General features: G+C 39.7%; 1 protein-coding gene across 1 annotated transcript; it reads right to left on the minus strand.

Annotated features, from left to right (window-relative positions):
* Positions 1-74,831: 74,831 nt before the first annotated feature.
* Positions 74,832-234,097, minus strand: LOC120515818 (rab11 family-interacting protein 2). Its single transcript, XM_039737147.1, has 5 exons — positions 233,283-234,097; positions 162,767-163,209; positions 149,488-149,923; positions 94,910-95,012; positions 74,832-77,103 (listed from the first exon to the last, which is right to left on the minus strand). Exons 1-5 carry the CDS (start codon positions 233,633-233,635, stop codon positions 76,876-76,878), a joined length of 1,563 nt encoding a protein of 520 aa, XP_039593081.1. The 5' UTR covers positions 233,636-234,097; the 3' UTR covers positions 74,832-76,875.
* Between the last annotated feature and the right edge of the window lie 54,261 nt (positions 234,098-288,358).

Below are 288,358 nucleotides of genomic sequence, written 5' to 3' on the forward strand. Positions count from 1 at the left end.
GTTTGGCTTCTTGCAAGGTTATCCCAGTTAATATTCAGGAAGCAAGTCCCCCATGACTATAATATCCCCCTGTAAACTTCTGTTTTTAATATTACCAAAAGGATGTGTGTTGACATTACTGTCTGCATTGGGTGGTCTATAACACACTCCTACAATAAGGCCTCTTTTCCTCATGCTTTCCAGATGAAGCCAGATGTCCTCACTAAGGTGGACCTCATCAAATAACAATGTTTATAACAAAAAAATAGTTTTTATTTTATATAGTGTAAGAAAGAGAAAGGACAATTAAAAAGGTTGGAAACAACAAGACTTTCAAAAAGGAGCAACAAAAGAATGTCTTCCCAGACGAACGTTCAAAGTTGAACTGCTCTAATCTGGCTGAATGTCTGGTCTTATTTGCGTCCAGCAGGAAGGGGTGGGTCCAGGAGGCTGGACACCGGAAGTGACATCAGAGATGGTAAGCCTGTCAATCTTCTGGTCTGCAGAGGGAGAAAAAGAGAAGGCATTAGTACACAGTGCCAACCCCTGGTACGGAGGGTAATTACATAGATAGATAGATAGATAGATAGATAGATAGATAGATAGATAGATAGATAGATAGATACTTTATTAATCCCAAGGGGAAATTCACAAACATTAACATCAATTGAGCCCCTAAGGAGTCTCCAAAATGCCCCTGCGAGATGATAGCACCTTTTCAGAGCATATATTCTAGATGGAGTTTTTCACATGATCACCTACATAGCACATATAACATAACACATTACATAGCACCCTGGGTATGACATTAACCTGCATCCAGCCCTGCATGCAAGACCCCCAACTTACAGGGAAAATTGGGGTTTGGTGGCAGGCCTGGCACTCCATCCACCATGAAAAATTGAGGTGAGGTGCCACCCGCTGCACTCGGGTACCAGTCCAGGTGGTTCGTCATGTGGTGGTTGCAGCAATGTGCTGTAATCAGTGCCTGATCCACACCTTCCAGAGCGGTCACTGACAGAACGTTTTCTATGAAGACATCGATAAATCCTCCATCTTTCTGTTATATAGCGACTTTCAGAGTGATCACTCCAATAATGCACTTTACAAATGCATCCAGACTTTATTTTATATAGCACCTTTCACAGGATTTACATAAATAACACACCTCATTACACTAAACGTGAGCACAGAAGTGCCCGTCTTTATGTTGTACTTCTGCCACGACAGCAAATCGACCCACGTTTAAATTTTGCATGGAGTATCTCACAGTGATGTCCTGTGTGACAGATGGAGGGCGCTATTGTCCCCTTGAACCTGCAGACAACACGTCAGACACCAGGTAAAAGTCCCAATGATGACTTTTTTATTATAATAATGTGCACAAAGCACCTCCACCTCCACCATACACAATAAACAATCAATACAATAATCAATAAACACAATCCTCCATTCCCAGACGCTTCGTCACCCTTCCTCCCAACTCAGCTCAACTTGCTGGGGTTTCCCACAGTCCTTTTATATCTCTTGACCTGGAAGTGCTTCTATCCCTCAGTCCATGTGATTTCCCAGCACTTCCGGGTCAGAAGTACTTCAGCCCGGAAGTACTTTGTGTCTTCTGTTTCCGTGACTAGGGAGTACTTCCGGGCTATCTAGAAAATATGATTCCCTGTTCCTCCCTGCAGTGACATCTAGTGGCCCCCACGTTATCCAGCAGGGCTGTAAAGTAAAACTCCAAGGTCCAAGATGCCCCGCTGGAATTTGGGGCACCTCCACGTTGCAGGGAGGGCTCCATCTGGCGGCTTGGGGGTATTGGCCGGGATAAACTGCCGGCCATATATCCCACCTACCATGATACGTTTACATGACAAAATTAGATAGTCATCAGATTGTTCTTTATATAGCACCTTTTATAGCAATCGCAATCTAAACAGATTCGATGAAGATATCAATAAATCGTCCATCTTTTTGAATGTGTGGTGGCATTCACTACAATATGAACTTTACAAATGCATCCAGACTTTATTTTACAGTACAGAGCACCTTCCACAGTAATGACCTGAATAACCCACTTTATTAAAAGCGCAGGAGGGTCACTCTTCATTATGTGCTTTCCCATTCACAGCAGTCACCATTTAACAAAGAAATCAACAAATCAAGCCCTCTTCTGTTTGTGGATTACCAACAATGATTTCTTACTTAGCTGACGCCTTCATCCAAGCCAGCTTAGAACACTTAACGTACAATTGGTTGTATTTCTTTTGTTTTTCCCCAAAAGGAACGCAGGCAGGTGAAGTGACTTGCTCACAGTCACTTGGTGTCAGCAGTGGGATCTGAACCCACAGTCTCATGTTTTGAAGTCCAAAGCCTTAACCACTTAGTCACATGGTGAAAATAAGAACACGATACAAGATCACAGACTGGACTGGACTGAACCGGATCTCCTTGAGCACATCACAGGGTAACCTGGATAGCAGCAGGGGGTCCACATGTATCATCTCAGTTTGACTTTCTGGCCTTTTTGAGGCCTAAACAGTATTTTCCACACATTGGACAAGGGTGGAGAGGGGCATCTGTTTGGACCCAGGTGGTCCCTTAGGTTGCTTATGCCTAGAGGCAGCCCTGCTTCTTATGACACCATTGATTCTCTCATTTAAATGTGGCACTTGGTGCCACGGCCCACCTGCCAAGTTGTTTTGCCTGCCTATGGTAAAGTCATCCCTGATGGAGGATCGCAGGAATCATGGGAAAGAGGGGTCCTTTCGTCGGATTGGCTGGCCCAGAACTGTTTCAGCCGTGGAATGGCCAAAAGGGGGAGGCAGATTGATGGATGAGGTCTCCAGGACTCTAAAAATATCCAAATCTTATTATGTGATATCATCTACTGTTAAATTCTGCTCCGTACTTCTAAAATTTTTATTATTATGCTGTATTCAGGATTTGTTCTGTTCTGTGTATTGTATTGTATTGGCCCCCTTCTTTTTGACACCCACTGCACGCCCAACCTACCTGGAAAGGGGTCTCTCTTTGAACTGCCTTTCCCGAGGTTTCTTCCATTTTTCCCTACAAGGTTTTTTTGGGAGTTTTTCTTTGTCTTCTCAGAGAGTCAAGGCTGGGGGGCTGTCAAGAGGCAGGGCCTGTTAAAGTCCACTGTGGCACTTCTTGTGTGATTTTGGGCTATAAAAAAATAAACTGTATTGTATTGTATTGTATTGTATTTATTCTTCCATCAAAATGGCAGTATTATCCTGTGTGGTGCCAGTCTGCTTCAATACCCACTTACCTTCTGTCACCACTTTTATAATTTCAACATGGAGACAGCAACAGGCACAAGGTGACAGCAAACCCAACACAAGGTACATAACAAAAAGAAAAAAAAACACACACACAGAACTAATCCAGTAATATTTATTAAACTGTTTAATATAGTACCATGTCTTTACTTTACTTTATAAAACAAACACACACACAAAAGACACTCAATCTTTATTTGTAGATAGTGAGCCATTTTGGTTAAGGCTTTGGACCTCAAACCATGAGACTGTGGATTGAAATCCCACCACTGACACCATGTCACTTGCTTGTGCTCCAATTGTGAAAGAAATTAACAAAATAAAAGAACCGATTGCACCTGAAGTGTGTAAGTCGCTGTACTGGTGCATAGATGTCTGTTTTGTAATGTGCACAACGCAGGTCATCTTTGAAATTTAAATAACGGCTTTTGAAACAATTCAGGCTGCTTTGAAAGGCGCTATATACATAGTAACTATTGCATAAAGTAATGCAAACCCGGTCCGTAAGGCCGCACTTATAAAGACAATGGCCAAAACCAGTCAAAAGTAAAATGTTAACGTCTATGGCCCCTATGACCAGTTAGCCCCCCACTTGCACTTCTGGGGTCTCGTGTGCGCTCAGGCTACCCATACAGTTTGTGGACGTGAGTCGAGACTAAGGAGCCCCAGGAGTCAGGAAAGACTAAAGGAGCCAACAGAGACCACAATTAGAGAGTGGGCCCGGGGACCTTCCGGTTGGGGGACCTCCATTAAAATTTAAAGGACTGAGTGTTGGAAGCTGAACCCAATGGCTGCTACTGTTGAGTAAAAGATGCAGTCTACTCCTCTACTATAATGGAGTTAATAGATTGTTAATAGATAGATGAGTGTTTTTATTCAATGTGTGGAGTTGGAGAGGGGGACCCAATGTTTTGTGAGGCCTGGGGGTCTGCAGACTTGAGATTCCTCCATGACTTTAAAGGCAGTTCTTTATCAAAGATGCAGGGGGTGCCACTTGAAAGGTGTGGAAGCCGATGACTTACAGTGGACTAAAAAGTCAGAAAGTGTGTGTCCGATCCCAACAGTGTGTGTGTTTCTCTTTACTGGGCGACCCCAATGGCTTGACATGCCTGGCAGGCTGTCCCACCTCTCTCCGGCTGTCCCGTGGCCTCAACAATCAGAAGCATCTGACACTCCGTCCCGCCCGTCTCCCATTCCTGGCCAGAATGAATCCGTTTACCTGTCTCAGGTGTCCCATTGATGCGCTTGGCCTGATAGCTCAGGTTCTCCCTCATTTGCATCGAAACCAGCCTGCGTGTAAAAACAGAGGGTCCGGCGGCACACAGGCAAATGCACCCGCTGCGACAAGCGTGTAATCAGGCTGCTACTGTCCATTAACTGTCACTCGGCGGGCAGGTCGTCTCGGGATCCTGTTACCACATCCTTCGAGATTAGGAAGCATCAGGTTTTACAAAGTGCACCAGACTAGACTTCTTAACCAGGAACAAATTTTTTAAGGAATAGGGAGAGAGAGGGCTTGAAGTGTTACAGCCGACTGGAGCCCATGTCGCTTGGTGGGGGCCGCTGTTCACTATGAAGAGGGCTAACCACCCTTCTGGGGTCCGGCCAATGGATAGGGAAAAATGCAAACAACGAGAGCAAACTTATCACCAGTCCATAATGCACATACTGTAACCGGGAAAGTGGAAAATCAAAGCTGCTGTGCCCATGAAGTGGTGACGAGCTTTGGGGGGCAACTTCGGCATTAAAGTTATACTGCATTGTAAAGAAAGCTAGGAAAGGTAATACAACTTTGGAACTGCATTGTATAAAATGAAGGAATTAAATTATACAATCACATCTCCATTAGAGGGTCCTAACAGGCTGCAGCCCTGATGGGAACTGGGCAGCATCTCTGGATGACATGCCAGTCTGACTCAGATCACAATTACCAGTGCTCATTATATGGGAGAACATCAGGGTATCTCAGCAGAATACGTGAATGCAGACCCCCAGTGTGTCCCAGATGGGAGTTGAACCCGAGTTCCTGGAGCGATCATGCAGCAACAGCCATCACTGCGGCTGACTGATTTACACTTGACATTTGCTTTAAACCGAATTAAACTTGTCTTCCTCATGTTCCACCTTGCCACAGTCTATCAGATATTAATGTTTCTCACACAACATCCATATTTCCAATGACTCCTGCTCTCCTCTAACTGGCGCCCTCTTCAGAGTTGGCTCCTGGTGTTGTAGGCACTCTCCTTAGGATACTGGTGGGGTGCAGACTCTCCCTCATGTACCAAGTCTCTTGTCTTGACTCCATTCGATTTCCTCTAAAGTGTCTTTGACACCAATGCAGTGTGATTGTTTTCAGAAAACTCCAAACTATGGCCATCTTTGTGACAGTAGAAATTCAATTGCACTCTTCTTCTTTGGTCTCCATCCATTATTTCTTGGAGAAAGTGGACAAAAATCAGTTTGCTTTTAATGGAGCTGTGACAGCCACTTGGGGACTTTGGTGTTTTCTCTGTGAAAGTGAGCGTGTCTACCAGGCCCTGTGGTGTCTCTTGGGGTATTTGTGGGCGGGTATTTATGCAAATTACAACAAAAAGGGTGTGTCTGCCAGGCTTTGATTTGCAACTTGTTGTACTTGTGCTTGGAAAATTATGCAAATTACAAAATGGGTGTCCTGTTAGGCCCTTGTTTGCTCATGTAAAACTTGGGATATTTTTAGGCATATATTTATGTAATTTACAATATGGGTGAATCTGCCAGGCTCAGATTTACAGTAGGTCTTGGGGTATTTGAAGGTGGGAAATTATCATACTTACAAAATGGGTGGGGAGGCACGGTGGTGCAGTGGTAGCACTGCTGCCTTGCACTTCCCGGGTCCTCCCTGCATGGAGTTTGCATGTTCTCCCCGTGTCTGCATGGGTTTCCTCCGGGTGCTCTGGTTTCTTCCCACAGTTCAAAGACATGCAGGTTAGGTGCATTGGCAATCTTAAATTGTCCCTAGTGTGTGTGTGTGTGTGTGTATGCCCTGCGGTGGACTGGCACCCTGCCTGGGGTTTGTTTCCTTCCTTGCACCCTGCGATGGCTGGGATTGGCGCTAGCAGACCACTGTAGTTCAGATATAGCGGTTTGGATGATGGATGGACAAAATAGGTGTCCTGTTAGGCTCTTCTTTGCTTATTTGAAACTTTGGTTAGCAGTTCCCAAACTGTGAGCCCTGGGGCGCCTACAGGGGTGCTGTGAAATATTCCAATATTTGACATCTTTTGCAACCGTAACAAATACAAAAATAATTCAAAATATATAGAAATAATAATATCACTGTTATAATTACAATATCTAACCCTTTGTCTAAGTTAAGTGGTTCTCTGGTGTTATGATCAGTTTATTCATAATAAATTGATTCGCCACTGATGAGACCGAACATTTTGACAGCAGACCTGAATGAACTCATCCAGTCGCCAGGCAACAAGCGTAGATGCGAATGAATTGCATGAATTTAACAGGCTTGTTTCATTCGTGATGCATGAACTAGTCAGGGCCAATCAACATGCAGAAAAGAAGCCACAGGGTCGAAATTTCTGTTTTCTGATTGGTGCTCGTACTCGTATATTAATCGCTGTGTCTGTGTTTTTAATTTATTGAAGATTGAACCCCCTCCATATGGTGCTGTGATCAAAATAGTTTTCAAAAGTTGTTGTTCTTATCCTGCAAAAAATGGTCAAGTTTTTATTGAACTTTAATAAGTACACTAGGACTGAAAATGAGGAGGATGCACCACAAACGAGTGATGGGTGTGTGAAGAAACAGAAGTGTATTTAAGTGTAAAAAGAATATAAATTACTTTGGAATGAATAAATTACAATGTACAGATACATCAACAAATATTTAATTTGAAACGGTCAGACATCATAGCCAACTTATTTGGAAAGTTTGTGATAATTATCACATTTGTGATAATTTGCGTTTAATTTTTTATAACTAATTGCGCCAAGGCAGCAACTGCGCACTGCAACTGTCAGGTATGTATTATAGAACTATAAACTATACTTTGGTGTCACTTGGGACGTTGTAGAAAAATCTTGAAACATTAAATGCGAACCACTAACTTAGGGTATTTGTAGGCGGATATTTATATTAATTACAAAATAGACGTGTCTGCTTAGCTCTAATTTGCGACTTGGGGTATTTGTAGCTAGGTGTTTATGCAGATTACAAAATGGGTGTGCCTGCCAAGCTCTTATTTTGCATCTTTACGTATTTGTAGGAGGGTATTTATGTAAATTGAAAAAGGGGTGTGTCTATCAGACTCTGACTTGTGTCTTGAGTATTTGCGGATGGGGATTTATGTAAATTGCAAAATGGGTTCTTGTTTGCCTATTTTAAACTTAAGGTATTTGTTGCCAGGTATTTATGCAAATTACAATATGGGAGTGTCTCTCATGCTCTGACTTAAAACATGAGGCATTTGTAGGTGGGTATTTGTATGTAAGTTACAAAATGGGTGTGCCTGTTAGCCTCTTATTTGCTTCCTGGATATTTATGAGTGGATATTTAAGTAAATTACAGAGTGGACATGTCTGCTTAGATCTTATTTGCAACTTGGAGTATTTGTAGATGGGTATTTATGTAAATTGCAAAATGGGTGTATCTGTCAGACTCTGATTTGTGCTCTGGGGTATTTGTGAACGAGTATTTATGCAAATTACAAAACAGGTGTGTATGTGCGTCATGCTTCTATTTGCAGTTTGGACATTTGTGGATGGGCATTTATGTAACTTACAAAATGGGTGTGTCCGTTAGGCTCTAATTTGTGACACACAGTCTTTGTGCACTGATATTTCAGTCAAATGAATAATGGTTGTGCCTATTATTCTGATTTTGAGCATTTGTGGGTGAGGATTTAAGTAAATTACAAATTACATGTGTGCTGTGATGTGATTTGTGCTTTGTTTCTAAGCAGGAATCTGTTGGTTTGTCCTGCTGTGAGTTGAAATTTAATTGTGGGTGAGGCTTTCACTCGATTATTGTGCTCAGTCAGTACAGGACACAGAAGAGAATCGAGGGTCAAAGGATTGGAGCCGAAAATATTAAAGAGGCAGCACTCATAAAATCAGAAGGCGGTGTGGTATAGGGGTGAAGACTTTTCATTCTCATGAAAACACCTCTTCATTGGGAAAAAAACAGTTCTTTTCCTTGATGGCAACACAAATTAGACGATCTACAAGTCTCCGACTTAAAATTTAAAGCCAAACAATATCTACATACTTCTGTCATATCACCTATGTCCATATATTCGATCTCTTTTCGTTATTACCCTTTCACTAATATCGCATTGAATTTTGATTCCGAGTTTGGAATTCCATTGTGACAAAGTAACGTATAACTGCCCGTGAGTGAATCTAGTTTCTTTCTCTCTACATGAACTGTGTCTGACAATAGCATTCACACAAACGAGAAATGATTGAACCGTGTGTGTGATTGTAAATGTTTTAGATGTGGGCAGGACTTTTCAAAATCTCTTTGCATAAGCTCTTGTCTCGTGGGGCTTCAAATTTTCTCTCACAGGATTTCACTTTCACCAAACAACAAATCATCTAATTCTCACGGATATGCCTCTTCATTGGGAAGAAACACTACTTCTCCCTGATGGCAACACGAATTAGAAGATTTACAAGTCTCTGACTTAAAGTTTAAATCCGAACAATATACAGTAGACCCTTCACTTACGAACTCAATTCGTTCGCGAGGGCTGGTTGTAACTCAAGTTGGTTGTAAGTCAAGACTATTTTTCCCATAAGAGATAATGGAAATACCCATAATGCGCTCCGAACCTCCCACAGCAACACTTACTTAACCTTTTCATAATAAAAAGGGTTGTATAATGTGCATAATTTACCAAAAACACCAATAATTTTTCTAATGTACTAACCAAAAAGATATTAAAAAGTGCCAAGCCTACCAGAAACAACAGTTTCACACAGTACTCACCATTTAATTTGACATCTTTGGGCTGCAGGAAGGGAGGAGGAGGAGAATGAAACGGAAGGTGGTTATTGTTTAGAAGGAGCCTCCTTATGCAAATCTTTTCTTTGTAAAATTGTTGAGATGGTGGATTTTGATATGCTGTACATATTAGCGAGATCGGTCACACGAACACTACTGTCATATTTCCTTCTTCGTTTCGATTGTGATCGCTGTTTCTCAAGTTAATAATGACAGTAGTCGAGCACTCAGTTCAAAGCTGGTCGTGTTGTGAACTGCTGTAATAATACACAGCCTGATGACATCATCATGTGCCGCGCCAGCCCACTAGCTAACATCCCTTAACAATCACTTTCTTTACCTTCGTTACCTTCTCTTCCTTCCTTAGCAATTATGCGTCTTGCTTGCCATGGTCTTAGTGAATTATATATATAGATAAATCACTGCACTGACCGAAATTACGTCCACAAACACATGTATCTTGGCTCCGACTGACGCTTACGAACGCTCTTGGCTGTTTGTTTTAGAATCGCACAAGCGGATACACGTGACTGCATTCGGGACGTAACGCAAGATGTTGGTCGTAAATCAAAACAAAAATTTTGGTCGTAAATCAAGTTGTTCGCATGTCAGGCCGGTCGTATATCAAGGGTCGACTGTATTCGATTTCTTTTCGCTGTTCCGTTATTTCACCGAGTAATAATTTCCATTTGTTTGTGCTAATGTGATCTTAACTACTATTTTTTTGAGACTTTTGAATTTTTGTACTTTCATTACCTTTAACCTGCTCTGCATGTGTACTGCGCCAACGTTTTTGAATTCTTTATGACGTTCTACTTTGTCATCTACTCTTTGTCTTTTATTTCCGGCCCCAGGCCTGGTTAAATCTCTTGGCACAAGTCCTGTCTCGCGGGACGTGAAAGTGTCTCACTGAGAAAATCACGCCTCGTCTTTCTTCCCAAGATTTTTTTATTATAATAGAGAGATATGGGGAAATTTTAATTAATGGTTTATGTGGACAGGAAATTAATGTAAAATATACATATCCTTATATATAATTTGATACTATCCGTATGTATGGTGTTCGCGTCAATACCTTGACTCAATACAAGTTAGAACCATGCAATGAGACTCTGCCTCTGTAGTTAGAACATAACGTGGCAAACGTAGGACGCAGTATTGCATGATTGGCTAAGAATGTTCGAATGCTTCAGTGACGCCGCTGGACGGCCGAGTATAGTAAGTCGGTGTTGGTTTGAGCAGATAACAGTAAGTTCGGTTGGTTTTTGGAACGTTGCTTTGGTGGGGCGTACTTTCTAGAACTAACATCGTCGACTGACTTAAACCCTTCGACAGCTCCGAAACCGTAAGTAATTTAGAACGTATCGCCATTTGCTTGGTACGTTGAAATCTATCTTTGGGCAGTTTGGTTTTGGCATCCGTCCTTCTGACATCTATTGGCAAACTGAGTAATGACAGCTGGGTATTAACAACGGTCATTGTTTAAATTTTAGCCGATCTCAGATCTAAAATGTCCACGCAACATAATTATTACTCCGACTCTGATCAGAGTCGTAAAATTCGGTTTATTTTGAAAATTTGTTTGCCGGAAAAAATCAAATGAGGTGCGTCGAAGAGCTGAGTTCACGTCTCGCAGTCCCGTTTAAACAGGAAGCGGTTCATTACATCGGCCGAAAAGGTCTATTTTAAGCACATGATAACAAAATCATTTCAAGGACTTAACAAAACAAATAATTCTTTGCAGAGAAACGCAGAATTTGTAGCCCGATTCGATCTGACTCCCAGTCGCTAGTAATTCTATAGTTAGTTAGTGGTATGTAATGGGAATGGGGGATTTTATGTTGAGGTTTAAGTGATGCACTATGTTGAGGTAGGTGTAATCTTCTTGTTCCCCTCCTCTAATGCCTTGTGTCCGGTCCTTGCTGGAATAGGTGCCTGTTGTCCCGGGACCCTGCCCTGGATAAGTGACTTAGGTAGAAGGACATGGGATCAGCACCACTGCGTCATCAGATGTGGAATCAGGGTGTGACATGGTGGTGCAACCTGTGTGTGTGTGTGTGTGTGTGTGGTGGCACCTCCTATAGTCCAGTCTCCTGCCATGTGACCTGGAGATCACAAAGCTGGATACACTAAAGTATTATTGACCCTCGGGGGTCTCATCCCCCTTCTTCACATTTCCTGAAGCCTGGCTGTGACCCAGTGAAGCGTCCCCAAATGCAAAGCAGGGCCTCGGCTCGAGTAGCCCATTGAAGTTAAAAGGCGGCTGGTAATAGCTTCATTAAGATACAATCGCAGACAGAAAATGGCCTATTATAGCTCGCCGGGATGCGCCGTGAACTTGTCAGGAGTTCAGCTTGGAATCTAAAACTCTGTCCGAGCAGCTCCTGAGTGCCAGCGTGCCGGAATCCGCTCCATTTCACCTGAGTAACTTACCTATTAATGGACAATGGGGCTTAAGTTTTATCTCTCCCGTAACACAACATTAACTACCAAAGAGCTGGAAGTGCATTATCAGCCCCAAAGCTTAGATTGCGTTCTTATAAATGAGATCATTATTGGAGCACTAATCCCATTAAATAGATCGTTTTGCAAATATCTAAATCCAATTAATAACTTGTTTTGCAAAAAGGAGCTGAAAACATGGCTTTTCAGACAGCCGCCGTGCTGCTGCGACTCGGACCCCTTTGTTGAGACGCTCGCCCAGCTTTGTCGCTGGGTGCCTTTTGGGAGCTGCAGGCGCGAAATTAGCAAAGGCAAACGACAATGGAAGCCTTTGTTCTGTGCCGTCCAAACATAAACACGCCATTGTCTTGATGGCCACGTCCCTCGCAGCCGTAGCAAGGCCTAGTTTAATTAACTGAGTAGGAAGGTGGTCTCACTGAGGAGTGTCACCCCACTTTATGGAAAACCGCACCCCAAGTTGGGCGGCCTACTGAGTCACGGAATGAATTATGGCCGCTTGGCCCCAGAAGTGCAAATGAAGTGTCCATGTCTGCTGCTTAGGGACCGACCAAGGAGTAGACATCTGCCTCCCCCTCAAGAACTGACCAAGTGAAATATAATCATTGACCCCCCCCACCCCACTTTAGCTACAATCCCCCTGAGTGACTGCCTAAAATGTATCATCGGCCCCCCAGAGCTACAGCTTGAGTGACCGAGTGAAATGTGGACGCTCACCCAGCCCAGACTTGCACCCTTGAGTGACCAAGTGAAATGTCCGGGTTTACTCTCAAGTGACTGACTAAAATGGATCATCTGCATCTCTAGTGACCCACCACAGAATTGCACCCCTGAGTGACCGAACAAAATGTAATCATCACCTGCATCTCCTGACTGACCGAGTGAAATGTCCGTGTTTGCTCTCGAGTGACCGAGGAAAATGTTGACATCTCCCCCTAGACTTGACCAAGTGAAGTACACTGCTGAAAAAAACAAAAAACGAAGGGAACGCTTAATCATCCCAGTCTAACTCCAAGTCAGTGAAGCTTCAGGGATATCAGTCTGTCCGGTTAGGACCTCTAAGCCATTGTGAATCAACTTCACCTGCTTTGGTGCAAATGAAAGTGACAACAGGTGACCTGGAGAGGACACAGCAAGACAACCCCAAAAAAGGGAATAGTAGCCACAGACAGTTACTCTCTCCTTAACCTTCCTGACTGATTCTTCTCCAGGTTTTTGTTTGGTGGGGTCTTACTCACTACATTCACAAGGTTTTGCTGTGTGTCCCAGTACAGAACATGGAGGAGATACCAGGAGACGTTCCGTCACACAAGGAGAGCTTGACAAGGCTGTGGAAGGGCATCAACCAAGCAACAGGAGGAGCAGTGCCAGAGCCCTTCAGAATGACCTCCAGCTGGCTCCTGGTGTGCATGTGTCTGACCAAACTGTCTGAGACAGACTCCATGATGGTGGCACCAGTGCTCACAGCCCATTACCATGCGACTTGATTATTCACCAGAGAATACACAATTGCCAGCTCCGCCATTGGTGCCCCATTCTCCTCACAGATGAGAGCACACTGAGCACATGGGGCAGACGTAAAAGAGTATGGAGACGCCATGGTGAACATTATGTAACCTGCAACATCACCCAACATGACTGGTTTGGCGGTGGGTCAGTGAAGGTCTGGGGAGGCATATCCTTGGAGGGTCACACAGACCTCCACATGTTACAACAATAACAACAACATTTATTTCTATAGCACATTTTTATACAAGTGATGGAGCTCAAAGTGCTTTACATGATGAAGAAAGAGAAAAAAGACAAAATATAAAATACCAAACTAGGCAATACTAATTAACAGAGAATAAAAGTAGGGTCCAATGGCCAGACAGATGGAGAAAAAATAAATAAAATCTGCAGAGGATCCAAGGCCACAAGACCACCCAGCCCCCTCTAGGCATTCTACCTAACATAAATGATCTCAATCAGTTCTCATGGTCTTCAGGCTTCACATGGAAGAACTTGATGATGATGGTCATGTGGACCTCTGGCCTTCAATCCATCAATGTATTGACATCACGGTGCTTTGATCGGGTGGTGGTGAAGCAGATCGTCACCATAGAAAACTGGAAAAAGAACAGCAGAGAAGGTAGGGATTAGTAGGGGTAAAGTTACAACACCCTGACTGCTGTTAGGTACCAGGATGAAATCCTCAGAGCCACTGTCAGACCTTACGCTGGTGCAGTGGGCCCTGAGTTCCTCCTGGTGAAGGACAATGCCCGACCCTCATGTGGCCAGAGTGTGTGGGCAGCTCCTGGATGACAAAGGCATTGATGCCATTATCTGGCCCACACACTCCGCAGATCTGAATCCAATTGAGAACTTCTAGGACGTTATGTATCGGTGCATGTGATATCGCCAAGTGGCGCCACAGACTGTCCAGGAGCTCACTGATACTCTGATCCAGGTCTGGATGGAGACCCTATTGCACTATTATATTGTATGGAGGATTACTTGTCTTCTGTTCTGTGTATTGTGTTGTATTTAACCCCTTCAATTTTTTTTTGCATGCCCAGCCTACCTGGAAAGGGGTCTCTCTTTGAACTGCATTTCCCAAGGATTCTTCCATTTTTTTTTCTTGTCTTCTTAGAGAGTCAAGGCTGGGGGGCTGTTAAAGCCCACTGCGGCACTTCTTGTGTAATTTTGGGCAATACAAAAACAAAATTGTATTGTAACTGCATTGAATGGTACCCCCAGGACACCATCTTATCAGGAGCATGCCCAGATGCTGTCGGGAGGGCATACGGGCACATGGGGGCCATACACACTACTGATAGTGATACATATTATGAGTTGCTGTGATGAAATTCACACGAGTTGGGTCAGCCTGGGATTTCACTTTTTGACTTTGATTTTCAGTGTGGCGTGTGAAAGCCCAGCCTCGACACAGACAGACACGGACTCCAGATGTCTAAATACACACCTGTTTATTTTACACGGGACACACAGTCACAAAACCCCCAATATTGCTCACAGTCCTTTTGCCTTTCTTTCCTTCTGCCGCCTCTACTCCTCCCGTTGCAAGCTCCGTCCTCTTCCACCCGACTCCAGCTCCCCGAATGGAGTGAGGCGGCTCCTTTTATATTGCGCCCAGATGTGCTCCGGGTGCAATCTAATGGACCTCCTGCAGCACTTCCTGGTCTGCTGTAAGTGCAGTCCTCCAGGATCATCCAGGCGCCCTCTGATGGTGGCAATGGACCACCACAGGGTTTTGCTTTCCAGCTCCATATCCATGGCCCTGATTGAATCCAGGGAGGCTGCCCTGTTGTGCTCTGTCGCCCTTCTCCCAGTCCTTCCCTGCTCCAGGCGTCCCGGTGGGTTGGTGATTTTGGTTTCCATTTACCGATGTTACTTCATTTTGTTCTCGATGATTTACACAGTATTTATTACTCAGTAAAGATTTTCCACTTGAATATTTCGTTCATCATGATTGAAATGTTCCCTTCATTTTTTTTCAGCAGCACATAATCATTCACTCCCAGTTATAACCTCAGAATGACCGAGTGAAACGTCCATGTCTGCTCTGAATTGACCAAGTGAACTGTAGACTGCATGTTTGTGTTTGCGCTTGAGTGACCGAGTGAAAGGTGGCTACTCACCCACCCCAAAGTTGCCCCCTCTGAATGTAATCATTCACCACCACCTTTGGTGGCATCCCCTGAGGGACCAAGTGAAGGGTCCAGGTCTACTCTTGAGTGACCGAATAAACTGCAGATGCCTATCACCACTAGAACATCATCCCAAGTGAACGAGTGACATGTCTCTGTTTACTCTTGAATGACCCCATAAAATATGGCTGATAACCCCAGAACTGCAACCACTGAATGACCAAGTGATACACTTGCATGTCTACTCTCAAGTGACCAAGTAAAATGCATCATCTGCTCCAGAGAACTGCATCTGGAGTGACCAAATGAATTTTTGCCACTCACCCACCCCAGAGTGACACTCCTGAATGACCAAGCAAAATGCAATCATTCACTACCCCCTATAGCGGTGTCTTCCGAGTGACCGAATGAAAGGTCCGTGTTTGCTCTGAAGTAACTGAGGGAATAGCAGATGTCTGACCCCTCCCACTCCAAGATCCAGAACTTAATCCTAAGTGTCGGAGTTAAATGTCCAGGTTTGCTTTTGAATAACCGCACAAAGTACAGCTGCTGGCCCTCCACAATTTCACCCACTCGAATGACCAAGTAGTGCATATCCTTGTCTGCTCTCGAGTGACCAAGTGAAATGTTGGTTTCATTCATCTTTCTTGGCAACTTCTCTCAAGTGACCAAGTGGAATATACGTATGTGCCCCACAAAGCACCATGTTGAGTGTCTCAGCAGTAGGAGATCATCGCATGGTTGTTGGCGTCAGACGGGCTGGTCTGAGGATTTCAGAACCTGCTGATCTACTGGGATTTTCACGCACAACCATCCCTAGAATTTACAGAGAAAAATGGAAAACTGGAAGAATCCCATCCTACCACTTTTAAGTCAGTGGGTACTTTTTGAAATTGGAAAAAATAAAATCAAATTCTCACTTTGAGGATCTGTTCAAAACATTTCTAAAATCTGGCAGGATCTGATCAATGAAATGCTAGAATAAGCATTTAAATTAGGAAAAGGATTCTCTTTCCTCTTTTCAACTTTTCCCAAGAAATCTTCGGAAAGACAATTCTGAATAAGACCCCTTTCCAGGTAGGTTGTGTGTGCAATGGGTGTCATAAATTTGGGATAAATATAACACACAAAACAGAACACAAGTCCTCTTCAAAGATCTAGATGGCCAATCTACCATGGCTACCTCAGGAATAAAATACAACAGTACAAACTACAAGGCAGAATTCAAGAACAGACGACACCACTCACTAAATACAGGACTATCTTCACAGCACTCTCTTGTGATTGGATGTTTCTTTTTAAAACAAAATAAGGTGAGGCCCCTAAATGAGGCTGGGGGGTAGGCCAGGATCCTAACTGGGCTACCCAGCAAAGGATCACCTCAATCCAGCCACTCATTAATGTTATCTGCAGGCTTAGGCCTAGAAGGCCCTAAGCAGGTTGAGCTGGAAAAATAACAGAAATGTATCAGCAAACTTGGAAGAACTCCACAAGATGAAACCCTCAGCTTGTATAGACAGGTCAAATGAAGAATCTTATAAATAAAAGATTTATTTACAAAAATATTGATATCAAAGAAAAAAAATCAGGATTGGTCTCCCCTTGACTTTCTCTTATATTCAGATATGGGGATGGATATTTGAGAAGTAAGCCACAAGACAATGATTATATTATTATATTATGTACATTAAAGAACCATCAACCACAGATCTAATTAAATTAATAATATATTGAAGAATTAATATAAAAGTAAAGGTAAATAAATCGGACTATGCAGCTACATGAATAAAAACTACCGCTTTTGGTTAGTAGAAATAGCTCAAAAGTTGATAGAAATCTATGTTTTGTATTTAATACTTATATGTAAAATTTAGTTGACCTAACTGAAAGCGTACTCAAGTTATCGTGTTTATACACTGTCACAAGAATGACGAAAAGACATTATAAAGGTTTGAGGCAGCCACCCGTAGAGTATATCCTGGCTTTTTCAAGAGATATTTATAAGACAGAGTCCAAAACAGAACTGATTATATGAAGTCAAGATGGAGGCTTTAAAGGCCAGGGTAGGAAATGACATCATCAGGGCTGGAAGGGGAAGTGACGTCGTCAGAGACGGGACCAGAAGTGATGTTGTCAAAGGCAGGGACAGGAAGTGACATCATTGGATGCACCAGAACAGGAAGTGACGTCATTGGAGGCACTGGAACAGGAAGTGACATCATCAGAGGCGCCGGAACCCTGTGGGATTTTCCGAGAATGGTCTGCAAGGGATTGAAAGGGACAGTTAGTGAACCCAGCCACCCCCTGGTCACACGCGGAATTGCCATTATTCGCACGTGCGTGACAACACACACAGACAGACATACAGACATAATAAAAATGGTATTTTCGGACTTACTTTTCCTACGAGAAACTAAATCGGACTCAGGTAGGTCTAAAACATCAAGATTCATTAAAATCTCGAGGTCGAATTTTTGGAGGATTACAATACTTTCCCTATACTTCGTATACGAGAAAATTAAAAAACGTCAAAGAGCAACAAAAGAGGCACAAAGAATTGCCAGGAGATTATGAAACACAGAATGATATGTTACTATCCTCGTGCAAGCACTTACAATAGGTTCAGTTATGCTTGTCGGTGAATGATGAATGATAGACTTAGAGAAGTTTGTAGAATATTGGGACGCATCGTTCAATAGGTTCAGTTACGCTTGTCTGTGAATGATAGACTTGGAGAAGTCTGTAGAATATTGGGACGTATCATCAGTAGTGTTCCTCTGGCTCATGGGGTGTTTCGGCCTTTCACACTATACACCCTCACCTGAGGTGGCCAGCTATAAGGTGACCAGCCCTAAGCTTGCGTCCCATGCCCAATTAGTCATGAGAGTCGCTTTGGTGTCAAATGACTGACATCTCATGAACCTATGTATGGCAGCCTAAGCTTGTTACTTGGGGGCCCAGCAGGGGGCATTCCTCTCCATCCAAAGCCACTGGCTACTTCTCTCCACTGCCCCTGATGCAGCTTTGATGGCTGCGCACTGGCTCTGGTCCCTAATTCCCAGGTCTCTCAGCAGTTTGATGGTAGATGTTGCCACAAACCCTCTGCATCCAACTTCCACTGGGCGAACTTCCATGGTCCAGCCGCGATGTTGTGCTTCAGCAGCTAACTCAGCATAGCGTAGATATTACCGCTCGTATGCCTCATTCACTGAATCCTCCCAGGGTACGGTGAGCTCGATAATGTAACCCTTCCTTCCACAGTAATCCACAGTAACCAAACCCCAATTATTATAATCAAAAGCCACTATCCTTAAAGCGTGTGGATATATGTCAAAAAATCTCAAAAAAAATCCAAAGAGTATCAATAAACATGAAGAGGAGAAGTGACGGGGTCAATTGCAGTGCCCCTGAGATGGCACCGTACTACCGTCGGATCAAGACCAGACTGTGTGGTTGGATACTAAGAGGAGATGATCCTCAAGTCTAAGTTCTCTCTTGGTGAACAGCTGCTCAAGATCAATATCAGGTTTAACTAATCCACAACTAACCTCGTTTTGTCTTCATCTTCCTCCTCGATCTGCTCAGCTGGCCATCTATCTACTCGTTAATGGCGGCGCATCAACCATTAAAATCTCATCCTCTCAATTAACAACCTGCTGCTACACTTACATCTTGATCAAAAGTTGGCTGAGTTCAGGGAAAAGAGTATCAAAATAATCGATACTTGCAATCACTAAGCATCGTAGAACATCCTGTGTGGTCCCAGTGCCAAAGGAAGGACATTCCAGTGATTCCCAAGGACTTCAGACTAGGTGGAGAGGCTGGTCCTGAATCAGCTCCGACCCGCTGGTTCCAGAACATCCCGATCCTCTGCACTTATAGGTCAAGTCAAGCCAACTCCAGGGTCTTTATTGTCATATCATCTATACACTCTATGGCAGCTATGAAATGAAATGCCTTGACGCCACCAAAAGGTTTGGGGCAGCAAACCCTTACAGTGAGCAATCAGTCCTTACAGCCCAGAGTCCAAAATAGAACTGAGGTGACAGAAGGAATATGGAGGGTTTTAAAAGCAGACAGGGGGAAATGATGTTATTGGGCCTGAACCGGAAGTGATGTCATCGGGTACGGAACCGGAATGTATCATCATCTGGCCAGTGTGATAAGAATGACACAGGTACATCAAAAAGGTTTGTGGTAGCCACCCATATTATTGTTCCCTGGCTGCAAAAGGTTAATTTTTATGAGTCGTGTTCAGGTTGAAGTCCAAAAGAGAACTGACTCAGGTTGAGTAAAATGGCGACTTTAAAGGCCGTGACAAGAAGTTACGTCCTCTTGACCAGAATCAGAAGTGATGTCCCCGGGACCGGAAGTGATGTCATCCGGAACGCCGGACCCAGAAGTGATGTCATCGATGGCACCAGTGCTGAAAATGATGTCATCAAAAGCACTGGGCAACCTACTGGGATTTCCCGAGGATTTTCTGCAGAGAGAGAAAGTTAGTGCAGCTCGCCACCCCCTGGTCTGGCGTGGTATTACTATTATTTAAGTCCTCTGGCTGCCTCCCATGCGCATGTGTATGATGTGTATGAAGTGGCATCATTGAGTCCAGGTGCAATTTCTCATGGTTGGCCAGCAGGGACAAAAGACAAAGGATTAGTGCCCTCTGCCAACCCCTGGTCCAGCATGAAATTACTCTTTTGAGCCATGAGCACGTGTCTGACCTCAGAGCAACTTATACGTTAACAGAGAACAAGTGTCCTCATTAAACCAGACCACCTCGGTGTTCAACTATCCAGGGCCGTCTTAATGTATGGGCACAATGGGCACTAGGTGCTTAGGGGCCCACAATGTTTCTGATGCCTATGTATGTTTCTGTTTTGTTTTCAAAACAGGGGCCCCAGCGCACTACTTTACCCGGGGGGAGCCTAGGATGTTGTTAAGATGGCCTTTCGACTATCGATGTCCCGGGTTCAAGGAGGTAATTCCAGCTTATAGGCAAGCCAGGAATCACAAAGATGCCTACTTTTGTGTGGCCCCTCCAACCAGCTGTCAGGCATGGCGGTGAGTGCGCCCTCTCCTCCCTACCTGTGTAAATACACACTGGGGGGTGTGGGAATAAATCAAGGAGAGCGGTTGTCTCGCTAACCCAATAATCAGCCGACAATGACGGATTTGGTCGGATTTCATTTCCACAGGTGATGTCATTTTGGTGGAGAGTGGGCTGCTGTGTAAACCTTCCAGCCAATTTAGCAGCCTGCAATTAGCCTGCTGGAATAAAGACGTCAATGTCAGCTTCTCAGCGCTGATGGCCTAATGATACGTGTGCCAGAGGGGAGGCTCTCTTATTAATCGCCTTCCTTTGGGCGCACAACAAGCCGGGGACAATTTCAGGGCCATTTTGGCCAATTAATTATGTTGACTAATGCCTCAATTCAGTCCACCTGCAGCTTCTAAGAGCCGAATTCCAAGAGAACTAAATCAGAGAGTTTGGGAGGAGAAGGTTAAAGAGCAGCTGACAAAAGGCGGCTTGGAGGTTTTTTTTGGGGGGGTGGGGGGCTGAACGGCAACCTCGGCCTCCTTTGGTGGGGCCCAGCCAGTACAACTCTGATCTCGGAAAAACGACTGCGTACAGAGAAGGAAAATGAAACTGAGCAAAAAATAAACTGAGCTTATCTGGCAGTGGGCTTCCATGTAGAGATGTGGTGATTTATTAAAGGGGGCACTCGCAAGAAAAATGACCCAGGAGCAGCGCCAAGATGCAGACGTGCCCGACAGACAGTGTGACGGTAAAGGAAGTGAACAGTAGAAACAGCACAAATGGACACGATGCTTGGAGGGAAGAATACCATTTATTTCTTGTATCGCCCAAAATCACACAAGGAGTGCCACAGTGGGCTTTAACAGGCACTGCCTTTTGACAGCATCCCCCCTCCAGCCTTGACTCTCTAAGAAGACACCTTGGGAAAGGCAGTTCAAAGAGAGACCCCTTTCCATGTAATTTGGGCGTACAGTGGGGGTCAAAAAAAAATTAGGGGGTAAAAACAACACAACATGCAGAACAGAACACAAGTCATCCTCCATACAATACAATAATACAATAGAAATTCTACAAGTACAGAGTGGAATTCAGCAGTAGATGATATCCCATAATATGATTTGGATTTGTTCAGAGTCCTGGAGACTTCGGCCATCAAGCTGCCTTCCCCCTATTGGCCATTTCACAGCTGAGCCAGCCAATCTGATGAAAGGACCCCTCTAACCGACCATTCCTGCGATCCTCCATCAGAGATGACTTTACCTTAGGCTGGCAAACAACTTGACAGGTGGGCCGTGGCACAGAGTGCCACATTTGAGTACCAAGAAGAAGAAACAGAATAATTGAGTGTTAGTAACAAATTCTAACTATCATATTCCTTATGTTTTATTCTAATGACTAACAACAGAGATGCAGTCTGTACAGTTAATCAGCAGCTCTAGTCATGGTGTTCTAAACTGAACTTGTGAGTCTTCAGCCGGGATTTGAAAGCTGAGACCAAACAGGCATCTCTTATACTGTAGTGGCAGGCAGACCCTGTTATAATATGAAGTTTAATGTCACTATCTCTGTGCACACTGTTATGGATTCATTCATACAGGCAGACCAAGTATGGTACACAGGGGCTCAGCATTTAGAATTGACAGCCAAGCATAGGATTAGATAGGCAAAGACAACTGGAGGATTGTATAGTCAGCCTAAAAGACAGAATAATATACTTCTGTCCTCTGTCAGCACAAGATCTTCTTTCCTTGTTGGGAGAATGAGAACTGCAAGTAGGCATTGTGCTATTCCTGTATTTTTTGGAGGTGGAGTTGCATCCTTTCTTGTCCTTGTTTGGAGACCAGAGAAAGAGCCTGCACGTGGAGAAACCAGTATATAAGGATGGACCTACTGCCAATACACTTTGAAGCTGTCGGGTCGGAAGATTATGTCATCCGTCTGGAAAATCCTTTCAGCGTGGTGACAAAAGATGGCAGACTGCATAGATCAAGACCCACACCTTGACAGAGTCTGTCATAAGCTTCCCGTCTGTAACTGCGTATCGTCAGTAAAGAAAGCGAAAGTATATCTTTTTCTCTCGTGATTTTTGTACCACTGTAATTACTATGGGAGGGATATCGCCTTTTATATCATATTTCTATATTTCTTGGTTACTTAACATGCCGCAATTTCTAAAGAACACATTTCCGGAGAGCTAGTGCCTCCAAAGCACCCCAGCCACAATAAACAGGCAAGAGAATATACAATAATAGACAGATAGATAGATAGATAGATAGATAGATAGATAGATAGATAGATAGATAGATAGATAGATATGAAAGGCACTATATAAGAGATAGATAGATAGATAGATAGATAGATAGATAGATAGATAGATAGATAGATAGATAGATAGATGAAAGGCACTATATAAGAGATAGATAGATAGATAGATAGATAGATAGATAGATAGATAGATAGATAGATAGATATGAAAGGCACTATATAAGAGATAGATAGATAGATAGATAGATAGATAGATAGATAGATAGATAGATAGATAGATACTTTATTAATCCCAAGGGAACTTCACATAGTAATAATAATAAACACATTGTCTCCTCCACACCTCCCAGCAAGCTCTGTCCTACTCCTCCCAACTCCGGCTCACCTGCTGGGTTCCCATCAGTCCTTTAAATTGTGCCCGACCTGGAAGTGTTTTTGTCCTTCCATCTACGTGACTCTTCAGCACTTCCGAGTCAGATGGAAAACTTGCAATTTCTTCAGCCTGAAAGTACTTCTGTGTTTCCATCCCTGTGACTTTGAAGTAATTCCGGGCTATGTAGCCAGTAGGCAGCAATATCTGGTGGCACCCATGGTAACCAGCAGGGCTGTGTTACCGAACTCCAAGTCCCATAGTGCCCTGTGGGCATCCGGCGTGGCACCGCTGCAGTCCAGGGAAGCTGCCATCTCTAACGTCTTGGGGGAGGCAGTGTCCTTGATCAGTTGCCCCCATCTTTCCATTCCAGGGCCGTCTCCCTCACAGGACAAGCCCCACAACAACTATGTGCGGGAATAAGAAAGTTAGGCAAACTTGGAAAAGAATCTCGGCGACCTGTGAGGATGCAACTCAAGAGCCAACGGCTGAGATCATTCAGTGTCCTCACCACCTTTCTGGATGAGTGAAGTGAAGGTGTTCCCATTTCTGAAAAGTGTATTTGTATCTAAATGAAGTGGGCTGTACAGTATATGCATGCGCTGCATTGACTTTTGGCACGGCTTATATCGTGTCATAATTTCAAAACCAATAAAGAAATCGGCCGATTGCATGCAACTTCCACGTCAGTCTCAAATGCAAAATAAATGCGAAGTGCGTTTTCAATTCCTGACCATAAACTGAGTAACTAAAAGATGAAGCGGTCGTATTGGGTTTTGCTCAGCAGCTCCGCTCTTATCGTGCTAAAATGAAATACAATCAAATGAGCAATCAGCATCAAAAGGTGGGACAAGGAGCGTCGACTTTTGGGGTAAGAGGCATTCTGATCACGATCGGCGCTAAAGAAAGTGAACGTGAAGATGATACCCGTTTATCCTTCAGAACTGCCATAATTGTTCATGGCATAGGTTCAGCAAGGTGCTTGAGATATTCCTCAGGGATTATGGTGCATATTGACCTGATAGCATCACACAGTTGCTGCAGATTTGTTGGCTGCACATCCATGATGCGAATCTCCTGTTCCAAAACATCCCTAAGGTGCTCTACTAAATTGATATCTGGTGACTGTGGAGGCCATTTGAGTCCAGTGACCTCATCGTCATTTTCAAGAAACCAGTCTGAGATGATCTGAGCTTTGTGACATGGCGCGTTATCCTGCTTGAAGTGGATACTTACACTGTGGTCATAAAGGGATGGACATGGTCAGCCACAGTACTCAGGTGGCATTTAAGCAATGCTCAATTGGTACAAAGGTCCCCAAAGTGTGCCAAGACACCATTACACCACCACCACCACCAGCCTGATCCGTTGATATGAGGCACAATGGATCCCTGCATTTATGTTGTCGATGCCAATTTCTGACCCTACCATCTGAACGTTGCAGCAGAAATTGAGACCCATCAGACCAGACAAGGTTTCTCTAATCTTCTATTGTCCAATTTTGGTGACCCTGTGCGACTTGTAGCCTCAGTTGTCTGTTCTTAGCTGCCAGGAGTGGCACCCGTTGTGGTCTCCTGCTGCTGTAGCCCACCTGCTTCAAGGTTTGACGTGTAGTGTGTACAGAGATGCTCTTCTGCACACCTCGGGTGTAACCAGTTCTTACTTGAGTTCCTGTTACCTTTCTATCAGCTCAGACCAGTCTGGCCATTCTCTTCTGACCTCTGACATCAACAAGGCATTTTCACCCAGAGAACTGCCACTCACTGATATTTTTCCTTTTTCTGACCATTCTCTGTAAACCCTACAGATGGTTGTGTGTGAAAATCCCAGTAGATCAGCGGGTTCTGAAATCCTCAGACCAACTCTTTTGGCACCAACAACAATGACACATTTAAAGTCACTTCAGTCCCCTTTCTTCCCCATTCTGATGCTCAGTTTGAACTTCAGCAGGTCGTCTTCACAATGTCTATAGGCCGAAATGCATTGAGTTGCTGCCATGTGATTGGCTGATTAGATATTTATGTTAACAAGGAAGTGTACCTAATAAAGTGGCCAGTGAGTGTATATAATATTTGATTATCATGGAGTATGAAATTAAATGCAGCAAGGAAACCAAGCTTGGTGATGCTAAATGTTTCACTATATTCAGTATTTAGTTAAAACCGCTAACAATCCACACCTCGGAAATTTAACTGCACTAATTAATTTAACATAAAAAGAAAACAACCTCAGACAGCTTAACAGAAGAATAGACTTTTTCTGCAAGACCTAAAACTTTTTGCCCTTTCAGGTAAAACCACGTCAGAGTCCACACCGACGACTTATGCTCACCGCCAGAACACAGAAGTTCAGAAGTGGAACGGCCTTGCTCCACCCCTTGACGCTGATTGGTCAACTGGTTACATTAACTTTTGGCATGATTGAAGTGTGGTCCTCAAATGGAGCGGCCCCTAAGTGAAATGAAATACATCTGCTTTGACTTTAGTTGTGACAATCATAGACATATATAGATAGACTCCGCATTCACTGTGTTGCCCAGTCGACACGATACATCAGTGCGTCCGCCATATTGCGAGTGGCAAAAGTGCCATTTAAACTAATACAGGTAGACGTGGAAACCGGGTTTTCTGATGAAAAAACAATAATGTTTAAAACGGTATCGTTTATATACAACAGATTTTGGCAAATCGTTTAAATTCAATTATTTATATCCATTTATACACTAATAATGGCAATTATTAAATAATAATAATAATAATAAGTATTATTATTATTATTATTATTATTATTATTATTAAATAATTCCTCCAATACAAGTAACATTTCTTGGACTGCCTTCTTCCATCTCAGAAACATTTCTAGACTTCATCCTGTTCTTACTCAGCACAGTACTGAAGTATTGATTAATGCCCGAGTCACCTCACATATAGATTACTGTAATGCTATTCTGTCTGCCATCCCACAAAAACGTATCCATCGCTTACAGCTTCAAAATTCTGCTGCCAGGATAATAACCTGCTGTTCTGCCCAGAGGGGACTGGGCGGTCTCTTGGTCTGGAACCCCTACAGATTTTATTTTTTTCTCCAGCCTTTGGAGTTTTTTTTTGTTTTTTCTGTCCACCCTGGCCATCGGACCTTACTCTTATTCTATGTTAATTAATGTTGACTTATGTTTATCTTTTATTGTGTCTTCTATTTCTCTATTCATATTGTAAAGCACTTTGAGCTACATTTTTTGTATGAATATGTGCTATATAAATAAATGGCTATATAAATAAATGTTGATTGATTGATTGATTGATTGATTGATTTGTTCTAAATCCACTGAACATATTACGCCTACTCTCACTCAACTTCACTGTTAACTACTGAATACAATACTAAATACCGCTCTGAACATTTAAAGCTCCCCCTTACCTCACTGATCTCCTACAGACTGACACTCCTCTCGCTCACTCTGATCCTCATCTGCAGCTCCACTTTCTGTACCGCACGTCAGATTCAGTGCTATGGGAGCTCGAGCGTCTCTCCTAGTGCTCCTCAACTCGGGAATTCTCTTCCCTCTCATATTCTTCAGCTCGATTCAATAACACATTTTAAAACTGCCCTTAAAACTTATCTTTTCAAACTGGCATACCAATTGTGAATTTTGCACTGTTACTGCCAGTTATCTTTGTTTGTTTGCTAATTATTGCTTTTTGATTTATCGCTCTGTTGTTTTAATTTTATTAATGTTGTTTAGTTTTTTATTGTAAGGTGACCTTGAGTGCTCAGATTATAAAACTGGATATTCTAATGGCCAAATATAACCAAAACAATTCTTCAGCCTTACCTATGAAATGTAATCCCCCTTGATCTGGTTTGGAGCGTACAGCGGTTTGTACAATCCCAAGCAGCACATGCATGAGGCATCTTTATCCATTACTTCACTCCACAGCAGTGCCACTCGCAATATGGCGGCGACGTTGACGTACGATGCTGCTGGTCATGCGGCGTCTAGTAATTCTATGTCTATGGTGACAATGACACGCGATCTGTGGACAAGAATGAAAATGCAATGCACTTTTCTTTTCACTTTTAAATTGACATGGAAATTGCGTGCCACAGTGAAAAGCAAGCGATCGTTCGGTGGATATGTTTTTAATTATGACACGATAAAAACGATCCAAAATGAAATGCACCGCGTTTACTTTTGGCACAATTAATCCTCCATACCGTCCTGCTCGGCAGAATTTAAATACAACTGCTTATGTTCCTTTTTTTTTTAAAAAAGGCACGTGTCGCTTCTAAAATAAAGAGCAACAGACTGGCACGCACCTGCACCCTTTCAGGGGCACATGAAGAGGTGTAAGGCAGTGTCAGGGACAGAGGTTCTGGTGCCTTCTTGGATGGGGTGCGAATAGCTCTGTGGATGTCCTTCCCTGAAGGACCCTCGGTTGAGATGTGTCGTCTGTTTGCTTGCACTGGATTGAAAGCCGCAGGAAGGGAAGTGCACAGCAAACTTTTGAAAAATGCGCCTCTGTGGAGTTGTTAAAGAGCACCGGCTGAGTGTTAAGAAGGGCGATTTAGCGGGCGCGAGCGGGGAGACGCTGGAACAGAGAGATGATTCGTGTGCGCGCACCTGCGCGGTCCACTTGAGCTTCAAAGTTCCTGGGCGCGCGCGCGAAAGAGAGAGAGAGAGATCCTCTCGTAGATAAGGAATTGCGTGCACGCGTGACAGGGGATGGAGTAACTGGGCGAGCTGATAGCTGTTCAAGATTTTATAAAACCCGCAAATGTTCAGTTTGGGAGGAGAAGCAGATTCTGGGGCCTCATTTATAAAACTTGCCTACGCACAAAAAGAGGCTCGAAATAGGTGTGCGCGATTTTCTATGCAAACGTCTGGCATGTATAAACGAAAGCTTGATGGCAGAATGCGCTGATCCATAAGAAACACGATATTTTGGAGAAACAGGGAAAAGACGACACACTTGATCAAACAGTGAAATGCAGCCAATCCAGCTAAATGACGACTCACGCATAATAATAATTCGCATCACCGAGACGTTATTGGCAAACGTATTAAGTGACTGTCCTAACCAAATGGAAACCTAGTGGGGTCCTTCTTGGTGTCCTGAGTGTCAGGGACACTCCCCTTGAGTTACAAAAACGGCGCCCCTAGGATGAAGTTGTCCGGACCTAGGCTGTTGACCGGCTGTAAACATCACAAGACGCTCAGACTAAGGTCAGATTAAGACCCCCACAGGTCTCTGGGTGTTTAGCTCTTTGACAGAGAGTTGTTCATACTGTTAACGATGCTATGTGCGGACACTCGTCCATTTTAAGCCAAGTTTATACTTGATGCGTCCACGCTGAGCGAAAATGACGTCAGATTTGGAGACACGCCCCCTCGCAGTGAACGCGGATTTTTTTTTTATTTAACGCGGCAGACGCAGCAGCCGTGCATCCAAAATGATGAGTTTCGAAAAGAGAGGCTGGTTATGTGGGTGCCAGACTGATGAACAGAGTTCTGAATTTGACGCAATAGGTCCTCACAATGCAAGGAAGACAGGCAAAAACATTTGAAATGCATCTGCTAATCACGTTGGTCCCCACTGTCCACAATATTACACCCGCCCTTCCTACACCACTTTTAGTCCATGGATCTGGCGCTCCACCTTCTGATTTTCTTCTTCTTGAGGTCAGTAATAGCAGGCACAACTTCCATCACCGTCTGCTGTGACACTGGCTAAAAACACTGTCAGTGTCTCAGTGCTGTCTTAACGTATGGGCACAATGGGCACTGGCCGGGGGCCCATGATGTTTCTGATGCCAGTGTATGTTTCTGTTTTGCTATCAAAACTGGGGCCCCAGTGCACTACTCTGCCCTGGGGGTCTATGATGCTGTTATGACAACCCTATGGGGCAAGTTGACTTTCTGACTACGAGACTATCAATGTGCTGATCAAATGGGCTGCAGTAAGTACTACATGTGTGCATTGCTGCTTAATGCAGTCATTTCTCACTTTTGATTTCGGCATGAGACTTGAATGCTTCATCACTCGCACACACTTGATGATTTTAGCTCATGGATACTCTTTATCTTTTCATCGACATTTTTGAGTGGTCCTCCTTTATCATTTCAGCGCATGGATACTGCATCATTTCTAGAGGATGGCGCTTTTGACAAAAAGGCTCCTTGCCACCTACGTGCCCCAAATGAACACCTGGATGGTAGATCCACCAAAACACAGACTGTATTTTAGTTCCCTTTGAAGGGGGCCAATGCTGCACATTTGCACTGAAGAACATTTTTGGTTTGTCGTCAGTTTATATCTGCTAACTGTTGTGACTTCTCATGCGAGTAGGTGGCAGGCCAGGAATGTTTCAGCCAAGCTTCACTTTATCATGTTTGCTAGATAGATAGATAGATAGTGAAAGGCACTATATAATAGATAGATAGATAGATAGATAGATAGATAGATAGATAGATAGATAAAGGCACTATATAATAGATAGATAGATAGATAGATAGATAGATAGATAGATAGATAGATAGATAGATAATGAAAGGCACTATATGATAGATAGATAGATAGATAGATAGATAGATAGATAGATAGATATATGATAGAGATAGATAGATAATGAAAGGCACTATATGATAGATAGATAGATAATGAAAGGCACTATATGATATCTAGATAGATATCTAGATAGATAGATAGATAGATAGATAGATAGATAGATAGATAGATAGAGAAAGGCACTATATAATAGATAGATAAAAGGCACTATATTATAGGTAGATCAATATCTGCAGTTTATTTTTTTAAATATTATGACATTCAGTTCAGATTTATATCTAAAACCATGTGCACTTTACATTTACATTGTTTTACTTACTTAGATGTTTTCAATGTTCATTATTTTCAATACTATTGTTTTTCTACTTTCTCCATAAATGTATTTACTGTGCTGTTTTACTTTTTTTATTGTTTGTCATAAAATTAAATTAAAGGATTTGTGTTTATTAAATTCTCCCTTTTGATCCTATCGCTATTAAATGTTACCACATTGGGGTTCTTTGATATTTGAAGGCCTCATGGAGTTTTTTGCCTCGGGGACCCCCAGAATCCCTAGAATCTCCTCCACCTGTGGTGCCAGGCTCTGCCACCTGTCCGTCTGATCCTGAAATAGGAATAAGCGCCTTTAAACCGAGACGGTGCGCCCCGCAATGAGCGGCCGTCCCGTCCGAAACGGTGTCTGGGTTGCCAGGTTAAGCCACTCAACTCTAAACTGACCCGATTTTAGTGAGTTGGCCTCGAAATCAGCGGCAGTCCCTTCCTGGATTGTTTCTTCCTGTGTTCGCGAAACTTCTTCCTATAAATAAACGGTCTCAGACGCTGAATGAATGAATGATTGAATGGCCGACCTGCGCCTCCGATCAGCTCGACGCAGCCCACTAGCCCTGAGTATTTTCGTGCCTTTAGAAATAAACGACGCATTCATTCGACTGATACGGATGTCGTGTGCTTCAGATGTCTCACAGGTGGGGACCCTCATCACTCTGTTGATCACGTGACGCCGGCGAGCCACCGAGGAAGAGGAGGATGTACAGTAGATGAGGCCTCGCCGTCACGGCGATCGTTATGCTGCTTTTGTTTGCGGGATGCGTAGTTTGAAGTGATTCGCAGAATTTCATTTTGAAGACAGCGTGCAGGGATAAACAACTGCAAAAAAAAAAAAAAAAGTCATCGTCATTTAAGAGACCCTTAAACGCGCTCGTCCTTCTTCTCATTATGAAAGTGGCAGCCCTTCCTCACAGAGTCTGTACAAACACAATAAAAGGTGACGCTGACTGACCATCAATAAGAGAAGAAGAAGGAAAAAAAGTGTTAACGTTGAATTGGGATAATTGGACGCGGCTTTAACACACTCAAACAGCTTCGTTTCGAGCGCCCGACGGGACGCGGGGCCGTAATTAGCGGTGTTACTTCTCATTTCTTCCAATTATCCAATTAAAATAAGTGACTGAAAATATTAAGTGACAGACTTTCTGCCAACTAGAAGAAATTTAAATTAGAATTAACTTTTCAAAAAGACAGCAAAAAAAAGAGAGAAAGAAAAAAGAAAGAAAATAAAACGCCACCCACCATTTTAACGGCGTGCAGGCTTTTTATCTTATTAATTCCTAGGTGACCTCTAAATTGGGGAGCTTTTTTTCTACAAACGCGAGCGAGCGAGCGAGAGAGACACAAATATCCCACCCGATGTTGTACCCAAACAAAGCCACTTCTGGCAATTCCATTTTGTCAAGTCCAATTTTCAGAAGCTTTTCAGTTATCGTTATCATTTAAGAGGAGATAAGCCGTGCTTAGTTGGCACAGTCAGTTACCATGGTGACGGGCAGAGGGGTGCAGGTCCCCCCTTTCAGATCTAAAGCTGGGACTCCCCCAACGTCTACGTGTGGCGCGACTTTCCCAGCAGAAGCGGGCGCTGTGCCCAGTTTAAGTGGCTCAGCGGGGCTGCATCAGGATGTGGCCACCCACGGGCAAGGCTAACCAAGAGGATGGGCTCTTCAAAGAATTTTGCACCTATACGAGAAATCCATTGGGCATAGTGGTTAAGGTGTGGGAGCTCAAATTCTACAGTTGTGAATTCAGATCCCACTACTGACACCATGTGAACAAGTCACTTCAGCTGCCTGTGCTCCAGTTGGAAAAATAAACGAAATGTAACCAGTTGTATCTCTGATGTTGTAAGTCATCTTGGATAAAGGTGTCAGCCAGATTATAAGTAATCACTGCAGACATCAGCATTAACGTCTGCATGGCACCATCTGTTGGAATCTATTTTGTAATTCATGTAGTATTTGGCATTCCAACAGGTGGCACATCACAAACGTTAGCCCTGCATTTATGAATCCCATGTTAAATGGCATACAACAGAGAGATATCAGCTGGGTGGACACACAGTTACACACACATACTTGTCCTTTTATTAAGGTGGTGAATAATAATAATTAGTCTAATGGAGGATCACTTAGCATGAAAAAGACCAACAAACTTCTAATATTCTCCTTCTGTTAAGAAGAGTATAGAAATGTGAAAACAGCCGTCCAGTTCAATGTGACATGGAGGCACTTTAGAGATGCAATGTCTAATTCATTTAACAATAAGAAAGGAAACGGAACCCAAACTACTGAGAATGATGGGCTTACCAAATGAAATTTTAAAACGAGGCTCTAAGCAAAACAGCACACAGACAACTTGGGCCCTTCTTTACAGATTTGAACCCCTGTCTGTTCACTGGGGCGGCTAACCCACCTGCCCACATCCAATTGAAGATCTGTTTGATGTTAGTTTAAAGACACCAAGTAGTGAGACAGGCAATGTGACAGAGTGGTTAAGGCGTCGGACCGCAAAGCCTGAGGCTGTGGATTCAGATCCCACTTCTGACACCATGTGATCCTAAACAAGTCACCTCACCTGCCTGTGCTCCAGCTGGAAAAAAAATAAACGAAATGTAACTAGCTGGGAAATCTAAGTAATCGACATAGACCACAGTATTAATGTTTGCAGTGCACCAGATATTGGAATCTGTTTTGCAATGCATGTAGTAAAAAATGCATTCCATTTTGCATTCCAACAGATGGCGCATCACAAACATTAGCACTGTGCTTAAGTATGCCATACCAAATGACATATAACAGAGACATATCATCTAGGCAGACATACAGACACACACACACACTACACACTTGTCCTTGTATTAAGGCAGATGTTAATATTCAGTTTAATGGAGGGTCACTTGGAACAGAAAAGACCAAATCAAAGACACTCTCCGGACCTCTGATATTCTAATTCTGTTAAGAAGGGTATGGACATGTGAAAATGGATGTCCATCTCAGTCCAATTCCTTGTGACAAGGAGGCACTTTATAGCTTTAACATTTAATTAATCTTACAATGAGTAAGAAAATGAAGCCTAAAGTGCTAAGAGTGAGTTGTGACAAGATGATGTCTCACATATACTTTTGAAACAAAGCTCGAGGGAAAACAGCACACAGACAATTCGGGCCATTCTTTACAGATCTGAACTCCTGTCTGTTTACTGGGGCGGCTAACCCACCTGCCCACATCTAAGTGGAGATGTTTCCAAAAATGATTAGCGGGGCAGTAAGTGTGATGTGGTGGTTAAAGCACTGGGCCTCAGAACCTGAAGAAGTGGATTCAAATCCCACTACTGACACCATGAGATCACGAACAGGTCACCTCACCTGCCTGAGCTCAAACCGGAACAAATAAAAGAAATGCAACCAACTGTTTCTCAGATGTCATAAATCAGCGTAGATAAAGGTGACAGCTATAAATAATAAATATATTAGTTTATTATTCATATTATATAAATAATATTTGGTGCCAATGGTGCAACTTGCCACTCTTAAATGGGTAATCAAGATGTGTTTTTTGGCCCTGTATCAATTTACTTAATTCAGCAAAGTGCTTTTGTGCCCCCTCTAGCACAAGTCCCCATGCCCTTCACCTTCTGCAAGTTCTGCTCCTGGTTGGAACCACCCAAAGTCCATAACTCAAGAAATCACTTGACAGGGGCACAGCAGGGAACATTTTTAAGAGAAAAGTGGCACAGTGTCCTGTGAATGATTAGCCCATGGCTTTCAAAGAACAATTGTGTTTCAAAATGAGGCCACGGGTGGGCAATTCTTTTATTTTGTAGTTAGGATTGAAAACAGACTTCACATCTTTTCCCGATGCCCAGCTCCACCCCTGGGACCCTGGTCTCTATTTAATGTGATTGAAAATGGCATGACACAGCGGTGCAGAGTGCAATACTGATGCCATCCTCTGAATCTAATGGCAGCTGCACCCAAAGGGGTGTCACAAATTTGGGTGGAGCGTGGAGAGCGATAGGTGACCTCCTCAGATTGGACTGAGGCAACACAGAAGACATTGTTGGTGACAGCACACCTCCTCATCCTGGGGTGATATGGCTTACCTCAATGGAGCCTGGAAGGTGGTCCCTAAATGCACATGTGAGACTATATATATTATATAGTAAAATATATATGTATGAATAATATTTAATAGATAGATAGATAGATAGATAGATAGATAGATAGATAGATAGATAGATAGATAGATAGATAGATAGATAGATAGATAATGAAAGGCACTATATAATAGATAGATAGATAGATAGATAGATAGATAGATAGATAGATAGATAGATAGATAGATAATGAAAGGCACTATATAATAGATAGATAGATAGATAGATAGATAGATAGATAGATAGATAATATTTTATTTGTGTACATATACATATACATACAGAAATAATTCATTTTCTTTTTTGCAGCCTGTTGTATATTTCTGTCAAATTGCAGGTACACATTTCATTACACTCTGTACAAATGACGATTAATTTGACTTGATCTCCTGCTCCCCCAGCTAGAGACGACATGATGCCACCTTCCATAATATTCAAATAAAATTGCTTATTATTTTACCATTTATTTTTTCTGCTCTAATTTCCAGTATTCGGCAGCATCTATTAGCTAAGTTGCTGTGTGTCACTGGGGTGTGTTTGAGTCTGAAGGGGTGTGGTTTGTTCCCAGTGTGGGCGTGGTTAGCCGTGTGTGACATCACAGCAGCTGTCTTTACAAGGCCAAGCTCCTTTGCTCCTTATCCTTCAGTGTCTGCACTTTGTTCCTTCAAATGAAGGTTTTGTAAAGCTATTTTTTTGTAGGTTTTGGATGTCATTGCAAGACACAAATTGCTTGGGATTTTACATTTACTTTGTTTAGCTGATGCCTTTCTTCAAGGAGACTTATAGCATTAGAATTGGAGCACAGGCAGGTGAGGTGACTTGCTCAGCGTCAGCAGTGAGATGTGAGCCGACAAATCCTTGACCACTACACCACATTGCCTGCTAGTGCAGTGATTCTGACTTTGTCTTGACTGTCCTCCCTCTCTGCCCTTTTGAATAACCTCTGCCTTGGGCATTTAAATTATTCAGTTGCCCGATCTTTTGCCACTGCTCTCTTCCTTAGATCACCACGGCATCGTTTCCTTCTTGATCCCCTGGCCTTGAGGTGAGCCTGAACACCATCCCAGCACTGTTTGCTGTATTACTTGTCCCCTGGTGTTCCCATGCAGTACAGCTGACATTTTTCCTCACTTGGTTTACTTGCTGTTATGGCCCTTCCGTGCTCTTTACCAGAGTTTGTGACACTCATGTCCCCAGCTCACTTTCACGGCTTGTTTAATGAGAGACCGTTGTGTGAAGTTTGCGTATTCTTCTTGTGTTTCCTGTCACATGCCTCTAAATCATCCCAAAGTGTTTATACAGTAAGTGCGGTCAAGCACTATAGTAGACTGTGTGGTCTATGGCCAGCTTGTCATCCCGGCCAATACCCCCAGGCCGCCAGATGGAGCCCTCCCTGTAGCATGGAGGTGCCCTGAAGACCAGCAGGCAATCCTGGACAATGGAGTTTTCTTCCACAGCCCTGCTGGATACTCCAGTGGCCGCTAGATGGAGCTGCAGGGATCAGCAAAGAATATTATTTGCCCTACGCCCTGGAAGTACTTCCGAGTCACATGGACAACGGGAATAACGTGTTTCCGGGGTAAAGAAAAAGAAGAGTTTTGATCTGACCCGGAAGTGCTAAGAAGTCACATGGACTGAGGGTTCAGAAGCACTTCCGGGGTCACGGACTATAAAAGGACTGTGGCAGCTCCCAGAAGGCAAGCTGAGCTGGGTGGTAGAGTGCCAACGCGTCTGGGAGTGGAGGATTGATTTATTGTATTTGTGATTAGTGAATTTAATGAGTATTGTGGAGAGGAGGGTGCTTGGTGCACTGTTGTGTAGAAATATAGTCTACTTTTGGACTTTTATCTGGTGTCTGGAGTCTTGGACAGGGGTTCAAGGGAGCAATAGCGCCCCCTATCTGTCACAACTGGCATCCCCCTAGAGTGGCTACTCTCATTATTGTCAGGTTAGTCGACCCCTATGGTAAAAAATGAATGTCACCACAACAGCAGATAATTTATACATCATGATCCACGAGTCTTATAGCACGATTCAGAGTCAGCACCATTGAAAGGCTTAGTGTGGAAGTGAAATCTGTGAAGAATCAGTGGAGACCTGGTGAAAGAACACCTGTAAGGCGCTATATGACTACCTGACTCCTCAGTTGAGGGACGGTGTGCCAGCTGCTGCCATTTTAGAAAAAGTGCCCTACAGATTGGCAAAGGCTGTGGCACAAACAGCAGCACACATCGTGCCTCTGGTATCAAGCACAGTCCATTTGAATGTGCCGTGACAGGCAGCCGCTGCGCTGGCACCGCTGGCTAATGAAGGGGGCTCATTACACCCCCACCCCAACTGTAATCCTTCCTGGAAGCAATTTTATCACCAAATAAATGATTGTTTATCTCAGATTAATTAGATTAAAGAGCCTTGAAATGCTGCCGCCTCTCACAGGGTGCCCACCGAGCCTGGCACACGTCTCTTTGTGTCGGGCAGAAACTGCACGAAAATTCAGCAAAGCCTTGCCTGCCTGTAGATTAGAGGATTGGAACTAATTGGTCATTTGGCTAATTGTTCCTTCTCCTAATGAGGCGGCACAAAAGGACGCCTGGTGCCATCCGCTGACCCCTCTGCCACTGTTCTTCATTAACACTCATCCTCATGGAGACAATTAGAGGAAAACAAGAGAAAGAAATGGAAGGAGTCGTAAACAGAGCCTCGGCAAACGGAGGTCTAGGGGGGCTCACAGAAGACGAGGGCTCGTGGCACTGGGACGCAGGCACCTAAAGGGGGACCCGTAAATGTGATCGGTAGAGGAGGGCACTGCAATGTCAAAAAGGGACGCCAGCACCTGGGGCACCAGCGTGGAATATGAAGGACGAGGGCAAAGGGGTGAGCTCATTTATCATAGCAAAAATATATTCTTTTTTTATTTTATTATATGTTAGCCGGTATTGCATGGGTATATTAGTTGAATGCGATAATGAATGAAAGCAAAGTTTTATTTGTTTTTTAAATGGCGACCCTGTTGTCATTGCTAGAAGTCCCAGCCGTCATCACACTGCCTCTCCATCGATGTCTCTGCTCTCGTGAGTCGAGAATTTCTTCCTGTTGTGTCCAATTGCATTCCAGAATTGCAGAAACGAAGCCACGAATGCTGTCATGTCGGCCTCATCCTCGTAGTTCAAGGTGGACATTTTGCAGTACGTAAATTATGAAGAGAAGGCGGTGAGGCAGGAGTTAAACAACAGCCCTTCAGTTGTGTTACTTCTCGACTGAGCCGCACTCAACAAACCCCCCCAAAGCATTCGACGCTCCTCTTTATATTACAGGAGACAGAAGTGGCACGCAGTGCTGTCCTGCTAAGTCTTGGTAAGCTCTGCTCATTTTGACTGCTAGCCTGGCGTCAGCCTGTTTGGATGTTTCACTTGGTCTGCAGCCAGCAGGTGGCACTGCCACACACAGGAAATGAAAAAAACAAAAAAAGAAAACACCAGAATCCCTAGGGTCTAATTTTCGAATTCTGAGTGGTCCGAGAGAGCCGCCATGCAAAAGTCAGCAGCCATACCACATGCGCTTCAGAACAGGTCATCCACCTGAAATATAAGCATGTCCAGGCCCGGCCAGTGTTTGGGATGGGAGACCATCTAAAAAAAGCTTGGGTTGGTGTTGGTGAGGCCAGCAGGGGGTGCTTATCCTGTGGTCTGTATGTGGACCCCAGTGCAGTGATGGGAACGCCATGCTGTGAAAATGGTGCCGTCCTTCAGATGAGATATAAAACTGAAATCCTGACTCTCTGTGGTCATTAAAGGTCCCTGGGCATCTTTTGTAAAGATTAGGGTGTACCCCGATGTCCACCATGGCCTGGTCATTCCGGCCCCCTAAGTTTTCCCCTGTCTCTGATTGTTTTTTTTTTTTTTATCTCTCACCACTTCACCACCTAACAGCTCTTGTGTGGTGAGTCTACTGGCGCACAAATAGCTGCCATGACATCATCCAGGTGGGTTCTGCACATTAGTGGGGGCTGAAGTGGCTCCACACTCACTGAGGTGCTTTGAAAATTGAGAAAAGCATTATGAATAAATGTAAAGAAATATTATTATTATTTGAAATAAGATTCGGTCCAGATTGATCCAAGGCGTAGGATTGTATAAAGAATAGACAGACCGACATCCTATATTATACGATATGATGATATGATATGATATTATCCATCCACCCATCCATTATTCAACCCGCTATATCCTAACACAGGGTCGCAGGGGTCTGCTGGAGCCAATCCCAGCCAACACAGGGTGCAAGGCAGGAAACAAACCCCGGGCAGGGCGCCAGCCCACTGCAGGGCACACACACACCCACACCCACACACTAAGGACAATTTAGGATCACCAATGCACCAAACCTCCAATTTTTTTGGACTGTGGGAGGAAACCCACGCAGACACGGGAAGAACATGTAAACTCCATGCAGGGAGGACCCGGGAAACAAACCCGGGTCTATATTATATTATGTGATACTATATTATATTATACTAGGGGGCTCCGCCTCCTGCTCACTTTGCTCACCCATTCCCAGGTTTGGTTTACCGGATATACAATTTAAAGAGATTGTTATTTTCATGAGAATTATTACATATGCATCATTTTCACTTTTACTTTAAAACTTTAGTAAAAACAATATTTGGAATGAACTTTTCTTCAAGATCGCATTGAATTTTGATTCCGGGTTTGGACTTACATCGTGACAACGCGACATATAACTGCCTGTGAGTGAATATCGTTTCTTCCTCTCTAATAAATAAAATGACTTTTCAATGTTTGTCCATGCTCTTTCTTCTTCGCTTAGTCGTTGACGTGTCATCGAGAATGTATAGAATTATTGTCCTAATAAAATTTATAAAAGCTGAGAGCACAGCATTCACACGACTGAAGTTAGATGACGGTGGTCTTGTTTGAAAATAGATGTAAGCAGGGTGTGACTTGAAAGAATCTCATGTTAAAGTCTCCGTCTCACGAATTAGACGATCTACAAGTCTCCAACTTAAAGTTTAAATCCGAACAATATATTCGATCTCTTTTCACTGTTCCATTATTTCACCGAGTACTAATTTCCGTTTGTTTGCACTAATGCGATCTTTACTATTATTTTTTGGAGACTTTCGAATTTTCGTACTTCCATTATGTCTAACCTGCTGTACATGTGTATTGCACCAACATTTTTTAATTCTTTACAACGTTCTACTTTGTCATCTGCTCTTTGTCCTTAATTTCTGGCCCCAGGTGTGGTTAAATCTCTTTCTCGTGGGCCATATAACGCTGCTCACGTTGTGAAGGGAGAGGGGTGGGAGGCTGAACGCACGCTAAGGAGATGCGGTCGGATCAGCTGCTGTCTTTCTGCTGCTGCTTGCGAGCTGTGTTTTCTTTTATTCGCGCTGCGCATCGATCATTTAAAAGCCTGTATAGCAGCTGTCCTTTTGCCACTTCGCGCCTCCGCCGCTTGCGTTGTGAAGGGGGGGAGGGGGCTGATCGCACGCTGAGAAGATGCGGATGGATCAGCTGCTGGCGAGCTGCATGTTCTGCTTGTCATGCTGCGCGTCGATCATTTAAAAACCTGTACAGCACCTGTCCTTTTGTCCCACTGCCCTGTCACACGTGATGTCAAAGTGTCTTCCGAGAAAATCACGTCTTGTCTCCCTCCCACAATTTTTTTATATTATATTATATTAAATTGATATACTTTATTGTTCCCCAAGTGGAAATTGTCTTTTTGCATGACCTTTGGGGCTTAGACCACAGAGTCAGTCATTGTACAGCATTATATTATATTATATTATATTATATTATATTATATTATATTATATTATATTATATTATATTATATTATATTATACTAGGGGGCTTTGCCCCCTGCTCGCTTCGCTAACTAACTCCCCCGGCCTGCGCTACACGCCAGCCACTTTGCATCTCTGCCACTCGCATATGTGGATTTCACTTTCACCAAACAACTAATCTTTTAATTCTCACAGATACGCCTCTTCATTGGGAAGAAACTCTACTTTTTCCTAATGGCAACACAAATTAGACGATCTACAAGTCTCCGACTTAGTTTAAATCCGAACAATATATTGAATCTCTTTTCACTGTTCTGTTATTTCACCGAGTAATAATTTCCATTTGTTAGTGCTCATGCGATCTTCACTATCATTTTTTTTGAGACTTTTGAATTTTCGTACTTCCGTTATCTCTAACCTGCTCTGCATGTGTATCACGCCAGTGTTTTTGAATTCTTTACGATGTTCTACTTTGTCATCTACTCTTTGTCTTTTATTTCATGGGATATAAAAGTGTCTCTCTGAAAAAGATCACGTCTCGTCCCAGGCTAAAAAGTCTCGTCTTAGGATTTTTTTATTATATTATATTGATATACTTTATTGTTCCCCAAGGAGAAATTGTCTTTTCACATGACCTTTGGGGCTCAGACCACAGAGTCAGCCATTGTACAGCATTGCATTATATATTATATTATATTATATTATATTATATTATATTATATTATATTATATTATATTATATTATATTATATTATATTATGGCAACCATGCTGTGACTGGTTTAAGAGGGAAAAAAACAGCAGGACAAAGAGGAGATTGCAGAACAGTTTGCTTGAACTCAAAAAAAAGAGACAAAAATACATGAATCTAAAAGCAAAATGGGTGACTTTGAAGTCGACTATTTACAATTATTTATGAATCTTTCATTGTTATGATGCTGTCAATGGAAAAAAAAAAAAGAAAATCTCTGGCTCCACATCCATAACCCACCTCACATACCCCACTCAACTCCCCCTCTACACTTTCTTAGCTGTTCCACAAACCATCCAGAAATCCCCGCCTCCATTCCCCCCCCCCTTTCGGGGTGCCGCCCCTTTCCTTCCCTTTACTGTCAATCATATCCCAGACGTCAGTCCTCTGCGTTGTTCTCCGGCCTCTCCGCTCGATCCAACAGTCAGTTTCCCTTCAGGCTTCACCCTGGCTGGGATGCTACAATATTATATTGCATTATATTATATTATATTGTGTGACAGAATTAAGTGCTTTCTCGCACCCTTGTACCCTCAGACCACACGTCAGACACCAGATAAAAATCCAATAATTATTAATTATAATGATAATTGTGCACAAAGCACCACCACTCCACTATTCTTGAATAAACAATAACCAATAAATCACAATCCTCCACTCCCAGACGTTTAGCCACCCTGCCTCCCAACTCAGCTCATTGTCTGGGAGCTCCCACAGTCCTTTTATATTCCCTGACCCGGAGGTGTTCCTGCCCAACAGTCCACAAGTCCTTATTCCTTCCGGGTCAGGGTAAATAGTCCCTTTCTTCAACCCGGGAGCACGTCGTTTCTTCCTGTCACGTGACCGTGACGCACTCCCGGGTCATAGGGCACATAAGAGCCTACGAGCCCCCTACAGCGACGCCTGGTGGCCCCCAAGGTATCCAGCAGGGCTGTGTACAAACACTACATAGTCTATGATGCCCTGCTGGAACTCGGGGCATGATCATGTTGTCTGGAGAGCTCCTCCTGGCGGCCTGGGGTTGAGGGCCGGAGTGAAATGCCGGCAATCCACCACAATTGACATACTTTATTTTTCCCCAAGGAGAAATTGTCTGTGACCACAGAGTCAGCCATTGTACATCATTATATTATATTATATTATATCATATTATATTATATTATATTATATTATATTATATTATATTGATATACTTTATTTTTCCCCAAGGAGAAATTGTCTTTTGCATGACCACAGAGTCAGCCATTGTACATCATTATATTATATTATATTATATTATATTATATTATATTATATTATATTATATTATATTATATTATATTATATTTTGGCCTCATGTAGTGTAGTAGATAGATAGATAGATAGACAGATACTTTATTAATCCCAAGGGGAAATTCACAAGTACAGCCTGCACACGTGCACATTTGTATTTGTAGGAAATATCTTCAGACAATGTTCATTAGTTCAGCACCATCAGATCCATTCTGGAGTAGACCGTTGTCCTGACGTCGGTGTGACAGGCTCCCCATATCTTTCAGGTAAGCCTGCTCGTTGTTGTTAGACCTCAGGCCTGCTCGACGATGATGTTAGAGTCGTGTGCAGTTGTATGTGTAGAGGGGGGTACAGCAGAGGGCTCAGAACACAGCCCCGTGGAGCCCCTGCGTTGAGAGTGAAGGGTGATGAAGTGTGGCCACCCACTGAAACTATCAGGAATTTATAAAACCCAGCGACACAATGAAGTGCTCAGACGCAGGTCCCCGAGGTTGGTGACGAGCTAAGAGTGGATCGTTGTGTAGTCTGTAAATAGCATTCACACCTCCAGCAATTCTATCTCTTGTTGTCCAGGTGGGCCAGCACTGTATGTACGATCAAGGTGATGGCATCCTCTGTGGATCTGCTGGAGCAATATGCAGACTGTAATTGATGTCACTCATTTGGCAGAGAAGAGCATGATGGGATTGTTAACGAGCCTCTCAAGACACTTATAGGTATTCGTGCAGTGGGATCATAGTCCTTCAGACAGGTTGGATTTGCTTTCTTAGGTGTAGGGAGACTGGTGGATCTCTTGTAGCACGTATGTTGGTACCACAGGTTGGGTTAACATAGGTCAATAAGTGCGTTTTGCACTGTGGTGATCTGACATATTTTCCGTTGTGCCCACTTTAAAGCTCCTCACTTGTGTTGTTCAACTTTTGAAAGCAGTCCCCAGGCTGATGTTACTCAACTATGGTGACCTCCATTGTAAGTCACTTTCAATTAAAGAGTCTGCTGAGCAAATAAAAGTAAAGGTTAAGGAGATAAACCCTGAGCTCTAGTGCCCACTGATTGGCACAGACACCTTCTCTGAAGGACTGAAGCTGTCCATTGCTTTCCATAAACTCACAATGTCTAAGTTTCCTAATTTTGTCAATGTCAAGTGGCCCTAAATTGTTTGTTTTGGACCTCCAGGCTCTGGTAGAGGGGGCCATGGGGTCACAGTGTGGTGGGCCACGTGGCGTCACGTCTCCTCAGATGACCTAATAGAACGCTGTGGATGCCAACATGCAGAGGGAGGTGAAGACTTTCATTCTGCTTCCACAGTCTGCAAATTGGGGATTATTTGGGGTTGCAGTTGGACCTAATGGTGCCCACGCTTGCTTGCTTCTGGACCACACCCTCTTACCTTGTGCCCCCACTGTATTTTGACACCAGGTGGCTCACCAGACACAAAGGGCAGGCGTGGGTTGGTGGACCCAATCGGGTATTTTATAGCACATTTCTGGTATCTCGCATGGCAACTTGACAATTGAAATCAGTAGAATCGCAGCGAGACCACGGCTGGCAGAGCTGGCATGAGGTTCAAGCGGAGCACTAATGCCAGCTGCAGCTTGTCCAGAGTTTATGGCAGATCCTCGAGCGGCACAGGTAATTATTTGTACTCAAGTCTCCAGAAAGGCGAAACGTGTCAGCACAAGGGGAGAAGCCACAAGCGTTTGTCGGGAGGCCCCGCGCCAAGCGTGTTTCCACGAAAACATGACGGAATGTGTCAGCCGTGATATATGGCTGCCCTGCAGTGAGACACGACTGACAACGAGTACTGGAGTAAGCCTCATCCAAAAAGCCAGTGAGGGCGAGTGACAGGCTAATTTATAGCAGGGAGGAGGAAGAGGAGGAGAGGAGGAAGAAGAAGAGAATTCATTTTCTTGTGACATTCCCTTCATATTTTCGTCATTTAGTACCGTAGTGGGATAAAAATATAATTACTTATTATTAGTCAAGACGACCTACAGAACTTGAGATAGAAATTGTGCCATCTCTGTGGTTTTTCAAATTGGCATACAGGCAGGTGAAGTGACCTCCTCATGGCCACTCAGCGTCAGCAGCAGGATTTGAACCTCACAACCTCGAGGGCTGGAAATCCAAAGTCTTAACGAGTACACCACACTGCTTCCAAAAGTCTCAAGAAAAATAATGACTTCATTAATTAATGGAGGTTCTTGGGCATAAGTACAACGTGGATGAGTGGTGCCTGTTCATGGCGTCCACCAAAGTGACGCTCTCTAGAATGGACATTCATGTTAGTAGCACATGAAGAAGAAGAAGAATGTAAGAGTCAGGTGACAACATGAAGTTACTTTCATCATCATCCTCGTACCAGAAATGTAAGTGGAATATCTGGGCAGATCTGAAGCTGCTTGCACTTTTTGCTTGGTTAAGTCAAATGCCGTTGATTTATGGGGGGACAAAAGAGCCGCTGGGATTGGAAAGAGAGGCCACAACGTCCTGAGGACCTCTACCTTCCTCCTCTCTATTAGACAGAACTTGAGTTCTCTACAGGGGGAAACTTGGCTTTTTACTTTAAATAAATAGACACATAGTTAGTGTGACCACAAGGGGGCGCCACTGAGCCCCCAACCCAAGGCACATTAATAACGGATATTGATTCACAGCCAGCACTTCTTCACAATCACCTCTCCAAAGATGAGCCACAATTACACAAAAACAAACAAAGTCTTCCTCCTCTCTACCTCTGTTGAGTGTTGCCCACTGTGCCCCGATTGTGAGACAGGGAGCTCCTTTTAAGCTCGACCCGGGAATGTTTCTGGCTTCTGGTGCCACACCATGCACTTCTGGGACATAAGGAAAGCACAGCGCCCTCTTATCAGATTGTAGGAACCCCCAACAGGACTCCATCTCCCCATCACCCCTATCGGTGCCCTGACTGGGTTGCCATACAAGGATCACTGCCACCTAGTGTATGGGGTATGTAATGGCTCCCGACTCTCGCCTTCCACTGGTCCATCTGTTATATCACACTGGCCGGGCACCGAGTTAATTCTCCGTCCCGCCAGCCAATGTGCTTGTTGTTAGATAGATAGATAGATAGATAGATAGATAGATAGATAGATAGATAGATAGATAGATAGATAGATACTTTATTAATCCCAAGGGGAAATTCCACACTGGTCTCCCGTTTGGGGATTAAATGGCCCTCCTTCCCAGCTGGGATGCCCGTTGTCCTCCTACAATAGATAAATAAACGTTGTGGGGGACAGCTGGGGGCCTTACCCAGCTGGGAAGCCCCACCAATGAAAGGACCCGGGCAGAGAGCTTTTTCAGGACATTTTCAACTCCCCAGACCAATAGAGGGCAGCGCCCCCCCCTTGGCTTACAGCAGGGGCCACGGGTTTGAGCATAGAAAGTCAACCCTGCAGACATTTACTGGGTCCTGTTTGGCAGCACCAGGAAGTTGGTGGGCACCTGGAGTCCTTTAAAAGGGGGCAAGTCACCACTACTGAATGGCTGGAGTTGGGAGGAAGAAGGCCAAAGCCTGTGAGGAGGAGTGGAGGTGAAAAGGTCTGTGCTATTTGCTCTGGACATTGTGCTGTTGTGGGGAGTGAAGGAAGTGCCCCCCGCGTGTGAATAAAGGTGTACGGTGTTTAGGGGTTTGTGTCACAGCCTGTCTGTGTCGGCGTTAGGGCGGCTGGAGTGTTCACAATGTACTGTACCCTCCATAATGTTTAGCACAAAGACTCATTTCTCCTTGATTTCCCCCTGTGCTCCATTGTTCAAAATGACAAGTCAGACAAATCAGACATCGTGACAATGGCAGACGTTCATTTAACTCTTCGAGGCCTCAATATTTTTACTGAACACAAAGCAATGGCTTCACACATACTGAAAATCAACATGAAATGTCCGTTGCTGCCGTCGGTGCCTGTTTGTCGTCTCTGGCCAGAAGGAAAGCCATGGTGGTCTGGCTGCCCGACTATCTTCGTGTGGTTGTTGGCAGTCGCAGTGCGATGCAATCCGATTCATACCACTTGTCATCGTCAGGGCCTCCTAGTTGAACGTCCCCTTGTCATTGTGCTGATCTGAATGCCTGTCACTGCTCAATGCTGATTACTGGCAACACCAAATTGGTAGGATGAGTTTGTTAAGCCTTGAACTTCATAGACAGGAGTGTCCAGTCATGAGTGGTCAAAGGTATTTAAGGTGGTCAATTGCAAGTTGTGCTTCCCTTTGACTCTCCTCTGAAGAGTGACAGACAGCATGGGATCCTCAAAGCAACTCTCAGAAGATCTGAAAACAAAGATTGTTGAGTCTCCTGGTTTAGATGAAGGCTACAAAAAGCTCGGAGGTTTAAACTGTCAGTTTCAACTGTAAGGAATGGAATCAGGAAATGGAAGGCCACAGGCACAGTTGCTGTTAAACCCAGCAGGTCTGGTGGGCCAAGAAAAATACAGGAGTGGCGTATGAGCAGGATTGTGTATTACAGACAACCCACAGATCACCTCCAAAGACCTGCAAGAACATCTCACTGCAGATGGTGTATCTGTACATCGTTCTACAATTCAGTGCAATTTGCACAAAGAACATCCGTATGGCAGGGTGATGAGGAAGAAGCCCTTTCTGCACTCACGCCACAAACAGAGTCACTTGTTGTATGAAATGCTCAGTTAGACAAGCCAGATTCATTTGGACTGATGAGACAAAATGGAGTTATTTGGTCAGAACAAAAACCGCTTTGCATGGCAGAAGAAGAACACCACATTCTAAGAAAAACACCTGCTACCTACTGTCAAATTTGGTGGAGGTCCCATCATGCTGTGGGGCTGTGTGGCTTGTTCAGGGACTGGGGACCTTGTTGAAGTCGAGGGTCAGATGAATTCAACTCAATATCAACAAATTCTTCAGGATAATGTTCAAGCATCAGTCACAAAGTTGAAGTTACGCAGGGGTTGGATATTCCAACAAGACAATGACCCAAAACACAGTTCGAAATCTACAAAGGCATTCATGCAGAGGGAGAAGTACAATGTTCTGGAATGGCCGTCACGGTCCCCTGACTTGAATATCATCGAAAATCTATGGGATGATTTGAAGCAGGCTGTCTGTGCTCTGCAGCCATCACGTTTAACTGAACTGGAGAGATTTTGTATGAAGAATGGACAACAATACCTCCATCCAGAATCCAGACACTCATCACAGGCTATAGGAGGACAGCGTCTAGGGGCTGTTAGATTTGAAAAGGAGGCTCAACTAAGTATTGATGTCATATCTCTGTTGGGTGCCCACATTTATGCACCTGTCTAATTTTGCTATGATGCATGTTGCATATTTTCTGTTAATCCAATAAACTTAGAGAAAAAGCAGTCTTAAACAAACGAGTTTTAAGTTTAAATTTGAAAAGTGAGAATGATTTCATATTTCTAAGTTCAGATGGTAGTGAGTTCCAAAGCAACTGAACGCTCAGCACCCCATGGTGGTAAGACGGATGAAGGGGACAGTCAAGTGGATGGAGGAAGAGGATCTAAGGGTACGGGAGGGAATGGCAACATGGAGGAGGTCAGACAGATATGGAGGGGCGAAGTTGTGGAGAGCCTTAAAGGTTAACAGGAGAATTTTGAAATCGTTGTGGTATTTAACTGGGAGCCAATAAAGCTGCTGCAAGACGGGAGTGATATGGTGAGTAGAGGGGGTTCTAGTAATGAGGACGGCGGGCAGCTGAATTCTGGACCAGTTGAAGCTTACAAAGAGATTTGTGAGAAAGAGCAAAGAAAAGGGAATTGCAATAATCCAGACGAGAAGTGACCAGGCTATGAACGAGGACAGCAGTGGTGTGGGGCGAATACGATTAATGTTACGCAGGTGCAAATATGGCAGACCGGGAGATTTTATTGATGTGGGACTGAAAGGACAAAGTATTGTCAAGGATGACACCCGGACTCTTAACCTGTGGGGAAGGGGAGACAGAGGAATTATCAATAACGATAATGTTGATTTTGTACCAATGAGGAGAACCTCAGTTTTGTCACTTGTTATTTAATTTAAGAAAATTTGAACGTGTTCAGCACTACGATCACCTGACGCTGGGACTCCCTTTCGTTTCTCGATCTCCATCTCCAGACCACCTGCATCAAAACCAGAGTCCGACAAGTCTGAATCCCAAGAGTGGTGTTTGAGGGTGGCAAGTGAGGCGACCACCCCAGGCCCCAAGCCTAAAGGGGGCCCCACTCTTGAGGTCCACGTGTCCCGTTCGAGCGGATTCGTCAAGTTATATTCCCCGGTATATATATATTTGAGACGCTTCTAAGAGGAACCCTTTTCAAATCCCTCTTCAAGCTCAAATTCCAGACATGTACGTCCATAGTCCACCTTCATCGCCCGAAAAGGGTCGCCAGTATAATCCCTTCCTAAAACACGTATAGCCCATTAGTCACTGGGTTGGCTTTTGTTTTGATTTGGGAACAACTGATGGCTTGTCGCTTACGATTCCTTCGTGTCCGGAGAGCCCACCATCGTTTCTTAGTCGAGTCTTTGGCTCAGTTTGCTACAGTAGGCCGAGTTGAAACAGTGCGGGACGTGTTTGGTAGCGGAACACGCAGCAACGTTTGATTACTGGTTTAGCCATATCGCTGTCGACGCCGAGAGTGGAAAAGATCATTTTTTATTAGATTTATATTTTGATAAAGTCTGCCTGTTATCTTGCATAAAATTTAGCTGAATACTGTAATGAGAAAATCTGGTGTATGTTAACATTATTTTATTTATTAAATTCACGCACAGGTTTATACAGTCCACACGTACCGGTAACAGCGTATGACGTAACCGGCCCCGCGGTGGGTTAGTCAGCCCTAGGCCTTCCCTGCACACCCCTAAGGCCGCCTCTGCAGCGATTATACACAAGATGGCACCCGTGGAGTATTTTGCTTTCCACGTTCCCGTTGGTCCCTCGCCACATTACTCATTCATGCAAAGGAAATCAAAGTCAAATCACGGAAGCTAACAAAGAGAGAGTCAAACTAAAACGTCTCGGCGGGTTTTGTCAAGCGAGTCCAGCTGCAGTCAGGACAGTTGTGGGCCTCGGACAGATTCAGTGACCGCAGACATTCTGAGGCCCGTAAGACGACGCCCCCGTCTCTTTTGACTCCACCCACTTAACCGTGTTTGTGGTACACTTTTGTGCTAAATGTACTACTATAGTAATGGTGGCAAACTGAAAGTGTGTACAAAAAAAAAATGTATTATACATGTAAATTAATAAAGAACTTCACCAGGATCAACTGTCCGGTTAACTCTTCGTACTTGCTGCGAGGTCGTGTGAAAAAAGAATAAAAGAAATAGAAAAATGGAATTCACATAAAAATAAAAATACGGTGAATCCTAATTGAGGCAAAGCTGAATTAATAAGCACAAAATGACTTCTTAATGCACAATACGATATGAAAGGACAAGAAAGAAATCACGTTCAATAACATAAAACACAAAAGAATTGTATAAAAACTGTAAAACATAAAGGTAAAGAACCCAAAACCCAAGGCAGACTCCAGCTCACACACGACATCAACTAACCTTCATTAACGTGTCACGTTGCTGTCTGTTCATCAGACGTCATTGCATTTCACTTCAGGGGGGTCTCACTTTTGGTGCCAGCGGTTTAGACATTAATGGCTGTGTGTCGAGTTATTTTGAGGGGACAGCAAATTTACACCGTTATACAAGCTGCACACGGACTACTTGACATTGTGTCAAAGTGTCATATCTACAGTGTTGTCCCATGAAAAGACAGAATCAAATATTTACAAAATGTGAGGGGTGTAATCACCTCTGTAAATCAAGCAGGTTTTAGAGAAGATCAGGGGGCAGAGTAATAACAAAGCACCACAAAGACCCCACTGGTCGCGATTCCCAGTCGTAACGACTGGCCGGAGACGGCTGGAGGAATCAATGACAGAGGAGGAAGCCTCCAGCCCAACTGTGGACTGGCACCCAAACAGTGGACCGTTTCTAGCCTTTCTGGAGTTTTCTTCACTCCTTTTTCATGGGTGAGTTGGGGGGCCACCTACTGACCATGGGGCCCCACGCGGTTGTGAGGAGATGGCACTGCTGCCCCCCATGAGCTCTCGTGACCCTGCATTGGATTCTGCAGGTTCAGTAACAGCAGGATGGCCATCTCTATTCTGAGGAGCTGGTCAGCCCACGGGGTCTGAAGTACGGGAGATGTGCTATTTAAATAAAATGTATTGTTACTATGCTCCCAACCTAACCTAACAATAATATTATAGGTTATATTACAAGATGACCAAGAAACAGGATGGACCATCAATAAAAGTACCAGAAGGTGCCCTATTAGCCGTGGCGCAGTATGAAGTGCTGCTGCATCCCGGGTTCAACTCTCATAGCAAGCCTTCATCTACGTGCTCTTCATCTCACGTCTCCAAAGATGTGCTGGTTGGCTTCAATTTCTTTTTCTTGAATCATCAAATCCACCCAAGGTTTTTTCAGCCTTGTGCTCACTGTTGCCTCCACCCGTGTCCGACTCGCGCTCTCATCGTTGTATCAAACCAACAAGACCTCCCACTTGGAAATGGAAGCCGAGATGCAGACGGCAACTTGTTGCTCTCCTCGGCACGTGTCCGCCTGAAGCCATGAAACGGAGCAGCTGTCTGCAACTTAAACCCTCGCTAGAGAGTACATTTGATGCGGCGTGTATTGTTGACAGGGAGGTGCCCGCAGGCAGCAAGTACAGGGCACAGATTGGCACTCCCATCAGGGAACAGCAAAGCGAGAGGCGGGTTCACTTGGCCACTGCAGGCAGTCTCTGGGCTCAGTGTGCCCCCCTCTGCCCATCATGTACCTTTTCATATATTTGACAATCATGAAGCCCTCCCTAAACAGAGAAACATCCCATAATAAGTCAACGTTCAATTGGCCAACCTGCATAAGTGTTCTTCAGGCACAAACAGCGGGGCCACTTCATCAGGTGCTGGGTCGCGGGTGGCCAAAGCCTGCCCTGGCAGGAGCCACCTTGGGTGGGATGCCAGCTCATCACAGGACCCCACTCACACATTTAGAATCTTTAGTCAACCCTTGCTGGTGGGAAGGGAGGTGCGGACTTTACACATAATGTTGTAAATGAAAAATAAATACAGGCACTGATGGTACAGAGAAGTCAGGGAATGGTGGCTTCTAGGGACACGAGACCCTCATTGGAGGTCATCTGCCTGAAAAACTGCACTTTGAGAAAACAAACACCATGAAAGGCGCTATATAACATCTGCTTGGGCAGCTTACCCTCAGTCCCTACCCGAGTTTTGCTCACCATTTTGAGTGTCACTTCACTTCCAAGTTGTCACCAGTTTGCTGCATATCAGATCACCAAGGCAGGGTGACAATACAGCGCCATGTCGAATATGAAGCACATCTGCAGCTCTTTGTTTCAGTATAAAAGAATGGCGTTAGTTGATTTGGTGATTTCAAATTACCAAAAAGCCTTTTATACAGCACCTTTGATAGGCCAATTCCCATTTACTGATTTTGAAAGCACCCCGAACCCCTCCGCCCGCAGCAGGCCACGTTGCACTGAGCAGACCCACGCTGTTTATTTTTGTCACCTCCTGCAAGTGGCCATACCCTGTTAAGCTGATGAGACCACCTAAACCCCAACTTTAAGGAGATGGCCCCTTCTATCAAAGTGACCCCCCACCACCACCAAAACAACTTAACCTGGACATGGTGGCTGATATCTGACACTGGGGGGCAACTTGCTGTCCTTGGAGTTCTAGCCCAGGGTTTAGGTATCCCAGCATTGGGCAAGACCCACCTGCCACTCAACAAAGGAACCTGTCTGGTGACAGTTAAGGTGGCCCAATGCAAATGGACCCTTTACAGCACCCATTAAAAATTCCTCGCATTAGTTATTTGGATTGTGCCAAGTTTGCCAGTTAATTTGACCAATATACCCGCATTTGGCAGGGTGAAACTCAAATGCAGTTTAACAAAGAATCTGTCTTGTTAAAAAAAATTGACACAATGCAATCCTTCACTGGGTCCACTGAACATTTCTGTTAGTCCCATATACCGCAGAGGGGAGTGTGCCACGTTTGCCAGTGCAGTGAAAACTCAAATTCAGATTGCCAGAGGAATCTGTGAACGTTAAGGTGGTCCAACATAACTAAACTTTTACATGCACCCTTTAAAACTCATAAATGGTCTCTTGTATTAGATATGGGATTATGCCAAGTTTACCAGTGAATATGACTGATATACCCACACTTGATTGGGTAAACCTCAATTTAAGTTTATCAAATAATCTGTCTTGTCTGAAAACTGTGAAAATTAAGGTGGCACAATGTGATTCATCCCTTCAGGGTACAAATTAAATATTACAGTTAGTCCCATTCATTAGATAAATCAGTATGCCACATTTAAAAAAGTGAATTTGACCCTTGTGCCAGCATTAGGGCGGGCAAAACTCAAGAGTAATTTAACAACAGAATTTGTCTGGTCTGAAAACTGTGAAAAATAAAATGACCCATTAAATGTGCCCATTAAAATTCATGGATGCATTAGTTATGGGATTGTGCCAAGTTTGCCAGGGAATCTGGCATGAAAAACTCCACCACAGTTTAACAAAGGAGTCTGTCTGGTTCCAAAACTTTGAAAATGAATTTAACCCGATGTGACTAAAGTCATTACTATGTCCTTTAAACCTCATGCGTGGTCTCTCACATTAGTTATGGGATTGTGCCAAGTTTGCTAATACACCTGCCCGGCCTGGAAAGCTCAAACGCAGTTTAACAAATTAGCCTGTCTGGTCACAAAACTCCAACTCACTCTACTCAGCAGCCACAAGATGGGGTCTTGTCTGACAGAGTATGCAGCACAATGTCTGGTCCAGGCTTTGGACTTCTGTAGCTCGCTGCTGGTAGGACCACGGGCATGTGCTACCAGGATTCAAAACCCAGCGGTGTCTCTGCTGTGCCACCAGCTTAGATGGGTGCACATTATTCCTTTTTTCAGGTCGCTATACTGGTCCCCTGTAGCAGCTCGTATGAAGTTCAAACTCATGATGTTGGCCTGCAGGGCAGTCAGTGGGTCAGACACTCATAAGGCCCACTCAGGTCTGCAAGTGAACGGCGTCTGGGGTCACAGCCTCAAATCTCAATCCAGACTCCTCACGTGTAGCTCCAGACTGGAGGACTGAGCTGCCCACCACCATCCCAAAAAGCACCTGAAGGTCCTCCTGTTGTGAATATCTAATTGATGACGGACGGCCTGGACGTGTTCTTGGAACTAAGGACTTGTGCTCTTCTCTGTCGTTTAAAGCTCTTCACCTGTGACAAGCAGTTTTGTACCCTTGTCCTGTAACACTGCAGTCCCCATGGGCTGACGTTTACTGGGTCACAGTCACTTCTTCTGTAAGTCACTTTGGATAAAAGCGTCTGCTAAGTGAATAAATGGAAATAGAAAATCAGGTCATTGAAAAAATGACAACTTTAGCCAAAATGACTTTCATCCCAGAGATTGATTGATTGATTGATTGATTATTTATTTAGTGTTTGCTATAGAATAAATGGTGGAAGTGGAAAATCAGGTCATTGAAAAAAAAAAACGACTTTAGCTGAAATGACTTTCATCCCAAAGTTTGATTTATTGATTTATTTAAATAAATAAACCAACAAATAAATAAATAAATATTCATTCACTTAGTGTCTGCTAAGGAATACATGGAAATGAAATATCCTGTCTTTGAAAAAAAAAAAATGACTTTAGCTGAAACGACTTTCATCCCAAAGTTTGATTTATTGATTTATTTAAATAAAAATACCAACAAATAAACAAATAAATAAATAAATAAATATTCATTCACTTAGTGTCTGCTAAGGAATACATGGAAATGAAATATCCATCCATCCATTGTCTAACCCGCTGAATCCGAATACAGGGTCACGGGGGTCTGCTGGAGCCAATCCCAGCCAACACAGGGCACAAGGCAGGAACCAATCCTGAGCAGGGTGCCAACCCACCGCAGATGAAATATCCTGTCTTTGAAAAAAAAACGACTTTGGCCGAAACGACTTTCATCCCAAAGTTGATTTATTAATTGATTTAAATAAATAAATAAATATTCATTCACTTAGTGTCTGCTAAGGAACAATTGGAAATGGAATATCCTGTCATTGAAAAAAGACGACTTTAGCCGAAACGACTTTCATCCCAAAGTTGATTTATTAATTGATTTATTAATTTAAATCAATCAATCAATCGATCAATCAATATTCATTCACTTACAGTCTGCTAAATGGAAATGGAATACACTGTCATTGAAAATAACGACTTTAGCTGAAACGACTTTCATCCCAAAGTGTGATTTATTGATTTATTTAAATAAAAATACCAACAAATAAATAAATAAATAAATATTCATTCACTTAGTGTCTGCTAAGGAATACATGGAAATGGAATATCCTGTCATTGAAAAAAGACGACTTTAGCAGAAACGACTTTCATCCCAAAGTTGATTTATTAATTGATTTATTAATTTAAATCAATCAATCGATCAATCAATATTCATTCATTTACAGTCTGCTAAATGGAAATGGAATACCCAGTCATTGAAAAAAGACGACTTTAGCAGAAACGACTTTCATCCCAAAGTGTGATGGACTGATTATTTGTTAATTTGCTGATTGATTTATTTATTTGCTCACCCGAGGCGCAGGTTGCCGTTTCCACACCTGGACCCCGTCTTACTGGACGCGTCGAAGACATAAAAGTTAAAAGGACTTGTGAAAAGCGATCTCATTCACGTGCCCGTCTGTGCGAGGCAACACGAGAGGCGCCCCCCATCACCGTGAGCCCCCAGGTGTCTCGTATTTATTATTTACCAGCCAGACAGCACGAAGGTGTCCGCCGTACAGAAGTGGCTGGACTTGGGGGGAGATGGGTGTCGGCTAGGGGGCTGGAAAGTGCGACGACTCATTTATTCGAGACTTGTGAAGTGAAAGCGGGCAGATGGACCTCATTCACTCCGTCCCACCCTCCCTATGGTTGTACAATGATCCGGGGGGACAGATGTCAACTTGTGTCGCTGCTGGGTGCTCTTGTATGCCACCGCCCCCCCCTCCCTCGTGCATCGGCTTGTAAACTAATCTCTCGAGCAAAGTGCCGAAAGAAAGGAAGTGTCAGATGCGGCACGTGCGCCAATTGTCGCCTTTGTTGTCATTGTGCGCGGGTGAGAGCTGCCACGCGCCCAGGTGACACGCGGCCACTGAAACTTACCTGCCTGCCCGCCAGCCCTTTGATTTCGTTTCCTGTTCATGTTCTTTATTATGGGATGAAACAAAAAGAAAGAAAAGGGAGGGTGTAGGGTGGCGGCTTGTTTTCACTCTCATCATGCTGAGGGACGCAAAAGGCGGACATTTAATTTTATAAAGAAGCTCAACACGCACCGTGAATGGCTTACAAGTGCGGTGACCGTCTGTCACCGAGGCCATTAAAGGAATATTCGTCCCCAAAAGTGCCTTTTAATACATGGTACTTACCCCTGTGTTTTGCAGTGACGACGGAAAAAAAATAATCTCATGTTTTCATGGAGAAGGAAAAAAAGTTTATTATATAATACAAGTAAATTGTCACCAATGCGAAACATCGACAAACGACACGAAAAATGTCCATTGGAAAAAAAAAAAAATCACATTACTCGCGTTGCATAATCCATGTGTCAGTTTTCCAGTATTTTACGCCCAACATGCAAAAATCGTGAATTGTATCGTAAAATATTGTTAAATAAATTCATTGGAAAAAATCAGTGCACCTCAGAAACAGGATGCGCAAAACACATCGGACTGAGCCAGAGCTTTGGAACTGAAGGCAGGGCTTTTGACCAACGAACGACGGGAAGAGACGGCAAAAAATCCAGCCACACGTGACTTGCATTTCCTATTTCTGATATACACTGATTTTCGGAAACAATATTTTAACAAAAAAAAAACTGCATGTTTTGTACTTCCAGAGCTGTGGATCTCGCTGCCTACCTGTTTTGTGTGCACATGTGCAGAACTTTCAGGACACGCATGGGCTTCTCTCCGCCAGGCCCACCCACACATGCGCATAATGCCAGCCAGCTCTGCACGGCCATGCCCAGAACTTCTACTGTGGTTATTTGATGACAGGAGCGCCCCCAAAATGTTTTGTCACGCATGGGCTTTCTGCTCAGTAAAATTATGTTATACAATACTGCCCGATTTGTACTACGCATAATTTTATGGGACACATCACTAGCCGGATAGCATTGTGTTTCTGAATCATTTTCGTATCGACATTTATCTCCGTCTATAAGTGGACTTGTCGCTTCTTACTGGAAGAGTTGAGAATTTTAGAATATCTTGAAGGAATATTTTTCACCTGAAGGATTTAACCCCCAATCTAACAAAGAAGGAGGAAATACAACATTTACCTGTTGAATTTTATAATGTTCATTTTTCACCTTGTTGGCGACACATTTTTTTTTCTGTTTGTTACGCGCAGCGTATTAATCCAAAAATGTGATAAGACACAATGTACAATGAATCACTTCAGAACAACACAGTATTTTCTTAATATTCTTATTATGGTTAAGGAATGTAGTACTAAAATGAAACTAATGGCATGTACAGTCCAGAACTAAAAAATATACCATAAAATGTTTTTTTTAATTAAGAGCACATGGGGTGTAAATCTGGGACATCACGCACACTGTAAATGTTTCATGCATACGTAAAACAGATCGGGCAGTGCCATAAAATGGGTGTTCGTTTTTTGCCATTAGCAGGGCATAAACCCGTGACATCAAACACACCGTGTACTATCCACGCATGCGTAAAACAGATCGGGCAGCGGTGTAAATGAGAATACACTTGTGATACGCATGCATGTGTAAATCGGACAGGCGTCACAAATCGGGTAGTGAAAGGAGCCAACGTGTGTATTATGCAACACGACTAGAGCTCAGGTCCATTTTGCAAGTCTGGCCACATACACGCCCATGGTCCTGTAAGGTTATAATAGAGTTCAGAAATCCCGATTGGAGAACGAGACATAGCGGACATAACTGGACTTAGCAAACGCACCCTATGTATCCCATGTCTCTTGTATACAAAGGAGTTGCACTGCCGTTAGTGTACTTTCTATCGTTATTTTAACGTGAAATTTGCCTACTTACAAAGGAAAACTTTACTGTAGAGCAGTGCATGCGTCAAGTCGTAGGCAACAGCATCCAATCTCATGTTTTGCGCATCTCTGGAATGCTATGGTGTTACCGCTCTCGATTTAGTAGAAGTAGCTACACTACCGTATCCCATTGTCACCCATGAAGCTGAGTGGACCGAGTGAAGGTAATGCTGGGGCGGCAGGATGCACTAATCCTACTTCTGTTATCTCTGTAGGCCAGATATGGGAAAACCTACCAGACATACCATCAACAACGTCACTTCCGGCTTTATCGCCACGCACGACGTCACTTCCGGTCTTGGCCTTTGAAGCCACCATCATCTCACTATTCAGTCAGTTCAATCTGAGAACTTAACGAAGCAACATTGCTTACTTTCAAATACCCAAATGCAGACAGGGACAATATACGGGTGGCTGCCCCAAACCTTTCTCCGTGTGTTGATTCCTTTACACCATATAGCTGTGCAAAGTACTGTATTTAATGGAGTGTTCAAACAATGTCCAGATCACCCAACACCCTACTTCACTGAACGTATCGTGGACGTTAAGTGGCGCAGACCTGTAATGTGAGATTTCTTTCTCCATGGAAGTTAAAGTGAATTTTCTCCAGCACCTGGGGCCTCATGTATAACGCCGTGCGTAGAACTCGCACTATAACATGGCGTAAGCACAAAAGCCGAAATGTGCTTACGCACAGAAAAATCCAGATGCAGGAATCTGTGCGTACTCCAACTTCCACGTTCTTCCGCTACATAAATCCCGATCAGCGTGAAAACTAACGCTCGTGCACGCGCATTATGTAACGCCCCAAATCCTCCCAGAATTACGCCTATTTGAATATGCAAATCAATATAAATCACCCTTAAGCGCAGCCTTCTGTGAAAAGACAATAGGAAAAGCACGGGGGAAAATATAAGAATTTCAGTGAATACCAAGTGGAGGCAAAGGAAAAACATACTATTTGTTCAAATAAACCGTGGTATAATCAACAAAAGGAAGTTGATCGAGTGACATAGCGTGTTGGAGAAACTTGAAAGCTCACGTTCACAAAATCGCACAGTGCCGGAAATAAAAAAGAAGTCACATATCAAAGTCGCCGTGAAAAGCCGAGTTGTAGCCTACCGTCTGAGTGTCATATGAAAGCTTATTAGGGTACAGAGAAAAAAGGCACACGGTGGGGAAAAAGCACGAAATGTCAACTTCAATCTCGACATTTCCACTTTAATCACGTAGTTTATTTTGTCATTTAGTAGAACATTATAAACTTCATCTTAAAATCGTTTAATTAACCAGTTTCTCAAATCACATCGTAATTAAAGTAGCATGTTAAATGCTTTGTTTTGTATTTGTTCTTCTATGTGCTCTATGTGTGTGAATCACTACTTGCTTCTTAAACCGGCTCTCTTCCTCCAACTGGACACAGAATCCATTACATTCGTGATATTACAGCTCTCTGAATAACTAAAATACTGAGATGTATACGTGATGTCATTTTCATGATGATAGGAGTTAAAGCACGTTATTAAACATGAGTTTCACTTCGATGAAATAATTTATTGCAGCAGTACTCAGGGGCAGTTCTAGGCTTGTGGCACTGGGTAGAGGAAGAATCGGTGGCTCCTTCACCCGCCAATGTCAGTAAGGTAGCTTATGCACGGTGGATGGCCTCGTCCGTTGCAGACACTGCTTAGCCGCCTCGTGCTCATGACACAAGCATTTAACTTTTGCCGAAATTTGTCGCTGTGTTTTTAGCTGTGTTGTTATTTTCTCTTTCTGTTTTATATTCAATATATATTGCCGTAGCCGTCACTGCAGTCAGTGTTTTCTTTCCCCAAGTAACCGATCGCCATACAATCAGCTCTGTAATAGACGTTAAGCCATCTGTAAGCTTAGCGCCGATTCTTCAAAACGTTTAAAGAACATTGAAATATCTTCGTAGTACATGTTTAATTATTCTATCCTTAACGACTAGATTATTTAAATGAAGTTAAAGTTTTATCTGTATAATTTAATAAACATATTTTGCTGAATTTCACCTTATAAATGATATCGTTTCTGTTTCTGAACCGCGAGGTCTGTACAGGAAAGGCTTTAAAACGTTTTGCAGTGGCTGAGACAGCGTGTCCTTAAAGCTGTATACTAATAATTCCCTTTCCGATCAGCTGCTGCTGTGATTCTCACTCAAATACAGTGATAGAAATACTCTGAGTGGTGCAGTGAGAGTAATATGGAAAAAGATGATCCGCTGTGGCAACTCCTAACAAGAGGAGCTGAAAGAAGAAGAAGAAGAAGAAGTGAGAGTAACAACGCTAAAGCAGTTCTGGTATTTGGAATACTATGACTGTTCCCTCTACCATTATATTGTTACAAGTTAATTATAATCAGATGCATTACAATAATAAACAATATGCGGTTAGTTTCGGTGTATTTATAAAGCCACGTCAGGAAAATAAAGTGTAACCACACAGGAACAGTAGCACTGCTTTGACGCTGGGTGCCGCCAGTCTGCAAAACCGAGTGGAGAACTTGCGTACGACAAGGCATGAGGTACCGTGGAAAAGTGCGTGGATTTGCGCCAAGTGTAGGTTTTATACATCGCGATTTGAACGTGGAAAAGTTCTTACGCAACATTTCTGTGCGTACGCACCGTTTATACATGAGGCCCCGATGATAAAAAATAGGTTAGGAGTCGGGCATCTGTGGTGGTCTTAGTTTTTGCTTTTTGTGTTCACCTCAGTTTCAAAGTGTGACGACCCGTTCCGGTAAGATCGAGATGCTCAGTGTTTCTCTGGCCGCTGTTGAGTGTTGGTGATTATCTCATGCCAGTTGGTGCAAGTCTGATTTAGCTCTGTAAGCAGCTCTTGAGAATTCTCGTCTGTTCAAACCTGTTTGTCCGGCGGTTTTATGAGTCCTTTTTTGTCAGGTAGCCAACATCTTTTCGATACAAGTAAGTTTCAGTTGCCAGTTGATCATTCAAGTGACGTAGTGATAGCTCTCGATATCCGGCTTCTTTGTCCTGTTTAGGCTGGGGGTATACTGAATGCTACGTGACATGCGAGTCTGCGGACGTTGCTGCTACACAAGCAGTGCACTGTCTGTACTGTACTTGTGTGTGTACTTTTAAATAAATTTGGAGGATTCCACCAGGTGGCAGTGTGAGAAATCATCACGCTGTTGTGAGTTGAGGGAAGGAAGATGTTAAAAATAAAAAGTCTTTGCATTCTGATGCTGTTGTGAAGGATGGCTGGGATGCCTCCACACTGGGAGGACCGGGGGAGCAAGTGTGGCCAGAGCGTTACCTCCCCCAGAGCGCTAGATGGCAGCCCCCCTGGGTTGCAGCAGTGCCTAGGAGTCCCACAGGGCTTCATGGGAGATGGAGTTTGGTGCAGCCCTGTTGGGATCCGTGGGCGCCGCCAGAGGGTGCAGTAGCAACCGCTGGGCCCTTATGGGCGGTTCTTCCGCCACACCTGGAAAAGCTGCTGAAAATACATCATCAAGCGCCTGGAGCACTTCTGGGGGTGTTATAAAAGGGGCCAGCAGACACTACTTGGGGGGCCAGAGTCGGGTGGAAGGTGGACGAAGCTTGCTGAGGAGGTGTGGAGGAGATAAGAATAGAAAAAGAGTATTTTGTTTAAGGTGCTGTTTGTGCTTAGTGGGACTGTGTTGTGGCTTGTGGGTACGGGGAAGACGTTGCCCATTAGTGAAGAAACAAAATAAAAATCATTTCTGTTTTTAAAAGTGCCTCCTGCATCTTTCTGTGTTGGGTTGTGTGGCTGGCACGCCCTCTACACTTGTCACAACGGTAGGCGAGACCATTAAATGTATCGGGTCATTATGATGGGGGAAAACGCAACACTTGCATTGCCTGTGAGGGAATTGGACGAAGAAAAGCACGGCAAAGAGACTCACATGTCAGCATTTAAGTTTGATGATTTGCTTCACCACATCAAACCATTCATTAAACGCTGAAGCACACACATTGATAATAAACGATGTTGACGTCACCTACCACACACACGGCACTCATATTTTTTGCTGGCACCTAAACTCGCGCATGCGTCATGTTAAATTTCTGATGACGTGCTCAGAGGCCACGTCAAAAGAACACTGGGAAGGCGTGGCAGCCATGATGCGTGCGCCTAAGTGTGAAGTATAAACCGGCACTTATCACTGACATTTGGTTTTCCAGCTATGTGTTCCTGCCTGACACTCCACATTCCTGCAGCGTCGTCTCATTGTCATGTCCGTTGTTTTCTGGTGGACTGTGGAAGTCCTACTTCTAGGAATGACTCTTTTGTGTCTCCTGGTCTGACTCCTCATCTTCTCCACAGACACTTTCAACAGATGTGCCTCAACGATCAGTACTGGATCCACTTCTCTTTTCTCTTTACATTTGTTTCTTGGGTAATGCCATCTTTTCTCGTGGCTTCTCTTACCAGTTCTGTGATGATGACGGACACATTTTTCTTTCATTTCCCTCTTACATCCCTCAAATGTCAGTCTAGATCTCCTCATCATGCGTAAATGATTATCACCTAAAACGTAACCTTTCAAAGTCACATTATCTTGTACTCTGCGGTGGGTTGGCACCCTGCCCAGGATTGGTTCCTGCCTTGTGCCCTGTGTTGCCTGGGATTGGCTCCAGCAGACCCCCGTGACCCTGTATTCGGATTCAGCGGGTTTGAAAATGGATGGATGGATTATCTTGTACTTGTCCCTCTTATTCTCCTTCCACAGATTTGTGTCTAAGTGGCACCCTTTCAACCATCAGTCATGTTCAGGAATCTCAGCGTGACTCCGTTCTCCTCGTTTTCACACATTAACCACATATGTTCATCGACCCAGTCCTGGCATTTCATTCTTTGTAATATTTAGAGGAATCAACCCTTCCTTACTAATTATTCAACAGTTGGACAAGGTGTATTCGTTCTTGCTACAAAACTGTGGAATGATCTCCCTAACCTATTCAAACTGCACCCAATTTACTCGTGTTTAGGCATCTTTTGAAAGTGCACCTTCTCATTAAATACTTTGGAACTGCTTAGTGTCTCTCCTACAGGGTAGCCACTGTTACACCAACAGAGTTTAGGATACTGTTTCCACATTTTGTGATGTTACAGCCTTATTCCAAAATGGATTAAATTCATTATTTTCTTCAGAATTCTACACACAACACCCCATAATGACAACATGAAAAAAGTTTACTTGACATTTTTGCAAATTTATTCAAAATAAAAAACTGAGAAAGCAGATGTACATAAGTATTCACAGCCTTTGCTCAATACTTTGTCGATGCACCTTTGGCAGCAGTTACAGCCTCAAGTCTTTTTGAATATGATGTCACAAGCTTGGCACACCTATCCTTGGCCAGTTTCGCCCATTTCTCTTTGCAGCGCCTCTCAAGCTCCATCAGGTTGGATGGGAAGCGTCGGTGCACAGCCATTTTAAGATCTCTCCAGAGATGTTCAATCGGATTCAAGTCTGGGCTCTGGCTGGGCCACTCAAGGACATTCACAGAGTTGTCCTGAAGCCACTCCTTTGATATCTTGGCTGTGTGCTTAGGGTCGTTGTCCTGCTGAAAGATGAACCGTCGCCCCAGTCTGAGGTCAAGTGCGCTCTGGAGCAGGTTTTCATCCAGGATGTCTCTGTACATTGCTGCAGTCATCTTTCCCTTTATCCTGACTAGTCTCCCAGTTCCTGCCGCTGAAAAACATCCCCACAGCATGATGCTGCCACCACCATGCTTCACTGTAGGGATGGTATTGGCCTGGTGATGAGCGGTGCCTGGTTTCCTCCAAAGGTGACGCCTGGCATTCACACCAAAGAGTTCAATCTTTGTCTCATCAAAGCAGAGAATTTTGTTTCTCATGGTCTGAGAGTCCTTCAGATGCCTTTTGGCAAACTCCAGGCGGACTGCCATGTGCCTTTTACTAAGGAGTGGCTTCCATCTGGCCACTCTACCATACAGGCCTGACTGGTGGATTGCTGCAGAGATGGTTGTCCTTCTGGAAGGTTCTCCTCTCTCCACAGAGGACTTCTGGAGCTCTGACAGAGCGACAATCGGGTTCTTGGTCACCTCCATGACTAAGGCCCTTCTTCCCCAATCACTCAGTTTTGATGGCCGGCCAGCTCTAGGAAGAGTCCTGGTGGTTTCGAACTTCTTCCACTTATGGATGATGGAGGCCACTGTGCTCATTGGGACCTTCAAAGCAGCAGAATTTTTTCTGTAACCTTCCCGAGATTTGTGCCTCGAGACAATCCTGTCTCGGAGGTCTACAGACAATTTCTTTGACTTCATGCTTGGTTTGTGCTCTGACATGAACTGTCAACTGTGGGACCTTCTATAGACAGGTGTGTGCCTTTCCAAATCATGTGACATCAACTGAATTTACCACAGGTGGACTCCAAAGAAGCTGCAGAAACATCTCAAGGATGATCAGGGGAAACAGGATGCACCTGAGCTCAATTTGGAGCTTCATGGCAAAGGCTGTGAATACTTACGTACATGTGCTTTCTCAATTTTTTTATTTTTAATAAATTTGCAAAATTCTCAAGTAAACTTTTTTCACGCTGTCATTATGGGGTGTTGTGTGTAGAATTCTGAGGAAAAAAATGAATTTAATCCATGTTGGAATAAGGCTGTAACATAACAAAATGTGGAAAACGTGATGTGCTGTGAATCTGTGAATACTTTCCAGATGCACTGTATATATATATATATATATATATATATATACACACACACACTATATATTGTCGCAAAAACCAGACACAAAAAAGTCATAAAAAGGTTTGGGGCAGCCACCTGTAAATTGGTATCCTGGCTGCAAACTTGCAAAAATGTATAACAGCACTGATGTGCACAAAACAGAGTCCAAAACTGGGAAAAGGTGGTAGCTTTTAAAGGGGAAGACAGGAAGTGAGATCGAAGGGGTCAGGCTCATGGGGGTCTTCAGCCATAGGCTCGAGATGTGACATCACAGGGGCCGGAGCCGACAAGGTCTTCATCCATAGGCTCAGACATGGAAATGACGTCTAAAGGGCCAGGTGGCAGGAAAGGGAGAAAAAGAGTCAGTGCACCCTGCCACATCCTGGTCTGATTCGGAACTGCCCTTACTCAAGCACTTTAGCTGCCTTCCATGTGCACGTGTGTGACTATATATATGCACATGGGATGGACAGGCATCCAGGCAAGGAGTTGGGAAGATAACTTACCCAGACAGGAGGCCCAAAATACACAGAAAGACATCATGACTGATAGAGGGAAGGATGCTGCACCTGTACAAGACTTCTATAATGAAGGGATGGACATCCCAGTCAGAAAAGAAGATGGTTCCTTACTTGAGCAAGAAGACCCCGGACAGGTGTCCCGACTGGATATGTGCATAGAACCTTCCTTGGACGGGATAAAAAAGGACAGGAAAGGACCGTCTCAGGGGGGTATTTATTCCCCCCCAGTCGCTAGATGGCAGCAGCCCTCAATATCAGTGCCCATTTGGGAACCAGCAGGGGAGCCCTGCTGGGGTCTGTGGGTGCTGCAAGAAAGAGCGGCAGAAAGATGTACTCCCTGTAATGTGGGCCTTCCGTGTGACCAGGAAGAGCTTTAAACGGGCAACCGCCCTGAAACCAGAAGTACTCCTGGGTCCTAATAAAAGGGTTATTATTATTATTATTAAGGTGTGATAATAGGGCTGCCATATCGTTGAGTCAGAGCTGAGAGGAAGGAAGGCAACACTTGACTGGAGGAGAGCAGTGCGGTGGAGAGAGGAGCGGTGAACTGGAGGTCTTTTTGTTGTTGTGTGTACTGAAGTATTGTGGATTAAACACCCTTTGTTTGATCCTGGAACTGTCGGGTGTGTTTGTGTTTGGGCTCTCTGGCGCCCCCTTGCCTTCACAATATATGTTTATACTGTATGTATACACACACATGCTGTTTTTAGGTGGAATATTCCTTTAAGGTTAAATCATCTGTACAATGACAGCAGAGCCAAAGTGCTGGACTGCCAAGTGTACTTTAGTGTTTAAATGATGGTCTTCTCTGTGCTTTGAGATGGTTATGTTGGGAGAGGTGCTATATAGAATATGGACGTAGCTGATGTTATTAAGAATAAAAAAACGATCGACTGTTTTGTTCATGCTACAATATATATCTTATAATGAGGATGGCTTGGAAAGACACTATATGAAATTTTTCCATCATTTTATGATATCTTATCCTTTCTCACCAGATGACCACCCTGGGCGAGATGCCAGTCCATCTCTGACCAATGAGTTTAAATCATCATACACTTCGATTTCATAACTCTTATTAACCCCAGAGGGGACCCTTTGCAGGTCCGAGTGCAGGGTCAGACATTATATAGCGCTCCTGGAGCAATTTTCAGGTTAATTAATACTGTGTTGCATATTCCCTTATTAGTAAAGCAGCCAAAACTAAAATGGATATGACAAGCACTATAATAAAGCACCCACTGAACCTAATGACAGTTACTGTAATTGATTTGCTATTTACCTGTAGTTTTAAAAGCATCGGGGTTAGCTGACAAAGGTAAATTGGAAAACATTGGATTGATATTGTTGGTGGGCACAAGTGTAATTTTCTGTTCTTTTAAGGGGCTTTTTTCAATAGAGTTCAATGGGAAAGACATTATTATATAAAAAGAAATACTGATTAACCAGAAGTCAATCAGACAAACGTTTGGGTTTCGGATTTATAAAGCAGTTTATGATTGAGTTTACTGTAATAGGAGCTGCAATGTACTTTATTGTTATGTGGCATTTTTGTATCTTCTCAAAGTTTACATGCAAAGGCCTGATATGAAGCACTCATTTGTCTTTAAATGTTAAGGTAATTAGTGTCACATATTAATAAAATTACGAAGACTGCTTTCTTCCATCTAAGGAACACTACCAGAGTGCAACCCTCTCATAACATTTAAAGATGCTGAAAAATGAACACTATATTTTGCCGACTGGATTACTGCAGTGCTCTCCTATCAGGACTACCTAGGAAAGACATAAATCAGCGACAGCTTGTGCACAATGCAGCAGCAAGAATATTAACCAAAAGAAAAAAAAAAAACTGAGCCTACAGTAAATCCCCAATTTAAGCATCTTTACACTGGCTGCCAGTGTCCTTTAGAAGTGATTTTAAAATACTTCTTGAATTTAAGGCTCTAAACAATCTCGGCCTCCCTACACTTCAGAATTATGAACAGAATTGCAGCCTTACAACCATAAATTCTGGTTTGTTTGGTATTCTGAGATCAAAGCATAAATGAACTGGTGAGGCAGCGTTCTGTTCTTAAAAGTACTGTTCTTAAGTACCCGCCGTTAATCCATTGCTTTCTTTGTTTTGTTTTCTTTGCCTCCTATCCTGTGTGGTGGTGACACCTGCTCAGGACACTCTGTAGTCACCCAGGGAAATGAGGAGGACTTGCAGACCTTTACTGATGACTGTGCCCACTGTACCAGCTATGTCCCGTGGCGGATACCCGACCAGCTGGCTGTGGTCATTCTGACTTCTGCGACGCAGAAACTGTTTGCCATCAGATTTAACTATTTGATTTGCTCGCTCCTGTCCTCTGACCGCGACCCTCCAGATGTTTATTTTTACTTTCTCGTATATGAAGTATAGGGAAAGTACTGTAATCATCCAAAAATCTGATGTCGAGATTTTGATGAATCTCAATGTCTCAATGCCATTTTTGGAATTACGTCTCTCAGTGTGCGTATGTAAACACAATAACTTGAGTATGTTATCAGTTAGGTCAACCAAATTTTGCATACAAGTATGTGGTACAAAAAGTGGATTTCTATCAACCCATTTCCCCTAACCAGAAGTAGTACTTTACCTGAACACATACTTGATTTTTTTTTTTATTCATGCAGCTGCAGAGTCTGAGTTATTCATCTTTACTATTATAAAAATTGTTCAATATATTATTACCATATATACTTATATAAGTTGGGTCTTGAAACCCAAAGAATCGATCATAAAATCAGACCCCGACTTATATGCCCATTCAAAAATGCGACACTTAATTATTTTTTTCCATCTTCTTGCCTCCTCCAATGTCCCATCAGTTTCTCTGGCACATCGAATTTTGTTGCAGCAACTCAGTTCCCAATTTCTTTCGCTACTTCAACAATATTTAATTTAAAACCAGCTTCATATTTTCTTCTGATCGAACAGTCCATCGTAGACAACAAATGCTCTTACGATTAAGGTGTATGAGGGTGTGAGATACAAAAAACGCAAAACAGTGCAAACATTGCTTTGGAATAGTTCCATTATTACCGTGAGGTCACGTAGGCACAATACATAGAAAAAAAAAAGGCAGTGTGTTCCGTGGTTACTCTCTCAGGTGGGCGTTAGCATATCATAATCTCTTGGACCAATAGCGCGAGTTTTCCGCATTCGACTTATACGACCGACATTATAAAATACCAGAAATTATACGGTAAAATCAAGTCCCGACTTATTCGCAGGTATATACGGTAATTTGTTTTGTTGTTGATGGTTCTTTAACGTACATAATATAAAAATATAATTATTGTCTTGTGGTTTACTCCTCAAATATCCATCCCCATATCTGAGTATACGAGAAAGTCGAGGGGAGACCACTCCTGATTTTTCTCCTACTGAACTAATCTTAGGAGTTTTTTGTTTTCCTCTCCTCCATGTCAGCTGGTCAGCTACTCGAATTCTGCAATCAAGAACTCCATCGATACCCTAAATCTACCGAAACTGCTCTGGACTGTTTTATTTGCTTTTGTGTTTTTTCATTTGATTTAATAACATCAAACTCTACTTAACGTGTTGTTATGTACACATGCATGTTGTACACTGTAGATATATTTATTTTTATTATTACATGTAAATTAGATCTGGTTGCTCTCCTGCCATATGAGGCTTTTAATTAGAAAACAATATGAACCCATTTTTGATAAGACTGAAGGTTTGTTTTTCACTTTTGTGTTTAAATTTTGATTAACAATGCCTAGGTTGATTTTCTATTTAGTACACAGAAATTATTGTAATATTAATTAATGATAATATCCAAGTAACTATCCTATATTTTTGCTATTTTTGTTGATAAATCTGCAGAAAGCACCTTGAGTTGCACATAAATGTACAATAACATGCTATATAAATAAAACTATTATCGCATAAAGTAGATTTCCGCTTCATCAAGCAGCCTATGACAACACCATATAAACCGCATATCTCATAGTAGTATTTACTAGGAAAAGCACTGAATGAATTATTATAACTTTGCGACAGAGTCCTTTGTGAAAGGTGCTACATACAATTAAGATATGATTCCCACAGTATTTTAATACGGTGCTCTTTTCCCCTCACTGCCTTAGAGATGTTCAATAAAAGATGTGATCCTTGCATTCCCTAACGAAGGTTGTAAGGCTAAAACCAACATTAGATGGGTCACCATTTTATCACAGTACACACTGTCAGCCCAATGCAGTCTTAGGGTAGTTAGACATGTGCACAACGTGAAGAGAGTGGCCAGGCTCATTTTCCTGGTAGTGGGAGGCAGCAGTGGTCAACACTGTGCCACCCACTCTGGAGGGCACTACATGCTAGCATGACTGTAGGTGGCATCGCTACAGTGCATCTGAGGTGTAATTTAAACTTCCTCACACAGACATGTCACTCACCTGCCCACCTGACTCTTTTCTACAAATCAAAGCAGATTTCAGAATAAACAAAAAATGTAACATTAATCTCCTCCAACAGTGAGAATGTCATTCTTTATAACATAAAACATGTAGCAGTACTATAGACAGTCTAGAGTAGAGTGACTAGGCTGATTCCAGCTTAAGAGAGGTATGAGCTATGAGGAGAAACTGGAGGAGTTGAACCTTTTCAGTTCAAGCAAACAGAGAATAACAGACAACATGATTAAAGTTGAAAATTATGAAAGGAATTAGTAGAGTGGATGCAGGTTGTTATTCACACAAAGAGTCACAGACACATGAAATACATTAATAAGTGGTGTGGTGGCTGGCCAGACTTTAGAGTCCTTCAGATGTCAACTTGATATTATTTTGAAGAACTGGGGTAGGTAAGATGGACAAGCATGTGGGTCTGGCTGGACTGTTCTCGTCACAATTATTCTAAAGTTTTTGTGCCTTGTGATAGAACTGAGGTGTCAGAGAGCCCCAAACCCCAACACAATCATACAATACAGTCCTGGGTTCAAATAAAGGATGGTTTTTTAACCACAATACCTCCACAAAGTAACAAAGCACAGGTTTTCTTCACAATCACCTCTCCTCTCTCCACTGCACTGACCTCCTCCAGTTGCGTGGTGCTCTCTGTCCTCCCTGCTTCTACTCATCTGAACAAGGGAGTGCAGTCCCTTTTATTGATGACCCAGAAGTACTTCCAGTGCCAGGGCTGCTGCCCGTTGGAAGTCCAATAAATTGGGGAATGCATCTCCCTGCAGCTTCCCCTTCTGGCACCCATGTGTTGTGCTGCTGGACTACAACTTCCAACATTCCCTGCTGGTTTCCGAATGGGTGCCAAAATGGAGGGTTTCTGCTATCTAGCACCTGGGAGGAATAAACACCCCTCAAAGATAGTCCTTCCCTTTTTTTCTCCCATCCAGTAAAAGTACTAGAATGGTGGCCGGTTGGGACATTTGTCCAAGGCCTCACATCTGGGCAAGAAATCTAATTTTATCCATTCTGTCCGTCCATCCCCTTGGGAAGTCTTGTTTGGGTATGGCCCCTTTCCCTTCTTTGGCTGGAATGCCCGTCTGACTTTGTCGTGTAACAAAATTGCATTTGGGCCAAAATAACGACACAGTTACTGCTGTTGCAGGTATTTTGTTCTTCCTATCTCTGTCAGGTTGGGTTAACTGGTGATAGAATATTGGCCAAGTGTGGGTGGGTGTGTGCATGAGTGGCCACCCATACACGGCTGGCAGGATAAGCTCAAGCCCTCATGACCTTCAAGTGGATTAATTGGGTTAATTATGTTGTGTTAAAATTTGATTTAAAACTTTTAATTTTCACGTTTAAAATTCTTTCCCACAGTGGTACTGTACCTATTCAGTCTTTCTTTTATTCAGATTTATAAGGCCATTATTGTTACACATATAGAGTACAGTATAATTCTCACATGGATGTGCTTACCAACATGTCACCACTCTCAATCTCCATACATAGTGCACTTTAAAGTGTACACCATATACTTTAAGTGTTTGGCTGTGACAATGGACCATCCAGATGGTTATTGTCTTCATGGATGCTGCTGACTGGAGTTTGTGTGGCCCTCTCCACTAAAGTTCACAGGTCATAGGTCAATGATATTACTACTGGACTTAACACTTGTCGGCATTCACTCACTTATGATGATTCAGATTACTCAGTTTTGTTGTATGTTCAAGCTAATCTGTATTTTTGAATGTGTACACCAAGTAGTTTGTAAAATTTGTAATTTTACCTATAAACTTCATTATTCTGAGCCTGTATTAAGTGAAGAGTGTTAAATGTGGAGTGGTCTCCCCTCGACTTTCTAGTATACTCAGATATGGGGATGGATATTTGAGGAGTAAACTGCAAGGCAATGATTACATTTTTATATTATGTACATTAAAGAACCATCAACAACAAATCAAATTACCGTATATATTCATGTATAAGTCGGGTCTTGAAACCCGAAAAATCGATTATAAAATAAGACCCCGACTTATGCGCCCATTCAAAAATACGACACTTAATTTTCTTTTTCTTTTTTTTTTTTTTTACATTTGCCTCCTCCAATCTCGCATCAGTTTCTCAGGCGCATCAATGTTTGTTGCAGAAGCGCAGATAATTTCTTTTGCCACTTCAATGACGTTTCATTTAAAACCAGCTTCATATTTTCTTCTGATCGTACACTCCATCGTAGATAAGGGATGCTCTTACAATAAAGGTGTATGAGGGTGTGAGGTACAAAAAACACAAAACAGTGCAACCGTCACTTTGGAATAGTTCGGGTATTATCGTGTGGTCACGCAGGCACAATAGAGAGAGAGAGAGAGAGGGGGGGTAAGGAGCACACGTTGATGCAGCGCATTGCCACACCCACATAGAAAAAAAAGGCTGTGTGGAGGTGGGCGTTAGCAAATCATAATCTCCTGGACCAATAGCGTGAGTTTTCCGCATTCGACTTATACGACCGACATTATAAAATACCAGATATTATACATTAAAATCAACTATTACTTATCTGCGGGAGAACTATTCCCGCGAGTATATACGGTAATAATATATTGCACAATTATTATAAAGGTAAAGTTGAACAAATTGGACTCTGCAGCAGCTGCATGAATAAAAGGTAAAGTACCACTGCTGGCTAACGGAAATAGCCCAAAAGTTAAGAGAAATCTACATTTTGTACCTAATACTTGTATGTAAAATTTGGTTGGCCTAAGTGAAAGCGTATTCAAGTTATCGTGTTTACACACACAGACAGACATAATTCCAAAAATGGTATTTTTGGACTCAGGGAGGTCTAACACATCAAGATTCATCAAAATCTCGAAATGGAATTTTTTGAGGATTCCTATACTTTCCGTTTGTATATGAGAAAGTCAGGGAGGTCTAAAAAATTGAGATTTTGATGAATTGAATTTTTGGACAATTACAATACTTTCTGAATACTTCATATACGAGAAAGTAATGAACTGAATTGAATTAACAAGGCACTTTACAAACCAGATGAAAATGTAATCTATATAAATGAAATCATAATACCTTCTGTCCATATTTTCACTATTTACATTTCGTTTGATGTTGTTTATCCATTTTGCACATTAAGGACCTCATTTCAACTGCTAGATCACATAATGTCTGTTTGTTTGTTCACCAATAATGCAAAAACAGTGGATCCAATTTTCATGAAATTTTAGTCAGTTATGTAGAGTACAATGGAAAAGTCAAGAAAGATGTACATCTTGTCTGAAGAAGGGTCCTGAGTTTCCTTGAAAGCTTGCATATTGTAATCTTTTTAGTTAGCCAATAAAAGGTGTCATCTTGCTTGACTTCACATTACATCAATAACAGCTAATACGGTATAACACCGTAGTACTATAGAGTGCAAAGGGAAATTGAGACAAGACCAAGACACCAACTGCATCCCCCTTAAGTGCTTCTCCAACCACAGAGACCGAAAAGTGTTAAAGGCGTTGATGAAATCAAAACACATGTTTCTAACCGGGTGAAGTAATTGGCACATTGCTAGTGCTGCTACCTCATGTCCCAGGTAACCCCATTGTGGAGTTTGCATGTTCTCCCTGTGTATGTATGAGATTCCTCCTGTTTCCTCCCACAGTTCCATTGGTAATGTTAAACTGGTCCTAGTGTGTATTTGTATGTGAGTGTGTTCACCCTCCATTAGACTGGCTAGGGGTTGTGTCCAACTTACACCTGATGTTTGCTGAGATGGGCTCCAGATTCACCATGACATGCCCTGGATAAGTGGGTTAGGAAGATGGATGTTTCTAACTGTATTTTTTCACATAATTTTGTTCATTTCTTTTTACAGTTACAGCATATTTGAAATTTAGAATCAATGTTGTGCACGGAACGACACTGATGGCAATGCTGCTAATTCAATATTCTGGGATTGAGCCCTGCACCTAATCATCATCTATATGGACCTTTACTTATGTATTTCAATTTTTGAGGCACTAGAGATGGAGGCAGCAGGTTCACATGCTCTGACACTTGTGTTGCTACACTTAATTTATCCTACAGTGCTGAAGTTCACAACAAAAAATGCTAAATCATTAAATGCCAAAGCGGTTAATAAATGGTTGAGATCTGTTATTTGATGGTGGCCATAAAGTCAAAAGATCAACTACGGCACATGAATTGGGTGTCTAAAGTGGTTGCTGTATGTAGTGACAGTTCACATTCAATGCACGGCAAGTCATTTGTGCTTCAGTAAATACAGTTTATTTCAATGATTGCTACATTTTAACTTGTGCATATCTGCTTATTGCATAAATCATAACATAATGATTCACGACTTGTATGATTCATTCCTTTAAGTATACACATCACCACTAATTAAAGCTTCAGCTTCACCTATTTTTCTTTATACCTATGCTACATGCCAAGCACATCAGTTTCATAAAGTACAATCACTCTTAAAAAAGGGAAACTAAACAGTGCATTATTATCATTTTCATCAGAGGTCAGCATGAACTGCTGTCAAGTCCCATCTACCGTTTTTTTAGTGTGTTGGATGGAAAGCGGAAAGAAATTCATTGCAGTTCACTTCAAAATCAGTAGAACATCCAGAAACCATTCAGGAAAAGGAAGGAAGAGCAGCTTGTCAAAAATCCTGAAGGTCTGCAAGGCAAGCATCTTTGTCAAATGATACAGCTGGAGAGAAACATTAATTGCACCAAGGCTTCTTCATATACTGGAATACAGATTAGCTCAACATGAAACTTTAACTTCATTATGTGACACTTCTTTATGCTTAAACCTAATAAATGCTGAAGATGCCTCCTGCAGTGATCGATTGGCAGTGATTTGTAAGTCAGAGCTCACTGTGCGCCTGCCATTCTACGGCAATTTCATTCACTACATCGGATTTAGCTGGTGTTATTTTTATAAAGCACACTGCTAGGAGCACTGCAACAATTTGAAAGCAGCGAGCTTGAACACAAACACGATTATAATTAAAACTGTGAAGATTTAAATCCTTCAGGCACCTATAAGACAATTGGTATAATTAAAGAAAAACTAGAATAATTCCTACAAGAAACCAGAGGCACACAATAGATTTAATTGTCCAGACACTTAAAAACTGTATACGTTCAGTGGGGAAAGGCAACAATAGAAACAGTGTGACTTTACAGAGTCTGTACAATTTACGGTGTCTGTACGTTTGACGGTATTAATTTTGTACACAGATATACAAGAGTGTGTGCCTGCATTGTGACTGCTACATGATTATTTAATTATTGTTCTCCTGTAAACAAAAACTAAACAGATAATCAATAGAATAACAACTGCTTGTACAGAAAGGCAGTTAAAGCCACCTTTAACAGTTAGCTTAGTTTCAAAATGCATATTAAAGTGAAAGTTAAAGTTTCAAGGAGATCACACATTATTACACTCCTTATGTATAAACATTCCATTGTGTATAAAACATAAAAACATAGTTTGGAAGCAATAATTTCCATGATTTAAAAAAAAATACATTCTAAAAGAACAATTTGGAAGTGATTACCCTTCCCAATAACACAATGTAACACTTTTCCATGTAAGAGATTGCTGTTTTTTTACAGGGTGTGTCTTTTACTGTCCTGTTCATACTTAGAGAGACATCCTGTCTGTGCTGAACGCTCACTTCTAATGTACTACACTATTTGTCCAAAGGAAAAACAAAAAAAGTTTCACTTGGTAGAAGGTAAAGGGCAGATAAGTGCAGAACCGCAAATAAATCAACACAATATAGCTAGAAAAACAAATCATTCTTCTGTTACCCCTTCTTCATTAGTATATTAAAAAAATGCATTCTTAATGTTAAAACTGATAGTAAATTGCTACTACACATTGTTTTAATAAGGGTTCACTGGAGCTTGCCAGGTCGTATGGTTTTCATTTCATTCTGAGCTCTCAATTAACTTAATTATTCACTCTTTTTACACATGTGAACATATTTCATATCTTTTTATATTTTTATGACAGTATAGTTTTTTTTTTTTTTTTTTGTAGCAGAAAAAAGAAGACCATATATAGAACATTTGGTTTCTACTTAGATTAAGGACCTGAAAACATGGCTTAACTGGTCCCCAGAGGTTCAGAGTCTGCTTTACAAGGGTAATTACATATGTTTACTTAGTTGTTTATTTTACAAACTTGAACGAAGAAAAAAAAAAAACAACAAAAAAAACAAAAAAATTTCATATAGGAGTACACCCTGTTGAATTATATTGGACAATTTATTTACAGAAAATGTTCTTGAAAGCAAATCTCTTTTTAAGTTTCATTTAATATTTTACGCAACATTTAAAGATCACCAAAGATAAAGAATATTTTATCTTTGATAGGTATGTCATTAAATGTTCAATATATAATACTATCATGCCAAGATCCGAACAAAGACATTGTGTATGCAGTGTACAATTCAAAGAAGTTCAGATTTCCAAATCCCAATCACGAGCATTACAAAGTAAAGCCAGAAAAGACATGTTAATATTTAAATTAAATTAATAATTGTTAACTATATATACCACTAAATAATTCTGCAAGATTCAAGTAACTATGAATACTGGAAATTAGAACTTCTGAATATGCAGTGTGAATCTTGGACTTGGTCTCTGGATCGCTCAACTTTATTCTCCACTTCAGACAAAATCTGATATTTCACATAACTATGTCTTCATTTTAAGGAACATTTGTCCTTCATTTTCTGTAACAGTGCTACAGTGCTCCTCATTGTTTATGCATTGATGTAAAGCTTTTAACTTCTTATCAACTACGTGATGTACACTATAATGTTCTCGTCTAGCATCTGAATATAGTATAGTGTATTTAGACAGAAAAATAACTTCGTACCTACATTTTGGCCCCTAAAATAATTGTAATTGCTACTACTGAGTTAATAATTATATAGTGCTATATATTAATTTATTTTTTGTTTAAATACAAGCAGTGTTTTACGCTAATTTATAAGCACACACAATAACTAAAGGAATTTAGGTTACATACAAATTTAAATATTGTAAAAATAAAAAAGTGGCAACAATTTAAGACCGATATTTTATCCCAAGGAAGCAGAAGTCTGTCAAAAGTGGATCTTGTTGGAAGACTGTCTGGTAGAAAGTACAAAATACACGTGAACAAAATATACACTGTGTGTTAGGCTTCACTGTTTAACCTGTAAGGGAGATTTGTGGAGGCAGTATCTAAAAGTTAAAAAAAAGTGCCCTAGTGTTTTAAACAAATGCTCATTTATAACATTTTAAGGAATTTTTCCTTATCACTCTGGGCAAAATATCACAGATGTTCACGCTCCAGTACAGAGTTGAATGAAAGATAACATATTTTACCATTTGACTACTCACTATGTTTCACTACTCCCCACTGTAGACTTCACTAAAGGATTCTTAATGAGTCAACATTTTATTTTATTTGGTTTCACACTAGCAGCACATTAATAGTTGCAGCTTGACATCTTTTAAAAGAATTTAGAAATACAACGTGACCTGGCTCATGTACCCAATGAAAACTTGAACTACTAACCTCCTCCAAATAAAGGGCCAAAGACTTCCTTACTAATGTGACATATAATTCATATTTACCTCAAAGAAGCAAAAGGGAAAAATGCCAAACTCAAAATATTTTTTTTTCCACCTGTAACTCGAATGACTGATTTAGGCAAAGTTACCACATCAATATATCAAGTATTCTCATATGGCACACATTATGTATTATGTGAACATGGCACACTGTATTTCAAGTGGGCTTTGATTCTGAATACTGGGTAGAAGAATTATTTGTAGATTTTGTTCAACACTTACCCACTTACCCAACTGAGATGGTCAACAATATAAAAAGGTTAACCAGTAACAGCAGCAGCAGCATGGAAATATATCAAGTAATGGTTAGTAAATAAAATGCAATACATTCAAAAGTACCCTCTTCTTCCCAGGAAACACACTAGTAAAAATTTGCTCTGTTTGTTTTTGCACTTAATTACTGTTTAGAAAATTTTCCCGCTTTACGGGCTGGTTCGTAAGGCACCCTTAGAATGCTGGGAGTTTCTTCCATGACTCGTACAAGGAGGTTGTCAATGTAGTTTTCCAGTTCACGTATGTGGGCATCTTTTTTTCTGACCAGCTCCTTCTGTTTGATCAGTTCTTGAACAACTTCTTCAAAAGACAAATTGCGGTATGATGCAGTGGTACCAAAAGGATTTCCTTCCTAGACAATGCAAGTACAAAGAAGGGTACATTGTGAGAACTTGTGGCAAGAACATTCAAGCATGTAAGAAAACAGAAAACAAGTCAACAAAATGATTTTCATTGACCATGAGCTGTTACATGTAAAAATATAGAAAAAATGATATTGTACTTGTTTGCTTTTGGGAGCATTACCTGGCTAGACAGAGAAGTAAGCAAACAAATAAATAAAAAACAGGACTAATAATCCATCAATTCAACCAACCTTATCTAGTTCAGGGTCATTGGAATTGGAGCAAAAGCAGTCAATAAAGTAAAATAAATGGTGTTGTAATTTACATCTACTTTTTTTATCATGTTTAAAAAAATTACATGTAGTCAATAAAAGTGTGAAATGAAGGGAACTAAGAAGCCTTGGAATTACAGACCTTCATAAATGAGATGAGAGAAAAAGTGCACACAGAACAATTCTCCATATGCCTGAAAATATGTGGCTCTTACTGGAGTGCTGCAAAACAAATGGCAGGAACGGAAAAAGGGATATATTAAAGAGCAATTATATTATAACTCAAGAATTCAACAGGGAGAGGGCTTTCTATATCAGGTTCAGGAAGACTTATAAGTAGAAATGTGTTTACACTTAGATGTTACACAACTTCAAATTGGTTAATGGAGGAAAAATCCCAATTAAATATAATAAATACTGAAAAATATAACAAAATTTGAAAAGGCTAGAAGAAAAAGCACATCGTTATATATGCTATAAATCACACACCAGCCATAGCAGCAACCAAAATCTTCTACTATAACTTGCCAAACTGTATCTCCAAATATGTAAGACAGTAAAAACAAACAAATTAGGATTGTCCATTAAGTTCATGTGGTTAGCAAAGCAAAAACTGTTTAAATGTCAAACTTTCCTCACAAATCAGAAGTATGTTTCAGGTTCTTGCCATGCTTTGTGATGAGTGGTTTCAGACCTGCACCTTGAATGCACTTCTCTTTAATTTCTACTAGTGTCCTTTACTTTATGACACATTACTTAACTGGAAGAATTCTGGTAGATCACTTTCATCGATCACTTTGAGAATGTTGAAAAGCTTTCTATGCTCAGAACTAAAGAAGCTGAATTTCCTAAATCTGTCAGAGTTAGCCATTGTGATAAGAATACACAGGAGACATTAATTTTTTGTAGAGTTGTGTTCGGTACAAAGTCCTAAACAGAACTGATTCATAGGTGTAAAGATGACGGCTTTAAAGGGCGAAATCGGAAGCGACTTCATCATGGGGGCTGGGACCTGGTGGGATTTCCCGTGAACTGTCTACAGAGGATTGAGAGAGAAAGTCAGGCACCTCGCCACCTCCTGGTCTGGTGTGGAATTATCACTATTCAAGCCCATTAGTTGCCTCCCATTCGCACGTGTGTGACACCATGTATTTCAATCTTCCAGTGCAACTTTTAAGCTACTATTTCTTTTTTTGCTTAGCATGGTGCCCAGAAATGTACAAAAAACGTCAGATGCAATTTGACTTGTGTATTATACAGCCTTCACAAGTATCCTTAATTAATAATAAGTATAATTTAAAATTTAATCTGATCTTTAAGTTGCATTACTTGGATAATGGGACTGCTGCTTCAATGTAAACCCTGTGCCTGTTCCTTTATCTTTAGCCAAATCAGAAGTTGTTTTTTTTTTTTTATGTAATTTTAAATTTGTTTGAAAGGGGTGGCTGTTATTGTTTGTTATTATATTTCTATATTTCCTGAGCTTTTGTAAAAGCTAAATGTCCTCTTCGGGCAAGTACAGTACTAACTTTCTATCTATCCATCTATCGAAATGTCATCTGCTCTAAAACGCAGGATCATTGGATTCACAGGTTACAATGGTAAATTAATATAAAGTAGAATTGGGGCGAACAATTTAAAATACAGTGCATATAAAAAGGATATCAGAATTTAGTTAAACAAAAGACCCATAAGGGACTGTATTGGGTGAGCATTGTAAGGGTTACATTTTTATGTGTTTGTATAATTTAAACAATGTACTGGATGATTAACTTAGATATTTAGAGCAACTCCTTCTGCATACCACTGTCTTTTACACATATTAATGTTCTTCTATATTTTAGAGAAACTACAGACGACCTGCACCACAATACAAGCAATTCAACCCAGTGCTGACAGATGTGCAAGTGGGAAAATCATATTGGCTGCTGGATGCATATTGCACACACACACACACACACACACACATATGTCATATCACACATATCTATGCAAACACACTCACTGAGAAAGTTATTGGCATGGATTCCCCAATATGTTGCAAAAAATTCCTTTGAGATTTTGGTCCATGTTACATGATTGCATTTCGCAATTTCGTGCAGATTTGAAAGCTGCACATTCATTCTGTGAATTTTCCGTTCCACATATACATAGATCAAGTCACTGGGAAGGCCAGTGAAGAATACAGAATTCATTCTCATACTCATGAAAACAGGTTTAAATGACTTTTGCTTTGTGACATGGTGTGTTATCTTGCTGAAAGTAGCTATTAGAAGATTAATAAATTGTGGCCAAGAAGGGATGCTCATGGTACAGCAAAAAATACTCAAATAAGAACTAGGCAGTGGCTTTCAAGCAACCTTCGATAGGTATTAACGGGCAAAAGTGTGCCAAGAAAACATTCCCCACACTATTACACCATCAGCAGCAGTCTGAACTGTTGATGGAAGGCATGTGGGGTGCATGGATTCATTCTATTTGTGCCAAATTCTGACCCCACCATCTGTGTGCCTCAGCAGATGTTCAAATTTATCAGGCCAGGCTCCATTTTTTCAGCCTTCAACTGTCCAGTTTTGGTGAACTTGTGCCCAGTACAGCCTCAGCGTTCTTTTCTTGGCTGACAAGAGTGAGACATGATGTGATTTTCTGCTGTTGTAGCCCTTCTGCCTCAAGGTTTCATGTGTTTTGCATTCACCATAGCGTTTTTATGAATTGCCATAGCCTTTCTGTCGGCACGAACCTGTCTGGCCATTCTCCTCTGACCTCTCTCACCAACAAGGTGTTTCCATCTACAGAACTGCTGCTTATGCTGCTTCCACATGATTGGCTGATTAGATAAATAAATGGATAAGCAGATGTACAGGTGTTCCTAATAATTTGCCCAGCGAGTGTACATATTTTAGAGGGTTCATTACGGTTCCGGTATGTTTTTGCATTTTTTTCATTTATTAGAACTTCTGGCAATTTTATTGCACTAATGTATCTGCTGAGGATGCTAATAACACAGAAAGTATTTCATGACAGAGTTTAGAAAGCTTGTTAACTAATGTTAATACTAACAGCTGTTATCAGGCCAGAAGCCAAGAGGTGTAACCCCCTGGAAACTAAGACTATAAATTGTAAATGATTCAAGCCTTAGCATGCACAGTTCATGTGACCTTCAGCAGACGTCTTAAATTAGCAGTGTAACAAATAAATTAAAATGGGAAACAAGTGAGATGCCATGGGATAATCATGTTCAACCAGGAAAGGTGTAAATATAAAATAAGGAGTGTTTTCATAAATTATTACCCAACTGGTTGCTAGTTTTTTTTACCTGATGTAGTAAACACAGACAGTGTTGGCTCTCTAGTGATAGATGAGTTGCAATGTAAATCATGATGTTATCAATTCAGTCTTTGTCATTGGTATTCTTTATGTTTCTTAAGAGTCTAGTAACCTGCTAGAAGCCCCCTACCATTGTGAACTGCTCTGGATAAAGATATTAAATAAATACTTGCTAAACTACAGTAATTCACTTTTGAAGTGGAATTAGAATGCCTGCTAAACATTGATTTCTATTTCAGACACCATCTCACCAGGAACATTTACAAGTCAATTACAGCAGTTTCTGGACCTGGCAGGTGAAGTGACTTACTGCTTGTGATTTATATTGCAGTGCATTTAACCACAAGGGGTGTGTGCTGCCTGTCTATAAGCAATGACAATTTTGAAGGAGAAAATAAGTTGGCAAATGCCATTTAAGTGTACAATGTAGCTGCCATTAAACCAGCCCTGAGTAAGCCTTCTAATGCTGTGGAGTATAATAATCCTGTTTAGAGGTGTAAAAACTCTCTATGGAGGCACTAGAGCCTGTTCCTATTTTCAGTTCAGCTACAGAAATAACCCTGGTTACAGCTCTGGCTCTGTTTGTATAACTGCAAATTAGCAAAATATGATGCACTTGGATACAGTGCTACTATAGTACTGAAGTAGTCATTAAGTGAGCAAAGAAAGAAAGAAAGGAGTGAGGGGGTGGGAAGTGGGGTGGTGAAGGCCTTGAACCTTCATAAACACACAGGCAGTGCTTGTTAATGTAAAGTAACAAATTGTTTCCCAGGGGAACTCATTTTCTCTCTCTCTCTCGGATAGTGGCGTTAGCTGATAAGATGAAGGAGTTTGTTTTCCATGAGCAAAAGACACATCTGCACAGAAAAAAAGTTCCACAAGAAATTCCTTTCAAAGCTCATTAGGGAAAGAAAGCAAATGTAATCCCAGGCCACGCCCTTAACTTACAGTTGGGCCAAAGAAGGCACGTTTTCATGCTCCATTACAGGCATGTCTCACGATTACCACTCTATGTTTTACTGTATATGCTTGATGAATGCTTTCTTGCCTTCTCCATACACTTCATACACAATTTTTGTGTATTTTGTTTGTCATTGTTGGAACTCATCAGCTGCTATTCTGCTTTGTCACATATATTCCATCCCACCTGGCTATGACCGATAAAACAGAACTGGCCGGCAGAAGTTACAGTAAGGTACAGTATATGGTAATAAAACCTGCAATTTTTTTTTTTTTTAATAAATGAAAAAGCACACTGTTTGTGCTAACTGAGCAGTAGAATTTTCACAACACATAGAAATTAAACACACCACAACGTTATTTTTTAATATTGGGCTGAAGGCATAACTATACCATATGTTAGGTGGTGCACAAAAATGTACCCTGCAAATCATCATATTGAGAGCACATTTGTGACACACCTGTCTGTTGTAATAATCACCTCATCAACATAAAAGTTCTTCTTTTCATGCAATCTGAAATGTCGGTGATAACATGTGGGGCATGGACGAAGGGGTTTGTTGGATTCAGTGGACTGCTCAAAGAAGCAATAAAAAGTCACTTAATCATTAATTGCTAAAATGTGCATTTTTCAGGAGCACATGCAATGGGATGTTGCTCTGCTACAGCTTCAATTTTTAATTTGAGGAGTCTGTACAAATTTACAGCTCCACAATCAAAATGTGCTTCTGCAGTGAATATAGCATGTCTTCTCTCTAGCACATGCACACCCAGATAACAAAACTTGCAAAACTGGGACTTCCTGCTATCTTCACCCATCTATGCCTGCTGCTGCTAAAATCAGGGCTTGATTTCTTACTTTGTGCTGCATTGCAGAGAGTATAATCTCAGGAAGGTTGTTGACTACAGTTCATTTTCTAATTTCATTGGCGATACCCACACACACAAATATTCAAATAAATTTATCTTCTTATGTAATACGCTACCGTGGCTGTCCGTTGTCTGTCTAGGATTTTAAATCACCTGTAGCTTGCAAACCGTTTGACCTATTGACCTGAAATTTGCTACACATATACTACGTGATGTCTACTGTCCGCTATCGGCGTGATGATTGACCTCTAAGGTTATTCCTCTTTTTATATTATGTCATTGTAGAATTAGCTTTTGGCAGCAGCCAGCAGGGCGGTGTACGAGCGCCATTCTCATCCCTACCACCTTTGCCGTCACTTCCCCTACCTCTACATATCTTAAATCATTCTTGAGGCAGATTGAAGACTTAAGTGCTAGCTTAAGTGAAAAATTAAGGAAAATGTACTAAGTAATTGCAACATAAACACTGACTTAATAACTTTTAACACAAAAAATGCTGACAAAAGTAGAGAAGAAGTGGGCTGCTCTGGTGGAGAAAAGAAGAGCAGCTCAGGAAGCAGAAAGCGCTTCTGAGCAAATGAATGCTAAACGTACAGAGAAAGAGTATGAAAACTATGAATGCTCAAGTCAAGTGTATTCACTGCACGTTATCATGCAGTGTGCCGGAACTGGTTTCATATAAAACCATTCCACAGCGAACACCACCTCAAGATACTTTACAAGTGTTGTTGTCTAGTACTAGTAACTGTCTATCTATATATATAGAAGGGTAAATGAAAAAGTAAAGGCAATTTGAAAATTACACTGTAACCTCAAAGGATAGAAGCTGGCACATTCTCAAGGATTTATGGGTAGTTGGAACAGGCACAATGCAGCACTCTACCATTTGTCTAGTTGAAGCCAGAGTCAAATGAACACTGACATTCCACTGCAGGATTGCACCATTGCTGAACAACGCACCATAGTGAGATTTCCTTGGGTAGAGGGAATGAAACCTGCTAAAATCCGACAAAGGATGCTGGCTCAGCATGGAAATGAAAACAGTATGACACAACAAATAATTTATTAATAACAAACATAACCGATAATGCTCCATGCGGCCGATCATCAAAATCTTACACTCAAGCCCATGTCGACATGACAAATGCCTTCATCATAGACGACTGACAAATTGCATTGTCCACTGTTGCTGCACATTCGGATATCAGCTATGAATCTGCACATACCATAGTGCATGGTGACTCGGGGTAGTGCAGTTTGTGCAAGATGGGTACCCAAATAGCTTACTGATCTACACAAGGCAACATCCTGCTATATTTGTTATATATGACATAATTTAGAAACTGAGATTCGAGCAGCCAGACAGTAACAGTGTGAAGCACTTGGCCATACATGTACATCATATGTGACAATAAATCTGAGGTGCTGTAAATTGATTACACTACTTATTTTTTTTAATTTCATAGTCTTGTGTTTTTAAAAAAAACAACATTGTTGTCGACCTGCGTATCATCATTGAGTTTGCAATATCAATCAGTGATCACCTTTAAGTACTTTTTGAAATTAAGAAAAACACAGAGGGAATTAAACACACACACACACACACATACATATGCACACACAAGCACACAAACACACCATAAGTTAACTGATGGAGCCAAGCCATGATTGAACAGAATGAAGCAGAATTTTTTCTATAGGTGATGGAGGTGCTGTTTTTCAGAATGTGATAAGAGAGGACAGGATGGTGCTTTTGAGTGAGTAAAAGCAACTGGTAACATTTTTTTTTTGTTTTTTGGTAGACATTCATCCACACCTACTGTATAATGAGGCAGAACTAATTTTAGGATTTGATGCTAATGTAGAGTCAAGATATTTTGAATAAATCAACTTTAAATCACCTATGTAATATTACAGATAATTGCTATTGGTGATGTTCTTTAATACGGAGTTCTGCTGAAATTCCTTTCACACCGCCAAGAACACCCCCAAATTCTACCTATCCACTAACTGTAAATGCTTTCTACAGTCCATGCTATTCATGGTTTGTTTAAAGAGTTCAGTTCATTACCTGGGCCATGTATATATGCAACTTTCTGTTTCTAAGAGTTATAGTAAAACACAATTCTTTGTTCGAACTTTATTGCCTGGCTATAGGTGTGGCAAAAAAAGAAGCTTGAACATACAACTGACAGAAAACACAAAGAAATGCTTGAGCGAACATTATAAATAAATGAGAATTGTAAAAATTTAATAATAATTTATATATAATCAAATTTCATATTACTCCTACAGATCACTTGTTTTAATAATAAAAAAAAAAAAAGTTTCCTCTGAAATTCTACAATGACCATCAACAAAAGCCAAGTTACCAGGAAAAGCAGGAAGGCAAAAATATTTCAGGTATGGGCAATTACAAGTAACATGTCCAACAGTAAGCAAACAATATTAGGCCCTGGTTAAAAAAATAAATAAATAAAAATACTGCATACAGAAAAATACTTTGTTACAAATTACTTCTGATACTGTACATCCGATTAACCATCAGCACTTAACTGAGGCACACTGTCTTAGACAATTTCCCAGGCAAAGCCTGTTAACACAACTAGTTATAGAATGACATGGTACAAACAAAAAATGCTAATGTAAATACATAAAATAGTAATTATTTGGAGAAGCTAAAAAATACTACAAATTGGTAAATGTGGGAGTTGGGGAGAAGACACAACTTAAGTCATAGTTTTAACATGAAAACGTAAAGAAATCATTACTCTCACTGGTTTTGTCTTTCCACCCTGAACAGAAAAAAAATAGTCAGTCAGTCAGTCATTTTCCAACCTGCTATATCCTAACACAGAGTCACGAGAGTCTGCTGGAGCCAATCCCAGCCAGCACAGGACACAAGGCAGGAACAAACCGCAGGCAGGGCGCCAGCCCATTGCAGGGCGTGCACACACACACACGCACACCAAGCACATACTAGAGACAATTTAGGATCGCCAAAATAGCTAGCTGAAAAGGTAGTGAAAATGGGAAACTACTACCGGCACACATATGATTCTGCAAAGTAGTGGAAAGCAATATTTTTAAAGAGGAAAACTATATATATATATATATATATATATATATATATATATATATATATATATATATATATATATATATATATATATATAGTTAGTTAGTTATCAGCAAGGTAAGATTCTAGGAATTGAAAACAATCATGATCCATTAGCTTATTTTTACACAGCCTGTCATGTTTCACTGTGCTCTGTTCATTCTGTAAATCTGGTTTACTTTAAAAGTAGTGAAGGCTCCATCTATAATTCAAGCTCACACCAAACATTTACACTGCGGTCTACCCTAAATGATTGTTTATGGAAGATCTCTTATCAAGATAATGTGAAGACAAGTCATTCTCACCACTGCATATATTGCTTAGCACAATGTATAGTGGTCTAGGTACCAGTGATGACAATTGACACCCTTACTGCAAGATTTAATGGATTTCAGTAATAACAATAGAGGATTTTACTGTGTTTCTAATCCAGCATGTGGAGATCCCTATATTCTTTTTCTTAATTATTTCCAGTAAGCATCACTTATTCATTACTTATTCTTTAATTCCTGCTTTAAACTATACAATAAATGAAAATATGTTCATGAAGAGATTAGAAAGTTACAAAATAATTAGATATTAATATTAACAAAAAGGAAATTGAAGTCCTTCCAATTGTGAAAACTAACACATTCATGTTACTATTTCAGTTTTAGACATGATTAATACACAACCCTACACTCATGACACCCACAACGCTGTGTCGCAGAAATATGTACTCTTGGCCTGGTTAAAGCTGGGGTAGACAAACATATGGTACTCTGAAGACACTGGCGTCTGCTGTCGGCACAAGCACAGTGTGGCGCAGCTCAATAATTGGAACAGGCCTCTAAAGCAGTGGGGAGAAAATTTCCAAGTTTAATTTTCTATCTATAGTAGTTTCCATGTTTCTGATGTGACAGGGACAGGCAAGAGCTTTCTCTGGCAGGAAATGGACACAAACTGTCACCAGAAGTAGTAAGAGCTGCAGAAGATAATGCAGAATGACCAGATATCCTAAATGTTATGCTGTGTGGTGTCGCACCAGCAATATGACATATGATAAAGGTGTAGTATAGAAACTGTGAATTCTGGGCCAGAAACCATCATGTAAGACTCCTGTGTGGAGAAGCAAACACTGGTACAACACTTCAATGTACAGTTGAACTGGGGAATGCTCCTGTGCCTTGGCAGGGGTTATTGAAACATTCTCCATCTTATCTACGAGGGAGTATACTTTTAAGTCTGCTTCCTTGTTTTTTTTTAATCCAACATTAGGCATTTAATAATAATAATAATAATAATAATAAAGAAAGGTCTACTGAATTGTTTGTACTTGCCTTTAACCTGATTTAGATTTTTTGCCGTATCAAGCAGTAACATGTTTTGCTGACAGTGTGAACAAAAGTGTATATTATGTAGTATTACTTGTATGTATTTGTTAACAGATGTTTATTTGCTTCTTAACTACCTGTACTAAAACCTGTATATTCCTGTAGAAAACCAAAAAGACATAAACCAGACAGTTTAGTCATCAGCCTCTAGGCTTCTGCTAGCTACCGAGGTCCTTTCTTACAGCAAATGCTGTGCTGTAGTGCAATTCCACTACAAGCTCAAGTTGTTTAGTGCGTTGTCCTACAGTTAAAACAAGTCAAACAAGTGGTGCTTATTTAGAGATAAGCAAGAGTCAAACAAATGTGATTCCTGAACTGAAATGTTGTGCCATCTACTAGATACAATTACTCTCACATACCTTATGTGCCACTTTACTCAGATAGCATTTCATGCTAAACTCCCTGCTCTACCTTTAATACAAATACATATTTTAGTATGAAATGGTGTGGTGCCCAAGGATAAATAAATCAGGTCACATTTATTCTGACCAAACCGTTACTCAAATGGTACCATTTGTCCAAGTGAAAGACTGCACTTGCGTATTGCTACCATGCTATTCACATTTTTTCCCCCAGTAACTGTACGGAGTGCCTGATTTATTCTCATTTTAAAATAACTGCAGTTATTTTTCTCATTGGCCTTAAAGCTTTAAAAACTTTAAGGACTCATGCTAACTATAATATCTGTGTACACGCATACATATGAACATCAGGTCCATGTTTTTTCTGCTCAACTAGACAATTTATTAGCCCATATTATATTTTGGGCTAATATTTTCAAAACAATGTGGTATTTTGGGCTATTTTACAACCCTCCTCCATGGAATTTTTACCATATTTTTCATCCATCTGGCACCCCTTCCCCTGCTATTCGTATATGTTCTTAATCATTGTAAAATCTCCAAATTGGATTCCCCTCCCCAACTCCCATTGTTGTGTGATTATATATACCCATTCTATCATCCCCAGTCTTTGATGAGTATATACCTCACCCAGTCACTTTCTACGTAGCCCCCTACTTTCCGGTGTGCCATTTTGTCTACCTCAGGTATTGGGCTATTTTTTGGGGCAACATTACTATTTTTAAACTGTCCTTGGGCTACAATTTTTTTTTAAGTACCTGAAAAGTCAAGCAAAATTACACCTTTTATTGGCTAACTAAACCCTGATGTACATATATACACAGTATATGTGTATATGCAACAGCATAATTGGGCACAGAGTATTGCTGTTGGAATGTGAATGCAAGGATCCACCATTTTTATTGAAATGTTGTTAAGTCACTTTGGATAAAATCATCTGCTAAGTGAATAAATGTAAATGTAAAATATAGTAAACAGTCAAACAGTAATATCTTTCTATGTAAGATATACATTTTATCAGGATTAAATAAAAAACAAGGTACAGGCAGGACTTGAACCATGATGTTGTTGACTTGACTGAGACACACTACCATCTACACTGTTCTACAACTGCCATAGACCAGCCAGCAAAACCAACCTTTACAAGCATTAAATGCTAAATATTATTGCCATTTTCATTGATTGTTTCAGGATTTGATTATCTTTTCTGTGAGTTTCGGTTTTTGCAGGTTTCCTTTTGTAAAAATCATTTCAACTTAAGGTGTCTATACACAGCCATTTTTTTTAAAGTCATTCAATAACTGACATCTATCCATAAATTTGCACCTGTTTTTCCACGTGTTTATCTAATCAGCCAATCATATTGCAACAGTGCAATGCATACATTTCTGCAGAAACAGGGCAGGACATTCAGTTAATGTTCATGTCAAATACCAGAATGGGGGGAAGAAAATCTTACCTCAGTGATTTTTACTGTGGCATTATTATTGATGCCAGACTGACTGGTTTAAAAATATCTGTACCTGCTGATCTCCTGGGATTTTCATGCACAACAGTCCAGTTTAGTTAGAATGGTGCAAAACACAAGAAAACTAAAAAAAAATCTAGTGAGCAGCAGTTCTGTGGATAGAAACGTCTTGTTGATAAAAGCGGTCAGAGGAGAATGGCCAGACTGGTTCGGGCTGACAGAAAGGCGATGGTAACACAGATAACCACTTCATACAACTGTGGTGAGTGCAAAAGTATCTCAGAAAGCATAACACGTTGAATCTTGAGGTGGATGGAGTACAAGAGCAGAGGACTATATTAGGACCCACTCCTGGCAGAGAAGAAAGTGGAGGCTGCAGGGGGTACAGGATGCCCAAAACTGGATATAGTCTGTTCTGATGAATCTTCATTTTTTTTACAGAGGCACACGGATGGTAGGGTCGGAATTTGGTACCAACAGCATAAATTCATGCACCCATTAGTCCGGGCAGGTGGTGGTGGTGTAATGGTGTGGGGAATGTTTTCTTGGCAGATTTTAGGCTCATTATTACCAATCAATCATTGCTTGAATGCCACGGCCTATTTAAGTATTGTTGCTGATCAAGTGCTTCCCTTCACGGCCACAATTTGCCCATCTTTTAATGGTGACCTCCAGCATGATAATGCAACATGTAACAAACATGGCGTCTCAAACTGGTTTCATGAACATGACATTGAACTAGTTCAGTGTTATTCAGAGGCCTTCTCAGTTGGCGGATCTGAATCCATTGAACACCTTTGGGATTTGGTAGAACGGGAGATTTGCAGCATGAATGTGCAGCTGACAAATCTGCAGAAATTGTGTGATGCAATCATGTCAACATGGACCAGAATGTCATGGAATGTTTCCAACATCTTGTAGAATCCATGAAATGAAGAACTGAGGCTGCTTTGAGAGCAAAAGGAGGCCCTACCCAGTTTTGGCATAGCGTTCCTAATAACTTTCTCATTGAGTGTACACATATACTTTATATAAAGTTATACATATTAGATAGCAATACTGTCTTTGACCTAGTTTTCCTCTTTCACCCTCGGAGACCATAAGTAGCCCCACCTCTGAACACACCTTTTCTTATCTGTTACATTATTATCCAAAAACAAATCCTCATCATTTGCTATTTTAATGTGTAGAAAGGCACGCTGGTGTTAGTGTTGCAGCAAACTACTTTTGTGTAATATCTTTTTGGCAGGATCTCAATTATTGTCTTGCTAATTTATTGTTATTAATTTATTTATTTTAATTTACTGTTAATTTTTTGTTTTGTTATAATAGGTCACTAGTACATCTGCAGTGGAAGGTATGATAAAAGACTAAATATTGCATTGCTGGTTAGTATTGTGGCAGGCTATCAGTCAGTTTTTGGTAATTCATTACAGATTTTTTTTTTTTAGGATATTGGACATAATAATCTCACAGACAAATAACAAATATCCCAAATATGTGACATGCCCATTTTTCTTGAGTCTTCTTGAAACTGAGCTGTTGCCTGGAATTTGTTTTTAAACAATCATTTCAGATTTTCTGGTTTATTGATGCTGACTATGCAGTCTATTGCCATGGATATTAATTTCAGTGAAGTATATTTGATTAGATTATGTTATACTTAATTTGATGCCTTGTTGTTTGAAGGTTTAGATTTTCAGATTGCCTTAAGATCTACCACACATGATGATTTGTGTTACATTCTTGTGTGCATTATAGAGCATCTTGAAATCTCGTGGTTTGTGAAAGGTGCTATAAACTGTATAGAAAAATGATTGATAACTGGTTGCTTCTTGCAAACCGGGCAAGTATATGTTCATGAAACAAACACATGAATGAAAAATAAGTACTGTATTTTGGTATTCAAATGTTTTATGGTTATTTGGTCACTCATGTCCATCCTTACTTATGACATGTAAAAGAATGGCACATGCTGAAAAGCAAATCAACAGTGTGTCGTAGGTGTCCCAGTGCAGTGTGAACATGATATTTGTGGCACTCAGTACATCAGCACTAGGGATAAAGGGGAATATGGTGGGTTGGATGGAACACTAAGCAAAGGCCTGCTCAAACCTATTATTTTTACTTTGTTTCTGCATGTCTGCTAACTGTCTTTCTAACTGGCATCGAAGGCAGACTTCAACAGTAAAAGAAAAAAAGGGGAGAGGGAGTGAGAGATAAAGTGAACCCTTGGCATTTTCTGATTGTCTCATTATTGTTCTAATGAGCAACTTCACTCTGGGAATATTAGTCCAGCTACTTTCGCATATGCCGCTGCTGCCCTCCCTTCATAGTACCTAATTAGGCAGCAGTTTCAGACGGCCAGTGCTCCTCCTGCAGAGGCAGGTGTTGGCACTACAACACAAGAGAGGCACCCACTCCTAATTGCTGTGACCTTTGTCCGTGGGTGGGGGATATGGGGGGGATGTAATAACACACACACATTTCGAAGGATTAATGATGGACAATGTGACCTCTACACACATCTGTGGTATCTATCTGTTGAATCCTTGGGTTGCCTTAGTAGATTTAATGCGCCTCCTCCCCCCGCCTTTGAAAATTGCTAATGGTATAATAGCAATTATCTTGTACTTAAGTATATTAAATGTCAATTATACTTATATAAAAGGTGTTATTTTCCTTAAGGTTCTTCACGTAATGAAGGATGGAACTGATTTATTTTTTATTAGCACTTTTAAAACCTTAAGTAAGGCAATTTGCACATCATATTTCACCAAAGCACTCCAATTATAAATAGAATACAAGATAATGGGTCCCATGACCTGAAAGCATACAATAATAATGTTACACAGTTTGTAATTAAGAGTAGATCACAGACAATGGCCACTGTTTTTGACTGTTAATTAGTTAATGGCTTACTAATTGCAAGTAGTTGGAGATGGTACCAATCAGGGGATGTATCAATTATTATTAAAAAAAAAAGAAAAAAAGTATCCAATTAAGAACAAAAGCAAAAAACACCTTTGTGCTAGTTCCCTCCCACAACCTCCCCCAACTACAGTAATATGGTATTTTATTAACATGTGAGAAGAGTCAGCACAGCAGCCAAGCAGTACACAATGGGCAAATTTTTCAACATTCAAAGCTAAAACTTTACTAATGTTCCCCAAAATTCTAGAAGACTTTTGAAAAATAAAATACAAAGATAAAGTGGAATGAACTCTTACAATGAGTCAAACAAGGGCCCCTTTACCACACTGCAATAATACTTCACTGTAAAAGGCAGTATATCAAATAAAAGATGGATGAACTGAAGTTGGCTCCTGTCTGCGTTCAACATATTTCAGTTCTCAGTGAAGTGCATCAAAACTTGGCAATCCATAAACTTAGCAGCAATTTTTTTTTTGGAGACTAAAACACTAGCTCTTCCTTAAAGGAGAAAATGTTACTTTTCAACTAAATAAAAATGCACTGTTTAATTACCTGACTTACAGGCAGCTGAAAATTTAATTTGTTATTATGCAAAGACAAGTATATGTGGAAAGAATGCGTGGGAATAATCGTGGAGGACTGATGACCTAATATTTTGTTACATGTCCAAAAGATAACAGGCGTCCTACTCTTGTTGACATACCACAGTCTACTCCAGTCTCATTAGAAAAATACAATAGCCAGGGCTTTTCAGACCATGAGACAAACAAAAATGAATTAGTCGTATATGAGACATTCTGGATAATTCTATCATTTTATCCACTACTTGACATGACAGTTGTCCAAGTGTGGACAGTGGACACAAGCTAAAAGGTGATTATGGGGGGAAAAAAAAAAAAACCATTTCTTAGTTCTAAAAGTCTTGACTTTTCTATTCACAGTGCAAAACTCCTTCTTGGGCAGGCAATGGCTGCTTACTTCCAATTCTATAAGGCACTGTCGTTCTGCAAAATTGACAAATAGGGCACTGACAGAATGTAAGGAGTATGTAAGACTTGGAGTCACACAGAACACCATTTTTCAGATGGCTATAAAACCATGACCTCCACGTACTCGGAAGGTATTCATGTCATACCCACACATTGTCAGAATCATACACAGGAATACATTACCAAGAGCTCTGGTGAAGAGATCTCAACTTGAGACTAATTTTGGTGAAATGGGCTGAACAATACTGTTGTAATGTCACATCATTTGGATTTGAAACTTGAAAGTGTGTCAAGTTTGCCTGTGCTGTCACTGCATTCTGAAGGAAGTGCATTGGAACTTTTTGATTTGATAGGCAAGATAGAAGAATGCAGAAGTAAAACAAATAGACTAAATCAATGTGCAAAGCCAACTGCTCAACTGTAGAGTAGAGAATGATGAGCAGTTTCCATGTGACATAATGGTTGTTCATCATACCGTATGAGAACCCACGAGCCTACATACATGTGTTTACTAGGAAAAAAGCAACAGCTTGGATAACAGCATACAAGTGACAAGGCAGCTGTAGCTCTGATAGGGATACCTCAAGAATATTCAAGATTTGAACAGCATTAAGGCACATTTATGAATTTAGGTATTATGTTTTCTTATTGAAGAAAATGACTATTGGATAAAGTACTAGTTTTACCTGTAAAGTATAATTATACAATTACATGTCCATAGTAGAAGTCAAGATTGACTACAGAAAAGGCACTGTAAACATTTAGAAAATGGAGAATGAACAACATGTATTCAAGGTAAATCCAACTGATCTAAGTCCTGCTTTAAAGAATAACAAATATCAGATAAATTGGGAAAATACAGATGTCATGTCACTGAATGCTAGTTTCATTAATTAGCAGAAATAATTTTGCTCAAATGAATATATCTATAACTTGGAAAATTCAAAAGTTCCGGATCATGCTTCACAATAGCTATTTCTGAGTAATGAGGTTCAGATGCCTCTGCATTTTTTTCTGAGGACATTCCTTTAATACAAATAGATATTTAAATTCTTCTCAACACATAGCTTGTTAGTGTGATCTCACTAGCACCCAGAAGGTGTCTTTTTTTTTTTTTAACTCCTTGAACACATTCACAAAAGGATGACAAAGTTGCTTCTTGAGTCGTTATCCAGCCCTTTATATTTAGACTGTTGCATTAAATGTTCCTAAAATTAATTATTCTTAATATTCCATTAGATATGTTCATGTTCATAAGATGTTTAATGAAAAACATCACTACTTATGTACTCGTTCTTAAAGACAGAGAGGAAGAAAGAAATAAAATGAAAAAAAAAAAAACAAGAATATAGAAAACATGTTTTAACTGCAATATTATATATTAGATGTAAATACTCCCAATGAAGAAATATGAATATATAAAGAAAATGTGTTATTTGAGGTACAATAGTGACTTAAGCATATCTGTTTAACAATAAGATTTACAGTATTGTGTAACATTATAGCAGGGTGGCTTAGTGCTGGACTTTTGACTCACTGTGTGCCTGAACAAATGATTCAACCTCCTGTTGGTCAGAATGGAAAAAAAACGTTAATAAAGTGAGCTTACAAGGTGCTTCAAAGAGCATCAGCAGCAGCTACAAGTGGCCACTTGATGCCTTTGACTGGACCCAAATCACATGAAGGAAATTCATACTAAAGAGAAGAAGCTGTAGAAAAAGGAGGAGGCAAGGAAAGATTATGACAAGAATATTTTAGTTTTTACAATAAAATTAAATATTACAGTACCTCACAAGCCAACCTTTATAGAGTCAATATTTGTTTGGAGATGTCTGATGTAAACATTCACCAAGTTCAATAACAAATGCAAATCAAAAAAGTAAAATAAGGATTTGATTAAAATGAAAGAGATGAGAAGAAAAATTGAAGGCGAATAGAAAAAGAAATCTCCAAAGTCAGAAAACATTTGAGGCTTCTTTTACCCATTGTTTCACCAACTCCCGTTTGTCAGAACCCATATTTCTGTATTATAATAACATGAGAATCTGTTAACCTCCAACAAAAAACTGTTTCCTGAGTTTCCAAACTCCACATGTTTCATAATTCACCATTCCCACCTGCCTCCATTAGAATTCACTTACCGAAGTTCTGCCTTTCTCTTCGTGATCACCTTTACTGTTTGATAGACCATGTCTGTTCATCACCTTGTTTTTCATATCTTCAATACTTTCAGGCTTTCCTACACTAGAGTTAAAAACACAAAAACAAAAGTTTAAGTTTAAACTATGGAAACTCTTACTGATCAGTGTCTACATTATAAACATCAATCAAAATATGCTAGTCTGGGGGATAATTGCTGTTTTTTTTTCACCACTTTATCCATTGTGCTGCTTGCTCTTGTTTTATTCTCCTGCTAATTCTTATCTCCCAGTCTATTAGCACCATATTTTATGTGGCGCGATCACATTTTCCCATTTATGACCCAACAATTCTTTATCTTTATCAAATGAGATCTTTTACACATTAGAAAGTCTATTTAACTTTCTCTTCTTACTTTAAGTCAAAATTTCATTTACATTCATTGTGTTTTCTGTTTCTACACGTCAAAAAAAAAACTTCAATGTTGGAGAATTCCAGCGTGGCACAGTGATAAGGAGACCATGGGTTTGTGTCCCTGGTCCTCTCTACATGGACTTTGCAAAGTGCTTTAAGCCGTAAGAAAAGAACTACAGTACATCCCCAAAATTTTCGGGGGTTATATTACGTTCCTAGAGCACTTGCGAATTGTGAAAAAACCACAAATTTTGGATGTTGTTAAAAAAATGTCTATTTTTATAGTTTAGACCCTAAATATGCCCCTAAAACACTGTAATTTCAAACTCAGCTTAATACATTACCTAAAAAAAAAGAATGTAAAAGAAAACCTTTACATTGTACCGCTATGTCTCCCGCAGTGGTAAAATACCGATGTTACCACTATATGTACTGTAATTCATGCATGCACGTTTTCATTGCCAGAAGCCTAAGGGCTCATTTACACTTCACGCTCAGAACGCGTACGCGTCCGCATCATGGCTGCCACGCGTTCCCAGCGTTCATTTCACGCGTCCTCTGAGCAGGTCCTCAGAAATTAGCGCGCCGCGTGCGCGAGTTGCAGTACCAGCAAAAAGTCGGGGGGCGCAGTGTGCTAAAAGTCGGAACGTGACATCAGAGTCTCTGTTTACTATCTACATGTGACAGCAAGCCTCTATGGAGATCCTTCGGGGATCGATGTGCGCACTTTGCTGTTTGATGAATGGCTCAAATACAGCGCTATACATTATGTAGCCGATGTGAAGTTGCAAAAAAAAAATAGACGCCACAAAAGATGGTATGTGAGACTTTTAAAATGTATCGTGTCATTTATATATGTCTTTTTTATGTTTTAATTTTTGCAAATTAAAAACAGCAACATAATGTATAGCATCATATTTGAGCCACTTAGAAAAAAATAAAGGACACGGTGAAAACGTGTATTTTGTGATTAAAGTGGAAATTTCGGCTTTAATCTTGAAATGTCCACTTTAACCTCGTAGTTTACTTTATCATTAAAGCAGACGGTCGTAAACGCCATCCCAGTTTTTAATCGCTACAAGCTTCTTGGACCTGACAGCAGGTAAAGTAAAACAATAAAAAATAGATGGCACAAAAGATGGTATGTGAGACTTTTAAAATGTATCGTGTCATTACGATCGGGAATATGTGACGCTTGAATATAAAAGCACCGCGAATGCATCTGTATGTCGGCATTTTGCTTCAGCAGCGGAAAGCAGCAATAGATCGCCAAACAGAACAAATTAAATGTATGATATTCCAACTCTCTGCACATTTAGAATCTTTAGATTTATACTTGATATCACTTTCACGATAAAATGCATTAAAATGTGTATGTTACATTTTACATATAATTTCGTTTAAATAATGAATACTGTTAATAAATACACACATGGGGGAATAATTACACACATGGGGGTGTCACGGTGGTGAAGCGATAGCATTGCTGTCTCACAGGGAGTTATGTTGCTGGTATTTCCTGCTTGTATTCCACACTGTGCTCCGGTTTCCTTCCAAAGATATGCAGATTTGGGAATTTGGTGCCACTAAAATGACGCTAGTGTATGTGTGTGCTTGTATTCACCTTGCGATGAGCTGAGGCCTCGTCAAGGGACTGTTTCTCACTCGTGCCCAATGCTTCCTGGAACGGACACATACATCCCTGGATTTATGGATTTAATCAATAAACATCCTTTTCAGAGATATTGCGGTAAGGTGTAATCAGAATTAAATAGGTGTTTTAGGCAATTCACAACACAGAGAAGCCAAACATGTTCTCAGCACGATAATATCTCGCACTGCCACCTGGTGGATTCCTCCAGATTTACGTAAAGTACGCGCGCAAGTATAAACACTACAACGCTTGCGTAGCAGAAGCGTCCGCTGCAGCATGCGTCGCGTGAAGTATAACTCCGGCCTTAGACGGTGCAGGGCGTTTCAGCGGCATCTTGGGACTTTAACCCTTAAAGTGCCACATACTTGGGGTTAATGCATCCCTGGATGCCAAATACTTTTTTGCTGCACTTTAAGTCAACATCACAATTCACAAAGAAAAAGTGAAATTTTAATGGAACACATTTTTTTCATGCAAAGAGCATCACAATCACTGCAACACTGAACATTTTACACACTGCTAATGAACTGCAAAAACTATTTAAAAAACTACTAGAACAATATGCACAATGTGCAACTGATGCCATGGATGAAATTCAGTAAATCACTGAACCAACTGTGCTTGAACTGGCTGCACTCAAGCACACAGAGGTAAGCACTGATGCTTGCAGGCTAGTCTAGTGCAGTGGCTCAATCCCAGGGACAGTGAAGCTGCAGTGCTGGTGTCATGCTTGGGTCACAGAATTGCACAGAAACACAGGAGATTGTAGAGAGAGGAACTTTATTTAAACACTTCAAACAAATATGTCTATTTCAGAAGTAAAATGAGCTCAGTATGCATTTAGTTCTCGATTAAAAAATAGACAAACATCATAGGGGAGTACAACAGGAGAGGGACCCCCAACAGGAGCAGAGGATGTCTGGGGAAGGAGAGAGAAACAAAGCAATCAGCCAAAAAGGACAGGTGCTGTTCAGGCTTTTAAGCATGCATAGTGTTGCGTGAGACGCATATCACGTGACACAGCAGACACAAGTAAGCCCAGTAAGTAAGGGAGCAATGTGAAAGTAATCTATCAGCGTTTTTTAAGATAGTTTTTTGAGGAATATCCGTGTCTTCTAGGGGTGTGTGTTCAGCCCCCCTGCTCACAAGGGGCTGGCAGTGGTCATAAGCTGGCTGCTCAATGTATGTACGGCACTGACTGATCAGCTCCTGTGCGTTCTCAAATGCCATTTTGAAACGACTATAGCCGGTTGTGGCGGTTTAAGGGTTAAGAGGAACAAAACGGAAAACACAAGAACACTCAGCTGGAGATGCATCTCTGTCAATCAGTAGCAAGGAGAAATGAATAACGCTGTAGTGGTTCGGTGCCGCTAAGATTTACACCGCCGAGAAGAAGGTGATTTATTTATTTTTATGGTGGAGATTCCAGGGACGTACCCAGCCTTGGCCCGACCTGCACACACTCACAATCAGGGACAAAAACAAAGCAAACCGGTAATCAAACAGCAAAAAAAGAATGTAATGAAAACAACAATACCACCCCTGTTCCCTTTACGGCGATTACACATTAAATACAACAAAGCACAAACAAAACACACACACAGTAAATCATGAAAAACGGTAACAGATGAAATGTAATGATGAAAATAGTCCAGAGAGCAGCACGAATGGGAATGTAAAGATAGTCCTACCGCTAGTTCCTGAAATGGTGAAGACGGGTGGATGGGTTCAGGAGTGCCCCTTTATTTGCAGGATGGCCATGAATCCACTTACAGTTATCATGTACACAGGCAGACGGCAGACAATCCAGATGCCAACCACGAGATGATGCAGGACAAAACGAATAAGTACAGTAAGGCAGATAGGAACTTGAAACACGAATTACAAAAACTTATGTTTTTGTTTTTGGTCAGCGGCCCCCTTTTTTTTTTTTTTTTTATTTATTAATTTTATTACAATCAATACATAGCAATCAAGTTTTACAAAAAAAAAGAATTATGCTAAGAACAGATCGATCCCCACCCTTGAGAGAGAGCAAGCCAAACGGTGTAAAATTTAAGGCTTTTAAAAATACCTAAATCAACAAATTCTCTGTGCTTTATAAAATCATTTCAAAATATTACTGATTAGATCCTGCCATGTTTTGAAAAAAGTCTGCACAGATCCTCTAACTGAGTATTTGATTTTTCCAATTTTAAATAATATAACACATCAGTTTCCCACTGACTTAAAAGAGGAGAGTTTGGGTTCTTCCAGTTTATCAGAATAAGTCTGCGTGCCAACAGTGTAGTGAATGCAATCACAGTTTGTTTGTCTTTCTCCACTTTAAGACCCTCTGGAAGAACCCCAAACACAGCTGTTAATGGGTTAGGAGGGATTGTGAGTCCAAGACTGTCTGAGAGGTAATTAAAAATTTTTGTCCAGAATAATGTTAATTTGGAGCAGGCCCAGAACATGTGACCTAGTGAGGCTGGGGCTTGGTTGCAGCGTTCGCAGGTTGGATCATGCCCTGGAAACATTTTGGAGAGTTTTAGTGAGACAGATGTGCTCGATATATAATTTTGAGTTGTATAATTGTATGCTTTGCGCATATGGAGCTTGAGTGAATTCTCTGCATTGCTACTTTCCACTCCTTTTCTGATATATTAATTGAGAGGTCATTTTCCCAGTGTCCTCTTGGATCTTTGAAAGGAAGGGATTGTAAAAGGATTTTATATATTGTAGAGATGGAGTCTAACTCCTTGAAATTGAGCAATAATTTTTCCAGCGTGGATGAGGGTGCAAGATGAGGAAAATCTGGAAGGTTCTGTTTAACAAAGTTCCTGATTTGAAGATAGTGAAAGAAATTTGTAGCTGGAATGTTAAATTTGGAACGTAATTGTTCATAGGATGCAAAGACGTTGTCTATATAAAGGTCTCTAAGCAAGTTAATTCCAAATTTTTCCAGATATTAAAACTGCATATGTTTGTGAGGGTTGAAAGAGGTGGTTCTTTTGCAGGGGTGCCACAGAAAGAAGCTTCTCCGTCTTAAAATGCTTTCTACATTGGTTCCAGATTCTAAGTGAGTGGAGCACAATTGGGTTATTAGTGTATTGCCGATAGCGTGTGTTTATTGGAGCACAAAGCAAGGAATACAAAGAAGTACTGCAGGATTTTACTTCTATTGCGGTCCATGCCTGTGTATGTTCTTCTATTTGTGTCCAGGTTCTTATCGACTGTATATTTGCCGCCCAGTAATAAAACTGGAAGTTAGGTAGAGCCATGCCGCCTTCTGCCTTTTGTCTTTGTAGGGTCGCTCTTTTGATGCGTGGATGTTTAGAATTCCAAATAAATGAGGTTATTGTTGAATCTAATTGCTTAAAGAACGATTTATTAATGTATATTGGTATGTTTTGAAATAAAAAGGAGCTTAGGAAGAATATTCATCTTAACAGTGTTAATTCTTCCAGCTAGTGTGAGATGAAGGGTTGACCATCTATGCAAGTCTTGTTTAATTTTTTCCATACAGGCGACGAAATTTTTTGATAAAGAGCTTTATGTTTACTTGTGATGTTTACCCGAGGTATTTAAACTGTTCTGCAATGATAAAAGGAAGGGTGTCTAATCTAATATTATATGCTTGCGAATTCACGGAAAGAGTACACTTTTATTCAGATTAATTCTGAGACCAGAGAGCTTTTGAAATTCTGTGAGTGCTGCTAAGACTGCAGGCACAGAATTTTCTGGATCCGATATATACAGTACCATGTCATCTGCATATAATGAGATTTTCTGTTCCAGTCCTTCTCTGCTAATCCCCTTTATCTGATCAGTATTTCGACAATGTATTGCCAGTGGTTCAATGGCAATTGCAAACAGCAGTGGTGACAAAGGGCATCCTTGTCTTGTGCCACGTTCTAGTTTAAAGTAGTCTGAGCAAATGTTATTGATGCAAACTGAAGCTTCTGGGTTAGTATACAGTAATTTAATCCATGCACAAATGTTGGGCCAAACCCAAACTTCTCCAAAATAGTAAAAGGTATTTCCATTCAATCATGTCGAATGCTTTTCTGCATCCAATGATAATAATATTTCTGGGGTGTTTGATTTAGTTGGTGAGTATATTACATTAAACAGGCGTCGAAGATTTGAAGATAAGTGTCGGCCCCTAATAAATCCAGTTTGGTCTGTGATATTATTGAGGGGAGCACTTTCTCCATCCTTCTAGCTATGATTTTAGAGAGTATTTTAACGTCGTTATTCAGAAGTGAAATTGGTCTGTATGATGCACATTGTAATAAGTCCTTATTTTGTTTTGGAAAGACAGTGATTAGTGCTTGGCGAAAGGTTTGTGGAAGAGATTGGTTATCTCTGGCTTCTGTAAATGTTGCTAATAGGACGGGAGCTAGCTGAGCGGAGAATTTCTTGTAAAACTCTGCAGGGTAGCCATCAGGGCCTGCTGCTTTTCCACCTTGGAGTGACTTTATAGCATCCAGTAATTCTGATAATGACAGAGGTTTATCGAGCTCCTCCACACTAATAGCGTCAATTTGTGGTATCTGTAATTTATCCAGAAATGCATTAGATTGTATATTGTCTTCTTTAAACTCAGTAGTATATAGGGATTTATAGTAGTCTCTAAAAGTGCACATTATATTTTTGTGTTCGATGATTTTATCTCCATTCGTGTTAGTAATTACGAGATTGCGTTGCACTTCTTGCTTGTGAATTTGTTGCTAAAAGCTTATTAGCTTTCTCTCCATGTTCATAATAATGATGTCTGGATTTGTAAATTAGTTGTTCGGTTTCTTTAGTTGTCAAGAGGTTTAATTCTGAATGTAGAGCCTGCCTCCTCTTATGTAGAGTCTCGCTTGGTAGTCTGGCATGTTCTTCATCTATTTTAGTAATTTCGCTTTTTATCTCTGCTACTTTCTTCGCGGATTTATTTCTGTGGGAAAGATATGAGATAATCTGTCCTCTTAAGAAGGCCTTAAGAGTTTCCCAGAGTGTTCCTGCAGAGATCTCAGGGGATGTATTTGTCTCTAGAAAGAATTCAATTTGTTTGGATATAAATTCAGTACAATTCTCGTCAGCTAATAGAAGCGGATTGAGGCGCCATCTGCGGGTGAGTGTATGGGGCTTAGTAATTTCAGCTCCAAGATCATCGAGCATGGTCTGAAATAACAATAGCATCGTATTTACAAGATTTAATCTTAGGCAAGAAGTTATTATCTATAAAGAAGTAATCAATCCTTGAGTAGCAATGATGTACTGGTGAGTAGAAAGAATATGTTCTTGAATTTGGGTTTAAAACCTCCAGGGATCTGATAAGTTGTGATCAGTTATAAACTTTGTAATTATCTTTGCGGTGTTAGTTGCGTTCCCCTGTGGAGGAAGTCTTATCTAAAAGTGGATTTAGAACACAATTAAAGTCCCCAGCCATTATAAGTTTATGAGTGTTCAGATTGGGAATGGATGCAAATAAATTTTGTATAAATTCCTTATCATCAACATTAGGTGCATAAACATTTATCAAAATCATTTTACAGTTAGATAAGTCTCCCATGACCATCACATATCTCCCTTCAGGATCCAATACTACATCTGATGCTACAAATGGTACTGTTCTATGTATGAGAATTCCCACCCCTCTAGTTTTCTTTGTAAAACTAGAATGGAACATTTGGCCAGTCCAGTCTTTTGCAGCGGAACTGATCCTTACTTAGTAAGTGGGTTTCCTGTAAAAATACTATTTTAGCATTTAGACCTGTTAGGTGAGAAAGTACTTTCTTTCTCTTTAATTCGTGATTCAGGCCTTTAACATTCCAGCTTACGAAGTTAACTGTCCCATCATGGAGACACTGATTCTGAGTTTTTGGTGTCATATTATAGTCTTAACTGGAAGTGAAATAGTTTAGGTCTTAATTTCCTATTCCCCCAAGAGTTGTTGCCATGCAGCTTATTATTACGTTGATAGTTATAATTATAAAGATTGAGATGATAGATTAGATATAGATCAAGCCTGCTCTCTTTCTCTTCCCCCCTTAACCCCCCACCCTCCCTTTTTGCCTCCCCAGGTGAGGCTAAAACCCACTTCATGCAGTCCCAGTCCTCTGACATACCCAGAGACAGAGCACGTCCAAAGCACATCAAGCCCCCATGCAGTGGCGCTTTAAGGTTAAAAGATAGAGATATCTGTTACCAATATAGTCTTTAAAAGAGGAAAAAAAAAAGAAAAGAATTTTGCACTTAATATATATATATATATACATATACACATATACATATATATATATACATACATACATACATATAATCTTCATCAATTTTAGTGCATTAAGATGATATCCCCAGATAATAAACCCAGGTGATGGTGTTAAAGATGTGTCCAAAACAAGCATAACAAGTCTTAATGCAGTAATAGCAATAACAGCAAACCAAGGGTATGATATTGAACAGTCTCATTTAGGGTACACATGAAATAATTAGAAAAGAAAAAAAAGAGGAGTAAATTAAGCACAATAAAACACAAACATTTAGCCCTAGTAATACTAAGTAATGATAAGTAAGTAAGTGATAATAATATAAGAATATGAGAATATATGCTGATAAAAAACCCGTATTTTAAAAACAAATAGATCAGACAGTAGATTATTAATCCTAGCTTTATCATTTACCGCCATGACTCACAATTATGTATCAGAATAGTCCCGGATCAGCTTTCTTAACTCATTTTCTGCCTCCTCCTTGCTAGCGAAAACATAGAAATGACCCTGCCATTCCACTTTCAGTTTTGCCGGATACAGGAGGCCGATTTTGACATTGGCTTGCCGTAGCAGCTGTTTAATATTATAGAATAGGAATTTTACCGGTTTAAACTTTCATTCTCCCAGGGTTTTTAAATTTTACATTATCCTTCTTTCCCATCTTCAAAGCAGCCGTCTGTTCCGTTTTTTTTTTCCTTTTTTCATTCCGACATTTTCTCTTTTCCCCCCCTCGTGATTTCGGTATTTCGATCCTTTAAACCAAAGATGTAACATCGCAAGCCCCTCAGTTTAGCAGTTTTCTCGCGCCTTCAATTTACCCCGCACCTTAAGTTCGTGTATCTCTTGGGGCCTTTTATTTCCTGTTGGTTCCCGTGGAAATTTATTCCGTTTCATCTCCCGTTTCAGTCTCTGCCGCCGCTGTTTTTATTAGCCTTCCGCTTTTTTTTATATCTTGCCTGGTCAGCGGCCCCTTTCGTTCAGATAGTTGGCCCACCGTGATGAAGCAGATTTTTGAAACGGGGTCCCGCTGCTATCCCCGGGGTGTTGCCCGGGAAACCGCGGACCCCCCCTTTTTAGTTTTAGGTAATCCCCCAATGGGGAAACATCACATCCACTCCGACCCCCTTGGCCCCTTTTTGCCTCAGAGGGGTACGGGACCCCGGGGGCCCCAGGGTTCGGCTGCCCCTCTGTCCGGTCTGTCTCTGAGAGGCGTTCCAACAGGCTTTCTGACGCAGCGGATGGTTTTTTTCTTCGGGTTCTTTGGGCCCTCTTGTTGGCCATGTTTAAGTGTTTTCTATCTGGGCGGTCCCTCTCAGGTTGAATAAATACAGGATATTTGAATAATAAAACCAAATTAAATAGACCCCAAGGGGGGTCCCTTCAGCGCCCCTCTCTTCGGATAACGCCCCGTTAACCGACCCCAACAGCCCCAGCACTTCACAACCAACAGAGACACCCGGGGCTGTGGGGGGCAAACAAACCTATTTGGGTACTTTCCCCCCCCAAATTTTTTCCTTTTTTTTTGGGCTTTGGGCCCCGGGGGGGGGGGTTTCCCCCCCTTTTTTTAAAAAAGTTGTTTTCCGTTCTTTTTAGTGGTTCGGTGCCGCTAAGATTTACAATCACGAGAAGAAGGTGATTTATTTATTTTTATGGTGGAGATTCCAGGGACGTACCCAGCCTTGGCCCGACCTGCACACACTCACAATCAGGGACAAAAACAAAGCAAACCGGTAATCAAACAGCAAAAAAAGAATGTAATGAAAACAACAATACCACCCCTGTTCCCTTTACGGCGATTACACATTAAATACAACAAAGCACAAACAAAACACACACACAGTAAATCATGAAAAACGGTAACAGATGAAATGTAATGATGAAAATAGTCCAGAGAGCAGCACGAATGGGAATGTAAAGATAGTCCTACCGCTAGTTCCTGAAATGGTGAAGACGGGTGGATGGGTTCAGGAGTGCCCTTTATTTGCAGGATGGCCATGAATCCACTTACAGTAAAAGTCAGACTGACATCCTTTGACCCCAACAGCCCCAGCACCTTCAGCAAGCCAATCAGAGACACTGCAGGGACTGCTGGGAGTTGCAGTTTCAAACTCTATTGGCTACTTTCACCATCCCAAGCTGCGTTTTCCTCTACAGTTGTTTCCTGTTCTCTCTACAGTACAGTATTACCACGAAAAAAGCCATAACAATTGTGGAGGATATTAGTGGTTTCCGCCAACAATTATTAGATAGGCTCTAGAGAAAAATTCACATGAATGACTGAGGCTGCGAACTCTGAACCGTGACTTCGCGGGGGTCTACTGTATATACAGTAAGTGTAAACAGTTATTATTATTAAATACCAGACCAGTACAGCGGAACACTTCAACAAACTACTAATGACACGCATCTTTAACTTAGCTTTTATTTGATCGCTTAAGAAATTACAACCACTACTAGAATTTTTGCACACTGGGGAGACATAGAAATTGGTTTTTACTTTCTCTTATAAAAAGTTTAGGGAAAGTATTGTAATCGTCCAAAAATTCAATTTCGAGATTTTGATGAATAACAACATTTTAGACCTCCCTGAGTCCGATTTACTTTCTTGTAGGGAAAGTATTGTAATTGTCCAAAAATGTGATTTCGAGATTTTAATGAATCTCAAAGCTTTAGACCTCCCTGAGTCCGAAAATATCATTTTTGGAATTATGCCTGTGTGTCTGTCTGTGAGTGTGTGTGTGTGTGTGTGTGTGTTTGTAAACACGATAACTTGAGTACGTTTTCAGTTAGGTCAACCAAATTTTGCATACAAGTATTAAGTACAAAATATAGATTTCTAGCAACTTTTGAGCTATTTCCGCTAACCGAAAGTGGTATTTTTTTATTCATACAACTGCAGAGTCTGATTTATTCAACTTTACTTTCATAATAATTGTTCAATATATTATTAATTTGATGTTAATGGTTCTTTAATGTACATAATATAAAAAATATAATCATTGTCTTGTGGTTTACTCTTCAAATATTCATCCACATATCAGAGTATACAAGAAAGTCTAGGGGAGACCACTCACAATTTGTTTTTTATAAAATGGAGTTTTATCTGTTGTTTTGTTCTGTGTTTTTTTCCTGCTATGTGCCACTGTCCGCTGGTCTAAGTATGCTGCAGCCACCTGCACTGCTGGGATTATGAAGTGCGCTCCACAAGAGTATCCTGTTAATGGTGACACTAGGGTTGCACAATATATCGTTTCAACATTGTCATTGCAATGTGTGCATGCATAACAGTCACATCACAGGATGTGTGACGCTATTTATTTATTATTTTTTACAAAGTCAGTTTACAAGAATAACTTGTACAAACAAGTGACATGTAAATACAAAGTGCTTAGTGGATTACATATATGAACAGAATTGAAAGAGTAAAAACCAATGCTACATACAGGTACTTAAATCAGGACATGTGTTGTCAAGTAAAGCAAATTAAAAACACTTCATACTACAACCTTTTTGCTTTGATACAACAGTTCTCATTTCCCAACTTATCTACCAGACAGATTTGTATGATATACCACAATTTACTAAGGCTATAGGTTTTTGGATACATGGAACTAGGTAATGAGTGTCATGCAGGCTGTGCATGAACAGTGAACCACCACTCATAATCATTCTTGGATAAACAAAGCAGGCCCTGCTAGTCGTCGATCACATATACAATGGAAACACCGGAAAGGAAGATATGATTGCAAAAAGAAATCTAATGTCAGTCGTATGAAATTATTTTGGGTACAGAAAGGATGATGTACACCAAAAACAGGTACTTTGTCAACAGTGCCTTGCAATTGTTGCCACAACATGAGGCAACATGACTAATGTGTTTGATCATTTAAACTGGCACCACAAAATTCTGTATGACAAATGCAAAGCCAGATCTGAATGCCATCCAAAGCAAAAAACTATTTTGGACATGTTTGCCAGTTTTACACCATATCAGAGAGGTTCTAAACAACAGAGAGAAATCACTGATGCAATAACATTTCACCTCACTAAAGACTTGGTACCAATTAGCACAGTTAACAAAGAGTTTTAAAAAGATGATTCAGTTGTTTGACTCATGTCGCCATCCCAGAGCTGTATGAGAAATGCAAGGCACACGGTCAATCAGAGCTATCAAATGTGGAATATTTTGCAGCAACAACAGATTTCTGGTCAAGCCAGACACAAGAACATTGCAACAGGTCTGAAAGAAAAAGATATGCACAATTGGCAGTAAAAGTAATATAAAAAATATATAAAAATTGGTCCCCCTGGTAAATTAAATACTAAACAATGGACCCCTTGCAAAATTTTTCAAATTTTATCGACTGCATTTCTTGTAGGAAGCATTCAGCTATCTACGTAGTTAAAACAGAAAAACGGCTAGCTGTTAAAATCAAAGCTTATTGTTACACGCACTTGGATCACACTGTCTGTGTTCTTTCACAAGGCTTCAAAGACAATTTTCAAAGAAAAACATAAAAAGCTAAGCTTACTCTCAGCTGGGGATCCCATATTTCTCCTGGTCTTAAAAACCGACTAACTTTAAAATCTCTCTCCTTATCTTCTAAAATGGCAGTTTTGTTCTCACCTATACTCATGTATTCTCTTTTCACCTGCCATGGATTTTTTCCCTTTTTAACCTCTTATATGTGTTACCTGCTCCTTCCTTTTCAGTTGCACACCTGATGGAGGCCACAGAGACACAATATTTGTCTTTAAACTTCTTTGCTCTTCAGTGTGGAAATAACCATTTAACCCATTTGTCCTGGCCAAATTAGGAATTGGTTTGCATGTGTGAGGAAAGAGTGAAGGGCATTTGTTCGCTCTCCCCCTCTAAGCCCTGTTAGAATCCACACCTGACTTTCAGCACTGAATAAATCTTGGCTGTTAGAACATTTGAACAATCTAGATGAGAACAGGGCATTCAACACAACAAAGCTTGCCAGTCCTATCCATTTAATTATTCTAAAAAAACATCAAGTTGAGGTTTGAAAGTCCCTAAGGTCTTACTGTCTACAACACTACTTGACAACTTATTCCAAGTGTCTCTGGTTCACTGTGTAAACAAAACCTGTTTTTGCAAAATTAACCCAAAAGTTTCCAACTCTGTTCCCATGTTCTTGATGAACTCATTTTAAAATAACAGTCTTGATCCTTTGGACTAATTCTCTTCATAATTTTAAACACTTCAGTCAGGTCTCCTCTTAATCGTCTTTTAGCTGGAGCTGAAAAGGCTCAGCTCTTTTATTCTTTCCTCATAATTCATCCCCTGTAGCCCTGGAATCAACCTATTCACTCTTCTCTGGACTTTTTCTAGTTCTGCTGTGTCATTTTTGTAGCCTGGAGACCAAAACTGGACCCAGTACTCCAGATGAGGCCTCACCAGTGAGTTATAAAGCTTGAGCAGAACCTCCTGTGACTTGTACTCCACACATCAAGGCGCTATATAACCTGACATTCTATTAGACTTCTTAATGGCTTCTGAACACTGTCTGGAAGTTGATAGCATAGAGTACACTACAACACTTATTTCCTTCACATAAAGGTGTATTCTCGATTTTCAGACCTCCCATTGTGTATTTAGACCTAACATTTTTACTTTCTATGTGTAATACTTCACATTTACTGACATTAACTTTAATCTGCCACAAATCTGCCCAAGCCTGTTTGCTATCTAAGTCCTTCTGTAATGATTTAATAGATTCCAAATTGTCTGACAATCCACCTATCTTGGTATCATTTACAGACTAAACCAGCTTGTTAGTACAGCGCATCTTCAACCTGAGCCTGGAACAGCAGAGAGTGCCGAGGCTTTGGAAAACATCTTGCATCACCCCAGTCCCAAAGGTATCACGTCCTGGTGAGCTGAATGACTTCCGGCCTGTCACTCTGACGTCACATGTGATGAAGAACATGGAGCGGCTGCTGCTTCACCAACTGAGGCCACAGGTCTGCCACGCCCTCGACCCTCTGTAGCTCTCATACCAGGAGAAGGTGGGAGAGGAGGATGCATTATCTATATGCTACACCGATCCCTCTCCCACTTGGACAGAGGCAGTGGTGCAGTAAGAATTATGTTTCTGGACTTCTCAAGCACCTTCAACACCATCCAACCTCTGCTCCTCAGGGACAAGCTGACAGAGATGGGAGTAGATTCATACCTGGTGGCATTGATCGTGGACTATCTCAAAGACAGACCTCAGTATGTGCATCTCGGGAACTGCAGGTCTGACATTGTAGTCAGCAGCACAGGAGTGCTGCAGGGGACTGTGCTTTCTCTGGTCCTGTTCAGCCTATATACATCGGACTTCCAATACAACTCAGAGTCCTGCCACGTGCAAAAGTTCGCTGACGACACTACTATTGTGGGCTGCATCAGGAGTGGGCAGGAGGAGTAGTATAGGAACCTAAGCAAGGAGTACGTTAAATGGTGTGACTCAAACCACCTACACCTCAACACCAGCAAAACCAAGGAGCTGGCAGGTAGATTTTAGGAGGCCCAGGCCCCTCCCAGACCCCGTGATCATCAGAGGTGACTGTGTGCAGAGGGTGCAGACCTATAAATACATGGGAATGCAGCTGGATGATAAACTGGACTGCCAATACTGATGCTCTGTGCACAAGAGAACAGAGCCGACTATACATCCTTAGAAGGCTGGAGTCCTTCAGCATCTGCAATAAAATGCTGCAGATGTTCCATCAGACGGTTGTGGCGAGCGCCCTCTTCTACACGGTGGTGTGCTGGGGAGGCAGCATAAAGAAGAGGGATGCCTCACGCCTGGACAAACTGGTGAGGAAGGCAGGCTCTATTGTAGGCACGGAGCTAGACAGTTTGACATCTGTGGAGAAGCAACGGGCACTGAGCAAGCTCCTGTCAATCATGGAGAATCCACTGTATCCACTGAACAGGATCATCTCCAGACAGAGAAGCAGCTTCAGTGACAGACTGCTGTCACCATCCTGCTCCACTGACAGACTGAGGAGATTGTTCCTCCCCCACACTATGCGACTCTTCAGTTCCACCTGGGGGTGTAAACATTAACATTATACAAGATTATAGACTGTTATACCTGCCTCACACTCTCCACCTTGCATTTTGTAACTTGCATTGCGTTTTTATCACTCTTTAATTAATATTGTTTTTAGCAGTATGCTGCTGCTGGAGTATGTAAATTTCCCCTTTGGATTAATAAAGTAAGTAAGTAAGTACGTATGTACATATGTATGTATGTGTCTATCTATCTATCTATCTCAATCATTTATATACATTAAAAATAGCAGCGGCCCCACCACTGCCCCCTGCTGGTAACCACTCTTAACATCGGCTAATTCTGATGAGGTTCCTCACACCATCACCCTCTGCTCCCTGTGTCTACGCCAATTCTGCACCCATCTAAAAACATCACCCTGAACTCCCGAGTCTTTTAGTTTGATGCCCAGCCTCTCATATGGCAACTTATCAAATGATTTCTGAAAGTCCACATAAATAATATCATCTGCTCCACTTTGATCGTATTCTTTTGTTGCTTCCTCATATAATTACAGCATGTTAGTAAAACATGACCTTCCTCTTCTGAACCCATACTGACTGTTCAGAAAAACTCCTGTACTTGCCATGAGCTACTAATTTTATCCTTAATAATTCATTCCATTAACTTACTTGGGATGCACATTATGCTTACTGGGCTATAGTTGCTTGGATCTGCCTGGCCATCTCTTTTATCTAACGGGATAATATTTGCTATTTTTCAGTCTTTCTGAATTTCACCGGTGTACAGTGACTTCCTAAAAATGTGTGTCAAAGGTTTTTCTCTGTACTCACTAACCTCCTTAAGAACTCAAGGGTAAACATTATCTGGTCCTGGTGATTTGTTTGATTTCAGCCTATTTAATCTCAGCAGTACTTCTACAATTTCCAAAACCTTCAGAACTTCATTAGTAGTCCCATTTACCGCTGGGAGGTTATCCACTTCTTCACTTGTGAAGACCTCAGAAAAATTCAAGTTTAGAGCATCCACTATTTCACTGTCTGTATCTTTTAATTTCCCTTTACTGTTCCTGATGCACTTCATCTAATCCTTGACTGTTCCTTTACTACCAAAATATTGAAAGAATCACTTAGGATCATCTTTAGCCTTATCTACTATATTCTTCTCCAACTGTCTTTTAGCCTACCTAATATCCTTCTTAATGGTTGCCCCTCCTGTTCTCATACACCCTTTGATCCAATTTGGAGTTATCAGTCTTATTCACTTCATACAGCTGTTTCTTCCTTTGCAGCTTCTTTTTTAATACTTTATTAACCCACTGCGGATCTTTTTTAAATTTCCTATTGATTTCAAATTGAGGTATGTCCCTGTCCTGCAATACATGTAAAACTTTCTTAAACCTGTTCCACTACGACTTTGCTGCATCTGCTCAAAATTTTCCCTACCAAAGTTGCTGCACCCACCACATGACGAACCACCTGGATTGGGACTCGAGGGCAGTGGGTGACACCTCAGCGTTTCAAAATGTACAAGCATGACAAAAACACTGCCAACATTAAGTTCAGAAAGTAAACATTGTATCCCTCAAATGTATGAGAATCATTACTGTTTCAACTTCATATTCTACCTTCCAGACAGTTTATTTGCAAAAACAATATTAACTTTCACTTAAAGGCAACACTCTTACATTCATCAATCATTCTCCTCTTGTGTCTTTTATAAACTGCTACAATGAGTTAAAACACAGCTGTTAAATACAGCAAAAACAAAATATTAGTTTGTGGAATTGCTGCAGACCAAATACTGAAGGATACAGGGGTTAATGATCAACTGAGATATTCATCCCATCTATGATTAAGATCATTAATTTGTAAACTGAATGACTTTTGTATCTGCTGCTGTATTCTGCAAATACTTAGTGGGATGTTCAGTGCTTTGGTTTTTATCTTAAGCAGTTTAAGTTGTTTAATGATAAAGTGCTAACCAGAAACAGCTGATACACATATTGCGCAAGTGTGTGTTTTTCTTTTCTGTAGAGTTCATCTTCAAATTGACTTGCAACATATTCCTGTCACTTCTTGCTTTCTACATGTTAGTTTGCTAAATTATCACAAAATGCACATAAATATGTCATTTAGTACTCACATTACTGCACTCTTCATGAAACATTGAAGAGGAAAATTGAGATGTCTCCTCCCACTGTAGGATTCACCTACTTAAATTAAGAATAATTAACTACTGTAAAGAATTTTAACAGGCTGTTGAATTTTCTAGGTTGTGTACAATCATATCATTTTATATCAAGCCTATGTTGGCTCTTGGTTATGTTTAGGGATGATTCAAAGTTCCAAAGTCTTAAGAGAACTTTATCAATGTAGTCGGCCCTCGTTTATCGCGGTTAATCAGTTCCAGACTCTACCGCAATAAATGAATTTCTGCAAAGTAGGATTCTTTATTTATAAATCGAATGTTTTTGGAGTTAGAGTATAGAAAACGTGTTTATGACTTTCTAAATACGTTTTTTAACATTATTAGAGCCCTCTAGACATGAAATAACACCCTTTAGTCACTGATATTACCCAATATATTAGACAAAATAAGAGAAAATAAGACATATTAGACATTACAAATATCATATTACAGTGATCCCTCCTCGATCGTGGGGGATGCGTTCCAGAACCCCCACGAAAGGTGAAAATCCTCGAAGTAAAAACCATACATTTATATTGTTATTTTTATATTGACACGCTTGGGACACAGATTTGCACAGAAACACAAGAGGTTGTAGAGACAGGGACTTTAAAACACTGCAAACAAACATTTGTCTCTTTTTCAAAAGTTTAAACTGTGCTCCGTAACAAGACAGAGATGACAGTTCCGTCTCACAATTAAAAGACTGCAAACATATCTTCCTCTTCAAAGGAGTGCGTGTCAGGAGCAGAGAATGTCAGAGAGAGAGAGAGAGAAAAAAAACCAATAAAAAATCAATAGGGCGGTTCTGGCTTTCAAGTATGCGAAGCACCGCCAAACAAAGCAGTTGCAAAGAAGGCAGCAATGTGAAGGTAGTCTTTCATTTCAGCAGTATCCTCGATGCCAGTGTGCGAACAGCTCCTCTGCTCACACCCCCTCCGTCAGGAGCAGAGAATGTCAGAGAGAGTGAGAGAGACAGCGGAAACCAAACAATCAAAAATTGTTCAGGCTTTCAAGTATGCGAAGCACTGCGCGGGAAGAATATCGTATATTATTGAGGAGTTTTATTTAATACGTAATACGTGCTCTGATTGGGTAGCTTCTCAGCCATCCGCCAATTGCGTCCCTTGTATGAAATCAACTGGGAAAACCAACTGAGGAAGCATATACCATAAATTAAAAGACTCATTGTCCACAGAAATCCGGCGAAAAATCTGTGATATATATTTAGATATGCTTACATTTAAAATCTGCGATTGAGTGAAGCCGCGAAAGTCAAAGCACGATATAGCGAGGGATCACTGTATATATAAATGTAAAGAATTATTATTATTGTTACATTTTATGATGTGCATTATGATCATAAGATGCATGTTTCATGAAAGTCACAAAGATAAAAATAGGCAGAGTCTTTAGCTAAAGGGCCACCAAACTACATAATAACCTACCTGCTAGTCTAAGGCATGAGCCCCATTGATCCGTATATTTCATTCCACGCTGAAGATGTAACGCTTTAGTTTACTGTGTTCTTATTAGAGCCGTTCATAAGGATGTTCACCAGTACAACTATTACTATAAAACATTTTTCTAAAAATAAAACTTTACCAAATACTATCAGCTGGTATTGAGCTTTTTTCTCGATATATTCTCAGTATCATGCTGTGGCACTCATTACCATTTTGACCAACCTACTAAAGTATTCTTGACCACAGAATGATACATTATGCACAGTGTAGCCATGAGTTAAATCATTATGCATTAATAGTTACACTGTATGATGTTACACCAAATTAATTTCAGCATGTAGCGCTTTATTAAAAATTGTATCCAGAAGGGTGTGGATGGACAGTTGGCGTAAGGTGGCAGAAGAGCTATTATGGTTGTTCCAAAAGACCACAGGCCAGAAAAAGATTATTTTGACAAAGAATGCTGCAAACTGAAGTTTTCTTTATCTTTGCAACATTGTCAACTGGTCGTATAGTACTTTTACTAACTTGAACCTATGTCAACAAACCAATGATTATATTTTAGCCAAAAAACTATATTATTGCTTATTTAACTAAATCTATGTTTATGCAACTATAGCCAAATTATGTTTTTACAGTGGCTGAATGAGATTTTATTTTTTAGAACCTATACTGAAATTAATTGAATTATTATTGAGAACCACTTAAAGAAGTAAAATGCTTAACTATACATTTTGGAAACCTGTTATCTTCTTGGGGACATTTTCACTGAAAGGCGTCAAAACAGAGCTACTTGTATTTGTGCACACAAAAGTAGCTTATGTGTCCAACATTAATCTAAGCCTTCAGTGAAATAAATTGGGATTAAACAGAAAAAGAGCAGAGGACAGATTCAAGTATATGTTGATGCCTGAATTTAGCAAGCTGTAACAAGCAGGAAAATTTTAGAGATAGATAAATCTGTAACAGGTTGGACACATTTAAGCACAACAACCTTCTAGTTAATATCGTCGCCAGGCAATTTCTTCTACAATTGTACAAACCGATTTTTATTAAACCACTTATCAATCCAATGCATTTTCAAAAGGCTTTGCCGATATCAAACCTCAGCCAACATAACTGAATCACCGCTGACAAAGAGAGATGTGGAAATACTAATACTCAAAATAACTCACAACAGAAAAATACATTAAACATAAAATAGGTAGATAAAAGGATTAGTGATTAGGGAGCATAAGTATGATGTCTGTCCAAGAACTGGCCATTTCACCTGCATGTACTCATTTCTGTTAAAGGTATTATATTGCTAAGGTTATAAAAAGCAATGTGCTATACCATCTGTGTGATATATAAAGATTAATTATGAAGGGAAAAATGTTAGCTTTGGATTTAATAAATCGTACCTCTGAAATATAGATGAAAACTGGTATAAATAAAGCCAGTGATAAAAAAGAAAAATCACAACAGCACTTGAAGGCTCATATTAAGAGCGAACCTTTTCAACCTGCTCATCTGTGATTTAAGCAGCTCCTCGCCATCTCTGACCTGAAAATATTCATTCAATTTATTTTAATAAACCCCATAACACAAATTTGTAGTACATCATTGCTGAAGGACCCGACTCTAATCTTGATGTAACATAGATAATAACAATTAATATGTGATACAAACACCTCAGAATTTATAAACCAACACCCAGAATAAAAAAAAAAATCAACTTAGGAAAGATAACTTACAAAATAAAGAAGACACTTGAGTAAATGAAGAATATGAAGAATATAAATTGTATTGAACGCAATTTCTTTTGCACAGGATGTCGGCCATTGAGATAATTAACGAATCAAAAGACCTCTACAGTATATTTAACATTTATAGTGAATTTTGTACATAGGGTAGCTATGAGGCAGAATCAACTTGATGGCACTTAACACCAACATATTTAAAATATATTTATACCTAGACTTAAGGTATAAAAAGACTCAGCGGACCAAGGTGCTGCTTATGCTGACTTCCATAGTAAAGAGATAAGATTTTGGAGCTGGTTGGTGTGGCACATTTAGTAGGAGCTTTAATAAGATTCCTTACCCTGCTTATGTTTAATTGGAAACAATGGCTAAAGTGTCTGTAGTATGTAAAACATAAGGAAAAGTAACGATAAATAACTATGGAAGAATACGCCAACACCTATGCTATAATGTCTATGATTTAATTCTGAAGTTTTCACGCTTTGCAGATGTTTACGTGTCTTCTTTAATTTATACAGTATATACAAAAAAGCTGATAACCCCCCTCCTACACCTCAATAGATTACAAAGGAGGTACTAAGTGACAAAGAAAATGTAGAGGAAGAAGTGCTGCTTAAACATACTGATATAAGCAAATATAGTCCAGTAAGCTTAACGTGCATCACAAGTACATTAATGGAAGGAATTATTAAAGAAAAAATCAAGAAGCACAATTCAAACACATGTCTATTTGCTAAAGAGTCAGCATGGGATCAGAAAGGTGAGATTGTGTTTCACTAGTATGATGGAATTTCATAAGGAAACAACATATAAACATATGAACCACAGAGATACAGGATATTAATTGTTTATTTATAAACACTAGGAAAAAAAAGGTTATTGTCCAAGAAACGTTTTTAGAACTAGGTGATGTTACAAGCACTGGAGTTACTACTCTTTTTACTATATACACACTTCGCTCACCAAACACCTATCTCCCCCAAAGCGCTAGGCGCCGTTGTGAAGAGAGGTGCTGAACGCACCCCAAGAAGACGCGGTCGCTCCTCCGAAACCACTCTTAAAAGGTGATACAATGGGATACAAATGCAGTGTTTTTTTTTTTCCTCCTCTCTCCTCGATCAGCTGCTGGCTTGCTGCTGCCGTGCTACGTGCAACGCTTCGAACGTTTAAAAGCCTGTACAGCAAGCTGTCCTTTTGTCTCCCTGCCTTATCACTCTTCTCCCCCAGACATCCTCAAACACTATTTGATCTCTTTTTGCTGTTCCTTTATTTCACCAAGTAATATTTTCCATTTGTTTGTGCTAATGCGATCTTTACTATCACTTTTTTGAGACTTTTGAATTTTCTTACTTCCATTATCTCTAACCTGCTTTGCATGTGTATCATGACAACATTTTTAAATTCCTTACGATGTTCTACTTTGTCTTTTTCTGGCCGTGGGCATGGCACAGTTTGCTTTCTTTTTTGCATTTTTTTCTCTCCAACGCTTTTGGGTCTCTTTTTGACGCGCTGCTCTTTTTTCTTTGCTTAGTCGTCGACGTGTCCTCTAGAACGTCTAAAATTTTTAAGAGCTGAGAGCACAGGAAGTGTGTCTCCCTAAAGCATTCCAACAACTGAGAGGTTAGATGACCGTGGCCTTGTTTGAAAATGGTTGTAAGTAGGGCGTGACTTGACTGTCTTGCGGGACGTGAAAGGGTCTCTCCATTTCTCTTCAAAAGATCAAGTCTCGTCACAGGAAAAAAAGTCTCATCTCGTCCCAAGATTTTATATTATAATACTGAGATATATAAATGATCTTGATTAGATTAAACAAAAAATACCAAACTAGGCGGAAAGGCAGATCATGTAAAATCAGCCAGATCATTACAGAGGGACCTTGACAGCAAACAGGTTAGTACAGATTTATAGCAGATGAAATGTAATATAAGTGTATGTAAAGTGCAAGATGGAGAATAATAATAATAATAATAATAATAATTTGCATTTATATAGCACTTTTCTCAGTACTCAAAGTGCTTTACATAGTGAGTGGGGAGCCCATCAGGATACAGCCTACTCTTAACGAAGGATGTCCAGGGATATTTTATGACCACAGAGAGTCAGGACTTTGATTTTATGTCTTATGCGAAGGACAGCGCCATTTTTACAGCACTGTGTCCTCATCACTGCATTGGGATCCACATTCAGACCACAGGGTAAGCACTCCCTGCTGGCACCACCAACACCACTTTCAGCAGCAACCCATGCTTTTCCTAGGTGGTCTCCTATCCAAGTACTGGCTGGGCCCAAAAATGCTTAGCTTCAGGTGGATGAACGGAAGTTAAGTAAAAACTTTAATCAAAGAACACTGAAAAATGGACTTTTACTTGGCAATATAAAAGTGTAAAGAAAGATGAGGGAAACTGTTGCAAAATGTCAATTTTTAATGTATGCATAAAATAAAATCTGAAACAGTGTAAGTCACCTCAAAGAATGTAAAAAGTGTTAGATTTGAATATACAATGAGTGGTCTGTAACATGAAATTGCAACTTATTAGAAGGGTCTGGGCATTGTAGCGAGTTTGTCATCTACATCAAGACACGGTACAGAAGTTATTTAGAAGACTAGTAGAGTGTTAAGTTATATCGCCCTGATGCGTAGAGTATGAGTCAAGAAAAATTATGCTCAAGCTATAAAATGCATATGCCAGGCCTAATCTGAATTACTGTACAGTATGTAGTTTTGGACACCATGATACAAAAATGACAGAGCAGCACAAGAGAAAGTCCAGAGGTATGAGGTATAAAACATTCCAGTTTACATAAATGGAGATAGATACACTTATGTTCATTTTAAAAACCAAAAGAGGACACACTTCACCATTGCCCAGAACATTCTTCTCTGGTGTTAGAAAACTAACAATGAATATTAACACATCTATTTTTAATTCCCATAGAAAGTGATAATGCTTGAAAATTAAAGCTATATTTTAGAAAACACGAAGGACAGCAGTGCAAAGATTATAAATGCTGGCTTTCAGGATAGAGGCCTGAATAAGATACTTAGCCTACTCAATATCCACACATAGTTTTTAAATATTTTTGGGTTTACACCAGGTTGTGTCAACACGCAAAAGGCAGACTTACGCAAGTGACTGTAAATTGATCTGAAATGATTTGCTCAATGCTGTTGGTGAAGATTTTGGGTCCCTTAAATCATATAATGTCAAAGGTTAAGAAAATGGATGTTTCGGGTAACCACATCAATGACTCTCTTAAATTCAGGAGTCCTGTAGCATCAGAAAAAAAGAACAGGACTTGTGCAATGATTATTTGATTCAATATTGGGGGAAAAAAAACTTGTAATACTACTAGTGTAAATACTATGTGAGAATAAAATATGAGGGGGCAAAAGGCACACAAAAATGATTTAATCTTACTGCTTCTCACTTTCTCCACAATTAAAAAGCTTACAGTTTCTCTGTGACATGCTCTCCTTTTACTGTTTTGTTAAATAATTTGTTTGTGTGCTTCTCTTTGAGCTTTTGTTTTTCTTTCCAATTTCTCTATGTGTTATTTGTATTTGTATTATTTTCTTTTGCATATTTCAATTTGCACTTTAGGGCCACATCTTTATTCAACAATAGCTAACCTGAACCTGAATTATAAATTGCAAGTGTTAGGCATTATTGTAACCAATATTAGGATAAATTAGGCACAAGGGACAATCTATGAATCATAGTTTATCGACAACATTCTGTTATTCATATATTTAAAAACAGTATTGGGACACCTACACATCTTTTCAGTTGTTAATTCTGTAATATTACTGTAATTGAAATATATCTTTCAATTTACAGGAGCATGGAAGAACCTTGCCAACCTGTCACAAGAGTTTCAAGGCTTGGGAGTCTTCTGTTGTGAACTCAGGGTGGTGAGATTTATTATATACCAGTAATGGCATACTGCACAATAACGTGCAGCGAATACACTTGACTCATTGTTTTCCTCCTCTTTCTTTGTACGTTTATCATTCGTTTGCTAGGAGGTTGCTGTGTTTGCTGTTTCCTGAGCAGTTCTTCTTTTCTCTACCCTAGTGCTCTGCTTCTTCTCTTCTTCCGTTGGCATCTTTTCGCATTGAAACTGATTAAGTCAGTGTTTGTGTTGCAATTACTTAGTACGTTTTTCTTCATTTTTCACTTAAGTGTTCAATCTGCCTCAAGATTGATTTAAGATATGAAGAGGTAGGGGAAGTGACGGCGAAGGTGGTAGGGATGAGAACGGCGCCCGTACACATGCGCTGCACTGCCGCCCTGCTGGCCGCTGCCGAGAGCTGATTCTACAATAAAATAAAAATAAAAACAGTAATACAAATCATCACCCCAAAAGCGGATAGTAGATGTCATGTAGTATATGTGCACTAAATTTCAGGTCAATAGTTCAAATGGTTTGTGAGAGACAGGCGATTTAAAATCCTGGACAGATAAATGGACAGCCACGGTAGCGTATTATATAAGAAGATTATATATATAAAAACAAAACTTGATTATCCCAAGCAAAACCCCTTTTTAAATGCATGGTTGCTCTGCTTTTTGGGGCCACTGTACATTTCATTTTTACACTAATGAGTCTTTGTTGCAATGAGTGCACCCTACATAAAAGACAAGTGCAGTCTAAAATGATTCAGTAACACCATGGTAATTACTATATCACTGGGAAATGCAGACTGGGCATAAAAATGTAAAGATAAACATTTATTTTCAGCACTTTGCAAAGCTGCTTGTTAACCACAACAGGAATTTCTATCATGAAGCAACAAGTGAATGGCAAAATGTCAGAACCATGTGAATGAAACAGAGGTTCCATCAAACGACTGGCCAATAACCATTGTCAGTTTAAATTAAAATGACCCTGCAATTAGGATATAGCAGGTTGGATAATGGATGGATGGATGAAATAATCTATGTACACTGCTATAATCCAATCATAACTCTTATATTGTAACATTCCCACTCTTAGAAATGATCCTTCAAATAAAATAGATTATGCAAACAGTATATCAGACAGCAGTAAAATCAAAACAAACAACAGTCAGTGTTGCTGCAGACCATACACTAATAAAACAGCTTTAATGTGGTTTTATCTTCAGAAGGTTATTTGAAAATGCAAACTGTCTCCAGTTGATATTAAGCCTATGGTCAATCGTTAATGAGCTATTTATGATGCAATGCTGTTTCATCACATTATACAGAAAGAAGAAAGTACTTCACTTAGAGAAAAAAAAAAAAGGTTTTGTGTATTTTGTCCACATTGTAAATGTAAATATGAGTTAACTTTTAAGTTTGGTTATCTTTTGGCAAGTCTGACATGAAACCAAATTCATCTATAGATTCTTCTCTCATTAAACTATGCTATCAAGTGAATCATTGTGATTTTAAAATAATAAATTGGGCTGAGGGATGATCACAGAATTTTAAACCTGAACATAGAACAGATGTTCTACATTGCTGAATTATCACTGGCCAAAGATTAGCTTCTGTGATGATCTTCTTCATTTTTCGACTGTTCCCATTAGGGGTTGATGCAGCGGATCATCTGTTTCCATATTTTCCTGAGCTCTGAATCTTGCCATGTCATACTCACCACCTGCATATCCTCTCTCACCACATTCATAAACATCCTCTTAGGTCTTCCTGTTTTCCTCTTGCCTGACAGCCCCATCCCTAGTGTCCTTCTCCTAATATACCCAGCATCTCTCCTTTGTACATGTCCCAACCAACATAATCTCGCATTTCTGGCTTTGACTCTTAATCATCCAACATGAGCTATTCGTTCCTAATCCTGTCTATCCTCATCACAGCCAAAGTAAATAACAACTGGTCTCACTACTGTCTTTTAGACCTTCCCTTTTACTCTTGTTGGTACCTGTCTGTCACAAATCACTCCTGATACTCTTCTCCACCTACTCTTCTCTGCCTGCACTCTCTTTTTCACCTCTCTTCCACATTCCCCATTACTCTGTACTGTTGATCCTAATTATTTAAACTCATCCACCTTCGCCAACTCGACTCCCTGCATCCTTACCATTCCTCTGACCATCCTCTCATTCGCAGACATATTCTGTCTTGTTCCTACTGACATTTATTCCTCTCTTCTCTAGAGCACATCTCCACCTCCCCAGGGTCTCCTCGACCTGCACCCTTCTCTTGCTACAGATCACAAAGTCATCTGTAAACATCATAGTCCAAGTGGACTCCTGTCTAATCTTGTCTGTCAACCTGTCCATCAAAATGGCAAATAAGAAAGGGCTCAGAGCTGATCCCTGATGTAATCTCACCTCCACGTTGAATGCATCCATCACTCCTGCCTTCCCTCGTACATATCCTGTAGAACTCTTACATACTTCTCTGCCACTCCCAACTTCCCTATACAGTACCAATCTCTAGGCATCTTGTCATATGCTTTCTCTAAATCCTTAAAGACACAATGTAACTCTTTCTGGCCTTCTCTATATTTCTCCATTAATACCCTCAGAGAAAACATAGTATCTGTGGTGTTCTTCCCCAGCATGAAACCATACTGCGGCTCACTTATCATCACCTCCCTGCTTAACCTAGCTTCCACTGCTCTTTCCCAAAATGTCATGCCGTTTCTCATTAATTTTATCCCACTATAGCTACTACAGTTCTGCACATCCCCCTTATCCTTAAAAATTGGTGCCAGTACTCTTCTCCACTGCTCAGGCATCCTCTCACTTTCCAAGATTGCATTAAGCAATCTGGTCAAAACCTCCACTGCCATCTCTTCTAAACACCTCTATGCTTCCACAGATATGTCATCTGGACCAATGGCCTTTCCATTTTTCATCCACTTCATAGCTGTCTTTACATCCTCCTTGCAAATCCGTTGTACTTCCTGATTCACTATTGCCACATCATCCAACCTTTTCTCTATCATTTTCTTCATTCATCAGCCTCTTAAAGTACTCTGCATCTTCTCAACACACCTTCCTCACTTGTGAATATGTATCCATCTTTATCACCCTAACCTGCTGCACATCTTTCCCAGGTCGGTCCCTCTATCTAGCCAACTGGTACAGGTCCTTTTCTCCCACCATAATGTCCAACCTCTCATACAACTCATCATACGCCTTTTCTTTAGCCATCGCCACCTCTCTCTTCACCTTGCACCTTATCTCCTTCTACTCCTGTCTACCTTCTGTATCTCTCGACTATCCCACTTCTTCTTTACCATCCTCTTCCTCTGTACACTCTCATGTACTTCTCCATTCCACCACCAGGTTTCCTTTATCTCCTTCCTCTGTCCAGATGTCACACCAAGCTCCCATCTAACTGTCTCTCTAACCACTTCTGCTGTAGTTGCCCAGCTATCTGGTAGGTCTTCACTACCAGCTACTGCCTGTCTTATATCCTTCCTGAACTCAACTTTGCAGTCTTCTTTTTTCAACTTCCACCATTTGATCCTTGGCTCTGCCCTCACTCTCCTCCTCTTCTTGATCTCCAACATCACCCTACAAACCACCATCCTATGCTGCCTAACTAAACTTTCCACTGCCACCACTTTGCAGTCTCCAATCTCCTTTAGATTGACTCTTCTGCATAGGATGCAATCTGCCTGTGTGCATCTTCTTCCTCCATTCTTGTACGTTACCCTATGTTCCTCACTCTTCTTAAAATACATAATCACCACAGTCATGCCCATCCTTTTTGCAAAATCCACTATCCTCTGAACTTCTTCATTCCTCTCCTTGACGCCATACCTACACATCACCTCCTCATTCCCTCTATTTCCTTCATCAAGATGTCCACTAAAATCTGCTCCAATCACCACTCCCTATCCCTTGGGTACACTCTCCACCATTTCAAGCAATTCACTCCACAAACCTTCTTTCTCATCCACTGCACACCTAATTTGCAGGGTATATGCAGTAACAACATTCATCATCATACCATCAATTTCCAGCTTCATAATCAACCGTCCGTCCAACACTCTTTCCACTTCCAAAACACTCTTGACATACTGTTCCTTTAGGATAACCCCTATCCCATTTCTCCTCCCATCTGCATCAGGGTAGAACAATTTGAACCCACCTCTGATACACCTGGCCTTACTCTCCTTCCATCTGGTCTCTTGCACACACAATATATCAACATTCTGTATTCTAAAATATTTCAATTGAAATTTTGTAGCTTATGTGTTTTATCCTGTAATTTTCTGGTTTAAGGACCATGTCAACATGAATGCTAAACATTATATAAATTAATTAACATGCTATTATTGAATTTCTAATGTTAGAGAACAAGTGTCTTCATCTGGTCCATGTGTGGCAGAACCACTGTCCTTTATATGTCAGTCAAGAGAAGGGCCACAGAAGTACGTCTTGATAGAATGTCTACTGAATATGACTCAAGGTCTCGCCTGGCATTTGGCATTCACGGAAGAATATATTAATACTGTGGAGCAACATGTAATGGAAAAAAATCAGAAAGTGATGCTGCCTAAGATGGCAGGCAGTATACTGATTAGATATGGGTTAGTTCAACCCATTCTTCATGGAGATTTAAGCTTGAGTATTATCTATGCATGTTGGTTATCCAGAATGTTGCCTCCTGATGTGAAGTAATTTCCAAAGAAATTTTTGAGCTAATGAATTTGGACTGAAAAAATTTTAAGAAGCATTTCAGAAATGGGGATAAAACTTTGATATCAATGAAACAATATAAGAATACGGATTACTGTAGAATAAAGAAATTCAATATCCAAATCAGTGCTAGCAAGTACACAATTCTGTTTATAATGTAGAGGGTATAGTAAATATTGATAGCAAGCCTTGAAAAACTCAGATAAGTGGTTAATATTTCATGGATTTATTTTGCTATCAATAGCAGTCAATAATGGAAAGCTGTGAACCATTTCACTTCTGTTTTCCACTCACACTGCAAGCTGTGAGAAAAGGCTGCTCTGTGAAACTGTGGATTCAGAGATACAACACATATAGCCTAGTCCATACACAGGCCTGTGTGGCCACTAGTCTAAAGGGCGTTCCTCAGAAGACATGAAGTCCCAATAAACATCATGACAAGTGCATTAGTGCTCATGAGACATGAAAATGAATGCTGCATTTGTGCTGTGAAACTTGTATTGTCAAAGCTATTCTATTCATTATATGTTTGCTTGCTGTTGTTGCTTGTTGGTGCAAACAGTAAAATAGAAAAAAAAATACCTGTTATGTTTTGGCCATACAGCAATAAAGGAACTTAAGTAAAACCAGAGTAAGTTCAGAAAAGTACTACTAGACTGATTCCAGGCCTATCGTGCACGGGCTACGAGAAAGGACTTAATCAGTGATTCTTAATCTTTTTTCAGTCATGGAGCCCTTTAAGAATCTGATGAAAACTATGGACCCATTTCCCTACAAACATTCACATAAACACAACTTTGCATGCGATGAATATAATGTACTTTATTTATCAATACTTGATTGTCTCATACATATATGACATACATGACATGCACAAAGTATTATTAAACTTTAAATTAAACAATCTAAAAAAACACTCCTTTTTACGCAAAAAATAATGGTCACTTATTATAATTATGAAATACAATCCTCTTGCGCAAATTAAAACAGGTTTACCACTATTACGTTTTCTTCTACCATTACTACTATAACTACTACTACATCTACTCTAAATCAACAGTACCGGGCTGTATAGTGAATATAACTGTTAATTTTTAAATGACCCTCACGGGCCACGTGACCTCAGGTTAAAAGACCCTGGACTAGATAAACGAAACGCTTTTCAGTTTAGGCAAACTGAAAATTAGAAGATGAATAGTAACCTAGGTGCTAATAGTTACTTTAAAATAAGTTATTTAAAACTAGAACACAGGAGTACAGATGAAAACTGGTTAAAGGTAAATCTGCTATAAAGTATTTCAAGCTAGGACAAACTGTACTGGAAGCATGACATGCATATTCTTCATAAGACACACTAGTAAATGTAGACAAACTAGTAAATAAACCCAAGACATAAACAAATATATATATATATATATATATATATATATATATATATATATATATATATATATATATTTTTTTTTTTAAATGCTGCCAGCACCAGGGAAAAAGCTGCATCTTAAGAAGTTAATCTCCAGTCACAATGCATGGATGAAGACATGATGTAAAAAAAGAAAGGCTTTAGTTCTCCGTCTTGGAAATCCTTTCACCAAAAAAAGACTTTCTTTACTAAAAAATATGGCTCACATGAACAAGAAGAAAAAGAACAAATATTCTGGGGTGAACATATATAGAGAAGTGTATGCATATTTAAACTAAACTGGAGGAAAAACTGATTTACAACTAACAAGGAAGACAAATCCTATTAAAGGAAAGTTTAGCCATAAAGCAAGCTCCTAAACTATACTGTTAAAATGTCTTCTCTTAAACATGAGAAACATAAGACACAAAATACAAGAGCTACAGGCAGTAGCATTATCTTGGGATTAATGTATCATTAGAAAAACAGAATCACGGATTACCAAAAATGATTGAGAGGAAAAAATATCAGTGGCTATGAATGTTTAAACACAATACAAAATAGAAGAGGAGGAGGAGGGATGACGCTATACATCAAAAACAATATTTAGACTAAAGATATTATCAAAACAACACGTGTATTGGGGGGTCTGAATTAATGGTGCAAAACAGAAGTTCAATGGTTAAGTGACTGATAAACGTCATCAAATACTGATATGGAATATATGGTGATAATGGGTAATTAGAACTTTAAAAGAAATATATAAATAAATAAAAAAATTTTGGTAATGAAGAAACACCTATAGAATTTACAGGAAGGAAATAATAATACAGTACTTGCATTACAAATAATTGAGGTTATCATTTTAGGGAGATCCCAATTCTTATGCCAAATATAACCCAGAAGAAAATACAATAGAAATGGCTGGGTTGAAGATATTGTAAAAACACTTGACTTAAAAGATTACTTTACAGGAAATTAAAACAAGCAAAAAACTATAAACCAAGAAGAATACAGGAAATTACAATAATTTGAAAAGTTAACAGAGAAAAGCCAAAACGAACTGAATCAGGTATTTCTCTGGCATTTCTACTGTTAAAAAGAGACACAATATTAAAAACACCTAACAGACACACAAGGCAGAAATGACAAATTAACAAAATAAATATGTACTGTATACAGGTGTGAATGAAAGAAACAAATTAAATGACGGAGACAGATATTAAAACAAGCTTGTTCATTAAAGGTTTTCAAAACAGAGGAGTTAGATGTCCTTCAGGCACTCCATATAAAAAAGGCAAAATGATCTACTGGGCCAGATGGAATTTTACCAACGTTACTGAAAGAAATTAAAACATTAATTCTAAACATTTAGTAAGTCTATTTCAGCACGTGACTGCAGCTTACGTGGAGTAGCAAGTTTTATATGCCCAAATAAGATTGTAAAATAATTTAAAACTCTATTTAGAAAAATTGAAAGATTATTAGTATCAAAGTTATGTTCAATATGGCCACAAGAGTTCTGGTGAAACAAAGTTGAAAAGTTTACAGACAGCTCTTGAAATAGTATGCAAAAATAGAAGAAAGCTCATAGATTTCTGACACTTTATTAAAAAAAGCACCTTAATGTGATTTCCATGCAGAACACAAATCCTGAATCTAAAAGCAACTGTAATCAGAAAAACGGAATGGGACAACGGACCTCATGTATAACACTTGGCATAGAATTCAACCTAAAACATGGTTTACGGACAAAACTAGAAATGTGTGTAGGCAGAAAAAAAATCAGATGCATAAAACTGTGTGTAGGCCTAGTTCTACATACTTTCCCTTTATAAATCCCACTCAATGTGAATTTTAATGCACGTGCACGAGCGTACAGCCCTCACTGACTCCTCCCAGAATTTCACTTATTTGAATATGCAAATCAATATAAATAACCCCTTCCATTCAGTGTTGAGTTAAAAGATAATAGCAAAAGCACGTGTAAAAAGAGAATTTCAATGAAATGTTAATCTGGATGGTCTTTCTTTATTGCGGCAGTATTGCCTCTGTCAAACATACCAACCCCTACTTCCTGCCTTTTTGTTTTCTTTCTCCACGCAAGGAATCAACAACACTAAGGGTCTGTAATAAATGTAAAACCTGTTGTATGCTTTGTTATACGTTGAATTATTCCATCTATTCATCTATCCAGGGTCACAGCAGTTCCAGCAAGCATAAAATTTGAGGCTAGAACAATCCCCGGATGAGGTGCCAGCTAATGGCAGGGTGAATACAAGCACACTCATAAACTAGTAGCGTCAATTTAGCATCATCAAATCTCCTAACCTGCATTCCTTTGGAAGGAAGCCCACCAGGAAAACATACAAACTCTAGGCTGGGTACACCCAGGATGTTACCCCATTACTACAAGGCAGTAGCGCTTCCACCTCGCCATTGTGCCCCCCACATGTTTAATTATTAACGGTGTATATTATTTAAGAGAAGATAACACATTTATCTGTAAAATGTAATATACATTCTTTAACAAATGTCATCATAAAAATAACATTAAGTATACATCCTAATATTCTAAACAGCACACAGCTCCAAGAGAATAGCTAATCTAAATTGACTTAGAAGCCAGTCATCTTCATGACACAAGACATCAGTATGATCTGTAAATAAGCGCTCTCTTCTATTTCTTTTGTTTGAGGTGTCTTCTAACAAAAGAAGTCATTGTAGTTGGAATAGTTTGGCTATTACGTGCACCATTATATTGTTACAGATTGATTACAATCGAGTGTCTTAAATCTGAAAATGATGTGCAATTAATTTTGGTGTATTTGATAAAGCCTGCATCATTAATGCGAATCTAAGAAAGAAATGGAAACTACACAGAAAACCAAGCAGAAAACGTGTGTATGCATTGTCTGAGGCTGCCATGAATATGTCTGTGGCGTTATGCCGAGTTTATTTTTTATACATCTCAATGTGAGCGTGGAAATGGATGTACGCAACATTTTTGTGAATACCACCGTTTATACATAAGGCTCAAAGTGCGGAACTGAGAAAATAATTCAGTACATCAGGTGAAGTCATCAATCAAGTCTTTCAGAGGTTTGTACTGTTACTCTTTTCAGTTTATATTAATTTGACGCCAATTAACATCTAGTTAGTCAGCTTAAGAAATTTACAAATGACACCAAATGTGTACACAACAAGAGGATAAAAATTGAGTTTTTCGGTCATAACAAAAATCGCTTTGCACACGGCGGAAGAAGAACACCACATTCCAAGAAAAACACCTGCTACTTACTGTCAAATTTGGTGGAGGTTCCATCATGCTGTGGGGCTGTGTGGCTAGTTCAGGGACTGAGGCCCTTGTTAAAGTCCAGGGTCGGATGAATTCAAACCAGTATCAACAAATTCTTCAGGATAATGTTCAAGTATCACTCACAAAGTTGAAGTTACGCAGGGGTTGGATATTCCAACAAAACAATGACCCAAAACACAGTTCGAAATCTACAAAGGCATTCATGCAGAGGGAAGAAAATACCTCCATCCAGTATCCAGACACTCATCAAAGGATATAGGAGGTGTCCAGAGGCTGTTAGATTTGCAAAAGGAGGCTCGACTAAGTATTGATGTGATATCTCTGTTGGGGTGCCCAAATTTATGCACCTGTCAAATTTTGCTATGATGCATATTGCATATTTTCTGTTAATCCAATAAACTTAATGTCACTGCTGAAATCCTACTGTTTCCATAAGGCATGTCATATATTAAAAGGAAGTTGCTACTTTGAAAGCTCAGCCAATGAGAAACAAAAATCCAAAGAATTAAGAGGGATTCCCAAACTTTTTCATATGACTATATTATATATATATATATATATATATATATATACACACATACATATACACACACATATATACACACACGTACATATATATAGAAAGAGAGAGACAGGGAGAAAGAAAGTGAGAGAGAGTAAGAGAGAGATATCCTCCCAGTGTTTTCGCAATTTATTGACATAACTAGACCATCTGACACTACTGAGCTTGTGCAAGTGTGTTCTGATAACTGCTATAGTGCTTTTAGCTATATATATATATATATATATATATATATATATATATATATATATATATATATATTTTTTTTAACAATTCTATTTATAAAAAGTGTAAATTTAATATTATAACATGAAGGTATTGACAGAAGATGTCATTGTGGACAGGTCACTGGATGACTGATCCAATGTATAGAATGGCTAGACTACTGGATAACTAAAGTAGGAATAAGTGCTATAAAGAGGTTCAAAAGTACCTTTGCTGACTAAAGACTACAAAACACAATAAACATGGCTATAATCACTTACATCACTGAGGTGAGAATCTAATGTTCACAGAAAGATAGAGGTTCTACAAATGACAATTCCCATTGTCACTTATTTTGCCTGCAGTAATGTCCAAAAATGTACATTTCTCTAAAATCAGCTTGATATTTTCAAAATTTACATCAGCGCTCTCTACTATATTTATGAAAGCAAATCATTAAAATGTGTAGTAGTTTCTTCTTTAGGTATAAACAGGAGAAAAGTGCATGTGAAAAAGTAAGCACTGAAACATATGCAACAAAAAAACTTTTCATTGACAAAATGTGTTAATGGTAGAAACTTTAAATGCACTATTAAGACTATTTGTTATATTAACATTTTAAAGGACATCAAGATTATAGGACTATCATGAATGAGTGGCATAATTAGGTAAAACATCAAACATTAGAATATTCAAGATGATGAATGCAATATTATAGTGCAACTGTATAAAATGTGTGCTTGCCTTAATCAGAGTTTTAAAAGCTGAGCATTTTCTATTTATAAAGGGCCACAGCCATCAGTAAAGGGTCAAACGTCCTCCAACTCACCTCTAAAACATCACATTACATCTGTTTACATCACTTCCAGTAACACACACACTTATGTCCTACTCCCACATGTAATGGCAGAATTCCTCATGACTTCATTAACTTCCTGGGTTCCCAGCAGTTGATCAAGGACATTCCCTAGTGGCAGATATATATCAGTGTGGAAACGTTTTATGTCACTCATTAAAGAACAATTTGCATTCTCTTTGAACTTGTGTTGTTTTTCTTGGATACATTTTAACAGGATCTGACAGGTGGCCACTCCACTCCTTGGGGTTTTTAAATATTTTGCATATCTCTTCTTTCTAAAGAATTACAGTTTCTTCTATTTAGAATTCCATCAATTCTGGTGACATCTTTCATTGGAAACCTATTCACTCATGAGCACAATACTCTGCAGAATGTTATGATAGAACAAGCGCTGCAAGCAAATGCTATGTCATCTCCCAATCAAAATGTTGCTATAAGTTCTGCAGTGCCCACTGAAAAATAATATGGCACAGCCTTTGTGTGCAATCTGACACAGATTTATTGCTATTACCTGTATATTAATCCAATTTTAATCTGATCACCTCACCAAGAGGTAGAAATTTAACTACTTCTCATATGCTGCAGGGTAGTTTCAATTTACTTATTTTCTAAGGGTGCAGTATAATGTAATGTAAAATTTCATCTAATAACTTGCACACTATGTTAGTGTAGTATTACAGAAAACAAAGCCGATAACTACCAAGAATTAGCTTCTTTAAAGATTTCTGAATAATGTAAAAAACTGGTTGTGTTGTAGATTTTCTGAAGGTGTTGGAGTCAAATTTTAAAGCCAAAGACATCTAGCCAATCAAATAGCCACTTAAGGGTATAGTTGAGACAAAATCACTTATCAAGGAGTACATAGAAGCAGTTGCATGATACATCACTCACTGTGAAGAAAGTGAGTCATGCAAATAGGCAGTAAAAGATAACTGAAATTGAGTTAGAACACAACAGTAACCTTTTGGAAACTGCAGAAAATATAACAGTCTTATAACAAATATTTGTTAGGGAAAAGATGACTCCAGAAGGCAGAATTTCAAAGAAAAAGCCATATCTGAAACTGGCAACTAAAAGTAAACGGTAAAAAAAAACAGCTTGAAATTACCCAGAAATTCACCATTCAATATCTTGTGTGCTTTTGCCCATTTTAACTTTTTGCTTTCCTTGACACAGATGGAAGTTGTATTTAGCATGTAGCATTTAATGAAACAGCCAAGTGAGGACCTGTATGGTGTTTGTTTCCCAAATTACACACCAATGTCCTTAGACTCTAGTGCAGTTGTGCATCTGTAAATTCCTTATCTTTAGCTATCCTGATTATTATTATAATAATAGTAATAACAACAACAATACTTCAAGTCAGTGGTAGACACCTTTGTATGAAATCTTCAGTTTCTAAGAAACTTCTTAAATAGAATTAATGTTGCATTTTGAAAAAACAGAATAGACTTTTGTGTTTCTTGAGGAAGCTGTTTCATTTTGGCCATTTTTAAACCAGAACTAAGCTCTAGAAATGCTAGGCCCTTGCAATCCAAAGAAAGACATTTTGCTCTGCTTTATTGAACAAAGCACAGACTCCAGACATGCTAAAAAAATTACAACGGATTCTCTAATAATTTAGTATTTTAAACATGGTTAATTAGGCATGAGGAAAATAAATTTACCAGTAGGACACAGGGTTAATGACTTCTGAAAATGGGTCCTTGCAGTAATACGTGAATAATAAATTTGAAATCAGTCATTTCAAGCAATGATACCAACTTGTATCTTTAGTAATGTCTTAGCTATGTTTTTAAATTAATGTAATGGAAAATATCAATCACTTCCTAAAAAGTGAATATGTTTGTGTGTGTAAATATACACACACACACACACATATACGTACATACATACATATATATATACATATACATACATATATACATACATACATACATATATATATATATATATATATATATATATATATATATATACATACATATATATATACATACATACATACATACATACATACATATATATATATATATATACATATATATATATATACATATATATATATATATATACATACATATATATATATACATATATATATATATATATACATATATATATATATATATACATATATATACATATACATATATATATATATATATATATATATACATATATATATATATACATATATACATATATATATATATACATATACATATATATACATATATATACATACATATATATATATATATATATACATATATATATATATACATATATATATATATATATATATATATACATATATATATATATATATACATATATATATATATATATATATATATATATATATATATACATATATATATATATATATATATATATATATATATATATATACATATATATATATATATATATATATATATATATATATATATATATATATATACATATATACACATATATATACATATATATATATATATATATACATATATACACATATATATACATATATATATATATATACATATATACATATATATATATATATATACATATATATATATATATATATATATATATATATATATATATATATATATATATATATACATATATATATATATATATATATATATATATATATATATATACATATATATATATACATACATATATATATATATATATATATACATATATACAGTACAGGCCAAAAGTTTGGACACACCTCCTCATTCAATGTGTTTTCTTTATTTTCATGCCCATTTATTGGTAGATTCTCACTGAAGGCATCAAAACTATGAATGAACACATGTGGAGTTATGTACTTAACAAAAAAGGTGAAATAACTGAAAACATGTTTTCAAAATAGTGAAGGCAAAGGGGCCAACAAGTGCTAAACACCTCTGGGAACTCCTTCAAGACTGTTGGAAAATCATTTCAGGTGACTACCTGTTGAAGCTCATCGAGAGAATGCCAAGAGTGTGTAAAGCAGTAATCGGAGCAAAGTTTGGCTATTTTGAAGAAACTAGAATCTAAAACATGTTTTCAGTTATTTCACCTTTTTTTGTTAAGTACTGTCACAAAACGAGTCAAAGACAGAAAAAGGTTTGGGGCAGCCACCCATGTAATTTGGTATCCTGGCTGCAACTTGCGTTTCTTTCAAATACCAGCACTGAAGTGCTTACAACAGAGTCCAAAACAAGACTGACACAGAAGGGAAAAGGGAAGGCTTTTAAAGGGGGGAGACAGGAAGTGAGGTCATAAGGGTCGTCGCACGTGTTCATTGTTCATTGGTTTAGTCCCGGATGTGACATCAGGGGGGCCGGAGCTGGCAAGGTCTGTCTCCATTGGCTCGGTCCCAGAAGTGACGTCCAGAGAGACAGGTGGAACCTCCCGGGTTAGGTCTACAGGGAAGTGAGAAAGAGAGTTAGTGCGCTCTGCCACATCCCGGCATGGCTCAGAACTGCCTTCACTCGAGCCCTTTAGCTGCCTCCCATGCGCGCGTGTGTGACAGTACATAACTCCACATGTTTTCATTCATAGTTTTGATGCCTTCAGTGAGAATCTACCAATGTAAATGGTCATGAAAATAAAGAAAACACATTGAATGAGGAGGTGTGTCCAAACTTTTGGCCTGTAATGTATGTGTATACAGTCATGTGAAAACATTAGGACACCCTTTGAAAGCATGTGGTTTTTTGTAACATTTTTAATAAATGGTTATTTCATCTCCGTTTCAACAATACAGAGAGATTAAAGTAATCCAACTAAACAAAGAAAACTGAAGAAAAGTCTTTTCAAGATCTTCTGTAAATGTCATTCTACAAAAATGCCTATTCTAACTGAGGAAAAAGATAGGACACCCTTGCCCCTAATAGCGAGTGTTACCTCCTTTGGCTGAAATAACTGCAGTGAGACGGTTCTTGTAGCCATCTACCAGTCTTCGACATCGGTCTGAGGAAATTTTACCCCACTCCTCAATGCAGAACTTTTTCAGCTGTGAGATGTTTGAGGGGTTTCTTGCACGTACAGCCCTTTTCAAGTCACCCCACAGCATCTCAATGGGATTCAAATCTGGACTTTGACTTGGCCATTCCAGGACTCTCCATTTCTTCTTTTTCAGCCAATCTTTGGTTGATTTACTAGTATGTTTTGGGTCATTGTCATGTTGCATGGTCCAGTTCCGCTTCAGCTTTAATTTTCTAACTGATGGTCTCACATGTTCTTCAAGCACCTTCTGATACACAGTAGAATTCATCGTGGATTCTATGATGGTGAGCTGACCAGGTCCTGCTGCAGCAAAGCAGCCCCAAACCATGACACTTCCACCTCCATGCTTCACAGTTGGTATGAGGTTCTTTTCTTGGAATGCTGTGTTTGGTTTACGCCAAACATGTCCTCTGCTGTTGTGTCCAAATAATTCAATTTTGGACTCATCTGTCCAAAGAACATTATTCCAGAAGTCCTGGTCTTTGTCAACTTTATCTCTGGCAAATGTCAGTCTGGCCTCGATGTTTCTCTTGGAAAGCAAAGGTTTCCTCCTTGCACACCTCCCATGCAAGTTAAACTTGTACAGTCTCTTTCTGATTGTAGAGGCATGTACTTCTACATCAACAGTAGCCAGAGCCTGCTGTAGTTCTCGAGATGACACTTTAGGGTTTTGGAGACCTCTTTTAGCATCTTGCGGTCTGCTCTTGGGGTGAACTTGCTGGGGCGACCAGTCCTGGGCATGTTGGCAGTTGTTTTGAAAGCCCTCCACTTGTAGACTATCTTCCGGACAGTGGAATGGCTGATTTCAAAATCTTTTGAGATCTTTTTAAATCCCTTCCCAGACTCATAGGCTGCTACAATCTTTTCTGAAGTCCTCTGACAGCTCTTTTGTTCTCACCATGGTGCTCACTCTCACTTCAACAGTCAGGAGCACACCAAACTAAATGTCTGAGGTTTAAATAGGGCAAGCCTCATTCAACATGCAGAGTAACGATCTACTAATTATGTGCACCTGGTGTGATATACCTGTGTGAGATCTGAGCCAATTTAAGAGGGAATACATGTGAGGGTGTCCTATCTTTTTCCTCAGTTAGAATAGGCATTTTTGTAGAATGACATTTACAGAAGATCTTGAAAAGACTTTTCTTCAGTTTTCTTTGTTTAGTTGGATTACTTTAATCTCTCTGTATTGTTGAAACGGAGATGAAATAACCATTTATTAAAAATGTTACAAAAACCACATGCTTTCAAAGGGTGTCCTAATGTTTTCACATGACTGTATATATATATATATATATATATATATATATATATATATAAAACATAGTTTTCTGTCAAATAATGCAAAGAGTACGCAACACTCCCTAATTTGGGCTCATCAGGCGTACATACTCCACTACACCCCTTGCGAGGATCGAACCTCAGACGTCAGCGTCAGAGACGAAATCCCTTTATGCTGCTATATATATAAAAATATATCTATCTATATATACAGTATATACTCGTATAGATCTAAAGATTGTGGTGAGTGGCTGGGGGTGGTACCCAGCCGGGTTCCCAGGAGGACCGGAGGAGGGCTTACACTTCCTCCAGACCACGAGAGGGCAACCACCCTGGTGGCTTTGGGGACCATGGGAACTGAGTTTGGAAGCTCAACCCTATAGGGGCCCGTGGTCACCGCCAGGGGGTGCCCAAATGCCTGAGGAGCCCTGGCCCTCAGCACTTCCGCCACACCCGGAAGTGCCGGAGGGACAAAGACCAGGGACACCCGAGTGCATTCCGGTTGCTCAGCCGATACTTCTGCCACACTGGGGAGTGCCGGCAGAAGATTATCAGGAGGCACCTGGAGCACGTCCGGGTAGGGATAAAAGGGGCCGCCTCCCTCCATTCGGGGGCTGTAGTTGGGTGGAAGAGGCCAGACCTTGGAGGAGAGGATTGGAGGCAGACCAGAAGAGAGAAGACAGGCATTGTGTAAGGGCCTGGACTTGTGGTTGATTGGTGCTGTGGCACTGGGTTGTGTGTTTTACCTATGTAAATAATTGTAAATAAACGTGTGTGGTGCTATAAAATCATGTCAACCTGTCTGTGTCCGGGCTGTACGCCATAATATCTATATATAGAGCTATCTAAATATTATATATATATATAATATATTATATCTATCTATATATCATCCTCTTTAATAAAACCCCTGTGTGCGTCCAGGTGTGCGTGTGTGTGTGTCTTCTGGTGAAGTGCGCATGTGCGGGGCCACACGGCACGTGTCCAGTCTGTTCCTGTGCATTCCCTGTCACACACACAGACACACATACACACACAAACACACACACACACGGGCACGCGACAGACACACACACACAAGCGCCTGACAGACACACACACACCCACCCACCCACACAAAGACGCGTGTGAGACGGACACACACACACACACACCCACGAGACAGACAGACATACACACACAGGTGCGCACGAGAACAGACACACACACAGGCGCGAGAGAGACAAACACACACACACACACACCCCCACACACACGCAGGCCCGCGAGAGAGAGACACACACACACAGGCGCACGCGTGAATTGTTGCAGTGTTACTTTTCTTGGTTGTTTATTAAATTCCGGATTTTTCAAATGTTCATTTTTTTCCTCTGTGCTTAAAACTCATTAAAAAAAAGTGTTTTTAGCGAGTGGGTTGCAAGGCTTAGTGTTATTCAATGTTTTTACATTTAGTTTACTATTACGCTGTGCATTTAATGGTATAATTAACTATATTTGTGCTTACAAACTTAAAAAAATATATATTTACATACAGTTCATATGGTCTGGAACGGATTAATTGTATTTACATACAATCCTATGGGGGAAATTACTTCGGTTGACGACCAAATCGGGTTACAACCAGAGTTTTGGAATGAATTATGGTCGTGAACCGAGGTTCCACTGTATTACTGTCAGACAAAATTACAGGCATTTTACAGAAATACAAACCAGTATTACTAAGAGAGAAAATTAAAGGCACACAATACAGTGACACATATTACAGCCACATACAAGGTCCCTTGCCATTTAATATAAACTGTTCCTACTAATGTTTATGCACTACTGTTCTAGCACCCGTTATTGTACCGGGCTTAATGTCTAGTATATATATATATATATATATATTCAAACCCACATAGTTAATAAATAAAACACCTTTTAAGATTGAATACTCTCTCTTGTATTATTTAAAAAATAAATATGCTTGGTTGATAATATGGATCTGTTTAAATATTTAGGAAAAAGAAGCACTTAAGAACTTAACTAATTTAAATATAATCACTCTCTCATATCATTTAAATAACGAATAAGCTTTATTGATAATAAGCATTGTTAAGGAAATGAGGACCGGATATTAAAAAACTGAAGGTGTTGCTGAAAATAGTCAAAAAGTAACAACCTGTCCACTGGTCTATACATATTCCATATCTGATGGCACTCAGAACTGATTAATTAACTGGTCTGTATCTCCGTGGATCTTGTTAATTACCTTTTCCATAGCTCAGAGGGCCTTGTTAATGTGGCCAGACTCTTTAAAGTGTTCCTAATGACACATTCGCATAAACAGAGCTCTCCGTTAACACCTGTCAGGTCCTGCAAATTGAGAAATTTTCACATTGCGGTACATTTTAAACACAGGTTCAGTGACCTCACCTAAAGGTGAACCTGTCTGATTTACGGTGCATTGCAAAGTTCATAAATGAGTAAAGGAGAATCTAAATGAACTGGAGTCTCCCAGCCACTAGCTCTCATATTGCCAAAATAATAATTACTTCAACTGACAGACAATCATCCTTGTTTATATTAAAAAAGTATGTTGCTAACTTTTCTTTTATTTTGCAAGTATTACAGTGAAATTAGTAAATGTATTGTTTACTCGATATCTGTACCAAATGCATCTCTACAGACTGCACAACGGAGGGTAAAGTGACTGTATTATAGTGGAACGTCCATGGTAGAGACTGAATCAGTGACCTTGTGCTTTAAAAATCTGTTTGTGGTTGTTATTCTACTCAGTAAATACAACTTTTCTTAAGATTATGAGGGAGCACCACATCAACTATCTTGCTTTTAAGTGTTCTGTACCATGGCATTCTTCAAAAATGTAACTGGATTTGGAAACAGTATTATTGTAAGTGTAAGCTATTATGTCTTAGAAAATGTCACAAAGGCTTTCTTTTTTTAAAACAACTGGTTACCTGAAATTTATTTAACATAATCATCCCTGGGGGGAAAAAAGCAGGATGTCATCACCTACTGTATGTAGTTCAAATCTTGAAAGCTGCATTAGAATTTACAAAAGCACATGAGTGTTTGTTTGGCTTTCAACTAAAGTACGCTTTTTGTGAAGGATGGATGTTCTCCAAGTGTTTGCGGTGTTAGCGTGTCAGAGAAACAATGTTGCAGCATTGTTTATTATGTCACTCAGTTTTGTTTTCATTCTCTCCTTTGCTACTTCCTCTAGGGGTTCCACTACGTATTCTATAACCAAGACTGCATTGTTAATTAGCTTATTGATTTGGTGGGCAATCTTGTAGTGATGTTACCAGCCCGGTACACCACAATGTAGAAAATTGCACTGGCTATCACAGAGTTGTGGAAGATGTCACTACCCACATTAAAAGGAAACAGTCTCCTAAGAAATAAAGAGCCTGCTCTGTCCTTTCTTATATTGTTTCTCTGTGTTAGGAGAGCAGTTAAACGTGTCATTGACGTGGACTCCCAAAGTACATGGATTGCACTTTGCAGAAAAGTTGCAGATCTCAACATTCATTGCCTAAACAGAGGCCCTATGGTGCAGCAAGAGTCAATAACCAGTTCCTTGACTTTGCTGATGTTAAGTTGCAGAGAATAGATTCTGCACCAAGAAGCTGCTCACCCTGATTCCTCTTCTCTGTCTCATCCTTCTATACGATACACCTCATAAGTGGAGAATCATCTGAAAATTTCTGCACCTGACATGACCTGATATTACATTTTGTGGCGGACGGCTGGGACTCATGCCCAGTCAGGATGCTTGGAGGATGGAAGGAACAGGAGAGGAGCAGTACCTCCCTTGGAACACAAGAAGGCAGCCACCCTGGTAGTTGTTGGGGCTACAGGAACAAAGCTTGGAAGCTCAACCCTGTGTGGGCTCGTTGCCACCGCCAGGGGGTGCATGGACATTGGCTAAGCCCTGGATTGCAGCACTTCCGCCACACCAGGAAGTGCTGCCAGAAAGGGGTCCAGGTACACCCGGAGTGATTCTGGGTGACAATGCAGAACTTCCGCCACACCAGGAAGTGCTGCAGGAAGTTCATCAGGGAGCAACTGGAGAACATCCGAGTGCATTATAAAAGGGGCCGCCTCACTCCATTCAGGGAGCCGGAGTCGAGAGGCAGAAAACGGAGCTTGCAAGTGGAGGAGTCAGGGCGGCAGAGAAGAAGGAAAGAAAAGACTGTGAGAAATAGTGCTGGTGGGTTATGCACTGTGTGAGAGGTGCAAAGAACTGTGTACTGAAGAAACAAAATAAAAGGGTGTGTTTGGACTTGTGTGTCCTGGTGTCTGTCTGTAGTCGGGCTGATCTTCCACAATTTATAATAAGATGTGTACAGAAGTAAGAGAGATGGAAACAGCACAAGTGTTTGTGGCTTTTAAAATGACACGATCATCATTTCATAACAACAACATTTATTTATATAGCACATTTTCATACAAAAAGTAGCTCAAAGTGCTTTACATACTGAAGAAAAGAAAGATAAAAGAAAAAGTAAGAAATTAAAATAAGACAACATTAGTTAACATAGAAAAGGAGTAACGTAAGCAGGTAACGTGGTGTCGTGATTAAGGTATTGGTCTGGAGTTCAAAATGGTTGCTGGATTAATTCTTATTTCAGGCATTCTGAGTGTGTGACCCCTGAATGAATCACTTAACCACACAATCGTGGATATAAAAATAATTGATAAAATATATAGAAAAATGTAATGAGTGCTTGTGTGATCCACCAATAAAAATTATAGACTACTATACAACTTTATAGTAACTCGCCTAAAGAAAAGGTAAGCTGGTGGAGGTGATGATCTTCCTAAGTAAACCATGTATTATTAGGTGAAGGTTTGTTTCTTCATCTTACTGGTTTTATCTTTGTTACATCCAGCAAGAATTATATACAATTGTCTTCTCTTCAGGTTCTTTCTGTCATTTTCAAGAACATTCCACAGAATAATGTTTAACAAAATGTATTTTTACTGGGATTTTTGTGCATACAGAAATGTAACTTCAGATCAATTGAACAGAGATGCTTAAATTACATGTGGTCATGGGACTCCGATGAATTACTAATTATTTACAGCATATTAAAACATTTTACCATTTAATTTTACAATAACAGTATTCTGAGCAGATCAATTTAAAAGAAAAGGCAGATTATAAATGCCCCCCACAGGAAAATAAAAACTAAAGCCACTATAAAATATGAATAATCCCTGGTTAAACACAAAAACAGTGTTGTAAATAAAATTTCATTTTACAAGGTCTATAACTATAATTTAGGTGTCATCATCAAAATTAGCATACATATCACAAAAGGAATGGCATCAGTAATTCATGTGTTGAATTTCTCAGCCTGAAGCAACTGAAGTGTCCACCTTACTTAACATGGAAAAGATCCAATCAAATGCTGTATTTATAATTATTCAAATTAATTCCTAATCCCTCTTTTTAGAATGATTAACTTGAGCTGGACAAAGCAGATATGACTCAACCACTACACATAAACCTGTTATTAATACTGCTCAACACAATTGCACGCTATGTACTTCACTACATTTTAATCCATGGGATGCTTTTATATTAAATAGATTTTATTTTGGGAGCTATGATTATTAACAACAAATTGAACTCTTCTTCAAAGCCTATAAAACAGATTATGATTTATGTAAATACGCTAGAAATTTCATGTGTAACCCTGACTCACTTAAAGCAGCTATAATCCAGTTTGTAAATGCCTAATGCTTTTGAACTATATTCCCATCATTATGTAGGATAGCATTCCAACTATTGTTTTGCTTCCCCCCCTCCATCATATGAAAGCAGACTCATCTTGGCTGGAGAAATCCTACTTATTCTGGATGTTAGCTCACTGAAAAACTCACAAGACAAGGGAGGAAGAGTAAATTCTATTTATAACAAAAAACAGTATGAATCTGTATCACATAGCTGAAAGATGATTATCTTACAGAAAAGGAATATTTACAGCATTTAACTTCAACATCACATTTCTCTGAGCCTGTATCTTGCACTTCTCTTCTGTTACCATTATTGGATGCTTCTGCACTTTTTTCTTTTTATATATAAACAGTCTTAACATAAACAAAAGGTTGCTCCATGCATACATGATCACTGCAATTCAAGTATACATTGTACAGAAGCATACTTTGGAAGGCTTCCATGATTAAGGCAGCATTCAGAATATTAGATCTGTGCAACCGTATGGTGGTAACAGTATTACCACAGTATTAAGTCTCTACATGCAAATAAGATATTAAAAATTATTTATTATTATTATTATTATTTATTATTATTTTTCTAGTTAACAGCACAATATTCTTCCACAATTCAAGAGAAGATACACAGATATTCTGTACATAAACCTAGAATAAAAAACGATATATAGATATATATATATATATATATATATATATATATATAAATATATATACATATATATATAATAAACAAATAATAATAATATTATATTATATATATATATATATATATATATATATATATATATATATATATATATATATATATATATATATAGAGAGAGAGAGAGAGAGAGAGAGAGAGAGAGAGAGAGAGAGAGAGAGAGAGAGAGAGAGAGAGAGAGAGAAATACAGATAAACATCTGAGTTAATAAGAGATGGAATCAATGCTCCTGGCACAGTAAAGAAAATTTGTGCTTAATTAACAAAGATCAACAGCGCCCCCACAAAATTAGTTTTGTTCATTACTGTTTTTCACCCTCTGTTTTCTTTTCTTTTTTTTCTCCATTATAAGAACCAAAGATGGGAGAGCAGGAAAGATGTCTCAGTATCATTTTAAAATGCTTAGCCAAAGTTGACTTTGCTTAGAAGCAGCAGATGACAAAACTTCTAACTTGGTAACGACTCTGGGTTGACATGTAAAACACACTGCGTTATATTCTCCAACTTTACTCCAATTCATGGTCGCAATGGGTGGGTAATACTGTCCCTGCAGTATTAGATGTGAGGCAAAAACCAGTGCTGGACAGGATATCAGTTCATCGTCAAGTCTACTCACACACAAACCTGTGTTTAATATAAATTTAGAATCACCCTCAAACCAACACATCTTTGGAATGTTAAAAGAAAACCAGAATACCTGAAGAAATTCCATGCAAAAAAGAGAATGCACAAAATGCACACAAACAGCAAACTGGATCTGGAGTAATGCAGAATGCCATGGAGTTATTTCTTCGTCGATTGACTAAATAAATGGCATGCTGTTTATTCCAGAAGATCAGGCTTATTTTAAACAATTAGTTATTTTTTGCTATGAACGATGGGGATGCATAAAGTCTTTAAAGTAGGCGGAAGCATTTAGCTTTTGCATTATATTGTTTCACAGTGTTCTTACCTGTTTTATTAATTCAAAGTATGATGCAATGCATTTTGCCATGTGTCACTCAATTTCCAAAAATGTATTTTATTGATTTTAAGGATTCAAGTACAATACATACAAATTATCAAATCAGTTTAACGTATAGTAGGGCTGCAACTAATGATTATTTTGGTAGTCGACTAATCGTTCAATTTATTTTTCGATTAGATGATTAGTCACGACTATTTCATGCCTGGCTATTTTGATGCCTGCGACCTGTGGTTGCACATCCTGTTCTCCGCCTTTGAATTGAAAATAATCAGATGTTTTTATATTAGTGTGACCATCACAATTAAAAAGAAATACTTTAAACAATACAAACTAAAGTGCACATAGTCTTTAAACAAAAAAAAGTGCAATTAACTTAACCAAAAAATACATTGTTAAAACTGAAACTTTTTCATATTATAGTAATAAATGACAAAATGTAGACAAAGTGCAAAGATCAAATAAACACTTTCACATAAGGTTCAAGGATGATACAATAGCTTCCGTGGTGCAGCGGTTGGAAATTGCTGACTTATAATCAAGAGTCCCCTGGTTCGATCCCACATGGCACGTGTTCAGTCTCTTCCTGTGCATTCCCTGTGCAGAGAGAGAGAGACAGACACACACAGGCGCGCACGAGACATACAGACACACACACACACACACACACACAGGCGCGCGTGCGACAGACACACACACACACAGGTGTGCGCGAGACAGACACATACACTGGCGCGCGCGCGAGAGAGAGACAGACAGAAACTCACACACAGGCAAGACAGACACACACACACACACAGAGGCACGCACTTAAGAGAGACACACACATGAGAGACAGACACACACACACGCAGGCCCGCGAGAGAGACACACACACACACACACACACACAGGTGCACGCGTGCATTGTTGCAATGTTACTTTTATTGTTTGTTTATTAAATTACGGATTTTTCAAATGTTCATTTTTTTCCCTGTGCTTAAAACTCATTAAAAAAAAGTGTTTATAGCGAGTGGGTCCTAAGGCTATAGAGCGAACTCTTGCAGTGTTAGTTTTCTCTGTTGTTCAAGGTTTTCTTAGTGTTATTCAATGTTTTTACATTTAGTTTACTATTATGCTGTGCATTCAATAGTATAATGAACTATATTTGTGCTTAAAACTTTAAAAAAAACTATATTTAGATAGATAGATAGATAGATAGATAGATAGATAGATAGATAGATAGATAGATAGATAGATAGATAGATAGATAGATAGATAGATAGATACTTTATTAATCCCAAGGGGAAATTCACATAATCCAGCAGCAGTATACTGATACAAAGAAACAATATTAAATTAAATAGTAATAAAAATGAAAAGAATTAAAATAAAATTAATGTTAGCATTTACTCCCCCGGGTGGAATTGAAGAGTCGCATAGTGTGGGGGAGGAACGATCTCCTCAGTCTGTCAGTGGAACAGGACAGTGACAAAAGTCTGTCACTGAAGCTACTCCTCTGCCTGGAGATGACACTGTTAAGTGGATGCAGTGGATTCTTCATGATTGACAGGAGTTTGCTTAGTGTCTGTTACATGTCTGTTAGCTTAGTGCCCGTCGCTCTACCACAGATGTTAAACTGTCCAACTTTAATCCTACAATGGAGCCTGCCTTCTTAACAAGTTTGTCCAGGCGTGAGGCGTCTTTCATCTTTATGCTGCCACCCCAGCACACCACCGCATAGAAGAGGGCACTCGCCACAACCGTCTGGTAGAACATCTGCAGCATCTTACTGCAGATGTTGAAGGATGCCAACCTTCTCAGAAAGTATATTCTGCTCTGAGCTTTCTTACATAGAGCATCAGTATTGGCAGTCCAGTCCAATTTGTCATCCAGCTGCACTCCCAGATGGAGTACAAAAAAAAAAAAACTGTATTTACATACAGTTCATACGGTCTGGAATGGATTAATTGTATTTACATACAATGCTATGGGGGAAATTACTTCGGGTCATGACCAAATCAGGTTACAACCAGAGTTTTGGAATGAATTATGGTCGTGAACCGAGGTTCAACAGTATTACTGTCAGACAAAATTACAGCCATTTTACGGAAGTACAAACCAGTATTACTAAGAGAGAAAATTAAAGGCACACAATACAGTGACACATATTACAGCCACATACAAGGTCCCTTGCCATTTAATATAGACTGTTTCTACTAATGTTTATGCACTACTGTTCTAGCGTCCGTTATTGTAACGGGCTTAATGTCTAGTTGTTAATATTATACAATAAACACATACATTTGATTTGCGTCTGTAACAGACACTTTATTAAACGTATAGTACTTGTAAAAGTTATCGTTTTTTTTGCACTTTTATTCTGTCAGTCACAATCACGATACATACTACTGCCCCCCCAGGGATCTGACGCTGTTACTTTTTATCTGCAACTGGGAATAACTGTAGATGTGAGTGGTGTTTTTAGACAATCGAACTGAAAATTCTCTGATCTGGATGGATAAAAGCTGACACACAAATACTGGCGAATCTGCCTTATTCGATTCTCATTGTCACTTGATTTTTTTTATTCAGTTTTATTTAGTGTTCCTTCTTACGCTCAATTAATATGCGCCTTAAGGCCTGTGATATCAAAGCCGTACTGACAAAAAAACAGAGACATAGGCATATATGATATTTGGGATTATTCATTTTATGACCTTATAGTACATTTCAGAAAACACTGTGGCACAGATGCAACATTATTCATATTCATTCGCGTACCTTCTTGCGGTTGTAATCAGTGACCGCATTTTATTTTTCCCCCGATTTTGCCCTGTCTGCACAGGACTCCAGGACATGCAGAGGAAAGAATGTTTATGTTAGGTAGATTGCCCAGAGAGGACTGGGCGGTCTCATGGTCTGGAATCCCTACAGATTTTATTTTTTCTCCAGCCGTCTGGAGTTTTTTTTGTTTTTTCTGTCCCCCCTGGCCATTGAACCTTACTTATTCTATGTTAATTACTGTTGACTTATTTTTATTTTTTACTGTGTCTTCTATTTTTCTATTCTCCATTTTGTAAAGCACTTTGAGCTACATTTTCTTTGTATGAAAATGTGCTATATAAATAAACGTTGTTGTTGTTGTATAGTACTACATCTTATTCTATTAGATACCCCTATGCCCACCAAGAGAGTAAAGAATATTAAGAATTTGACATTAAGTAATCAAGCATACTTAAATATCTAAAATGTTAACAATAGCTCAGCATGCTAAATTAAAGACATATAATATATATATATATATATATATATATATATATATATATATATATATATATATATATATATATATATATATATATATATATATATATCTGCCTGATTCCAGTTAATATTTGAACTGACACTCATTAAGAGAATTTAAATAAAAATGTGTTTGTATCATTTTCCCACTACTTTATGGTAAGATGGGTTAGGATTTTAACAGTTGAGAAAGATTAGAATGGTGTGCCAGCAGTATGGTATAAGTTATCACAAAAAATTGCTCAATAAAACATTTAATGTCCTAATAGGGTTGTAACATCAAACAGAGCTGTTAGAGGAACAGGGATTACTGTGGATACAATACTGTTAGATAAATTAGCTAAAATGTATTCCAATATGGATTGAGTAGGGGACATTCTCAAACATATGACCCAGTGAAGCAGGGACTACTGATGGCATTTTCACAATTAAATCTTGACCTAAATATATTTTTCAAAAATCTAAGTTTATAACATACAGATGTTCTACAACAATTAAAGCAAATTAAGCCTTGCAAATTGAAACAAACAATTTGCAAAGGTATCCCAACTTCTGTTGAATACTAAAAAACCCTTTGTGTGACTTAAAGCAGAGTTGGAACAGACTGTGTTATTACACCCTCTAAAGTACTACTTGGACAATATTACACTAGAAAGTTGTAAATTCCATTGATAACGGCAAGCAAACTGCAATTAACAAATGAAATTAGACAGAGATTATAACCCTTAGAAGTGTAGGCCTTTCATTTATGAAAACTGCAGGAAAAAAAAAAAATCAAAGTGTCAGTGAGTCCAGTAGTGTCCTACACAATCCAAAGGTAATTGGAAACTCGAAGAGACTCTGATAGGAAGAGATCTGGCAGAGCCAATGTCACAAGCCAATCAGAAGACAAGTTTCTGAGGGTTACCAGCTTGTGTGATTATAGGCGCCTAATGGCACAACAGCTTCAAAGACAGCTTAACAGTGCTGGTCGAAAAAAGCCAGTCTCAGTTTCAACTATGAAGAGGAGACTTTGTGTTGCATGTTTGACGGGACAAGTAGCTGTAAGAAAACCATCCCTTAAATGACAAAATAAGGCCTAGGAAACATGGCTGTGGAATACTATATACTGGAAGAAAGTCTTATGGACTGATGAATCAAAATTTGAAATCTTTGGTTCATCACTTAGGAGGTTTGTACGATGTCAAGTTAGTGAAAGGATGGTTCCTCACCAACTGTCAAACATGGAGGAGGAAGTGTGATGGTATGGGGTTATTTTGCTGGTGCAGAGTTGGTGACTTGCACAGAGTAACTAGCATTCTGAATCAAAAGGGATACCAGAGTTTGATTGTTATATCAGCAATAGAAAGGTGGCTATTTTTATTAATCAAAAATTTGAATAAAATTTTATATAGTTAATGATTCCTTGCCTTATTTTTTATTTGCCACTGTTTATTTGTTCTATGCCTGCGTGTATTTCCATAAAAACTGAACTAAGGTGTTCTAAAACCTTTGATCAGTAGTGCATGGATGTACGTACAGACATTAGTATAAAGGATAAAGTACTGATTATCCCTGTGACAGGCACCAGTGTCTGCTCACAAGTCACCAGCGTTTTAACAAAAACAGAGATGCAGTCACAATGAGTAACACTGCCGAAAACTCTCAAAACAATTATCGAAACCGATGTTTTTGAAAAAGCAAAAATATCTACAACTGTTAACGTCTAGACTTACAACGCACAAATTACTGTAGACAGAAGGATATGTCCAAGAAAGCCAATGTAGATAGATAGATAGAGTCCGCGGATAACTTTAGACAACAAAGGAGATCTTGATATGCCATTCGCATTAAAATGTTAACGGTTTCCGGTTAGAATAGCTTTACAAAGACAATTAACAAATCTCAGCGCCAAACATTCGAAAAAGTCATTTTATTTAATAGAGAGAAAGAAACAAAATTCAATCACGGGCAGTTATACGTTGCATTGATGCATATGCAACAATTCCGATGAAAATAAACATCTGTTTAAATTGTACATCCGCATCCGCATCCCCATATGTGAGAGGCAGAACAACAAAGAGGCTAGAGTGTAGCGCAGATCGAGGGGTGGACAAGCGAAGCCCCCTAGTTATTTATATTTGAACATAAATGTTTCGAGCCCTCAACAAAACAGACCTCTTCTGTTACCAAGATATATGTTCTTGTGCAAAGGTTCTTTAAAAAGCTGACCCACTTGCTGCACATATAAGGCAAAAGTGCTACAAAAAAAGTGTTTTTTTTTTGCTGTTCAGAGGAGATTTACTTGAGGAAAATGAAACAAATATGGAGAGAAAAAAAACATGCAGACTAATATTTACTTTCTGTATTTGGTTATGCATACTAGTTTATAATTGTTCAACGGTATAAAGCAATAGCTGATTAATGAGTGACAATTAACTGAGTTATTATCAGTTCTAGCAAATGTACTGCTCTTACCAAATGCAGTACCTACACTAATATTATCATATACCCTAAAAACTACATAAGAGTAATATATTCAATGGCTTTAACTATATGAGGAATAGCTATCACCTGTACCCAACTGACTATGCCAATCAAACCTTACATAGTAAGCAACTTTGAATACGCTTACAACATTGTTTTACTCCACACAATGATTTGACTGTAAAGGGATTATTTACAAGGGTTGATCTCATTTAGAAATCTAATTAAAGAGACCAAAGATTTTTTAATACAATCCATCACAAATATTCTCAGTATACTAATATAACAAAAATAGTAACTCCAATGCAACAAAAAGTAAATTAAAAAAAAAAAACTTTAGCTGTGATGTAATTCTTAAATTTAAGGATGAAAACAACTTACAACCCACCTGGCCTTATAATTTGTAGAGAATGGATTTGTTTCAGCATCATCAAGCAGATCATTACTAAAAGGATTTCGAGCCTGCGTTTCCCCAGTGCTTGTCGATTTTCCATTTCCAAGCTTCTCTATCTTTTTGCCATCTTTTTTACCAGTTACCCTCTCCAAGAGGCTAACTTTTTCTTTTTTCTCTTTCCGGTTATCTTTTCCAATCTCTGTAACTCTGGACGAAACGGCTGTGCTGCTGTCCCATGTGATACTGGTGCCAGAGTCAAATGGGTTCTTATTTCGTGGAAGAGTGGCAGACTTTTGGGGTAGAGAGGCACCAATACTTCCAAATGGATCGTTTTCAACTTCCAAGGCATAATCACTGTCCAGACTGGTGCTTTGATTTGGTTTGGCAGTACCCACGCTTTGTGATCTCCGATGAGGTGAATTAACATTGCCTACAAAAAGTAAGAACAGTAAGCAAGTCACTCAAAACAAATATTCTGTGGTATCCCATTATCATCATCATTATTAGTTTTTAGAAGTCATTTTTAGAGAAATGTTTTCCCTGAAGGTCCTTTTTACAACAAATACTGAAATATGAAATGCTACCATCACAAAAGCTACTTGTCTACAATGGCAGGGATTTACATTCCTATAAAAGACCTCATTTCAGTATAAAGCAGAAAGAGGGCAGTACTAGAAAAAATAAGTTGGATTAAAGTATCAATAAATGGCATCTGAGTATTATAGCAGTTAAAAATAAAAGATCAGTACTAGCTTACCACAAACAAAAGATTATACAAAGCAGCCAAATTCTATTGATAACATTTAACTATTTCACACTGTAATTCCATGCACAGAAGTATTCTCTAGCATTCTGTGTTCTGCTTATACGGTTATATTCTTATCAGATTTCAAAGAATCAAGTGAATCAAAGCTTGTTTGTTTGGTGTGTTTACCTCGCTGATACCCAGATAGCCCCAAGACAGTTAATCTACTTTTGATGCATGCCCTTTACGTATTTGTGGAATCTTGAGTTTATTGTTATATATTATGATGTGTGTGTGGTTAACTAGACCGTGCAGTTATACCATTCTTCATATCATAATAGGCTTACAGCCAAATCAACATGTTGTTTTATTAATCTAATGCCATCTTCAAAAAACAACCATTTTAGAATTAAACCTAACAGGACTGTAAAATGAGATTGATTAAAGTACAATACTAATACAAAAAGTATACAAGGACAGCAATATTCTGTAGCAAAAATACACACAACAAAGTTTGTCTCATCTTACCTTAGCCTTTAATGGCTTCTTTACTCCTTTTAATGGTCTTAATGTGTTTGAACACTTCTGGTATTTACTTCCATCATATTTTCTGCATTGTTTCTTTTATTTTAACTGCTTGACTACTATCACATTAACACGCTAAAGTTTAATACAGAAGAAAACACAACTACTAGGTCTTATTTTTCAGCCATACTAACCAAAAATATAACAAAACATAATGGCATAATAAGGCTATTATAATTTTGCCTCTAAATGCCATCACAATGGATTTGAAATAAAGCAATCATTATGTGATTAAAGTGTAGACTTTTAGCTTTAATTTAAGGGATTTACCAAAAAATATTGCATGAGCCATTTAGAAATAAGAGCCATTTTTCTGCATAGCACACCCAATTCCAGGGATTCAAACGTATATAGACATTTGACTGACAATCTGCTCCATAGTTGGGTGTCAGCATGTCTTTCATTATTTCATTAATTATTAAGCAGGTAAAAGGTCTGGAACTGATTCCAAGTGTGGAGTTTGCATTTGGAAGCTGTCACTGTGAACTCTCAATATGAGGTCCATAGAGCTGTCAGTGTAAATAAAAACAGTAAATCATTAGGCTGAGAAAACAAAACAAACACTTTAGAGAGACAGCAGAAACATGAGGAGTGGTCAAATCAACCATTTGGTGGATTTTTTACAAGTAGGAACACACTGGAGAGCTCAGCGACTCTGTACTGGGTGATAGCAGAATCCCTTCACAACATTCAGCTAAATCAGCAACACTCTCCGGGAGGTAGGCAGACCTATCATTGCCAAAGTCTACAAAGAAGAGAAAAGTTCATGAAAGTAAAGACACAGGGTGTACCAACAGGTGCAAACCACTGGTTATCCTTAAGCATAGAAAAGATAGATTAGACTTTGACAAAAAACGTTTTTTAGCCCGTCCAGTTCCGGAATAATTTTCTTTGGACGAAAGAAACTATGATAAATATATACCAGAATGTTGGAAACAGCATAGTATTGAAAAAAGAAGAAACGGCTCATGATCCGATGAATACCACATCGTCTGTGAAACATGGTGGAGCAGGCATGTCAAACATGTGGCCCGCAAGACAGATCCTAGTTAGCACTAAACTTGTACAAAATGATTACTATTGTTTGTGATTGAATCATTCTGCATCTTCGGCGTTACTTATTGACTTTTCTTACTTCCGCCTCCTGACAAAATTGCACTTTCCCATGGCATTACATTACTGGAAACATCATCTGCTAGTATAGTTGCAGCTGCGGTGTCAGCTTCTTGATACCCTAGGCATAATGACACAGCCCCAAGAGCCTTGACCAAATTTAATGAGCCGCAACGTCACAACTGAAGTGCTAGGCTGCAGCAGCCTGGCAGGCTACACTACTGGCTGGCTGGACTGCTGAGACTCGCCACTGGGCAGAACTGACCATCACGAGTAGTAACAGCTCGCATATTTTCACATAATGGAGCGGGAGATCAACAGGCGGATTGGTGCGCCGTCCACAGTGATGCAGGCTCTGCATCGGTCTGTTGTGGTGAAAAAGGAGCTGAGCCGTAAGGCAAAGCTCTTAATTTACCGGTCGATCTACGTTCCTACCCTCACCTATGGTCATGAGCTGTGGGTAGTGACCGAAAGAACAAGATCGCAAATACAAGCGGCTGAAATGAGTTTCCTCCGCAGGGTTTTTGGGCTTTCCCTTAAAGATAGGGTGGGAAGCTCAGTCATCCAGGAGGAACTCAGAGTAAAGCCACTGCTCCTCCACATCGAGAGTCAGATGAGGTGGCTTGGGCATCTGATCAGGATGCCTCCTGGACGCCTCCCTGGTGAGGTGTTCTGGGCATGTCTAACCAGGATGAGGCCCCAGGGAAGACCCAGGACACGATGGAGGGACTGTGTCTCTCAGCTGGTCTGGGAATGCCTTGGGATTCCCCCGGAAGAGCTAGTATAAGTGGCTGGGGAGAGGGAAGTCTGGGCATTTGCCCTTGCGACCCGATCTCGGATAAGTGGAAGAGGATGGATGGATGGATGGATATTTTCACGTTTTCTTTGCTCTAGTTTTATGCAATTTTGTGTTAGTATAGTAACAAACAGTTAGTGCAGACTACAGCTGAAGATCTGAAGTGGAAACGAGAAGTTTGTGAGTTGTTTATTGATTTTGAGTTTGTAAAATTAGTGTAGGTCAGGGGGCTTTTTGCATACCGGCTTATTTTACAATATAAACTTTGAAGTAAACTTAGTAAAGTAAAATTTGATTTTTGGAAGATTTGTTTTCCAAGTTGAATTACTGAGCAATGAATTTAGTGAGTGTTTTCAGGGATTTCAGTTCACACGAACAGGACTTTGCACTGTTTACAGCACCATACTCATACAATGTTGAGAATGCACCTGAGAATATCCAAATGGAATTGATTAAACTGCAGTCAGAATCTATTCTGAAGGCAAAATACAATGAAGTTGGTGTGCCAGGCTTGTATGCTTAACTGCCACCCTCATATGTGCAGATCTGTAAGATGGCATCGAGAGTACTGTCTGTGTACAGAAGCACTTACCTTTGTGAGCAATTGTTTTCAATAATGAAAGCTACCAAAACCCCACATCGCTCAAGACTTACTGTCGAGCACCTTTCATCCCTCATAAAAGTTGCAGCTGCACAATATTTCAAGCCTGATATTGATAAACTGGTTACTAACAAGAGATGCCAAGATCTCAGACTGTAAGACTCCTATATAAGGACCTAACTAAGAGGCTAAGACTCTAATTGTACACTGTGGTACGGAGATTGTATGGAAATAAATTGCTTTTCTTTGAACTTTAAAAGTTACATTTTTTCTGTATTTGAAAGAAAGCTACAGTACCTTTGTATAATAGTATATAGTGAGTTTGACATGCCTGTGATGGAGGCAGTTTTATAGTATGATCATGCTAGTCAGTCACTGGTATTTATTGATTATATGACTGCCTGGCAGAAGCAGCAAGATGAATTCTGAAGTGTACAGGGCTGTATTGTCTGCTCAGATTTAGTCAAATGCTGCAAAATTGATAGGATGGCGCTTCACAGTACAGATGGAAAATGAGCCAAACTCTACTGCAAAAGTAAACCAAATGTATTTCAATGCAATGTAATAGAATATGCTTGCAAGTCAATCAACTGACCTCAACCCAACTGGGCATGCAAACGAGCAGCAACTAAAGACAGCTGCAGTAAAGACCTGGAAAAGTATCACTAGGATGGAAACACGGCACTTGGAGTAGGCCATAGATTCAGACTTCAGGCAGTCATTGACAGTAAAGGATTTTCATCAAAATATATAATTAATAAATAATCATTATATTTATGATTACGTGTGTTTGTCCAAATACTTTTGAGCCTGTGGAAATGAGGGTGCTAAGCAGAAAAATGTCTGTTATTCCTAAATGGCTCATACGATACTTTTAGAAAACCCCTTAAATTAAAGCTGAAAGTCTATTCTTCAATCACATCTTGATTGCTTAATTTCAAATCTATTGTGGTGGTGTACAGAGCCAAAATTATGAAAATTGTGTCATTGTCCAAATTGCTATATGTCCAACATGTGCAGGGATATGTCAGGCTGAACAAACAGTTTAATGAAGATCTATGAATTTGTCCGTTAAACTTGTTATAATTATGTGAGAATGACAGGCATTATTCATTGTTGCATTTTAGCATCTGTACAAGACTTCCATGATCACTAACATTAAGAGTAAATTATAGCAAAGAACAAAAAATTGGTGGAACAAAACATTTTTGGTGATTATGAAAAACAACCTCAAGTTAAACTCAAATATAGTTTCAAATTGACTGCATCACACAGGAATTTGGAGAAACATGAAATTACCTTTTATTGAATTTAAGGTATCAAATTGCTTACTGATGCTGACACATTACATTAATTCAACTGAGCTAAAAATGTTTTGTTGGTGAATTTCATTTTAACTCAGCATCTGATGCTTCTCATTCCAGTGTCCAACACTAGTAGGCCAGCACTGAAGAATGTTACTTGTCCTGATACTATTTTTCAATTGCTGCAATGTTCTGGTGAAACCTTTCATCATGTGTGTGTGTGTGTGTGTGTTACTGACTGGGACCAAGTCCAAATGTGAATGCAGAAAATTAACCTTTAGCAACATGCTGCATTTCCTTGTTTTGTATGCCTGAAGCATTTTTTAAACCAGTTGGACATTCTGTAGTTTGGTACTCTGTAGTTGTCAAGAAATTTTCAGCTACATCCTGAATTATCTTCAATGTGATTTCCTGTGGCCCCACTAATAGATCAATAAAGTGCTTATCAATAAGGATATGTCTGATTTGTGGACCAACAAAAATCCATTCCTTAATCTTGGCATCATTTATTCGTGGAAAACTCTCTCTCAGATATCGAAATCTTTTGCCTTCCTTGTTCATCACTTTCCCAAAATGTTTCAGTAGTCCAATTTTTATATGAAGGGAAGTTTAAAACATCTATGTTGGATGGACAAAATGTGCCACATTTTTCTGCTGTGGAACCAAAAGCTTAAGGAGTTGACACTTGTTCAAATGTACTGAGACTCTTCTGCATGGCTGTCCGATTCACAAATGAAACAGCAGTACTTGGAATAGCTGAGCTGCATTGCTAGTAGTAGTGTCACTACCTTTAAATCACCGCAAATGTTCCAACTGTAGTTGTTGTACCATCTATGTATCCTTAAGAGAAAGTCACAAAAATAGGCGATTGTCATGAAACTGTACTTGATAGTAAAGTTTAAAAGTGAATTTTGTAAGAAGTCAAGCAAAATGACCCCTTTTATTGGCTAACTAAAAAGATTACAATAAACAAGCTTTCACGGCACCTCAGGCCTCTTCTTCAGGCAAGATGTAATACAGAAACTGGAGTTCCCTGTGTTTATATACACACTAGGACAAATAACAACATTGGAAAACCTTTAAGTGAGACATCTTAAATGTAAAATAATTAATAGACCTCTTCAGGCTAAGATTCATTTAGCAAGAGAGGAGAAAAATGTCTAGTCAAGATCTTTGGATATCATAATATAACTGCCCAACAAAGTCTTTTGAAGTTACTGATCAGTTTTTTAATACAATTTGGGTCTGTAGGCAGGTTGTCTGTGTCACTGTCTGATGTCTGTGATTACAAAAGGTGAATTTTGTAATCAGCAGATCAAAATCCATAAGATACACCCAAAAGTGTTCAGGAAGCAAAATCTTTCTTGTCCGTAAAAAACATAATTACTGAAACAGACAGATCTGGAAAAAATAGCATAAGTCGTTCTACAGTTCAGGTTTATAGGGCAGTAATCGACAATTATATCTGTGTTTCAAAGATTAGTTTTTGGCCAATGCCATTCTTTTTATAAGCTTTTTCTATGGATGTGAAAACAAAACAAAACAAAAAACTGACATATCCAAAGATTCAATGTTTCCTCATTGATTTATCATCACTGCCATTATTTTGGAAACATTTAATCCAGACACCGATATTACAGTGGGATGCAAAAGTTTGGGCAACCTTGTTAATAGTCATTATTTTCCTGTATAAATCGTTGGTTGTTACGATAAAAAATGTCAGTTAAATATATCATATAGAGACACACACAGTGATATTTGAGAAGTGAAATGAAGTTTATTGGATTTACAGAAAGTGTGCAATAATTGTTCAAACAAAATTAGGCAGGTGCATAAATTTGGGCACCACAAAAAAGAAATGAAATCAATATTTAGTAGATCCGCCTTTTGCAGAAATTACAGCCTCTAAACGCTTCCTGTAGGTTCCAATGAGAGTCTGGATTGTGGTTGAAGGTATTTTGGACCATTCCTCTTTACAAAACATCTCTAGTTCATTCAGGTTTGATGGCTTCCGAGCATGGACAGCTCTCTTTAACTCACACCACAGATTTTCAATTATATTCAGGTCTGGGGACTGAGATGGCCATTCCAGAAAGTTGTACTTGTTCCTCTGCATGAATGCTTTAGTGGATTTTGAGCAGTGTTTCGGGTCGTTGTCTTGTTGAAAGATCCAGCCCCGGCGCAGCTTCAGCTTTGTCACTGATTCCTGGACATTGGTCTCCAGGATCTGCTGATACTGAGTGGAATCCATGCGTCCCTCAACTTTGACAAGATTCCCAGTCCCTGCACTGGCCACACAGCCCCACAGCATGATGGAACCACCACCATATTTTACTGTAGGTAGCAGGTGTTTTTCTTGGAATGCTGTGTTCTTTTTCCTCCATGCATAACGCCCTTGTTATGCCCAAATAACTCAATTTTAGTTTCATCAGTCCACAGCACCTTATTCCAAAATGAAGCTGGCTTGTCCAAATGTGCTTGAGCATACCTCAAGCGGCTCTGTTTGTGCTTCCTCTGCATCACTCTCGCATACAGCATCTCCTTGTGTAAAGTGCCAATGGTTGAACGATGCACAGTGACTCCATCTGCTGCAAGATGATGTTGTAGGTCTTTGGTGCTGGTCTGTGGGTTGACTCTGACTGTTCTCACCATTCGTCACTTCTGTCTATCCAAAATCTTTCTTGGTCTGCCACTTCGAGCCTTAACTTGAACTGAGCCTGTGGTCTTCCATTTCCTCAATATGTTCCTAACTGTGGAAACAGACAGCTTAAATCTCTGGGACAGCTTTCTGTATCCTTCCCCTAAACCATGATGGTGAACAATCTTTGTCTTCAGGTCATTTGCGAGTTGTTTTGTGACCCCCATGTTGCTACTCTTCAGAGAAAATTAAAGGAGGAGGGAAACTTACAATTGACCCCCTTAAATACTCTTTCTCATTATAGGATTCACCTGTGTATGTAGGTCAGGGGTCACTGAGCTTACCAAGCCAATTTGAGTTCCAAAAATTAGTTCTAAAAGTTTTGGAATCAATAAAATGGCAACGGTGCCCACATTATGCACCTGCCCGATTTTGTTTGAACAATTATTGCACACTTTCTGTAAATCCAATAAACTTCATTTCACTTCTCAAATATCACTGTGTGTGTCTCCTATATGATATATTTAACTGACATTTTTATCGTAACAACCAACGATTTATACAGGAAAATAATGACTATTAACAAGGTTGCCCAAACTTTTGCATCGCACTGTAACTATTGCAATTTAATATTTTGCACTGGTTCCATTTTTATTCAGAATAAAGCAAGCATGTAGAACTGAGCTGATTGAGTTGATCCAAGTATGCTACAATGAAACTTTATTGAAATAAATATTTCTGAGTTTAAGAAATAAATGCATTAACGGCATCATATACACAAAGACAGTGCTGCTTTACTCACATTTAGACATAAACAAAAATGTATACAGAGATTATACAATAAAAATATATACATATATGAATATTAATATTATATAATGCATCTTATAGACTACAGAATCTGAACTGAATTACATTTAATTGTACATTTCGACACAAGTCAAGTCAAGTTGGGGAGCATGCACTGGTACAGTGCGTTGCCGCACCCACTACACATCGAAACAGCTTGGGATCCCAGTTGGCAACCCCCCAGGCAGACACGAGGTCCAGTTCTACCCTTTGGAAATGACCCTCTATCTGCCGTAGCCATGTGTTACGTGGGCGACCCCTTGGCCTGGTCCAGCCACTTGGGTCCCCAACAATGAGGATCTTATGAGCTGGATCACCCTTGGGGAATTGCGCCACATGGCCAAAGTGCTGTAACTGACGCTCCCTCACGATGCCGGTAATGTGACTCATTCGGGACTCCATGAGCAACCGCTCATTCGACACAAAGTCAAACCAACGGTACCCAAGGATTTTCAGGAGAGGCACAGTACCAAAGGAGTCCAGTCTTCGTCTCAGGTCACTGGATAGCATCCATGCCTCACAACCATATAGTAAGACAGGAAGCACCAGGACTCAACACTTGGACCTTCATCCTTTTGCGGAGATATCAGGAGTGCCACACACCCCTTTCCAGTGACCTCATGACCTCCATGCTCTTCCAATCCGTCTACTGACTTCACAGGAAGACTCACTAGAGACATGAATGTACTGCAAAGGTAAGTAAACCTCTCAACAAGGTCAACACTCTCTCCGCAAACAGACATACTGCTGATGGCTGTGCCCAAAAGGTCATTAAAGGCCTTTGGCCCTTTAAAAAATGGATGTTGGTTTTTATCCAGGACACTCGCAAGCCCCGACACTCAGACTGCTCACTGAGTCTCTCAAGCCCCGATCAGAGCCTCCATGGATTCCACGAAGATCACATCATTGTCAGCAAAATTGCTGTGAAAAATTCGTGAATCTTTCTTCACCTACAGATGCCCCACAGCCGCTGGACCCCACGACCTTGCCCAACACTAAGTCTATACAAGCACTGAACGCACTGAACAGAGTAGGAGCAGAAATAGACCTCTGATGAACCCCAGAATCAACTGGGAAAAACACAGAGGTCCTGCCTCCACTTTGCACAGCACTCACAGTATCAGTGTACAGGCCAGCCATGATATCCAGCAACCTCAAAGGGATCCCGTGAACCCTCAGGATGTCCCACAGGGCAGCTCGATCAATTGAGTTGAACGCTTTGTAAAACTCAACAAAGGCTGCAAAGAAACTCAGTGCCAGGATGTGGTCGATGGTAGACTTCTTAGGCGTAAAACCAGACTGTTCCGGTCGCTGGTAAGTGAGCAGGTGATCACGATTTCGACACAGAAATCTTTAAAATTTGTGAAATACCTAAACCTTTGAAATTATGCCTAGTATTTTATTCATTTGCCCTTGCATGTAAATATTACTTCTAACTTTAACATTGTATACAGTGTACAGTGGATTCAGCCGAATTAAGCAATTTCAATTTTAACAAACCTTTCTGAAAATGTTAACTTTGTCATTTGGGATATTATGGGATATTAAGCATAGACTCATGGGCAAAAATGGGCAATTTATCTACTTAAAACCAACTCTAAAACAAAATAAAGTATGCAGAAAGTGAAGGGGTCTGAATACTTTCCGAATCCACTGTAACTATAGAGATTTTCCACTATGACACTATCCCCACTTGTTCTTTTATTCTCTTCTCGTGGACAAGTTATGTTGTGGGTCTCTTTGTCTGTCACATATTTAATGACCATCTTCCATCACATGATTTAACTGACTGAAGAGGTCTGTCAATAGTGTAAAAATGTTTTCTTATCCTGGCATGGGAATATATCTTAAGCTAATATTCTTAAATAATCCTCCAGAGTGTCCTCTCCTTATATTACAGAATGAAGGGAAGATTTTTTTGCTTGTTTTCTTGCTTCTTCCATATTTTAGAGCTTTTCTGAAGTACATATTTAACTACTATTCAACTACAGACTACTGATTAAGGAAGTCAACATTAAGATGAAAAGAACGCCGGATGGCTTGTCTCTTCAGATTCAAGTTGTCAAACACAATATCCAACTTCCCAGCAGGTAACAGAGCACTTCTTGCATGCCATAGGGCTTATGATTATTTACCAAACCACTTGAAAAAAAAATTATACTAAGTCACCAACTTGAGTACTTGACAGCTTAAACATGTAATGCTTTGACTCTGCAAGAAAGAAAAGCATTATGGAATGAGTGGCTCATGAAAGCAAATATTGCTCCACTATGCCTCGTCATACGGATTCATTACAATAGGAAATTGAATTGACGGCTGAAAAATACAGCTCTTAGGGAATGCTTACTTTTTATTTTTTGAAATCAAAGCTTACAGTGCAAATACTCTTAGCTGGTTATTTTTTAAAGCTTTACAAATATTTAATAATAAATGTACACAAGTTCAATGTAATTAAACAAAGAGGGAAAAATGTAAAATATTCAAGGACTGTAGGGAATTTCAGTGCTCACTCCTACTCTATGGATGTTATCAAATAATAGATTTTAAATATAAAATGGCACTATTAAAAAGATGGCATACTCTCACATTGCTAGTCAGAGTTCTGTGATAAAAATCTCAAGTTCACCTGATGCTTGAATTTCTTTCAGTTTGGCACATGCTTGGACAAAAAGGAAGCAATTCTGAGATAAACACTTTCCAAGAACAGTATTCGTACTCTTCCCTTTATATATAGGAAAAGCTATAGGTCAGCTTCCATGCACTACTAGAAACGCTGATTTATTTTCACTAGAAACAATGTTTTACTGCTATATTTAAATTATATATGGCCCTTAAGACATACTTCAATGGGGATTAAAACTTTCTAACTGTATCAGAATTTTCAGAGGCAATGCGGGACTTGGGATTTGTCTGTTGAACTCGGGACACTCCTGGTCAAATCAGAGTGTCTGGCAACCTTGACTACAGTTTACATGTCTAGAAATAAACTTTATACTTAATAAATCTATAAACATACTCATAAAATTGTTTAGCAAATGATTTATGTTCTTATCTTGACAAAAAAATCATTAATTACACCAGAAAGTAATAATATGAAAATCACAAGAAACTGAAAAGAAAGAAACAAAAAATGTCAGTCCATATAGAATTGATTTGCACTAATCCAGCTGATCATTCAGGCCCACTTGGACAAATGAAGTGGAAAAATGCAATAATCCATAATCTTTCATCAAAAATCTTTTAGTGACTCTCTTCACGTTTTACTTACTAGTAAGATGTTTTGGACTTTACACATTTATTTTGAGTATTATTTGAATGACTTGAAAATTGATAAAAAAGAAGACTTTAATTTAAACATTTGCAAAGGTGAAAAATCCAGTTACCACAACTTCTTACTACCACCTGAAATGCAAATTCTGAACTGTAATGGCAATTAAGGGAGTGTTTAGCAATATTGTACCCACGCATTGGATTACAGACAGAAATATCAGTACAAATGAAGTGTGAAAAAGAAAAATTGGCTTTTTGCTGCACTATTAATTTGCATTTAAAAATAAACAGAACATTATTAAGGAGATGAAAACAATCACAGAAGAGATAAACAGTAATTAAAACAAACACCAAAGACAGAAACAACAGGTTCACGTGACATTTCATGAATTATTCTATGGCCCAAAAACATAAATCATTTTTTGCGTCAACCCTTAAAACTATCAAAACGAATAGATAAATAAGCAAACATATTAGTTATGCTATATGCTAATAATTAATATTTTTTTAGAATATGAGAATATATTAAAAATTAACATTTTATAACGGTGGTAATATGATAGACTCTTGGATCTGGATTAATAAATGTCATATTATGGAATTACAGAGAAGATTTTGAAATGCCACCGGTGAGAGGGGAAATAAGAGTCCTCTGGCCAGTAAGACTCGGTTCAGGATTTCTGTTGGTGGTTATTGACAAGAGATCAGATTAAAGATTTAAAAATAAAAAGATTTTATATATATACTACTCCCAAATATTTGGGATCAACAGCACAGAGTAATGGGGAGTGTGGAAGAGAGGAGAAGAGGAGAGTGCAGGCAGGGTGGAGTGGGTGGAGGAGAGCGTCAGACAGGTATCAGCAAGAGTGAAAGGCAATGTCTACAAGACAGTAGTGAGACCAGCTTTGTTATATGGGTTGGAGACAGTGGCACTGACCAAAAACAGGAGACAGAGCTGGAAATGGCAGAGTTAAAGATGTTAAGATTTGCTTTGGGTGTGATGAGGATGGACAGGATTAGGAATAAGTACATTACAGGGTCAGCTCAGGTTGGAGGGTTGGGAGGCAAAGCCAGAGAGGAAAGATTGCATTGGTCTGGAGATGTGCAGAGGAGAGAGGAAAAAGAGGAAAGAGGAAGACATAGATGAGGTTTATGGATGTGGTGAGAGAGGACATGAAGATGGTGGGTGTAACGAAGCAAGAAGCAGAGGTCAGAGAGATAAGGAAAAAGTTGATCCACTGTGGCGACCCCTTACGGGAGTTAAGGACATCATGATTTATTTTGTATTTAGTTAAATACCATCACTTATTCAAAACACACTAAAATGTTCCCTTTTTGAAATAAAACAAATTAATACAGACAGATTCCTTACCGCTTTCATCAATTGAATTCATAGAGTCCAACTTAGGTCGGAAAAGGGGAGGATGTCCAATCGTGCTTGCCTTCACTTTGTCACCAGAGAAATGAGAGCCAATTAAATCTGACATGGAGTGGGCAGCAGAAAGGCGCTGAGGTGCCAGAAGCAATGTCTTTTTTGGTTTGGATTTCAGCTGTTGGTCCATGTCAGAAAGTTCAGGATCAGACCTGGGCGTGCTTGTTCTTGGAATAATGGCCGAAGAAGTGTCCGAGAACGTGCCATCATTTTTCCTCCCCTTCATCTTGTCTTTCAGTTTGGCAAAAGGAGAGCGGGGCTTGTCTCTTATGGAGAGATCAAACATACTCGCCGTCATGTTGTTCCTCATAAACTGAATGTTGACTTGAATCTCACCACGATCCTTACTTTTTTTCCCTGGTTTAGACTCTAACTTGAACCAGCTTTAAAGACAAGAAAAATAAGAATATGGATTTTACTTTTTGAAATACATACTGATAACAAAATACTATATATCTTAAAATAATTGCACAAACTAACCCAAAATAATGGCATTTTAAGTTCCAAGTAACTTGAAGCAACACTTCTAACATATATTCCTGCTTTGTTGTTGAATGTAATTGATATCTGTTAAATGAACAGACCATATGCATCTTGAGCATTCATTTGCTTAAAATATTAAGAAATAACAAATGACAATTATGGAAAGGATTCCATCTTACAAATGTAAACTATGTATGCTCCTTTGGACAGTTCAGCGCTATAGAGTATCACAAGAAATAAACAGTCTGAGTAATACGGTCAGATGGACTGAGAAGCAAATACATTGTGGGCATCAATATTAAAACATATCATAAATGAAGCAGCAATAGAAGGAGCCGCCAACAAATGAAACTGCATAAAGCATTCCCTTAATGTACTTGACCACAAAAACTCTTAGGTTTACAGTATTATGGTTGCCATGTAAAGGGACCAAAGGACAATGGATATGTCAGCTAAAATGTGGCAAACTGGTACAGTACTCAATCAACTGAGTACTCAAAAGGTGGGACCACACAGGAAGAAATCAATCATCAAAGTGGTTTTATGGATAAAATGAATTTGTTTTCTGTCATCTCTGCAAACAAAGCAGATGTGTGAATTGTTTTTCTGCTTGTGTTGTCTCCATTATACTAGGGAAGACATTAATCCAGGTTTAACTTACAGATGATTGTTCACTGTACTGGGTTCATAGCCTCTTATTGTAAAGCTAAAGATATGCTAAACAAACATCACTATTCAGAACGAACATCACTATTCGAATATACTTCAAATCTATACGAAAAAGTTCTTGCTCATAAGACATGACATTCGATTATAAAAGAACTGTCATTTTTTTTTTCTATCCTCTCACTAATTTTAGAGGGCGGAGTGGTGGCTCTGAGGCTAGGGATCTTTAATGCCAATCGGAAGGTTGCCGGTTTGAATCCTGTAAACACCAAAAGTGACTCTACTTCGTTGGGCCCTTGAGCAAGGCCCTTAACCTGCAATTGCTCCGTCCTGGGTATGACAATAATCTGCATCCAGTCCTGCATGTAGGCCCTCCAACCTGCAGGGAAAGCCTGGGGATTGGTGGCAGAATTGGCACTCCAACTACCATAAAATACCTCACATTGGTTCCATTCTGAACTAGTGTGGTGCTGAGGTGTCACCCGTCACATGGCTGCACTCAGGTCCTAATTTGGGATCCTGAGTTGTTTTGTCATATGGTGGGTGTGGCAATGCATCAGCACGTGTTCTTAACCGTTTTGTCTCTCCTCACCAATTTTACCATTGTTGCATTCCAGCCATGCTATGCCACAATACTGCAGCATTTTGCACATCATTTCGGTGATCAGCACTTTTACTATTGTTAATTGTTGGTTTGTATCATCATTTACTGTACAATACATTCAGACTTTCTACTGCAATGCTCTGCTTTTTGGTTAACAGGTGTGCTAACAACAGATTTTAAATAAGTGCCCAATGCCCTAATAATATCATTTTCCTCCTGCTCTGGTTACATTTCACTTGTATACCGTTGAGAACTATATTTGAATATTTATTTATTTTTAATATGAGTACCTGAACCTTAATTTTTGTATAGTTTGACACCCCTAACATGTACCAGGCAATTTAAACAGATAACACACAAAATCAGGCGCTTATATACACTGTGGCGGGCAGCCGGGTCCTTCTACTTATGTTCCGGGGGAGTCATGGGCTCCTCAGTATCTCCCCCGGGACGCTTGGTGGCAGCCTCCCTGGTTGACGATGGTGCCTTAGTTTCCCGCAGGGATTCATGGGAGATGGAGTTCTCCTCAACCCTGTGGGGATCTGGGGTGGCCGCCAAGGGGTGCTGCATGGATCCCGGAGCCAACCTGAACACCTCTACAGCCCCGCCCTTGAAGTGCACTTAGCAACAACTGATCAAGCACCTGGAGCACTTCCAGGTGGGTTATAAAAAGGGCCAGCATCCACCACTCAGGAGCCAGAATCGGGAGGTGTGGTGTGGTACCATGGTGGAGAGTTGTATTGTTGAGATGAAGTGCTTTTGGGACTGTGTTGTGGCTGGAGGGATTACGGGGAAGACGTGCCCTCCAGCTGAAGAATATAAAGTCTGTGTTGTATTTTTACATGTGTCTCTGGGTCAGTCTGTGCCGGGTCAGGAGCAATATAGCGCCTTTATTACACCATTTAAACAGAGGTAGGCACTCAGACGATTAACAACATAATTAAAGAAACACTAAATAATTTTTAAGAAAAAGTATTGATTTGAAATTGAAAGACGTTCACTTATAAAATAAACAACAGATAAAGTAACACAAATCTGCTACCTTAAACACTTTATCATCATAATTTTTCCATTAAGGGACATTACAAAATGTACTGATCAATTGCTGAAATAACCATGAATAAAGTCCTTTATTATTCTTGTTCAAGAAATGGGAATACACTTTACACTTCATTAAATGCAAGGACAATTTTGTTCTCTCAAGCACAAATGTTTTCATTGTTTCACATACAAACACTACTGCCAAACAGCCATGTGGTGTCTACTAACAACAGGCAGATGGATAAAACAGCAAGACAGACACATGAAGTTTGCAAACAGCAACATTAAACATAATTGCCAGAGTGAGCATGCCTTATAACCGGCAACTGTATTAAAAATGGTTATGGACCTGCACCTGATGATGCTGCTGTGAAAGGTTCCCTGAGCCTGTGTAAGGGCAAATGTATGCATGTTTTCAGTCCGATTAATGTTTTAAATACAAACGTATAGAGGAAACAAGTAACCATAACATAAGGTCATTTAGATTAAAGTTAAGATCTTGGGAAAATAGTTATACCTCAAGGTAAATCAAGATCAAAGTAAGCAAGAATGGAAAGATGTAATCGGCAGGTGCCAAATGTTTGACATGTACTAACTACAAACACTGATTTAACCTTTGAGTTAAGCTTATTAACTCTTCACTGGTTAAAACTGCAAGTCAAGTGTTGATTTACAACTCCCTACTTGTGTCGTAGGTCAAGAAAAATGTCTTTAAACGTACACATTTCTTCATTAAGGACATCACAGATCAAAGTAAATCCACATAACACCATTTCCAGAACAGCCAAGGACATAATAGTATTTCCAGGGATTGTAAGGAGCAAGATACACAGAGTACAATACACTTTCTGTTGCGTTTTAGATATGAAGGTCACATTTATGGCCATGTTTGGAAGAATGGAGCATTTACTAACAGTTTTATACTCTGCTGTGATACGTAATGCTAGATTTAAGAAAAATACAAAGGTTTGATAATATATGTCTATACAAAGGATTACATTCTATTCATGGCTTTTGTTTCTAATGAGCATCTGTTTATCACAAATTACCACTTTACAGGTTATGTAAAAATAATGAGGGATTTAAAAAAAAGCAGACTCAAGTAAGCAAAGTAGTTGTGATTTCTACCAATTCAGGCATATCTGAGATACCTCACTCTCAGAATGTGCATCAATCAAATAAAATCAAATCTGTGCTTTGAGTGAATGCCAAGTATATTATTATACAAACTAAAATTTCATTGAAATACTGTAAATATTAAATAATTGTACACTAAGCTCCACTTGCGATGCCATGATGCATCGTAATATACTTAACAGGAGATTTTTAGCCATGATCTTGATGAAAACGGTTAAAACAATTCTACTAAAGTATTGTGTTTGATTACAGTTTAAAAGTTGCAGCTGTTCTGCCAACCAGTCACTTCACAAGGGTGTGGTTGTTAGCTCTAGAAAAGTCAAAGCAGCAAATAATCAAGTCCCCAGTGAAACTTAGTCAAAGGTATGCCGGGTGTACACTATATTGAATACTGATAAAATACAAATGCATCAAATGCTAAAAAATTAGAAAATATACAAGCTGACATTCTACTTTGAATTCCTGGTGGTTAAAAGGACACTTAAAGCATATATATCCTTATATATAATTTGATACCATCCGTATGTATGGTGTTCGTGTCAATACCTCGACTCAATACAAGTTAGAACTGTGCACTGGGACTCTGCCTCTGTAGTTGGAACATAAAATGGCAAACGCGGACGCAGTATTGCATGATTGGCTAAAAATGTTCGAATGCTTCAGTGATGCCACTGGACGGCCGAGTATAGTAAGTCTGTGTTGGTTCGAGCACATAACAGTAAGTTCAGCTGGTTTTTGGAACGTTGGTTTGGTGGGGCGCACTTTCCATGACTAACTTCGTCAACTGACTTAAACCCTTCAACAGCTCCGGAACCAGTAATTTAGAACGTATCACCATTTGCTTGGTATGTTGGCCAGTTCGGTTTTGGCATCCATCCTTCTGACATCTATTGGCAAACTGAGTAATGACGGCTGGGTATTAACAACGGTCATTGTTTAAATTTTAGCCGATCTCAGATCTAAAATGATCACCCCAACATAATTTACTCTGACTCTGATTAGAGTTGTAAAATACAGTTTGTTTTGAGAATTTGTTTGCCGGAAAAAATCAAATGAGGTGCACAGAAGAGCGGAGTTCACATCTCACAGCCCCGTTTACACAGAAAGCTCTTCATTACATCGGCCGAAAAAGGTCTATTTTAAGCACAAATCAGTGCCATGATAACAAAATAATTTCAAGGACTTAAAAAACAAATTATTCTTTGCAGAGAAAGCATGGATTTCATAAACGTAGAATTTGTAGCCTGATTTGATTGGGCTCCCAGTCGCTAGTGTATATATATATATATATATATATATATATATATATTGTCAAGGATGCCAGGGGCGACGACCTGGCTGGGACGCCTTCAGGGACCGGAAGTGGGCGTGCGCCCATCTGGGATCACGTGGGCGCCGCCATCCTGGTTGCTTTGGGGGCCACGGGGAGAGGGCTTAGAAGCCCAACCCTGTAGGGACCCGTGGCCACCGCCAGGCGCCCAATGCCTTGGGGACCCTGGACCTCAGTACTTCCGCCACACCAGGAAGTGCTGGGGGGAAGAAGAAGAGGGACACCCAGACAGCTTCCGGAAGAACTGCTGGCATTTCCACCACACTGGGGCGTGTCCAGGGAGGAATGCCGGGACACACCTGGAGCTCGACCGGGATGACATAAAAGGGGCCGTCTCCCTTCATTCGAGGCTGGAGTTGGGTGGAAGAAGGAAGAAGCAGAGAGAGAGTGGAGACGGCCCGAAGAAAGGCAAGGTGTTGTTTGGCCAGGACTTTGGGGACTTGGGGGTTTGTGTGGCACTTTGAATTGTAAATATTGTATACAATAAACGTGTGGTGGTGACTTTTAACATGTCTGCCTGTCTGTTTCCGGGCCATTTCCACATCATATATATTTTTTTTTTTAAAAAGGAAAAAGTACTCTTTCATATGGGCGCTTTGACAAAAATTTTGGTTTTCATATTGATCACCAGAAAACAGTAGACAGGGAATATTATTGTTCTAGTATTGAGCTGGTAAAAGATCTCAAAACTCATGAATCGACCCAGCAGCATGAGCTATGCCTTTCGTGGCTAGACTGTTCCCTAACCTCCATGTTGATTCTTGGGATTTGAGTTGTTCCACCACTGCCATACTAGACCGGCAACATCACTGTTTCACTCTTCTCTGGTGGGTTAAATTAAAACAGCTGCACCATTTCATATCGCAATTTTATTTTTTTTTCCAAAGATCGAAATAAAACAATATTTTACACTATTAAAACCAGAATAATATGACTGTTCCCCTTTAATATACTTTATGACAGTAGGGGTAGAAATACATCTTAGAAGCACTGATTGAAAGACAAGACATAACCCTGCAGAGGGTTTCAAAAACACTCATTCATTACAGTCCAATCTTGAATTATCAGTTAAAATACTCCTGTTTTTAAGGAGAACATGCAAACTCCACAGACAATGACAAGGCACTAGATTGCTAACCACAGCATAAGAGTGTTGCCCAAAAATGACAAAGATAAACACATATGTAAGTCTGCAAAATAATGGAATAGTCTATTGAGTCAAAAAATTTTGAATTTAGTTTAAATTACTTATGTTACATGCACAGTATAATTAACTTGTAATAGACACACTAGTAACAGACAGCAACTATATCACTATACATTAAGAACAACATGAAGCATGTACAACATGTGGTATGTGTAGTGAAACTCAAAAGGTCCACTGGAAGCTGTTGAAAAGTACTGAAGATAAAGTACTCCCTGAATGTGCAGGAATGAGCGTTAATGGTCTTCAATGGATGAGGGACAAAATACCTGTGCAGGGTAACTGAGGTGTTTAACAATACTGTCTGCATTACCAAGTCAGAATGTCAAACAGTTTTAATATTCCTTATCTTATATTCATACTCTGACTACATAAACATAATATATAAGAATACACTCCATAAATATTTTCATAGCATGAAAAAGTAGAGAAGCTCTGAGGGTTTCTTACCCATCTAGCATCAATTCTCAAGCTTTGACTACAAACTGAAATTTGGAGTAATATTATGAACAATCTGTGGGCATAAATAGAGACACCTCAGATTACATTATGAATGCTATATGCTTATCATCAGTCATGTCTTTTTCTTTTCAGGTTACTCTGCAATCTTTGAAATGACTTAACCACATCTATCAAATTAATTAATTAGTCACTGGCTTTCCAATGTGCATTTTTACCCTTAATATGTTTGAAAACAAACTCTGTCAGCCAACGCTTGGGTTTATGTGGCTCCCATCTAGCTCTGTTTAATTTAAGTGCATATTAATATTCTGTACAGGAGTAAAACACCAAAATTGTCAATTGCTCCCATGAAGAAGAGGCTGCAAATATTTAGAATGTGCACCTGTTTAACCATGCACATAAATACAACTGAATTCTCACCAAACATACACAGTTGCACACAAACACACATTTGTACAAGTAATACAGGTAAATAAAGAGTTTGAACAGGGTGTTTAAATCACAGTACACTCATTGCTTATGTGGAGTTTGCACATTCTCCCTGTGTTCTTTTTCCAGGTACTCTACTTTTCGTACTGTTTTCAAAAGACATATAAGTGTCACCCACTGCACTCTGGTCCCAATCCCGTGTGGTGGTTCGTTGTGTGGTGGGTGCAGCAATGAGCTATCAGCACATGCTCCCAACCTCCTCCTGCTATGTAGGAAGACTGTCAACTCTAAATTGGATGTGCAAGAATTAAGGTACTTTTTATTTTGTCGGTTCTTTCTTTTTTGACATTAGAACAGGAGAACACTCTAGTCGAGAACAGGCCATTCCGTCCAATAAAGCTCGCCAGTCCTATCCACTTATTTCTTCCAAAAAACATCAAGTCGAGTTTTGAAAGTCCCTAAAGTCTTACTGTCTACCTCACTACTTGGTCACTTATTCCAAATGCCTATCGTTCTTTTTGTAAAGAAAAACTTCCAAATGTTTGGGCAAAATTTACCCTTAACAAGTTTCCAACTGTGTCCACGTGTTCTTGATGAACTCATTTTAAAATAACAGTCTCGATCCACTGGACTAATCCCCTTCATAATTTTAAACACTTCAGTAAGGTCACCTCTTAATCTTTTTTTTTGTTGAACTCTAAATGCTCAGCTCTTTTAATCTTTTCTCATAATTCAACCCTTGTAGCCCTGGCCTAGTCGCTCTTCTCTGGACCTTTTCTAGTGCTGCTATGTCCTTTTTGTAGCCTGGAGACCAAAACTGCACACAGTACTCCAGCGGAGGCCTCACCGGTGTGTTATTAAGCTTAAGCAGAACCTCCTTGGACTTGTACACCACACATTATGTTATATAACCTAACATTCTGTTAGCCTTCTTAATGGCTTCTGAACACTGTCTGGAAGTTGATAGCTTAGAGTCCACTATGACTCCTAAATCCTTCTCATAAGGTGGACTCTCGATTTTCTGACTGTCCATTGTGTATTCAAACCTAACATTTTTGCTTCCTATGTGTAATACTTTACATTTACTGACATTAAATTTCATCAGCCACAAACCTACCCAAGCCTGTATGCTATCCAAGTCCTTCTGTAAAGATATAACGGATTTCAAATTATCTGCTAATCCACCTATCCTGGTATCATCTACAAACTTAGCCAGCTTGTTACTTATATTCCTATCTAAATCATTTACAGTAAATATTAAAAATAGCAGTGGCCCTAGCATTCACCCGTGCTAGGCACCACTCTTAACATCGGCCAGTTCTCATGAGGTTCCTCACATCATCACCCTCTGCTTCCTGTGTCTGGGCCAATTCTGCACCCATCTAAAAACATCACCCTGAACTCCCACTTCTTTTTATTTGATGCCCAACCTCTCATGTGGCACCCTATCAAACGCCTTCTGAAAGTCAAAATAAATAATATTATAAGCTCCACTCTGATTGTATCCTTTTGTTGCTTCCTCATAAAATTCCAGCATGTTAGTAAAACACGACCTCCCTTTTCTGAAGCAATGCTGACTGTTCCTAATAACTCCTGCCCTTGCCAGGTGCTGCTCAAACTTATTCCTTAATAATTCCTTCCATTACTTTTCCTGTGATGCATGTTAAGCTTACTGGGCTATAGTTGCTTGGATCTGCCCTGTCACCCTTTTTATATAACGGGATGATATTTGCCATTTGGAAGTCCTTTGGAATCTCTCCAGTGCACAGTGATTTCCTAAACATATGTGTCAAGGGTTTCTATCTGCACTCACTAGCCTCCTTAAGAACACAAGGATAAATATTATCTGATCCTGGTGATTTGTTTGATTTCATCTTATTTAATCTGAGCAATACTTCTCCCTCTACAATTTCCAAATCCCTCAGTACCTCCTTAGTCGTCGCGTTTACCTCTGGGAGGTTATCCACTTGCTCACTTGTAAACACCTCAGAAAAATGTAAGTTTAGGGCATCCACTATTTCATTCCCAGTATCTTTTAATTTCCCTTTACTATTTCTGATGCACTACTCAGCTCCATGATTGCAAGGGAACTCAAACTCAACCCATAATCATTAAGGGAAAAAAAAACAAGGATATGGCACCTTCTCATTAGGGCACATTCTTGCACACACACACACACACACCTATTCACAGGTGGCCAGTATGAAGCGGGCAAAAAGTCCACATTATTGGTCTTCTGGGGTATAGCAGCAAAGCCAGAGTTTTTGAAGAAAATCCACATGAATATTGAGTAAATAAACTCACTCCACATTATGACCAAGTAGGGAAAGTCACATTAAAACAAAAACCAACACAGTGTCAATAATTAATGTAACATACAAATAAGTATTATAATAATAAGCAACAGTACAAATTAGTACAAATTATTTTTAAAACCATCAAAAATTAGCCCAGTTGCCATCATTTGCAGAAACAATACATACAACTGACTATATAAGAATGCTACTTTAAATATCAATTCTGTACTTATCTATGAAAGCACTAAGGAAGTAGATATATACAATACTTTATCTGGAGGGGGGGGGAACAGCAAGGGAAAGTTAATAATTCACAAGATCTTGCAGTAACATTGACAAAAACACATGGAAATTAAAATTGAAAATGAAGATGTTTTCTGCAGCGAAGCGAAATAACTTTTTTATCTGAACACGGCCTGGTCATACAAGCGAAAATTAAAAAATTAAAAAGATGCAGTGACCCTTAGTATTGTAATTGTCACATTACAATGTGGAGCAGAGGTGTAAGAAGTGCAAACTGTAATAGATCTGTAAACACATTAATGAGTTTATGCTTGTAAATATGATATTTTATCATCTCAAAAGCATTTCACAGAAAATGTAACAAATGCTTAAGTTTAAATAGATTGGTTTATATTACCTCTTACACATCACACGTTTAAGTGTGTTAATCGGGTAAAATAAATCAATTATTCAATTTGGTTTTTCAAGTTTTATCTATGATGGACAATATTTAAATTAGGATAATTACATCAAATCTAGACATACAGATTTTTTCAGAAAGATCTGCCTGAATTGGGTTGCTTATTTTGAAATATGCCTTACCTGCAATTCTACTGCAGATGACTCAAAGTGAAATGGTAAAATATGACCTTTTCAGAGAAGTCAGAATTTCAACTGGATAACATTCTAACATTAAATTTCTTCTTGGCAGATTATATTGTGTAAATATATTTCAAGTAAATTACAAAATGCTTCAATTTTTCTGTAAAGGAAGAGCTGGGTACCCAATATGATGAATGCCATTCTGTGACTGAAGTTGTGCAATCAGTAGTTTAGGATGTCATACTTTGTTAGCGAAATGCAGCTACACTTTATTTATTTATTTGTTTGTTGGATGGTCGATTGCATTACAACATCCATATCTACCTTTACATTCACACATGTGTTTATCCAGTAAAATCTTGTTTTAGTCTAAGAGAGCAACAGAACGGCATGTTTTTAAGATACCCTGTGCCAGGACTCTCCACTTTACAAATAAAAACTTGCTGAGAAGAAAATGACTGATGTCAGGTTTGTTGTTGCTTTCAGCAAAGGGTTGTTGTTGACAAGTGGATCCCCAGGATTTGAACTTGGAAGCACTGCTGTTAACTGCCTTGGACATCAATTTGTTTTTGACTCAGCTCAGAGTTTTGCAAGAGGAGGTTGAACTAACAAAAGAAATATAAAAAAATAAGTTCATAAAATACAGCTACAATTTAAATATTTGCAGCAACCTCCCCAACATGAATCACAAAGGGTATGCGTTTAACCAGCCAGTCTGTAAAAATACTCACAGGTTAAAAATTGTATAATGTTTTTGTAAGACAATGTCACAATTTCATATATAAAAACACTCTTGTGTTCTATGATTATTTCTGTGATGTGATGGTAGAATTTAATACATCCATCAATTTTCCACAACCTGGTTATATGGAGCAGGGACGAGGTGAAGCTGGTGCCTATTTCATTAAGCATCATGCACACTGCCATACACATTAACACGCACACAAACATTGCGACCAATTTTAGCACTGCCAATCCACCTCAGCTGTATGTCCTTGATGCACAAAAGGAAATTGGAGCACATGGAGGAAACCAATACACACACGGAGAAAACATGTAAACTCCACGCAGTTTGCACCCAGGACTTAAACTCCAACCGCCTTTCAATTGGGCACTGCGCCGCCATGCTTGCTTCTTCAGTTTAACACATATACTATAACATTTCCATCATTCAATATTATACTTTGAAACTGAACTTGTTAAGTTTGTAGTACTAGGGTGTTGTACATTATGAATGTAGTGAGAAGCCAAGCAAAATGATCCTTTTGATTGGCTAGCTAGAAAGATTACAATATGCAAGCTTTCAAGGCAACTCAGGCCCCTTCTTCATGCAACTTAAGACATTTTTGACAGGTAATCAATAAAAGATTGGCAAATGCTGCAAGGAAATATGATGTAAAGTCTTGTTGTCACTTAAGGATTAAATAAGAGGGGTAAATGTTCATTATATTAGAAAAGCGCTATATAAATAAAACGTATTTTTATTATATTAGAATGGGGATAGAAATATACCTACATTTAGACTTGCAATGTTCATTTCCCTGATAAGCTGTAATGTGTTAGAAAATAGTATTTAAAAAGTTAAGTATTCAAAATCTGGGAGGATATGTGAGATGAAGCATGATTGTTTTTGTTTTGTTCTGGCCCCACCATGTGCTAGCAGCTGCAGAGAACACAGAAATCTGCCTCCATCCAGTTCTTTTGTTCCTGAAAAGGATTCCATCCGAATAAATCAGACTCTGCAGCTGCATTAATAAAAGGTAATGTACCACTTCCGGTTAACAGAAATAACCCAAAAGCTGATAGAAATTTACGTTTTGTACCTAATAGTTTTATGCAAAATTTGGTTGACCTAAGTGAACGTGTACTCAAGTTATCATGTTTACATAGACACACGCACAATTCAGAAAATGGTATTTTTGGACTCAGGGAGGTCTAAAACGTTGAGATTCGTCAAAAACTCAAAATTAAATTTTTGGAGGATTCCTATACTTTCCCTATACTTTGTATATAATAAAGTGAAAACTAGTAAATATTAAACAGATATCAGTTAAAATCATAATAAACTCATTTTGTCCTACTCTCTATGTTTGACAACTACACTATATCAGCAGTTTAAAATGTTTATACATATTAATACACCAAGGCTACCGATTCAAGTGAGACTTGGTGGTGTGCCATTTTTAATTTGCAGAAAAAAAAAAACTCTTAATCACATCAAATAACCAGCAGCTACTTTATTAAAGTGCACCTAAGTAGAGAATGTACTGGAAGAGCTCAGACTGTTGATTTTAACTATGAAATGAATGAACTGAAATTAAAAGAAAGGGAAAAAAAAAAATCGGATGTGAGCGTCAGTAGGCTTTCCGCCCCAGGAACCAAGTTACCCAAACTATTCTAGAACATTTCAGTAATTATTTACCGCTCTTATGCTGGTCTTTCTGATCATAAAATAGGCCGTTACAATAGCAACTGACGAGAAGAATTCATAATTAATTGCAGAATTACGGTATTCGAGGGTTCCTCTAGAGTGCCTCTTTCTCTTACACGATTTGGCTCAAAAACTAATCAGCACATCATCATCTCATGTCAGGCTTAAGTTTTGAGTTTGGTATTTTCCCGTCCAGCTGTTTTAGATCTAAACTGTGACACACAGACAGACATACATCCATCATTGAGATATTGATGTGTTCAGTATCAGGACCCTCTAAAACGTCAAAAATCGGAGATCGAAATGAACATTGCAAGTCTAAATGTAGGTATATTTCTATCCCCATTCTAATATAATAATAATAATACATTTTATTTATATAGCGCCTTTCTAATCGGAGATCTAAAGCGAATGCTTTAGATTCGTCAAAAATTTCGATCTCCGATTTTTGACGAATCTAAAGCATTTGCTCCTCCCCCATAGATGATAGGTTATGGTGGGGTAGGGTGCAAAGCAAACATACAACAAAATTAGAATCATGCCATGCAAGTTTATGAGGATCTATTTTCTATGCTGTTTAAGTGCAAGTAACGAGTTGTTCTACACCCTTTGTCAAAATTACATTAAACAAGGTAATTGATCTTAATGACTGTTTTTTATAACAGTCAAAATCATAAAGACACCACACAACGCAAGCAAGAATACATCATAAAACACCATGCGGTAATGTGGACAATGAAGTGATTCAAGTCCAACACTCTCACACACAACTGTGAAGTAAGTTTAAAGTGTTATAATTAGGCAGTCATGATCCTGACTTCAGGTATTCATAAACAGGCTGTGAAGTGATTATGTGGGAGGATCTGTAAATTTGCAATTTAATGTAATTTCCCCAGATCACCAGCCTCTGGTTGTCATTAACACTATTTTATGATCTAAAAATTATGCAGATAACTTTTGTACACATTTCTATGTGCTGAATTTGACAGGGGAAGGAATTTAAAATGTTTGGCTATATTTTCAGCACTGTCATGTTTTTCTTACACTGGGACATTGCAATGTCTGTCACCTTGCAGCTGCTAGTGCTCTGAAGGCCCTAATAAAGAGTTTTAACACTGAAGCACAAAGAAGGCAAATGCCACTGAACTGCAACTGAAAATGATTTATTATTGATTGTAAGGAGCACAAGGAAATATAACATTATACTTGGACATACATGATTTTAAACAAATTAATGCTTAAACTTTATTTTACAAGATGTACGAAAGAAAACAGCCGATATTTGAATAGCATTAGTAAAAGAGAAAATGAGCATATCATAGTCATGGAACTCATTAAATTTAAAGACTCTGCCTTTTTCTTTCCCTTATAGCCTAAAAAGCAGAAGTGGATTAAAATACTGGAAATAAACATCATGGAGCTTATTGAATTTTAATTATTGGAGTACATCTAGTGAATCTTTAAACATGGTATATGCTATGCAAGTGATTAAACCCCCTGGTCACAGTGACTCAAACATTTGCCAGATGAGGCAACAAGCAAGTCACATAAAACATACAAAAGTGTGAGGACTGTGAAACAAAGGAAATGATCAATGCAACAATTTTTTTTCCTCTTCCACAAAATTTAAGCATGTCAATATAGATTTTAAAGAAATCAGTATGATGAAAAGGCAACTGGAAATGTGGAAGTCATTATCAGAAGTTTGGACAGCTTCACAAAGTTACTGATAGTCCACTGGGAACTGCCAAATTTTACCACAACCTACAAAATTTATTGAGACATTCTGGATAAATCTCCTGGACAAGCATTTTGATGGACTTTAAAGAGCAAACAAGTTAATGTTAACAACGCAACATCATTGAGGTATACTCGGAATCTTGGTTAGTTGGTTTTAAAGTAAGAGCATTTTTATCACTACACTTCTTTTAACTTCACCTGTTTGTTGTCTGGTACAAATCTTGTAATCGATATTTAACCCACTTTCTATTGTCCAAATGACTTGAAATTTTGCACACTTACTCACTTTCGATGACAATACACAGACCAATAATCAGTTTGACTAAATGATCAATTAGTCCATGCTAATTAAGAAATGGCATTTTCATATGAAGAATAGTTCAAGATTAGTAACGAATAGAAATATTAAAGGAAGTGTTAAAATATTGATTACAAAATTATACTAAAACAAAAACCTAAGACTAAAAAGTTGACAATAATTTACTGTATATATAAAAAAATACTTTTTAAAAACTACGCTTATATTTTTATTTTACACTCATAAATTAAAAGCGTAGGCGCTTTTGCTAAGATTTTATTAATTGATGTAAAGTGCCCACACTTTTATTTTATGAGAGATGTATGAGAGACTTGTTTTTTACTTTTCAGTACACTTTTTAACTTAATATGAGTGGTTTTTAAAAAGTATTTATATATATATATATATATATATATATATATATATATATATATATATATATATATATATATATATATATATATATATATATATAATTTAAAAATTTTTCTAATGACTTCATCATAATTTTCTTTACTAAATATTATCATAAGCATAAGTCATTATCAAAAATAACAATGACAACAGAATGTAATTACGTTTACTGGTAGTGTACATTAAATCCTGTTTTTAATATCATTTCACAGTAGCACGCAAGTACAGTTGCTTTTATTGAAGGCAGATTCCAACTCAAGTGATGAAAAGATTCATTTGCTGCTGTTAGTTGTTGTTGTTGGATGTTTAGTGTTTATGGATAATTGTAGTTTAAATGTATTAAACATAACATTTTTCAAACTAATGCCTGATGGACATTTAAAATGTATTGCTCAAGTCTTAAACTAAAATTGTTGCCTCCATCCAAACATGATAGACCGCAGATCAATATGGCACTTTACCAATTAATTACAATGTCAGAGAAATACTGAATCATTGTAATCTTTAGATAATGCAGCCATGAGGTGGTTGTTAGTCTAGCACAAATAGCAAGTACATGTTTAGTCACTGTAGGATGAAGCGTCACCGAGACGTCCATCTGTATGTTTGTCTGTTTTTCACGAGAGAACTACATAATGGCTATTTAGATCGGTTTTTTCTATAATTTACTTGAACATTCCAGTTGATTTTGCAACTTCTCTCATCACGCTAAGTATCATTGTTCGAATGCGGAACCGATTTATTTGCGCAAATCCGAGAAAGCGGCTGTGGGCCAAGGGGAGAGGGGCGAGGCCCTCCTCACTCACGTGCCAGCATCTGTCAGCAACTTTGAGTCGCTCTACCTCTCGCCACGTGTTGGAGCGTACCTTGCCTCCGCTTAGCTAGTGATAACTGTTTGTTCAACAGACATTATCATCTAGAGATTGTCAATGAGTAACGTTTGATGTTTTTGAGAGAGAGATCAGAGCGACGTGTGTTTTAGAGGGTAGCTGCTGATTGCCAGAGATATCATGTCCATGTGCTTTTCTCCCTCATGCAGTGGACGTTCTCCCATTAAAGCTGAACACGATCGGATACAGTGCCAATGTTTGACACTGGAGCATACCTACCTTCCACTTGACCAGAATTATATTTAAAAAAAAAAAATTGTATTGCTTTTTAATGTTTATCCTGTTTCACTTCTACATGGGTGGAGCACCAGGGGACAACTCATTTCTACATTAGTTTGGGCATTCAGGCAGACTCCATGGAATTAGTCACTGAGTTAGACTTGCCAGGCACTTCAAAACACCAAAGACAACAGAAGGTTTTTGTGGAGTTTAATGCCACTTCGTTGAACCCTGGAGTTGTAAATCTTTCCCAGATAGATGCTCATACTCTGATGCACCTCCATTTTAAATTACATTTTTCTGTTCACAAGGCAAGCCGGACAAAAGGAGGAAGGACAAGTACCACGTCTGAAAAATTAACTCCTGCCAACAAACTTCACAAGCTTTTGGGAAAATCTTCAGCCGGTATGGCTTTTGTTGTCCAGGTGCCAACTATGACTGTGAGTGAGTGGAGCAGATCACGGTAGCGACATTTCTGTGTTCAACTGCAACGCTCCTTGAACGGCAAGCTCTCCACACAGTGCCACCCTCCTCATGCACTGCCCCAAGTTAATGCTTTTATTTATTCATTTTCGTCTTTACTATTACTGTCTTGAACATTATGCCACTTACCTGCTTTGATGCCAAGGGACATTTTCATAGTTGAAGCTGCACAGAGTGTTTCTCCGTTTTAAGACAAACGTGTTAACAAATTGACCAATGTGTTTCAATGGGAGATTTAGAAAATGCTTACAGTGTGTCGTAGTTCAGCTATCTCGATTAAAATTAAACTGTTCCAAAAAAAAAAAAGAAATATCAAGAAAAGAGAGTTGAGGGTCAACATCATTTTCCAGTGGAAACAAAAGCAAAAAAGAAAGAAAGCTGCACACCAAAAATAATCAATCATAGGAACCACAATTGCATAGTATATTAAGCTGTAACTTTTTTTAACCATTAAAACATATTTCATTCGTCAATTCTTAGCAACTCTATTTCTACATAAACTTTCAATTCCAATAAAGAGTGGCAGGCTAAGAAAGGGCAGTGACTGTATAGGATTCTCTTATTCTCTCAGGCTGGTTTTAATTTGCATTCATAAAAATGCTCCAGAATAAAAAGTAGAGTTTCTTTGATTTTAGTATTTGATCTGTGTGTTTTCTAGTACACTTAGTCAAACTTAGCGTGCAATCATTTTGTGAAAGCCTTATAAAGGAACTGTTGATAGCATTATGCCAAATTAAACTTGATCTGAATAAAACAGTGGCTTTTTGTTTTTGTTTTATTTTGCTTTCTTGAAGGGATATGAAACAGCTGTTAGAAAACAAGCAGAAAATACCCTCTCCCACTGCTTTTTTTTTGGAAAACAAAACTATTTAAAGCTATATTTGTTTCTAAGTACACATATTTGTGCAACTTTTTTCCCATAAGCACAACATAGAAAAATCAATCTTAAACTGAAATGTTACATAGAAATCTAAGACAATGAATGCATGATGTAAACATTGTGACAAATTGTTAAATACAGTATATTTGCTTCATATACATACTGTAGCTTTGAATGTTGAACTATAGCATGGGTGGTGTTGCACATTATCCCTGTGCCCGATTGTTTTTATTTATTTTTTTGCATGCCTAACACATGCATTTGGGGTGAACTTATGATTCTAAATTTGTCCTGTATAAGTGAGCCCTACAATGGACAGATACTCCATTAAGGGCTGTTTGTTGCCCTGCACCTAATGTGGTTGGCCAAACCCTCTGCAATCCTGAATTGGATTAAAAAGGTTTCAAAATACTATTATCTTTATATATAATATGTTGTCATGGCTGTTCATTTGTCTGTGCAGGATTTTAAATCACCTAAATCATCGCAAACCGTTTGACATGAAATTTAGTACACATCTACTACGTGACATCTACTATCCGCTTTCAGGGTGATGATTGACCTCCAGGGTTATTCCTCTTTCTATTTTTATTTTATATAGAGTCAACTCTCGGCAGTGGGCTGCAGGGTGGCCATGTGGTGCATGCGTACGGGCACCATTCTCATCTCTACCACCTTCGCCGTCACTTCCCCTACCTCTTCATATCTTAAATCATACTTGAGACAGAATGAAGACTTAAGTGCCAGCTTAAGTGAAAAATTAAGGAAAACAATACTAAGTAATTGCAAAACAAACAAACGTGAAAAGATGCCGACGAAAGAAGAGAAGAAGCGGCCTGCTAGGGTGAAGAAAAAAAGAACTTCTCAGGAAGCATTAAGTACATCAACCTCTGAGCAAATGCATGCTAAAAGTACAGATAAAGAAAGAGGATGAAAACTATAAGTCAAGTGTTTTCACTGCACGTTATTGTGCAATGTGCTGTTACTGGTATGTTAATAATCTGAAAGTCTAAAGCAGGAGTCCCCAACTCCGGACCTGGAGGGCTGCAGTGGCTGCAGGTTTTCATTCTAATCCTTTTCTTAATTAGTGACCTGTTTTTTGCTGCTAATAAACTTTTGAATTAATTTTAACTGATTTGCTCTTGAAGACTTAGACCCCTTATTTTTTTTCTTTTTCCTTAATTAGCAGCCAAACAATAAGAAGATACAAAATGAGCCAAAATATAACCAGCAAACTGTGTCCATCAAACAATATCTGAAAATAAAGAAAGATGAAGGTCTCACAAATGTGGATCTGATCAGGATCCAAAACATTTTAACAGCGCTATTAGAATAGACAAATCAACAATTTCAGAAATGTCTGCTATTGCACAATGAGAGCAGCAACAAGCCATGGAATTAAAGAACGAGTTTAATTAAGAACAAGACTTGGCGCCAAATTAAGCAACCGGTTGGAGTGAAATTAGTTGGAGTTTCAGTTGGTCTTCTGTTGGCTCACTCGCGTCACATTTCACTTCTGTTTGGGGGCCACTTAAGGAAATAAATGAAGCAATTCAGAGGAACAAATCTTTAAAAACAAGTTAATTAAAATGAAAAAAAGAAAAATGAGTCAATTAGCAGCCAAAACTGGTCACTAATTAAGAAAGGGGTTAGAATAAAAACCTGCAGCCATCAAAGACCCCTGCTCTAAAAGTTGCAATTAAAAGAGAGTTACCTGAAGCAGTGTTAAAGGAATACCCCAGGCAAAAATCTGTTCATTTTTGTATGTGTTACTATGCCCATTTTGTTTGTAGGGATGACTGAGAAAAGTTTTAATCTTGTTTATCTTTTTACAGAATGGAGATGATTCTGATATAATAATGGTAACCAAGGCTGGACAAAAGCAAATGACAGGAAGAATGTCTACGGGGGTCGGAGTTTGGGAAGAATCGCATGTTACTCATGTTGCATAATCTGCATGTCAAATCATCCATTCACACACTCATCAATCCCCAAATATCTGTATTTTTACTAAAATATTGTTAAACAAACTACTTCCAGAAAACAATTCAGTGAAAGAAAATGGAATACACTCAGAAGTGCCAGAGGATTTGAACTGAAGTCCCACCTCCGTGTCTTATTCATTAGACTGGGGTCCAGGCCTGGAGTAGCTTATTATTCATCGGCTAACATTGTGCTTCAAGTGATATCAACAAAAAGCATGCAGTCAGAAACGTGTAAAATTTAAAATTAAAAGTTAAAAGTGTAAACATCACTGGAAGAGAACATACTCTGGACTTTTGCCTATCCGTGATGATTTGACAAACAGAAGGTCAATTCACCTGTGCAGTTTCACAGACCGCTGCTAAATAATCCTAAAGTACACCAGTTGTGGCTCCTGTTAGGAATATAAATATAATAACAGGGTTCATGTTTTCAATTCAAATTCTTGTTTTGAGTCAGATCATGTTTCATTTTCCTTCATGACAGTATTTTGGAGGTATTTATTTAACAACATTTTAGTAAAAATAAACGTTTGGGATGATGTGAGTACACAACGGGACGACCTGACATACGGATTAAGAGACACGAGTGATGAGATGTTTTTTCCATGGACTTTTTGATATTGTTTGCTGCTGTCCATCACTGGACACTGCAGACCACTATTATATCAGGTACGTTGTTATCTCCATTATGCATGAAAACATGAGATTAAAATTTTTTCTCGAATGTCTCTGCAAACAGCATGGAGTAAGTAACGGATAAAAAAATATATATCTTTTTTGGGTGGAGTATTCCTTTAAGATGTATTATGATGCTAATGTGATATACTTGGATTATGAGACACAAGTAATTTGAGATAATTTTTTCTTGCTGTTGTTCAAAATGAGCCTCCATTGAAGCCCATTATATCAGGAATTTTGCAGTTATATTAAAATAATAATAACACTTTTATGGTGGACTGTTTCTTTAAGCAAAGTCACAAAATAGTACTTTTATTATAAGAGCAAAACTTGGAAAAGTAATACGTCAGGTTACAACCACAAAAATCAAATCATTGTTCTTTTGTAAAACATTATGATCATTAAAACCTATTGAAAATTAAAACAAGTTTACTAGAAATTAAAAGAAATGTTAAAATGAATACATCCAGATGGCCAGAATTTCAAAATATAATTATTACATAATTTTTATTTTAATTGCAAGAAAAAACATTTGAAAAAGAAATTACATTTAATGAAGTAAAAACACTGGACATGCAGTTCTGACCTCCAACAGGCCACAGATATTCATGCAGAAGCCATGAATGGGAAACAGAAGGACATATCTGAGGCAAATGAAAATGCAGAACAGCCACACTTGAACAACAACAACAAAAACTACAACTACAGGCAGGTACCATATTGCAGCCAAACGTTAAAAAATAACTTTGACATTCTTCACATTTTCCTAATACTGGAGCCCATCAATGCAGGATGCTGTTCCTTGAGTGATCGGTGCACGTTTTCCAGCTTGGGTGATGTATTCTTCACATGCTGTGAATGTTTTGCTAAAACCTTGTCACTATGGGATGAAGAGATTTATGGCCCTGCTCAAGTTTTGCAGATTCCACACTGTCAATTGGGCCAGGTTCCATTTCCAGACGGATTTCTGAACAGTGCTTCTAGCTTGTTGCCAAAGAGTCTTGCTGTACAGCATGCAAACTATTTTGGCAAACTATTTAAGAAGCTCATAGTGTACTCTGGGAATGAAGTACAGCACTCTGTTAAGAATGGGGAAGTCAGAATGATGCTGCCAAGAACAGAAGATGTGCAATCAATAAAGGCACTCTTACTAATGTTTCAAGCTTATTTTTATCCACTGAGTAGTCGTTCTTTTAAAAGTTAAGCCAAAAAAGAGATCTGTGTTTTGGCAAAATATCCCAGTGCACACTATTAGAAAACAAAGGAAAAGCACTACAGCTTTAGTGTTGTAATGCAAAAAAAAAAAAAACAGCAGTTTTACAAAGGAGAAAAAGTTGTTTCTCTTGCTGCATAAAGTGTAATGACCACTGTAAACATAAAAACTTCACAGACACTCACAAATTTAAGTCACAAGAAAATGACAGATGGCCAAAAAAGGTGCCAACATACACAATGCCATTTATTCATCCTGACCTTACCATGGACAAGATCTGCTCCTCTGTTTCGCAAGTTCATTACGAAAGAGGCATTTCTGCCAAACATTTTTTTCCTTAGTCCACAAGGTATCCTCAAGTGTTCAGCAAAACATTTCCAACAAAACTCAATTAATTACAAATAGAGAATATTCCAAAAGTTAGCAGATCACCTTTCAACAACACACAATTTGTAGACAGTGGAACTACTTGTTAGAAAAAAGGAAGCACAAGCAAATGTGCATTGATTACCAGAGAATGTTAAAAAAAATTGAAAGGTTTGATGTCAATGATAGTTTTAATTGTTAAGGATAAAGCTAATGGCAAACTAATTCCAAGGTTTGAAACAATAACTAAAACCTCAAATCAGGAAAAGCTGGGACGTTATGAAAAATGCAAAACCAGCAATTCTTAAATTTACTTTGACTTTTATTTCATTGCAGGCAGTATGAACCCAAGATTATCCATGTTTTGTCTGGTCAGTTTCATTTCACTTGTTAATATACAGTAAATCCACTGCTGCATTTGAGGCCTGCAACAAATTCCAAAAATTTGGCAAATTAAGGCCTGTAATGAGGTAAAATAATTAAATACTGATGTGATTGTTAACAGGTGATTGTACAGTAATCATGATTTGGTACAACAGCAGTATTCACGAAAGGCTGACGAGCAAAGATGGGCAGAGGATCTCCAGTTTTTCAACAAATACGTGAGAAAGTTATTGAAATGTTTAAAAACAATGTTCCTCAAAGAAAGATTAGAATTGGTTTGCATATTTCTCCCTCCACATTGCATAATATCAGTAAACGATTCAAGGAATCTGGAGGAAGGTCTAATTCAGCATAAACTCAGAAAGTCAGTCTACAGGAAAATTGATGTTTCCTTTTTATTTTGGTAATTTAGTTTTTCTTTATTTTTAACACAATTTAATGATATATAATTAAATCAGGGCTGTGGAGTCAGAGTCAGAGAAAATTTTGGGTACTTGGAGTCAGGGTCGGAGACGGCAAAAATGGACCGAATCCGACTCCTAATAAATTTAAATTGTAATGAAAAAAAATACAGAAAGTTCAAATCTCCCATTTCACAAACAATAGTCATAATTAAGTACTTATCTGATATAAGAATAAAGCACAGTGCATAGTTGTGTTGCTATAAGTGTGAAGTTCAGCTGAGCTATTATACAACCAGATATTCACATATTGTAATCTGGATTATGGTACATTACAAAAAAGTGTTTTCATTTTATTTAAGATTGAATGTGCTTAACATGTTCATTTGAGTGTAAACAAGTGTAATCATGTAGGTGTAGGTGTGTGCTATCGCCTGATGTGTGTTCAGGGGTTCTTGTCTTTTGTTTAAACTGGCCAATACGGTAGAGAGTTAGCTTCTTAGCCAGTAGTTCTGTGGTTAAATGACATGCATGTTGCCTTCCTTTAATCAACATGGAAAATACATTAGCATATTAAATACAGAGGAGTCAGAGTCGGCGAGTCAGAAATACCGGAAACTAAGGAGTCAGAGTCAAAGGATTTATCTACCGACTCCACAGCCTGAATTAAAGGCAAGGGTTCATAGCTTAATGCTGTGAATAAAATATCAAAATCTCCCAATAGCACTCTCAAAGCCAGATCTTTCATCAATGGAAACTCTTAAACCACCCAAAACACAGACCAAACGCGATAAATGTAGGGTGGTGTTTTTTTCACTAACACTACTAAACCGGTTTTAGAGCAGTCAGGTCACTTAAATACATGCCTCTGTAAGGACACAAATGGAAATACACTAAACAGCCAAAAGTATGTGGACAACCCTTCAAATTATTGAGTTCAACTGTTTCCGCCATAACCATTGTTAACAGGTACTTAAAAAGCACATAGTTATGAAATTTCTATTGACAAATAATGGCAGTAAAATGGGCTTATAAGCATGGCACCATCGTAGGATGCCACTTTTGCCGCAAGTCTGTATCTGAAATTTGTGCTCTGCTATAGAGGACTGTAAATATGTTCTCTGGAGTGACAAATTATGTTTCACTATCCAGCAGTCAAATGGATGAATTCTGGCTGAGCAAATGCCAGCAGAACTCTGCCTTTCGAAATGCACAGTACTTACTATAAAGTTTGATGAAGAAGGAATAATGGTGTAGGGCTGCTTTTCAGGGTTTGGGCTAGGAGTCTTGGTTCCAGTGAAGGGTACTGTCATTGCTATAGAGATATGATGACATTTTCGATAGTTGTGCACTTGAAAGGTTGTGGCAACTGTTTAAGGAAGGTCCTATTCTGTTCTAACATGTCTGTGCCTCTGCGCACAAAACCAAAAATTTATGGTCTGGTGTGAAGGAACTCAAGTGGCCCTGTACAGAGGCATGAATTGGAACACTGATTGCAAGTCAGGTCTTCTTGTCCACCATACCCAACCTCAGAAATGCTCTTTTGGCTGAATGGGAACAAATTCCCAGGGATAAACTCCTACATCTTGTGGAAGGAAGGGAAGAAGCTGTTATAACCACAAATTGTGGGGTTGACTTTATACTAAAGACCATGGTTTTGGAATGGGATGTCCAACAACCTCATATAGGTGTGATGGTCCGGTGTCCACAAACGTATGGCTATATATTGTAACTTACACAAACAAGAAAAGCTGTAAACTTCACACAGAGGTTAGCCAAATGACAGTCCTTTTAGAATTCAAGTGTTCCAAAGAGGTCATCCTGCACAATGTAAAGGGAAGCAAGGTAGTTGATTTCATTTTTCAATTATGCATCAAATCACTGATTAAGAATTTGTGAGCAAGACACAGAAACAGAAATTAAAATTTCTAAAATAGTGTAAGAAGCCTGGAAAGTGTGCAAACATAAAATTCAAAATATTAATATACTAGTGCTGTCAGAACAAACATCACTATTTGAATATAAATGAAAATCAATATACTAATAATATAATTTTAAGCAAACACAGACTTTCAATTGCAAAAATTTTCAGTTTAGGTTACTCTAGACACGCTATGCTGTTTCTATTTGTTAGTTTGGACAGATTTTTCTACCACATTGCTCTGATTTTTGGTTACGTGGTTTACTAATACACATTTAAAAAAAAACCTTCTCCAGTGCCCTAGAAGTATCATTTTGCTACTGATCCTGTTCCATTTCATTCTTGAACTGAAGTTCCCTGATTCACTGTAGTAAAACTGGTACACATTCATCACAGCAAAAAAAAAGATGGTTTCTTTTCTCATTAAACATAATTGCACATTTCTGATTTTATTTTTATTATAATCGCTTTAAAATTGCCATTTTAAACAGTATTTTAAGTGTCAGGAAAGCATCACTAGCTATGTCAGCCAACACCGGTCTTTTAAAGGCTACTTGGCTTAACATGTAATTCCTAAAACAAAGCTGAAATGAAAAATCAAGGCTACACATATTATATTTTAGTTTTAGTTTCATTTAATCCAGTATGTTATTTTTTTAACTACTAGGGTCCTGCTCTGCAAACTTGTCAAATCGGGCAGCTCCGCATACTTGACTGACCTTTCACAAGATGTGTTTTTTGCTTTTTTCCCTACAAACTATATCCTATGCTTCTTGTGATTTGTTTTAAAATTTTGCTGTGTATTTATTTTTTTTACTAGTAGCAGAATTTTTAATTTGTGTATGCAAAATAAGAAAAATATAATGAGGAGCCAATACTTAAGATTATTACAATGCAGCTTTTGGTACTTCCAAGTAACTTCTTTTTGTAAAACACACAAACAGACTCATCACACCATAACTTACATAAAATACTAGCCATGTAAGCCTGTGCTGTAAAAAGCCTGGCCTCCTAGAAACCAAGGATTCTGGCATTTCAATCAATCAATCACATCGGTTGTGCATTAGCACCTAGGCAAGGTTCTATTTTTTCAGTGGTTTTGTTTTGCCGACCTGCTCGCCTCCATTGTCCATCAGCGGCTAAGTGAGTTTCTCCCTTCTCGGAGGTTTCGTTTTGCTGATGAGCTCGCCTCGCTTGTGTATTAGCGGTGGCAGTTTCACTTTGGCGACCGAGTTGCTTTCTTTGAGCTTCATGCTGCAGCCTCATACTTTCGGGCCGGACAGACAGATACACACTTCCACACGTAGATATTTATATATAAGACAGATGGGCACTGACTTCACAACTTTTGCAGCATCAGAAAGGCGCATTAAATACAAACATATATGTAGTATCACTTTGAACTTTTAACTTACATTCAAATATATTCAAATATTTATACATTTTTATTATAAGTATTTGAAGCCTAAACTTAGAATAATTTAACAGCTCTAGAGTGTACTGTTAATTTTTAACCTGAACAATTTTAAAAGGTTTCAGATCACTAACAACCATGTGGACATACTCTACTCCCACTCTAATTCCAGCCTTTAACTATGGGCTTCTAAATTTCACTATAAATGCCTCAAGATTCATGTAGAGAATATCAACAATAGAAACAAATACAGCAAAGAATCAAGAGTGCTCCAGCTCATAGGTGCTTCTGATAGTGAAAAAAAATAAGTTTGAAATTTTTAATTTTGGGGAACTAGTTCTTTAAACTAGTGAAAGTAATGGGAAATAAACAAATTGGCAGTCTACTGTAGGAGAATAATCAGAACATATATTCCCTGTGCTCAAGGAGATGCACAGAAATCTCTGGTCTACAACTGTTTTAACTAAAATGGATCCCAGCACAATGCTAAACTTCATCTGTCATTTTTTCTTCAAACCATCGTCAAAGTGGTGTGCAAGTTATCTGCCTAGTATCAAATACTGGATCTTATTCAAGAAGACCTATGCAGGACAAGGAGCGATTTCCCTGTGTTTGTGTTTTGTTGTCCAGCAAATTAAAACAATAAAAAGGCTACAATTTTTAAAAGCTCTGTTTTAAACCAACTTATATAGCTATGAAGAGTGTAATGATAAATGCATTGTCTTATCATAATACTGTACAATTTACTGTAGCATTCAGAGTACAGTGAAATTCTTACTTGTATGTGTGACCAACGTGCAACATGTCTCTACTGTCTAGCGCCATAATAGACAATTCTATTACTACAACTACTATAAGTTGGGGCCTGCTCAGCTTTTAGACATGTAAATTGCACACTGAAGACTTGTCATCCCAGAGTTCCAATTTTAAATATTCTACAGACTATTTAATAATTTCCTGTTAGTATATCAGTGGGCACAGCCTGACATTACCACATGTTAAATACAGATAAGTTTCTTGTTTCAATTATCAATGTCACTGTAAATGACTTCTCCATTTTATGCTGTGATAAATGTTACACATTTTCATATTACTGTGTAAAGAAATAAAGTACCAGTAATGCCTAAAAACCAGCAGTTCACTTTCTATTAGTATGTTATAGAGAAACATTTTTAAAAGGTACAACATGTGTGTTTCACAAGTAAATAAATTATTATATTTTTTAATTACACTAATTATTAAGAATCTGTGGCATAGGGGTGAACTTCTCCAGGCTGGTGGTAAGGCTGTCTACCTGGCATTGCAAGCAATCTTTCCTTCCATTTGGGAGACTGGTATCATCCCAACTGACTGGAAAACTTGTCATCCCATCTGGAAAGGGAAGGGTGATCACCAGCATTGTGGCAACTACAGGGGTAGACCTCTTATATCATTGAAAGATGCTGAGAAATTAATTCACGCTTTTGTTTTCAGTCGCTTAGATTACTGTAACGCACTCCTCTCAGGACAACCCAAAAAGACATAAATCATTTGCAACAAGTGCAGAATGCAGCTGCTAGAATCCTAACTTGGAAAAGAAAATCCAAACACATTTCTCCAGTTTTGATGTCACTACACTGGTTACCTGTGTCATTCAGGATTGACTTTAAAATTCTGCTTATGGTTTATAAAGCCGTAAATAATCTCGCTCCATCTTATATATCGGAATGTCTGACACCTTATATTCCAAATCGTAACCTCAGATCGTCAAATGAGTGTCTCCTTACAATTCCAAGAACAAAACTTAAAAGAAGTGGTGAGGAATTTGCCAGGCTGATACGGTGGAGCACTTTAAAACACTGCTGAAAACACATTACTTTAACATGGCCTTTTCATAACTTTACTTTAACTTAATACTGATACTCTGTATGTTCAATTCATCATAATAACTATTCATGGTGGCCCTAAAATCCGTACTGACCCCTACTCTCTCTTCTGTTTCTTTTTCCGGTTTCTTTGTGGTGGCGGCCTGCGCCACCTCCACCTACTCAAAGCACCATGATGCTCCAACATTGATGGACTAAAAGCCAGAAGTCTACGTGACCATGATCATCAAGTCCTTCCGTGAGAACCCTAAATACAAAGAGGACTGTTTCATTTAAATTAGGTAGAATGCCCAGAGGGGTCTCATGGTCTGAAATCCCTACAGATTTTATTTTTTCTCCAGTCGTCTGGAGTTTTTTTTGTTTTTTCTGTCCACCCTGGCCATCGGACCTTACTACTATTCTATGTTAATTAATGTTGACTTATTTTAATTTTCTTACTGTGTCTTTTATTCATCTATTCTTTAATATGTAAAGCACTTTGAGCTACATTTTTTTGTATGAAAATGTGCTATATAAATAAATGTTGTTGTTGTATAACTCTGCTCTTGGTGCTGGGTAAGGTCCTTGCATGGTTTATCCTCAATCTGTAATCACTTTCTCACCTACCAGTGACCAGAACAGTCTGGGTTTATGCCTAAGAAATCTACCATCGACGGCATCCTGGTACTGAGGGTCCTCACGGACTGCAAACGTGAATATCAGCAGAGTTTCTTTGCAGCTTTTGTTGATTTCATAAAGCTTTCGACTCAGTTGATCAAGCTGTCCTGCGGGACATTTTGAGACTTTGTGGGATCCCCTCAGATTTGCTAAATATCATGGCTGGCCTGTACACTGGTACTGTGAGTGCTGTGCAGAGTGAAGGCAGAACCTCTGCGTTTTTCCCAGTTGATTTTGGGGTACATTGGAGGTGTGTTCTGCTCCTACTCTGTTCAGTACTTTCATGGACTGGGTGTTGGGCAACGTCGTGGAGTCCAGTGGCTGTGGGGCATCTGCTGGTGAAGAATGATTCACGGATTTTGACTTTGCTGATAATGTTGTGATCTTCATGGAGTCAACGGAGGCTCTGATCAGGGCACTCGAGAGGCTGAGCAAAGAGTCTGAGTGTCTGGGCTTTCGAGTGTCCTGATAAAAACCAACATCCAGGCCCTTAATGACCTCTTGGGCATGGCCATCAGCAGTGTGTCTGTCTGTGGAGAGAGTGTCGACCTCATCGAGAGGTTTATTTACCTTGACAGTGACATTCATGTCTTTCGTGACTCTTCCTATGAAGTCAGTAGACTGATTGGGAGAGCATTGGGGGTCATGAGGTCGCTGGAAAAGGGTGTGTGGCGCTCCTGATATCTATGCAAAAGGACAAAGGTCCAAGTCTTTAGAGTCATGGTGCTTCCTGTTTTGCTATATGGTTGCAAGACATGGATGCTATCCAGTGACCTGAGATGAAGACTGGACTCCTTTGGTACTGTGTCTCTTCTGAGAATCCTTGGGTACCATTGGTTTGACTTTGTGTCAAATAAGCGGTTGCTCATGGAGTCCCGAATGAGGCACATTACCTGCACTGTGAGGGAGCGTCAGTTACGGCACTACAGCCATGTGGAGCAATTCCCCAAGGGTGATCCAGCTCGTAGGACCCTTATTGTTGAGAACCCAAGTGGCTGGACCAGACCAAGGGATGCCTATGTAACACCTGGCTGCGGCAGATAGAGGGTCATTTCCGAAGGGTGGACTGGACCGCATATCTGACTGGGGGGCAGCATCCAGGATCCTGAGCTGTTTCGTCCTGTGGTGGGTGCAGCAACATGCTGTACCAGTGCATGTTCCCCAATCTGACCTGACTAATTATTAATAAATCCAGCTACATGGTTTGGGAAATACAGAGCAAGTATCACCTTACCGCATTTCATTTTTATGTATGTTTCATATAGCACTCTTGTTAATCTCTAATTTTATCATATCTTGGAACATGGAAATGTTAACTTTGTCTGTTAATTATTTACTTTTTTTAACTGATTTTTATATTTTATATGTACTAGTGGTTAATATGGTAGAATTGCCTTTACCATTTTTAAAATGCACTAACTTAAATCTTGATAAACTTATTTATAGTTAGTTCTTTGAATTCAAAACAGAAAATCCAAATAAATCAGTCAGTCGAATACTCCCTCTAATATCTAATGCACAGAGTGCCCTTTTTGCACATTACAGTGCCCCTGTGCTAATTCATGCAGAGTGCTTTAAATACATTGTCTTTCAGTTTGTTTCTAGGTGTTAAGTTTTATAATGAAACTTTACCACTTGCTTGCGGTTCACTTTACCTTCCAAAGTCATCACGGCACTGTGCATTCCAGAATACACTAGATATTTCAATGTGACGCGCTTGAAAACAGCACTTTTGAGATGAATGTTTAAGCTCACTTCTAGAAAGGACAAGAAAATTATCTACTGCATAAAGAAAGATTATCCTTATCAAAAAAGGAACAAAAATTATTACAACCTGACAAAATAATTACACTGTTGACATTTTAATGAAGAGATACATTGTGGTATCTTTAAAACAGCTGTGTTTGAAATTCACTTTACAACAAGAGGGCTTTTACATTAATAATTACAAAAAAATTATGAAATCAGGATATTTTTAAATATTATTAACACACTTTATTTGTGGACTTTCTTCTATGAAGTTGTTGAGAAGTAATGAACATATCTTTTTGTGAATATTTTGCTTGCGCTTAGCACAATGAAATTACAAAAATGAAGTACAGTAGAACCTTGGGTCGCGAACGTCTCGGAACATGTACAAATCGGGTTACAACCAATAAATTTGCCAAACTTTTGCATCTGTTCATGACCACACACGGGTGACGAACAAGCCAGTTTCCCTTCCGGTTCGTACGCGCGGATGATTTCCGCACGTGTTCAGTCTCTCCCTGTACAGTACATTGCTCTCGGTCAGACGTGCATCGCGCAGAGGGACTTTACCTCAAAACTGTAATCTTCTCTCCACCCAGCTTCCTGCTCACTTCCTTCATGCCAGGACTCGACTAATGCAAGGTTAGTTTTCTTGGTTGTTTATGGTTAGTTTTTGTATAAATTAAGGATTTTTCAAATGTTCATTTTTTTTTTCCCTGTGCTTAAAACACGTTAAAAAAAAAGTGTTTACAGCAAGCAGTTCGTAAGGCTATAGCGTGAACTCTTGCAATGTTAGTTTTCTCTGTTCAAGGTTTTCTCAGTGTTATTCAATGTTTTTACATTTAGTTTACTATTACGCTGTGCATTCTATGGTATAATTAACTATTTTTTGTGTTTAAAAATCTTTAAAAAAATATATTTACATACAGTTTGTACGGTGTGGAACAGATTAATTGTATTTACATACAATCCTATGGCAGAAATTACTTCGGTTCACGACCAAATCAGGTTGCGACCAGAGTTTTGGAACGAATTACGATCGTGACCCGAGGTTCCACTGTAAGTAGATTTTCAGGTGGAGGTGACTCACAACTACCATGAGACATATTGGTACTGCACATTGAGCTGTACATTCCCCCCAGTAAAGACATTTTCAAGTTTGCATTGGATTACACTTCAATGTGAGTTTTTTTTTCCCCCTTAATAAAAGGCCTCCCCATAAACATTCTCTACTTGTCTTTGATACTTTTCTAACTAACTTCAGGGCAAATGTTGCATTGTCCTGGGGCTGAAGGAACAGCATAAAAGGCGGCTCTTCACAATGACTGCCTCTGATGTATATCCATTCCTTAAGCCGAAAACTTGCCTGCCAAGTTATGATTTTATTATTATGATGTTTAAGAACAATATTTCCTTTTCGGTGGATTTTTGACTTTTATCATGCATTTCCCCCACCCTAAAGCAGCACAACAATGACAGATGCTTTAGATTGAGTCATGCATGAAGCACAGGAAACTCCAGCCGCTCCTAATCTCAGTACTTACTCAAGATATCCTCTGACATGATTTATCTCTTTAGAAAGATATTCTTTCAGAAGTGCAAAATAGAAAAATAAGAAACTGTCCTAGATACTGGCCACAAGTGCTTAAATAACCTGCATTCTCAATTCCGTCTAGATGATTACGACAGAGTATTAAATTAAATACACAGGCCTTCTCACTAAGCAGTTTGATACTATTCAAAGAGCTAAGTCATTTAACGTTCTGTTTCAATTTTATTAATTAGATTCCCATAGTTTACAGCTAAAAACAACCATCAGTTAATATTATAAATGCCTTTTTATTTTATTTTATTTTATTTTACAGAAAATTTAGGTACTCATCTTGGCATTTGTCATGTCACTTTGTGACCCACTTAATCCAAACCAGGGTCACGTTTGCGGTTGGAGCCTATCTTAGCTAGCATTGGGCACAATGCAGGAACAAATCCTGGAGGGGGCATCAGTTCATCACAGAGCAAACACACAAATTCCAACACATCAAATACACACTAGGGTCAATTCACCTAACTGGGAGGAAACCAGAACACCCGGACATAATTCATGCCGACACAGGGAGAACCTGCAAGCTCCATGTAGGAAAAAGTCAGGACACATACCCTGGTCACCTTAAGGGCCGGTTTATACTTCACACTCAGAACGCGTACGCGCCCGCATCATGGCTGCCACGCGTTCCCAGCGTTCATTTCACGCGTCCTCTGAGCAGGTCCTCAGAAATTAACGCGACGCGTGCGTGAGTAACAGTACCAGCAAAAAGTCGGGGGGCGCAGTGTGCTAAAAGTCGGAACGTGACGTCAGAGTCTCTGTTTACTATCTACATGTGACCGCAAGCCTCTATGGAGATCCTTCGGGGATCGATGTGCGCGCTTTGCTGTTTGATGAATGGATCAAATGGTGAAACAAAATGGCGACATACAGATGCATTTGTGGTGCTTTTATGCGACGCTTGAATATAAAAGCACCATGAATGCATTTGTATGTCGGCATTTTGCTTCACCACATCGAAGCATCCATCCCGTAGGATCGGCATAGAGGCTTTCTGTCACATGTAGATAGTACCCGAACGGAATGACACGATACATTTTAAAAGTCTCACATACCATCCTTTGTGTCGTGTTTTTTATTTTTTTATTTTTGCAACTTAACAGCAGCAAAATAATGTATAGCGTTATACAGTATTTGAACCACTGAGAAAAAAATAAAGGACACGGTGAAAACGTGTATTTTTTGATTAAAGTGGAAATTTCTGCTTTAATCTCGAAATGTCCACTTTAACCTCGTAGTTTACTTTATCATTAAATGCAGGCCGTCGTAAACGTCATCCCAGTTTTTAATCGCTATGAGCTTCTTGGACCTGACAGCAGCGGAAAGCAGCAATAGATCGCCACACAGAACAAATTAAATGCACGATATTCCAACTCTCTGCACATTCAGAATCTTTAGATTCATACTTGATATCACTTTCATGATGAAATGCATTAAAGTGTGTATGTTACATTTTACATATAATTTCGTTTAAATAATGAATACTGTTAATTACACACATGGGGGTGTCACGGTGGTGGAGCGATAGCACTGCTGTCTCGCAGGGAGTTATGTTGCTGGTATTTCCTGCTTGTCTTCCACACTGTGCTCCGGTTTCCTTCCAAAGATATGCAGATTTGGGGATCTGGTGCCACTAAAATGACGCTAGTGTATGTGTGTGCTTGTATTCACCTTGTGATGAGCTGAGGCCTCGTCCAGGGATTGTTTCTCACTCATGCCCAATGCTTGCTGGAATGGACACATCCCTGAATTGACAGATTTAATCAATAAACATCCTTTTCAGAGATATTGCGGTAAGGTGTCATCAGAATTTAATAGGTGTTCTAGGCAATTCACAACACAGAGAAGCCGAACATGTTCTCACCGCGATAATATCTCGCACTGCCACCTGGGGGATTCCTCCAGATTTACGTAAAGTACGCGCGCAAGTATGAACACTACAACGCTTGTGTAGCAGAAGCGTCCGCTGCAGCATGTGTCGCGTCATGTGAAGTATAACTCCAGCCTAATTCAAGGCAGCAACGTTGCCACTGTGCCTCCCTTCTTAGCATTTGATCTGACCAATTCAATGCACTCACAATGTCCTGATCTATTTGTATTGCTCCTGTGTACAAAGTGAAAGAGAGAATATATTCCCCTCCTGGAAGAAAGTTATTTTTGATAAATTTCTAATGCTTTGCTCAATGTCAATTATTTGTGTGGTACCTCAATTAGTTAACAAATGGTGTAATAGTGTGAATAACATCAAAATAGTCTTTGACCCTTTCTTGAGTAGTGCAAATCGGGAGTGGTCTGCCCTTGACTTTCTTGTATACTCAGATGTGGGGAGAGATATTTGAGAAGTAAACCGCAAGACAATGATTATATTTTTATATTATGTACATTAAAGAACCATTAACAACAAATCAAATCAAATTAATAATATATTAAACAATTATCATAAAAGTAAAATTGAATAAATTAGACTCTGCAGCTGCATGAATAATAAAAAGCACCACTTCTGGTTAGTGGAAATAGCCCAAAAGTTGATAGAAATCTACGTTTTGTACCTAATACTTTTATGCAAAATTTAGTTGACCTAAGTGAAAGCGTACTCAAGTTATCGTGTTTGCACACACACACAGATATAATTCCAAAAATGGTATTTTCAGACTCGGGGAGGTCGAAAACATTGAGATTCATCAAAATCTCGACATTCAATTTTTTGGACGATTACAATACTTTCCCTATACTTCGTATAAGAGAAAATAAAAACTGAGAAAAACATTTCAGAATTCTTTCAAATACTTACAGTAAAATACCAGTCTGCGTAAAAATTAGAATGGATTGAGGTTATCAGTAGTCTTTATAAAAGAAACTACATTTAGACAAAAATGGGCACAGACATTTAATGGATTGCCTTTGGAGCACTCGGCTTTGCCTGCCAACACAGATACAGCATAATCATTTTAGTCTCTTTTCTCACACAGCATTAGAATAAATTTGGTTGTAAAATGTAAAGTGAATGCTTCTAACATAACATACACTGATTTTTAAACTATTCAGATCCCTTAATTTTCTACACATATTATTGTGTTGTAGATTTAATTTAAATGGATAAATTTGCTATTTTTGCCCATCAATCTATACTCAAAAGTCAGAAAGTGAAAAGATGTTTTCAGAAAGGTTTGCAAATTTAATAAAATCAAAAACTGTACCTCTCATTAGATATGTACTGGGAATTGACATGCTAATAGTTCAAGGGCACTCCACAGTTTGTAGAGATGGATTATAACAAGAATATACCAAATATATTTAACAATGTTAAATGTTCTAGCTAGCTGAAGTGCATTGAGGATAAAAGTGATTAACTGCAATGACTAGAGGAGACGTTCAGCATGGCTAGTTACGTTGCCTATATGTCTAGACAGCAGATAGTCTGAATATTTTGCTTTAATGCTAAAGGTGCATTATTAAATAAAAATAATGAATTACTACTGTTTGTGCATGGATTGTGCCTGGCACATAGTCGATTCTACTACAGGTACAGCATGCAAGGGAATAATAACCTGCAGCTAGTATGGCACAGCATAAGTCAGTTCAAATAATATTAGGGTGCATTCAAAGGGTGATCCTGATAGTGCCCAAACTATCACTGGCCTGTGAATGAACACAATAAAAAATATATTCATGTTTTATTTTTCAGCCAGACTAAATATCTTATGTGCTAATGATACTGTATATACTGTATGTTCAACAGTTTTCTTTTCAGTTTACTTTTACAATCATCTCTACATGTTTAAGACACAGTGTTTTACTGTCAAAAACATTTTTGTTACTGACAAATTAAATAAATGTTAAACAAATGGTGAATTCAGACAAGCACTAAAAACATTTCTGCATAGTTTAAGGTGGAAAGAGCACTTGAAATGGTATCTATCCCGTCTGTGATATGTGCAAAAGGAGCAAAGCCGGATTTTGAACATTATGACCTACAATTCTGTGTCCTTGCCTTTGTTTGCTTTTACTACATACATTATTCATAGAGTAGCTCCTTTTGCTTAAGTGTGCTTCCTACATAAAGATGAGAAGTAGAGCTGTCCTGATTTGCAAGAGTCTTGTAATATCGGCGCCGCCAAATTGAATGAACACTAAAGGTGCTGTAAATTAAGTGTGAATTTTAGCCAGTTGCACTCTGCAATGTACAGTATGCGTGTTTTCTATTAATCATTTGAGAACATTGGAAATTACATCTGCGAAGAAATGAATAATTACTGCACTTCAGGATGACTTAAAAATAACCACAACTTTGAGTATTAACAAAAAGTCAAAGTCTGATTTAAACAATGGGTGTCACTTTAAAAGAACAAACAAAAATGCATCCCTTTAAATCCTTCCCCATTTCTGTATTGTTAAAAGCACGAACATCTACAGATTATAGACTGGCTAGCTGAAGCACAGTCAGATATGACAACTGCACTGGCATCAGGCCACAAAACCCTGGACCAGGCCGTTAAAGTGGCCCAATTTATCATTGATGGCTTCAGCGCAAGGGGACTCAAGGCATGCATCTATTAAACTTCTCTATGAACCTAAAGGTGCTAAATTATGGAAGACATACCATACAGCAAATGGACACCCGGTACTCTAAAAGGCTAGGCCAGCAGATCCCACATTACATAACATGAAGATCTTTGGTAGGGAGGTCCTGAAATAACTGCCCTACCCCACTGATTGCAGACCACCTGGATCTCTAGCAGTCTGTCAACTACTGTAGGCCACCAATTCTGTAATCTACATGCTTCATACTCCCTAATCCCACCTAGATAAACCTGGCACTACAGTCAGGATCATGTTCTTTAATTTTTCCAGTGGCCTTAAAACTATCCAGCTTGTCTGAGTGGGGGACAAGATGAAGGTAATACAGGTAAGCCCACCACCACAATGTTCTGGATCAGAGAATACGTAAATAACAGGAGAAACTATGGCTTAAGGACTTTGTATGGGACATAGTGGCCAGCAACAGGCATGACACAATATTTCATTTTATCAAATTTCACAATTCTGAATACTGCCGTCAAAAACAAAATGTGGTCTTGTATCGTATGACATTTCCACAAGACGGAAACGAAACACAAAGGCCAATGAAAACATCTTTGGTCGCAAACCGGGGATTTAAAACTTTTACTAAAAGTTGTCAGCATATAACATATATATCGCAGTATATGAAAGTGAGCTGGAATGGTAGATAACATGTTTCAGACGCACAAACTTAATTTTGTGAGTTACATTATCAAACGGGTACGGTCAAATGCCACATTGTTTCATAGATGCACCACTGCATTCACAGGCTTGTTTTCAAATCAACTAGGACCACCAAACCACAAGCAGGAATTGGAACTGGTCAAACTGTATTGGAAAAAGTCTCAAATACTCAAATGCTGTTGGAAGAAGCAAACTGCAGTTAACTGCAGCCCACAGTAGCCATGGATGTGTGAATGAGCGAATGTTCAAGACATCGATGCACCTTTTACCGATGCTGACTCACAAAAGCAAGGAGGATCTTGCAAGAGATGTCCTTTAGCATGGTGGAGAGAAAGCAGCCAAATTCTGAATGCTTGCTTTTCTGGTCAAACCATATCTGTGTGTCCCTGCTACATTTATTAAGTGTTTGTACTTACTGGGGACACTGTCACATTATAGAGGTTTCAGCTAAATGCAGAGTGTCTCAGTTCTCATTTTTCTCAAAAGTAGATATAAGTTATTTGTAGAACAGGAGCCAAATAAAAGGACAGCCATTTCTGGAGCAAAATTAGATTTTAACTCAGAAAACAAAAAAGTTTAAATTTGGACGGATTTGCACTTTGGTAGCTTTCAGTTATAGATTTTAGAACCATTACTGTCACATGTACATAATAGTACTGTCAAATTCTTAGTATCATGGTCTAATCAACATGCAGCATGTACTATGTTACAGCAGTGCAAATATTTAATATACAAAGCTGGAGGTGGCAGACTTAAAGATGCTAAGATGTGCATTGGGTGTGACGAGGATGGACAAGATTCGAAATGAGGACAATAGAGGGTCAGCTCAAGTTGGATGGTTTGGAGACAAAGTCAGAAAGGTGAGGTTGCATTGGTCTGGACATGTGCAGAGGAGAGATGCTGGGTATAATGGGAGAAGAATGTTAAGACAGAGCTGCCAGGGAAGAGAAAAAGAGGAAGGCCTAAGAGAAGATTTATGGATGTAGTTAGAGAGGACATGCAGGTGATGGGGTGACAGAGCAAGATGGAGAGGACAGGCAGATATGGAAGAAGATGATCCCATGGAGCAACCCCTAACAGGATTTAAGATTTAAGATTATTATATTTTAATAAAACAGAAAAAGCTACAAAAGCATGTTACATTTGTACTTGTGTACTGATCTGAATGCATACTTTGATTTATTAATGCCTCCTAATAAGTAACACTAAATATTTAGCACATTTCTGTTATGAAAATTTCATATTGTTGGAATATTGCATTGTGAAGCCTGAATCACAATATGAATTATATTGTAGGCTAAGTGCATTGTGCCTAGTCAGCAGTACACAGGCATTCCAGGGAAGAGGCCAGTCTCCCTTTCTTTTCATCCTTTACACTACCAGTTTCAAGCACAACTCAAATGTTATGTTATTGACAGAAGTCTCCTCATCCATTATCAGCTGCATCAACAATACAGAAAGTACAGAAAGGCAGTAAAGTACTTTGTTACATGGTGTAAGGACAATCGTCTGGAGTTATACTTTACAAAAACAAAGAAATAATGGGGAACTCCCACCATGCCAGGCATCTACCAAGATCAGCCACTATCATCGGGGAAGAGGTAAGAATGTCCATCTGAACAGCTGACTGGGATCAATGGACCAAAACGGGTCAAGGAGGCTCTTTTTAATGAGGGGAGTGGGGCAGGACCATTAATGCACTGGACAAGCTGTTGGGGGTGTTCTATCAATCCACAGTGGGCAGTGTAATGTTGCATGACATGGCCTGCTGAGGGTGTAACATGAGGCACTTAAGTAAACTGGTTAAACAGGCGAGTTGAAAGATTTATTCTAGACTAAGTGAAGGTAGCAGAAGAAAACAGGATGATGCAAAAAAACAAAAAGTCTTCTTTATGACATGTTGCCTTGGAGTATCTTTAGTCACTAGCTCAGTTCTCTACGGTGTGATAAGAGGAATTGCTTGGGCACATTTTTCTGCCGGCAGCCATCAGATTATGTAATGCCTCCTGTCATTGTTACTGTCTTCACTTCTCATTAATCATAAAATGGTTTGGCATACAGACAACTTTTTTACACAATTATTATAATCATCATTATTATATTGTGTGTAATTGTGGGTATTGTAAATCTGTAATAGCTGGTACTTTTTTTTATATTTTCCACTATGTTTTTTATGTTCAATTTTGCTGCAGTAACAAGTGAAATTCCCTTTGGAGACCAATACTATCTATTTAAAAAGCTTGGGCACAAAACACTTTTATATATACAAAATGAACCGATATTAATCCTCATTTAATATAATACTGAATGACACCATGAAGCATTTGACAAAGCAAATTTAATTAAATTATGAAGTAACTCAAAATGATGCATTACGGGAAAAGTAATGGAGGGTATGAAAAAAAGAACTCTAAAATTATTCTCCTCCTTCATATTTCAGGCCACTTAATATTTAAAAGAACATTTGTTATGTGGAGCACCAGTCCCTCTCAACTAGAAAACTAGATGAGAAAAAAAAAATTGACGAATCAGCCATTTATTTATTTATAGTTTTAAAAACATAAATTACAAACGGCACGTGAATTAAAAACCTTCAGTAAGTGACACACAAGCTGCCCGTAGCACAGATGAAGACAGAATTCATAATATTTAACAGGTTTCTTTTTCCTGCTCACAGCAAGAGCCTTCTAAAATGTTATTCTAGATAAAACATTCACTGTTTCAATGACAGTGAGATCTAAAGAAAATGAATTGCTCACAGCGGGATGAAGATTTTTTCCCTCATCCAAATGGCACTCAAATGCTGCCAAACTATTTTTCTTGCTCTCTCTCTCTTTTCGTGTTGTAAGAGTGTCAAAAGTGAAACATTTGCAAAAAGCTAATGGCACCATGTGAACAGCATCTATATGTGTGTGTCTGCCATAAACTGTATAAAAGCAAGCACTTCTTTTTCAAAATGCTTATATGCAGGGCAAGAAAAAAAAATATCCCAAAAAAAGTCACTTTACACAGGCTAGGATCTCTACAACAACAAGTCAGTAATCTACTTAACAGTAACAAAGTAATAATAAAAAAAATATATAAGGAAGACAATAATAAAAATTAAAAACAAAAATGATGCTTTTAACTGCCTCGAAAATTATAAATGCAGCAGCACTAAAATATACACACACACACACACACACACACACACACACAGAGAGAGATGAGGAAGAATGAGACTCTGGAACTGTCAACAGCCTTCTTAATCACCAAACTCTTTTGGTAAATATTTGAGCGGAGAGAGTAGGAACAGGCCTGCATAACAAACAGCTCTTTGATTTTTATCAACCATTGTGAGGATGTCCATTTCTGCCAATATGAATCCCTTTTCTATGACGGTTTGTGTGATATTATTTAAAACTGAATGTAGTCAGCACCTATAAAGCTATGTTCAGATCAGTGGTATCAATGCTACTCATGATTATTGTGTAGGTTAATGGAAAGTTAAGGCACTCACACATTATTTCTCTCTATTATAAAAAAAAAAAAAAAAAATCTTGCAATGAGACTTTTTTCCTGTGATCTTTGGGAGAGAGACAGAGAGACACCTTTCACGTCCCGCGAGACAGACAAGTCACATCATACTTGCAACCTTTGGAAGCAAGTCCCGTGATACACATGCAGAGCAGGTTAGAGATAATGCAAGTAGAAAAATTTGAAAATATAAAAAAAATGAGATTAAAGATCACATTAGTGCAAAAACACGGAAAATATTACTAGGTGAAATAACGTAACAGCGAAAAGAGATCGTATAGTGTTCGAGGATGTCTGAGAGAGAAGAGAGATGAGGCAGTTAGACAAAAGAACAGGTGCTGTACAGGCTTTTAAACATTTGAAATGCCGCACAAAATGTAGATCATGCGGCATGGCAGCAGCAGCAAGCCAGCAGCTGATCGAGCAAAGAGCAGGTAAAAAAACAACTGTTATTTGTTTCTCATTGTATCACCGTTTAAGAGGGGTTTCGGAGGAGCGACCGCTTCTCCTTGAAGTGCATTCAGCCCAGCCCTTCACAATGGCGCACAGTAATGGCAGGGGGAAGGGGTAGGTGAGCGAAATGCAGATCACATGGCACGACAGCAGCAGCAAGCCAGCAGCTGATCGAGCAAAGAGGAGTTTAAAAAAAAAAACTGTATATGTTTCCCATTGTATCACCGTTTAAGGCCAGCAATGTAAGACTTTATGCTAGTAAAGACAAATGAATAGATAAATGAATAAAGATATACAGAGTAAAAGAGGGGAGAGAACCTGCTTCTTCAATTTAAATGCTTATTCTAAAATGCTATTGACTAGATCCTGACAGGTTTTGAAAAGGTTTTGTACAGATCCTCTAAGTACAAATTTCATTATTTACATTTTCAAATAGTATATAACATCAGTTACCCACAATGCTTTTGGTTTTAGTCGACTAAATTACTCTAATGCACTCCTAGAAAGATTAAGAAAGGCATCAATTGGTTGCAATTTTTACAGAATTTATCAGTCAGAATCTTAACTAGGAAAAGAAAATTGAAGTGTTGTTATATTGGATACCTGTGTTATTTAGAATTCAGTTTAAAATACTACTAATGGTTTATAAAGCCTCAAATAATCTTTGCTCTGTCCAATATTTTGTAATGCCTGTCCCCCCATAATCTCCAAGTCATACTCTTAGATCTTCAAATGGAGGTCTTCTTAGAATTCCAAGAGCCAAACTGAAAACAAGTGGTGAGGCATAGTATTGCTGTTATGCACCTAAAATCTGGAATACTTTACCGATAGAACTTCACCAGGCTAATACTGCAGAACATTTTATTTTATTTATTTATTTTTTATGGATTTTATGAAACATTCCATACAAATAAATCAAGTTTTACAAAAATAGGTTCATTTTAAAAAGCTGCTAAAACTCATTATTTTAATATTGCTTTATCCTAGCTACATTTTAGTTATATTCCTAATAGACTATATGTGCATAGAATTATCATATACTTTAGGGATCCACAATCTTTATGAATCCCCATTATTCTCTCCTGTCTTTTCCAATTCTTCTGTGATGGTGATCTGCTCCACCATCACCTGATCGAGGCACCATGCAGCCCCCAGCATTGATGGAATGAAGGTGGGCATCTCAGCTGTCCACAAGACTATTTTCATCAAATCTTATCATGTGAAGCATGAAAACAACGAGGAATGATTTAAGAACATTTATGTTACGTAGAATGCCCAGTGGGGTCTGGGTAGTCTTTTTGGCCTCGGAAACCATACATAGTTTTTTTTTTTCTTCAGCCTAACTGGACTTTTTTTGTTTCTTCTGTCCTCCCAGCCATCTGACCGTACCCTTTTTTTGTTACTTATTCTTTAATACTACTGCCTAAACTTATTTATTTTTCTTTGTCATCTTGTAAAGCACTTTGAGCAACATTGCTTGTATGAAAATGTGTTATATAAATAAATGATGTTCTTGTTATGAAGACATGTGTAATAACCTGTAATTTTTTAATAATATTTTGCACAGTACTAAAATGGTAACCTTTAATTAAACAAACACACAACTATGGCTTTTTCAAATATCAGGGCACAGACTTGTTAATAAACTAGGCCAAATAGCCACTTCCACACAATGTGTGCCACCAGCAGGACACAACCACATTTCAAAGTTGTTTGAGTACACTGCTGTAAACCCAATCAAAAGCAAAAATTGTATTTTTCATTAACCAATGGTGTCTTCTTTCAAATAAATAATAAGTTTCCATGTTGTCCGTTCTCTTTCTTTATTAAAATATGCAATTTGCACACCTATACCCTGTGGCGAGCAGCACCTTACAACTGATGGATTCTGGCGTTATCAAAGATCTTACCTATTTCAAGCCACAACAATGACAGGCTCATTACCATTATTTAGATGAATTTCAGCACATTTTAATGACGTATAATTGTTTATAACTGGTCATTTATATTACATGTCAAAGCCCTGTGTAAAACAAAGGAAGCAAATGGTTTCTACGACAGCTTATATTTATGCATCATTACACACAAAGCTTAAGTCAGATTCTGGTCAAAGTTTTGACTCTATTGAGAATGACGTATTTGATAAAGGACTTCATGGTATACTTCTGCTTTTAGTATAACTCTGAAACATTGCAGCATGTACTTTTAAATTTCAAGCATCATGGGCTCAATTAATCTCCCAATTACACATTATTGAGCAATGCTCTTTCAATTTCAACTTAAGAGTACAGGCAGTGGTTCTTAGCATAGCTGCGAGTACTCTTACACTGTACTTGTACCTCTCAAAGTTTCATGTCAAGATCCCCTCCCTTCTGATCGAATGTCACTATACCACGCTGCTCTTTTTGTGAGCACATGAGAGAGAACAAAAAAAAAAGGAATTTCAAGTAGTTGTTTATTCGTGGGATAATCTCCCCTTACTCCAAGGGATCAACTACACCTTATGATATTTTTACCCCGTTTTTATTCTAGTTTGTCCCTGAACCCTCCCCCATTAGAAGTCATAAACAAGGGTGATTAGAAACAGGATAGACAGAAAAAATAAAACTTGCAAAGCTCTGCTGATCCCTTTCGTGATTGGTGGCGGATTACTGTGAACAAGTCTCATGTGTTCACAACTCAGCTACTGTCAATTGTGACTCAAAAGTGGGAGAGAAACACTGGTGCAGGTGTATATTGTATGTCTGTATAACTAGCTCTGTACTCAGGGCTGGATGTTTCCTGGACCCCGTGTACAGGGCTGCCAGGAAAGGCTCTGTCCCCCCATCCCCTGGACTGGAAGAGGCTAATATGAAATAGTTTATTCCAGATGTGAATTCAAGCAAAAAAGCAACATCAACAAGAAACATCTATATATATAAAATTCTTTTCGCGTTTGAAACGGAAATTACGTATGACCATGCGAAACAGAAATTACATATGACCACAGAAAATATTATAATACAGGAACTAATCACTTTGTTTGTGGACGCCATTTTTATGTCGTCTTTATGAATTGTTATTATTTGTGTGAGAGTTACTTTACTGATATTGAAAAGAAGTAAACACAAACACACCGATCTGCGAATGAGTGTGATCGGCACCATCAAAGCAAAACTCTCTTTGTAAATTGCGCTTCACAACTACTTGCTGTCCCTTAAGGAGAGTTCAGGTCACTAAAACCCTGCAACATTCAAGGTTGCTTTTGTGATAAATTCTTTTAAGAAGATGGAGGGTTTACATCTAAGAAGATGTACCGACCTCTTCATGTTAAATTTTAGACTTGGGAATTGTTTGGACCTTCTACCTGTTAAGCATGGAACAGCAGCGTCCACATTTCTCAGAATAATTTTTCTCTTAAATCACAGGCACGTAGTGCAAGGTTGTCAGGCAGAAATTTGCAGGATCGCATAGAAAATGTAATTTCTATACAACAGCAGTCATGTGGCACCTTTCACAAGGAATCTGCTACCGAGAGATGATCCCAATACATTTAAGCTGCTGTTAGTGCTACTTACCTGTTGTGATTTAGCGCCTTTAAAATGTACTTTACCCAAAAGCACTCCAGTACTGCTCAATGTATCTTTACTTCTTACATGTTAATGTTTTACTGTTTAATAATTTATATACCACATTTAATTTTTTTCCCTTGCACTCAGTGAGCGAAGTCACTGGGTAATCAGCTAGTAAATAAATAAAAACACACTGAACTTCAGTAGTGCACCTGCAACAGACGATGGGTGAATTACAGCACAAAACCCCAATCTAGTGTACTATATGTAAGCTTCCTCTGTGTTTAGTGGTAAACAGAAATTGCTTCAAGGATTTATAATTTTGAAATTAAAGGTTTGGATGAATACATAATTACATACACAGTTACATATTGTTTACTTGTTGCTTCAGAGTATAAACACAGATATATTTTTTTTTGTAAAAAAAATAAAAAATATATATAAATGCTACTGAAATACTTATCTTGAGAGAATGTTTAGACGCAAGAGGCTAAATGTTTCCAAAATGAGACACTAGGTTTCTAAACAGGAGGACACCTTGTGCCAAACAGTATAACTTTGCAATGCAATGGGATATGACATTTAAACTTATACATGTACAATGACAGCTGGCAAACTGGGATACAAAATAAAATTGATTCTTTGGTTGTTCATCATAAAATATTTTGGTTATGTATTGTAAAATACAGTATTTCAAAGAGAATTTTTTTTGTGTGTTTTACTTAATATTGGTGTAAATAAAGATTTTTAATCATATACATTCTTTGTTTTAAAATCTTAAGTGGTGTAGTCACTACTCTTAAGACATCTGCAGCTCCTTTATTACATTAGCAGAGTAAGAGCTTTTTATTTTTGGATATGTAATTTAGGCACAATAATGACAAAAACTCCTTACTGCAGAAGAGGTTAACTAACAACAACCATTTAAAATCTACATAATATATGGATGGATAATATAATATATAATAGATGGATAGATACTATAATATAAGATAGATAGATAGATAGATAGATAGATAGATAGATAGATAGATAGATAGATAGATAGATAGATAGATAGATAGATAGATAGATAGAAGAATTATTAGGAAATGTCCAAGTGCAAAGTAATTACAATTACACACATAATTTTACAGTATAGGATGTCAGTCACTGGCACAGTATATTGTACATTGCTTATTGTCTTTTAAGATATATGCTAGATCAGCTCAGTACCATTCAGCAAACAGGGAACAATATTTCCTCGGCCAAGGGGTGACTCATTATAGAGCATGATGGCTGAGGGTGGAAGTGCTCCTAGCCGCAAAGCAGCTGTCTCAGTCTGTTGCTAAATGTGCTCCCCTCCATTTATCTAAAACCTCATACAGGGGGTGAGAGTCATTGTCCCGAATAGTAAGCAGCTTTCCAAGTGACCTGTGCTCTACCACTTCCTTAAGTAAGTCCATCCTGCGTCTTAAGATTGGACCGGCCTTTTTAATCAGTTTATTTCATCTGTTGGCAACACCAGTGCTATTGCCATATCGCCAGTGTACTACTGCAAAGAGTTAATGTACACAGGCAAATCAGACTGGTAGAAAACAGGAAGAATGGCCTGCATACACCAAATGACCAGCTCATCCTCCTAAAGAAACAAAGGCAACTCTGACCTTTCTTCTACATAGCCTTTGTGTTTGTACTTAACTTAAGCCTGTTGTACAGATGTACACTAAGGTATCTACTTCCTCACCAACTCCATATCTTCACCATCAATGAGAACCAGGGCAGAGTGGGCTTGACATTCCAGAAGTCTAAGATTAACTCCTTTGTCTTACTGATTTTGAGATGCAGGTAGTTCATTTTGCACCATTCAACAAACTCCTTTACAGGTAGTAATATTGTGTATTCATTGTCCTGCCCACCACCGATACGTCCATCTATGCCTGTGTCATCGTAAAAGTTTCTTCAGGTGACATAGTACTAGGATGTTGTACTGTGTTAGCCATTATGAATGTTGTGAAAAGTCAAGCAAAGTGACACCTTTTATTGCCTGAAGAAGGGGCCTGAGTTGCCTCAAAAGCTTGCATATTGTCATCTTTTTAGTTAGCCAATAAAAGGGGTCATTTTGCTTGACTGCTCACTACATTCAGGTGACATGATATAGCATTATATCTAAAGTCTAGGGTGTATAAAGTAAACAGGAAGGGAGTCAGAACAGGTCCCTGTAGAATCCAAGAGTTATTCATGACCAACAGTTGATAAGATGCACAAACTGTGGTCTACCAGTTAAGTAGTCCATTATCTATGACACATTAATAGGAACTGGCAGGAGCTTCTCTGCAGCTGTCTGGCATTGAATACGCTAGAGAAGTCAAAAAAATGTTTCAGATTAAATAAAAAGTCATTATTTTGACATAATTTCGTACCACTTTGTGTCTTAGCAGTTTGGTTTAGCTGATTGCTCAGTGAGGGCTTTGATAAGCAGCAACTCTTTATAGAATTATTATCTTGGAGAAGTAGGCAAGTGAAAGCTTGTTCATGCAAAAAAAAAAAAATAATAAATAGTATACAATACAATACAGTTTATTTTTGTATAGCCCAAAATCACACAGGAAGTGCCGCAATGGGCTTTAACAGGCCCTGCCTCTTGACAGCCCCCCAGCCTTGACTCTCTGAGAAGACAAAGAAAAACTCCCAAAAAAACCTTGTAGGGAAAAATGGAAGAAACCTCGGGAAAGGCAGTTCAAAGAGAGACCCCTTTCCAGGTAGGTTGGGCGTGCAGTGGGTGTCAAAAGAAGGGGTTCAATACAATACACAGAACAGAACAAATCCTTAATACAGCATAATAATAAAAATTTTAGAAGTACAGAGCAGAATATAACAGTAGATGATATCACATAATAAGATTTGGATATTTTTAGAGTTCTGAAGACCTCATCCATCAAGCTGCTTCCCCTTATTATTATTATGATTAACTAATCAAACAAGTTAAAAAAAACCTGCTTTAAATAGCCCAAATTGGCAAAACTGCTTGAATTCCACAACAGCATGACTTCAAATATAACTTAAAGCATTGTCAAACTACATGACCTTCCAAACGATTTCCAGTCGCAGACTTCATTTACATAGTCTTAGGGGTCACAGCGTGCTCCCATGACTTTCAGTTGTATAGTCTAACATACAGTACATAGCAGACACTCAGTGAGTGCATAGAATTCAACTATGATGAATAAGAAACATGGATGTCTTGGACCTCGCAAACAGAGAAGAGGCTCGTCTGTCTGATTTCTTGTGTTTTACATACAATTACTAAATGAAAAAAGGAAATAAAGGCCAATATTGCAGCTAAACCTGCAATACCTGGTAAACACTCGGACAACTTCAGGTCTGTCATGCAGCACATTATTGGTGGTCAAAAAAAGGAAACAATTTGCAATACTGATGTGAAACTGTGCTGGAAGGTTGTCATGGAGTTGTTGGATTTGTCATCCCCCAAGATTTCTAGTCATGTAATCTATTGTTCTAAAGTGACAAGATCAGCAGCTGCAGTCATCAAGTATGATATCCCCTCAGACCAGAAGTTATGTAATGTGTCCTTGGCTTAACAGCGTTAAACAGCATAAACACAAAACTTGTGAATCTAAAGAGGGAGATAATAGGGTTAATAGTGAGAGGTGAACCTTATATCTGGTTTTCATCATTTATTTAAGATTAAATAAGGGTTAAAATGACTTGACAACTCAATGCACACTTACCTCACACATGTATGACTTAAGGATTTAAACAATTGTATACATCATCTTTTGCACAGCACTCTACCATAAAGCACACTACATTACAAATCAAAGCAAAAAGATAAAGTGCAACACAGGATTAGTAAATCACATGATAAAGCAAAGAGAGATAAACACTAGGAAGAGCCTACCAAAAGTAAAAATGAACTAAAAGCTTATAGAGACAGTTTGATAAGACCTAATAACTAGCAGAGTAAAATCAGCATCAGTAATGCAGACACTCAAGTGTCACTTAGAGATAAAAAAAACACCTTATGTATAGACAATCCAAAATACCAGACTGAAAAATTGGGTTTTAAGTCGCAACTTGAATGTAAATAGTGGAAAGGAAAGAAGTGTGAAATATTCAGGAAGAAGCTGAGCCGTTAATATTGTATATTATTATTATTAACTGAACTCCCATTAAATACAGTATGTTATCATGGCATATATTTTTTACTCTCACCCATTACTACATTCATCTGATGATGCAAAACAACACCAACAATAAGCTGCCGAATAGAAGGGATCCATTAAATACCCCAACCCTCTATATTTGGTGATCGGACACATACACTGCTGTTCAAGACAGGACGTAAAAATGCAAACCACAATTACCATTTTCACCTTAAAATTATAATAATTCTTTACATTTATATAGCGCTTGGTAGTAAACACTGATCAGGTTTGTTACCTGTAGTGTAAGTAATATAGATGGCTGCCAAGAACAGCATGAGTCCACAGCTACAGAGCATGAAACGAGACTATAAGTGGCGAGACTCCGATCAATATCAGCCGATTTTCACAAAAAAAAAAAAAGACTCGAGTGGTGATCCGTAAATTTGCAGATCACAAAAAACGATCTTTTCAGTCCCTGCTTTTCTAGGCTTTATGGTAATTTAGTTGTAGTGCTCCTTTACATAAAGTCTTATGGTAATTGTGACAGGTTTTTTTTTTTTTTTTTTAAGTCAAGTCAAGGCAAGGCTTGTGTTGCAGGAAAGCATAGAAGACTGAATACATTATCCTTTACGTTAAAGAAAGTGGAGTAATAAACTGAAAAAAGGGAATTGGAGAAGTCATTCTGTGCAACGGGTGGCACAGTTGCACAGTGGGTAGCGCTGCTGCCTCGCAGTTTGGAGACCCAGGTTCGCTTCCCATGTCCACTCTGCGTGGAGTTTGCATGTTCTCCCCGTGTCTTTCCTCCGGGTGCTCTGGTTTCCTCCCACAGTCCAAAGGCATACAGGTTAGGTGCATTGGTGATTCTAAATTGTCCCTAGTGTGTGCTTGGTGTGTGAGTGTGTGTGTTCACCGTGTGGTGGGCTGGCGGAGTTTGTTTCCTGCCTTGCGCCCTGTGTTGGCTGGGATTGGTTCCAGCAGACCCCCGTGACCCTGTAGTTAGGATATAGCGGGTTGGATAATGGATGGATGGATTGATTCTGTGCAATTAAGCAAATGGCAAAAAAAAGCTACTGTAAGAATTCAGATAATTAAAATGGATACCGTCTGAGTTTGGACCGCAAGCTTGTTTTAAGTCCCTCAGTTTTTTCAATTTCAATAATTTTCAGATAAAGACGAATTTAAAAAATTGTTGCTTATTTAACAATAGTCTTGTTAGCTTAACAGGAAAATGTCTTTTAGTTATAAACCCGTGTTGTGTCTTCTTCATAAACAGCATATGAACAATTGATATATTTGTAGCTTTTTCAAGATTTGTACTCTTTTTATTTTTTGTTGCTGTGTGTCACACAGTATAACTTTTGGTAATAAAGAAGTGGTGCATTATTAAAATGGTAATCCATATATTATACATACACCTCAAGAATAATGAATTTTCTAGCTAATAAGCTGAAGAAAACACACACATCTGTATAAATATAGTAAATGCATATTTTAACAGCAAAAACACCGGTAGTGAAAATAATGATTAAAAATGATTACAACCCATAAGTGCAGGTATATTAACATTTAGGCAGTGTTTAATAAATGAATAAATTGGGTGTGGGTGTTATATATAATTTTTTTGTGTTAGAAAAATGGTGAAAATTGCTTGTTTAATAAGCCTTGTTTCAGATAGGTACATTATAGAAAAAATTAAAACATATGACAGCTTGTAATCATGAGAAGCATTTTATTTTCTTTTATGTCGTATGTATTAAGGATAAATATTTTTGTACATATTTTATTAGTATGCATTTTAAGGAAATTTTATTTATTTTAGTGTTTTTATGGTCACTAGGTGATAAGCCTACAGAATTTAATTTTGTTAATAAAAAATGAACAGTTAACACCCATGGGCTATAGTTTAAGTATAAAAATACACTCTAATATAGGACATAAGGTTTCTATGCGTCTGGCTATGCAGGAGCTTAGTGCAAAAATTTCCTTAAAGGGATAATGGGGAAAAGAGAGAAAAAAAAAAAATCAGAATCAGCACTGGAATCGGCCGACCAAGTAACATAAAATCGGTGATTCGTATCGACCTTTAAAAAACCTGATTGGAGCTTCCCTAACTATAAGGGTTTTATGCAACTAATTAGGGTATCAGTTGTCAGTTTCACGTGAAGAGAGGGAGTACAGACCCACAGTGAAGAAGTTCCCATTTAGAAGAGCAAGATGTTGACAGAGAAGTTTCACTAATCAGAAATCACTCCCCAAAAAAAGTGCCACATTATGCTTTTGTTGACTGCTGATATGAAACACAATCAAGTCTCCATAAGATGTCTGTCATATGTCAAGGCCCCATTTCCTTTCTCCACGGTGTATTTCCCGGTCTCTAATCATTCTGCCTCCTTTTGTGTAATATACCAAATTATAGGATATATGCACACGGTAGTGGTGACGTACTTCTGGTGAAATCTCGTCCAGCTCAGCCATTTCTGTTGTCTGTACTGCAGCTGCGATTTTTGTTTAGTGTTGAGAATCTCTGAGGAAAAGAAGTTTAAGTGTACAGATAGCTCTGCAGATGAACATTGTTGTCTATACTTATGTCGAGCTTCAAGTAAGTAAGTAAGTATGTAGGTAAGTAGGTAGGTAGGTAGGTCCTTTATTAATCCCAAGGGGAAATTCATATACTCCAGCAGCAGCAGCATACTGATAAAGAACAATATTAAATTAAAGAGTGATAACATTGAAGAGTCGCATAGTGTGGCAGAGGAACGATCTCCTCAGTCTGTCAATGGAGCAGGATGGTGACAGCAGTCTGTCACTGAAGCTGCTCCTCTGTCTGGAGATGATCCTGTTCAGTGGATTCTCCATGATTGACAGTAGCCTGCTCAGTGCCCGTCACTCTGCCACGGATGTCAAACTGTCCAGCTCCATGCCTACAATAGAGCCTGCCTTCCTCACCAGTTTGTCCATGCGTGAGGCGTCCCTCTTCTTTATGGTGCCTCCCCAGCACACCACCGCATAGAAGAGGGCACTCGCCAGAGCCATCTGGTAGAACATCTGCAGCATCTTACTGCAGATGTTGAAAGACAGCAGCCTTCTAAGGAAGGCTCTGTCCTCTCTTGCACAGAGCATCAGCATTGGCAGTCCAGTCCAATTTATCATCCAGCTGCACTCCCAGGTATTTATAGGTCTGTACCCTCTGCACACAGTCACCTCTGATGATCACAGGGTCCATGAGGGGCCTGGGCCTCCTAAAATCCACCACCAGCTCCTTGGTTTTGCTGGTGTTCAGTTGTAAGTGGTATGAGTCGCACCATTTAACAAAGTCCTTGATTAGGTTCCTATACTCCTCCTCCTGCCCACTCCTGATGCAGCCCATGATTGCTGTGTCATCAGCGAACTTTTGCAGGTGGCAGGACTCCGAGTTGTATTGGAAGTCCAATGTATATAGGCTGAACAGGACCGGAGAAACTACAGTCCCATGCGTCGCTCCTGTGCTGTTGACCACAATGTCAGACCTGCAGTTTCTGAGACGCACATACTGAGGTCTGTCTGTTAGATAGTCCACGATCCATGCCACCAGGTATGAATCTACTCCCATCTCTGTCAGCTTGTCCCTAAGGAGTACAGGTTGGATGGTGATGAAGGCGCTAGAGAAGTCCAGAAACATAATTCTTACAGCACTACTTCCTCTGTCCACGTGGGAGAGGGATCGGTGTAGCATGTTGATGATGGCATCCTCTGCTCCCACCTTCTCCTGGTAAGCGAACTGCAGAGGGTCGAGGGCATGGGAGACCTGTGGCCTCAGGTGGTGAAGCAGCAGCTGCTCCATGGTCTTCATCATTTGTGATATCAGAGTGACAGGCCAGTAGTCATTCAGCTCACTAGGACGTGACACCTTTGGGACTGGGGTGATTCAAGATGTTTTCCAAAGCCTCGGGACTCTCCCCTGTTCCAGGCACAGGTTGAACATGCACTGTAGAGGACTCCCCAGCTCCAGCGCACAGGCCTTCAGCAGTCGTGATGATACTCCATCTGGACCCACTGCTTTGCTGGCACGAAGTCTCCTCAGCTCTCTGCTGACCTGGGCTGCTGTAATTGTGAGTGGGGATGTCTCTCCTATGCTGGTAAAAGCAGAAGGATGGGTGAAGGGTGCAGTACTCCGAGGTGACAGTGGGTTAGGGTGGTCAAACCTGTTAAAGAAGTTGTTCATCTGGTTTGCTCTCTCCACGTCTCTCTCAATGGTGGCACCCCGCTTCGAGCTGCAGCCAGTGATGATCTTCATCCTGTCCCACACTTCCTTCATGCTGTTATTCTGCAACTTCTGCTCCAACTTTCTCCTGTACTGCTCCTTTGCCGCCCTGAGCTGGACTCAGAGTTCCTTCTACATGCGCTTGAGCTCATGCTGATCACTGCCTTTAAAAGCCCTTTTCTTCTGGTTCAAAAGGCCCTTGATGTCACTTGTAATCCATGGTTTGTTGTTAGCATAGCAGTGTACTGTTCTTACTGGAACTACAATGTCCATACAGAAGTTGATGTAGTCAATAGTACAGTCAACAACTTCCTCAATGTTCTCACTATGTGACCCCGGCAGGATATCCCAGTCCGTAGTTCCAAAGCAGTCTCTCGGAGCCTTCTCTGCCTCAGGGGACCACTTCCTGAATGAGCGTGTGGTTGTAGGTAGCTCCCTCACTCTTGGTTTTTAGTGAGGCTGAAGCAGAACCAGGTTATGATCTGCTTTCCCAAGCGCAGGCAGCGGGGTGGCGCTGTATGCGTCTTTAACTTTGCATACAGTAGGTCAATAGTCCTATTTCCCCGGGTGTTACAATCCACATACTGGGAGAAGGCAGGTAATATTTTGTCCAGTGTCACATGGTTAAAGTTTCCAGCGATTTAGTTTTCATACATTTCTCTCTGATGCAGAAACCCAAATTAAATGGATCATTGCTATCCAGAGACGGAGCTTTACAATTAATCCCCATAACAGAGTCTATAACCGGCATTTTAAAGAAAAGAGGATTTACGTGAGACAGGGCTGTGAGTTTTGAAGAAGAGAGCAGTCCATGTATTGTTTGAGTGGAACAATTTGTCCATTCCACTTTCAAGACCGGGGGTTAGGGAGAGGAGAAAGCAACTGATGGAGGATGATACACCAGGCAAGGAGGAGGATGATAAAATCCTCGATCTAGAGCTTGATGAAAACATGTCTCTCAGAGAGGAGATTCTCTAGCTAAGGAAACAATTTGAGACCCTTACAATGAAGCAGTGGTTTGGCATTCACCGTTTTGCTGGATCACACAGAGACATTCATTTTTTTACAGATGTCCAGCACACTCAAGTTATTATGTATTAAACTTACATACATATTCACCTATCCCTGAATAAAGTTTAAAGACTAATCATTGAAATTGTAATTTTTTTTTTAAGATGCCTAAAGTAAATTTGTATGATGTAAGTTCATAGTAGATACAAGTTTTCATCTTACCTTCGTAATTATGGATGTTGCTTGAAACACATAGTTTGAAGTCCTTCTCCTTTTTAGCATGTGACGTTTGGCACAATGTTTGAGTGATGCGACTTACATTATTTAACATTTTCTGGGCACATCTTGAAGCGAATGGGTGAAAAGCGCCATTGCCAGTATGTTTTGATACCAGTCCCTGAAGTGAAGAAGCTAGCTGACACAGAATGTGGAAGAGAGTGTGCATATACCCTACTGCCTAGGGCAGGCAATACAAATTTCCAATTACACTACAAAAAGATTTTATTATATTAATGGAGTTAAGAAAAAAATAATAATTTTCTGTAATGTATTAACCACTACAATTAAATTATATTATGCAATTTAGCATTTCCTTTTTTAATAGACTAAAGATTAATATGGAAACCATGTATTCAATAAATTGCCATCCTATTAGTCTGTTACACCTAACAAGAAAAGCCCTTGGCTCAATTTTTCACACTTAATGAAAATGTTCTTTTTTTTATTATTATTATTTTTTTTTAATCCGGACTTAAACTTTGCAATAGAAAAATGACAGGTTCACAATTTGGATGGTCATTACAAGTTTTGTACACTGACCACTGTCTGCAGATGGTGGTGAAGACAGTTTAATATAATAAAAGTGCCTGCATGTTATTATGACGGAGTGCTATTTAGATTGAATTAGTTTTACTCCTGATTATTAATAATCTGAAAGGAGATACTGACAGTACATAATAAAAAGCTTGTTCATCAACCCAGCCATGTCTAAATCCACTTAATCAATCCTGGGTGCTAGATCCTATCCCAGGAGCATCAGACACAAGGGAGTAACTAACAATACATAGAGCACTACTCCTGCGACAATTTAGAGTTGTCAGATAAACTAACCTTTTGCAATGCAAGAGAAAAACTCAAGAGGGAGGAGAAAAAAATGAGGTAGCACAAGAGCGGAGTACTACTACTATAGCAGAGTTACTGGTGTTGCCTCATGGTTCCAGTATCCTGAGTTTGAATCCCTTGCATAAACACTGTAAGGCTGTACTTTTCATGCTCTCCCTATTTCTGCTTGGATTTTTCTATGGGTACTTAAGTTTTCCTAAGACATTTTAAAACTGTGTTTTAAGTTAATCACCAATTCCAAATCGGCCACTTACTACTTTTAATCATTCTGAAATGGACTAGTGAGAAGTCAAGCAAAATGACAACTTCTATTGCAGTGTTTCCCAACCTCAGTCCTGGGGGCACACTGTGGCTGCAGGTCTTTGTTCCAACCAGATTCCTAATCAGTGACAACACCTGATAGCGCTGATTTCATTTAACTAACTGGTATTATTTTTCTTTTATTCTACATTCAGAAAAAGCACAGCAGCATGATTTTTACATTTATAAGACATTTAGAAATATCTCTGCTTTGTTTTATTACTGGGGGGCAAACATACAAGCTATAAAATCCTAGACACAAATCAATGAACTAAGATGAAAATAAAATCCTGCAGTACTTCTTTATACTCCCTACTTTGTGTCCCAATAAATGCAAGTTATCGCCAATCTACTAATAACCCAATTGTGCTTCACTCACTCAGAATATGGAACCAATGTAGGAAGCATTTTAAGATGGAGAATCTTATCTGTGGCTCCTCTGCATGAGAACCACCTTTTTCAACCCTCACAAACATATGCAGTTTTTAATATCTGGAAAACATTTGGGATTAAATTACTTAGATATCTTTATATAGATAACATCTTTGCATCCTATGAACAATTACATTCCAAATTTAACTTTCCAGCTACACATTTCTTTCACTATCTTCAAATTAGAAACTTTGTTAAACAGAACCTGCCCGATTTTCCTCACCTCTCACCTTCCTCTATGCTGGAAAAAATATTGATCAGTATCGAGGACTCAGACAGCATTTCTGCAATAAATAAAATTATTTTACAGTCCCTCCCTTTCAAAGATCCAAGAGGACAATGGGAAACAGATCTCTCACTCAACATATCAGAAAAGGAGTGGAAGGTAGCAATGCAGAGAATTCACTCGAGCTCCATATGCGCAAAGCATACAATTATACAACTCAAAATTATATATCAAGCACATCTGTCTCACTTAAAACTGTACAAAATGTTTCCAGGGCAGGATCCAACTGGCGAACACTGCAAATAAGTTCCAGCCTCACTGGATCACATGTTTTGGGCCTGCAACAAAGTCACATCATTCTGGAGAAAAAACTTTAAGTGCCTTTCAGACAGCCTTGGTATCACAATCCCTCCTAACCCATTAACAGCTGTGTTTGGTGGACCCCCAGATGGGCTTAAAATAGAGAAGGACAAACAAACTGTGATTGTCTTTACTACACTATTGGCATACAGACCTATTTTGCTAAAAGAAGAATCCTAACGCTCTTTTAAGTCAGTGGGTAACTGATGTTTTATATTATTTGAAATTGGAAAAAATCTAATTGTCACTTAGAGGATCTGTGTTATTCTTTTTCAAAAACTGGCAGGATCTCATCAATAATATTTTAGAATAAGCTCTTAAAGCACTGAGGTAGCAGATTCTCTTCCCATTTCTTTTTCTTCTCCATTTATCTTTATCCGCTTATTAAACTCATCAATTTATTTATTTTTACTAGCTTTAAGTTTTACTCCGTTGGTCATGCTCTCTTTCTCAGGGGTGGGGGTTTTGTTTTCAATCCTATTTTTTATAAAAAATACAATAAAATCAATAAAATTAAAATATATATATATATATATATATATAAATATATATATATATATATATATATATATATATATAAATATATATATAAATATATATATAAATATATATATATATAATATATATATATATATATATATATATATATATATATATATATACTAGCCATGTGCCAACTACGCTTGAGTGTTAAAGTTGTCTGTGAAGGGCTCCCTGTTTAAATGGGGCTGCCAGTCGTGAACTGGGCTCTTCGTCGCACAGCATTATGATTTTTTATAAGGGAAACAAAATTACAAAAGAAAACCCTTGGATATTGATTCCATAGGAACGGCCTATTCAGAATCACTGTCCAAATAGTAATTATGTGGTGGTGTCGGAGCATTTCTGCTTCTGTCCGTTCACAGTCCGTCTCGTTTTCACGATGTTGTCGTTTCCTCTCACGATCTCTTCTCAACCTTTCTCCAATCTCGCAGGTTGCTTTGTGGCAATCCAAAGAGTAAGGCAATATACACGGAGCAATGGTTATAAAAGGGGGACACATAGGTATCCAGGCTCTTTAAAGCATAAATAGGGATCACTTCACTGACATGTGAGCAAGCCATGGTACAACTGTGAGGCACACAGCACTCTCCGGCTACAACGTAACAATAATAATTTCCGGAATGTGCTGTTACGTTGTCATTCATTTTACCCACTGTCTTTCTTTCATTCATATGTTACGTAGGCACGTACCTTTTATCTTCGGCAAACTCATTCTCTAACCAGGCCTCAGGAGCTAACCAGCGTAACACTGTCCACCACCCCTTTCGTTATTCCGGCACATTGTTGACATCCATGAGTAACAACAACATACTAAACTGGAAGGTGGTCTATGCATGTGTGGAATTCGCGGACAAACAAAGATCAAGATCTAAATGAAGATCTCTTTAGTTAATTTTAAAGCACAACAATTTGTTTAGTTTGTTAGTTAGTATGTCTGTGTTTTGAGGTGTGACTGGCGTACTACAGTCTTCAGTAGTATAAGCCTGGAGGAGATTCTTAATGCAATGCCTATGTTTTAGCTGTCTCTCTACTGCCATCTAGTGCTTCTTCTTCTTCTAATTCATTCGCGGACAAACAAAGATCAAGATCCAAATGAAGATTATATATATATATATATATATATATATATATATATATATATATATATATATATATATATATCTGAAGCGTGGGTATTTTGCTAGTATATATATATATACCTCTGCTTTTGTTATAGATTTAAATTAATTTAAATGTGAATTTCAATTTTAATAGATTTAATGGATTTAAATTGATTTAAATGTGAATTTCCCCTTGGGATTAATAAAGTATCTATCTAGCTTAACTCTCTTTTGTTGATTTCATTATATTTTGCCCTTTCTCTGTGCTTTTTTTCCTCTTCATTATATCTTATTAATGACAATTAAAAATGATCAAAGCAGACACGCTGGCAAACAACACTGAAAAATCAAAGGCTCCAACTACATTAGCATCAGACCCACTACTTAGTAAATAATGGATTAATTAAACAATTAGAACACCTAGAAAAGCAGAATGAAAATCAAGATGAAAATATTGTTAAAAAGAAAAGAAATCACTATTCCCATTATAACTGCTTGGTACATTATATATATTTTATAATTTCTATATTGTTCCCAAAACACAGAACCTGGGAAATAACACATCACTTAATTAGCCCAGGGGTCCAATTAAAAACAGAAGCTGGCTCGAACAAAAACCTGCAGCCACAGTGTGCGCCCAGGACCGAGATTGGGAAACACTGCATATTGCAATCTTTTTAGATAGCCAATAGAATAAAAGGTTTCGAGGCAACACAAGCCCCTTCTCCAGGCATTTTGGCTGATAGCTAATACTGTACCACACCCTAGTACTTACTACTGAAATGGATTAGAAAATTTGACAGTCTTGTGTTATTAAATTAAACCTTTCAATTTGTACCCATTTCTTTTTTGGCAAAGATACTAACTTGTGTAATTGCTGACGATAATACTTGTTTTCTGAAACCGTTTTTTTCAACAAAGAAAAATTACTTTGGATGTGGGAAAGGAGAACACAATAGTTGATAGTTAATCCTTTGTCACTGCCCCTGGATCAGCCAAACATTGGTGCTTTCCTACTAAAACATTATAGAAACTCTTATAAAAACATGATTGCTTAAGCTCTCCCAGATTAACAAAGCTAAAAAAGCAATAAAAAGAAATGTTAATGATTTCATTTTTACAATAGTCTTGGTTCACTCATAGCTGCCTTCAGAGTTAAAACATTAGACCCTAGGGATGGTGCTTCTAAACAGTAAAGAGGGTGGGTTACTAAGCGAAACAATGACAAAACATAAACACATGTCAACAAGTAGCATTAGCAAGTTTATAGCATGGAAAAATAAAACAACAGTCATACCATTTAAAATTCATACCAACCTAATAAAAAGGTAATATCACAATGGTCCATAGAGCAGTCTATACTCACTGGGGCCAAGATTTAACTAGAAGTCAAAATCGAAGCATCAGAGACTGCAACTCCAACGAGTCCCATACTTTTTCGCACATTAGCCAGAAGTGACTCTCTATCTGAACAGCACGTCCCATCTCATCCTACAAATGGTCTTACTCACTGTCCAATGTTGCTTGTGGCACAGAGCATTATCAAACCTACAAAGCTGATTCACAGATGAGTGCACGGCTATCACTAATGTTGGGTGTTCAACTAAAAAGCTTGCTCTCACCTGAACACTTTGGTTCTCGAGAAAACATTCTGCAAGTCTTTTATTAAGCAATATTTTAGACAGAATACATGTATTTGGGACATTGCAATATCCTACTATGGGATACCTGACATGGGGATTATGTGACACGAATAATTTAAAATTTACTTTATGGATGATTTGATATTTTTGCTGTTGTTTAATGTTGGTCTCTTCCTGTTAAAACCCATTATATCAGTAATTGTTATCTCTGTTCTCCATGAAAACATGAGGTTAAAAGCTTTTTCTCTGCCTGATGCAAGTGCAAGATTATGAAAAAGAAAACAAGTCTTTGGGACAAATCATTGTTAGTTATTTGTGAAGGCTAGGGAACACCACAGAGCTCCAAACCCCAAGTGCAAACACACAAACACAGTCCCGCTTTCAAATCAAAAGAGTGTTTATTTCAAAATATCTTGTAAACAATTAAACAGTGTTTCTTCTTCCTTCTCTCTCCACCACACTGATACTTCTCCAGTCGAGTGTTGCCCGTCTCTGCTCCAAGCTCCAACTCACCTGGACAAAGCAGTACGGTTCTTTTTATGTATGACCCGAGAGTACTTCTGGTGCCAGGGCTTCACCCATTGGAAGCACTTCCGGGCCATATGCAAGCCCCAAAGAGTAGGGAGTGTAACTCCCTGAAGCACCCCCTGGTGGCACCTCCGGACCCCAGCAGTGCTGCACTACCGGACTACGATTCCCACCATTCCCTGCGGGTGTCCAAATGGGCACTGATATCCAGGGTTGCTGCCATCTAGTGTACAAGTAGAGACAATAGGCAGGAATTACTGATCTCCCCATCCTTCCACATTATGGGTGTCCTGTCCAGGTACGGACCACAAACCAACTCTGTTGTCCAATGGTCCCCACATTGTTTTATGCCAGGTGCCCAAAGAGGCTCCATTCTGTCCCACCTGCCAATTCAACATTTGTTAACTGCTGGCTTCCCATCCAGGTAGTAAACCATCCCTTTTTCTGGCCGGGATGCCAGTCTGTTTCCTACATAAGAGACACAATTAATTTTACATTTTTTTCCATGAACATCTTGTTTTCTATTTTTTCAAACCAAATCTCCATCAAAGGCCAATGTATGAAGATCTCTGCTTTCCATCCAGGTTTTCTCAACCATTACGGCAAACAACGCTTGGTAAAAAGCAAACACAAAAAAAAAATCTTTTTGAGTGGAAAATTCCTTTAAGGATCTTTAGAAGTAATGAGTTTTGTTAGAGTATATTCATAACCTTAATATACAAAAAGGAATGAATGACAGAGCTGCACAGTGGTAGTGCTTCTGCCTCGCAACAAGAAGACCATAGTTTATATGTCCTCCTCTTGTCCATGTAGTGTTTCCATTGACACTCCACAGACTTGCAGGTTAGATGGATTGGTTATGATAAATTGGCCCTAGTGTGTGTTTGTGTGTGTGTTCAATCTGTGATAGACTGGCACCCTGTCTACAAATTGTTCCTGCTTTTCACCCGATGCTTGCTAGAATAGGCTCCAGCTTCTCCGTAATCCCACTGTGGATAAGTGGACTTAAAAGATGAACTGGTGAAACAAATTGTTGTGGTGTGCAAAAATCTGTAAATTTTGGTCTATATGTTTTCCTTATATAAGACAAAACAACAGATGAACGCAAGTACAGGACTCTTGCATGGGCAGTTTAACATAAAGGAAATCTGTCTTCCTGAACTGTACCAGTGTCAGCCACATGAATGATCTGTTTGGACTGAGCAGGAATTCAGGTGATGCCTCAAGCTGTATTGATAATTTTATCACCTGGGAAGGGAAGGGCACCAGGACTAAACTGTTTTACAACAGGAGACTGTTAAAACATTAAAAACTTTACTGCTTGGGAAACTGACTACTCTAACAGATGAAAGAGTTTGAGCAAATTCACCCATCATATTGACAGTCAGCCAATCAGAGTATGTCATAATCACGTGTTGCAAAACCCACGCATAGAAATTTATAATAAATCAGCTGTGTAAGCCTGTGCTGTAAAAAGCCCGGGCTCCTAGAAACCAATGATTCTGGCACTTCAATCAATCACATTGGTTGTGCATTACTGGCTCCTCATAAATTTTGTTTTGCCGATGTGCTTGACTCTATTGTCTGTCATCGGCTAAGTGAGTTTCTCTCTCCTTGGAGGTTTCATTTTGCCAATGTGCTCACCTCGCTTGTGTATTAGCAGCGACGATTTCACTTTGGCGACAGAGTCACTTTCTTTGAGCTTCATGCCGTAGCCTCGCACTTCTGGGCGGGCCAGCCAGCCAGACAGACACACCTCCACGCGCAGACAGCAGAAGAAGAAGAGGAAAACAGCTATAACAAAACAGCGACATTTGTAAGGGGCGCCAGTAACATGTGGCCTTTTCCATCTGATTATCAGCTAAGCATCTCATGAACAACTTCAATTGCTAGATCAACGCCGCCTTGGGAAATTCATCTTTGACATCTTTAACTTTTCACAAGCTTTGTCTAAAGACTATATATGTCCAGATTTTGCTATCCACATTTTCTTTTTTGCTTTTCTCTATTATTGCTCTTTAATAAAGTACCATGTTGCTTTTAATTTTCTATATTTGTCTTCATATCTAGAGTGATTGAGATAATAAGGTAAGTTTCTTAGAGCACCCGGAGAAGTTAGGAAGTGCCATATGGTCCCAGGTGCAAGGTTTATTGAGCTGCGGATGAACAGCTCTGTCCAGTAATGAACAGTGTGTTAAAGTAAGACATTCACTGGTTGATAAATGTTCCTATAGCCAGGGATGTTGAGCCTTTGTATGTTTGAATATATTCTTGGAGACCAAAGGTAATATTAGGGTCCGAGATATAGCCAAGACATTGCACGTTGTTCGTGCTTATGATAAGGAAGTCTCTTGGAGTATTAGGGAAAGCAGACTGTTATTCATAATGTGCTTGTGTGGGTTAACATGCTAGGAAAAAATGTGCGTGTGTGTATACGTCTTCAAAACGGTATGTTTGTGGTTAGGGTCTGTGTGTATGCGTATATCTATGTATGTGTGTGTTAATCTTAAGGTGCGACAGTAGACCAACCTGGCAACGAACTTGAGGAGTAGACTTACCCCTGAAGAAAACAGATAAAGAGTAAGTAGAGGGAAATATCACAATAATACACAAATAATAAAAATACTGCATATTAACTTGCTTAATCCCACCTATTGTCAGTATGTAAGACAGACAGCCAGCCCAATATAACATAGCAATGTTACATTGCATCAATAATCCCGACTCTGCCCCTACTCCAAAACTACTGAGAACACAGCAAGAGGATGGATCCGATTCCGGAAATTTAACTTTTCTCTTCCTTTTCTGCTCAGACACAAATTTTTGGATCATGCCTGCATTCAAATCAGACACCAACCTTCAAATGGGATTTCAACAAAACATACCAGCAATGTGACGATGCAAGGGTCACCTGGAGCAGGCTTCAACTGAGAGAAACAAAGACATGCTATGCAGTCATTATATGTTCCTTTTTCAAAGAATCATGTTGCCCTTCATTTATATTCACCATAATCTACTGATACACTGGGATGCAGCCATTTGCCCAACTATTTTAACTGTTTGCTTTTCCAGGAAGAACTTGGTCCACTCCGGGTGACACATTTGCAATGGAGTGGAGATTAGATCACATAAATAATGAACGATTCTGCTTAAGAACCCACAGATAACTTTCACTAAGGCCACTTAACCATAAAAAAAATACACAACTGATAGCCACTTTCTGTCCTTTCAGCAAAGCAGAACATAAGAGAATTTCTAACTCTGCAGAAGCCTTTAGACTTTAATTTTTTTTTGAATGAGCCATTCCTCATATGAGAAGAGTAATACAAAATAATGGCTGTTTCTGTGTGGCAAAGCAGTACAGGTAAATCACAATTTGGAAGACCTCTTGCCCTGTGACAATTCAGTATTCAAATGATAAACCCAGGCCAGACAATAGATTAGATGGGCAATACTAGAAATGATGAAAACATTTTGTCCCAGACCTGATAAAAGGAAAGCCAGTAAAACCAAAAAAGACAGTTTTTCAATTCACTGTGCAAATGTCCTTGTTGTATCATTCATGATGTTTTCTGTACAACTCCAATAAAACATTGTCTCTGTCTTCAGTAACTCAATGTCTTCAATATGGGCACAGTGCATCCCGGTGAGACAGGCCTTTGGACTGAACAAGAAGTGATAGTCACACAGGGCTAGGTCAGGAGAATAGCACAAGCGTGCCAGTTCTTCAAATCCACAGTCATTGCTCAAATTGGCATCCCTAAATAGATCTTAACAGATCATTTGTTTAGCACCCATAGTGTAAAGTTTTAATCAAACACTTAAATGTTACATAAATTAGTGGTGGCAGACTTGATTAGCAGCAATTGACTCAACTTTACCTTTTGAATGGATAGAGAAGCAATAAAGGAACTCATTTTTTAACACATAATTGTTGCATGTTAACTAATTTTTTGTCAAAGTAAACAAAAAACGACACACTAAAAACTGGTTTGGTATGTGTGGAGACAAAACAAGACATTAACATTCTCATATACCATCTAATTTAGAGTAGCTGGGTATGTTGGGGGGTAAAAGTCTATTCTGGCTGCATCAGGCAAAAAAAGCAGGACCCAACCTTGGCCAAACAATTGCAGGGACCACTCATTACGTAGTAGCAATACTGTCACATGCGTAGTAAAATTTATACTTGCCTCTCCAATCAACATGACACCAAAATAAACAAAAATGTATTAAAATAGATCATTTAATTTTCATTACTGGAAAACAAATACTTAAGCAATGCTATTCAGACTAAAATTATCTGAAAGGGTTGGGGGGAGGTCAAGACTCCTGATTTTGTGTTATTGGAGTATGTGGGATCTAAGACAATTTGAACAACTTTTCTTAGACATCACTTCCCAAAATGTCAGGTTATATTGCGCCCTGATGTCTGGAATACAAGTCACAGGAGGTTCTGCTCAAGCTTTATAACACACTGGTGAGGCCTCATCTGGAGTCCTGAGTGCAGTTTTAGTCTCCAGGCTACAAAAAGGACACAGCAGCACAAGAAAAAGTCCAGAGAAGAGCGACTAGGCTGATTCAAGGGCTACAAGGGATGAGTTATGAGGAAAGATTAAAAGATCTGAGCCTTTACAGTTTAAGGAAAAGGAGATTAAGAGGAGACCTGACTGAAGTGTTTAAAATCATGAAGGGAATTAGTGCAGTGGATAGAGACGGTGACTTTAAAATGAGTTCATCAAGAACACGTAAACACAGTTGGAAACGTGTTAAGGGGAAATTTTGCACAAACATTATGAAGTTTTTCTTCACACAAACAATGACAGACACAGAATAAGTGACCAAGTAGTGTGGTAGACAGGAGGATTTTCAAAACTCAACTTGATGTTTGTTTGAAAGAAATAAGTGGATAGGACTGGCAAGCTTTGTTGGGCTGAATGGCCTGTTCTCATCTAGAGTGTTCTAATAAATGTACGATGCTAATGTGAGCATGGCTGCAGTGATGTCCAAACCCTCATACAGCCAATCTGAAATGACCAATTCACAATAACTACCATGTCCTTCAGCATGTGAAGAAAAAAAAAAAAAACACATTGACACAAGGTGAATGTGTAAACATCACCTGGAAAACAACTGGTGTGGAATATGAACTTGGGACCCTTTACCTGTGAGGCAGCAGTGCTTGCCAGTACATCAGTTCTGATCAAAACAACGAGCAGCAAAGGAATCTGGGCAGATAAGAGCAACCAAGTGCATCTCAGTAACAAACTGTTTGAACTCATAGAATCAACCCTATTTAGTCCCAAGCAGAGAAGGCTACTCCAGGGCTTCATAACTCAAACGCTATTGACAGAAATTGATCCAGCAGAACTACTTCTTCTTCTTTCAGTTGCTCCCGTTGGGGGTTATCACAAAGGATCATCTTGTTCCATCACTTCCCACCCTCTGCATCTTGCTCTGTCACACTCATCATCTTCATGTCTTCTCTCACCACATCCATAAACCTTCTCTTATGCATTCCTCTTGCCTGGCAGCTCTATCGTTAACATCCTTCTCCCAATATACCCAGCATCTCTCCTCTGTCCAACACAACGCAATCTCGCCTATCTAACTTTGTCTCCAAGCCGTCCAACATGAGCTGACCCTTTAATGTCCTCATTCTTCATCCTATCCGTCCTCGTCACACCAGCAGAACTCTTTGATTAAACATAAACACATAAACAAGGTTCTTAACAGAATGAGTAGAAGGAATCTCAAACAAACTACAGTGCCGCATAGTAGAAGGAAAAACCGTGACAACGTTTAAAGAGTATTAGGATGATATATTGGGACAACGTAGCTATTAGCTAACCAAACCTTCATGATGGACAGAATTGTCTGTTGTCATTTCTCAAACTTCTAATGTACCTAGGCTAGACTTTTTGCAAAGTAAAGTCACAATTCTATATTCAAGACACAGTTATTCATGTTATTGCATTTAAAGTATACTTTGTAGCACCAATAAAAACACAAAGAATATATATAGTAAGACAATGGGGAAAATACATAATGTCCAATAAAAGGTTGGTTGCACGCAATCTGATTTGGCAAATCTCGTACAACTGAAACATTAATACAAACGTAATGTTCTGCTTATACTGTACCTCCATTAACAAAAATACACCTAGACTTTCTCATCAAGTTATTGTGGGAGACTCGTAAGGAAATATGATGGGGCGCAAAAAAAAAAAAATCTGTGAATGAAACACAAACACACACTTACACACAGCAGAGAAGTAGTATCACACTGAGAAACTAGTTGATCAAAGGCATTCACACTCACTTCAGTCACCATCCTGCAGTTCCATTTTTGCTATACACTAGATTAGCAAAAGGAGGAGTAGCGTCACAGTTTATGAAACTTAGCAATGAAAAGATAAAGTGCCTTACATTATAAATTAAATGTGATGAAACAGAATTACTAAATTGCAAACAATAAAATAAAGTCAGGCACTAAGACACCACAATTTGGGGCATAGAGTTTAAAAATCAAGGGAGTGACATAGTGTTGCCACAAATTAATTAAAAGTGCAGAATAACACCGTCCTGCAAGCAAAAATAACTGCACAGCCATGTTTTAAAACATTAAACATTTAGCGGACTACAAAAAAATATTTTAACCTGTACAAAGATAACAAACGTCACGGCCCTACACTTTACAGGTTCATAATGATTAATGCTTCTGTAATTTAGAAATTAGATTCTATAAGAAATGGGGCTGCAACTCCAGCCAAGCCCACTGGAAGCCTACGAGACTCAACTGTTAAAAGCAAGAATGAACACGAGGTGCATTCATAATGCAGTACTTAGAATCAATACCATGAAAAATGGGTATTGAAACATTTTTTTAAATGTTACAATCGATGCTCATCAATATTTTGATACTTTTAACAACCCTATATTGGAGAGTCCACCCAATTGCACTTAGAGAAGAATTATTCTTTTTATCAGCTACTCCACAGGACTGGCACAAACTGTGGTCAGCAGTGATGCCCAAGAAAGTTTTTTTTTCTTATATACCTAAGTTACTAAGGCATACCATCAGCATTAGAAACATTTTAAGCCAAAAAAAAAGCCACTATATGAAAAATTATATTTTACTCAAAGAAATTAGCAGTGCTGAGAAAGCTGTTCACATTTAAAAGTACTGGAGATTCTCTGCAAACCCAAACTGTTGAAGAATAATTGCCACAGTCAAAAGCATACCACTGTAGAGAAGGTGGCTTTCATTAAAGTCCATATACATATTCCAGTTCCCCCAAACCCCCCCCCCCCCATACTGAAGAAAAAATTAGATAAAGAAAAATATAAATCAATGCATTTTCATTAATTGTTTACAGCATGAAATGGATTGAGAGTTATGACACAATGCTTAAATTCAGTAAGATGGATTGTAAGATTCTGCAAAAATAACCAAGGGGAACAATTTTAAAAGACTGACAAAAGTTAGTCTTGTGACAAAGCACTGAAGCTACTGAAAAAAAAATAAATCCTGGCAGCATCACACTCAAGTCACATGCATTTCTGACTTCTCAGTATGTTAAATGAGTCAGAGAAACAACGCTATGGTGAAACGGCACTTGTACATTTAAAAAAGTTACAGTATTTGTTAACAGGCCATGTTAACTAACTTTATAGAAGATAAAACTTTTATTACTCATAATAAAAACAACAGCATTTTTTACTTTGTCTAAAATGAATTATTGGACATGGATTAATGTTTTAAAATACATACTAGTAATATGTATTACACTTATTGCACTATTATGTTACTATGGCTAGAGCAGGATAACCATATTACAATACTGCAGTATTCTGCAAGAGTAACATGGTTCTACAGCGTTTAGCGGCGCAGGCTCAAGAATATGGCCTCATTAGAACAATTTGGTCGAGAACAGGCTATTCAGCCCAACCAGCTCATCCATCCCGTTTACCTGGATTGACTAAAATAACATCAATATGAGATCTGAAGGTTCTTAATGTCCTACTTACCACCGCACTACTTGGTGTCGATGATTCTGTGTGTGAAAATCCCCTTTGTGTAAAATCTGCCCTTAACAAATTCCCAACCAAATCCAAAGTGTTCTTGTTGAACAACTTATTTGAAAGTAACTACAAGGATCTGCTGTACTAAATTCCCTTCATAATTTTAAACACTTCAGTCGTGTCATCTCTTAATCTCTGACTGCTTAAACTGAAAAGGTCTGACTCCTTCAGTTTCTCCTCACAGCTCATACCTCTCCTCCATCCTGGTCTCAGCCTAGTAGCTCTCCACCCCATTTCTTGTTCATTTATTCCATGTGTCTACGGTTCTTTTCATGAAGTAAAGCTTTCTAACATTTGTGTGAAATCTGTCCTTAATAAGTTTCCAATCGTGTCTCTGTGCTCTTGTTGAAAAATATATTTTAAAGTATCAATCGTACTTATTCCTTTCAGAATTTTAAACACTTCGGTCATGTCACCTATTAATTTCCATTTGCTTGAACTCCTTCGGTGTCTCTCTTCATAGTTCATATGTTTTAGTCCTGGAATAATCCTAGTCACTTTTCCCTGGACATTCTGTAGCGCTTCTATGTCTCTTTTGTAATAAAAAAAAATAATAATTAATGCTATCTATGCATCTTTTGCACATTTTCTCTATGTGGGTATATCAAGAGCCTCAGTGTCTTGGAATTTTACTTTCTTTTAATGAAATCAATAAAAAAAAAGACTGTAACTGATTGTGCCCTGCAATGGACTGGCAACCTATTGAAGGTTGTGGGCTCAAACTCCACATGATCATGTAATGGAATAAATGACTTCAGAAAATCAGAAAACAATTTAATTATTGGTGTATTTTGGATACAGTTTTCCAATAAACTTAATTAGGGTCGGAGGGAAGCTGAAACCTATCCCAGCAAGCACAGGACACAAGGTAGGAACAATCTCTGGATTGGGCATATATCATTTTTATATTTTTACTAATAAGATTGTGGGTTCACTTCCCGGTTCCTCCCTTAGCGGATAGCGCTTTGAGTACTGAGAAAAGCGCTATATAAATGTTATAAATTATTATTATTATTATCTTAAGTGTTTACAGAAATATGCAGTTCTAACTTTTTGGTGGTCCAGGTAAACATCAGCTTATTCAGCAGTTCCCTCTGACATCAACATAAACACATTATCTAGGTGAGACAGAAAGACAAAATAAATGTTTGTAATTTAAAAAATAGGTTTAAGTAAAAGTTAACAGACTGACCGTTATTAAACATTTTAATGTGAAAACTAATTAAAAGAGTGTTACGAAACTGGGGAATATCCATGCAAGTGGTGTATCGGGTTAACACCTAGGTGACAAATCTGATCCAGCTTCCTCCAGGATCCACAGGCTCAGTACAAAACTCAAAGCAAGTGTTTGTGTGGTTTTGTAGCTGCTTCCCTATGAAACCATCAAACATAACATTTAAATCGGGGCTCCATCACAACCTGCTTACTGTTTCCTCCCTGAATTACTGAGTAAAATGGAATACAGTTTCACTGTCAAACTGGGTCCTTTCTATCCAAACTGGTATTTTCTGTTCTTAAAAGTCAGGTTTTTTTTTTTGTTTTGTATTTTCACTAACCTTGTCTTTTTTTAAGTCAATACTGCATTCTAGTTTCTGGGTATAGTTTGGTTTTATTTGCACTCAATGAGGTTGTCACTCTGTTGCAATCATGTGTGCCCTTCGGCGTGTCTTGTGATGGTGCCAAGTGTGAAAGGAGCTATATACAGTAACAATTTAATAGTAAAATAAGGCTATAGGGATTGTAGCTTCACACTAAACATAATAATGGCCATTTCTCAAAAATCACTGTGCAGCTGTGGGATGAGGGAGGTGAGCTTTTATTATTATTATTATTATTATCCATCGCTAAAATGGGACAAGGGCAAAATTATAACTGAACAACTTACTCTGTCTTCCGTCTTTCTTTGTTTTCAAAGATTTCGTTCAGGTTAATTGACACCTGGCCGAGGAACTTGTCCAGCCCCACCAGAGACCTGTGCATCACTACGAGGAGCAGGACGTATTTTTCTGGGTTGCCCTCCAGCAGCAGACCCGGCAGCTCAAAGGACGCCTCTTCTTTCCATACCGGGTTCAAAGTCTTCTCAGCCACCGATGTGGAGTATTTCTCTTTGCCCAACTGAATGATGGTGTAAGTGTCATTGGTGCCATTCTTGCCTTTGGCGTGCAGCTCTCTGGCTTGAAGGACTGTCACCTGAACGTGAGTGGGGAACCACTTTTGCGCCTGCTCTGCAAGCAGCATGGCTGGGTCGTCTTCGGCGTCTTCAGCAGCAGCAGCAGCAGCAGCAATCTGACAAGCGGGCCGCAGCCCTTACACCCTTTTACTTCTCAAAGTCACCGTTCAGCGCTGGAGTCGCCTTCCGGCCAGTCGCATGGTAGTATTTACTCACGGCGCCGTGGAACCACCTCACCCGCAGTGTGCACCGCCCCAGCCTGATGGAGAATCGCAGGCCTCGCGGGAAAGAGAACTACACATTCTAAGAAGTGTAGAAAGTGCCAGCTTGCATGAACTAACTAAGCCCGGAGATGTATAAGTCACACCAGTCACCCCCACACCACGTGCGACAAGTAAAGAAGGTTTTTAAAAAAAAAAAAATCAGCGCGCGTCACTGCGGCACCCGGCCGTCAATCTCAGCAGCCAAACAACAAGGCGTTGCTATGCAGCTGCGCTCTAGCGCGGCATCGCGACAACTTCCGGGTGCTGACACTCACACTCAGGTGGATGCAAGCGGCAAAAGGCGGCAACGCGAATGCCGATTGGGTCAGACATATGCAAGGTAATGCAATGTACTCGTTCAGATTGAAAGATCCGCACAGCAGTCGTTAGCGGTGTATTGACGCATGTTATTTTTATTCATGAAATGCCACCTGTATCATAAATACGACCAATGTAAAATATATACATGACATCTAAACATTACGTGTCAAAAAGCCAGGATGTTTGACCCAAATGGCGTTCCGTAGTACCTGGCTGCGTGGCTGCTTTCCAGCCAATCGGATTGAAAGTTCAACCGCGTCTCTGGTTTCCACAGCATCTGGAAGCTTACGGAATATAAGAGGGCAGGTAGGTACAGGGTAGAAAAAACGTTTATAGATTAGATATATATTTTTTTAATAGCCAAGAAAAAAATTCAATGCATAGCAAAGCACAACATGAAATACACAGATATGGACTCGAAGTACAAGATAAAAAAGTAAAAAAATACAATAAAATAAATATGCAGAAAATAACTGTAGTAGATTGAGTCTGTACTCTCTCCCTGTGTCTTCTTGCTGGAGTGAAGGACAGGACGTCAGGAGAAAGCGCTGAAGTGTTTAATAACAGCAAGGCACAGAAGATCTCCAGAGACGCTTCTTATTACACCATGGAGGAACACAAGAAATTTGACAAATGAGAGCAGACCATTCAGTCCAATAAGCCCAATTGTTTAGTTAATAGCCAAGCTGTGTCAATATCTCATCCACATCTTTCTTAAAGGTTGTCCAGGTTTCTGTTTTAACTCCATGTCTCAGTAGTTTATTCTCACAACTCTTTGTGTAAAGAAATGCCTCCTGGTTTCTCTAACTTCCACCGGTATACTCGAATATTCACCCTTACAACTGAAAGAATATTGCTGGATCTACTTTATCAATGCCTTTGACATTTTTAAATATCTGGATTAGGTCCCAATGCAAGGCTATGCCAAGGTGTGTTTAATAATTTACCTACCTGACTATGAAAATAAAATCTGATGGAGAAGCACACCTCATTATTTTTCAATGTAATTCCCTTTGACTTCATAACACTTAGTCCACTTTGCCTCAAGTGATCCTGTTGACCTCCTTGATATCATTATTACTGGGAGAGCACTGTCCATGCAGTAATTTCTTCAGATTTCAAAAGAGGAAATGATTAGGGGGGTGGGGGGTTGGGGCAGGTCTGGACTGTACAGTGGATGGTTAAGCTCTTTGAAGCCACATTCCATAATAGCAGCCTTCGATATTTGGGGGGCAATTTGTAGGTCGGTGTGTTGTCGTGAAGCAGCATCACGCCTACTGACAGTTTCCCACAACATTTCTGTTTGATTGCCTTGTACAATGACTTCATTGTGGAAGCGTAGGTTTCAACTATTATGGATGAGTTGTGTGGCATAAATTCCAACAGCATTTCCGGCCAACTGTTGCACACAAAATGTTTTGGGGCTCAGAAATCCCTTATACTTCCATTGCATGGATTCTTGCATTGTTTCAGGGTCATGGTGGTGAACCCAAATTTCATTCCCAGCTGCAATCCATGAGAGAAAGATAATGGGATTTTCTTTAAGACGTCCAAGTTCTCAGGACTGAATTCCCGGTGACATGATTTCTGGTGCAGTGTCAGTATTTGACATTATCATTTTCTAAATTGCCTAGCTAATGGGCTATAATATTAACCTTAACATGATGATCTTCCATAATCACGGCCTCCACTTTTTGACACATTTACTGTGAAGATGCTTCCACAGGATGACCTGTGTGGGATTCATCTTCAATTGACTCCTGACCCCATTTAAATTGCTTGGCTCAGCATTTCACCTTATAACATGAAGGTGCATCCACACACACAACATCCAGCTTCTCATAGATTTCCTTTGGCTTATTCCCTTCCATTGTAAGGAATTTAATGACAGATCCCAATGTTCCAACTCCCAATCTGTCAGTGTCTTTGTAGACTCACATGTAGACGGGTTTGCCATCTTGTCTCCCTGAATGCTTGATATGAAATGACCTCAAACTGGTTGTGTGGCATTCCAAGGCATGTCTTACGCTCCAATGACAAGTTCAGATTTGTAACACAAATACATGATGATCAGGTAGATAAATTATTAAACACCCCTGGTAAGTCAAAGGACTCCAAGAAAGCACCCTCTGAGGGGTCTGCGGCAGAATTATTCATGATGGCATCCAGTTTAGTCCTCATCCTCTTTTCCACAACAGAGCCAATCCTGTGATTGAGCTGGCTCTTCTGATCACTTTATTTAGACATTTGTATCATATGAATTCAGGTTTCAGAAAAGGAGTGCAAGGCAGCCATGCACAGAATTCACTCGAGCTCCATACAGTATGTGCAAAGCATTCAATTATTCAACTTAAAATTTTTTATTGAGCACATCGATCTCATTTTAAAATTGTCCAAAATGTTGAGTCCAAGCTCAAGGTACAGCTTTTCAGAGACTGACCTGGAACAGACAGACAAAAACACAGATGTACCGGGACCTGGTGCTGCGTCTCCAGCCAAGAGCGAAAGTGGGAGTGAATGTGCAAGTGATTCAGGTCACAATAGCTCATCGATTCCAGAAGATTCATTGAAACTGAAAATGGCCTTGCCTTCTGTGTTGTTATTTTACTCCTTGCGAGCCGGGAGCATTGAATTTAACTGGGCTTGCCACTTCATCCGCGGAGCACGAAAACCAAAACGATCTGTCCGAACTGAAAGTAATGGTCACTCTAATGGCCACCACTCAAGACATAAAGGAGCTCAAGAAAGAAAGAAAGAAAGACAACCTGCAAACATTGCAATCGAGCTTCAGCCTCACTAGGCTACATATTTTGGGCATGCATGAGATTAACATCATTCTAGATCAAAATCTTTAAATGCCTATCAGATGGCCTTGATGTCACAATCACTCTTAACCCATTAACAGCTGTGTTTGGTGGGCTCCATGATGGGCTTAAAGTGGAGAAGGACAAACAAACTGTGATTGCCTTTACTTCACTCTTAGCACATAGACTTGTCTTGCTCAACTGGAAGAATGCTAACCCACCTCTGTTAAGTCAGTGGGTAACTGATGTTATATATTATTTGGAACCAGTAACGGCACACTGCACGATAACGTGCAGTGAATACACTTGACTTATAGTTTTCAGACTCTTTCTCTGTATGTTTAGCGTTTGTTTGCTCAGAGGTTCATGTGCTTGCTGCTTTCTGAGCAGCTCTTCTTTTCTCCACCCTAGCAGCCCGCTTCTTCTCTTGTTTCGTCGGCATCTTTTTGCGTTAAAACTATGTAAAAGACAGCCCGGCCACAGACAGACAAGACACCAGACGTCCACAACACACGCTTTATTTACAATATTTACACAATCTGGTTCTACTGACTCACACTACTACTCAGTCCTTTCCTCTCTTCGGCAGCCTCCACTCCTCTCTCGCAAGCTCCGTCTTCCTCCTCCCAACTCCAGTTCTCAGAATGGAGTGAGGCGGCCCCTTTTATCCAGTACCAGGATGTGCTCCAGTTGCTTCATGTCTTCAGGCTTAGCAGCACTTCCTGTTGTGGCGGAAGTGCTACAGTCCATGATGCCTGGAATGTTTGGACGTCCCCTGGCGGTGGTCACATGCCCCAACAGGGTGGAGCCTCCCAGCTCCGATCTTGTGGCTCCCCTGCACCTCAGGGTAGTAGCCCTCTTATGTCCTGGGGGTGGTATTGGTGCTATCCCGGTCCTTCCACGTCCCAGGCATCCCGACTAGGCAGCCGTCTAGAACAACTGATTAAGTCAGTGTTTGTGTTGCAATTACTTAGTACGTTTTCCTTAATTATTCTTCAGTCTGCCTTAAGAATGATTTAAGATATGAAGAGGTAGGGGAAGGGACGACAAATGTGTTAGGGATGATAACGGCACCCATACACATGCGCCGAACGACCACCCTGCCGGCCACTGCTGAGAGTTGACTCTACAATAAAATAAAATAAAAATAAAAAGAGGAATAACCTTGGAGGTCAATCATCACCCCGAAAGCAGATAGTAGACATGACGTAGTATATGTGTACCAAATTTCAGGTCAATAGGTCAAGTGGTTTGTGAGTTACAGATGATTTAAAATCCTTGACTGACAAACGGACAACCATGGTAGCGTATTATATATAAAGTTTGGGAAAAAATCAAATTCTCTCTTAGAGGATCTGTGCAAAACTTTGTTAAAACCTGGCAGGATCTAATCAATAACATTTTAGAATAAGCACTTATATTGGGGAGAAAGACTCCTTTCTCTCCACTACTCTCAAAAGTTTCACTCTAGCTGTTGGCCTTTCTCTCTTTCTCATGGGTGGAGGTTGAATTGAGTTTAGATTTTCTAAGTTTCACTTGATTATATGGAACTAGCCAACCCGCGGCGTAGCATACGCCGCAAAATCAGGCCGCTGTTTAAATGATTTTTAAGCACAGAGGAAAAAATAAACATTTGAAAAATCTGTAATTTAATAAACAACCAAGAAAAGTAACATTGCAACAATGCACGCTACGAACCAACATACAATTGTCCGTGACTGAAAACCGGAGGAGCGCCGTTGCTCCTTCTCCTTCCAAAGCGAAGGACGGGGTTGAACGGCGCTCGTTCAGTACGCACTCCCCGCTTATGTGCCTGCCCCCAACTCCCTACCTGAGTCGTTTTCGTCTGTGTACAGTCCACACGCACCTGTGAGTCACGTTGACTGTTAATTTTCCAAACACCGCCTCAGTCGGTTTCCACATTGATTTTTCATTGTTCTTTGCGGTTCCGGCTGCTTTTTTATATATAATCCACCAAGTCACCCGACCATGGGGTTTACAAAGGGTAGGGACGTAATCAGTGCGAGCGTATGACCCGCACGTACTGGGAATTTCTCGTTCGTGGGGAACAATTGCAAGCCACGGTCTCCATCACGAATGGGGTTCAACGGCTTACGTACGGCTCCCCGCGCCGGGTAGACACACGTTGATCCATTCAGTGTACCGGACATACAAGTGCATCACAGACCTGTTAATGCTCAATCTCACGTGGCTGAAAGCCACTTGTCCGTCTAAGAATTTGGACGCCGACCGCTGTTGGGTCGTGTAACTATTTAGCAGGCGGGAGTCTCGTTCGTTTTCGGAAATAACCAGCCAAATCGTTCCACCAACTAAGAACTGCCATGCACCACCACCCACAGAATCGAGAAAGAGCTATCAATCTGTCAATCCTCTCCGTGTACAGGCCAGGTGAGGTTTCCTGTGTTGAGTCAAATGAATCGAAAGGCTTTACACCTGGTGGTGCCCTTCCATCAATTCCTTTAAGTTTCAGCTTTGTAACCATACTCCCCCCTGAACCCAAAGACTTTGGTTACCTGGTTGGCTGCCCTGTTGCGGGGCCTGCATTGGTGAAGCAGGTGAGACGGTAATGAAACAGAGGCACAGGGCTTATTGGTTTTTAAAGACTGCTTCCTTCATTGGGTTTTAACCAATGCACGGAACAAACTAACACACAATCGTCCATGCGGCGCTCAGGGTGGAACGGGAGGAGAGGAGAAGGACATCCACTCCGCTCCCTCTGTCATGCTAGTCTGCTGATTTCTCGTTCAGCATGCACTGCTTGCTCATGTGCCCACCTCCAACTCGTCACTCGAGTCGTTGTCTTCTTTGCACAGTCCAGAAGCGCCTGTGACTCATGTAGACTTTTCATTGCTCTGTGCGGTTTTGGCTGCCTTTCTATATATAATCCACCAAGACACCCGACCACGGTGGGAGGGGGGTGTGTACAAAGTGCAGGAGCATCTAAGAAGACGCATGTTTGTCGTGGATGCGAATTGCTGTATGTAGCATGTAAAACAGTTTGCTATAGTGCACGCTGTCGTGCATCATAACCGAAAACTCGTTTTTTAAAGACTGTTCACTTCATTGTGTTTTAACCTCAGTTGTAAAGGAATGTTTTAAAGATCCCATGGGATACCCCTCGCAAACAGTTTTACACGCTGCATATGGCTATTCACCTCCGCGAAAAACATGCCTCTATTAACAGTCAGCGTGGGTCCGAGCTGCATGTTGCCTCTACGACAGACGAATGTAAATGACGCCATTTTTTCTTTGTCGTCGCGTCTGAGTTGGTGGGCGTGGCTCTGCGAGTTGTCGTTGTATCCAACGGTCTTGGAGTTGGTGGGTGTGGCTTCTTCCTGCGTGCGCCATAGGTGTCTAACTTGTCGGTGGCTTAGTGAATCCACGCCCCTTCCGGCGTGCTTTCCATGGTCGCCTTGCCTTAGTGAATTATATATATAGATATTACATGCTTTAAATACATTCAATAAATTACAAAAAAATAAATTCAGGTTGCTTCCCCAGGATACCACTAACACACTGGGAACAATTGACTGGTAAAACATTTGCACACATCAAAAGACCCGAGTCTCCTCAGCAAGTGCAGTCTGCTATGACTTTTCTTATATAATGTATTTGAGTTGTCAGATGAATCCAGTTTGCTGTTCATATAGACCTCAGATGCTTTTATCTCTGGACCACCTCCACTCCTCCTAAGATGATGACTGGTCCTTAACATGTCAGAGGTCCACCACCAAACTCTTTTGTCTTGTTAATGTTGATCTGCAGATGGCTTTTCCTCTACCATAAGTCAAAGTTTGCCACCAGGCTCCTGTTCTCTATTATCAATACAAACTTTAATAAAGGAGTCATCTGAGAACTTCTGTAGATGACAACAACTAGAATTGTACTGGAACTCTGCTGTGCAGATGGTAAACAGAAAGGGTAACCGGACAAGTTGCATGAGGTGCCCCAGTTTTACACAACACCATCTCTTCCACACAGCCCTTGAGCCTCACAAGCTGCTGTCTGTTGGTCAGACAATTCAGGAGATCCAGAATCATCTATCGTATATCATATGATAGTCAACAAGAGATCATAAAGATTTATGGCACCTCAGGTGTAATTGGTGGAAAAGGCAAAAACAAAAAAACTTAGCACACGTTTGCAGAACACCTTTGCAGACTCAAGCCTATCATCTGACGGACTACAGGTTGGCTTTGGAACATTTATTTCAAAGAAATATATGACAGAATATTAGTCGGTAATGTAAATGACAAGCCAGTTCTCACAGAAATTATATATTTAAGGTTAGTATTCAGATTCCATTGTCATTAATCAGTGCAGACCATGGGAAAAAGTTTCCACTTATCCAAAAAGAGGAACTTATCTTCTAGGCAACAGCACACGCAAACCAATACCAGTGTGACTTCCTGTATTGTATTTTGATTTTAATGATCACAGATTATTCACACATACTGCATTCCCAAAATGTATCTGATTGAACTATGTGGACAACTTGGTTACCCTAATGAGCATGTGAAACTGAACCTTCCCCTCTCATTTGTCAAATCTTTCATTTTTATGTTTTTGCAAGTGGCACATTGCTGTTTCATTGAAACTCTGCTTAAAGAAATGCTTCTTAAAAATATAATTTAGGAAAGTCAAAAACATTAGCAAAGGAGCAGATTTCTCAAAAAGACCAATTGTAAATAATAAAGGAAAACGTTCTCAATATTTATACAAATGAAAGCAACAACTGAAGAAAAGAAATAGTAAAATAATAATGAAACAGAAAAAAATATCAAATATATTCCCCACTTTTAGAACAGAAATCAAAATGTTTCATAACTGAAAACCAAAAGCTTGCATATAAATAGAAATAATGGATACAAACCAGAACATTGACATAAATCTGACATACATCAATGAAGAGAAATTTTAACAATAAAAAAAGGAAGCTCAAAACAAACATATGTAAACATAAATATTCAAATCACTTCTACACATGTGGAAGGAACCAGAATATACAGGGAACAATTAAATTGTAATGCAGTTATTTCAGGTCCATAGAACATGTGAAGGGTGATTCCTGAAGTTATTTCAGTAACATCAAGTGCTTCCAATAACCAATCAAAAGTCCAAACATGTAGTTAACCAATTAGCTGAAGCAATTTGGGAGCCACGCCCATTAAAGGCATCATCTTCTTATATAATACATTACCATGGCTGTCCAGGATATTAAATCACCTGTTGCTCGCAAACCGTTTGACCTGTTGATCTGAAATTTGGTACACATATACAGTACTATGTGATGTCTACTATCTGCTTTCGGAGTGATGATTGACGTCCAAGGTTATTCCTCTTTTTATTTTTATTTGATTTTATTGTAGAATCAACTTTTGGCAGTGGGCAGCAGGGCGGCCGTGTGGCTCATGCGTACGAGCGCCATTCTCATCCCTACCACCTTCGCCGTCACTTCCCCTACCTCTTTATATCTTAAATCATTCTTGAGGCAGATTGAAGACTAAAGTGTCAGCTTAAGTGAAAAATTAAGGAAAATGTACTAAGTAATTGCAACACAAACACTGACTTCATCAGTTTTAAATTCACATCAGACTTGTGAATTTCCCCTTGGGATTAATAAAGTATCTATCTATCTATCTATCTATCTATCTATCTATCTATCTATCTATCTATCTATCTATCTATCTATCTATCTATCTATCTATCTATCTATCTATTATGTAGTGCCTTTCACTATCTATCTATCTATCTATCTATCTATCTATCTATCTATCTATCTATCTATCTTAACGCGAAAAGATGCCGATGAAAGAAGTGAAGAAGCGGGCCGCTAGGGTGGAGAAAAGAAGAGCGGCTCAGGAAGCAGCAAGTGCATCAACCTCTGAGCAAACAAATGCTAAATGTACAGAGAAAGAGGATGAAAACTAGGAATGCTCAAGTCAAGTGTATTCGTGCAGTACGCCGTTACTGGTTGTAGATATATATTGTAGGTCAAGTGTATGTTTTTTTTCTTCACTTCTTTTTATATGCAACTTGTTGGTTTTCAAATGTCTAGGATATTTTGATTTTTCTTCTGGAAGTGTATAATGTAATTTGTTTGTTTTTGTGCCCTTTTTTTGTATTACAGTATTTTACTATTTCTGTTTGTTTTTCTAAACGTGAATGTGAATGTATGTTCTAAAAGTGTATTTTTCTTTTTTATTTACAGAAAGTCTCTTTGAGAAATCTGCTACTTTGTTAATTATTTAGGACTGCAGGTTTTCTTGTGTTGTACCACATTACATGTTTAATTGTATGAAGACAAGAATATTTGTGATACATAAATTACAAAATAATACACATCTGTAGTACTAGGATGTTGTACCCTGTTAGCCATTATGAATATAGTGAGAAGTCAAACAAAATGACACCATTGTTTGGTGAAACTAAAAAGATTACAATATGCTAACTTTTGAGGCATCTCAGGCCCCTTCTTCTTACAAAGACTACATCTTGCCTGAAGAAGGGGCCTGCGTTGCCTCAAACGTTTGAATATTGTAATCTTTTAGTGAGCCAATAAAAGGTGTCATTTGGCTTGACTTCTCACTAAAATAATACATAAAAATAAATAATCAGGCACGAGATCTTGGCTACAACATAACATGCTTTCTCTTTGATTACATTTCCTTTGTACCCGCACTGTCATATCAAAACCTCAGATCTTGCACGAGTCTTAAGCCTTTCAGATTTTAAGCCATCATCAGATTGCATGACTTCTGGTTGGAGGGGAGGACAAACTTGACAACTGTGATTGCTGATCTAATCGCCTGAGTGTGTCAGACTGCATGATTAGTAATCACAGAGGATGACAAATGTGATGGTTCTGAGCAGACTTTTCAGCACATTTCCACAGTTTCACGTGCTCACCACTTTTTTTGACAGCCAATAATGCTCTACCCAACAGAGCCAGTGCTTTACAAATACTTTCCAGGTATGGCATATTCAGTTGCAATCTTAGTCCTTTTTTTTCTTTTTTCCATTCTGTCATGGTATGTTAAACATGCAATATCAGACAGACAACCCTTTTTTTTTGTTTGCAGGTCCAAAATTTCCTGTGTTCCTTATTCTTCTTATACTGTAGTTGTGTTATATGCATTGTACTTCTGGCTGAGTGTTCATTAGTTCTGAGCTCTAACAGACACAGAGCCTAATCATATGACTTGTTTCATTTTGTTAGGGCAACTCGCAGACTGACCTTACTGAGTTGATGGGGATATCAGAATACACAACTGGCAGTCAGGAGAGTTCTCTGCCAGCGCCACCGGCTCACTGGGGTTAGGTAAATGAAGTCTACGGCTGCAAATTACTGGAAAACTTAGGTTATGTGACATGGCCTTTACAGACACACTGTAAACAAAACTATAAAAAAGAAAAATAATATTAAAAATGAATAAAACAGAAGCTTACTGTGCAAATCTACTATGTATGTAGCAATTAAAACATTTAGCCACACTAGCCACGCCATTTAAATATATTTGCAATATCTTGCTATATATGGATGGTACCTTTCCTTCATATCCGTTTGAATCTAAATTTCTCTTCACCAGCACTCCTTTTTTTGAGTGTGTTTCTGTAAAGTCTACATTTTAGACTCGGTCATTATTTTTGAGACACCGTTCTCTTCTCCTGCCCACTTTTACATTCACTGTCTTAGTGTGCCTCGTACACTTTTAGTCCTCCTCATGTGTCTCACACTCACACTTCCTCTTTCAATTCTGTCATCAAAGACTAACTGACCAATCAGATTGTTCTGAGAGAGCCCTTAGTGTTTTATCATATATCACATATGCTTATTTTCAGCAATAATACAATAATCTAAATTTTTTACTTATCTTGACAGCCTTATTAGATAGACAGATAGATAGATAGATAGATAGATAGATAGATAGATAGATAGATAGATAGATAGATAGATAGATAGATAGATAGATAGATAGATAGATAGCCGGGGATCTTACCCAGACGAAACGCCCTTTTTAGGAGAAGACCAGGGGAATGGGCATACTGTCAGGAGTACCTTCCCTGGGACACGAGAGGGCAGTCCCCTTGGTTTACATCGGGGCCACGGAATTGGAATTTAGAAGCTCAACCTGGTGCGGGTCCGTGGCCTCCGTCAGGGGGCACCTGGACAGCTCCAGAGTCTGGACATGCAGCATTTCCGTAACAACCAGAAGTGCTGCCAGGAGAGGAGCGGAGTTCTGGAGCAGCACTTCTGCCACACCCGTCTCACTCCATTCCTAAGCCAGAGTCGGGAGGAGGAGGACAAAGCTTGGGAAGAAAGGAGTAGAGGAGGGTCAGAAAGGAAGAGAAGGACTGAGTACTGTATTGGAGCATGGTGTTGTGTGCAGGACTTTAGTGAAATAAATGTGTGTGTTTTGGACATACGGTGTCTGTCTGTCTGTGCTGGGGCCTGTCTTCTACAATAGATAGATAGATAGATAGATAGATAGATAGATAGATAGATAGATAGATAGATAGATATAGATAGATAGATAGATAGATAGATAGATAGATAGATAGATAGATAGATAGATAGATAGATAGATAGATAGATAGATAGATAGATCGATAGATAGACATGAAAGGTACTATATAATAGATAGATAGATAGATAGATAGATAGATAGATAGATAGATAGATAGATAGATAGATAGATAGATAGATAGATAGATAGATATGAGACGCACAGGTAGACGAGAGCATAGTGTGCTCCATAAGCTTTGGTCAGGTGGCCCATAAGGAGGACTTCACTGTATCTGTGTGTCTGTTATGTTCATATTTATGTAGTTAATTTTTTATAACTCTTGTGTTACCCCCTGACCACCAAAATCCTAACTGCAGTTGCCTCCCACCTAGAAATTCTCTACAATAACCATCCTAAAGTGCTTCACCCAGCTTTTTCTTAGACTTAACGTTTATTTCAGTTTGTTTCTTTCCCGCTCTACTCCTGTTCACTCTTTGTTTCATTGTGGAGAACTCTCAGTTAAATTTGCATTGATGTCTGCCCTAGATTTTCTGGCTGAAATTTAAAATGCCAGTCTAGTAATGCTATATATTCTTTTTCATATTGATATACATTGGCAGTAGAATGAGAGAGTGGCTATGATTTTAAATGTGGCACTGTCAGAGGATACCACCTTAGACACAACTGAATATTGCTCTGATACATCTGGTCAACTATAAGTGCTATTGTTAGGAGCAGAAGCATTGAGGAGCAACAGAAGCTCAGCTATGAAGTGGTAGCCCACGCAGGCTTACAGAGCAGGGCCGCCGAGTGCAGAAGACCATAGCATCGCTGACAAAAGAGACCCAAACTGCCCATGGAAGCAACATCAGCACAAGAACTGCGCACCAGGAGCTTCATGAAGTGGGTTTCCATGGCTGAGCAGCTGCACACATGCCTACCGTCACTAAGCACAATGCCAAACATTGACTGGAGTGGTGTAAAGCACACCGCCTGTCATAGGACTCTGGAGCATTTCAGATGTGCTCTCTATAGTGATGACTCATGCTTCACTATCTGGCAGTTTAATAGATGAATCTGAGTTTGGAAGATTTCAGGAGAACACTACTTTCTGGACTGGATAGTGCCTACTGTAAAGTGTGGTGAAAGGGGAGGTAATAGTCTGAGACTGTTTTTCAGGGTATGGGATTAGCCCCTTGGTTCCAGTGAAGGGTACTGATAATGCTACAGCATACACAGACATTTTAGACAACTGTTTGCATCCATATTTGTGGCAATAATTTGTGAACAGCAGGACTGTGCCATGTGTGCAAAACCCTATCCATAAAGACATGGAGGAACCGGAGTGGCCTGTGGGATAAACTGGAATGCCAATCGTGAGCCAGGTCTTCTCATCCAACATCAGGACCTGACCTTACTAATGCTTTTTTTACTGACACAGACAAATTCAAAAGTTTTTTGAAAAACCCTCACACAAGAGTGGAGACTATTATAAGGGGGCAGTTCCATATTAATGCCTATGGTTTTGAAAGGGGATGTCCAACCAGCTCATGTACGTATGATGGTCAGTTGTCCACACAGTTTTGGCATATAGTATAGTACTACAAATTTCAAGAGAGAAAAGAATGGGAAGTTAAGCTGATGCTAACATTTAACACTTTAAAATGTGGTTTAAATAGGGACAAGAGTTTTATGGCCAGATATGAGGATTGCTTGCATCTCTTGAAATGTCCGAGACAGCCTGACTACAGATCCACATTATATGGAAAAAACATTAAAATCTTCAGAAGACTTTGTTGAACAGTTATCTTATCCAAAGATCTTGATTAGACATTGTTCTCCTCTCTTGCTAAATGAATCTTAGCCTGGAGGGATCTATTATTTTTTTTGCATATAAGATGTCTCACTTAAAGGTTTTCCAATGTTTTTATTTGTCCTATTGTGTATTGTGGGATATGGCCTGCCTTTCATCTCGGCCAATACCCCCAGGCCGCCAGGTGGAGCCCTGCAAGCAACATAGAGGTGCCCCGAGTTCCAGCAGGGCATCATGGACAATGGAGTTTTTCATCTCAGCCCTGTTGGATACCATGGGGACCTCCAGGGGATGCTGCAGGAAGACACAAAGACTTTGGTTTCACCTATAACCCGGAAGTACTTCTTAGTCAAGGCGATAGAGGGAATAACGTACTTCCAGGATGAAGAAGAGGACTTTTGATAGGAAGTCATGTGACTGAAGGATTGGAGACACTTCCGGGTCAGGGACTATGAAAGACTGAGAGACACATCAGAACGTTGAGATGAGCTGGGTGGAAGGGTGGCAACGCGTCTGGGAGTGGTGGATTATTGTTTATTAGAGTGGATTTATGAGTATTGTGGAGAGGAGGGTGCTTTGTGCACTGTTTAGTTCAAATAAATTTAATTATTGGACTTTTACCTGGTGTCTGGAGTCAAGTCTGAGGGTTCAAGGGAGCGATAGCGCCCCCTGTCTGTCACAGTATATAAACACAGGGAACTCCAGTTTCTGTATTACATCTTTGCCTGAAGAAGGGGCCTTGAAAGCTTGCCTATTGTAATCTTTCTAGTGAGCCAATAAAAGGGGTCATTTTGCTTAACTTTTCACTACTACAAATGTATAAATAGAAAGTTTGCAATGTAGTAATAGAGGTTAATAATGTAGCAGAAAATAAAGTCAGGGAGCACCAAGAAGTGACAAAGACATTTAAGGAAATGTTGTGATCACATTTTTGTTTTGCTTTTTTTGTATTTTTTTACCCATCTACAACTTTAATATTATTATATTCAAGTCTATTCATGTGTTTATTTGATACGTAGAATCATTTGGTATTAATAAAATAGTGAAATAAATGAGAAATGTTTCCTGGAAGGAAAATAAAGAGTTTTTTTTTAAATGTTTGAGAAAAATATAATTTTAAAAAACACAACTTTAAAAATAAATTAACAAACAGTGAAGACTCACTAATGTGCTTGTCTTGCGGTCTTGTATGTATGTTATCATCCAGTTGACGCTTGGAACCGGCCAACTCTATTTAATTTCAAAATCAACAGGGGCGTGCAGTGGCACTCAAACACAAAGAAAGCTGGCAGTCACCTCCAGTTTGCCCTCTGGTGGTCATTCCGAGTGTCAACTGGATGATAACATGCATAGAAGACCGCAAGATCACCCCCCACCCTATGGGTTAGGGTTGATTTCACCCTACAGTATTTTTAGTCGACCAATCAGAAACATGTGTACCAACTACCAAGTTTCATGAAAATCACTCCACCCATTCGGACGTGATGCTGGAACATGCATACATACATACATACATACATGCATTGACTTTTATATATACAGATAATAATCTTTACATTTATATAACGCTTTTTTCAAAGCTATTTAAACTGCCTTTCATAGTAAGTGAGGAGTAATGTGCAGCATCCACCTGTATGAGGCAACAGCAGCCATTTTTGTGTCAGTATGCTCACCACACCTTAGCTGTTAGGTGGTGAAGTGGTGTGCGACATAGCCAGTTAGGGACAGGAAAATACTAGGGGTTAGAATAACTATAGGCCATGGTGGTCAATTTAGCCAGGACATTGGGATTCACCCTACTCTTTCGAAGGACGCCCCGGGATCTTTAATGATCGTCAGGAATTAGATTTTATATCTCATCCTAAGGACGAAGCCATTTTTACAGCACTGTGTCCCCATCACTGCACCAGGGCACTGGGATTCACATTCAGACTACAGTGCAGGTACCCCCTCTGGCCCCGCCAACACCTCTTCCGGCAGTAACCCAAGCTTTTTTATGGCCAGCAGAGCCGCCGCCAGGAGGAGGCGTCTATGACACTGTCAGGGGTCCCCTTGCAGTGGGTGGCTCTCTTGCATGAGGGTAAAGCTGCGGCAAATGAAATTGAAATCCCTGCAGTGTTCAAATCAGGTTGGCGTCGCAAAAGTGAGTGAGTCCGATGGATATGACGCAAAAGCAGATGATCAGCGTTCCCAAGATCCAGAAGTAAAATTCAGAAGAGGCACGTTTCATGTTATGATGGATTCCTTAATTTCAGAATTGTCTAGGCATTTTGAAAGCCTAAACAGCATATGTCACCTTTTTTTTCCAATTTTAAACTTTTGGAGTATTAAAACAGAAGAAATCTCTTGTGCAAATTTAGATGCAAAATATTCAAAGGATCTTTCACATCATTTGAAAGATGAGGTGATTCACGTCAAGAACATGTATGATGCAAGTTGGACACTATGATTGTTGATATCATATCATGAGATACACATACAGTAATAAAAATGTTGTGAAAAGATACATTGACTCTTTTACTAATTTTAATTCAGAGCTACCAGACCCTCCAATGCATCATGAGACACAACATGCGATACAATATTATATAAATTTAATTATGGTTGCACAAAATTTCAATGTGATTAACATTAAGCTTAAGTGTAGAATAGGCACATCACTTGATCAGCTTGGGGAGGTAAAATTATCGTAGTATGGAGCCAGGGGGCCCAGGTACTCAGCCATAATTGTCAGGGGCCCAAGATTTTCTAAAAGCCCAGCGGGGCTTTAGCTGGGCCCGAACATGCTTTACAGGTACCATATCTAATGGGACACCAAGGTTATTATAGTTTTGCCTTTTTATATTAATTTTTATTTCTATATTTTTTCTGACCTTACTTGGAAACTCAGTTTATTTTTAGTTTGAATTTAGTTTTTTTTTCACATTGACATTTCTATTTTATTTTTATATCTATTTGTTTCAGTTTTAGTTTTAGTAATTATGGCATGCAGCTTCTACGAAGTTTAGTTTTGTGTCACAATCAGACAGAACTGGATATGAGTTTAATGTTAGTGGAAGGTAACTACAGTACATGGTTTACCATCTGGTTTTGTTTTTGTCTGATTAAAACAAGCATAATCAAAAACAAATACTGAATATAAACTATTTTTTACAATTTTATAATTTTTAAAATAGTTTCTATGTCATTTGTGCTGAAGAAATGTGCACTGGCTGTTGACACTTTTCATCTTTTCCTTTTATTGCTCAGAATAGGCCAATTTAATGATGAAATTTAGGTGAATTTTAAGGTTTGATTTTTTTTTTATTCTAAATGTCTGCGGCACACAACATATCCTCCTCCAAGACAATGTGCCTATAATGAATGCCTTCAATATTGTATTAAAAAATCTCCCATACTGAGGTTTGTTATTTTCTACCAGCCATATTAATCTCTGATTCCATCTCAGGCACATATAATTTATAGACAGAATTTTGCCACCTGCATGCCTAAAAAGATCAAAAATCAGAAAACAGATTCTACACACAGATGTGATCATGAAAATCATGGGGGCTTAGGAAGAACAGGACTCTTAGCTTTGAATCAGTGTGCAGACCCCACCTAGCTGTATTGAGGGAAACAAAGAAAAACATCCATATAGTATGAAGGTTAGTGGTGGTGAGACTTGAATAGCCCACCCATAAGAGCAGTAAACCCTTAATAAGCAGAGCAAGAGCAGGTAATAGTAGTATGGACAGCCACAAAATGACAGAGACAGCATCTGAGATGAAGAACAATATATACATTATCTAAACCTGTTTATCCAGAGCAGGATGGCAGGAAACCTGGAGCCTACCCCAGCAGGTTTGAATGTAAGGCAGGAAAAATCCCTGGTATGCAATGTGTATGATATGACTGATGTTAAGAACAAAATGAAGATGACATTTCAACTACAGTGAATCCTCGCTTATCACGGTTAATCCGTTCCAGACTCTACTGTGATAAATGAATTTTCGCGAAGTAGGATTCTTTATTTATAAATCGAATATTTTCGCAGTTAGAGTATAGAAAACCTGTTGACGACCTTCTAAATACGTTTTTTTAAGATTATTAGAGCCCTCTAGACATGAAATAACACCCTTTAGTCACCATTACACTTGTATTACCCAATATATTAGACAAAATAAGAGAAAATAAGACATATTAGACGTTACAAATATCATATTACTAGGCGCACATTTGCCTTTTAAGGTGACTGACTTTTATCCTCAATTTTTGTGCGCTCCATGTGTACATCAGGCATGTAAGTGTAGGGAATAAGAACATCAAAGTGCCCATTCATAACATCTCCCCTCAAGTGCCTGTCCAAAGTCGTACAATGTCAGCCCGAATCTGTACCGCTAAAGACGGAGTTTCATGCACTAAATAAGCTATAGATGAGAATAAGCAAGCACCATCTCCCCTGATATTTACTATGCGGTGAGGCATTTGTACTCCATCAACATTAATTATTTCCAGAGACATAATTTTTTTCTATTTTTCAGCGCATCGCGCACAAAAGCAAGGGAACGATGAGAGCACCAGAACTCTGCTCACATCGCGTTGCTTCGTACCTCAAGCCGCAAGTAGTAAGTCTGTAATAAGCGGAATACCGCTACGCTTTGCACTCACGGGACGGAAGGACAATCCCGAACGCTTTTATATAGTAGATTATTGTACTGTACATTTAATTGCACACAAACACACACAGTTCTTACACACAACCACTAACCTATGAAGGCATGACCTCAGTAGGAGAGTCTTCAGAGGTGGTGCAGTATCTTCAGCAGGTGCGCTGTTGTCTTCTTCTGCTGAAGGAGTACTAGGAGTAGGCAGTGGGTGTCTGGGTGCCCGGCTGAAGAACATCTTGATAGGCAGTTGCTGGCGCTGTCTTTTCATATGCATGAGGAGGCTTTTGTAGGGTATTGCCATCTTTAATCATATCCAAGATTTTCACCTTCTCCTGGACAGTAAGCATCTTCCTCCGGCGCTTAGTTTTATTGTCAGAAGGCTTAGAAAAAGCAGCACGTTTAGTAGCCATCGTAGGGCTTAGATAAAAGTTCTCAGAAAGCGCATGTGTAGTGACGTAAGCGTGTATGAGAAAAAAATCGTGATAGAGTGAAGCCGCGAAAGTCGAAGCGTGATATAGCGAGGGATCACTGTATCTATTTTGAGAGAGAGAGAGAGAAAGAGAGAAAAAAAATTGATAAAAGGGGGACAAATATTTTAATACATAATTCTGTTCCTGGATTATTTTCACAATATCAGGTATTTTGAGCTGTGAATATAAACTAAAAAAAATAAATTCATAAATATAGCATAAATACAAAAACACATTAGTATGTTTAGTTTTTCACCAGTTGGCAGACTCTGTTCACCTACCTACCTGTAGTTCAGTGGAGATATTGCCAGCTCAGGAATTTTACAAGGTTTGTTTTGATTCGTTGTTAAACGACTTTTTTAAAGCAAAAGTGATTGGTCAGTAACAATTTGCTGGTCTTGTATGATGACCTAGTCAGTACCGTTTTATTTTCAAAAAGGATTTCTCCTCTGCAAAGTACAGTTGATATACAACAAGTGCAAAGAAAGGTGGCACAGTAAATCACTTTCTATTTCACACACTTTACACACCTGTATTCAGCTTACTCCGTCACCTCAAATGCTGTGTGAACAGCTGCCCTCCTTCACCAGCCACCGTTCACTGGATGGATATATGCGGGTGGCTCATGGTTAATTACTTTCTATTTAAGACTTAAAAGTCACAAGGGTTAAAGACTAAAAGCAAAAGAATATCACTTTGTAATTAAAGAAAATCTTGAGACAAGACTTTTTCCAAGAGAGTTTTTCAAGTCCAGCAAGATGAGACTTTTGCCAAGAAATTTTGTCAAGTCCCTCCCTCCTCTCAACCATTTATAACCACGCCCACAGTCCACTCACCTCTCATTCGTGTGAATGCTTTTGTCAGACACAGTTCCTGTGCTCTCAGCTCTTATAAAGTTTTAAGTTTTCCTCACTTTAAGTTCACAATAAAAGAAGACATTATGTCAAAATCATATTTAAGAATTTCATCCCAAAGGGTTATCAACAGAACAAATGAGTTCACGGGCAATCCTAGCACTGAGAAACAATGAAGTCAAACAAATTAACGCAAAAACTGTTGATCAGTTACACGGCAATGGCATGTAAAATTTTAACAAGCGACAAGAAAGGTAATCTTCTGCCGATAACATCAGACACCAAAGGAGCTCTTCATATACCATTCGTATTAAAACGTTTACAGTTTCCCATTAGAACAGGTTTTGATATGACAATTAACAAATCACAGGGACAAACATTCGAAAAGGTCGGTTTATTTATTAGAGAGAAAGAAATGATATTCACTCATAGGCTGTTATACGTTGCATTGTCACGATGTACGTCCAAACACAGAATCAAAATGCAATGCGATATAGACAAAAAGTTCATTAAAAAAATTGTCTTTACTGAAGTTTTACAGTAAAAGTATAAATTTAAAAAGTCAAACAGAATGAAAACATATAATGCAAAGAATACCTCTAATGCAACATGAAACATAATTTTCTTTCAATTTATTACAATTTACTATTTTTTACCATGGTTAATTACTCACTGTAATGTAAAATAGTTCTATTATGCAAATGTAACAATTCCCATGAAATTAACAATCTGTTTAAGTTGTACATCCGCTTCCCCATACGGGAGTGGCAGAACCGCAAAGAGGCTAGTGCGTAGCGCCCGCCTGGGGGTTGGTGAGCAAAGCGAGCAGGGGGCAGAGCCCCTAGTTCACTCATAATTGAAAACTAAAAATATTTTTAGTAAATTATAATTTTATTTCAATTAAGTCCTTCCAGCTACCTTAATAGTTTCGTTTAGTTTTAGTTTTTCACTTCGGTTTTGTAAGTTATTGTATTACAGTCTGGTACATATAGACTACAACCTGAAATCCCAGACAGTTGGTCACCGTTGAACTAATTCTCGGACTTCTGCACCAGTGATCAGTGAGGTGTGCCATTTGAGGGTAGATAATCCTTAGGCAATATGTTATTTCATGTTTATATTTCTGAAATAACTGAGACTACTTTGCAAAGATCTGTTTTCACTTTAGCATTAAAATTTCTTTTCCTGTGGTCAAAAAGGCCAAATGAAATCCACTGTGATTCAGTGTTGTATAAAAATAAAATGCGAAATTTTCCAAGGTCGAGAATACTTTTTATAGGCACTGTAGACGATGATGAAGTCTGTGTCACACTCGCCAGTACGGTCAGCCCATCAACAGGGATGTCACCAATGAGTTTAAAACACATTTATTTCTTAGTCTCCCTCCTTGTTTTAATTAAAGCTTGTCATTACCTGGCGCACTTCTTGAAAGATAACAATAAAATAAATGGATTCACTGATCTATCTATCTGTCTCCTCATGTAGTAGACTGACTCCTTCTCCAGCTGTTGAGTATTCCCCAGTGTAGCGAGGGGCTTTTTTTTTATGCTGAGTGGATGAGGCCCAGCGCACAAGCAGCTGCTGGAGGTTTGACACGGCACTCCCCGCATGTTTAGCAGACCCTAAAGCTGCGGACTTTCAGTTCCCCATCTGCTTTGCAGCCTCATCTTAGCAGTGGAATCTTTTCTAAACAGTCCAAATCGTATAGCCTGGCCTTCCTTTCTGGCAGTCCTATAGGTGACAAAATGTAAGCAGCTGAGACATCCACTAAAACTGATTAGTGTGTTTTTTTCTTTTCCTTTTTCACATATAATTGGAACCGTGCGAAAATCAAAAATAGATTCAGTGTCTGCCAGAGACAGTCAGCTGATGGTCGCTTTACTTTACTTCCACCTATGAAGGAAACAAAAATAAAAAAAGGAACATCCATGTTTCAAAGTTAATAACACAACCCTGATGTGCATCTGAGTCCAAAGGAATTTTGGCAGCCATAGCTAAACAGTTGTAAGGCAGCTTCTTCCCATAAGCGATGATGCCGGCGGTTGACTTGCAGGTTGCAGGAGTCCTTTTTTTTTTTTGCAGTGGAGATTAAATTAAGGAAATGTTTGCATTATGGTGGTGTTGTCCACCCAAACTGTGTGTCTTCTTGAAAATGTAACAGCAGAAGAAACACAGACAGGGCCATCTTAACGCATGGGGCACGCTTGGCAGTTGCCTGGGGCCCCCATGCTAATCTATGTATGTTGTGACTTGCTGTCAATAAATAAATACTACACTATACTAAACTATAAATATTTGTTATTATTTTACAAGTGGACATTGGCATTCACATCTGATTTAGTATCATGGCCGCCTCAGCAGCCTCACGTGCCTGTATGTGTACGGATCTCACGCACTGAATAACATAAAAAACATATGAGTTAACATCACTTCAACTCAATCCTCTGCAAAGAAATTTCACAAATACAATACAATACAGTTTATTTTTGTATAGCCCAAAATCACACAGGAAGTGCCGCAATGGGCTTTAACAGGCCCTGCCTTTTGACAGCCCCCAGCCTTGACTCTCTGAGAAGACAAGCAAAAACTCCCAATAAAAACATTGTAGGGAAAAATGGAAGAAACCTCGGGAAAGGCAGTTCAAAGAGAGACCCCTTTCCAGGTAGGTTGGGCGTGCAGTGGGTGTCAAAAGTAGGGGGTCAATACAATACAATATACACAACAGAACAATTCCTTAAGACAGCATAATAATAAAAATTTTAGAAGTACGGTTTAATAGTAGATGATATGACATAATTAGGTTTGGATATTTTTAGAGTCCTGGAGACCTCATCCATCTAGCTGCCTCCCCATTTGGCCATGCCACGGCTGAAACGTTGCTCCGATGAAAGGACCCCTCTTTCCCATGATTCCTGTGATCCTCCATCAGGGATAACTTTACCATAGGCAGGCAAACAACTTGGCAGGTGGGCCGTGGCACCAATTGCCACATTTGGGTAATGGAGAAAAGAAACAGAATAGGTGAGGGTTAGTATTCAAATATAATTATCATGTTACTTATGTTATAGTGCTAATGACTAACAACAGAGATGCAGTCTGTACAGTTAATCAGCAGCTCTAGTCAGGGTGTGCTAAACTGAAGTATTGAGTCTTCAGCTGGGATTTAAAGGCTGAGACTGAAGGGGCATCTCTTATGGAAGCAGGAAGACCACTCCACAGTTTAGGGGCCCTGTAACTAAAAGCTCGACCTCCCACTGTTATTTTATTAATCCTTGGAATCCTAAGCAGACCGGCATCTTGAGATCTTAATGTGCGCTCAGGTTTGTAAGTCATGATAAGTTCAGACAAGTAAGCGGACCTTGGCCATTTAATGCTTTATATGTTAAAAGGAGGATTTTGAAATCTGCCCTGAACTTAACTGGGAGCCAGTGTGAGGATTTAAGAACTGGAGTTATGTGTTCATATTTTCTTGTTCAAATGTTTGTGTTGAACACTTGATTAATAATAAATAATTCATAGTAATTTCATACTGTGCCATCTCCGTCTGTATGGTTTACCAGTTGAGTATCATTTATATGTTGAAATTTTTGTGTTTTTCAAGGCTCATGTTATATTGTTCAAATGTTTGTGTTGATTACCGTATATACTCGCATATAAGTCGGGTTTTGAAACCCGAAAAATCGTTCATAAAATCAGACCCTGACTTATGCGCCCGTTCAAAAATACAACACTTAATTTTTTTTTTTTACATCTTCTTGCCCCCTCCAATCTCGCATCAGTTCCTCAAACACATAGAATTTTGTTGCAGCAGCGCAGTTACCAATTTCTTTCGCCACTTCAACAACTTTTAATTTCAAACCAGCTTCATATTTTCTTCTGATCGAACGCTCCATCGTAGATAAGAGATGCTCTTATGATAAAGGTGCATGAGGGTGTGAGATACAAAAAACACAAAACAATGCAAACGTCGCTTCAAAATAGTTTGGGTATTACCGTGTGGTCACGTAGGCACAATAGAGAGAGAGAGAGGTTGGAGCACACGCTGATACAACGCATTGCCACACCCACATAGATAAAAAAGGCCGTGTGCTCCATGGTTACTCTCTCAGGTGGGCTTTAGCATGTCGTAAACTCTTGGACCAATGGCGTCAGTTTTCCACATTCGGCTTATACGAGCGACATTATAAAATACCAGAAATTATACGGTAAAATCAATTCCCGACTTATCTGTGTGAAAACTTATCAGCGAGTATATATGGTAATCTTTGCTGTACTGCATATGTTGTAACGTTTTAACACTGGTTTTGTTGGAAGTACCAATACAATGAATATATGTTTAATTTTATCGACCATTTACATTTGCAGTGCACTGCTTTGCCCGGGGGCCTATAATGCTGTTAAGACAGCCCTGAACACAGATAAATAGTTGGGGCACCATTGCAGCTTGAATAAATAACAAAAAATAAAATAAATAAAGTTTAACTAAGATTGAAACACAGGGACAAGGGCTGATGAAGTGCACTAATGTCTTTTCTCCCTCCTCATGCAGATCATCTGATGGGAAAACCACCCGAAGTCCAAACAGGTTCCACTTTCGCCTCCAGACCACACCCTCCTTCTGACATCATTTCCTGCCATTCCCCATTGGTTCCCTCCTCTTCCTTACTGCCAACTACAGTATAATGACAGCAACCTGCCTTTCCCTAACAGTCATGTATTTGACTCAGTCTCAGTCATAGATTACTCAATGGCAACACCACTATCCATTGACATTATAATACGTTATAATATGGTGGACCCCCAAAGCTTTTTCTTGTAAATCTTCTGTGCCTTTTATAATGGGTATAGACCTCAGTCCAACTGATAATTTGTGGCTGGAGTTGACAAAGGCTGTTCACTCACAATCTCCATGCAGCCTGACAGAAATATGGCAGACTTGCAAAGGTGATGGAGAGACTTGAGGCCTGAGACTGTCATGGCTGCCAAAGGTGCATCAGCTGAATGGCAACATGAAGTGAGTGAATAGTCATGCAATCAGTTATCGTGTGTTTTACATTTGTACTCAATTTCAACCAGTTTGCAGAGATCTCTCTTCAGTTTCTTTGTCTGTTATCAGTGTCAAAAAGGGCCAAAACAAATTCACTGTAATTCAATACGGTATAGAAATAAAAAGTGATAATGTTAACAGGCGGCGGTGTGTGCTTGGTGTGGGTGTGTGTGTGTGCCCTGCAGTGGGCTGACGCCCTGCCCGGGGATTGTTTCCTGCCTCACGCCCTGTGTTGGCTGGGATTGGCTCCAGCAGACCCCCGTGTTAGTTAGGATATAGCAGGTTGGATAATGGATGGATGTTAACAGGCACTGTATCAGGCCAGAAAGTGGTGGACTACATCTTCTGGAACAAAACACAGTAATGGTCACTGCACCCCCTGGTGGTGTTCTATTTTTATCCAAGACAGGAAAAAGGCAGTTTTCTCATTCTGACTGGAATCTCACCCTCTATTTTTTTTATCACAATCTGTTCAAGACCACCCATGACATGGTCAGTCGGTCATTTTCTAACCTGCTTAGTCCTGAATAGGGTCACAGGGGTCTACTACAGCCTATCCTAGCTAGCATAGGGCTCAAGGAAGAAAAGGACCCTAGACAGGGCGCCAGTTCATCACAGTTGAACACACACACACACACAGCCCAACCACACACTAGTGCCAGTGTAGAATCACCAGTTCACCTAACTTGTGTGTCTTTGGACTATGGCACCTGGAGGAAACCCACACAGACATGAGGAAAACGTGCAAACTCCATGCAGGGAGAACCCAGGATGCAAACCCTGGTCTCCTTACTTTGTAACAGCAGCACAAGCAGTGCGCCACCGTGCCGCCCTCCATGACGGAGCATCCTACCCAATTGAGATCATTCTCAAGCAAACACATATCTACTCGATTACATTAAAGATGACAACATGTACATGACTTTTTTTTTTTTGTTTTAATATTAGCCCTCAAAACCTTCCTAATGCATTTTTCGTGAATGTTGGGTTAAACATAAAAGACATGAAATTCTTCAGTCACCTGTATCCATTTATTGCTAATGTATGATGGGGCATTCAAAATGAAAAGAAAGAAAAAAAAAAAACACGTGCTCATATTTTGCCATAGATCTTTTTCATCTCTCAACATAAAGCTTGGCTGGGTTCTGCAGAAGAGCGACAGAGTCAAAACATAAAATATGGGAAAAAGAAGAAATTCATGAGACGAACACATATGGACTAGCCATTGTTTCTCCACGGCACCTCACAACAAAACGTTTACTCAGGCTTCCCTGCCATTGCAGGTGTTTTTGCTTTGTGGTCAAAGTTCTGCTCCATTATTAAAGATACTGTGATAGTTTAATATCTGAAGTGCCGTAATAACAGATTAGCCACTTTCGTAGCTGTTTGTGCCGTAAGGCTTAAGAAAATGATTATAAAGCTCTGAGTCGCCATCCTCCTCTCCAAAGACACACTGATTGTGTGTCCGAATTGGCTTGGGCTGACGTGTGGACTGTCCTGGGCCGTTTCCTACCTTATATCTAATGAAGCTTGTTTAGGCTCCCCAAACTGGATTCATTTATCTTATCTTCTGTTACCATTTGTTAATGAGAGCACTCAATCTCTTAAATTAGTCAGTCAGTCATTTTCAAACTCGCTTAGACCTGAACAGGGTCATGGGGGGTGCTGGAGCCTCTCCCAGCTAGTATAGGCAGGGACAAAAACTTCATCAGGGTGCCAGACCATCACAGGGTGATCACAAACACACACCAATTACCAATTTAACATCTCCAGTTCACCTAACCTGCATGGCTTTGGACTGTGGGAAGAAACTGGAGCACCCGGAGGAAACCCACCTAGACATGAGGAGAACATGCAAACTCCAGATAGGGAGGACATGCGGCACAAATCCTGGTCTACTTACTACAAGGCAGCAGTGCCACCATTGCACCATTGTGCTGCCGGCTCTTAAATTAGAGTATTGAAAGCTGGAGTGTGAATTGGAGATCAATAAAGCTATAGCTCTTTAAAACTTACAAGGACAGAGAGTGTTAAAAAGTATAAAAAAGCTCTCTTTAAAGCCGCTCGGACTACTATTCTAGATTGTTAGATAACAATAGTAATGATCTTTGTGTACTCTTTAGAACAGTGGCTAATCTAACAAATGGGAATTCAGAACGACAATGCAAAATACCAGCAGACATTAGCAGCACAGCATCTATGAACTTGTTTAATGAGACAATTGACAATATCAGCTCCAAGTCTTCAGTGTCACGACACAAACTTCATGCTAGATTGACAAACCCTGCCTCTTCTTGCACGCAGCACTTTAGTCATTTAAATTAGCTAACAGAATAGGAAGTCATAACTTTAATTTCTAAACTATGTAAAAAGATCAGACTTGACACACTTGAAAAGGTTTGGGGCAGCCATCCGTATAATATCCCTGGCTGCAAAAGGCTTTGAAAGGAACAAAGATGTTCACAAGACTGAGTCCAAAACAGAACTGATCATGGATTGCTAAGATGGTGGTTTTAAATAGTCAGACCGGAAGTGACGACAATCTAGGTGCTGGAACCGGAAGTGACGTCAGTCGAGGCGCCAAAAATGGAAGTGACATCATTCTAGGCGTCAGAACTGGAAGTGATGTCTTCAAGGTTGAGTCAGACAGGTTTTCGCTCAGCTGGTCTGTGGAGATAACAGGAGAAGATTTAGTGCACCCCGCCACCTCCTGGCCTGGCGTGGAATTACCTTCACTTGGTCCTTAAAACGTCCTCCTACTCGCACGTGCGTGACAACTGAAACCAACTACATATTCCTTAGATCCAGTGCCAGCAAAACTGTCAGTTTAGAAGTCGTGGTGTACTCTATGATATCAACTGTTAGACAGTGTTCAGAAGCCATTAAGAAGGCTAACAGAATGTCAGGTTATATAGCGCCTTGATGTGTGGAGTACAAGTCACAGGAGGTTCTGCTCAAGCTTTATAACACACTGGTGAGGCCTCATCTGGAGTACTGGGTGCAGTTTTGGTCTCCAGGCTACAAAAAGGACATAACAGCACAAGAAAAGGTCCAGAGAAGAGCAACTAGACTGAGTCCAGGGCTACAGGGGATGAGTTAGGAGGAAAGATTAAAGGAGCTGAGCCTTTACAGTTCAAGAAAAAGGAGATGAAGAGGAGACCTGACTGAAGTGTTTAAAATTATGAAGGGAATTAGACCAGTGGATCGACTTTAAAATGAGTTCATCAAGAACACAGGGACACGGTTGGAAACTTATGAAGGGTAAATTTCACACAAACATTAGGAAGTTTCTCTGTACAGAGAGAACCACAGACACTTAGAACAAGTGTCCAAGTTGTGTGGTGGACAGTAAGACTTTAAGGACCTTCAAAACTCGATTTGATGTTTTTTGGAAGAATTAAGGGGATGGACTGGTGAGCTTTGTTGGACTGAAAGGTCTGTTGTCATCTCGACTTTTAATGTTCTAATATGCATAACCCGTTATTCAGGACAGTAGGGTTATGACTGTAGATACTTTAGGTGGGCCATTATACTGGCCTTTCGAGTATATGCCACTATGCAGGTGACTCGAAAATTGGCCTGCTGGGTTCAAAGGGTTAACATCACGTCCCAAAGCTGGGTCTGCCTTGTTAATCAAGAATAATTAATCTCTAAATCAGTGCTGCCTCTCTTGAGTGTTTCCCTGTAAAGTCTGTCCTCTACTCTCTCTTCTGTTTCTTTTTCCGGTTTTTTGTGGTGGCGGCCTGCGCCACCACCACCTACTCAAAGCATCATGATGCTCCAACATTGATGGACTGAAAGCCAGAAGTCTACGTGACCATCATCATCAGGTCCTTCCATGAAAACGCTAAATACAAAGAGGACTGTTTGATTTATGTTAGGTAGATTGCCCAGAGGGTACTGGGCGGTCTCTTGGTCTGGAACCCCTACAGATTTTATTTTTTCTCCAGCCTTTGGAGTTTTTTTTTTGTTTTTCTGTCCACCCTGGCCATCGGACCTTACTCTTATTCTATGTTAATTAATGTTGACTTATGTTTATCTTTTATTGTGTCTTCTATTTCTCTATTCATTTTGTAAAGCACTTTGAGCTACATTTTTTGTATGAATATGTGCTATATAAATAAATGTTGATTGATTGATTGATTGTCTGTCCTTATTTTCAAGGCGCCTTTCTCGTCTTCTGTCCAGTTTTACACTTGCCGTCTTTATGAAGGTGACTCTCCCAGCATCAGAGGCGGCCTTAGGGGTGTGCAGGGCCTCAGGCTGACCAACTCTATGTGGGGCCAGTTATGTCAAATGATGTTACCGAAATGTGTGGACTGTATAAACTTGCATGCGAATTTAATAAAAATAATGTTAACATACACCGAATTTTCTCATTACAGTATTCAGCTACATTTTGGAAGATAACAAGTGGACTTTATCAAAATATAACGATCTAATCTATTAAAAAAGTACAATTCATAATTCATGACAATACCACAACAGTGAGAAATGCGATGCAGTGTCATGCGGAAATTAGCAGGGCTTCTTCTAGAAAAAGTACCAAAATTGCAAGTATTCTCCGAGTCTCAATATACAGGATGTCAACAGTCATAACTCAAGTTGATGTCGTGTCATCCGGTTATCATGTTTTTGTGTATTAATATTCAGACATGTTTATGGCCTACAACTAAAATGTGAGTTTCAGTGTTTCAACAGGACGTGTGAAATTAATGTAGAGGTATCATCATGAAATCTCTTACCAGTTTCCAGGTTCAGAGACGAAAATCCACTTTTCTTGCCTTCTGATTGGACAAGTCATTGATGACATCTTCGTAGTCTAATCTGGATGCAATGTCTTTTTCTATTGATAGGATCGCCAGACTGCAAAGCCTCTATTGAGACTGAGACTTGAGACTGGAGAATATAACTTGACAAATCCACTCGCAAATCCAGATGCGGGGCCTGGGGCAGTCACCCCACTTACCACCCCCAAACGCTGCTCTTGCCCAGCATGCTTCATACGACTTTACTACTCCACACGTGTCTCACGCTCGCACTTCTTCTTCCTGTTGTTAATTTGGTGGGCCTCTCTTGAAGTGATTATTGCCAGCCCAGAACACCACTTGTCCATCACAGAGTTATAGGATATGGAAAAGATGTCACTGCTCACTGTTCAGGCACAGAATGCAGCTTATTGTTGAGGGCAGTCAAAGAAACCAAGAGATGAAAAAGGAGGAATCATGAAGTCAGGACAGGAGAGAAGGTTAGACCTGGGAGAGCCAGGGCCGTCTAAACCGCATTATAGGCCCCTGGGTAAAGCAGTGCACTGGGGCCCCTACCTACACAACCACTCAGCAAGTCACAACACACATAGATTAGCATGGGGCCCCCGGGCAACTGCCCAGTGAGCCTATTTGTTAAGACGTTCCTTGGGAGAGCTGGTAGAAACTGATGTGAACCACCAGGCCATGTACAGCCAGCCTAACCCAACACAGACAGGCTGGACACAAGTTTCTCTACAGAGCACACCTTGATTCACAGGTGAGGATGTGCTTTCTTCTCTCCCCACAAGAGCACAATGACAACACCAAGCAGAGTTCGTCTTTCTCACCTCCAGTCCTTATCGTCTCCACTCCTCCAGACAGGCTTCATCCTTCTTCCTCCCGACTCTGGTCATTGAGTAGTATCAACTGCCCCCCTTTTATAGGACACCCAGAAGGACTCCAGGTGCCCACTGACCTTCTTTCGGCAGCACTTCCTGGTAAGCGTCCAGGCGCCCCCTAGCGGTTGCCACAGGCCCCAACAGAGTTGAGCTTCCATGCTCCAAACCTAAGTCCCTGCTGTAAGCCAAGGGGGCTGCCCTCTATCACTCCGGGAGAGACAGTATTCGGAATAAGCCCTCTACCCTGGTCCTTCAGCCAGCACTGAAGACATCCCAGCCGGGTAAGGACCGCCACACTGGCAACCAAAAAGAAAAGAGCGAGACGAGCAGCAAATGTCAAAACCAAAATCGAAGTCAAAACCAAACCTAATGTGAGGGCCAACTTTAATTTCAAACTAACTGCACTGACGATCTTTACAAAAGAGTTTCTATGCCCCTGAAGAATAACATATATTGAGTTTGTCTCCACGTTTATATCATCACCCTCTTGACGATCATGGGCACGCTGAAGGAAAACAGTCTCTTAACAATCTGCTTTTCCATTTCTTATTTAGTTCCGCTGCGTCATTAGACCAGATCAGCTTGTCATTGATGCAGACCCCCCCTGTGCTTGTGGCAGTGCACCACCACTGCATCCACTCCCTGCAGGGGATCTCAACCTTTAAGTATTTGCGACCCGAGTTTTCATAACAGTTTTAATCGCGCCCCCACTAACATTTTTTTGAAATGTAGATACATATTTTATTATACCTACTTAACTTTTATCGACATTTATCTAACTCTATATTTATTGTTCTAGTATCAGAATGTAGTTTAAGTTCATTTGTTTTGGTTTCAACAGATGTTTTTTCATATTTTTGATTCTTGTTTTCTTTTTTTCACATCTTCACACCCACCTAGGGGGGCCCGCCTCACAGGTTGAGAACCATTGCACTAAGCAGTTGCTTGATCTTCCTGATATTGAGTTGCAGATGATTCTCAAAGTTTTCCAGCCGAGTCCTATACTCTGTCTCGTCCCCTTCTCGATACACCCCAATAGTACAGATGGCCTCCTGCTGTGCTGCTGCTGGGATACGCTCCAGCCCTGGCAACACTGGACTGGCTTAAGTGGATTTTTGAATGTCACATAATGAGAGAGAACAAATCCATTCTGTGCGTTTGCCTTTCATAAGTGTGCATACAGGCCAGAGGGGCACTGTTCAATCTCCTCCTCACCAGAGATGGATTTGTGCCATACTATCCATCCTGCTTTGAACCTTGCTAGGAAATTAGATAGATAGATAGATAGATAGATAGATAGATAGATAGATAGATAGATATAGATAGATAGATAGATAGATAGATAGATGAAAGGCACTATATAAAAGATAGATAGATAGATAGATAGATAGATATAGATAGATAGATAGATAGATAGATAGATAGATAGATAGAATGAAAGGCACTATATAAAAGATAGATAGATAGATAGATAGATAGATAGATAGATAGATAGATAGATAGATAGATAGATAGATAGATAGAGTAAAAGGCACTATATAATAGATAGATAGATAGATAGATAGATAGATAGATAGATAGATAGATAGATAGATAGAGTAGAAAGGCACTATATAATAGATAGATAGATAGATAGATAGATAGATAGATAGATAGATAGATAGATAGATAGAGTGAAAGGCACTATATAAAAGATAGATAGATAGATAGATAGATAGATAGATAGATAGATAGATAGATAGATAGATAGAGTGAAAGGCACTATACAAAAGATAGATAGATAGATAGATAGATAGAGTATAAAGGATAGATAGATAGATAGATAGAGTAAAGGCACTATATAAAGATAGATAGATAGATAGATAGATAGATAGATAGATAGAGTGAAAGGCACTATATAAAAGATAGATAGATAGATAGATAGATAGATAGATAGATAGATAGATAGATAGATAGAAGAGTAAAAGGCACTATATAATAGATAGATAGATAGATAGATAGATAGATAGATAGATAGATAGATAGAGTGAAAGGCACTATATAAAAGATAGATAGATAGATAGATAGATAGATAGATAGAGTAAAAGGCACTATATAATAGATAGATAGATAGATAGATAGATAGATAGATAGATAGATAGATAGATAGATAGATAGATAGATAGATAGAGTAAAAGATAGATAGATAGATAGATAGATGAAAGGCACTATATAAAAGATAGATAGATAGAGTGAAAGGCACTATATAAAAGATAGATAGATAGATAGATAGATAGATAGATAGATAGATAGAGTGAAAGGCACTATATAAAAGATAAATAGATAGAGTGAAAGGCACTACATAAAAGATAGATAGATAGATAGATAGATAGATAGATAGATAGATAGATACTTTATTAATCCCAAGGGGAAATTATGAGTATAGAAATTGGAGGAAAGGTTAAATCTGTTCACTGTGAAGTCATTTCAGGTTATGTGTCATGTCTGTTTAGTTAATTAATTAATTAATTTATTAATTAATTAATTTACAAGGGGGCGTTATACGTTTTCACTCTGTTTGGCTTTGAAATTAACACACAAATACTTTTTAAACTTACACTTTTACTGTAAAACTTCAGTAAAAACAATTTTTTTAATTAACTTTTCGTCAATATCGCATTGAATTTTGATTCCATGTTTGGACTTCCATCGTGACAAACCAACATATAACTGCCTGTGAGAAAATTTCGTTTTCTTTCTCTCTAAATGTTTGTCTCTGTGAATTGTTAATTGTCTACGCAAAATCTATTCTAACAGAAAACTGTAAACATTTAAATACAAAAGGTATATCAAGATCTCCTTTGTTGTCTAATGTTATCGCCTGAAGATGTACTACATTACCTTTCTTGGATACATCCTTCTTTCAACAGTAATTCAGCCAGAGGAAGACCAGACGGTGTTAACGGTTGTAGATATTCTTTGGGATATTGTAAGTTGATGTTTTCATCTTCCGCACCATCACCACCAACTGTTTCAGCACAGTCTATTGATACGCATTTAACCAAATTGCCGTGTAACTGATCAACAATTTTTACTTTAATTCATTTGACTTCATAGTTTCTCGGTGCTTGGCCACAATTACCGTATACTCATTTCATCTGTTTATATCACTTTGTGATGAAATTTATCAATAAGATTTAAACATAATACGTCTTCTTTATTTGGGAAATTAAAGTGAGCAAACCGTAATAATTTATAATAGCTGAGAGAGCAGGAACTGTGTCTGACAAAGGCATCCACACGAATGAGAGTTAAGAAGACCGTGGGCATGGTTGAATATGGTTGAGAGGAGGGTGGGACTTGAACGAACTCTCGTCTCACGGGACTTGAAAAAATCTCTTGGAAAAAGTCTTGTCTCTTTTCAGGATTTTTTTATATAATACAGATTTATTCATTCATTCATTTATTTATTTGTTTGTTTGTTTATTTATTACTTTAAAAACAACACCAGGGCTGACCAAAGTGCTGTACAATAAAACCCAACATATAAGACACACAATAACCAAAAGGGTAAAAGAAACAGACACACATAAGAGCTGAAGAAGTTCATAATCAAAAAGTACACAGATAGTCAACTAAGGTCTCAGTCAACATCTCACAGTGGGTCAAGGGCCAGGGAGTAAAAGCGCATTTTTAAACAAGATTTAAAGACAGCAAGTGAAGGCGCCTGCCTAACATTTAATGGCAAATTGTTCCAGAGTTTTGGAGCTGCATCTGAAAAGTCCCGATCCCCTCTAAGTTTGCATCGTGCTTTAGGGACAAGTAAAAGCATCTGGTCTGCTGACCTGAGAGGGTGAGATGGTACAACAACAACAACAACAACATTTATTTCTATAGCACATTTTCATACAAACAGTAGCTCAAAGTGCTTTACATAATGAAGAATAGAAAAATAAAAGACACAGTAAGAAAATAAAATAAGTCAACATTAATTAACATAGAATAAGAGTAAGGTCCAATGGCCAGGGTGGACAGAAAAAACAAAAAAAAACTCCAGACGGCTGGAGAAAAAAATAAAATCTGTAGGGATTCCAGACCATTAGACTCCTCTGGGCATTCTACCTAACATACATGAAACAGTCCTCTTTGGATTTAGGGTTCTCACGGAAGGACTTGATGATGATGCTCATGTAGACGTCTGGCTTTTGATCCATCCATCATTGTTGGTGCATCATGATGCTTTGAGTAGGTGGTGGTTGTGCAGGCCACCACCACAAAGAAACCGGAAAAAGAAACAGAAGAGAGAGTAGGGGTCAGTACGGATTTTAGAGCCACCATGAATAGTTATTGTGATGAATTGAACATACAGAGTATCAGGATTAAGTTAAAGTGAAGTTATGAGAAGGCCATGTTAAAGTAATGTGTTTTCAGCAGTGTTTTAAAGTGCTCTACTGTATCAGCCTGGCGAATTCCTATTGGCAGGCTATTCCAGATTTTAGGTGCATAGCAGCAGAAGGCAGCCTCACCACTTCTTTTAAGTTTTGTTCTTGGAATTCTAAGGAGACATTCATTTGAGGATCTGAGGTTACGATTTGGGATATAAGGTGTCAGGCATTCCGATATATAAGATGGAGCGAGATTATTTAAGGCTTTATAAACCATAAGCAGTATTTTAAAGTCAATCCTGAATGACACAGGTAACCAGTGTAGTGACATCAAAACTGGAGAGATGTGCTCGGATTTTCTTTTCCTAGTTAGGATTCTAGCAGCTGCATTCTGCACTCGTTGCAAACGATTTATGTCTTTTGGGTAGTCCTGAGAGGAGTGCGTTACAGTAATCTAGTCGACTGAAAACAAACGCGTGAACTAATTTCTCAGCATCTTTCAGTGATATAAGAGGTCTAACTTTACTTATGTTTCTTAAGTGAAAAAATGCTGTCCTAGTGATCTGATTAATATGCGATTTAAAATTCAGATTACAGTCAATACAGGTACATAAGGGTGCAGCAGTTCTGACAGATAAAATGGGGCACAACCATTAAAGGATTTAAAAACAAATACAAGAATCTTAAAATGGATTCAAAAATGAACTGGAAGCCAGTGAAGGGAAGCCAAAATTGGGGTAATTGTGTTCATGCTTACTTGTACCCGTTAAAAATCGAGCAGCGGCTGTAGGTGAGCAATGGAGGCCTGGCTAATTCCAAAAAAGAAGTGCATTGCAGTAATCCAGATGAGAGGTTATAAAAGCATGTAAACAGGCTTGATGTTTGACAGTCGCCTCAACTTGTAAAAGCGACGTTTTACCATTGCGTTCAGATGGCTATCAAAGTTTAAACTAGAATCCATTTTCACACCTAAATTTGTGATTATGGATTTCTAATATTGAGCCACAGTGGAAAGGTCGATGCAGGGGGTCCCACTGGGTCTAAACAACATGACTTCTGTCTTGTTCTCATTAAAATTTTGAAACTTTATTGCCATTCCGACTCCTAATGTCAATAAGGCAATCAAGGAGGGGCTGGACAGAGTATGGACCAGGGTGCTTCAGGTGGAAATAAGCCTGACAGTCATGTCAGAGATGGACCAAGTTTTTTATCTCTGAACAGCTGACCTTCATAGCTTCTTGGCCAGAGCATCAGACTTGGGAACGATTCCTCTCTACTGCCTTGTGGAGACATTAAGCTAATTTTGTCTGATCTCCTAATAAATGCTTTCATACTAAGTATCGGTGTGTGCCACGCCGTTAATTATTTCACCCACCATGGCAGATCTTTTTAAAGTCCCTCCATTTCTCCAAAACAGGCAGCTCAGTTGTAGTGCAATTTAGTCAGGCCTCATCTCATGAAGTCTTCACTCCCAGCCCTTACAAGAACAGGCCTGCAGGCTTTCGGCGCAGCTTTAGCCATGTCCTCCAGAAGTGAACTGTATAGAGCGCTGATATACCGTGACATAAGAGACAAGATAATGCCTGAGGAGCAAGCCACATCTGGAGCAGGTTTTATTTTAATCCATTGTTGTGGAATAACTGTGTAAACCTGAACAAGAGAATAAACAATCATGCAATGCATTAATTGGATTTGGATTTGCTAAAGGCGCTACTAACCAAATTCAAGAAGCAAGTGATCTCGCAATATTAGGGAAACTCTGTTAAAATGCGATTAAAAGCGAAGAGCAAATCTGCTCCAAAATGGGAGGCCTTGAACAGTTATTTTGTTTATACTGAGATTACCAAGCGGCTTGAATGATAATGATGAAAACATAGATAGCAACTGTGTATGCAGTTATACCCCAAGTAAACAAGAGAGAGTACATGCTGTTGTGAAAGCGAGGAAACACAAAACCAGTATGTACAACTACTCCACGTTCAATAGATCTAGCAGTGAGAGCCTAACTGTAAAGCAGCGATGTGGACAGTGACTCTGCAAGGGGACAGCAGCGACTGCATGTGTGCAGCTATGTATGTGGTTATCGCACACTGTAACACGGACACAGAGGGCACCGTAAATTGGGGAAACTGTTTAATTATCTGCCTCCTTAAATTTAAAACAGAAAAGGTCCGAGGTTTAAATGACTGTTTTTCATTCCTGAGGACACCAAAGTTCTTCCATCAGATGCAGATGTTTAAATGAAGGGCAACTTACAATTTCTTCCACACTCATATATAGCAAAATGGACAGAAGGAGGGACACTTCTGAAGGCGGAACAGATGTAATATCAGAACTACTCTGTGGGGTTTCTTCCTCCCTTCTACAGCTAAACAGAGAAAAGGTGTTAGTGACTCCATTACACCCAGCTATGTCCCCTGGGTATTTACCTGACAAGATCCCTCAAACTGCTGCTGTAGTATCCATGCATTACTTATTATTACAAATAATTAGTTTTATAGTAATATTAATAATAATAGTAATATAGTAATATAGTTTTATTAGTAATATTATTATAAAATAATTATAATTGCATACACTCACCTAAAGGATTATTAGGAGCACCATACTAATACGGTGTTTGACCCCCTCTCGCCTTCAGAACTGCCTTAATTCTACGTGGCATTGATTCAACAAGGTGCTGAAAGCATTCTTTAGAAATGATGGCCCATATTGATAGGATAGCATCTTGAAGTTGATGGAGATTTGTGGGATGCACATCCAGGGCACGAAGCTCCCGTTCCACCACATCCCAAAGATGCTCTATTGGGTTGAGATCTGGTGACTGTGGGGCCATTTTAGTACAGTGAACTCATTGTCATGTTCAAGAAACCAATTTGAAATGATTCGAGCTTTGTGACATGGTGCATTATCCTGCTGGAAGTAGCCATCAGAGGATGGGTACATGGTGGTCATGAAAGGATGGACATGGTCAGAAACAATGCTCAGGTAGCCCGTGGCATTTAAACGATGCCCAATTGGCACTAAGGGGCCTAAAGTGTGTCAAGAAAACATCCCCCACACCATTACACCACCACCACCAGCCTGCACAGTGGTAACAAGGCATGATGGATCCATGTTCTCATTCTGTTTACGCCAAATTCTGACTCTACCATTTGAATGTGTCAACAGAAATCGAGACTCATCAGACCAGGCAACATTTTTCCAGTCTTCAACTATCCAATTTTGGTGAGCTCGTGCAAATTGTAGCCTCTTTTTCCTATTTGTAATGGAGATGAGTGGTACCCGGTGGGGTCTTCTGCTGTTGTAGCCCATCCGCCTCAAGGTTGTGCGTGTTGTGGCTTCACAAATGCTTTGCTGCATACCTCGGTTGTAACGAGTGGTTATTTCAGTCAAAGTTGCTCTTCTATCAGCTTGAATCAGTCGGCCCATTCTCCTCTGACCTCTAGCATCAACAAGGCATTTTCGCCCACAGGACTGCCGCATACTGGATGTTTTTCCCTTTTCACACCATTCTTTGTAAACCCTAGAAATGGTTGTGCGTGAAAATCCCAGTAACTGAGCAGATTGTGAAATACTCAGACCAGCCCGTCTGGCACCAACAACCATGCCACGCTCAAAATTGCTTAAATCACCTTTCTTTGCCATTCTGACATTCAGTTTGGAGTTCAGGAGATTGTCTTGACCAGGACCACAGCCCTAAATGCATTGAAGCAACTGCCATGTGATTGGTTGATTAGACAATTGCATTAATGAGAAATTGACAGGTGTTCCTAATAATCCTTTAGGTGAGTGTATATTATAATTATAATTTCTATATAAATATGTATATAACCGGGATTTCGGCAAACCCTAAACCCCCAAACATGAATACACACAGAGTCCCAGGTTCAGATAATAAAGTAGTTTATTCCATCCAATACCCCCAAAGTAGGACAAGCACAAATCACAGGTTCTCTCTCTCTCTCTCCACAATACTTCTCTTCTTATCACTGCACTGCCATTGAGGACCCGGGAGTACTTCCAGTGCCAGGGCTGCTTTTCAAAGGAAGTACTTCCAGGTCATATGGAAGTCCAACTTATTAGGAAGTGCATATCCCTGCAGTGTCCCCTTGTGGCACCCACGGACCACAGCAGTGCTGTGTTGCCAGACTACACTATCCAGCATGCCGTACTGGTTCCATACTGGGCACTAATATCCAGGGTCGCTGCCATCTAGCATCCTGGAGGAATAAAGAGTCCCAGCGACATGTTCTTCTGGTGGGCTGTCCAATCATCCACTCTGGCCATTGCATCCAAGTGTGAAACATTTATGCCCCTTGGCTGGGATGCCCGTTCAGCTCATGTGGTACTGACAATATATATATATACTAGCAAAATACCCGCGCTTCACAGTGGAGAAGTAGTGTGTTAAAGAAGTAATGAAAAAGAAAAGGAAACATTTTAATAATAACGTAACATGATTGACAATGTAATTGTTTTGTCACTGTCATGAGTGTTGCTGGCATATATATATATATATTGTGGAACTGGACCCGGACACAGACAGACGGACATTGTTGTTCACCCAACACACGTTTATTTACAATGATAATATTTACAATAAAGTTCAGTGCACGTCCCAGTGCCTCCAGCACCGATCTCCCAAAGTCCAGGCCTCACAGTCCAAATGCCTTTTGTTGTGGATGCCAGGGGCGATAACCCGGCCGGGATGCCTTGGAAGACCAGAAGTGGGTGTGCACCCATCTGGGACCACGTGGGGGCTGCCTTCCTGGTTGCTTTGGGGGCCACGGGTACAGGGCATGGAAGCTCCACTCTGTAGGGGCCCGTGGTCACCGCCAGGAGGCGCCCCAATGCCTTGGGGACCTGTTGCTCCAGCACTTCCGCTACACCAGGAAGTGCTGGGGGGAAGACTTTGGGAGACACCCGGGGAGCTGCCGGGAGGACAGTCGGCACTTCTGCCACGCTGGAGTGTGGTCAAGGGAGGAATGCTGGGAACACCTGGTGCTCATCCGGGAACCATATAAAAGGGGCAGTCTCCATTCATTCAGGGCTGAAAGTCGGGAGGCTGAACGACAAAGCACAGGAGAGGTGTGGAGGCAGCCCGAAGAGAGGCATTTGTGTGGCCAGGACTGAGTATTTGGGGTGTTGTGCACTGACTGGGTCTGAGTGACCATTATTAATATTGTAAATATTGTAAATAAACGTGTGGTGAGGATTAACAACATGTCCGCCTGTCTGTGTCCGGGTAAAGTCCACACTTTCCTTCTGGCCGCCTCCACTCCACTCTCGAGCTCCGTCCTCTTCCACCCGACTCTTGCTCCTGAATGAAGGGAGGCAGCCCCTTATATAGGAACCCGGATGGGCTCCAGCTGCAATCTTATGCGGACACACCCCTGTGTGGCGGAAGTGCCGGCTGCGCACCCGGAAGCCCTTCAGGTGTCCCTGATCCTCTTCCCCCCAGCACTTCCTGGTGTGGCGGAAGTGCTGAGGTCCAGGGTTGTTCAGGCACCGGGGCGCCGCCTGGCGGTGGCCACGGGCCCCTGCAGGGTTGGGCTTTCAAGCCTTCTACCCGTGGCCCCCAACACAACCAGGGTGGTCGCCCCTTCTGGTCTGGAGGAGGTAAAAGCCCTCCTCCGGTCCTCCTGGGAGGCCCGGCTGGGCTCCACCCCCAGCCACATGCGATATATGTATATATACACATACATGTCTACATATATACACACACACATATACATACATATATATATATATATATATACAGTATATCTATCTATCTATCTATCTATCTATCTATCTATCTATCTATCTATCTATCTATCTATCTATCCATCTATCTATCTATCTATCTATCTATCCATCTATCTATCTATATATATATATCTATATCTATCTATCTATATATGTATATCTATATCTATATCTAAATCTATATATATTGTGAACTTGAACCCGGACACACACAGACAGACATCGTTGGCTCCACCACACACTGTTTATTTACAATATTTACAAGTCACGTGCACCACAAACCCCAGTGCCTCCAGTACCGTTGCCCCAATGTCCAGGCCTCACAGTCTCAATGCCTGTCTCTCCTGGCCTCCTCCAGTCCTCTCTCCAGCTCCGTCTCTCTTCCCCCCGACTTCCGCTATCGACTGAAGGGTGGCGTCTGAGCATGGTGAAAGCTCAAATCCAGCCCCGTCTGCTCCTTGCAGAGCGACAGGAGACTTCTGCTTGGAGCACAGGGCGCTAGGACCCAGGGCACTCATCAGCCCCTGTCCTGCCAGCCCGTGCGGACTCGCTCACCTTACTCCGCAGGCAGTCTGCACCACCGCATCCGCTGTTGGGGAATTGCCTACTTGTTGCCGGCCCTCCTTATTAAAGTCAAGGCCGTTTTCGGCGAATCCCCCCTCATGCTTTACGGGGACGGCAAAACCTACCTTCCCCGCGGTACTCTGTCGGCCAAAGGCTCCAGCGTCGCGCCGATCCTGCGTATCACACGGCATCTCTCCCAACACGACCGCCTTCCCCTTTAGCTGCTCCAGCTGGACAATGAGAGCACCCAGCATCTGCAATAAAGGTGACTCTGCGGGCTGAAGGGACTCCTTCGGCTCACGTAGAGCCGCCGGCGAAAACAAGGAGACAGACGTCGGTGGGCTTACCTGTCGATCAGCCACACTCGTCATCTGCCTCCTGTGGGCCACTCCCTCTGGCCCAATCAGGTCTCTTCTCAGCACGAGACTGGCATTCCTTGGTCCCGCCTCTGTACCGTCATTGGCGGGCACACAAGACACACTGGCCAATCCTGTGCCTGTCAGCGGGCGGGACATCCGGCCCGCGGCCATCTTCTCTCCCCCTCTCTGGATACGGTGGCGTGCCTCCTGGCAGCCTCGCAGCTGCTGCGCGTTTTCGAGCTGCAGCGGCTACGATTTCGCAGCCTCCACGGCTGCCGCCGTCGCGCTGCCGACAGCCCATGGACCGGCGTGCTCCTGCCACCGATGCGGATCCGGGTGGTCCCTCCCTGTGGAAAGCAAGGTATGTCCGACCCCGAAGGGCCGATTACTGCAGGGCAGGGCCCCTGCCTCGGTGTGGCCTTCTCTGTCGCCACGCCGGCCTGGCCGTCCGTCCAGACAGCGCGACTCTCGGAGCCCGCTGCACTCCGGCAACACCCGTTCTTCTTCCTCCGCACCCGGGGATGGCCATTCTCTGGTCCGACGGTGGTCTTTGGGGTTAACCGCTCCCGTGGGGTTGTGCACGGGCCGCTCCCGCGGCGAGTGTGTGGGGTCCGCTGCTGCGCCAGGTCATCCACAAAATATTTATTTGGGGATCCCCGTCTTGCACCAGACAGATCGCCCCACGTTGGGCGCCATTGTGAACTTGAACCCGGACACACACAGATGGACATCGTTGGCTCCACCACACACTGTTTATTTACAATATTTACAAGTCACGTGCACCACAAACCCCAGTGCCTCCAGTTCCGTTGCCCCAATGTCCAGGCCTCACAGTCTCAATGCCTCTCTCTCCTGGCCTCCTCCAGTCCTCTCTCCAGCTCCGTCTCCCTTCCACCCGACTTCCGCTATCGACTGAAGGGAGGATGGGCTCCAGCTGTTTCCCGGCACTCCTCCGTAGCCACACCCTAGTGTGGCGGAAGTGCCGGCTGCACACCCGGAAGCCATCCGGGTGTCCCCTGTCGTCTTCCCCCCAGCACTTCCTGGTGTGGCAGAAGTGCTGGGCTCCAGGGATATTCAGGCACCGGGGCGCCGCCTGGCGGTGGTCACAGGTCCCTACAGGGCTGGGCTTCTAAGCCCTTTACCCGTGGGCCCCAACATAACCAGGGCAGATGCCCCCTCGCAGTCTGAAGGAGGTACAAGCCCTCCTCCGGTCCTCCTGGGCGTCCCGGCTGGGCTCCAGACCCGGCCGGATGCCACAATATATATATCTCCTTTGGGGTGCGAGCAGCTGTTGCTTGGGGGTGCCAGAATCCATCGAGGAAGAAAAATTAAAAACATTATTTGTACAAAATCTTAATTTATCTATCCATTCCTAAATAATTAAATGGGCAGGCTACTTCATGTTAGTGCAATGCACTGCTTGTTAAAATGGATGACTCCTGCTCTTATGTGCTCTTAGTGCTGCGTGGGTATTATTAACTACTGTATCTGTTCAAGTTCTATTTAAATTTTAAATATAAGTAATTTTTATTTAGTCGACAGAAATATGTTTAGTAGGAATGTAAGTTAAATTTAGTCATCATTGCATACATTTTTCTTCACCATAGAAATTTAAAGACTAAATTCAACTTCCATTCCTACCAAAGATATTTCTGGCGACTAAATAGAACCTACTTATATCCAAATTCGAGCTATTGAGCTGTCGCCTGCCTGCCTAAATAAGTCACCATCGCTTCGCTCTTACTTTTTTATCGTTCATTTAATCATGGCTAGTCGCTGAAAAATTATAAAATGGAAGGAGGATTACACTGAGTATGGCTTTACCAAAACAATTATTGATGGCAAATAAAGTATCCATTATTCATAAAGCTTCAATTGGTGATCTGCTTTTCTGCGTTAACCTCATATTTTTTCATACTTCTTCTCAAACCAAGGGGGTGCGAAGGTAAAATGAATCAGGAAGCGCTGACCAATGTAATCGGTGTACCAGGAAATCATGCATTGAGAGAAGTTCCCCTTTGCATGGAATGCAAAGTGTGATTAAATGCATTATTTTTTAACGTGTTATGGAGCACATGCATCGAAGCTGCTCAGCTGTGCTTGTGCTAAGAAAAAGGAAACATTTTAAAAATAACGTAACACGATTGTCAATGTAACCTTTTGTAAGTAGTGCCTGGAGGATTCAGAGTGTGGAGAAACTCTAGAGACCGCGTGTGTATTAACTTGTGGATTTTTCTGTGAGTATTTGGTGGCAGCGTGACAAAGTTGCTTCCGCAAGACCGCATTAGCCGCGGAGCTCAGCTCAGAGTGAAATGAGGTGAATGGGAAGGGAGATGATGACGTCACTCCCCCACCTGGACAATACCCCCAAGCCGCCAAGTGGAGCCCTCCCTGCAGTATGGAGGTTCCCCGAAGACCAGCAGGGCATCATGGACATTGGAGTTTTTATATGCAGCCCTGATAGATGCCATGGGGCTCACAAGGAGACGTATTTGCCCTATGCCCCGGAAGTACGTCCCAGTCACATGGACAAGGGGAATGACGTGCTTCCAGGGTGAAGAAAAAGACTTTTTACCTGACCCGGAAGTGATACAAGATCACATGGACTGGGGATTGGGAACACTTCCGGGTCAGAGAATATAAAAGGATTGTGGGAGCTCCCAGACGGCGAGCTGAGCTGGGTGGAAGGGGGGCAACGCGTCTGGGAGTTGGAGGATTGTATTAATGTAGTTAGTATTGTGTTTGTATGAGTATAATGGAGGAGAGGGTGCTTTGTGCAGTGATGCAATTTAATAAAGTCAACGATTGGACTTTTACCTGGTGTCTGGAGTCGTGGACAGGGGTTCAAGTGAGCGATAACGCCCCCTATCTGTCACAATACATATATCAATATGCTCAGGACCCCCCACCTGCTCTTCAGTTCTCCCTAGACACCCAGGGAGAAGCTAAACAAACTGATGACATCAAATCTCTGAAATGCCCATGAGGATGGGGCCACTCTGACATCATCACTCCTGAACCCGCCCTCTGGCTGTTCAGTTGAGAAGGCTCAGGAGTTGGAGATCATTGTGTTTGGGTGAAGTGTTACTAGGTATTGCTATTTTTGTTGGTTTTTCTGGTTTTTAATTTATTTTCAGCTCTTGGTATTTGCTTTTGGGGTGTGCGTTTTGGGACTTATTCACTCAGGATTGCTTCCTTTTTTTATAGCTTTTTTCTGTGTTTTTAATTATGTTAAATACATCCTTTATTTGTAAAGATTCTTTGTTTGCCCTTCTATGCTCAAGCCGAGGCTTTATGTTTATCTTCCTCCTTGTGAGGCTTTTTGCTATACTTTGGAACATTTCTTTATATTTTGAACTAACAAGCCAGTTTTCCCCATTTTTGGGCCTAGACAGGTAGAAGCCTGTAGGTAGATTTCTGCGACAAGCTGTACTCGAATGAAACTCTTCTGGGCTGACCAGTGAAGATCTCGGCTTGCTTTGTGGTTATTTTTATAGGCCTCATGCCATTTTTGTTGTTTGTGACTCCTAAACATAATAGTCCATTCCTGAAATTACCAGGAATTAGAGGGATTTAGGAGTCGTAGTGGACTTGACACTATCAACTGCTAGACAGTGTTCTGAAGCCATTAAGAAGGCTAATAGAATGTGAGGTTAAATAGCTTTATAACACACTAGTGAGGCCTCTTATGGAGTACTGGGTGCAGTTTTGGTGTCCAGGCTACAAAAAGGACACAGCAGAGCTAGAAAAGGTCCAGAGAAGAGCAACTAGGCTGAGTCCAGGGCTGCAGGGGATGAGTTAGGAGGGAAGATTAAAAGAGCTGAGCCTTTACAGTTTAAAAAAAAGGAGACGAAGAGGAGACCTGACTGAAGGGTTTAAAATTATGAAGGGAATCAGTCCAGTGATTCAAGATGGTGACTTTAAAATGAGTTCATCAAGAACACAGGGACACAGCTGGAAACTTTTTAAGGGTAAATTGCACATAAACATTAGGAAGTTTTTCTTGACATAAAGAACCACAGACACTTGGAATAAGAGAACAAGTACTGTGGTAACGCAGGCAAGTTGACAATAAGACCTTAGAGACCCTCAAAAGTCAACTTGATGTTATTCTGAGGAATGAAGTGGATTGGACTGGTGAGCTTTGCTGGGCTGAATGTCCTGTTCTCATCTAAAGTATTCTCCTGTTCTAATCAGAATACACAAGTCCACCTTATAAGAGGGATTTAAGAGTCATAGTGGACTCTAAGCTATCAACTGCCTGACAGTGTTCAGAAGCCATCAAGAAGGCTAACAGAATGTCAAGTTATATAGCGCCTTGATGTGTGGAGTACAAGTCACAGGAGGTTCTGCTCAAGTTTTATAACACACTGGTGAGACCTCATCTGGAGTACTGGGTGCAGTTTTAGTCTCCAGGTTACAAAAAGGACACAACAGCACTAGAGAAGGTCCAGAGAAGAGCAACTAGGCTGAGTCCAGGGCTACAGGGGATGAGTTACGAGGAAAGATTAAAAGAGCTGAGCCTTTAAAGAAGATTAAGAGGAGACCTGACTGAAGTGTTTAAAATCATGAAGTGAATTAGTCCAGTGGATCGAGACGGTGACTTTAAAAATGAGTTCATCAAAAACAGAGGGACGCAGATGGAAACTTGTTAAGGATAATTAGTGCAAAAACTGTAGGATGTTTTTCTTTACACAGAGAACCACAGACACTTGAAATAAGTGGTCAAGTAGTGTGTCTGACAGCAGGAGGGACCCTCAAAACTCGACTTGAGGTTATTATACAAGAATTAAGTGGATTGGACTGTCAGGCCTTGTTGGGCTGAATGGCCTGTTCTTGCCTGAGACAGTTCTAATGCAAAGTATATATTGAATCAAACACCATCCATCCAGTTTCTTAGCTTGAGTGTCCTATCCAATATCTTGAACTTGACTTTGCAGCTAATGGTATGAGGCAGAGGTCTTCCTTTTTTTGGGGTTTCAACTATTCAGATCAACTTCCTTTTTCCTCCTAAAGTAAGAACCCTGAGACTGGCACACCAGTGCCCTGCTTCATTGCCAGTCTGCCACCACAGAACAGGAAAAAAAAAACAAAAAAAGAAACTGAAGGGATTGTTGTAAATCTTACACAGAAACACATGAAGCGCCGCATGTGCAGCCATTTCCAACGTTGCTGTCTATTTAGACACAGATCTCAACAATAAAATATCAATCACAGACCCCCGGCAGGAGGTCGGCTCACTTTAGAGGAGGATAATGATGTTTCATATTAGTTATGGGTGTTTGCTGTCAGATCTCCACAAAGCTGCTGAGGTCCAGGAGTCAGTAGTCTTCCAGAGATTTTCAAAGGACTTGATGTGCCGATTGGCCTGATGCCCATGTGTGGCTCCCCGTCTGTTTCACTGGCGCTCGCACACACATGTGGCCAGGGGCACTTACATGTGCCATTTTGGCAGAGACCTTGTTATGGAAATTTTGAATATCTCGAACGGTCTCTAAGTTTCTTCTGATTCCACTTTAGTGTTTTTAAATCTGTTATTCTATAGAGTGCTGTCAGAGATTTAATGAAGACAATCTTTCCTCTCAGAATCGCCGAAGACTTCCTCCGTTGACAGATGCGTGTAAAATGGACTCACACGTCTACCCTGCACCTGGACTTCCCCCCAGCCCAAATATTTCTTAACCTGATGTGCTTCTCGCTGCAGGCTAAAACGAATTGTAAGAGTTGTAAAACAAAACTGCAAGCCATCATGCTAACTGATGACACTGAAACATCTGAGGCAGAATCAGAGGACAACTCCTCTCCAGTGGGAATCCAGAGGAAGGACGAATAAAGGAAACCAAAATGGGAAAATACAGCAGTCAGCAGACACTGCTAGGGGTCTCATTAAAGTGACTCAGATATGTCCTTTTTAGCACAAAAGGAAAGAGAAGTCCTGAGCCAGCAGCTCGACAGCAAGCCCTCAAACTCCTGACAAGTCACAAATGGTGATACCTGCCGGGTAGCCAATCACTTCTGGCACCTTTACGGTGAAGTGCACAATGACCGAGCACACGTGCTGAACAGCCTGTCAGTGCTGATTTCATTGGTTGAGAAGTGTGGCTGACAACATGCTGATTGGCTGTAGGGCCACTCGGGATGAATTAACAGAAAAACAGATATGGCACCTGTCATGTACTGTATGCGCATCAGAGGGTCACCTTCTGGGCTCACCTCAGGTTGGTGGTACCACCTCGTGATGAGATAGGGCACTGTCGCTAACAGTCTTGTCTCCTTCTTTCTCCCTCACAGCCTCGTGAAACTGCCCGTTGTGGGCAAAACAGCCAAAGAAGCCCCACCCCTTCTGGTCTTCCTAGCTTAAAGTAGGGACACTTCTAAGAGATGGCGTCTCAATTCAGGCCTGACCAGCCACGAGGAAAGTCACACGGATGCCTCCAGAGCTATCCACACAATGGTGCCCTGCTGATCCCTACTGTGCCACCGTGTACTTCATATCTGTTAGCGTGTTGGATAAACGGTTAAGGTTAGGGGTTAGTTTTGTTAAGGTTAGGATTTGGTGTGGTTAGCATGTCAGTCATTTTGATTTGTGATGACCTATAAATGTTTGTTAACAAAGTGCAGGTCTAGATATGCAGTGATGTCACTTCCGCCCTGAAACTGCTGGTGTAGACCTATGGTGATGTATGGTGCTGTGGCTGTGCGAGTCGATATATCTCGCTGCACCCTCAGTGTTTCATAAGGCATGTACTACTCTTTGTAAGAGCAATCACATCGTTACACATGCCATGTAATAGCGGCTACACACTGAGAGGCTGGCGCCTTACGCCATTCGCTGAACTTACAGAATGCAGAGGAGAGGCACTATAACGTCACACATGAACTTGCACTCTCAGTTGTGGTACACAGCCAGATACGATTAAATGCAGCTGGTGGGGTCTCGATGCGTCAGGTGGGAGGCTTCTCTAACAGCCAGTGACATTCTACAGCATCGTGATTACATATGTATGAGGCTGATTAGCATGCTCCATATATGGATATTTCAGGGCGGCATTTGAGGTGACTTCATGTACACTGTCAAAAGAACAACAAAAGAGCCACAAAAGGGTTCTGGGTAGCCTCCCGTGTGCTTGAATCCGTCTGCAAGATTGATAAACAAATTGTACAGTAGTGTCCAGAAAAGAGAACTGACTGGGTGAGGTAAAGATGGTGGTTTTAAAGTAAGAAAAAGGAAGTGATGTCATCGGGGTTGGGACTGCAACCGGAAGTGACTTCCTTGGGACCGAGAGTGATGTCTTCAGGGTCATGACCAGACGTGGCATCCTCGGGACTGGCAGTGATGTCATCAGGGTCGTGACTAGAAGTGACATCCTTGTGACCGAGAGTGACATCATCAGGGTCGTGACCAGACGTTGTGCCTTCGGGACAGGAAGTGATGTCATCAGAGCCAGGCGGAATTTCCCGAAAATGGTCTGCAGTGGAAAGAAAGAAAAGATTAGCGCACTTCGCCACCCCCTGGTCAGGTGTGAAATTGCCCTCATTTGAGCCCTTTAGATGCCTCCCATTCACACGTGTGTAACAACACATATTTGCAAGGTGATTGTGATTTATAACTGGTAAATTGTGCACAAATGTACATATGCCAGGTTTTATAAATCAGAATTTGTTTTTCTGGAGTACTCATTTTCCTGTTTTTTTCGTGCATGAATGGTTTCAGGTTTGAATCCATGCAAAGTTTTAGAAATGAGGCCCCTGATCTATTTAATAAAAAGTCCAGGAAGAACTTATATAAGTCTCCTGATGCTCCATTCGCCATAATTACAAACTAAAATTTATTAAATTTATAAAAGCACCTCCAGTTAATGATAAAGTTTTCCAGGAAAAATGCATGTATTTTCAAATTGTTAATAATAAATAAAAAATAAGTAAATACATAAACTTATTTATATAAATTATAAATAAAATGAATTATTCAAGTGTGTTCAGTTTAAGGCCCTACCTCTTTAAATGTGGCAAGTGTGCTTAAGTCGCCTTTAGGGGTCCTGCCTGTCGTGACATTGGATTGGACTTTGAGGGTTTGAGAATGTTAAATTAGGTTTGCTGATTTGAGTGTACTGCTCAGTTAAACCCACAGATAGACACACACAATTCAAATGTTGTGATTTGGATCATAATCTGTGAAACCCCATCATTGCCATATCAGATAGTTAATCTCTGACTCTAGTGGTCTGGAGGCGCTTCTTTAAGAAAAAGAATAAGGAAAATGTATGTGCAGGCCTACTGCATGTATTATTCACTCCATTAACATTTCAATTGATCATTTCTATAATGGAATTATGTAAACAATTGTGTGATTATTTTTGTAATTAAAATATGAATCTTATTGTTGGTGTTGTTTATAAAGTAAAAACCCTAAAGTGCAAGAGCTGACGATGCCTCTGTCATCTGGGATCCCCCTAGGATTTATGTTAAGTGAGTAAGTACATAAATAAATAGATAGATAGATAGATAGATAGATAGATAGATAGATGTAAGATCTAGATAGATAGATAGATAGATAGATAGATAGATAGATAGATAGATAGATAGATAGATAGATGCTTTATTAATCCCAAGGGGAAATTCACATAATCCAGCCGCAGTATACTGATACAAAGAAACAATATTAAATTAAATAGTAATAAAAATGAAAAAATGAAAAAAATAAAAATAAAACAAGCAGACAATAACTGAGTAATGTTAGTATTTACTCCCCCGGGTGGAACTGAAGAGTCGCATAGTGTGGGGGAGGAATGATCTCCTCAGTCTGTCAGTGAAGCTGCTCCTCTGTCTGGAGATGACACTGTTAAGTGGATGCAGTGGATTCTTCATGATTGACAGGAGTTTGCTTTGTGCCCGTCGCTCTGCCACAGATGTTAAACTGTCCAACTTTAATCTTACAATAGAGCCTGCCTTCTTAACAAGTTTGTCCAGGCGTGAGGCGTCTTTCATCTTTATGCTGCCACCCCAGCACACCACCGCGTAGAAGAGGGCACTCGCCACAACCGTCTGGTAGAACATCTGCAGCATCTTACTGCAGATGTTGAAGGATGCCAACCTTCTCAGAAAGTATAGTCTGCTCTGACCTTTCTTACATAGAGCATCAGTATTGGCAGTATTGGCAGTATTGGCAGAAATAGATAAATAAATAAATAAATACATAATAATAATAATAATAATAATAATAATAATAATAATAATAATAATAATGTAGTGATTTCCCACTACACAAAGCACTTTACATGGAGAATGGGGAGCCACTTCAACCACATCTAATGGGCAGCACCCACCTAGAGGATGCCATGGCAGCCATTTTTGCATCAGTACACTTGCCACACATGAGCTGTTTGGTGGTGAAGCACTGAGAGAGATAGTCAATTAGAGACAGGAGGTCATTAGGGGGCCAGAATGACTAGGCTGTAGTGGACAGTTTAGCCAGGACATCGGGGTACACCCTACTGTTTACAAAGGATTCCCAGGGATCTTTTATGACCACAGAGAGTAAGGGCTCATATAAAGGAAAGGTGCCATTTTTACAGCACAGTGTCTCCACCACTACACTGGGGCATTGGAGTCCATATTCAGACCACAGGGTAAGCGCCCCCTGCTGGCCTTACCAACACCTCTTCCAGCAGTAACCCAAGCTTTTCCTAGATGGTTTCCCATCCAACCACTAGCCAGGCTCAAATATGCTATCACTTTCCACTATTATGCTGATGTATTTATTCTTGAAAAGGGGTTTACCCCTTAAGTCCTTGTGGACTGTGTGGAAGATATAAAATCTTCCCTAAAATCTAACCAAAACCCTAACCCAGCGTTTCTCAACCTTTAAGTATTTGCGACCCGAGTTTTCATAACAGTTCTAATTGCGCCCCCCCTAACTTTTTTTGAAAGGAGCCCACTAATATCATGTTGTTCTTTTAGTTAATGTGATATCATAGATGCATATTTTATTATACCTACTTAACTTTTGTCGACAGTTATTTAACTCTATATTTATTTTTCTAGTTTCAGAATGTAGTTTAAGTTAATTTGTTTTGGTTTCAATAGATGTATTTTTCATATTTTCGACTCTTGTTTTCTTTTTTTCACATCTTCACGCCCCCCTTTTTGTTTCTTCATGCCCCCCTAGGGGGGCCCGCCCCACAGGTTGAGAACCACTGCCCTAACCCTAATTTCCTTGGTTTTTATGTAAAGAAAACTCAGAAAACTGTGAAGTTTAGGCTCTCTAACCTCCAGGAGTCTCGCTGAAGCCAGGCATGTAATTTTTACATCTGGAGACAACCATGAGTGAATTTTGCTTAAAACTGGGTGGTACCAATTAGACGGCTTGCTGAGTGTCACATTTCTAAACCAATCCAACGCCTCATGAAGGCGGAGCTCAAAGTAGGGTTGGGGATTTTGAACTGCAGAGATCAGAGGTGCTCTTATTAACCTGAACTGAGAGACAGCAAGCTTCAGATTACAATGAATCACCTTCAGTCAATAAGCTCCCTCCACCAAAAAATATATTAGAAATATAAATGTGTGCCACGTGTGCAGAAAGCATATTGCTAGTCTTAAAGATAAACATAAGATGATGAGAAGGGCAACTCCTTTCATGTACCATTAGATCATAAATTGGCACTCGCCGGCATCAATTTATGAGTGGTAAATGTGACCGATGTGTAGCCACAGGTGCCGTGTCTCCTCTCTGTTGTTCACCGTTATGACGATAGTGTAGAGTCGAGGTAAGTTTGAAAGAATTGGCAGCTATACAGTGTCACACACAGGCATATGGAAGACAGCTAAAAGGACCAAATGAAGGTAATTCCACGCCAGGCCAGGAGGTAGCAGGGTGCGCTAAATCTTTCTCTGTTATCCCTGCAGACCTGACATGGGAAATTCTGCCTGATTCCGGCCATGTTGATGTCATTTCTGGGTCCAGCCACTGTAGCGAGTTCCTCTTAACGTAAGATGAGGAGCTCAGCACACACGAGTATCTCCTGCTCTTAGGAAGAAACTAATTATATCGAGAACGGAACCAGACAGAGCCTTTGATGGAGGTGTCCTTTACGTATGAAAAAAAAATAAAATAACAATTAAGTCAGTTAAACAAACAAAAATATATATTATTAACACCCAAACAGAACTATAAACAACCTTTAACAAATCCTACACAAACCTGGACCAAGTAAACAGATATTAATATGACCCCCCCTTTGAACCCCCTTATAATGTATGCCCTAAAAAAATGTTGAAACAGAAAAGGAAATGAGATAAGAATAATAACAAAAAAAAAGAACTCTGACCACTTACAGACAGCATAAAAATATTCACATCACATACATACTGTATATATATATATAAACTGCTCAAAAAATTAAAGGAACACTTTGAAAACACATCAGATCTCAATGGGAAAAAGAAATCCTCCTGGATATCTATACTGATATAGACTGGGTAATGTGTTAGGAACGAAAGGATGCCACATCGTTTGATGGAAATGAAAATGATCAACCTACAGAGCCCTGAATTCAAAGACGCCCAAAAATCAGAGTGAAAAAATTATGTGGCAGGCTAGTCCATTTTGCCAAAATTTAATTGCAGCAACTCCAAATTGTACGCAGCACTTTGTATGGCCCCTGTGTTCTTGTATCCATGCCTGACAACATCGGTGCATGCTTCTAATGAGATGACAGATGGTGTTGTGGGGGATCTCCTCCCACATCTGGACCAGGGCATCACTGAGCTCCTGGACGGTCTGAGGTGCAACCTGGTGGCATTGGATGGACCAAAACATAATGTCCCAGAGGTGTTCTATTGGATTTAGGTCAGGAAAGTGTGGTGGCCAGTCAATGGTATCAATTCCTTCATCCTCCAGGAACTGCCTGCATACTCTCACCACATGAGGCCAGGAATTGTCGTGCACCAGGAGCCACTGTACCAGCATAGGGTCTGACAATGGGTCCAAGGATTTCATCCTGATACCTAATGGCAGCCAAGGTGCCTTTGTCAAGCCTGTAGCGGTCTGTGTGACCCTCCATGGATATGCCTCCCCAGACAATCATTAACCCACCACCAAACTGCTCATGCTGAATGATGTTACAGGCAGCATAATGTTCTCCATGGCTTCTCCAGACCCTTTCACTTCTGTCACGTGCTCAGGGTGAACCTGCTCTCATCTGTAAAAGCACAGGGCACCAGTGGTGCATCTGCCAATTCTGGTATTCTATGGCGAATGCCAATCGAGCTGCATGCTGCTGGGCAGTGAGCTCAGGGCCCATTAGAGGACATGGGGCCCTTGGGTCACCCTCATGAAGTCTTTCTGGTTGTTTGGTCAGAGACATTCACACCAGTGGCCTGCTGGAGGTCATTTTGTAGGGCTCTGGCAGTGCTCATCCTGTTCCTCCTTGCCCAAAGGAGCAGATACTGGTCCTGCTGATGGGTTATGGACCTTCTATGGCCCTCTCCAGCTCTCCTAGAGTAACTGCTTGTCTCCTAGAATCTCCTCCATGCCCTTGAGACTGTGCAGGGAGACACAGCAAACCTTCTGGCAATGACACGTATTGATGTGCCATCCTGGAGAAGTTGGACTACCTGTGCAACCTCTGTAGGGTCCAGGTATCGCCTCATGCTACCAGTAGTGACACTGACTGTAGCCAAATGCAAAACTAGTGAAGAAACAGTCAGAAAAGATGAGGAGGGAAAAATTTCAGTGGCCTCCACCTGTTAAACCATTCCTGTTTTGGAGGTCATCTCATTGTTGCCTCTCTAGTGCATCAAAGCAGCTGAAACTGATTAACAACCCCCTCTGCTACTTAACTGACCAGATTAATATCCCATAAGTTTCATTGACTTTATGCTATACTCTGATTAAAAAGTGTTCCTTTAATTCTTTTGAGCAGTATATATATATATATATATGCGCACTAGGGGGTTCTGCCCTTTGCTCGCTTCGTCCGCCCACCCCCGGGTTTGGTTAAGCTGATATACAATTTAAAGAGTTTGTTATTTTCATGGGAATTGTTACATATGCATTATTTTCACTTTTACTTTTAAACTTCAGCTAAAACAATATTTGGAATTAACTTATCTTGAAGATCGCATTGAATTTTGATTCCGTGTTTGGATTTACATTGTGACAACGCAACGGTTCTGCCGCTTGCGTATGGGGTTGCGGAAGTTCAATTTAAACAGATTTTTATTTCCATTAGAATTGTTACATGAGCATTAATGCAATGTATAACTGCCGTAAGTGAATATCGTTTCTTTCTCTCTAATAAATAAACCAACTTTTTCAAATGTTTGTCCCTGTGATTTGCTAATTGTCATAGCAAAA

Source organism: Polypterus senegalus, chromosome 1 (genome assembly GCF_016835505.1).
Source record: "Polypterus senegalus isolate Bchr_013 chromosome 1, ASM1683550v1, whole genome shotgun sequence".
NCBI lineage: Eukaryota > Metazoa > Chordata > Cladistia > Polypteriformes > Polypteridae > Polypterus > Polypterus senegalus.

What these genes read in the sequence shown, in the direction of transcription:
- LOC120515818 (XM_039737147.1), bottom strand. Translation starts at nt 233,635, where the DNA reads ATGCTGCTTGCAGAGCAGGCGCAAAAGTGGTTCCCCACTCACGTTCAG. An exon ending in AAAGAAAGACGGAAGACAGA is followed by an intron (nt 163,210 to 233,282) that starts GTAAGTTGTTCA and finishes TTGTCTTTAAAG; the next exon opens with CTGGTTCAAGTTAGAGTCTA. An exon ending in GAATTCAATTGATGAAAGCG is followed by an intron (nt 149,924 to 162,766) that starts GTAAGGAATCTG and finishes TACTTTTTGTAG; the next exon opens with GCAATGTTAATTCACCTCAT.